The sequence below is a fragment of the Pleurodeles waltl genome, chromosome 3_1 (genome assembly GCF_031143425.1).
Source record: "Pleurodeles waltl isolate 20211129_DDA chromosome 3_1, aPleWal1.hap1.20221129, whole genome shotgun sequence".
Classification (NCBI taxonomy): domain Eukaryota; kingdom Metazoa; phylum Chordata; class Amphibia; order Caudata; family Salamandridae; genus Pleurodeles; species Pleurodeles waltl.
Window position 1 is genome coordinate 1274929165 of NC_090440.1, and position 288358 is coordinate 1275217522.

A 288358-nucleotide genomic window follows, 5' to 3' on the forward strand; every position below is an offset into this window, starting at 1 on the left:
GTCGGCCAGGTATGGCCTGCGGGGCAATCCCTGCCCTTCTACACGTCTACGGGATCACTTGTGCGATTACTGACTAACCCTTCCTGTTGGCGTTGATGTTATTGTTTTGCATTTTGTGGAGGAATGTAATGTCGCTGGCCAGTGATGTAACTGGCCAGTCGACGTGTTGTGTGGCAGAGGGGTGTTTCCTAATTACATAACGCCCCAAGTGAAATCCCCGGATGTTTCCGAGGGATTTCACCTGTATGTTTTGTGTTGTTGGTTTGCTCCGTGGCCTCCGGCCCGGAGCTTTAAATAAAGAGGAGGCGTGGCCTGGAACTTATTCGGGACCAGCTACGCGCTACGGGAACCGTGCCAAACGGGCCCGTAACATAAAAGGCCGAATCCAGCCAGGCCGCCAGGAAATAAACACGATGAGTCACGTGTTTATTTCTGTTATCGTCGCGCGACCAGCAACGTGTGTTTAAGCCCTTTTCAGGGCTTAAACACAACAGTGATGACAGTGCACCACGAATGAACTGCAGGGCAGCAGGACAGATATTGGGCGATGAGTCCCACAGGCAAATGATACAGCTACATTTATTGTGCGGAATGTGGCAGGATACTTACAGGTTTGCTAAGGACACCATTTTACTCTCCTTACTATACTTTCAGACTAGCTCCAGGATGTACTCCAAGTGTTCTACCAAATCTTTGGTATGAGACTCACCGCCACCGGTGCTGCTCTTTCTTGCTCTTCATTCCCCCCTCAGCATGGCGAATACTGATAAAATGCTTTGAGAAGGAGGGAAATGTGCGATGAAACATTTGGGCCCACATTTATGCAAAAGTGGCGCAGCGTGGTGCTGTGCCAAAATAGCAGCGCTGCGCCACTTGTGAAACACAGGGATGCGCCGTATTCACAGGAATATGACGCACCCCTGCGCCCCCCGCACCACTACTGAATTAGGCTGCCTGCGCCAAGGCAGGCATCCATGCACCATAGAGCAAACTGAAAATGCCAATTCACTTTGTGCATTTGGAAGTAATTCAGACCTGCCTGATGAATTACAAATTCAAGATATTTTGAAGGGTAACCTAATCTTTATTCACAAAAAACCTGTTCGGAACTAGGTAGTGGCTGGAGCACCTGTTTGTCCGAAATCCAACACACTGAGCTAACTATTAAAAAGATTTTGAGAGTTTGTTATTGAAATAAGGTTGAATTGTAACTGTTTGGGCACCCTGCAAGTTGGTCATGTTTCACCTCTAGTGTGTACTTACGATTTCATGAATTATAGCATAGGTGCTGAAAATGCCAACGTGCAAACCAAGCATGGTAACATATTTTATTCAGTTTAATTTATTAGATTATTATTGCTGGTATTTCATAGAGACCTCAGATCTTCGTAGAGTGAGCAGGACTTTTTAATATATTTTGAACGATGACCCAGTTTGGTTTCCTTGGAAACCAGTCATATACAATATGTTTAAACGTACCAAATGGGCAGAAGAGAATTATTGTTGATCCATAATAGTCCATCAGTAGTACAGTAAGGCATAAGTCAGTTCATCGATAAAATAGTTGTAGTGGGTCATAAAGGAGTGATCATGGAAATTGACAACCAAAAGGTAACAAAGCACACTTGCTGCAGGTAACATAAAAAGTAACAGATGAGCCATATAGTCCTGACTGGATAAAGAAGATGATTGTTATCCTTACAAATGCAGAGGCAGCCGACCCTCAGACCAGTCAACAAATGGAGAAGCAAGGGATTCTGGAGAAAATGTCAAGCAAACACAACTAAAGAAAAAAAAGAACATAGCTACAAAAATATAGCCTCACTAGAGTAAAAAAAGGGCATATACATAAAAAAATTAAAAAATATGCACTTACCAAGGTGATAATTTAGAAAATGATATTTAGGACACAATATTTATGCCAGAAAATATTTTTCTATGCAATATTCTGGCATAAAACCTCATAGAAGAGGTGGAATTGCTATAATCTTTCTGACTATCTGGGTTCCCTAAAGAAGTTGTTGAATCATTTTATTTTGATTACGTTAACAGGCACATTTGCACTATTCATCTAGAAGTGTCCTGGGCTATATTTAAAGTAGAACACAGTAAATAAGAAGACCAATATCTCAAAAAATCAACTCACAGAGGAAAAAACTTTTAGAAAAGGCTAAATACACTTTGATACTAGTATCAATAATTTGCAAGACGTTTTCAGACTGGTATGGTGGAACGTTAGCTTAAAAGAACAACAATAATAAGTAGAATAACGTAAGGCAGAACTTGCTAGCTTGGGCAGTCTCTTCCCATTTGTGTTCTGTGTACGTCAAGTCTATATGACTTGTGTACCTTCCATGGTCAAGGTAATTATTTGGTACAGTTAGAAAAACCCTTGATGTGGTTGGCTTCAGTCAAGTAACCTTCGGGGCTACCTTAAGGTTAATTGTGCCGAATTATGGAGAGTAACTGATGGATGCGGCCACCCTTGTCCCAGCCTTCATTGCTACGTTCAGGGTACTCGTGCCGAGCTACTGACTCTCAATGGGAACACATGTCCTGACGGCCACGGGCCCATCCCATATTTACAGCAACCTCTGTGGGTGTGTTTATGGCAGCAAAGTGTCACACAGTTTAAATCCGTTGATGGCTTTGTGTTCAGGGCACAGAAAAGGGTCATATTTAGAAGCCCCTAGTACCACTGGTGTGTAATTTTTTGTGACGATCCGGTGGCACTGTGCACTGCACCATATTTATGCAGTGTAGATATGGGCCCCTCTGACACAGATTCCTGAGTCAGAGGTGCGTGCAATGGGTGTTGCTGTGGGTGTTCTACTGCAACACCTACTGCTTTTGACACCACCCCAGATTTACAAGGAATCGTATTGTAGGAAAGTACCATCTTGCCTGACATGTTACCCCCATATTTCACTGTATATATGTTGTTTTAGTGTATGTGTCACTGGGACCCTGCCAGCCAGGGCCCCAGTGCTCATAAGTGTGCCCTGTATGTGTTCCCTGTGTGATGACTAACTGTCTCACTGAGGCTCTGCTAACCAGAACCTCAGTGGTTATGCTCTCTCTGCTTTCTAAATTGTCACTAACAGGCTAGTGACCAATTTCACCAATTCAAATTGGCATACTGGAACACCCTTATAATTCCCTAGTATATGGTACTGAGGTACCCAGGGTACTGGGGTTCCAGGGGATCCCTATGGGCTGCAGCATTTCTTTTGCCACCCATAGGGAGCTCTGACAATTCTTACACAGGCCTGCCACTGCAGCCTGAGTGAAATAACGTCCACGTTATTTCACAGCCATTTACCACTGCACTTAAGTAACTTATAACTCACCCATATGTCTAACCTTTACCTGGTAAAGGTTGGGTGCTAAGTTACTTAGTGTGTGGGCACCCTGGCACTAGCCAAGGTGCCCCCACATCGTTCAGGGCAAATTCCCCGGAATTTGTGATTCCGGGTCACCATTACACGCGTGCACTGGACATAGGTCACTACCTATGTACAGCGTCACAATGGTAACTCCGAACATGGCCATGTAACATGTCTAAGATCATGGAATTGGCATCCCAATGCCATACTGGCATTGGGGAGACAATTCCATGATCCCCCGAGTCTCTAGCACAGACCCAGGTACTGCCAAACTACCTTTCCCGGGGTTTCACTGCAGCTGCTGCCAACCCCCCAGACAGGTTTCTGCCCTCCTGGGTTCCAGCCAGGCCTGGCCCAGGAAGGCAGAACAAAGGACTTCCTCAGAGAGAGGGTGTTACACCCTCTCCCTTTGGAAAAAGGTGTCAGGGCTGGGGAGGAGTAGCCTCCCCCAGCCTCTGGAAATGCTTTGATGGGCACAGATGGTGCCCATCTCTGCACAAGCCAGTCTACACCGGTTCAGGGATCCCCAAGCCCTGCTCTGGCGCAAAACTGGACAAAGGAAAGGGGAGTGACCACTCCCTGACCTGCACCTCCCATTGGAGGTGCCCAGAGCTCCTCCATTGTGCTCCAGACCTCTGCCATCTTGGAAACAGAGGTGCTGCTGGCACACTGGACTGCTCTGAGTGGTCAGTGCAAGCAGGTGACGTCAGAGACTCCTCCTGATAGGCTCTTACCTGTGTTGCTAGCCTATCCTCCTTCCTAGGTAGCCAAACCTCCTTTTCTGGCTATTTAGGGTCTCTGCTTTGGGGAATTATTGAGATAACGAATGCAAGAGCTCATCAGAGTTCCTCTACATCTCTCTCTTCACCTTCTGCCAAAGGATCGACCGCTGACTGCTCAGGACGCCTGCAAAACTGCAACAAAGTAGCAAAGACGACTACTGCAACCTTGTATCACTGATCCTGCCGGCTTCTCGACTGTTTCCTGGTGGTGCATGCTCTGGGGGTAGCCTGCCTCCTCTCTGCACTAGGAGCTCTGAAGAAATCTCCCGTGGGACGACGGAATCCTCCCCCTGCAACCGCAGGCAACAAAAGACTGCATCACTGGTCCTCTGGGTCCCCTCTCAGCACAACGAGCGTGGTCCCTGGAACTCAGCAACTCTGTCCAAGTGACTCCCACAGTCCAGTGACTCTTCAGTCCAAGTTTGTTGGAGGTAAGTCCTTGCCTCCTACGCTAGACTGCATTGCTGGGTACCGCGTGATTTGCAGCTGCTCCAGCTCCTGTGCACTCTTCCAGGATTTCCTTCGTGCACAGCCAAGCCTGGGTCCCTGACACTCTAACCTGCAGTACACAATCTCCTGAGTTGTCCTCCGGTGTCGTGGGACTCCCTTTTGTGTCTTCAGGTGAGCTCCGGTTCACTCCTCTTCGTAGTGACTGTTCCGGCACTTCTGCGGGTGCTGCCTGCTTCTGTGAGGGCTCCCTGACTTGCTGGGTGCCTCCTCTGTCTCCTCATCCAAGTGGCGACATCCTGGTCCCTCCTGGGCCACAGCAGCATCCAAAAACCCTAACCGCAACCCTTGCAGCTAGCAAGGCTTGTTTGCAGTCTTTCTGCGTGGGAACACCTCTGCAAGCTTCTTCACGACGTGGGACATCCATCCTCCAAAGGGGAAGTTCCTAGTACTCTTTGTTCTTGCAGAATCCACAGCTTCTACCATCCGGTGGCAGCTTCTTTGCACCCTCAGCTGGCATTTCCTGGGCATCTGCCAATCTCGACTTTGTCGCGACTCTTGGACTTGGTCCCCTTGTTCCACAGGTACTCTCGTACGGAAATCCACTTTGGTTGCATTGCTGGTGTTGGTCTTCCTTGTAGAATTCCCCTATCACGACTTCTGTGCTCTTTGAGGAATATAGGTGCACTTTACACCTACTTTTCAGGGTCTTGGGGTGGGCTATTTTTCTAACCCTCACTGTTTACTTACAGTCCCAGCGACCCTCTACGAGCTCACATAGGTTTGGAGTCCATACGTTATTCGCATTCCACTTTTGGAGTCTATGGTTTGTGTTGCCCCTATACCTATGTGCTCCTATTGCAATCTACTGTAACTTTACATTGCTGCATTACTTCCTTTTGCTATTACTGCATATTTTTGGTATTGTGTACATATATCTTGTGTATATTTGGCATCCTCATACTGAGGGTAATCACTGAGATACTTTGGGCATATTGTCATAAAAATAAAGTACCTTCATTTTTAATATATCTGTGTATTGTGTTTTCTTATGATATTGTGCATATGACACCAGTGGTATAGTAGGAGCTTTGCATGTCTCCTAGTTCAGCCTAAGCTGCTCTGCTATAGCTACCTTCTATCAGCCTAAGCTGCTAGAAACACCTCTTCTACACTAATAAGGGATAACTGGACCTGGTACAGAGTGTAAGTATCCCTTGTTACCCACTACAAGCCAGGCCAGCCTCCTACATTGGTCGTGCAGCGGTGGGATAAGTACTTGCAACTACTTACCACTTTGTCATTGTGTACTTTTCATAAGAGATTAATATACAAAACAAGTTCAGTGTATGTACACCTAACCAAAAAGTTTTGCTTTTCTTCTCTTACTCTGTTTGCTGAAAGTACCTCTAAACTTTCTAAAAGTTTCTAAAAAGTTGAAAAAGTTTTTGTTTTCTGTTTCCTTAAAAAGTCCTGAAACCTTTTCTTTCTTTTTTCTGTCCCTAAATCCTTTTCTATCATGTCTGGTACAGGTCCTACTCTTGAACTGGCCAGCACAGCTTATGATCACCTTAGCTGGAAAGGTTTGAGGAGTCTCTGCATTGATAGAGGTAGGGAATAACCCCTCTAGAGAACTGTTAAATAACATGCTCATTGAAAATGATAAGGCCTTAGCTGTCACATCTGTTGAGAAGTTAGGAGATGGTTCCCATTCTGACTCTGGGGCACCCCCAGTAAGAGTAGTAGATGGTAACCTTCCCAACCTGCCCCTTAGCAGACCACCTAGCATAATTGGTACTAATGTGAGTTCTCATCACAGTAGGGATGTTCTTCCTGCAGGCCAGGTTGTTAGAGTGCCAACTGTTAGGGACATTTCACCCTCTGTTCATTCACATCATTCTTCTGTGTCAAAGCATGCCCAACCCACCCACCCTGATGACAGAATGTTAGAAAGGGAGCTCAATAGATTGAGAGTGGAAGAGTCCAGGCTGAAGCTTAAACAGCAACAGCTGGCTCTAGACAGGGAATCTTTAGACTTAGAAAAAGAAAAAGAAAAAGAAAGACAGAGGTTGGGGTTAGGACCCCATGGTGGCAGCAGCAGTATTCCAGATAGTAATCCTGTGAAAGAGCATGATTCTAGGAATCTGCATAAGATAGTTCCCCCTTACAAGGAGGGGGATGACATTCACAAGTGGTTTGCTGCACTTGAGAGGGCCTGTGTTGTACAGGGGGTCCCTCAAAGGCAGTGGGCTGCTATCCTATGGCTATCTTTCAGTGGAAAGGGTAGGGATAGGAAAGTGAAACTGTGAAGGAAAGTGATGCCAATAATTTTACAGTTTTGAAGAATGCACTCTTGGATGGATTTGGCTTAACCACTGAACAATACAGGATTAAGGTCAGAGAAACCAGAAAAGAGTCCTCACAAGACTTGGTAGACTTTGTTGACTATTCAGTGAAGGCGTTGGAGGGGTGGTCATATGGCAGTAACGTTTCTGACTATGAATGCCTGTACAATCTAATCTTGAGAGAGCATATTCTGAATAACTGTGTGTCTGATTTGTTACACCAATATCTAGTGGACTCAGATCTGACCTCTCCCCAAGAATTGGGAAAGAAGGCAGACAAATGGGTCAGAACAAGAGTGAACAGAAAAGTTCATACGGGGGTGACAAGGATGGCAAGAAGATGGATGGTAAGTCTTCAAACAAGGGTGGGGACAAATCTAAGAATGAGTCTTCATCAGGCCCACAAAAACACTCTGGTGGGGGTGGTGGGTCCAAATCCTCTTCTAATCAAGTAAAGAAACCATGGTGCTATTTATGTAAAGTAAAAGGCCACTGGACAACTGATGCCAGTTGTCCAAAGAAAAGCACAAAGCCTCTCACTACCACAACCCCTACTGCTACCCCTAGTGCCCCTAGAAATAGCAGTGGTGGTGGGAGCAAACCTACTAATAGCCAATCCAAGGGAGTAGCTGGGCTCACTATTGGTAATTTAGTTGGGGTTGGTCTTGTTAGGGAGGCCACAGAGGCTGTGCTAGTCTCTGAAGGTGCCATTGATTTGGCTACCTTGGTTGCTTGTCCCCTTAATATGGATAAGTACAAGCAACTTCCCCTAATAAATGGTGTTGAGGTTCAGGCCTACAGGGACACAGGTGCCAGTGTTACCATGGTAATAGAGAAACTGGTACACCCTGAACAACACCTACTTGGTCACCAGTACCAAGTGACTGATGCTCATAACAACACTTTTAGCCACCCCATGGCTGTTGTAAATCTCAACTGCGGGGGGTTACTGGTCCAAAGAAAGTTGTGGTTGCCTCAGATTTACCTGTAGACTGTCTACTAGGGAATGATTTAGAGACATCAGCTTGGGCAGAAGTGGAGTTGGAGGCTCATGCAGTAATGCTGGGCATTCCTGGGCATATTTTTGCTTTGACAAGGGCTCAGGCCAAAAAGCAAAAAGGACAGGGTGACTTGGATCCTGGAACAATGGACCAAGTGCTCCCTAAAGCTAGGGTTAGTAAAGGTAAATCCCTACCTACTATCCCTCCCTCTACAGATGATTCTACTTCTGAGGAAGAAGAATGTCCCCCCTGTGCAGAACCTTCACCAGAGGAGCTGGAAGCAGACACTGCTGAGCTTTTGGGTGGAGGGGGGCCTGCCAGGGAAGAGCTGAGTGTGGCACAGCAAACCTGTCCCACATTAGAGGGTCTAAGACAGCAAGCTGTCAAACAGCAAAATGGGGATGTCAGTGACTCACATAGAGTTTACTGGGAGGACAACCTCTTGTATACAGAGGCTAGGGACCCAAAACCTGGAGCAGCCAGGAGACTGGTCATTCCCCTCCAATACAGAGAGTTCGTCCTAACTCTAGCCCACAACATTCCCTTGGCTGGACATCTAGGGCAAATTAAAACATGGGAAAGGGTTGTCCCCCTGTTTCATTGGCCTAGGATGTCAGAGGACACAAAATATTTTTGTAAGTCCTGTGTCACCTGTCAAGCCAGTGGCAAGACTGGTGGCACCCCAAAGGCTCCCCTTATTCCACTGCCTGTGGTTGGGGTTCCCTTTGAAAGGGAAGAGGTTGACATAGTTGGCCCCCTTGACCACCCTCCTACTGCTTCAGGCAATAGGTTTATCTTGGTGGTAGTGGACCATGCCACAAGATATCCTGAAGCAATTCCTCTTAGGACCACTACAGCACCTGCAGTGGCAAAGGCCCTCCTGGGAATCTTTTCCAGGGTGGGTTTCCCAAAAGAGGTGGTATCAGACAGGGGTAGCAACTTTATGTCTGCATACTTGAAGGCCATGTGGTTAGGAATGTGGTGTAACATACAAATTCACCACACCTTATCATCCACAAACAAATGGACTTGTAGAGAGGTTTAATAAAACTCTCAAAGGAATGATAATGGGACTCCCTGAAAAACTCAGGAGGAGATGGGATGTCCTGTTACCTTGCCTCCTTTTTGCTTACAGGGAGGTACCCCAGAAAGGAGTGGGCTTCAACCTCTTTGAACTCCTATTTGGACACCCTGTAAGAGGTCCTCTAACACTTGTAAAGGAGGGTTGGGAACAACCTTTAAAGGCTCCTAAGCAAGACATTGTGGACTATGTACTCGGACTAAGATCCAGAATGGCAGAGTACATGAAAAAGGCCAGTAAAAACCTTCAGGCCAGCCAAGAGCTCCAAAAGCAATGGCATGACCAGAAGGCTGTTCTGATTCAGTACCAACCAGGACAGAAGGTGTGGGTCTTGGAGCCTGTGGCCCCAAGAGCACTCCAAGACAAATGGAGTGGACCCCACATCATTGTTGAAAAGAAGGGAGAAGTCACCTACTTGGTTGACTTGGGCACTGTCAGGAGTCCCCTTAGGGTGCTCCATGTCAATCGCCTAAAACCCTACTATGACAGGGCTGATCTCACCCTGCTCATGGCAACAGATGAAGGACAGGAAGAAGAGAGTGACCCTCTCCCTGATCTCTTCTCTTCCACAGAACAAGATGCTCCAGTGGAAGGTGTGGTTTTAACAGATTGTCTTACTGCTGAGCAGAAAGACCACTGCATAAATCTCCTGGGTCAGTTTTCTGAACTCTTTTCTACTGTGCCAGGCACCACTTCCTGGTGTGAGCACACTATAGATACTGGAAACAGCATGCCTGTCAAAAGTAAAATCTATAGGCAGCCTGACCATGTCAGGGACTGCATAAAACAAGAGGTTCAGAAAATGCTTGAACTGGGAGTGGTTGAGCACTCTGAAAGCCCGTGGGCCTCTCCTGTGGTGCTTGTACCAAAGCCTCACTCTAAAGATAGGAAGAGAGAAGATAGGTTTTGTGTAGATTACAGAGGTCTCAACCAGGTAACTAAAACTGATGCTCACCCTATACCCAGAGCAGATGAGCTCATAGATACACTGGCATCTGCCAAGTATCTAAGCACCTTTGATTTGACTGCAGGGTATTGGCAGATCAAGTTATCAGAGGATGCTAAAGCAAAAACTGCATTTTCGACTATTGGAGGGCACTACCAATTCACAGTAATGCCCTTTGGTTTGAAAAATGCACCTGCCACTTTTCAGAGGTTGGTGAATACAGTCCTGCAAGGGTTGGAGGCTTTTAGTGCAGCATATCTAGATGATATAGCTGTCTTTAGATCCAGCTGGGATGATCACCTGGTCCACCAGTGGAAAGTTTTGGAGGCCCTGCAAAAGGCAGGCCTCACTATCAAAGCTTCAAATTGCCAGATAGGGCAGGGGAAAGTGGTTTATCTGGGACACCTTGTAGGGGGAGAACAGATTGCACCACTTCAGGGGAAAATCCAAACTATCATAAATTGGGTTCCCTCTACAACTCAGACCCAGGTGAGAGCCTTCTTAGGCCTCACTGGGTATTACAGGAGGTTCATAAAGAACTATGGCTCCATAGCAGCCCCTCTTAATGACCTCACCTCCAAGAAAATGCCTAAAAAGGTATTGTGGACAGCTAGCTGTCAGAAAGCTTTTGAGGAGCTGAAACAGGCCATGTGCACTGCACCTGTCCTAAAAAGCCCCTGTTACTCCAAGAAATTCATTGTTCAAACTGATGCATCTGAATTAGGGGTAGGGGCAGTCTTATCACAGCTCAATTCTGAGGGCCAGGATCACCCTGTTGCTATTATCAGCAGGAGGTTGACCCCTAGAGAAAAGCGTTGGTCTGCCATAGAGAGGGAGGCCTTTGCTGTGGTCTGGGCACAGAAGAAGTTGAGGCCATACCTGTTTGGCACTCACTTCATTGTTCAGACAGACCACAAACCTCTACTTGGCTAAAACAAATGAAAGGTGAAAACCCTAAATTGTTGAGGTGGTCCATATCTATACAGGGAATGGACTATACAGTGGAACATTGACCTGGGAGTACCCACTCCAATGCAGATGGACTCTCCAGATATTTCCACTTAGACAATGAAGACTCATCAGGTCATGGCTAGTCTTATTGTCCTTCGTTTGGGGGGGGGGGGTTGTGTAGGCAAGTACCATCTTGCCTGGCATGTTACCCCCATATTTCACTGTATATATGTTGTTTTAGTGTATGTGTCACTGGGACCCTGCCAGGCAGGGCCCCAGTGCTCATAAGTGTGCCCTGTATGTGTTCCCTGTGTGATGACTAACTGTCTCACTGAGGCTCTGCTAACCAGAACCTCAGTGGTTATGCTCTCTCTGCTTTCTAAATTGTCACTAACAGGCTAGTGACCAATTTCACCAATTCACATTGGCATACTGGAACACCCTTATAATTCCCTAGTATATGGTACTGAGGTACCCAGGGTATTATGGTTCCAGGAGATCCCTATGGGCTGCAGCATTTCTTTTGCCACCCATAGGCAGCTCTGACAATTCTTACACAGGCCTGCCACTGCAGCCTGAGTGAAATAACGTCCACGTTATTTCACAGCCATTTACCACTGCACTTAAGTAACTTATAAGTCACCTATATGTCTAACCTTTACCTGGTAAAGGTTGGGTGCTAAGTTACTTAGTGTGTGGGCACTCTGGCACTAGCCAAGGTGCCCCCACATTGTTGAGGGCAAATTCCCCGGACTTTGTGAGTGCGGGGACACCATTACACGCGTGCACTGGACATAGGTCACTACCTATGTACAGCGTCACAATGGTAACTCCGAACATGGCCATGTAACATGTCTAAGATCATGGAATTGGCACCCCAATGCTATTCTGGCATTGGGGAGACAATTCCATGATCCCCCGAGTCTCTAGCACAGACCTGGGGACTGCCAAACTACCTTTCCCGGGGTTTCACTGCAGCTGCTGCTGCTGCTGCTGCCAACCCCCCCAGACAGGTTTCTGCCCTCCTGGGGTCCAGCCAGGCCTGGCCCAGGAAGGCAGAACAAAGGACTTCCTCAGAGAGAGGGTGTTACACCCTCTCCCTTTGGAAAAAGGTGTCAGGGCTGGGGAGGAGTAGCCTCCCCCAGCCTCTGGAAATGCTTTGATGGGCACAGATGGTGCCCATCTCTGCACAAGCCAGTCTACACCGGTTCAGGGATCCCCAAACCCTGCTCTGGCACGAAACTGGACAAAGGAAAGGGGAGTGACCACTCCCCTGACCTGCACCTCCCAGGGGAGGTGCCCAGAGCTCCTCTAGTGTGCTCCAGACCTCTGCCATCTTGGAAACAGAGGTGCTGCTGGCACACTGGACTGCTCTGAGTGGCCAGTGCCAGCAGGTGACGTCAGAGACTCCTCCAGATATGCTCTTACCTGTGTTGCTAGCCTAACTTCCTTCCTAGGTAGCCAAACCTCCTTTTCTGGCTATTTAGGGTCTCTGCTTTGGGGAATTCTTTAGATAACGAATGCAAGAGCTCATCAGAGTTCCTCTGCATCTCTCTCTTCACCTTCTGCCAAAGGATCGACCACTGACTGCTAAGGACGCCTGCAAAACCGCAACAAAGTAGCAAACTGCAACCTTGTATCGCTGATCCTGCCGCCTTCTTGACTGTTTCCTGGTGGTGCATGCTCTGGGGGTAGCCTGCCTCCTCTCTGCACTATGAGCTCTGAAGAAATCTCCCGTGGGACGACGGAATCCTCCCCCTGCAACCGCAGGCAACAAAAGACTGCATCACCGGTCCTCTGGGTCCCCTCTCAGCACGACGAGAGTGGTCCCTGGAACTCAGCAACTCTGTCCAAGTGACTCCCACAGTCCAGTGACTCTTCAGTTCAAGTTTGGTGGAGGTAAGTCCTTGCCTCCCCACGCTAGACTGCATTGCTGGGTACCGCGTGATTTGCAACTGCTCCGGCTCCTGTGCACTCTTCCAGGATTTCCTTTGTGCACAGCCAAGCCTGGGTCCCCGACACTCTAACCTGCAGTGCACAACCTCCTGAATTGTACTCCGGCATCGTGGGACTCCCTTTTGTGTCTTCGGGTGAGCTCCGGTTCACTCCTCTTCGTAGTGCCTGTTCCGGCACTTCTGTGGGTGCTGCCTGCTTCTGTGGGGGCTCCCTGACTTGCTGGGCACCCCCTCTGTCTCCTCATCCCAGTGGCGACATCCTGGTCTCTCCTGGGCCACAGCAGCATCCAAAAACCCTAACCGCAACCCTTACAGCTAGCAAGGCTTGTTTGCAGTCTTTCTGCGTGGGAAGACCTCTGCAAGCTTCTTCATGACGTGGGACATCCATCCTCCAAAGGGGAATTTCTTTGTCCTCTTCGTTCTTGCAGAATCCACAGCTTCTACCATCCGGTGGCAGCTTCTTTGCCCCCTCAGCTGGCATTTCCTGGGCATCAGCCCAATCTCGACTTTGTCGCGACTCTTGGACTTGGTCCCCTTGTTCCACAGGTACTCTCGTCTGGAAATCCACTTCGGTTGCATTGCTGGTGTTGGTCTTCCTTGCAGAATTCCCCTATCACGACTTCTGTGCTCTCTGGGGAATATAGGTGCACTTTACACCTACTTTTCAGGGTCTTGAGTGGGCTATTTTTTTAACCCTCACTGTTTTTTTACAGTCCCAGGGACCCTCTACGAGCTCACATAGGTTTGGGGTCCATACATTATTCGCATTCCACTTTTGGAGTATATGGTTTGTGTTGCCCCTATACCTATGTGCTCCTATTGCAATCTACTGTAACTTTACATTGCTTGCATTACTTCCTTTTGCTATTACTGCATATTTTTGGTATTGTGTACATATATCTTGTGTATATTTGGCATCCTTATACTGAGGGTACTCACTGAGATACTTTTGGCATATTGTCATAAAAATAAAGTACCTTTATTTTTAATATATCTGTGTATTGTGTTTTCTTATGATATTGTGCATATGACACCAGTGGTATAGTAGGAGCTTTGCATGTCTCCTAGTTCAGCCTAAGCTGCTCTGCTATAGCTACCTTCTATCAGCCTAAACTACTAGAAACACCTCTTCTACACTAATAAGGGATAACTGGACCTGGTACAGAGTGTAAGTACCCCTTGGTACCCACTACAAGCCAGGCCAGCCTCCTACACGTATCACATGTAATCTTGATGCTGTCACATAACAATTATCAGCCACTAATAATGAGAGCCTTACTGTCAAACTGTCCCAATTGTTTCGACATTTGGATTGCTCACAGATATTGTTTACCTTAGACATATACTGATGCGCTAGTGTAGTTTGATTGACCCACATAAAGTGCAGTCTAGGAGCAGAAGGTGTATTGGGCCCATCTATCTCCAGCGAAATAGTGCAAGCCACAATAGCATCTTCCTTTCCGACCACCTTTAGCCCAAGTCACTGGACAGGGCCCACAGTCATCTGACCAGTGAGTCTCCTTCCCACTCACAATAGCAGGCCTTAAGTTAGTAAGTAACTAAGGTTTCCATTGGTCCTCTGGTTAGGGTTCTCATTAGTCCAGGGGTTGGTTCCCATTGGTCCACAACTCCCTGAATCAGGGTTTCCCCTGCTATTTAAACAGAAACATTAGTGCGTCCAGACAGAGATGTAAAAGGCATCTGATAAAGGCTGAGACTGTTTGGGCCTATTAGAAATTCTGGGGCATATTTATACTCTGTTTGCGCCGGAATTGCGTCGTTTTTTTTTACGCAATTCCGAGGCAAAACTAACTCCATATTTATACTTTGGCGTTAGACGCGTCTAGCGCCAAAGTCCATGGAGTTTGCGTAATTTTTTTGCGTGGACACCTACTTTGCGTTAATGATATGCAAGGTAGGCGTTCCCATCTAAAAAATTGACTCCGAGGCATGTGCGCCGTATTTACACTCCCGGGCAAAATTCACGGCCGGGAGTGGGCGGGTCAAAAAAAATGATGTCCAGCCGCTTTCGCGCTGTTTTTTAGCGCCTGGACAAGGCAGGCGCTAAGGGACCTGTGGGCTCGGAAGGATCCCAGAGGTGCCCTCCCATGCCTCCAGGGACACCCCCTGCCACCCTTGCCCACCCCAGGAGGACACCCAAGGATGGAGGGACCCATCCCAGGGAACTTAGGGTAAGTTCAGGTAAGTATTTTTTTTTTATTTTTTTGTGGCATAGGGGGGCCTGATTTGTGCCCCCCTACATGCCACTATGCCTAATGACCATGCCCAGGGGACAGAAGTCCCCTGGGCATGGCCATTGGGCAAGGGGGCATGACTCCTGTCTTTGCTAAGACAGAAGTCATTTCAATAGGGGTTGGGAGTCGAAAAAAATGGCGCAAATCGGGTTGAGGTGAAAAATTTGCCTCAGCCTGACTTGCCCCATTTTTTGGCGCCCAAGCTCCATATTCCCCTACGCCGGCACTGCCTGGTGTACGTTATTTTTTTTCACGCACACCAGGCAGCGCCAGCGGCTAACGCCGGCTAACGTCATTGAATAAATACGGCGCCCGCATGGCGCTTCAGAATGGCGTTTGCCGGCGCTAATTTTTTTGACGCCAAACTGCATTAGCGCAGTTTTGCGTCAAAAAGTATAAATATGGCTCCTGGCTAATATTACACATACATCAACCAGTCAAAAATTTTGCCCAGTTGCAACCTAACTCAAATTTGACTGGAAGAAAACTCACCCCAGATCAGTATCTTATCACTCTAATGCCAACAACATCCAAATCTATTCATTATCATCTCCGGAGCATGTGAATAGTGTTGGCCCTGCCCCATTTTGCAGGTTATCCGCAACCTTTTTGCCTGATTCCTCCTATTTTTTCTGACCTGTTTTTGTTGGCGTTAGGACTCTGGTCCCTTTACCACTGCTGACCAGTGCTAAATACAAGGGCTCTCTGTCTAAATTGTATTGGTGATTGGTTTATCCATGATTTGCATGTTTGAATACTAGTTAGTCCCTAGTATAGTGCTCCATGTGTGCCCAGGGCCTGGAAATCAACTACTATTAGTGAGTCTGCAGCACTGATTGTGCCACCCACATAAGTAGCCCATTGCACATGCCTCAGATCTGCCACTGCAGTGTCCTCTGTGGACAACTGCACCCACTTGCCAGGTCCAAACCTTCCCTTTTACTGCTTGTAAGGCACCGCTAAGGTGGGCCCAAGGCAGCCCTCGGGCAGGATGCAGTGTATTTCAAAGGTAGGGTATGTGCTGGTGTGTTTTGCATGTTCTGATAGTGAAATACTGCTAAATGCAGTTTTCACTATTGCAAGGACTATCTCTCCCATAAGGTAACATGTATATTACCTTCAAATATCTTTTAAGTGTAATTTCCAATTGAGAGCAGACAGAGATGAGGAGTTTGAGGTCCCTGAGCTCCCAATTTAAAAATACATCTTTTGGTGAAGTTGGTTTTTAAATTGTAAATTTGAAAATGCAACTTTAAGAAAGTGGGCATTTTCGTGCTTAACCGTTCTGTGCCTCTGCCTGTCTGTGAAATACACGTCTGGGTCAGGATGACAGTTGGACTGTTTGTGAATTCACTCTAGGCAGTCACACAAAGGGAACTGAGGTGTGCCCTGCATATCCTGATGGATCTTCCTGGGCTTGAGTGGTGGGAGGCGCTGACACTTGCACCTGAATAGAGCTATGCCTGTCCTTACACAAAGCAGTCTCCAACCTCCTGGAGTGTGTCTGGGGCCAGGGCAGGAAAGGCAGGGTCTTTTGCACTACAAGCACTTCTTTTTTGAAGTTTGCCTACTTCAAACACAGAAATAGGTATAAGTACTGGACCCCTGACCCCACAAAACTAAAACAGGTCTGGACTGAGGACACTCTGCCAGGTAAAGTAGCTGGATGCTGTAGGAGGGACTGCCACTCTGCCTGTTGCTTTGTTGTGCTGACCTGCTGTTTGCTGCTTCTGTCCTGAGGCTGAAAGGACTGGATTTTGCTTTCTACATCCTGCTGTCCAAGGTGCTCCAAGGGCTTGAATTTAGCTTGCCTTCTGTGAAGAAGTCTCAAGGCACTCAAGGTTTCCACCTGCTAGTGCCTGGGCTTTCTTTTTGAGAGTCCTGAATAGCCAAGTGGTACCAAATCCAGTTCCTGGGTCATTGGAAGTGAGCTCTGGTGCAGCCAAGAAGAAACTAGGCACATCAACTCCAGAGCGACATCAGAACCTGTGCTGCTCTCTAACCCTGTGCCATTGCCTGCACCAAAGCCTTTGTCCCTGATGAGTGCAACGACTGCAACCTGCAATGCAAGACCGACCCCTCCGCAGTACCTTTGAAGTCCCACCCCATCTGTGACACCAGACTTCGACTTCACCACAGTACCTGTGGTCCAGTGGCGTGACTGCAACACCACAAAGTCAATGTCTTGCGTCTTTGATCGTCTGGATTCATGGACCCCACTTTGCTATAAGGAACCAACGTCTCACCACTGACACCACATCACCTCCTCTGCAACCATAAGGAAACAATGCTTCACCTCCCCTGCGTAGCAGTAAGGAACCAATGCCTCACCTCCCAGTAGCAGTGAGGAATTGATGCCACACCGGCTCCAGAGACATCTCACCTCCCCAACTCTCTGCAACATGTTTGTTTCCAAGTTACTGTACGTGGGGTCCATGCGACTCCATGACTAGTGTGCACTCCCTTGCAAGTGGTTTCAAACTGTTGGAAATGACTACATCAAGACACCGTCATAGCCCCAGCTGGAGCTATTGCGTTTCTAAGTGCTATACTGAGATTTAATCTTTGAGAATGCGTGTGTGTACTTGTGTATGTTGGATTTGTGTTGTTTTGGTCTTGTTTTACTCAGATAAATATTGGCTATTTTTCTACACTGATATGGAGCAGTTTTGTTGTGTTTACACTGTGTTACTGTGTGTGTGTGAGTGCATGTGTATCTTCACACATTGCCTCTGAGATAAGCCAGACTCTTTATGCCAAGCTACCAAGGGGTTGAGCATGGGTTATTTTAGCTGTGTGACTCCCTTACCCTGACTAGTGAGGGTCCCTACTTGGACATGGTGCAAATCAATGTCAACTAGAGACCCCATTTCTTACAGTTAGTCACCCTCAGATCTAATAACCAACACTTTGCAAGGACTTGAAGAGCTCGAAGTAACACATAAGCGACCCATCTTGCTTCACCCACAATAAATCCAATAACCCACAACAAATCATACAACGTATCTAGACAAAACACTCACTAAATTACATCTACATAAACAACTGCCACACACACACATGTTACTTGCCAGTAGAAAGTTAAAAATTAAGGGAAAGTGTGAACATATGATCACTAGGTTCCCAAATCATGCCTTACGTCCTGACCAATCCACACTTGATTCAACCCACTATGCAGCACCTCAGACACAGCACTGAAAACTCCCTTGAAAAACTCCAACACCCACCTCTCAAACTGCAGAATAATTTAAACCAACGACCTACCCTCAGTTTCTGCTTCAAGCCACAACCAGAATATCTAGAACCCACTTTCACCCACATCCCCTATGCCTTTGCTCCTCCTCTCATGCTAGGTGATGCCTCCTAAAAGCACCATCTTTGCAAGAGGACAGAAATACAACAGTTAATATGCTTATTCTTTCATTGCAAGGCCCGTGAACAAAAGACACTTCAACATATTAGATCCACTTTCAGAAGCACACCAGAACCCACCTTCATTGAATCTGGTTCTGTGAAGACTCCACAACCAAATGCCATAAACCCATCCCACCCACATATGGCATAATCAATACAAATGTATTTGCAAAATTGCAAGAGACCAAGCTGTCTTCCACAGAAAACAAAATATTAAAAATTACGCCTCTACGAAAAATTGCCCAAGAATGACTGTAATTATTTACTGGGCGATTTCACTCCACTCCACCTCTCACCTGTTCATTGCTCTTCATATTTATAGACCACCACAGACACAGTGACCAAGGCTCTTCTGAACCACCTCAATCTATACATTTCAGGAAACCTCAACACCTTGTTTGAGAAGAGAATTCTAACTGCAATCAAAACCATCCTTTCCAACTTTGAGTTCTTCAGTCTCCAACAATTTCTTTCTGGCCTAACTCACTCTGCCAGATGCATGATGGACATCATTTTTGACCCCATCATACAGGCACTAGTGACCGATCATTTCCCAGTGTTCTCTAATGACCATCCCATCTTTAGCTTCAGGATGAAAATATCCATCAATAACAACATTTCAAAGACATCTACAACCACAAACAACAAAGCTACAAGCAGGTAATGGAAAAATAGACCTAAACTCCCATCTGAAAAAAACCCACAACAGATATGCAACATTGAGACATACACACTTTCTACAACTGGATCTCCAATGCTTTGGTTAAACAGATACTGATATTGACAGCATCCAGAACTAAACACACAAAGAAAACCACACGGATTATTGACAACATCAAAAGGAAAACAATTCAACTGCACATTCCACAATGCAAGTACAGGAAATCAAGAATGAAAAAATAAAAATCAAACTCTGCCAGTGTACAACAGGCTGCAAAACAAGTATGAGCACCACAGAAAGAACAACACTACTCCACAAGCATTACTGAAGTAGACTGCCCATCTAAAGAAATTCCACATGATTCCAGCAGAGTGCCACAATCCACAGTTCCAAAACAGATACACCACAATCGCAAGCTTGGGACAAACTCTCCATTGTATTGATCTAAACAACTGAGGGGCAGATTTAAGAGCCCCTAGCTCCACGTTGCACCACATTAGCCTCATTTGTCATTTGTGCTATTGTGGCCCAATGAGGCCAAAATCGATGTGCCAGATTCAGAAAGTGGCACATTGCATGCATTGCACCACTTTGTAACCCTTTGCTCTCCATCATGCCTGCACCAGGCATAATTTATCAAAAGGGGGCGTACCCCCGTTAGGGGTGGACGAAAAAATGACCAAAGAAATCTAAGAGATTTCTTTGCATCATTTTTTTCAACACTTTTTACGCCTGCTCTGATTAGGCGTTAAAAGGAAGCATGCCATTGGTTTCAATGTGCCTCAATGGGCTTTGCAGTATTAGCGTAAAACATTTTTACACTAATCCTGCAAAGCTCTGAGCCAGCATCAAAACATTTGACGCTAGTTCCCCTAACTACTGCCATGGTGCGCCGTATTTTAGATACGATGCACACATGGTGGTGTTAGGGGGGTGCTAAGAGGCACAAGTAAAGTAGTGCTGCACTGGGTGCAGCACCACTTTTCTTATATCAGGGCCTGAGGTCCTTATTGTAATAGATTACCTTAAGGAGAATACATTTAAGATTCCCCCTACAAGACTAAACTCCCACAAAGAGGGACCACACCAATCTTCCACCACTTAATACTTTCAATACACTCTAAAATAAATCACAAGATTCTCATCACATGCAGACTGTCAGGATCACCTTCAGATCTAGCACATTTTAAAATCTATACAGAGGAGGTAGATAGAATCTTACTCAACAAGCCCTGGCTCTAGATTGTTTCCCACTCAAGTTGAAACCATCCTACGGTAACCCGTCCAATCTGAAAAATTACAAACCAATATCTAATGGCCTGTCCCTAGGCAACATTTTTGAAAGAACAGTTTTTACTCAGATTTCCAAGTTTACTGCGGAAAATGTCTTGTTGTCAGACCACCACTCTGGATTCAGAGAAAGCAGAAGCAAAGAGTGAGTCCTCCTATTGATAAGTAGGGTTGTCACCTTTCTTACTGACCTGCACTTAAAATACAGGCCTGGCCACTACAAAAAACAACCAGGTAGTGACCTTATCCATATGGGTTGACCTAAAACTAACAGTAACAAGAACAGAGTGGTTGTCTTTTTGCTTCTTCAACTAACAGTGCCATTTGACACGATTCACCACCAAATGCCACTACAAAGACTCCATAATCTCAGAATACGTGAAAATGCTCTGAAATGGATTGCCATAAACCTTGAAGGGAGACATAGCTTGTACCTACCACCTTTCACATAAGTCTCTGACACCCAACATTGTGGCAGTCCTCAGAGGTCCATCATATCCCCTCTCTTGCTCAACATCTACCTAACCCCCTTGCCAGACTTGATTAGACTGGTCAACTTCTCTTTTTACAGCTATGCAGGTGATACACAAAGCATTAAAAAATGGATGGCTCAGAATACTTCTGCAAGACAAGACTTCACAAAAGCCCCTGTGCCTTCAATGTATAGATGATAAGTTACCAACACCTCAAACAAAATGACCATGACCTGTGGCAATGGCACACTTTTAATCTCCAAGCTTGGCTATGTTAAAAGACAATACCTCGGCGCCCTCAGTTTCATCATACCCAAAATAATACTAACCCAAAACAATGTTGCAAGACAGCTTCTCCACCTGCACGCTAATAACTAGCCTGCATGACTCCACTCCACTGGCTACCTGTATATAGACAAACAATGTTCAAGGCAGTTTACATCATCTTCAGAGCCTCATAAAGAAAAGGGCTACTATAACTGCAAATTATATTCAATCAATACAAACAAAATAGGACCCTGTGCTCCAAACTTAAATAACAGATCATCACATTGCCTTATCATATCAAAACCATACGCAGCTTTACTTTCTCAGTACAAGCTCACAGACTCTGAAACTCATTATCTGCCAACATTTGAATCATCCAGGTACATGAACAGTTGAGAAAAGAGGTGAAAATAATGGGCTGACCTGTATCTAGCCTGGGTCTTGCATATAAATCATATATATAAACATAACCTTTGTGGCCCTCATTGATATTAATACTCTAACATTCATCAGATGTGTAGGCAATAGTAGTTCAAACTAGCTGCACACCAATTCCCTTTTACTACTAGGCTTTCTTACACAGATTCGCTAGAGGTCATCTTTTTCATCCAGTACAGAACACGTTGATTACAATAAATCACCCATCATCAACTGAACCGGTATAAAATAAATGAAGAGATCCACTACATAGCACATGCCATCGGAATACTCCAATTTAGTTCACCACTGCAGGTCCCAACTAACTACATATCATTATTGGTTCTTAACATCTCACAATAACAATCATATAAGGGATTATTTTGACAAGGTTCTGTTCCAACAGAACTCCTTACCATCTCTTCCTACAACCTATGTTTTATCAGGACCATAAACATACACAGAAGTGTCAAAATGGACAACCCTGTATGATAACTAGCTTAGTAACCTGTGATTACATGAAACACCATAAAAGGACCAAGAGAGCTGAGCAAAGCTGCTAGCTTACAAAAATCCATACATTGTGCAACTATCTCAGCTAAGATGGTGACTGTGTAAGCCTTAGGACTCTGAGCTCCATGTGAGGCCCTCCCTGTTTCTACAGGCATCCTGCCGACAAGTGCAACATTGGACCCCCTAAGTGGTGCAGGAACCTTCGCCACCAAAGTCAGCACCCTCATTGAGGAAAGTTTCAGATGTGGTTGATCTGCCTGTTGATGTGGCTTGCTGTTAGACCCTGCAAGTGGTGAGGGAGACCTGGAGTGTTCAGGGCTATGTGTATTTGAACAGCAGATGGAGCAAATTGGCACCCAAGACTGTGAGACCGTGCGTGGTCAGGTGTGACTGCAGTGGTCGTGCAGAGTGATGGCAGCAGTACAGAAGTAATCCTTGATCTTCAGTGGCTCCTGTCCCCATCTGCTGCTGGAGCCCATGCCGGTGGTGGTGGTAGAAAGGAAGCTTGACACATGCTACCTAAGATCAGATGGCAGGAGATGGTAAGAAAAGGCTGCCAGTGCCTCGGAGTGGGAGTAGGAAATGAGGCCAAAATATTGATGAAGCATTGAGTGGTTATCTTTTTGATAACAACCTGCAACAATTAGACCTGATAAGTTGGGGTAGTAGGCTCAGTAACTGTAATGGCTCATTCAAGAGAGACATGTGCAATGCTGACACATCCACAAGCTTGCAACAAGGGAACCGGTAATAAGCTCACTGAGCTCTAAATAAGCTCTGTACACATTACTGATATAATACTTGCTCATGGTAACTACTCCAGCTGGAGGTGGGTACTGCAGCATGGCGCTCCCCCAGGATCTCTCCCTGTACTTCTCACTTTCTTAAGGTGTGCTTGGAAGCGACAAAAAAAGTAAAGGGCAAGTGTATGATACAAGGGAGCTGCTGTAGAGGGGACTCCCAGCTGTAATGTAATCCGAGTATCTGTCCAATACTGCAGGGCTCCGTCAGTCATTCAGTGACTTAATTCTACAGGTCACCAATTTGAAAAGACCTTGGATCTTACATGGGAATGCAGTGAGCATTTTTCCTGATTACACAAGTGAGATCCAGAGACAACAGTGATCCTTTGCAGGAATAAAAAAAGAACTGCAACAGTTTAATCTGCAAAATGCGCTCATGCATCCCTATAAGCTCCGGGTCATTGAGAACAACAAAATATTATTTTTTCAATATCCGACAAAGACCTGGATATGACTTCAGTCGAAGGGGATAAATATACCAGTGGACAAGAACAAAGGTGGATGTCCAAGGAGAAGGTGTGCTAGAAAACTTCATTGGTACCCTGTGAGTGAGCAAGCAGCCAAGTAAAGGGCACAGGTGGCGGCAGACATGATGATTGAAAGTGCAACTCATTCTGAACCACTGTGGTCCTTCACTGACACCAAGAGCGGAAGATGTTATCATTCTAAAATATACTGCCATTATACATTGGGTAGCACTCATGCTGCAGCAGATGCAATAACTATTATTGGCCTGTGCTTGGTGGTGGGGTCTGGTAATTATGGAGTGAAACAGGGAGTGGGCCAGGTACCAGGAATGTGCACTACATTTCCCATAGTTATGGTAGATATGAATATTTCTTTGGGAAACAGTTGGTTAATGTTGAAGGGTTTGTGTTATCATTACAAGGACCACATTATGCTCTCAGCCTTGGTACAGAAGCTGTTTTTCTTTGACTTTCTTTATGGAGAACTCTATTAGGACTGTATGAGTGAAAATAGCAGGTGCAGGAGGTTACATCTGCCTCAAATAATTGTATTTTACCACAGGGATTATTCTACATAAATATAAGATATTAACATGAAACAAACGGGGGTGGCCACTTCCATTAAAGGCACGTGGTATACAATTATACAAAATGTAGACACATAGAGGGTCTTTACGAGTTTAGCGGTCTTGTGGGAAAACCACTGCGGTTGCAGCCGTCAAAAGACTGCCATGTTGGCGGTAATTCGACCACCGTATTAAGAGTTACACTGTAAAATCTGCCAAAAAACAGCCAGTTTCATGAAACCGCCAGGACACTTGAGGATGGAAAAGAGGCGGTTCCACCATCAGCACCGCCATCCCGACAAAAATCCTCCCATTAGATTATGATCCACAAATCACAACAGTGGTTCTTCCATGGCGGAAAATCATTGGTGATGTGAATCGCAGCAGTTTCAACTCACAACGCACAGAATACAACACCGCATTGGATAGTTTGAATACCCCCCACCTGCCACACCTCCACACTCCCGACACACCTATACACTGCACTGTAAAACACACCACTACAGACCCACAATCCTTTGCAACCTGAACTCCACACACAGACACATAGGAGAAATAACAATCCTACAATTATAAATAAAATACCTTGGCACCTACACATATTTCACCACGCATACATCACACACCTGCTCAACACACAATTTACTTTTACACACAACACACTACAATGGTCACCCACTCACATCACAGCACCAACACCTCAGCACTTATGTTTTTCTCAGCCTTATAACTTTAACACCACCACTACCATGTCCCCATAAAAACACCCATGTTTCATGGATGATGAATTGAGGGTCATGATGGACAAATTTATCAGGGTAGAGCCACACCTGTTCAGAGCATAGGTCCAGCAACCATCAATAGCCAGGAAAAAGGAATTGTGGCAAAGAATAGTCAACCGGGTCAATAGCTGTAGGCACCTATCCACGCTCAAGGGAGGACATCAGGAAGAGCTGGAACGACATCTGTGGAAGGTGCGTTCCATGGCATCGAGGCCCCAGCTGGTGGTCCTCAATACTGTGGGTGGGCCCCCACCCCCTCCCCCTATTTTCACATCTTGGGAGAAAAAGGTCTTGGACATGCTACATCTTGACGGCCTCACAGGAATACCTGGGGGAGTGGAGTCTATTAAGTTCCCACAACATTCATGCCACCCAATTGAATTCTCCTGCATGCTCCCTCACCACCTTATCTCACCTCAGTTAACAAACCACCTACCACTCCTCAGTCCACATGCGCTAATATTCCTCACTGGCATGCCATTTGTCGACTAAGTTCATCTGGCACCACAGTCCTTGTGAATGACATGTGAAGCACTGGGAATTGATAGCACTACAACTCCCATAAGGCAATATACCAACATTATGAAAACCTGAACAGTGCACCAAAAGTGAGTTGTCATGCATGTGAAATTAACTACCAATCTAAGCCATCATGAATATTCAACTGTGAAACAGTTAATAGTAATAACAACAATGCCAAGGCCCACTCCTACCATCATTACTTGCAAAACACAGCTACTGCTTCTAATACCTAAGATGGAAATATACTCACCTGGGCTGAAAATCTAGATGCCAAAGTGGATGCACATGCAGTACATCCAGATAGATGTCAATATCTATTGCTTACTCCCATACTGTATCCCTACTCTGATACTATTGTGCAGTGCCCAGCTTTTTATTTTGTGCCATATATCATGCCATACACTTAACTAAAGCACCCATGTCAATAGTCAGACAACATGAGATGGTATCAGTAGTCTAATGACTGCCAACATAATTTAACATCTTTAAGACTAGTGTATGGTATTGAAATTACAGAGTCTGATTGTTGTACTAAGTAAAATTTAACAGCAGCTCTCATTGTCATTTCTGGAGATCATGTCAAGGCACTGTGTGCATCTCACACAACATCACCAATACTCTAAATGACACATCACTTGTTTTATCACTTACTGCAACTCTGTGTTCAACTTCTCCCACAGGTAATCTTACCATTGCCACCATTGAGAGCATACCAGAGACTGCCACTACCCTTCTGGATGAAGGCCCCAGTGAGGACAACGCCCCGGCATGTGTGGACACTGAGGACGAAGCTAGCCTATCAGGAATACCTGGTCAGTCAACAGCTGTCAGCCTCACCCTGCCCACAGAGACTCTTCCCAGCCCTGTTGCATAAACATCACAGGCAACTATTTGCCCCTAAACATATATGCCAAGCACTATTTCAACCATTGTGTGCCCTCCCAGTACAGGTACCTGAGTCTCTGTCACCCCTGATAATGATGGTCCTGCCACCACTGGGAGTGGGCAAACTGTACCATGGGCACAGGCATGTGGGTCTAGGGTGGATAGGAGGGATGGTGTGGGCCAGAGGATGGGGCTCTAAGGCTCTACTGACCAGGAAACCATCTCCTAAGTCTTGGGAGCCCACCAAAATTCCTAAGGCTTGATGGGACAGGTAGTCACTATGATAAGGGGAATCTAACAGCTGCAGAGGGACAACCACCAGGAAGTTATACATTAGAGGCAGGCACAAAATTGCATCCTAGCTTCCATTGCTGGGGTGCCGAGGGACATTAATAGTACCCTGAGTAGGTCTGCCACACAACATCAGGCCTCTTAAACTAGTAATGACTCTTCAAGCCCTTCACCATCTGCAGCTGCTAGTGGAATGGAGGCCCTGCTAGGAGAAGGGCATGCCTCACACACCCCACCCTCTGTAGCAGAGGAGCCCCACGCAAACGTGGACGTCCACCCAGACATCTAGGAGGAGCAGATGCCAAGATCAAACTCACTGCCAGGAAGTAAACCTCTCCTGGCTGGTTCCCCTTGTGTGGCAAAGTTATACCCTGTTGAATTTTCTGAAACCTAACTCCATTTTCCTGTGATGCAAAGACACTGGACTTGTGTTTTCTACTGGTGTAGCATCTACCCTGATGATTTCAGCAACCATGACAGTTCCCTTCACTGTTAACTTTGTGTTTTTTTGGTTACTATTCACACATATTGTTATGCACTCCCAAATAAATATCACTTTAACACAGGTCCTGTGTAACTGTCATTAATCAACCATGTACAACTGTCATCTATGCCAACTATGGTATCAATGTGTCCCTCTGTATTGTACAAGCTTTGATATGGACATCACACGTGTACTCTATAACCAGGAGACTCATTACATTGTGTTTGTAACATAGAAAGAAGCAAATAGAGCTGTATCCCACATCTTCACACATTTATTCCTACATTTGCAAACAGCAGATAGAATAGCACTGCTAGCGACTTATGATTGTCAGCTTAAGTGTCAAATGCTACTAAACCATAGGGTAGATACCCATCCCTAGCTTCCTAATAATCTTATCCTGTTACACAGACAGAGATCAGTACTGATGTCCCAAGTACAGGGACCTTTCACTCATATTACTCACGTACCTGTAGGCTTGCCACTCACCTATGTCAGTCCACAGGGACATGCAAATTGGTCTGCAAAGTAGGAACACACTGACATCTATGTTACAGGTAGGTCACATACAATAGAAACCATTATGATGATAGAGGCGCTTGGTCAACATTTTCACATGTGTCAGAAACACATGGACACATGACACCATTTGACCAACTCCAGTACCAAGCAGGTCTTCTTGGTGGGAAACCCCACTTCCATCCCAGTGTTCTGACAGTCTGCCCATGTTAGATACACTCCACATACTCATGCCAATCATTACCTGGTTTTATCCTTATCCACTTCTCGTGCCTGCCTGCAATTCCCATCTGCCACTAACAGTATCTATGACTTGCCATTGATGAAGAGCGAAACAGAAACTCAGCATATCTGTGATTGACAGAGATGAGGGGTAGGACATAGTTGTAAACATACATCAATTCTGACAGGTCATTTTCACAAGTGTGACTTTACATGTACAGTAACAAATCAGGACACTGTATACCATTCTGTTCTGTGTACAATGCCAAATTACCAACTGCATGCACAACTGACTCAATGGCATTGGAGCTACCTAAGACCTCATGGATGATGCTAGATAGGAAGTGACATGTCACCCATAAATTATAGGTTACAAAATGTTACCTCACCATCAAGAAGACCTCACATACCTTGAGTCACTTGAAGTACTGATTGATGAGATCTACTCTGAGTTCTCCGCTTCATCTTCATCCGGCTCATCATCACTATGCAAATCAGAATTTCCACCCACAGTTTTTTCTGCCTCCTCCTCATCTGGTATGAATGGTATCTGACGTCCCAAGGCAAAGTTGTGGAGTATGCAGCAGGCAACAATTATTTGACATACCTTCTTGGGTGAGTAGAGGAGGATATATCCATGCAGCAAAATCTTGCCTTCAGGAACCCAGAAGTCCTCTCAACTACATGCCTTGTCCTTCCGTTGGCCCCCTTGCTTCACATACCCTGAATCCTCTAATGTACTAGGCATGCATACTTATTTGTGAATGTCAGTGTTTGATAGTCCACCTTAGTGTAAATGTGAAACATACTTGTTACACCTAGTCTACATTACCAATGCAGATAGGATGTAGAGAATAGTTGTACATTTCCAATTCCACCATTTCCTCTGTCACACAGCTTTTACTACTCACATGAACAATTAGACTACTAAACATGAAGACAGCACTCACTAATATTTCGCACAATATAGGAAATCATTAATGACACAGATTCCCATAGTTTCCCATACATAAAATTGCATCAAAATGGCTGTTGCCTGACCTACTGTACTGGACATAAGGAAGTGACCCCACTCCGCCGGCGGATGTCATCATGGCGGTAGGCAGTTACGACTGCAGTGGGCATTGTCATTGGAACACATTGCTGCCTTTGGCGGACTTTGACCAATGGCGATGTCCGCTGGCGGTGACGGTCATGTACATGGTGGCTGGGACCGCCATATTCTTCAGTATTACTCACTTGACTCCTGACACTGCTGCCAGCAAGAGCTCCTCTACCTGAGCTGCTGTTGTAATGCCTCTGGAAACTATCATGCTACATCATATAGATGATAGCGTCACAGTCTTCACCCCAGAAGAGCTGGGCAAGCTTGTTGCTGAGGTCCTACCCTTGTATGAACAGCTATGTGGCGCACAACAGGAGCAGGTGAGTCCAATGGTCTACCACTGTATGAAAGTTGGAGTGTATGATGGTGTACATGAAATGTGAAATACTGAAGGTTTCACAACTCATGGCTGGGTGTATGAAAATGTGTACATGTGCATAGGCAGACATACAGTAGTGTCATATGGTAGATAGTGAGTAATGTAACTTCATTCATACACAGCATAGATTGCAGCATGGACAACAATGATGTAGTGAGAAATGTTTCTGTAGACACTCCACGTTATGGACAACCATGTGTACTGGTCAACAATTCGAAGTAGTGATCATGCCTGTTGTATGGAACACTCCACTTCACACATTGGCTGCCTGCAGATGCTAAATTGTGAAGGTGTTTGAACTTAGAGGATGGGAATGTTTTCCTACATGTTGTGACTAAAGTATTTTGACCACTTGTGTTGGTAGGGTGCATGTGGACATGACTTTCTTCTTATGTCTGTGTCATCCATGCAGGTCAACGCCCATCATAAAAGGGGAATCTGGTGTGTCATCGCCAAGCAAGTGTGGACATGGGGGGGCAACACCCGGCAGAGCACCCACCGCTGAAAGCGGTGGGAGGACCTGAGACACTTGGCCCAGAAGACCACTGAGGGCCAGCTGGGGATGTCCTCCCAATGAGGGAGGGGTGCTTGTCAGAACTTGACCCCCCTAATGGCCCGCATTTTGGTGGTGGCCTAGCCTGAGGTGGATAGGTGTTTGAGGGCAGCATAGTAACCACAAGGGGTAAGTACCGTCTACAAACATTTAAATCCCTCTGCCAGTTCAGTGTCTGATGTGTAAGTGTCTTAACTATAACAATGTGGTAAGTGCTAAAGGTAAAGGGTTTCCTAGGAACACATAGAAGTACAGTTGCTGCCATTGATACACAGGTGTGGACCTGGTATTGTGTATATGGAAATATAACTCACCTATGTTAAGTCTATTGTATGACAGCATGTGGTGATGCACATGTGACTGTCATATGTGTACCTCTAGATTGCCATGCATATGTGTAACCTGCTGTGCCATCCTTCCACCTACTGATCCATACTCCAGATATCCTGTTGGTTAGTTGTCCAGTTCTTTGGTCTCAGTCATGCCTATTCCACTGCATCTAGCTCTATGTACAACATAGGATCTGACAGGTGAGAAAAAGGCCAAATATTCCTGAGTTCTGAAATAGTTGTCAACTTCATGTGAGGCCAATATCTCATTCAGATAGTTCACATGGCATAGTTGCTATACTTACTCAGATGTGTGAGGAGGTGCCCTCATTATTAAGTGTGGACTGTACTTTGGCATATGTGATGTTTGATCCTACATGATGAAAAGCATGGTGGTAATTATACATTCCTAGTGCAAGACAAATCATAGACATGTGAGTTTAGACTAGCTGTACCATGTATGTGGTACAGAGAAGGTAAGTGGCTAGCCTGTTATTCACTCAGCCAATTTATTTTGCCCATCCTACATAGGGCAGGATATCTCCTATATAGGTACAACATCCATTGTATTTGTGCAAAATCTTGTGTACTTGGGTACTTCCTGCCATTTGTAAGATTTAAGATGTAGGTTTAGCATACTTACTTTTGCTATTCTTAATATGTTTTGAAGTATTTTAGTATGGATACGCTCTTTTAATCATGACTACATAGTGCTGCTGGTGTTGTAGTTGACAGTTACGTGTTGGTGGAATGGTATATGTTGTCAGTCAAATTGCTGGACTCTAGGTGTATGTGTCAATCAGGGTTGCTGTAGATGTGGTTTATGTCAGTGTAACTGTACTCCAAAGATGTAAGGTGACTTATGTCTGAAGTGTTGATAGTGATGCTCGTCATTTGATCAGGTCATCTTGAGGTTGCTACTCAGCATGATTAGTGGAATTGTATGTGGCCTTCATGCGCACAACAGGTGTCCATAAAATTGAGGAGCATATTTATACTCTGTTTGCGCCGAATGTGCGTCAAAATGTTTGACGCACATTCAGCGCAAACCGTTCACCATATATAAACTTTGAAACCCGAGCCCGAGGACGTCAAAAATACTCGGTGTGCGTCATTTTTTGGATGCGAGAAACTGCCTTGTGTTAATGACATGCAAGGTGGGCGTTCCCACCCAAAAAAATGACTTTAAGGCCTGTGCGCCTTATTTATACTCCTGCGTCATTTTGACGCACAGGAGGGGGCGGGCCTTAAAAAACGGCGCACAGCCTGATGTGTGCCGTTTTTTAACGCCTACGTGAGGGCAGGCGTTAAGGGACCTGTGGGCTCACTTCCATGGTCTCTGACCATGGAAGGAGACCAGAGGTGCCCTTTCCTGCCCCCACCCCTCACCCACCCCTGGAGGACGCCCATGGATGGGGGGACCCATCCCAGGTAAGTACAGGTAATTTGAGGTAAGTCTTTTTTTAATGTTTTTAAAGTGGCATGGGGGGCCTAATTTGGGCCCCCTACATGCCACTGTGCCCAATGACCATGCCCAGGGCACAGCAGTCCCCTGGGCATGGCCATTGGGCAAGGGGGCATGACTTCTGTCTTTGCTAAGACAGGAGTAATTTCAATGGGGTTGTGCGTTAAAAAATGGCGCAAGTCCGGTTTGAGACATGATTTTTGCCTCAAACCTGACTTGCACCATTTTTTGATGCACAACTCCCATTTTTCCCTACGCCGGCGCTGCCTGGTTTGAGTCTTTTTTTTTTTACTCTGACGAGTCCGCAGCGCCGGCTAACGTAATTCCTTAAATAAGGCGCCTGCATGGCGCATAGGAATGGCGTTAGCCAGCGGTAAAATCTTTGACGCAAACCAGCGCAGGCTCTGGTTTGCGTGAAAAAGTACAAATATGGGCCTGCATGTGTTGGCATGCTCCATATGGCTGTCTGTGGTTGTATCCTGTGTGCTAAGTAAACCCCTATTGCTGAACATGACTTTGTATTCTATGTGAGAATGACAAAGATGAGTAGGTCCTGATTGTCTGTGCAATCCTTTGCAAAAACACAGCTGATACATGTGTTGGAGAAATGGATTAGGAGTCTATCACGCTTCAAACTTGGAAAAGTCAAATGCTGTAGGTGCATCTTAGTCATTTGCCATTGTGAATGTTTTAGACACAGTTACATTTTTGAGATGTCATAGCTAAGCAACATGCTCTGTGGACATCGGAATGTGATGAGGTGACTTTCATTGAACATGATATCTGGCAATGGACTGAGCAAGTGTAGATTTGGAGTAGGTATGAATTTGATATCAAAATGAACACTGATTTCCATTAATGGTTTGTTGTTTCACAATGACGCTCTCTTTAGGGACACACTTATTATGTTGACAAAACATCTTGTGCAGGAATAGTGTGTGTTTTAGCTGTACTGAAAGGATGGTGATGTAGTGGTCAGACAGTAAGCTCATGTTGGGTGTGACATTTTTGTCATATAGGGTTGTGAGAAGTATGTTGTTGTGAAATGAAATTGGCTCAACATCTTTCCTACTTGGGGAGTTTTACACATAGATGTGATGTTACTGTTGTGTATGGTGTAATGTACTGTATGTGTATGTAAAGAATGTGATGACCCTACCTCTCCCTCTGTTCCTCAGCATTAGCACTGATAGGTGTAGGAGATGGGGCACAGCCAAGTGGGAAAGTTGCTGGCCACGGAACCTAAAGTGCTGAAACCACCAACACTGAGGGACCCAGTGGCCCGGAGGGCGAGGGTAGTGCCATGGGAGAGACAGGATCCAGTTCTTCATCATCGAAATCCTCTTCCAGTGGATACTCCCTGGTAGTGGCAGAGCCATGTGGGACCACCCCAGTACCATTTAAGTCCACCACCACCCTTACTACCACTGTCCTCCTTGTAGCTCCCCACCCAGTTGGCCGTGTCTGCTTACCCAAGAGGGTGGGCATCTCCTTTGCCACAGGCAACTCTGCCCCTGCCCACCCTGCTGCCCTCAGTGAGGAGGCTGTTGACCTCTGTGGGTCAGTTGACCATCGTGAATGTGATCCAGGGACTGGCAACTCAAGTCCAACAGAGTAATGCACTCCTGGAGGGCATTCAAAGTGCACTGGCTGGCCTGCAGGGATCCTTTCAGGTTCTGGCCTCCACACTGACTGCAGCCAGTCACCCTTTGTCTCCTGTCCCACCTCCAGCTACCTCTTCCCAATTCCAAACCCTTCTTCCCTGACCCAGCCAAAGCACACAGACAGACAGGCATGCATCCACCTCAACATTTAAAGTAGCTCAGACAAACACAAGCACCACAAGACACACCAATGGCTTGCACAAAAGCAGCATTCAGATGCACACACAGCAACTGTCACAACCTGCCCTGACACCCCCAGCACCCCCAACATCACTGACAGCACACCTGACACACCTGCAGACACTACACCAGCATTCACTGATCCAGCCGCCACACCAATCCTACCCACAGACAGCACCACAGCAGACCCTCAGACATCTACCCCAGTCACCACACCCACACCCTCAGACACCACAACCACTGACACACCTACATCCACCATATACACCATACCTGAAGTCACCACCCCAACAGTCACCCACCCACCACGGCATCCCCCAGCACCTCTACCCCCATCATCCCAAAACACATAAACACCTGCACTCACCCACCCAACAGACACCCACCACAAATACTCCCTCTCCCTCCACACCCAAACCCTTTTGCCATGACCATCCCTGTGAATGTTAGAAATCTTTCCTTTCTGAGTTTGCCCTTTTCCCCAATCTTCTCCCACACTGTGATATGCCTAAACGTTCAGTGTCCCTCCCCAAGTCCTGTCCTTCCACCTCTAAGACCTCCCCTTTTCCCCCTGCAAGTACCCATGCCCCTCACCTGGCAAGAAGTCTATCCCCTAGAAAACCCAACCCTCCCCTAAACATAAGATGAAGTCAAGACCTCCTTCCCAAACCGTATCCCAAGGCCCCCCTCCAACACCTAAAACCAAACCCAACCTCCACCACCCTTCCCCCATAGCCTCTGAGGTACCTGCCTGCCCCCTTGATGCCGCTGCCTGTGGAGGTTACATGGCAGTCAGGAGTCAAGTTTAGGGCACAGATATGTGCACTGTGTGCATTGGTACTCTTCTTTATGGACTGGCCTATGGTCTTTGTTTTTCCTAATTATTTTGTTTAATAATAATTTGGGCCAACCTGTTGTTGGTTTCCTGCTTCAATCTTTGTCATGCATTTCCTTTCTTAGTATGGAGGTGTTTATGGCTGTCATTAGTTGGGTGTCTGTATGTATGTGTGTGTGCTGCTTGGTCTACCTTTGTTGTTTAGCCATTATGTGTGGTACAGTGTCTTTATCTGAAAGTGGTAGGGTATGTGTTGTTTGTTGGACATTTGTGTGTTCAAGATTTTTTGTTGTCTTGGTATTGAGTGTTGTTTGTGTTGAGATCTTTTTGTTGGTGTGTTGTGTGGCTTTGTGTGCTTTGACTGTGTGCATGTGCGTGTTTTTTGCATGGAATGTTAGATACGATGTTCTGTTTAAGTTGTTCAGTAAGTGGTATGGTTGTGTATTTATGTGTATTTTTTGCCTCTTAGTGTGACGTTGTGATGTATATGTGAAGTGTCCCTGGGTATTGTCCCCTGTGGATTCCTGCCATGAGACTGAAGTTGGTGCGGTTGTGTTGTGGTTGTGACATGTTGTGGTATTGTGGGGAACTGTGTGAGTGTGGGCCTTTGCAGTGTTTCCGTGCATACCTGTGTGTGTTTGTAACATATGTTTGTGTGTGTGTGTTTCTGTGTTGGCCGTAGAGTGGTTGTTTTGTATATGTGAGTGTGTGTGTGGCTGTATGTGAGTGTGCGTCTTTGTGTTCTGTTACATGTGAGTGTTGCGTTTGCGCTGCATTCCTGAATGTATGTTGTGTGAGTGTAGAAAAATGACAATATACAACAGTACCAGGCAAGTGTGTGTACTTACGGTTGCTGCCGTCATCATCGCCGCTTATTCTGGAATCTTTGGGCGAGCAGAAGCAGTGGGAAGACGTGTGGTTGAGGTCCAAAGGCGGCTCTGGACGGCTATGGCGTCCTGAAGGTGAGTGTCTCCTTTTATGCAGTTGGTTTCTGCCTGGGTTTCTGTGGTGGTGCGACCACAGAGGAAACCTTGGTGGTGTGTAACCTCGTAATCTGTCCAGTGGAAACATGATCTCCTCTGGCCTGCAGGTGTCGGTGGTGCTTTGGCTATATTCTGTTGTGAATGCCGCCATGGTCATATTTTGGCCGTCTTCTCCACAAGCCTGTTGACAGTACGACCACCAAAAGGGTGGTCCTGAGACCGCCAAACTCGTAATGAGGCCCATAGACCTGGGTTGTCTTCAAGAAACACATCTTCTTGGGTTGGAACCTAAGAAAGTGGCCAAGTGATTGAGAGGAAAAGTGTTTGCCACTTCTGACTTTGCATTTCCTGAGGCACTCTCATATGGATCTCTTCAGGGCTCATTTTTCTGGTTTACCTGAACTGTGTTGAGCCTGAGGGCAAATATGTGGTGGTTGATGGGTTCTTGAATGGAGAATTCATGGCATTAATGTTTTTGGTCCCAAATACCAACCATTCTGTCTTTATAGACACACAGACTCTAATGATGGTGCATTATTTGCTTTCACATAGCCTTTTGGGGGGGGGGTGACCTTAATTGTATTCACAAAACAGAGTTAGAATGATCCAGTCCACCTCTGCTGAACATGCCAGGTATTTGAACAATGCAACACTTTCAAATATGGACATAGCAGACAACTCCACAATGCATGGAAACTCATGCACTTTGGCACTAGGGAAATTCCTTTCTACTCTCCTGTCTATCAGCTGCACACAGGAATTGACTTCATATTGTGCAATGAAGCAATGTGGTGATGAGGACGTAATAGACACCAAAATTTAGGGCAAACTATCTGACCATAACCCGCTCAAAATAGTCATAACTTGGAAAGGGTGCCACGCTCAGGTAGCAACATGGATTCTACAAACAGAGGCAGTGCTAGAAGCTCAGTTCAGAGATATCATAGGTACTCACATTTCACAATACTTTATGGAGAATGAGGGCTCAGCCACAGATGGAACTGAAGAGTGGGACACCTTTAATGTGCCATCCATGTGCGTTCAATAAAAACCACTTGGTGTATATAACAATAACTGAACAGAAAAATATTAGCTGCAGAGCGCAACATTAGAGATGTGGAGGACCGACTGATAGTTTAACCAGACTCTTGCAGCAACTTAGATTTCTGAGGCAGAAGCACTATAAGTTGTCAAATAGACTAGGGAGAGTAGGTTCAAAGAATTCATAGCCAGACAACATCCAGATGGTTAGGGGCAGGTAGATTGCTAGCCTGGTTACTGAAACCCCAATGGGTGTAATTGGATCTCCAAGAAGAGATATTTTAAATACCCAGGTTGGCATCAATGAGTCTTTTAGTGGATACTACAGAACTCTGTACACTGCTGCTGATGAGGGGGATTCACACAGATTACAAGCTTATGTTGATGTGAAGACTGTCACTCTGATTGGTCCACTATAAAAGCACAGTTTAGAAGAGTCATTACAAATTGATGAAGTTCATAGTGCCATAGAGGAAATGGTATGGAATAAGAAACCTGATATAAGGGAATTTCCATTGAGTTTTATGCTGTCTAGGGCTACTATCGCCCACTCATTATTGCTTATGTACAAATCTGCTGAACAGGCCCGACCACTACCAGAGTCCCTGAGAGAGAAACTGATAGTGGTGCTCCCAAACAAGGACAGGGTACTCTGGCTATGTCCCCCTATCATCTGCTATCATTGCAGAATCACCTTTCTCAATATAAGACACTTATTTTGTTCAATGAACAGTGCAGCTCACTGTGGAGAGCTGCACATAGTTGTGTCTTTGGCTTAAGAATAGGTCTTTGACACTCTGGTTTGACCTTACAGTCCTTAGAAAGATGGGACTCTGCTGTGAATTTCTTGGATCAATCAATCAATCAATCAAACATTTGTAAAACACACTACTCACCCGCTAGGGTCTCAAGGCGCTGAAGGGGGGGGACTGCTACTGTTCAAATAGCCAGGTCTTGAGGCTTTTCCTGAAGGTCAGGAGGTCCTGGGTCTGTCGTAGGTGAGCCGGGAGGGAGTTCCACATCTTGGCGGCGAGGTGGGAAAAGGATCTGCCACTGGCTGTGCTCCGGTGGATACGAGGGACGGTGGCGAGGGCGAGGTTGGCGTAGCTGGTGGGTGGGAGCTTGGAAGGTAAGTCGCTCGTTGAGGTAGGCAGATCCTGCGTTGTGGAGAGGTTTGTGAGCGTGGACCAGGAGCTTGAACCTGATCCTCTTGTTGACCGGAAGCCAGTGTAGGTCTCTGAGGTGAGCTGTGATGTGGTCACGGCGAGGGATGTTGAGGATGAGGCGTGCGGAGGCGTTCTGTATTTGTTGCAGTTTCTTCTGGAGCTTAACCATTGATCCTGCATAGAGCACGTTGCCGTAGTCCAGTCTGCTGCTGACGAGGGCGTGGGTGACCATCTTTCTAGTTTCGGTGGGGTTCCATCTGAAGATCTTGCAGAGCATGCAGAGGGTGTTGAAACAGGTGGATGAGACAGTGTTGACTTGTTGGGTCATGGTGAGAGATGAGTCAAGGATGAAACCTAGGTTGCGTTCATGGGTTGTGGGTGTTGGTGCTGTTCCTAGGGTGCAGGCCACCAGGATTTGTCCCATGCGGAGCGGTTGGAGCCGAGGATGAGGATCTACATCTTGTCCGAGTTCAGTTTGAGGCGGCTCATCTTCATCCAGTTGGCGATGGCATGCTGTCCGTCATGGAGGTTGGTCCTGGCGGTGGCAGGGTCCTTGGTGAGGGAGAGGATCAGCTGGGTGTCATCTTAGTAGGAGATGATGTTGACGCTGTGGGATCTGAAGATGTTGGCAAGCAGAGCCATGTAGATGTTGAAGGGAGGGGCTGAGAGAGGATCCTTGGGTAACGCCTCAGATGGTTGTGGTGGCTTCAGACTGGAACGGAGGAAGGCGGACTCTCTGGGTTCTGCCAGAGAGGAATGATGTGATCCAGTCCAGGGCCTTCTGGCAGATCCCAACGTCGAAGAGGCGTGTGTGCAGGGTGTGGTGACAGACGGTGTCAAAGGCTGCCGAGAGATCTAGGAGGATGAGGGAAGCGGTTTCGCCTTTGTCGAGCATGATCCTGATGTCGTCGGTAGCGGCGATGAGTGCGGTCTCGATGCTGCGGAATCTGGATTGGGAGATGTCTAGTGTGTTGTTGTCCTCCAAGAAGCAGGTCAGCTGGCCGTTGACGATCTTCTTGATGACCTTCGCAGGGAAGGGGAGGAGGGAGATGGGCCGGTAGTTTTTGAGGTCTCCGGGGTCTGCATTGGGTTTCTTTAGCAGGGCGTTGACTTCGGCGTGTGTCCATATATCTGGGACGGTTGAGGTCTCTAAGGAGCTGTTGATGACGGCCCAGAGCTGGGGAGTGGTGATTGTGTTGGCCTTGTTGAGGATGCGGTGAGGGCAGGAGTTTATAGGGGAACCTGAGTGGATGGAGCTCATGGTTTTGCTGGTTTCTGCATTGCTGGTGGGGGTCAAGGAGTTCAGTACGTTGGAGAGGCAGGGTGCTGTGGTGATGGGTGTGTTGGTGGTGGTGATGGTGGGCGACGCAGATGTGAAGCTTTTGTGTATGTCTACGATCTTGCGGTTGAAGTAGTTAGAGAGGGAGTTGCAGAGGTCTTGGGAGTGAGGAGGGTCGGTGGCGTAGGATTTGGGTTTGGTGAGTTCTTTAATGATGGAAAAAAGTTCCTTGCTGTTGTGAGAGTTGTTGTCTATGCGTTCTTTGTAGAAGGATCATTTGGTGGTCCGGATGAGGTGGTGATGTTTGCGCATGGCTGATTTGAGGGCGGAGAAGTTGCTCACTGAAGGTTCTAGGCGCCAGGCTTTCTCAGTTTTCCAGCAATCTGTTTGGAGGATTGAAGTTCAGCGGTGAACCAGGGAGCTGTCTTGTTGGTGCAGGTGGTGTTGGGTTTTTTGAGTGGGTCGAGGGAGTCTGAGCATGTTTCAAGCCATCGGGTGAGGTAAAGAGAGCGGCGGTGTTGGGGTCGTTGGTACTGGGAGGTGGAGCTTGAGCGAGGTTGGAGATCAGTTGTTCTTTGGAGATCTTGCTCCATTTGCGGTAGGGGATCGGATGTTGTTGGCGGTGGGTGGTGGGTTTCAAGAATGAAAAATGGACGCAGTGGTGGACAGTCCAGTGGAGTTCGGTGGTGTGAGTGAAGCTGATGTGGTTGCTGGAGGAAAATATGGCGTCTAGCGTGTGACCGGCTGAGTGGGTGGGTGAGGTGACTAGTTGCTTGAGGCCGAGGTTAGCGAGGTTGTCCAGTAGGGTAATGGAGTTGCAGTTGTAGGTGTACTCCAGGTGAAAGTTAAGGTCACTGAGGAGTAGGTAGTTTGTGGAGGCGAGGGCGTGAGAGCTGATAACGTCGGCAATGGCATCACAGAGTGGGGGATCCAATTGGTGTACACAAATCTGATGGCCAGTGTAAGAACCAGTCAGGTTATTTTGAGTCATTTTAGTATTAATAGAGGCACAAGACAGAGGTGCCCCATGTCATTCATTATTTTTGCAATGGCAATGGAACCACTGGTACATCTACTGAGGCAGACAGGAACAGATTGGAGGATAAGGGCAGGTGGAATTGGACATACACTTTCGCTATACACAGAGGATGCACTTATATACCTCGATAGGCCCAAGAGACACTGCCGGTCTTAATGAACATGTTGGATGAATTCAACATTGTCTGTCCTTAAAATAAATTGGTCCTAGTCCTGTCTGTTCCCCTTCAGGCACAGGATGGGCGAAAATCAACGAGACCTACCAGCCTCATGACTGGAGATATGAAGGATCTGTGACTGGGGGTGAGTGTTGAAAAGTTTCAACACTCTATCCATCATCCCGTTGTGTTGCTAAACTTTTAGAAAGTAGACATTTTCTTGCTTAAACTCTCTTGTGACTGCCTGTCTGTGCATTCCCTGTCTGGGTCAGTTTGCCAGTTGGGCTGTTTGCACTTCTCTAGACAGTGACACAAAGGGAGCTGGGGTGTAGCCTGAATATCCTGATGAGCCATCTGTGCTGGGAGGGAGGGGAGGAGTGGTCATTCACACCTGAAAGGGCTGTGCCTGTCCTCACACAATGCAGGCTCCAACCCCCTGGTGGTGTCTGGGGCCTGGCCTGGGCAAGGTAGGATCTTAAAAACAAGAGAGACTTACCTTTGAAGTTTGCCTACTTCAAAGGCAGAAAGGGGTCTAAGTAGTGGACCCAACCCCCCTGAAAAATAGACCCCTTCTGGATTCAAGAGGAACCTCTGCCAAGGAGAAGAGCTGAAGAGAAGAGCTGCCCCTGCCTGTGACTGTGCTTTGCTGGGCTATCCTGCACTTGCTGCTTCTGCTTGTGAAAGGGGACAAAGACCTGACTTTGTTGTGCATTTCTGCTTGAGAAGAATCTCCAAGGGCTTGAAATGACCTTGCCTTCCGTTTTTGAAGTCTCAGGGCCATCAAAGATTTCCGCTGCCAGCACCTGGACTCTCTGCTGAGACTCCTGCCCTCCTAAGTGGTGCCCTTTTAAGTCCTTGGGCCCTTGAAAGGTGAAGTTGGCAGACAAGAACTGAAAATCCAAACACAGCATGCAGTGCAGGGAAATTTTCGCTGCACCTTCTGCAACGATACTGCTAAACAACGTGCTGCCCCCTTTGCGGTTTAAATTGACGCTCCACCTGCATCACGGCTGGGAGATTGATGCATCGCAAATGACGTTCAACACCAGCTTACGCAGTGTGTTTTTCTGATACCGTGCAACCGGATTTTCCACGATTCGTCCCTGGGTGTCCAAATCGACACCACTCTGCGCATACCCAAGGTGCCCCATCCAGAAATTGTTGCATTGCTCTCTTGTGAGGGAGAAAATCAATGCATCGCCGACCCGACAGGGGAAGGAAATGACGCATGGCCTCACTTGCGAGTAGGGAATAAATGCATTGCTACCATTTTCCAATGCACGCTTGCCCATGTGGCTTTATTTTTCACTCTAACCAGGTACTTTGTGCTACAACAGCATTCTCACTGTTTTCTAAGGATTTAGGGGGTCATTACAACATTGGCGGTAAAAGCCGCTTACCGCCGTGCAGAAGACCACCAATACACCGCCGCAGCCGCGGAATTCCGCCACAGCTATTATGACACACATCTCGGAATCCGCCGAAATTCAGACACCCACACAACTCCGCCACACCAAAGGTCAGTGTTAAACTGCCGAAAACAAATCCTCCACCTCCACGCCAACAGAAACACGCCCAGGCTATCACGACCCACGAATCCACGCGGTGGTCTTTCAAACGTGGTATATCATTGGCGGTACACACCGCCGCGCTCAAAATACACACACATCTCAAAAACACCACCATATTGGACAATTCCAAATACACACACCTGATACACATACACACACCACTCCCAACACAATATAAAACACATACCCACATCACCCACAAACCCCTACAACCAGAATTCAGAAAGAAGGCCAGAGAGACAGCACTGATTAGACAATCCGACCACACAGAGGCACACAACACCATCACCCACACAACATCCACGCACAAAACACCACACAACACTACACATCACTACACTTATCACCACATACACCACCCCACACATCACACACACCACCCCATGGCACGCCAAAGACACCCCCGCTTTTCCGAGGAGGAGCTCAGGGTCATGGTGGAGGAAATCGTATGGGTAGAACCACAGCTATTTGGCTCACAGGTGCAGCACACATCCATAGCCAGGAAGATGTAGCTATGGTGCAGAATAGTCGACAGGGTCAACATTGTGGGACAGCACCCAAGAAATCGGGAGGACATCAGGAAGAGGTGGAACGACCTACGGGGGAAGGTGCGTTCAACGGTCTCCAGGCACAACATCGCGGTAAACCGGACTGGGGGTGGACTTCCACCTCCTCCCCCACAACTAACAACATGGGAGGAGCAAGTCTTGACCATTATGCATCCTGAGGGCCTCGGAGGAGTCGGTGGAGGAATGGACACTGGTAAGTCAAATCTTAACTATCACATCCCCCACCCTACCTGCATGCTATCACATACCCCCACCCTCACCCCCTCCCCTGTCACTCCAACTCCTCACTAAAGTACTAATAACACAAACCACACTTCCCAACACCAAGCCCTGCATGACACAACTAAGCATGGACACCCAGCACTAAAGCATGGCCACTGCACATACCCAGAACAACCCCCCCAACCATCATCACACAAGCCCACACACAGGAATGCTAGCACTGGGGTACACGCTCACCCACCCATTGCACACCATGACGCACACACATGCAATAATCATGCGCTTATGCCCCTGCAGGATCACGAAGGACCGTCACCACACTGGAGGGTCCAGACATTTCCACTCCACCCACAGAAGAGGCCCACAGTGACGATAGCAGCTTTGCCCTACTGAAGCCTGATGACCAGCCCGAACCATCGTGGGCCTCGGGACAGTCGGTTCCCCTTGCACAGGCACAGCCCAACACTGACCTTCCACCCTCTGGTAACACCAGCACAGCACCCACCCACCGGGCCCAAACCTCCGGACCCAGGACAGGTCAATCAGCTGTGTGTCCACCACTACAGGGAACCCAGGATAACCCACCACCCCAACAACAACAGGGACCTGGGGGCAGTGGTAGTGGGCACACGGTCCAGGGGATGGAGGCACAGGAACACAGGGGAACTGGGAGGGCTGCTGTGCGACAGGGGGCGGACATGCCAAGGGAACCCACTCTCCATGAGGTCCTCTCCTCCATCATGGGAGCATACCACCACTCCCAGGAGATGATGGCGACGGTCCTGGTCAAGTTTTAGGAGACCCAACGCCTGCAGGAGGAACAGTATTTAGGGTTCAGGGAGGAAATCAGGACCATCAGCTCCGCCTTGGGCACCATCGTAGGGGTGCTGAAGGACATACAGCAGACCTTGAGGGACACCGATGCAAACCAAGGGGCCCCTGACACTAGCCAGGATGATGAATTGCCCACCATATCCGCCGGCGCTAGTGGACAGGACGCCCCGCCACAGGACCACCACACCAGCACCCCATCCCCTGCAGACGGACAACCACCATGCAAGCGGTCCCTGAGATCCAGGAACAGGACAGAGCAAGATGGCAAGACCCCCGCCAGGAAATGAGACCACCCTGATTGTCCCCCCACCATCCCACTTTGTTTCCCTGTCCATACTTAAACTGCCCCAGCTCCACTTCCTATGCCCATGTGGGCAGTGCACCTGTGAGACTAATAGACTGGACTCTGCCATGGACATTCCTCTACCATCACCCATCTCCATTTTACAACCCCCCCCATTTTTCAGCACTTAAATAAACATCCTTGAAACACAAAACAATCTGGAGTCAGTCTATGATTTGGTAAAATGTATTATCAATGACAGTGTCAAAATGTGTATTTTTGTTGTAAAGGCAACATACCAATGTCACACATCACAAGTCCTTGAAGGATGCATGCAGATGACATACGTTGGTAACCACACCTGTGAAACCGTAATGGAAAGGAACAACTCAGTTACCAAATAATCCCAGTAAATTACACACAGGATAGAGTAAGACGTGTGACAGTGAATGTAATGGTAAAAATGAAAATGTTCTCACCTGTGTGTCACTGGAAATATTGCTGTATGACTGACTCCCTGTTGTCGTTGTCTTCTTCCTCAGCTTCCTCCTCATCACTGTCCACAGGCTCCACAGGCTCCACAGCTGGCACAACACCGTCATCTGGACCATCCTCCTGCAGAAAAGGCACCTGGCGTCGCAAAGCAAGATTGTGAAGCATCGAGCAGGCGATGATGATCTGGCACACCTTCTTCGGTGAGTAGAATAGGGAACCACCTGTCATATGGAGGCACCTGAACCTGGCCTTAAGGAGGCCGAAGGTGCGTTCGATCACCCTCCTAGTCCGCCCATGGGCCTCATTGTAGCGTTCCTCTGCCCTTGTCCTGGGATTCCTCACTGGGGTCAGTAGCCATGATAGGTTGGGGTAACCAGAGTCCCCTAATAGCCACACACGGTGCCTCTGGAGTTGACCCATCATATCAGGGATGCTGCTATTCCGCAGGATGTAGGCGTCATGCACTGAGCCAGGGAACATAGCATTAACCTGGGAGATGTACTGGTCTGCCAAACAGACCATCTGTACATTCATGGAATGATAACTTTTCCGGTTCCTGTACACCTGTCCACTCCTGTGGGGGGGGGACCAGAGCTACATGGGTCCCATCAATAGCACCTATGATGTTGGGAATATGTCCAAAGGCATAGAAGTCACCTTTCACTGTAGCCAAATCTTCAACCTCAGGGAAAATGATGTATCTCCTTACGTGTTTCAGCAGTGCATTCAACACTCTGGACAGCACGTTGGAAAACATAGGCTGGGACATCCCTGATGCCATGGCCACTGTTGTCCGAAAAGACCCACTTGCAAGGAAATGGAGCACTGACAGCACCTGCACGTCAGGTGGGATTACAGTGGGATGGTGGATTGGTGACATCAGGTCTGGCTCCAACTGGGTACATAGTTCCAGGATTGTGGCACGTTCAAACCTGTAGGTGACGATTAAATGTCGCTCCTCCATTGTCAACAGGTCCACCAGCGGTCAGTACACCGGAGGATTCCGCCATCTTCTCAAATGTCCCAGCTGACGGCGCCTAGGAAGGACAACAGCGATGATCGAGTCAATTTTTTTCCAGGTATGTACCCACAGTTACACCAAACACGACACCAAACACAAAACCCTTCCTGTATGTGTGTTCAGTGTAGGCCTAGCTATGTGTGACGCAGAAGTAAATGAAGCTATGTGGGCCCCTGAAATGGCGGCTGCCTGACCTCTAAACTGGGTCAATGGGATTGTGGGGTAACTGCATTGCCATTGCACACCGTCGCGGTAGGCGGTCGTAGACCGCGGCGCAATGCTGCATTGGTTAACATTGGACCCTATGGGTCCCAGGAGCCAATGAGGAATTGCGCCGGTGGTGATGATACGCACCGCTGCGGACGTCACCGCCGCGGACATCACTGCCATTTTCTAGCTGTTCAATCACTAGATACCTGATCTTCGACAGGAAAGGACCTACACTGCAAGTGCTGCTGTGACCTCAGTCTTGAAGCGACGATGGCTGCTGCATCTGGGGAAAGGGCCCCTGCCTTCACTGCTCAGGAGTTGGAGAAATTGGTAGACGGGGTCCTCCCCCAGTACACGCTACTCTACGGTCCTCCAGACCAACAGGTTAGTACACAGGTAGCACGTTGTATGGGCTAGACCTGGGTGGAGAGGGCTGGTTGTAAGAGGGAAGGGGGCAGAGTTCAGGGAACATGAATGCATGTGAATGAATGTGCCACATGGCTAGGGTAGGGAGGGGGGCCACTCACATCAACGGTGCAGTTGGTAATGACTTTGCTTCTTCCCTTGTGCATGTCATGTAGGTCAGCGCCCACCAGAAGATGGACATTTGGCATGCCATCGCCAAGGACGTCCGGACCCTGGGGGTCTACCAGAGACGGGGCACCCACTGCCGGAAAAGATGGGTGGACATTCGCCGCTGGAGCAAGAAGACGGCGGAGGCTCATCTGGGGATGGCCTCCCAACGTGGGAGGGGTGCCCGTCGCACCATGACCCCCCTGATGTTCAGGATCGTGGCGGTGGCCTACCCTGAGTTGGATGGGCGCTTGAGGGCATCACAGCAGACACAAGGGGGTGAGTACTCTCTCATTCTGCGGACTTTGGGCGCAGTGGAGGGGTCTGGGTGGGGGAGGAGGCCTGGCAGAAATACGTAGACTAGGCCCCTCTGTAATGCAGGCCATGTGGCACTCTACCCCACCGCAGTAGAGTGCCAAGTACAGGTATAGATGCCCCTGTGGCATCCATGTGTGCCGATGTCCACCATAGCCATGTAGGCCAGATCCCAGAAATTGCATCTGCAGAGGCCAGGAGGACGGCGTAGTGCAGGGGGCTGCTCTGTCTGTATTGTCTGCCAACGGTATCGGTATGCCATGCACTCAACCTGTCTTTCTTCTGTTCCCCCCCCCTTTGTGCTCTCCCTGTTCTTTTGTGCATCAGCATCATCCGGCAGAGGTACAGTGGCAACGGAGCACGAGGGAGCTGCATCCCACTTGGCCCTGGAGGGCCACACCACGGACTCAGAATGCACCAGTGGGACGGAGGGCGAGGGGAGCTTCACGTCGGCCACCGGATCACCAACCAGCGACACAGACTCGTCCTCCGATGGGAGCTCCCTTGTGGTGGCGGCACCATCTGTGCGCCTCACTTCTACAAGTACAGCCACCACCTCCCCTACCAGCACTGCCCTCCCAGCAGCCCCTCAGCGTTCGCCCCGTGCCCGCTCACCCAGGAGGGTGGGCATCACCTTCGCCCCAGGCACCTCAGGCCCTGCCCCAGTCACCCCTGCTGCCCTCAGTGAGGAGGCCATTGACCTCCTCAGGTCACTCACTGTTGGGCAGTCTACCATTGTGAATGCCATCCAGGGTGTAGAAAGGGAGTTGCAACATGGTAATGCATTCCTGGAGGGTATTCATTCTGGTCAGGCTGTCCTTCAGCGAACCCTGCAATCTCTGGCCTCAGCACTGATGGAAGCCATTGTCCCTGTGTCTAGCCTCCCCCCTCCAACCTCCTCCACCCAGACCCAATGCCCTGTACCCCAGCCCATCCCAAGCACACCTACAGACCAGCATGCACACACCTCAACACACAAAAGTAGCTCAGGCAAACATAGGCACCACACAACCCACAGGCACACACACAAGCATCACCCACATGCAGACACAGCAACATCCACTGCCTCCACTGTGTCCCCCTCCTCGTCGTCTCCCTCCTCCCTCCCAGTGTCATCTACACTCTCACCTGCATGCACTACATCTACAGGCACTAGGACTCGCACCAGAACACCCAGCACCACACCCGGCTCACCTGCACTCACCACCTCCACTACCATTTACACGTCCCCTGTGTCCTCTCCCAGTGTGTCTGTGACGCCCCCTCCTAAAGTACACAAACGCGGGCACCCACACACCCAACATCCATCCACCTCACGACAGCCTCCAGTACCTGCACCTGCACCCAAAACACCTAAAGTGACACCTCCTACAACCACCTCCTCTTCCTCCACTCCCAGACCCCCTCCAACTACCCATCCCAGTGTTCGTCAGAAACGGTCCCTCTGTAAAGTTGACCTTTTTGCCCCCACCGCCCCCCTCCAATTCATCAGTCCCGTCGTAGCGCCTCAGCCAAAAAGCCTCCAATACCAGTGGTGCCTGTTCAAGGTGTGTGGAGTGCACCGGCCACCAGGGCAGGCAGTGTGACCCGGAGCCAAGGCACTGGCAGCCCACCCCCTGTAAAGGCTCTGAAATTGGAAAGTGGCCGACGGGACCCTGTGAAGACTCCTGGAGGCAAAACAACTCACAGGGGGGTTGCAGAGTCAGCTGTGACTCCTCCAAAGGTGGGGAAGGGCCAGAGGAAGTCTGCACAGCCTGGTGTGAGCAGCACGGCGGAGAAGGGCGGCATCTTTCCCGGCGGTCGGGACGCCATCGCCAGCACCGTCGTCACTGGTCAGGAGACCACCGCCAGAGTCATTGCCCAGGAAGGCCCAAGTATCGTCACTGGTCAGGAGACCACCGCCACAGTCAGTGCCCAGGAGTGCCCAAGTATCGTCACTGGTCAGGAGACCACCGCCACCGCCGGAGTCAGTGCCAAGGAGGGCCCAAGTATCGTCACTGGTCAAGAGACCACCGCCACCGCCGGAGTCAGTGCCCAGGAGGGCCCAAGTATCGTCACTGGTCAGAAGACCACCGCCAGAGTCAGTGCCCAGGAGGGCCCAAGTATCGTCACTGGTCAGGAGACCACCGCCAGAGTCATTGCCCAGGAGGGCCCAAGTATCGTCACTGGTCAGGAGACCACCGCCACCGCCGGAGTCAGTGCCCAGGAGGGCCCAAGTATCGTCACTGGTCAGGAGACCACCGCCAGAGTCATTGCTCAGGAGGGCCCAAGTATCGTCAATGCTCAGGAGACCACCGCCACCGCCGGAGTCAGTGACCAGAAGGGCCCAAGTATCGTCACTGGTCAGGAGACCACCGCCAGAGTCATTGCCCAGGAGGGCCCAAGTATCGTCACTGGTCAGGAGACCACCGCCACCGCCGGAGTCAGTGCCCAGGAGGGCCCAAGTATCGTCACTGGTCAGGAGACCACCGAAAGAGTAATTGCCCAGGAGGGCCCAAGTATCGTCACTGGTCAGGAGACCACCGCCACCGCCGGAGTCAGTGCCCAGGAGGGCCCAAGTATCGTCACTGGTCAGAAGACCACTGCCGGAGTCAGTGCCCAGGAGGGCCCCGGCTGCCACAGCCCCGCTGGGCAATGAGGGAACGTCATGCCACACACCAATGCCCAGTCCAGAGAACGTCATGCCACACACCAATGCCCAGTCCAGAGACCGCCATGGCAAAGCATCGCTGAACAGTCCCGAACCGCCATGGCAAAGCACCGCTGAACAGTCCCGAACCGCCATGGCAAAGCACCGCTGAGCAGTCCAGAGACCGCCATGGCAAAGCACCGCTGAACAGTCCCGAACCGCCATGGCAAAGCACCGCTGAACAGTCCAGAGACCGCCATGGCAAAGCACAGCTGAACAGTCCAGAGGCCGCCATGGCGAAGCACCGCTGAACAGGGCATGCACCGGGGAAGGATGAAAAGGCCGCCACATCAAGCATTGTTATCCCATGTGCAGGTGGGACAGTGACGGGACAGGAATTTCCACTGGGAGACCAATCCAGTCTGGGCACCAGTCCCCCTCCAGAACCAGTGGAGAGTGTTATCCACTTGAGAGACTGTGGCTTTGCACTCCCCAGGATTGCACAGTGGGCAACCCACCCACTGTAGAGGCTTGAGAGACTGTGGCTTTGCACTCCCCAGGATTGAACAGTGGGCAAGCCACCCACTGTAGAGACTTGAAAGACTGTGGCTTTGCACTCCCCAGGATTGAACAGTGGGCAAGCCACCCACTGTATAGACTTGAGAGACTGTGGCTTTGCACTCCCCAGGATTGAACAGTGGGCAAGCCACCCACTGTAGAGACTTGAGAGACTGTGGCTTTGCACTCCCCAGGATTGAACAGTGGGCAAGCCACCCACTGTAGAGACTTGAGAGACTGTGGCTTTGCACTCCCCAGGATACATCAATGGGCATGGAGCCCCATCGTGGATCTGTCTTTGCACTCATCCGGCTGAGGTGCCCCCCCTTCCCTTCCCCCTGAGGTGCCTGTAGTATTTCGATCTGATGCCCCGGCAGTGTTCTCTCCGTTTGTGGACAGGTATCTTTTGTGGGCCTCGCCCATGCTTTTTTGGACTAGTGGTGCACGGACATTGATATGTACATATCTGCACTACTTCTCGTAATGTATATACTTTTGTATGATTTTATAATATATCTGTATAATTTTGAGACATGTATATTGATACATTACAATGTTTGAACTGATTTCGTTTTGTCTTTGCATTCTTCCGGGTGGGTTGTGGGTTGTTACTGTGATTTTAGTGAATGCATTGGTGTGTGTGTTGTAATATGCGAGGGTGGGGGTGGGGGTGTTTCGTGTGTCCCCCCCTAACTTTTGCCTCCCCCATCCCCTATGTCGTAGGTGCAGTACTCACCGTTGTCTTCGCCGGTGCCGGAGTTGCTCTTCGTAGATGAGTAGGAATACAAGGGCCGGTAGGATTTGGAGTTCCGGCTCCATGGAGTCCTCCTTCCTCGTGGGATGTGTTCAGGTGAGCGTTTTCCCATTGCATTAACTGTTTCCGCCGTGTTTTTATCCACAGTGAATCCGCCCCGGAAAAGGTGGCGGATTGGTAGGTTGTGATACTATGGGCGGTACATTATCTTCCGCCTGTCTGTTGGCCGTGACCGCCGCGCTGCTTGTCTGTACCGCTGTGGTGGCCGGTGTGTTATAGTGGCTGTCTTTGTTGGCGGTTTCCGTCAGGGTCATGATTCCCTTTTTTTTCCGTCGGCCTGTTTGCGGTATTACCGCACCTTTAACACCGTCCGCCAGGGTTGTAATGACCCCCTAAGACTCTTATTCTTTTGAAAATTCACATTTTGACTTGTGTATGTTGGATTTTTGTCGTTTTGGTCTTGTTTGATGTAGATCAAAAATACCTATTTTTCTAAGCTGGTATGGTGTCCATTTTGTAGTGTTTCACTGTATTACTGTGTGTGTTGGTACAAATACTTTACACATTGCTTCTGAAGTTAAGCTGCCTGCTCATGCCAAGCTACCAATGGGGTCAGTGGAGCTTAACTGAGTGTGATTTTCCTTTACCCTGCCTAGAGTGAGGGTCCTTGCTTGGACTGGGGTAAGCTGATTGCCAACCAAAGATCCCATTTCTAACATTGGTGATCAGGGTAGGGATTGGAACTTGTATTTGTACTTGACATACAGTGATTAAGTGTACACTACTGTTCCCAATGCGAGCCATCACATGACCACATACAGCTTGTTTTTGCTTTTTCTCTTTTGGGGATTTTTTCCCTACTTCCATATTTTTGGTGATCGTTTATTGATTTTTGAACTTTTCATTGGGACCTTTTTTCTACTTTAGAACTTTGCACTTTTGATTTGCCATCATGTCCCAATCTGCAAATACACCAGTTGGAGCTGTTTTTGAATTAGGGAAACTGGAAAGTTACACAGTTGCCCAGTTGAAACAGTTCTGTAAGGATCTTGATTGTCCAATTAGGAGCTCCACCAGGAAGCAGGACCGGCAAAAGGCACGGAGGGCCTGCATGAGAGACAAGGAAGCTGGGGGGCACACAGAGGATGAGGAAGGGCAGAGTGTACACAATGGTGTAGTTGTTGGACCTGTCATGCCTGGGAGGAGAGTCTCCAGGGCAGGTAGCAGTGTGTCACCCAAGGGTCTGACTCCTGAAGAGTTGTAGGACAGACAGGCAGAGAGGGCTCACCATTTGGAGAAAATGAGAATGGTCATAGAAGAGAAGAAGATTCTACTGGCTCATGAGCTCAGCTTGAGGTAGCTGGATCAGAGGAGCCAGTCCAGTAGGGACGGTGGCAGCAGTACCACAGAGCAGCCTGAGAGGATGGTGCACGTTACTAAAGATCTAGTGAAGGATTACAAGAAGGAGGGTTACATATTCTTGTGGTTTAAGGTGTATGAGTCTGCTCTCTACATGAATCTGGTCCCTGAAGCTCATTGCGGGTCTGTGGAAGCACTTGGAGGTAGAGGGGAGGGATACTCTGACATCCTTATGGGATCCTCAGGGGCTCACCCACTCTATCATGAAGGCCGCCCTACTCGCAAGGTATGGTCTCACCCCTGAGCGGTATAAAGACACGTTTAGGTCCTATAAAAAGAAGGAATCACAAACATGGTTGGAATGTCTTTTTGCAGGTCACTGGATGGTTGGGTGAAGGGCGGGAAGGTAACAACATTTGAGGGGCTATACAATTTGATTGCTTGGGAGCATTTGTATAATCGGTGTTTTCTAGAGCTGCACCAGCACCTAATTGACAGAAACCTGACTGATCCCAGGCAGCTTGCGTAGGAAGCGGACCATTGGGAGAGCACCAGGGTCCAGAAGAGGTATGGGGGAGACCATGCCAAGGGTGGGCAGGGTCCCTCTCAGAAGAAAGGGGGGGTAAGGATAAACAGGGGGAGTTCTCTAAAGGGACCCAACCTATTTCCCAGGGTAAGGATTCCCAGCCCCCTAGTGAAAAGAAACCATGGTTCTCCAAAGGTCCAAAGGGAAACCTGTGGAGGGGGGGCCCGCAAGTGTTATGCATGTGACCAGGTGGGTCATGTGCGAGGGGATCCCAAATGTCCCAAGATTACACCGGCACCCACTGGCGCTCAGCCATAGGGTTTGACAAGTGAAGCGCTTGGGAAGGAGTTGGTTCCAGGTGGTTGGGAGCCAGTTGAGATGACCCTTGTATTACTAGGGGACAGTGAGATGGTCCAGAGAACCCTAGTGCCTGAGAACAGTAAAAAGTACAGGCAGTGGGTGACCATTAATGGACAGAGGGTGGAGGCTCTGAGAGACACAGGAGTCAGTGTGACTACAGTGAGGAGTCACCTGGTGTCTGAAGAACAGATAGATCCCCGTGTACTTCACCAATTAGTTGCAGTAGACAACTCAGATCGCCTGTGCAGAGTGGCGCAGGTTCCTTTTGAGTGGGGGAGGTCTCAGGTTCCTTGAAAGTAGCTGTGAGTCCAACCATGCCTGTGGATTGTTAGCTTGGCAATGACCTGGAGGATTCCCCTTGGAAGGATGTGGAACACAGGTCACACTTGGAGATGTTGGGTCTGCCTGGGTGGGTATGCGTATCTTCCCGGTCACTGGCAGCACGTCAGGGTGGTCAGAAGCCCCTGGAGCCTGAAACAGTGTCCCAGGGGACCATCAAAAATAGGAAGGGCAAGAGACGCGGGAAACCGGCCTCAGAAGTTCCCACGGTCCGGGAGGAGGCAGAGCCTGAGGGTGATGCCTCAGAGCCTACAGGGGAACGGGTGGCTGAGCTGGGCGAGGTTCCTGAGCTGTCACAGTGGCAGCAGGAAGGGTGACTCACCTGGAAGACATTCTGTGAGGCACAGAAAGTATGTCCTGCTCTTGAGGGTTTGCGGCAGCAGGCTGCAGACAAGGGGGCTGGCAAGGAGCCAGGATGTCACCTGATTTATTGGGAGGACCGCTTCCTGCATAGTGAGCCTAAGTTTGCCGAGCCTGGGCCAGCCCATGTGCTGGTGGAACCCCAGAACTTCAGAGCCTTCCTACTGGGTCTAGCTCATGATGTGCCTTTAGCTGGACATCTGGAGCACGACAAGACCTTTGACAGGCTTGTCACCCACTTCTTCTGGCCCCAGATGTGCAGGTACTCAGGTGCTCATTGCAGGTCTTTCCAGACTTGTTAGGCAAGTGGCAAAAGTGGGGGGAAGGACATGGCTCCCCTCCAACCTTTTCCTGTGGTTAGTACCCCCTTTGAAAGGGTCGGTATTGACATTGTGGGGCCTCTGGATCACAAGACAGCCATGGGCAACAGGTTCATCCTGGTCTTGGTGGACCATGCCACTAACGTACCCAGAAGCCATTCCTCTGAGGTCAATCACCTCCCCTGTGGTGGGTTGTGCATTGATGGGGGTCTTTACCCACATCGGGTTCCCAAACGAAGTGGTATCTGATAGGGGTACCAACTTCATATCTACTTATATGAAGTCTCTGTGGCAGGAGTGTGGGGTAACATATAAGTTCACCACTCCTTACCACCCCCAAAGCAATGGTCTGGTTGAAAGATTCATCTGCACCTTAGAAGGCATGATCATGGGCCTGTCAGAACCCTTGAGGCGGAAGTGGGAATCCTCTTGCCATGCCTTCTGTTAGGCTACAGGGAAGTGCCTCAAATAGGACTTGGATTTAGTCCCTTTGAATTACTATTTGGCCACCCTCTCAGGGGACCTTTGAGTCTGATAAAGAGGGCTTGGAGAAAGCCCCCAGGAAACCTCCCCAGATGTATTTAGTTACATGCTGGCCTTCAGAAACCAGACTGCCCGCTTCACAGCTCTCGCACAAGACAACCTAGAAGCAAGCAAGGAAGGCATGAAACGGTGGTATGACCAGAATGGCACTCTAGTCGAGTTTCAGCCTGAGCAAAACGTTTGGGTAATGGTGCCAGTGAAGCCTAGGGCACTACAGGACAAAATGAACTGGGCCATTTGAGGTGGTGGAGCGCAAGAACAAAGTCACCTACGTGGTGGACTTGCGGACTCCCATGAACCCCTTAAGGGTCCTGCATATAAACCTTCTCAAGCCACACTTTGAGCGAACTGAATTGTCTATGCTCCTAGCGACAGATGATGGGGTGGAGGAAGAGAGTGAGCTTCTTCCTGACTTCCTGTCTGCTGGAGAGAAGGATGGGTCTGTGGAGGGAGTGAACCTCTCCACTTCCTGACCTCAGAACAACAGAGGGACTGTCGCCAGGTATTGGGTCAGTTTCCCTCCCTGTTCTCCTTGATCCCAGGGGTCACACACTTGTGTACACATGATGTGGACACTGGGGACGGTCCACCCATTAAACAGAAGGCTTACAAGTGACTGATAAGGTCAGGGCTAACATCAAAAAATGAGGTGTCTAAGATGTTAACCCTAGGGGTAATTGAGTTTTCTAGCCCTCCACTGGTCAGCCCTGTGGTCTTGGTCCCAAAGACTGCTGCTCCTGGTGCCACCCCAGAACTCCAGTTCTATGTGTACTGCCGGGGTCTCAATGCAGTCACTATAACTGACGCGCATCCCATCCCCAGAGCTGATGAGCTCATCGATCGATTGGGAGCTGCCAAATACTACAGCACATTTGATTTGATGTCTGGGTATTGGCAGATTGCCTTACCTGAGGGGGCCATGGAGAGGTCAGCATTTTCTACCCCGGGTGGGCACTTCCAGGTTAAAGTGATGCCATTTGGGATGAAAAATGCCCCTGACACCTTTCAGAGGTTGGTCAACCAAGTGTTGACTGGGCTGGATGATTTCAGCGCAGACTACCTGGACGACATTGCAGTGTTCAGTTTCACTTGGGAGGAACACTTGCAGAACCTCTGCAGACCCTGCAAAAGGCAGGCCTCACTACTAAGGCCAGTAAGTGCCAAATAGGGCAGGGTTCAGTGGTGTATTTGGGACACAAGGAAGGGAGTGGCCAGGTGGCACCCCTACAGCCACAAATTGATAACATTCTGGCTTGGGAGCCTCCAAAAACCCAGACTGAGGTGAGGACCTTTTTAGGCCTCACTGGCTAGTACAGGAGGTTTGCCAAGGGATATGGCACCATTGTTGCCCCCTTGTATGAGATGACTTCCAAGAAGCAACCAAGGAAGGTGATCTGGACGGAGGCTTGCCAGAACGCTTTTGATGCCCTGAAGGCTGCCATGTGCACAGCACCTGTGCTGAAGGCACCAGACTACTCCAAGGAGTATGTTGTGCAAACAGACGCATCTGAGCATGGTATAGGAGCAGTGCTATCACAGCTTAATGAAGAGGGCCTAGATCAACCTGAAGTGTTCATTAGCAGGAGGTTATTTCCCAGGGAACGTAGGTGGAGTGTAATAGAGTGTGAAGCTTTGCTGTGGTCTGGGCGCTGAAGAAGCTAAGACCCTGCTTGTTTGGGACTCACTTCTGGCTTCAGACCAACCACAGGCCCCTCAGATTGCTTAATGCATGTGAGGGGTGAGAATCCAAAACTGCTGAGGTGGTCCATTTCCCTACAGGGAATGGACTTTACAGTAGAACACTGCCCTGGTACAGAACACACCAATGCTGATGGTCTGTCCAGATTCTTCCGCCTTAGTGATGACAACTCCCATGAGGTTGGGTAATTGCTCCCCACTTTCAGCTAGGGGGAACACGTGTTATCCACTTGCCAGGCCTAAACCTTCCCTTTTCATACATATAAGGCACCCCTAAGGTAGGCCCTAGGTGGCCCCATGGACAAGGTGCAGTGTATGTTTAAGGTAGGACATATACTAATGTGTTTTATATGTCCCAACAGTGAAATACCGCCAGATTTGGTTTTCACTGTGCAAGGCCTATCCCTCTTATAGGTTAACATGGGGGCTGCCTTCAAATATTATTAAGGTTCAGATTCCCTTTGGGAGCAGATGGAAATGTGGAGTTTAGGGTCTCTGAACTCAAAATTTAAAAATAAATATTTTGGTAAAGGTCAATTTTAGTTTTTAGATTGTGTGTTTGAAAATGCCACTTTTAGAAAGTAGGCATTTTCTTGCTTAAACCATTCTGTGACTCTGCCTGTTTGTGGATTCCCTGTCTGGGTCAGTTTGACAGTTGGGCTGTTTGCACCTCTCCTCTAGACAGTGAGAAAATGGGAGCTGGGGTGTAGCTTGCATATCCTGATAAGCCATTTGTGCTGGGAGGGAGAGGAGGAGTGGTCACTCACCCCTGGAAGGTCTATGCCTGCCCTCACACAATGCAGTCTCAAACCCTCTGGTGGTGTCTGGAGCCTGGCCTGGGCAAGGCAGGATCTTACAAACAAGAGAGACTTTCCTTTGAAGTTTGCCTACTTCAAAGGCAGAAAGAGATATCAGTAGCAGACCCAAATCCCCTGAAAATTAGATCACTTCTGGATTCAAGATGAACCTCTCCCAAGGAGAAGAGCTGAAGAACTGAGGAGAAGTGCTGCCCCTGCCTGTGACTGTGCTTTGTTGGGCTATCCTGCAGTTGCTGCTTCTGCCTGTGAAAGGGGACAAAGACTGGACTTTGTTGTGCATTCCTGCTTGAGAAGAATCTCCAAGGGCTTGAACTGAGCTTGCCTCCTGTTGTTGAAGTCTCAGGGTCATCAAAGACGTCCCCTGACAGCACCTGAACTCTCTGCTGAGACTCCTGCCCTGTCATGTGGTGCCCTATCAAGTCCCTGGGCCCTTAAAAGGTGAAGTTAGTAGACAAGAATTGAAAATCCACGCACAGAATGCCGTGCGGGGACATTTTCGATGCACCTTCCCCAATGCAGCTGATAAACTACATGCATGCTCCATCTGCATCGCGGCTGGGAGATAGACACATTGTGGCTGGAGAAACGATGAGCAACACCCGCTTACAGAGGCTGATATTGCCACAAGCCACACGCAGCACGGTTTTCTTATATTGTGTGAACGTATTTTAACACATTGTCCCCGGCATCCAAGTCAACCTGACTCTGCGTGGACCTGAGGTGCCCGCCCAGAAATCGATGCATCGCTCTCTTGCAAGGGAGAAAATCGATGCATTGCCGACCCGAACGGGGAAGGAAATGAAACACAGCCTCACTTGCAAGTATGGAATCGAGACATCGCTACCCTTTTCAGAAACACGCTCGCCCCTGCAGCTTTATTTTTGACGCTAACCAGGTACTTTGTGTAACCACAGCATTCTCACTGTTTTCTAAGGATGAAGACTTTTCTTGTTCTGAAAATTCATATCTTGACTTGAGTATGTGGGAGGTTTGTTGTTTTGGTCTTGTTTGATTTAGATAAATATTACCTATTTTTCTAAACTGGTGTGGTGTCCATTTTGTAGTGTTTCACTGTATTGCTGTGTGTGTTGGTACAAATACTTTACACATTGCTTCTGAAGTTCAGCCTGCCTGCTTGTGCCAAGCTACCAAGGGGGTGAGCGGAGGTTAACTGAGTGTGATTCTCCTTTACCCTGACTTGAGTGAGGGTCCTTGCTTCGATAGGAGGTAACCTTACTGCCAACCAAAGACCCATTTTTAACAGTAAGGCATGGAGTGGTAAAAGAGCAATCACTGTATTATACAATGCGCTAAACTCACATGTCTTGTGCAAATGTTTGACATCAGAGGTAGATGGACAAATAGTCAGACCCTGGACCTGTCTTATAAGCAATGAGAAGCTTCTATGTTGTTTGTCGAGAAAGTATCGAGAATATACCCAATTTAACTTCTTAAATCATGCTTACCTCACTCTGAAGCACATCCACCACATGTTTGCGGGGGCTTCTAATGAGTGAGCTAGATGCAAGTGACCATAAGCGTTTTTTTACCATGTTGTGTCGGTCTGCCCTGTAGCATTGTGTGCCTGGACAGAGGTACTGAGGTAATATCAGAACTGACTTTGAAATGTTGGGATCCGGATTCCCAGTTGTATCTGTTGGATCAAATGCCTAGGATAAAAAAAAGAGGTCTGATTTGTGGATTTAGCATTTATTCTGTTTCAGTGTTACATTGCCATGGCCTGTAACCACCTGCTGTCCCAGTTGTATACTGCTGGCTCTGAGATTTAAGAAAAGAGGCTGGAGTGGAGCCAGATCAGTTAATGCACTATGTAGTCAGCAGCGTAAGGGCCCTATCAGTATGATATGGGACAGATATGCTACAAAGTTGAAGTCTGTGTCTGAGGGAAGGCCATCTTGAGGTAAAGGAGCATGAACTGATAAAGATATGGAATTTGGAGTTGAGGTTTGGAAAGATACAGCGATGTGAGTGTGATAAGGTGGCCTAAGCTGAAGGAAGAAAGGTTTTTTGCAGTGCCGCCCCACTTTTTGCCCCCATTTCTGTCCACTAGATGATGGTTTTCTGACTCTGAGGGTGCCCCAAGCTCTGCTAAGCAGACCCAGGGTCTATGCTCTGATTACTAGTATATTCAAATTAGGCATAATTATAATTGGTATAACAACCTACCTGTAAGTCCCTAGTCTATGATAGGGCATGTAAGTTTAGAGGCCCAGCAGATTTAGTGCACTTAAGTGTGCACTGATGCGTGGCCTGCTGTCACTTTAAAAGCCAGCCCTTCTTTGCAGGCTGCTTTAAAAGTAAATGTAAAGTAAATGTATATACAACTTTGACCTTGGAATTAAAGGTACTTCAAAAGTCTCCAACTACCTTAACTACAAGCCGCTCTTAAAGTCTCCCTTAAGTTCCCCTGGGGTAGGGTGCCTTGAAACTATAAGCAGGGGCATTATAAAAGATGTTTTATAAGTCTTGGTGAGGGAAAACTGCAATTTTTGTTTTTCCCAATTGTAGTACATTTACCCCATAGGCTAACATTGGAATACTTTATTAAAGTATAAGTATTGCTAGGAAAGAGCTAAACATTTAATTCTTTGACTTAACATGCTAGAATACATCCAACAACTTGCCACTATTACATGTATTATAACTATCACAGGTAAGAAGTAATAGAACTTGCTTTCTTGATGAGCCAAATCCCAGTCTTCCAACAGCTCTTCTCTGATTGGCCAGCCTCTGACAGACTGAGCCAAGCTGCCTCAATGAGGTGTGAAGTGGCCTGCATTGAGATAAATGGACATCTGGTGGATGGAGATCTGCAAGCTGCAGAGCAAAAGGCAGGAAGGGGGCTGGGTAGCCAAACTCGTCTTTAAAGGGGTAATGACAGGACAGGATACAGGCTCACCCCCATTTCCTGCCACCCTAGGGGGATGGGAGCCCCAATAATTAGATTAGCAGAGGGATTGGAGGAGGAGTGTTAAGAGAAGTTAGCCACACCAATCGGATGGCTTAGCCAGGTATTAACCTCAAGGAGAAACTTTCTCCGTTTTGGATTTTGAGAGAAAACTGCTTCCCGGGTCTGTTTTTTGCCACAGGAAGTGGTCACCCCAGAGGGTGGCTCCCTGAACCCCATTGGCCAGCCCAGGAACACTGAATACAAATGGGAGAGTTGCCCAGCAAATCAGATCCCTGCCTGGAAAAATCAAGAGAAGAAGGATTTTCCTGCTGGAACCCCCTAGTGTGCACCCAAAGAGGACTGCACTCATAATGACTGCACCTGCTGCATACTTTGGAACTACAGTCCTAAGGACTTTGCCTTGCTTCAGAAGGATTAGGTAGGGACTCCCTGAAAACTACAGGTACAAAAGAGCTACAAGAGATCCGTGCCTGAAACTACAAGAAGAAGAAGGACTGCCCTACTGGAACCCTGACCTGCACCAAGAGGATTGCACTCTGAATGACTGCACTTGCTGCATGCTTTGGAACTATAGCCCCAAGGCCTTGCTTCAGAAAGTGGAAGGAGTGGACTCCCTAAAAGCAACAAGTTAAAATAACTTCACCTACATCATCTCCCTCCACCAAGAAGATCCCAGCTGGATTGTATCCAGGTAACTTTACAGGATTTGGTAAGGTGCATTGTGGGAAACATAGTCCCAACATTCCAAGGCAAGGACCATCTCAGAGCTTCTAGACCCTTGGATTGATGTTTTGAACACTTTGAACCCACAAGAGAAACTTCTGGAAGAAGTTCCAGAAGTTTGGAGAAGTTTGGAACAACTTTTGTTAAAAGCTCTATAAGTTGAGCAGTTTTCATTGTGGGAGTTATAGTCCCAAACCACAAGAGGCACACCAAAGCATCTGAACCCCTGGCTGGTGCTGTGGACCACTTTCCTGCATCAAGAAACACTTCTGTATAAAAGTGTAAAAGTGTTACATTGTGGCTGGCTTGAACTATGTACTTTGCCCCAGATAGCGCAACCTTTTTTTTAACCCTTTGTGTGCTATTTGCTTCTAAGGGCTGGTTTTAATTTTAATCCTAAAAAATTCATATCACCAGTTCCCTACATTGGATTTCTGACATTTCGTTGTCACTTCGAAGATAAAAATATTTCCTAGTTCCTAGAAATAAGTGGTTTATTGTGTGTTGTGTCTTACTTATTTAATGTCATTATATTTTTAAATGCTTTACACACCTGTCACCTAAGTTAAACCTGCCTGCTCGGTGCCAGCTACCAAGGGTTGAACAAGGGATTAACTTACTGAGACCTTCACTAGACCTTAGATTGTGATTGTGACCTTATTACTAGTAGTGTGTACCTGCCAACCACAAGTAATAAACCACTTTCCAACAGCTAACCCCTGGTGGAATACAATATTCCATTAGAACCATATTGTTAGCTATGCATACTGGTTGGGGCGTAATGGACATGTGTAGTTAAAATGCAAAACTACTTTGTTTTACTGAAGCCCTGCAAATGCTTGATCTTTTAGATTTGCATCATGTTATTTCTATCCCTTGTTCTTTTGCTAATATTTGTTGATGTTAAAACAGCCACAATGTACAGCCCATGGTCCTAGTTTGCTTATATAGGTTTGTCACAATGTAATTCTGTTTGAACCCAGACAGTGTTTGGGTATTGTCAACATCTTGTCATGCTTGCATGTACTGCGATGGTCCACATTACTGTAGGAGGCTGGCCTGGTTTGTAGTGGGTACCTTGGGTACTTACACTTTATACCAGGTCCAGTTATCCCTTATTACTGAAGTGGTAGTGTTCTAGCAGCTTAGGCTGATAGAGGTAGCTGTAGCAGAGCAGCTTTGGCTGAACTAGGAGACATGCAAAGCTCATGCAATACCACTTATAGTTACACAGTACTTATACACAAGTAAAGACAAATCTCAGTGTTACCAAAAATAAAGGTATTTATTTAGGTGACACAGTACCGAAAATATCTTAGAGGCAATACTCCTTCTGGAGGTAAGTATTATACACAATATATACACTAGACACCAAAATTAGACAAGTAAATAGTCTTAGAACAATGCAAACAATAGGAAATGCTATAGAATGCAATGGAAGAAAATGGGTCTGGGGCAACACAAACCATATACTATGAAAGTGGAATGTGGATCATGAATTCCCCCCTGGACAAGTGTAGTGTGTGCAGAATCACTGGGAGAGTAAGAATACAGTAAAGGTAAGTAAATTACCCCACCGCAGAGCCAAGAAAAGCAGGAGTAAAGTACTGCAAGATTCCTTAGGACACACTACACCTCGTTTTGGGGATTTTGCAGCAGCCAACCAAATCTGCAAATAACAACTGCTGGATTATTGGACCTGAAGACCTGATGAGGAAGGGGACCAAGTCCAGAAGTCGAACAAAGTTCCGGGAAGGACAGGAGCCCCTGCCAATCCAGAAAAAAGGTGCAAAAGAAGAGTCCCCAGTTAGTTGAAGACTGCAGAAATGCACCCTAGGAAGGTGCCAGAAGGTTTCTGCATGGTGCAAAAGATGTCCCACAGCGTGAAGATCATTGCAGATGAGATTTCGTGTTGGAAGTCACCAACAAACCTTGGCTACGACAAAGGTGCATTTTGGAGGCCTCAACTCTGTGTGACAAGGAAGAGGGGGCTCTCAGCACTTTAGAGAGCCCACAGGATTCCAGCCAGCACCCCCAGGAGTCACAGGATCTGGGTTCAAAGGAGGTGCAAAATACAGTTGATGCAGCACAACAAAAGAAGGTCCAACGCTGCCGGAGAACGACTCAGCGAGTTGAGCGTCGCAGGATGGAGTGCTGGGGACCTGGGCCAGGATGTGCACAAAATAATTTTTCAAAGAATGCACAGAGGCCTCAGGAGGTGAAGAACACACAATACACAGGGGTACCATCGCTCTCCAGGAAGGCAAGGTCTTATCTCCTCCAAATTCCGTCAGCAGGACCTCAGGACAGTCTATGTCAATGATGTCCACCATCTGTGTCCTTAGGAGCACACTCGTTGTTGTGAGAGGAGTCCCAGGGTACCGGTCGTCATCTTGGAAGGTGCCTGCTTGGAGCAGGGGAGTGACTCCGTCACTCCACAGGAGATTTCTTCAGTTCTTCTGGTGCAGGATGAAGACAAGGAGTCCCCAGAGCGTGCACACCGTAGAAACTGTTGCAGTTGCTGACTTAGAGCTGAGGTTGCTGAAGAAAAGTGTCTCTTGTAGACACTTTGTTGCAGTTACAGCGTTTCTTGGACCAGGCTGTGGTTGATCCGAGGTCAGAAGAGTCTGAAGTTGTTGCAGAGGATTCCTGAAGGAAACTTGCAAGCAGAATCTGAAGAGGACCCACAGGAGAGACCCTAAATGGCCCTGAGAAGGGGATTGGCTACCTTATCAGGTATGGACCTATCAGGAGGGGTCTCTGACATCACCTGCTGGCACTGGCCACTCAAAGCCCTCCAGAGTGCCCCCACACCTTGCAAAGCAAGATGGCTGAAGTCTGGGATACACTGGAGGAGCTCTGGGCACCACCCATGGGATGGTGATGGACAGGGGAGTGGTCACTCCCCTTTCCTTTGTCTATTTTCACACCAGAGCAGGGGTGAAGGGGTCCATGAATGGGTGCAGACTGGTTTATGCAAGGAGTGCTCCATCTGTGCCCTTCAAAGCATTTCCAGAGGCTGGGGGAGGCTACCCCTCCCCAGCCTGTAACACCTATTTCCAAAGGGCGAGGGTGTAACACCCTGCTCTCACGGAAAATGCTTTGTTCTGCCTTCCTGGGACTGGGCTGCCCAGACTCCAGGAGGGCAGAACCCTGCCTGTGAGGTGGCAGCCGCTGTAGCTGCAGTGCAAGCCTCAGAGAGCTGGTTTGGCAGTACTGGGGGTCCATGGTGGAGCCCCCAGGATGCATGGAATTGACTCCCCAATACCAGATTTGGAATGGGGGGACAATTCCATGATCTTAGACATGTTACATGGCCATATTCGGAGTTATCAATGTAAAGCTACATATAGGTATTGACCTATATGAAGTGCACACGTGTAAGGGCGTCCCCACACTCACAAAGTCCGGGGAAATGGCCCTGAACTATGTGGGGCACCTTTGCTAGTGCAAGGGTGCCCTCACACTTAGGAGCTTTGCACCTAACCTTCAGCAAGTGAAGGTTAGACATATAGGTGACTTATAAGTCACTTAAGTGCAGTAAAAATGGTTGTGAAATAACATGTGCGTTATTTCATGCAGGCTGCAATGGCAGGCCTGTGCAAGGGCTTGTCTGAGCTCCCTATGGGTGGCAAAAGAAATGCTGCAGCCCATATGGATCTCCTGGAACCCCAATACCCTGGGTACCTAGGTACCATATACTAAGGACTTATAAGGGGGGTCCAGTATGCCAATTGAAATTCATAACTGTAGTCACTGGCCTACAGTGACAAATTTAAAAGCAGAGAGAGTATAAGCACTGAGGTTCTGATTAGCAGAGCCTCAGTGACACAGTTAGGCACTACATAGGCATACACATTAGGCCACAAACTATGAGCATTGGGGTCCTGGCTAGCAGGATCTGAGTGAGACAGGCAAAACACACTGACATATAGGTTTTTATCTATGAGCACTGGGGTCCTGGCTATCAGGATCCCAGTGACACAGTAAAAACACAGTGACACACTCACAAACAGGCCAAAAGTGGAGGTAACCATGTTAGAAAGAGGCTACTATTTCACAATTACTTTCTTCAAAAATCCAAGAAAGACATATTTTTAAAAAACTGTGCATCTACTCTCACTTTCTTATCCATTTCACCGAAGTGTTGTGTCCCATAAATCAATAACAGCACATCTGTGGTTAACACATATGACATGAAAACACTTCCCAAATAAAATCAAAATAAAGACAGTACCCTTCCAACCACGCACCTGACATGGTGCTGGGTGCTACCTTTGTAGACAAGAACCTCAGCACCTCACATGGGGTAGTAAAATGTCAGCATTACTGAAACCTCAGGAGACGTTGTGTCAAGAGAGATGTGTATAGAGTAACGCCACTTAGTCTAACAAAAAGAGGAGGACTGAAGGTCAGTCCTAGTAAAGGGTTAAAGGGAATCTGAATCTGAACTAAATAAACAACACTTTAATTCACCTACAAACAGTCAGGTAGCTGACATCACAGCCAAGGAGATTTCCACTGACAGGGCGCGATTGTGAATTATGCCTAATTAGCCTTCATTCACTCCAGTACACATCTGAGCGACCTTGGATTATTCTTCTGTCCAGGAACCTAAAAGGGGAACTGTTCTTACAGCTCCTCATTACTGTTCCACAACCTTGACAGCTCATCTTTATGCCACATTATCTGTACTTAACAATGTGCTTCTCATTAATTGAAAACTGGTACAGAGGCACCTGGAAATCAAAATATTAAACAACAAAAATAGACCTCACATTGAAAGTTTCAACTGGAAAAAAAACACAGGCCTTAATTCCAGCCTGTTCAATACAGACGTTTAACACACATTTGATTATGAAGATATATATGAAATTCTCATAAACACAATATAAGGAGAAAATGGTTATAGGAACATATTGTTCCTAGACATCATAACACCAACACATTTAAATAATATTTGCATAGACGAGGTTAACATGAGATATTAGCAGGCTTCTACTTATAAGTGCATTTCGATAATATGACATCGCAGTGCACCATGTTTACCTGAAAGCAGTTTACACACATTATATATGTAGCTGAATACTCTTTCTCAAAGAATATTGGCATAGCCAAGTTATGCTCTTTCACAATGTATAAATGTTAAAATACAAGTCAATGCAGGCGCGGCCAGTCCTTTATGGCGGAGGGGCCACGCCACCCCCCACCTTTTGCTCCTCCATGAGGAGTGGCTGTCAGGCTGAACAAAGGCCATAACGGTGTTACTTAACACTCCATACTTACTCACTTTTAGGACGAGAATCAGAGTGTCGCAGGGCAAGATGTCTATGAGTTACACCCAGGCTGCATCTGTATCGGGAGATTGATATATGTGCTGGTTAAAGAGAGAATAGCTGAAATGCACCCAGTGACTCTGCGCTATCTGAACATTAAGGAACCGGAGGCTGTGTGGCAGTGCAACAGTCCTGTGTGTATTGCCAGCTGGTGTATCAACACATGGCTACCCGCAGCGGATAAATACTGGAGCGCGGCCCAAGACCGGACGTGTGAGTTAAGACTTTCACCAATAACTGGGCTACACCGTACTTTCGAGCTCATGATTGAAGATTATTTCACAAATAAAGGTCCTGTACTGTCTGACCTCGAACTGTATGAACTGCTTAATGCTGTCAGTATCCTGAGCGTCCAGAGTTATAGGCGGGGGGAGCGGGAGGTCATGTCTAGAGCTAGTGAGAGTATAGCTATAAAAATGTCAAAGCTTGTAACGTTGAGACCTAGTAAAAGGAACAACTCAGAGTAATATGTGTAACATGTGTCGTGCTGTGTATACGCCGTCATAAGGCCTCAAGGTGTCCAGCAGTCTTTTATGTTGTTTTATGTTTAATAAAACGAGCTTACACAAAACAAATGTCTTTCATTTCTTGGTTGCTGTGTGTTACAATATAACAGGGTGCTTTAAGGAGGCTTTATTACGATGCACATGGGGTTGGAAGCTTGGGCGGCACCGAAGCTCTGTTTAGAAGGGCTTGAGTTGAAAATTAGTCTTTAAACCGATCAAAGGTGAAGACATGGTTAGCGGGGGAAGAGGCGTATTCGCTCCACAAGCCAGCCAGAAGACGTTTTAAGAGGAGGGCCACAGTCGGCGCGCAGCTAGATTATCAGTGGCAGGCGGACAGAATCAGTGTTCAAGATCAAGCAAAACAAAACAACGGCGTGATGTATATATTACCAGTCATAGACATATTGTCCAAGTATGCCTTTGCAGAGGTGTTAAACAATAAAAGTGGTAACATCGTCACTGCCGCCTTTGAAGACATCTTTGCGAGAGGTCGAGTACCTCCAAAACTACAAACAGGCGCTGGAAAGGAATATTTAAACAAACCTTTTCCGAAATTATTAAAGCAGCACGCTGTTCGCATTTTGTAACGCACACAGAGGTAAAAGCAGTGTCTGTAGAGCGTTTTAACAGAACTTTAAAAACAAAGATGTGGCGATATTTCACAGCCAACAATAACTACAGATACGTGGATGTTCCACAGGCTTTTTAGATGTTTATAACGCCAGTTACCATAGAACAATCAAAATGGCACCCGTGAAGGTAACCGCTGATAATTTGTTAATGGTGTGGAGAACCGTGTATGGCAGTCGTCTCGCATCAATGGTCGAGAAACCGGTTTTAAAGAAGGGGATCATGTCATGGTTTCAAAGTGGAAGGGTGTCTTCACCAAAGGCTACCAACAGACATTTAGCGATGAGATATTCATAGTGGAAAGTTTAAGGGGTATATATTCACAAGTTGAAGGACTACGCAGGGGAAGAGGTATCAAGTGTCTTTTACACCGAAGAGTTACAAAAGGTGCCCTACAATCTGAATAGGGTGTACAGAGTTGAAAAAGTTGTGAAAAGGAAAAGCATCGGAGCTAAGAGACAGGTGCTGGTCAAATGGCAGGGGTGGCACAAGAAATTTAACAGTTAGGTTTTGGACAGCTCGCTGCACGGGGTGTGAGGTTTCGCTGTAAGCGCCGCAATGGAGAACTCACCTTTTTATATTACGCTACCTTCCAATGCTTCGAAGGGCATGTTCCCCAGTAATCAGATTTCTAATTATACGGTAAAACTGGCTAAACCGGTGGACCGGAAAGGGCCCTGGGAGCTGGCCCTAATGGAGATACAATACCCTAGAACGTGGAATACATTTACGAAATACGAGGCTAAATTTACTATATAGCTTGAGCAGGACCCTCTGAGCATCCATGTGGGATTTCCTCATGGCTATTAACCAACCGTTTCCTCTGTGGTCGACGCCATCAACAAATCTATTGGAAGCATTGAAACGTGTGCAAATATACATCTGGTGTTGGATAATGTTAGAAGAAAAGTGGTTCTGAAAGCCCCGGAGCTCAGTACAGTGTTTAACTGTTCCGGTAAATTACAAAGGGTTTTAGGGACCGTACAACATGTGAAAAGGCAGGTGGATCCAGAGCCTATGAGCCCCGATATTAACAGTGGATTTTATACACTCTACATGTATAGCGACATCGTAGAAGCTCAGAGGATGGGGGACAGTTATTTGACGTTGTTGTTGAGATGGGTCCCTGTGAAGGGCGAAAATAACACAATGGTTAATATACAACATCACAAACCTGACTACGTGGCAATTTCCAAAAACCATTTTGACACTATAGCCATCATAATCTACGACGATCAATCAGAGCCGGTAGCCTTTAAATATGGGAAAGTTATTGTTAAGCTTAATTTAAGGCTTCACCGTGACGGTGACTATTAGGCAATCGCAATGGTCATTATGAAAACGTACAGGGATCGCTCGATGTACAGGGATTATTATAAAATTCAGTCTGTTATGGGGGACCACCGCTCTACTTTCAAGGGGCCCCCGTTATGTACGGGCCGGAGTGTGGGGCTTCTTTCGGAGTTTGTTTAGAAGAGCCATGCCATTCTTGAGACTGGGATACGAAATTGCAAAACCTCATGTTAAAACAGCTGCCATGAATATAGCCCATGATGTTGTGGGCTCTGTAACATCGGCTGTCGCCAAGCGCATGAACAAACAACCCAAGGCAGGAGCAGGGTTGTTGTACAAGGCGCGCGCCGGTATTAAAAGGAAGCGAAGGGCTTCGAGGCGGAGGGGCCCACCAATGCCCTATAAAAAATGGAGGACTTCTTCAAAAGACCCACACAAAAGAAGAGTCGTAAGACAGAGGAGATCTTCCAAAAAGAAGAAGAGACTGCGTTCTAGTGCAAATATTTTTTAAAGCCGCTATCATGGCCTTCGTACACTGAGCCTCGTGTGAATGTGCCAAATAAGATCTAGATCTGCTTTCTCTTAAACCCACACAGACCCGCATCGAGAACAGTTTTTTCATTGAAGTATCACCTCTAGCCGCTCTGCCACCTCTGGCGCCGATAGAGTTTTACGTGACAGGGTCAACAGATATGTATTTGGATCTCAACAACACTCTGTTACACCTCATCTGTAAAATAACCAAAGCAAGCGGCACAAACATCGAGGATGATGCTAAAGTGGTGCCGATCGATTACCTCATCGCAACCATGTTTAATCAAGTGGACATTAACCTGGGCAATCGACTTGTCACGCAGAGTAATAACATGTACGCATACAGGGCCTACATAGTATTCTAAATTACAGTCGCGAAGCCCTGGACACACAACTTTCAGCGGGACTCTTCTACAAAGATGCTGAAGCGCATTTTGAGGATACGGCGTTGGACGGCGCCAATGCTGGTTTTACAAAAAGACCCAGCTTCGCAGCCGGCAGTAGGCAATTTGATCTCCTGGGGTGCATACATTCAGACCTTTTCTTCCAAGATAAGTTTCTAATCAACGGTATAGATCTTCAGATCAAACTGAACCGCAACAAGGACTCATTCTGTCTAATCAGCAGTGATGCGGAACAATAGAAACTGGTTATATGGTTCGCAAGTCTGTTTTCGACCTGACGCCTGACATGGAAGATGGTGAACACTACAACTTGATCAAAAACGGAAATCTAACAGCTGAAATACTTTTTACACAGGCGTTGGCTACCAATGTGAATATAGTTGTATTCTCGATATTCGACAGCGTTATCCAGGTCAATCCCACCCGACAACTTATGTTTGACTATCATTAAAAGCTTCTAAAATGGATACTACTGAGATACGTGATTTCTTAAGTAGGCATAAATACTCAAAGAAATACTTTTTAGGTGTATTTCCGAGCGATGGGCTACCTCAAAAGATAGGCCCGGAAAGACCGTGCACCCTAGTCTTTAACACTGACCCACATTACAGGGGTGGTACACACCGGGCTGCAATGTTTCTCGATGTAGACAAGGTTATAGTGTTTGACAATTTAGCGGAGTTCCCCGAGCATGACATTTATACAAAACCAATATTCAAATATGTATAAAAAAGCATCAAACACAGTTGTGTATAACAAACTGCATGTACAGGATTCTCTAGCCATCACATGTGGGGAACATTGTATATATTTCATTTGTAAAATGTCTGAGGGTATGACTTTTAGAATTTTTTTAAATCTGTATTCCGCTGATCTAGTAAACAACAACGGTATTGTTATGAAATATGTGAATGAAAAGACTAAGCCCATGTCGAGCATTGTTAAATTAGAATATGGTGTATGTCAAAAGTGTAAGGCTTTGTCAAGCCTCTATTTTTACTGATGACTGTCTAAAATAAAAAACATTGTAACATGAAAACAGACTATGCGTTTTTATTCCCCCACCACACATTTTAAAACCATTTTAAAAATAATAAAGATGTCGGACTACTGATGAAATGTTAAAAGTGTTTATTAGAAACAGTTTTCACCACAAACTTGAACACAAGTAAAAATATCAATGAAGTAAAAATCTTTCGACACGCGAACCTTTTAACAAAACTGTACAATGGTTAAAATTTCGGGATTACATTAGATCGGTAACCATGTGTTCATTTTGAACAGTCTCTTTTTAGGCCCCAGTTGTAGAGTGTCGCTGCTCCTAGACAGTGTTAGCTGAGGAAAGAAAGGTGACATGGGCACAATGGGACCCTTGGTAAAAACACCAGGGGTGCGATCTTTCAAACTTTCAAGCCTTCGCCGATGGTCAGCGTTACCGATGATCGTGGAGGGGATATTGAGTTCCGAAGCGGCACTTAAGAACTTCTCCCAATCTCTAGGAGCGTCCTGTGTCAATAGGGTTTTACTGTGAGTGAGACCTCTGACCATATCGTACATGTGTGATCCAGCAACCGGCTGTCCCTTGAAAACAAATTCACCCCTTTCGTTCCAGGAGGTCAAATCTTTAGTAGCAGCCATTTTATTGAGTAACATTTGAGCAGCCTCTCTATAGTTCTAACTTAGATTTTTTAAAAGGTCTACGACAAAGGCGTACGTGGTGGTCCAAATCTTGAGGCGCTACTGGGTCTGCTGCCGACTGTTCCTCGGCGGGTGCGTACAGAGTTAATTGGATTTTTTCAGCGTTCAGCTGCTTGTAATACTGTAAAAAGTTTTGAAGAGCTCCTGAGTAAAGCCCCGCTTTGTTGTGTGGTTTTAAATAGGTTTGGTTCAAAATGGTTTTGATCTCAGCATCGAGAAGCTGTGTCTCGTTTCTGGGGATGTCCCAAACGTCAGCGGTCAAAGGGCCCAACTGTTCCAGCTGATGGCGAGGCACAAGGTGCATTTTTTGGGAGTGCTTCATCACGGCCTTGACAGGAGATCTGTTATTAAGGGTATAGCTATACCCAGCAGCGAACCTATAAAACCTCCAGACTGTTTGACCAGTTTCCTTTTAGAAAGGAGCGAAGCCTTTTTATTGCTGAGCTTCTTAATAATCTGCTGCTTCTTCTTCAACACACGGAATTGGCTTGTCGATATCGGAACATTACCTTTTAGGGTGTTTAGGGCTATTTCTGAAATGGCCGCCACTAAATCATCAGAAGCAGCACATAGGATAGCTTTTCTTTTCATGGGGCTGGCTGTGTCCAGCATTTTTAGGAGGTCTAAATTTCGCCATAGCCGCACAGACATTGTGGTGACCTTATATTGCAAGGTTTAGAGTATAAATATTATAAACATCTTCTAAAGGAGTCTTTTTATAAGCTTTGGGGACTGCTTTAGGCGTGTGAGCGACTGGGAAGTCCGGGGGGAAAATACTGGTGCATAGTCTGTAGTCTTCTAGAGTGTTGGGTTTCAAATCTACCAGTAAGTAGCCATAGGGTTTTACGGTGGCGTCGTTAAATGCTTCCATGAAAAACTGCGTGTTTCCGGGGTACATCTGTTTAGCTATAATTGCTATCTGTAGCTTGTTGCGGGGGGTTTAAATAGGACCAAGTATGACGCGTTGAGAGTTATAGACAACTGCTTTTGCCCTTGTAAAACAAGTTCTGCACGATGTAGCATATGCTCAGATTACGATGAAGTGGATATTGAGCAAAAGCTCTCTCGATCTCGGGGTGGTCCCCTCCTTCACGCATGAGATCGTCTACAATGACCATGTTTACATAGTGTTTAGGTAACAAGTCGTCGTCGTTGAGGTTATCGGGATGTCTTCCAAAAATGTGATGTGTGGGAACTTTACAGAGAGTTCCGTGTGAAGAGCTTGCCAGCAATAATAAAGCCATACAACGTTGTTAGGGGTCTGAGATAAAACACCGGGAGCATTTACTAGCAGTTTCTTTATAAAATAACTTTTACCGCTATTTGAGGGGCCGACTAGAACTCATGGGAATGGGTGTTGCAGCCTGGTGTCCATACCGGTTGGGGGTCGCCACTCTAATGTTTTTTAATAACCGTACGGTAGTGTTTTGTAGTCCTCAGCAAGGACCTGTTAATCAAACACTACGCGCAGTGTTTTATACAGCGGTTGTGTTGTAATTTCCCACCTCTTTTTGGACCTGACTATGATGTGGTGGTTTACGACTATTGCTCTGCTATTTTCATGATCGCTCGATGCATAGTGCTCATGCACCAGCCCCTTCAGACTGTCAAAATTTATTTTAACCATATTTTTACCGTTTGAAGTGATGCCTTTGACCTTCCTGCAGACACTGTTGTTAGAGGTTTTGTAACTGTCGTTCTTGGGCCCTGAGGAATTGTATTTGAGTATGTACTCATCCTTTTCGAGTTCGCTGGTCAAATCTCCTAGATAATCCCCCAACGGCGGATCTTCATCACCCTCTTTACCAACAAAAATAACGGAGTCTGTGTCATGGTACAAGCATTGATCCTGAAGCTTATCCAACACTCTGTAAAGCTCTAGACGAGCGTGAGCGGTTGTGAAGCACGCTATGAAGATGATTATATTGTTACAAGATGTGGGGTACTTTTTGGCGTATTTCCTACAGGTGTTACAATGGATTATGAATTGAGTCACAACATGTCATTAGTATGAACACTGTTAAGGCTCTAAGAAGAAGAAGTGTACATTTAATTTACATCTTATTATACCTTGGACAATTTGGATTTTCTTTTGCCCATGTTATGTCTTTAATATCTGTTGTCTCTTGTTTTGTGTAACATTGTGTCTTTGTTTATTCATTATTTATAAGTGTTTGTGTCTTTCCTTGTGAATATGTAAATATTTTTATATCTAACTTTGATTATTGCGTTCTCATGTTTTTGTACATACATATGTAATAAATATCATCTTTTGTATTTATGTTATCTTGATTCTCTGGTTGTTTATATTGTAGACAACAGTGAGCATTAGTTGTAGCTCATTCTCTTTTCTTGTACTAAAGCATTTCCCTGGATGGGCTACGTATTATACCAGGGACCCTCGATAGTCTTCTCTCTTTCTGATACGACAATTGTCGAGAGGGTTATATGTATATGTATATATATTTTTTACGTATGTCCTAATTTTGTTGATTTATTATTTACTCTCTTGAGACCCTCTTTTCCACCATGTGCACTTATTAGTTTCCTATATTTCTGTTTGTGTTATTTTGTTTTATTATTCTCTGGTGTTATCACTTTTCTGTACATATTTTTTGGTGGGTATCCTCATTTTGGTGTTCCTCACCTTTTTCTTTATCTTTATTTTTACTACTTACCCTTTCCCTTCTCCCTGGAAAAGCTGGTGAGCTTCTGATCAAACCTGTATTCTTTTCTGATTATTTAATCATGGATGGGATAAAAACATTTGGATTCTCAAAAGATGACTTGATTAAATTATCAGGACAATCGAGGACAGGGTCAGGGTCGAACCCAGGCTTTAATCAACCCAAAGAAGGGTGGTTTAAATTAGTGGAATTAAAAAAGACAGCGAGAAGAACAGAATTGCATGCGGACTTCATGTTAGAATATCTGAGGGCGGGAGTAATACCAGCAGGACTAAGGGTAAGGAACATACCTGGTCTGTTTACAGAAATTCGTAAATTTTTAGAAAAATGGTCCTTAATATCGAATAGATGTTCCCGAGATTGGATGATCCTTATTGTGGAGACTGCCAGGGAATTGATTGAAATATTAGCCGTAGAAATACAGACATTGGAAGATGATTTAAAAACCCAAGATTCTGTACAGGAAGCCAAGAAACAACTAGAGATGGTAAACCAGGAACTAGACTCTTTTGGTGCCTATCTGATAAAAAGAAAGTCAGATAAACTCAGAAAAGACATCAGATGGTTTACCCAAGAGAAAGCTTACCCTTATTTGTCAGAGAAATACTATCAGGATTATAGTCAGACTGCTCAACCGTCAGATCGACAATTTTGGACCAGTAGAAAGATTGTTACTTTTTCCGACACATCTGAGTCTGAGGGTGAAGGCACCAGTGATAGATTGGAACAATCGGGTAATAGAAGCTCTTTCCATGAGGGCTTTAATCGGCCCAACCGTTTTTTATCCCGGGGAGGACCGCAACGTGCCAGGTTCAGAAATCAGCAGAGGGGCAGGTATTACAACAGAGACACCCCTACACACTTTCTGCAGACAAGGAGACAACAATACGGGAGGGACTAGATCCCATACCAGTATTTAATCTTACTTCCTGCACCTTGGACACAGACATGGAAGCTATTTTGAAAAAAGGTCTATCCTTTGTCCCGAGTGTATCCATCAATTGTTTTGGACTCGTTTCTGATTTACATGTATTTTTTAGACGTATCAGGTTTAGCAGATTTTTTGAGAACAAAAATAATATTGTAGAGAATAATTTGTCTGGGTTGAAACCTATGTCCACCTTCACCCCTAGCCTCGATATGGTGGGACCTGAAATAAGAATCTTTGAGGATTTGGTCCTTGAGAAAGTTAAGAAATTATGTAAATTTACTCCCAAGCCCAACTGTAATCTGACGAGGAATGAACAACAGGCCCTTTTGAGATTACAGCAGAATAAAAACATTGTCAGTAAACCTTGTGACAAAGGGGGAGGAATTGCCCTCCTTGAAATGGATCAATACAAACATAAGGTTAATCTCATGTTAGGAATACCAGAACACTACAGTAAAGCCAACAGTGGCTGACAAAGGGGAGTAAAAAAGGTAATTCAGGAAGTGAGTTTGAAAGCATATAATGATGGACTGATTTGTGAAAAAGAATACATATATCTGAATCCTACGACCACTAGAGTTCCCATACTATATGGTCTCCCGAAAGTCCATAAGAATGAGACGGATCCTCCTTTTCGACCCATTGTGTCTACGGTAGGGTCCATTATGGAACCATTATCAAAATATGTGGAAACGTTTCTTAAAACGAGAGTAGTTCTACTCCCTGCTTATATTAAGGTTACGGGGCATATTATTTCAATCTTGGAAGGAGCCAGATTTAATCCAGATACCAAGTTTTTGGTGACTATGGATATTGAGGCCCTGTATACAAATATCCCTCAATACGAAGCCTGGCAGGCTGTGCATCAAATGTTTGACAAGGAAGGTATGACGGACCATCTGTTGTTCGTCCTTGATTGCCTTAAGATTGTATTGGAAAGTAATTTTTTTGAATCTGATGGAGAAACCTACCAGCAGAAGAAGGGAGTTAGTATGGGGGCAGCTTGTGCGCCAAGTATTGCAAATATTTACGTAGGCCTATTCGAACAGACTCACATATACAATGAAATTGCCCCTTTTTATGGGAATATCAGGCTCTGGTCAAGATATATAGATGATGTCTTTTTTATCTGGTCAGGACGTGAAGAACAACTAGAAGAGTTCTGTAATTGGATTAATCTATGTGATACAAATCTCAAATTTTCCATTCATAAAAGTAGTGACAAAATTGAGTTCTTAGACATTTGGATAAAAAGTCAGAACTCTCAGCTAGAGGTATCACTCTACACTAAACCTACGGCAAAGAACACCATTTTGCACTTTGATAGTTACCACCCTAGAAGTCAGAAACAAGGTGTTCCCTTCAGTCAGTTTCTCCGTATCCGCAGAAACTGTACGGAACTGAGTGATTATAACACACACGCAGATTTGCTTCAAGAAAAACTACTTTTGAGGGGATATCCCAAGAGATTGATCAGAGATTCATACAAACGGGCAAAATACTATATTAGAGAGAGTTTGTTCCAACAATGTACAAAAGAGCCTAAACAACAACTAGTTTGTGTCATTCAACATTCAAATTTGAATGATAGAATCAGGAAAATAATTAATAACAATTGGCAAATTTTGAACAGTGACCGAACTCTTAAACCTTTGGAGCGACCTCTTTTGGCTTTTTAAAAAAATCTGAACATCCGTAACAAATTAGTTAAGGCAGCCCTACCAAGAGAAAAAGAATTCTGTCAAAAGACCATCACTGGTACTGTCCCAGTGTTGGGAAACCACCATTGTGGAACCTGCAAAGCATGCCCCAAAGCCATTGTAAGCGACCTATTAGTATGGGGACGAAAGAAATACAAACTGTGTGACATGACCAACTGTAGAACCTCGAATTGTGTGTACTTGATTATCTGTCCCTGTTCAGCAGGATATGTGGGAGAAACTGGACGTGAAATTAGAGTACGAATCTCAGAACATCTATCAAACATTCGGAACAAAAGGGAGGGAGCTCCCTTGGTGCAACACTGGTTGAAAGAAAAACATGAGCTAGATGATTTGACATGGACGGTTCTGGAAAAAATCAAGGACGTCCCAGGTAAAGTAATGGAAAATATAAGAAAGAAGCGGGAAGTGTTTTGGATTTTTACCTTGGACACACATGAGAAAGGTCTTAATGAGTGTATACCGTGGGAAAACGCTCTAATTTGAATCCTTCCCTATGTGTGTGGGCCTGTCTAGAAACTTCTGATCTTCTTACATCTAGGGCAGCAGTAGCTGTTTTGTTTCTTTCTTTTAAGACTTTTGATTCTGCTATTTCTGTAGAGAGGTCTTGGTCCATCTAAGATAAAAGAAAGATGTATATTCATACATCTGCTATTACTCTCTAGGGGTCTGCTGTAATAAACCACTGCAGGATTTTGTGTTCTTTTTTTTTTTTTTTTCATTTCTTATTCTTTCATGTTTTCTTATTCTGTATCTCTTTTATGGCATGGTTCTTTTTTAATTAAATGCTCAATGACTTGGTCTTTCTTTCTTGAATTATTTTTCCGTTTTTTGTTCTTCTTCTAACAGTTGATTATACCGAAGACCACTCTAAGATGGCCGACCCTATTTTGATGCCTCTTGAGCACGAAATCGCGTGATTTCGTTAGACGTCTCGCGGTCTTTACCGCGAGTAGTAGTTGAATGCCTGACCTTAAATTGGGGAATACCGTACCCGGCAACTCTTGATCGGGCGCATTTGATTATCAGTCGCCAGAAAAGAAACCGGCACATCAGAAGGTAGGCTGTTTCCTCCTGAGAAATCATAGTCCCCAGTCAAACGAGGTTTTTTTAACGTATTGTTCAATGTGAAAAGAGTAGCCTTTTAGCTTTTATGCTTACTCTCTTCTCTCATATATCGAGAAGTTTTCACTTTCCAATTACGAACTAAGGGTAATGGTGATAGATTGGCTAAGAATGTTTGCAATACATTAGAGTAGATTCCCGAACTATTATGGGCACGTGATTCCAGATAATATTTTGTTTATAATAGAGATAAGTGAGAACAGCTGAGGTAGGGGATCTCTATTTCTGTTACTCCATTGACTTATGTTTTTTCCCCCCCATCCCTTTTTTATATATAGATGGAAGACTGATGGAAGTTATGGGTATCTCCTCCAGTACGAATTCGGTTATTTTGAAGAATATCTGGGTATGTGAAGAAATAAGTTATTGTATTTATAGGTTAAAGGCTGGTCCCTTAGATTTATAGATTTTTTTTGTTTACTTAAGGTGGTTTGTTCTGAAAACAGGGTTAGATCTGTGAATCGGGCTGTGTGCCCTCATAAGAAGCCACTGGGGATCAGAAGTTGAAGTTAGAGAATCAGTCCCTTTGTGCGCCCTCTCCCCGAGGGAACGCACCTACATTGTCATCTAGTATTTATCATTTTTAACATACCTGGTGTGGAGATTATTCTGGGAGAACACATATATTCGTGATATTCTTTGCATGGACTTGGTGTTCTAATTTCCCTGCACTGGCTTTGGAGGTTTAATCTCTCTTTCTTTTTTATTTTTTATTTGTGAATCACTTTTTTTCTTCTTTCTTTTTTCGTTTATATTTGCATCTTTCCACCCTCTTTCCTTTGCCTATGCACTTTGGATTCTTTTGGTGATAATTCGTTCGTGGTATTAGATAGGTGGACAATTGGATCTCAAGGAATCGGACTAAATGTATGTTTGTGCTATCATTTTTATATCTATCAGGACGGATTCGGGTGGGAAGGACAAGAACTTAAAAGACCTGCGACATTAGTTACCTAATATTGAAAAGGAACTGCCCTGACGAAGGCGGTTTTACAAATTGGATGGTTACCGCCGAAACGCGGTAGGCCTAGTTCCTTCAGGTGTTACAATGGATTATGAATTGAGTCACAACATGTCATTAGTATGAACACTGTTAAGGCTCTAAGAAGAAGAAGTGTACATTTAATTTACATCTTATTATACCTTGGACAATTTGGATTTTCTTTTGCCCATGTTATGTCTTTAATATCTGTTGTCTCTTGTTTTGTGTAACATTGTTTCTTTGTTTATTCATTATTTATAAGTGTTTGTGTCTTTCCTTGTGAATATGCAAATATTTTTATATCTAACTTTGATTATTGCATTCTCATGTTTTTGTACATACATATGTAATAAATATCATCTTTTGTATTTATGTTATCTTGATTCTCTGGTTGTTTATATTGTAGACAACAGTGACCATTAGTTGTAGCTCATTCTCTTTTCTTGTACTCAAGAATTTCCAGCATTGAACAGCCGTCTTATTGTCTATAAATTCACAACTGGACACGTAGTAAGACGGGGCAAATATATACTTAAAATGCTTGTCTGGGTCTGTGACGATGGATGTGTTTGACAGATTGGTACGCTATGCGAATTTTCCCCACAAGGAATTAAGACAGAGCTTGGCCAGCTGGCGTCTGGCGGGGTTAACCTTGATGAACTCAGGTCTCAACGTAATACCCTCATGAGCATGGTAATCAGCGATATACTTTTGCTTTGAGGGTTCATCGACACACCAGATGGGATACCCCGATGCCTCCTGTTTGTCTCTGAGAAATAAGTTGATGTACTCAGAAAAGAGTCAAGTTGTGGTGTGTGGAAAGTACCAAATCTCCAGTATTTTACCGAGGCGGTACCCTTTCTCGAGAGCCGCATATACCTCGATGGTGCATCATTTTCCCTCCAACAGCCTTTGCTCATCACTATGTCTACACACGATAGTCTACTTTCAGTGCATGTTCGACTTGGGGGAACATTAGCTTGCCATCAACTCTGTACAGAAGTACTGGGAAGTAGAGATTCAGTGGAGGGTAAATTTGACACTTAACAAGCCCAAAGTACTCGTTGAGGGGCTTAAAGTTCCTATATACAATCCTAGGATGCCCCACTGGGTACAACTTCACTTTGTTCACAAATGGAAACAGACTGGTGAAGTCTTAGTAGTGTATTTTCTCACCCACAACAGCGACACGGTACAGTTGTATGTCATTTGTACGACCGCCGAATAAGGCGTCGCGGGGTTCCAAAGGTGCTGGTAACTGTCGACTCTTAATAAAAGTGCTCAGGTCAGCATCTTTTGCTAACTCGTCTAACCACTTGTGCTCCCAGAGGGTTCTCAAAGCAAAACCGCTGTTCTCAATATACTGTGCCTTTGCCAGAGTACAACAGTGCAGATGTTCAAATGTTTTGCCCTGCAGTCTATTAAACTCATGGGGTTTGTAACAACGCGGACAACCATGATAAAAACAACAGTTGAACTCAAAGGCGGTTGGCACCCCATTAATTAGCGCATACCCGTCTAGGTAGTAGCAGCCCAGACGGTTTTCACCACCCTGCAAAGCGTGCTGAATGAAGATGTTCTCTTTCTCCGAGACGTACATGAGCCACTGAATAGACGGGGTGGAGTAACGTTTCTGTTTACCATTATAGAGGTGGGTGGGACTAGAGCTATGGTTTCAGGTTTTAAAAACATGTGGTGATAAATAGACATGCACATCGAAGCCAGAGTAATGTTCCTAAATGGGTCTCGGCATTCAATGATTTTTTTTCTCTTGCAGGATTTGGTTTTAATAATTCTAACCTGCTTTGTCATCTCCACCACAACGTCTCTGAAAAGGTTGCATGCTTTTCGCATGACATCTGCCTTACAGTAAGCTTTCAACTCTGTTTGAAAATGAACCCAATTTTCCCGGTTTTCATCGTACCATTTGGAAGCTCTCTTTTTCAGACAGCATCATGTACTCAACGCCGTAACTGTCGGGGGGAGGCATAGGACCGCTGTAATTCTGATTAGCCCATGTGTTAAAAAAGTGAGGGAAATAACCTTTTCAGCCTTCAAAACCGAATGCTTTTGGCAACTTGCTCAACTTCATAGGCAAAAAATTCAAGGTGTCTATGAATCTAATTTCAAAAGGCATAACCTTTAACAGCATCAGTTTGGAACCCTGGGTGATGAGGTCCACAGCGAACTTTTCACGAATCAGGTCCCGGAGAATAAAGAACAAATCGTACGCTTTTGAGTTGTGCGCTAGCATTGTATACTCGTAGTATTTCGGTTGCATGAACGTGTTGAGAAAATCGTTCACGCATGACCGGCCTTCAAACTCCAAGTTTTCAATGGATGTTAGATGATGGGCGTAAATGTAGTTAGGCTGGTACACACCCGTCTCCTGCGTACACTCTATATTGAATACGATATAGTTTTCTGATTTTGTTCTGGGGAATCCTATGAGCATGTAACATTTGTGCGCCATCCCGGCTAGAAAATACGCTTTAGACCTGGGACATTACATACCTTTACAATCGTGGTCTTTGGCTTTGTAACGACGGCAAGCCCCACAGTCTGATTTACGGATGCACTGTGTGACGTTTATGTGTACGTTCAAGCAGGCTTGCGATCAACAGAACATCTTGCATGTCGGACAGTTCACCTTCTGAGCGTCACTGGCGACACACCCGTCCCTCTGTCACATTTTACAGTGCATTTCACACTGGTGTCTGGTCCGGTTGTTGTAAATGTGGTTGCAGTGTTCGCACACATACTTGGCTCCTAGAAAACCCTTCAGGCTCAAGATACCGTAAAAGTGGTTTTCATGATGTAGCACATAAACAGTCTTGTTTCTGACACGTTCGTTGGTCGTGAAGTACTTCCAAGAACCTCTGTGGTACAGAACTTTTACCGTAATGGCAAAATGGTTCTCAAAAAGGCCCATGTCCCCAAAACCAACCAGTCTGGGCTGCAACCGACATAGACATAATGACGTTGTCTGGGGTGGCCAGGTCCACCAACAACCCAGCAATGCTAGCCGCCAGACACATATAGGTAGCTCTGGAGTTAAAGTTAAGCAACCAGCGACATTTTTTTACCAATGATTTTACTATACATGATGCTCTTTAAGGTTCTGGAAGCACCGCCCTCACGGCCCCTAACAATGAGAGCAGTGATTCTAAAGGTCCCGTACACCAGTAATTCAGCCTTGCTCTATGAAAGATGAGACAGGTCTTCTGCGGTCTCTGAGAGCAGAGCTGAGGAGTTAATAACTGTGGTCCCCTAAAGCTCTCCTCTTAAACACACGGCTGCTGCAATTAAATGTGTGAGCACAGAATACTGAAGCCGAGTAACCCTAACAACGACACCTCGGACCTCTTCATACCAATTAAATCCACCCACTCCACCTAAAAGCATACTCTTACAGTTTTCAATTTTCCCCCATTGTAACATTTTTTTCGATTCTCTCTGCCCTCGTCTTTCCTATATGTGCCTTTTGATCACAGTAAATGTTTGAGGCAGAACAATAAATGCAGACCCAAAAAATACATACACATACACAGCACCCACCAGAACAACCATGTACAAATTGAGCCTGGGCTCCACCCCCAAAATAAGTGCAGACCCACAAAAGTACAGACAAATGCCCAGCACCAGAACCACTAAGTACAAATTAAGCATGGGCTTCACCCCCAAAATAAGTGCAGACCCACAATAATACGAACAAATGCACAGCACCAGAACCAGTAAGTACAAATTAAGCATGGGCTCATCCCACAAAATAAGTGCAGACCCACAAAAGTACAAACAAATGCACAGCCCCAGAACCAGTAGTACAAATTAAGCATGGCATTCACCCCACAAAATAAGTGCAGACACTCAAAATACGTGTAAATGCTCATCGCCAGAACCATCATGCACAAATTAAACATTGCCTCAACCCTACAAAATAGCTGCAGACCCTCTAAAATACATACAAAAACACATCCCAGAACCTTCAAGTACAAATTAAGCATGGCCTCCACCCTACAAAATAAGTGCAGACCCTCAAATATACATGCAAATACATAGCCCAGAACCTGCAAGTACAAATTAAACATGGCCTCCACCCTATAAAATAAGTACAGACCATCAAAAATATGTGTAAATGCTGAACATCAGAACCATCATGCACAAATTAAACATTGCCTCCAACCTACAAGATAGGTGCAGACCCTCTAAAATACATACAAAAACACCACCCCTGAACCTTCAAGTACAAATTAAGCATGCTCTCTATAGCCCAAAATAAAATGCAGACCCTCAAAAATACATGTAAATGCTCAACACCAGAACCAACTTGCACAAATTAAACAATGTACCCCACAACTTGCTGCCGGCCACCTCCAACATACATTAATATCATTTTAAAAACATGTGCATTTTACTCTGCTATGTACAGTGAAACAGGTTGGGGCTAATGTCAATGTTAAAGTACCGTAGAACACATACAAACATCACACTGTTGCAGACCTTAAGTAGAAGAGATTTAGCAACACCAGTCTGTGCTCTGCCCTTCATGTTTTCAGCCTTGATGTCCTGATGGTACCTGCTCACTGCAAACTTCAAGTATGAAGTTCAGAAAAAAAGAGGTCTGTGACCGTGGGGGTTTTTATACCAGACTCACTGTGCTAATTATGCCTATGCTTTGTGGTGCATGTGGCCTGGGAATAGACATCTGTTTTAGATAGGGACTGGCTATCCACTGCTTGTTTCAAAATTTTAATTGTATGGTGAGTTTACAATCTGACCTCTACTGAACCCCTTTGATGCATGTCCTGGAAAAGTCCTGGGGACATACACCTGTTTGAGATTTGCAATGTCTGTCATCCTTTGAGGCCAGTCCTTGGGGGCATACATCTGTTTTAGATTTGCAATGCTTGTCATCCTTTGAGGTCTGTCCTGTTAAGTCATTGGGGGGCATACATCTATTTCAGGTTTGCATTACTGGTCCACTGTTTTGTTTCAAACTTTTAATTGCATGGTCAGTTTATAATTCACTCTCTACTGTGTCCCAGGGAAATCATGGGGGCACACATCTGTTTTTAGATTTGCAATGCCTGTCACCATTTGAGGCCTGTTCTGGGAACACTTGGGGCTACATCTGTTTTAGGTTTGCAATACTGGTCCATTGTTTTGTTTCAAACTTTTAATTGCATGGCCAGTTTATAATTTACCCTCTCCTGTGTCCCAGGGAAATCCTGGGGGCATACATCTGTTTTTAGATTTACAATGCCTGTCACCCTTTGAGGCCTGTCCTGGGAACACTTGGGGCTACATCTGTTTTAGGTTTGCAATAATGGTCCATTGTTTTGTTTTAAACTTTTAATTGCATGGTCAGTTTATAATTTAACCTCTACTGAGCCCCCTTTGATGGTTGTCCTGGAAAAGGCCTGTGGGGTGTACATCTATTTTAGATTTGCAATGCCTGTCACCCTTTGAGGCCTGTCCTGGGAACACTTAGGGCTACATCTGTTTTAGATATGCCTTTCTAAATTGATAGGCTGGCTCTAACAAAAGCATAATTTGACCATCCCCTCTTTTTGGATTAGCCAACCATGAGGAGGTCTGGCCTGCCCGCCAACTTCACCGGCCTGTAAGGGGGCCACCAAGGAGCCACTTGGTCCTGAATGTGTGACATGTCCAGGCCTGTCCTCTTAGGCTCTGAAACTAGTTGCACAACACCAAGGCCTTCATTTTACACAGCCCATAGACCAATACCCATGGGCTAGGACCCTGGCACAAGGCTAACACTTGACACCATGAGGTCACACACCACATGACACCTCTACACCTACGTCAGTTCCGGGGTGGGCTCTCTGGGGCACAGGAAGTCCCAGTAAAGGAAGTGACTATACTTCCTGGGTGGGCAACTTTCACTTTGCAGTTGATGAGGAAAGGTATCCCCTCCTACTACTTCTGCAGAACCTTCTCACACTAGAATTTCACTGACTCCCATTAGAATATCCATACCCTCAAAGCAGTATTTTTTCATTTCCCTTGACTTGCTGTTTTCCTGACTGCTTTGTCTTTCCCTTTCATCCTACTTAACTACTTGTCATTCCCCAGAGCCAAACTCCCTCCAAATAGTATCACTTCTGCACTATTAACCACATCCTTTTATTCCAACCAATTCAGCTATTTCCCACTGACAGCTTTGTCACCTGGATTGCCATCACCAGATTGTAAAGATGAATACCAACATATTGAAAGCCTCATGCTAAATATACCTTTGTTTATGGGCTATCCAAGACCCCCTCAACTCTGAAATCCAGTCATTAGTGTTAACTTCTATGCAGTCCCCGTTATAAGGCCATGTTCTATTTTGAACCACCATCATCTCCTTACCCCTGGTCACCTTTTGCTTGTTGCCTTTGTCTGAAGGTATCAAGTGCCAAATTAAGCAATCCTGCTGACTGAGGCCCAGATTTATGAAAAGTGGCGCTGCACTAGTTTCGCTCCTTAGCGCCCCCTAACGCCACCATTTGTGCTCCGTATTTAACATACGGCTCAACATGGCAGTAGTCAGGGGGACTAGCATCATAATTTCATAATTTTTATGCTAGACCGGTACTTTGCAGGACTAGCATCAAAAATGTTGATGCGCATACTGCAAAGCACCCAGAGGCCAATTGAGCACCATGGGAGCCTGTTTTTAATGCCTGCACTTAGCAGGCATTAAAAAATGCCAATTAAAATGGTGCAAAGGAATCTCATAGATTCCTTTGCACCATTTTTAAGGTGTCCCTAGCGCCGGAACTCCCCCCTTGCATACATTATGCCTAGCGTAGGCATAATGTGGCGCAAAAGGTTACAAAGTGGCGCAATGCAAGCATTGCGCCACTTTTAAAATATGGTGAGGCATTTTTGTCCTTCCAACCCCACATTAGAGTAAAAGAAATAACGTTAATGTGGCATTGGGATGGCGCTAGGCCACCATAAATCTGGGCCTAATTGTCTATCTGCCCTCATTCCTCTCTTCCCAGAGTGCCTCACCAAAGTTCCTGTGAGACCCAGATTAACTTTTAACTTTTCTGCGCGAACACTTACCTATTGTCCCCGTTCTGTCTAGTTCTCGCCAATACCCCACCTTTCCAGTCTTTCACCTGATTCCTAGCCATCTCTTGCATAGCACAAATTCTTGTAACCTTTGTTTTTTTCAGTGAATTTCTATGTTTTTTTTTAACGTATAGCAATTTTCATTATTATATGTAAATCCAACCATGGCCTTTGGCTGTGCATGGCGGTGGTTGGCAGCAGAGCCTGGCCTATGGCCAGGCCCAGTGGCCAACCCCTATAACAACCCAACCCTATGCTATACATACTGTGCGCAGCAGGAGTTGGCCAGGGCCTGTACACTAAACCCCTATATAACCACCCAATCCTGCGCTGCACAAGGCCATTGGCTGTGCACAGCGGGGATTGGCCACAGAGCCTGGTTTGCATCCATGCCCTGCGTCCAACCCCTATAACCATCCAACCCTATTTTGCACATGTCCTTCTGACATGCGCAGCGAGGTTTAGCTGCATGGCCTGTCATCATTAAGTAGTTATAGTTAGGACCATGTTTCCATTGAAAAAGCATTTTTTGACTTGCCTTCATCCTTGGTGCCATTTGAGGAATCCCTATAACCACACAAGCCCTGCACAGCCTTTGGCTGTGTGTGACAGGAGTTGGTCACAGCCTGTTTTCTGTGGGTGTGAGAAAAGGTGTGACAGGGTGTATCTGGGTTTGAGAGTGGCTGTGAGAGTATCTGCTTGGGTGTGAGAGTGGGTGCGTCAGTGTCTGTGTGTCTGTGAGTGGATGTCTCAGTGTCTGTGTCGGTCTGTGAGTGGGTGCAGGAGAGTTTGACTGGGCCTGTGAGTGGGTGCGTGAGGGTCTGAGTGGGTGTGTGAGTGGGAGAAAGAGATTAAAATAGAGAGAGAAAGAGTGAGAGGGAGAGTGATAGAGAGATTTTTAGGCTTTGAAGGATGATATATTTAGAATTAGATATTTCTGGCCAAATTGATAAGAAAAATTTATGTGATATCAAGTTTCAGTGTGAACCTTAAACTTTTGAAGTTTAAAAGATATGGAAAACGACCATGGGCACACCTGGAGTAGATTCCTCAACTTCCAGTGTGAGGGTCTGTGACCTTAACCTTTAGGTCACAGGTGATTCCTAATTATGATGCTTCCAAACATACCTATGACAGTCAACTCACACATGTGATTAAACGCAAATGTTCCATCACTAGGAAGGTTTAACAGTCAAAACACTAGTAAATAACAAATACACTGCCAAGCGATACTAGGATTTGAACCCTCAGCCTACTGAGTGACATCACAAGACCTTGACCATTAGGGCAGAAGTGACTCTGTTCTGCTCTGCATCCAAACGGAACTATAACATTCGTAACAATTATTTTGCTAGTCTAACTCTGTAAAGTCATTGCATGGAGAGACCATTGCAGTGACAATCTCTCTCTGTCTCTCTCTGTCTCTCTCTGTCTCTCTCTCTCTCTCTCTCTCTCTCTCTCTATCTCACTCCTTGGATGGAGGAGAGAGATAGGGAGAGAGATAGAGAGAGAGTGACAGTACAGTGGGGGGAGCCTGAAGGCCCCCACAGTCCTAGCCGGTTCCCCCCACCCTGTGTGAGCCGGCACTGCTCCCTCAAGCAGGGTGCTTCTTCAGATAGCAGCTCTCTGCTTGTGGGAGCAATGTTGCCATCTATTTCACTGCACGCATGTGTGCATGCAGGGAAACAGATGAAAACTCCGCTTCCTGCCAGCGGGAGCTGTTTGACAGCTTCCACTGTCAGAAAGTGGACTTGTTTTGTTTTAGCTTGGTGGGACAGCTCCCACCAAGCAAAAGCAAAGAGCTATGCCCCAGGGTTAGACATCCTGGGTCATAGCAGGATCCGGCCCTGGTTGGTGATACTCCCCAGGGCCATCAATGGCTCATCAAGGGGGGCTGCATTGCCCACTTCCAATGTAATATAGCCCTAAGGAGGTGGTGGTCCCGAGGGCTCGGGGGTCCCAAACAGACCCCCCTCATTCTTTTATTGAAACCCTGGGGAGTCGGCGGTCCCCGGGCAGTAGGAGGGGTGCCTGCATCACATTACATTAAGGCCCAGGGAAGGTGGCAGTCCCTTGGGATGTGGGGGGGGCTTCACCCCCACCACTGATTTACAATCAAGCCCCAGGAGGGTGGCAGTCCTTGGGGCTGCCGTGGGTCCATGCAGCCCTCCACATTACATTAAGGCCCCAGGGAGGTGGTAGTCCCTAGAGCTGCAGGGGGTGCACGCCCCCACATCACACTACATTAAGGCCCTGGTGAGGTGGCAGTCCCTGGTGCTGCAGGGGGGTCATCTGGCCTCCCGCATGGAATTCCAGTCAATCCCAAGTAGGTCGGGCCCCGTGGCTGCGGAGGGTTATGCAAGCCCCCCCACATACACTCAAGAAAGTCCTAGAGAGGTGGTGGTCTCTGGGGTGTGAGGGGCCATGCTGCCCCCTGCAAGCAATATGAACAAAGCCCCAGGAAGGTGGTGGTCCCCGGGGTAAATGTAAGCCCTGGATGGGTGTCCAATGTGCCCCCCTCCTTATATTTTACATGCTCCCTGGAACCGGGCCACCTGGGGGCTTATTAAAAACAAGCGTGGGACAACGTCACATATTCATGGTAAAATTTGTTTTTAAAAAGTGTTTTTTTTTTCCTGGGATGGTCCCTCAGGGACCCCAGCACCAGAGCTAAGAAGTCAGGGTGTCTCTACCCTGGCCCCTTTTCCTTTCTTATGTTTTTTGCTGGGACCCAGCTGAAGCCGAGTCCCAAGATGGCTGCCAACGCTTCCTGGTTGAAGAGTTGGCAGCCAATCAGAGCTGTACATTTCCATGAACTCACTATTACTCATCAATTCATTGTGAAGGAACCACTGCCCTAGATATCGTAATATATTGTCCCTCTAATATCTCCAAAACTACTGGACAGATTTACACCAAATAAGCGAAAGCATAATCTGTGTACCAAAATCTAGTTTTCCACCAAATTTGGTGTAAGTCTGTCCAGCGATTTGGTCTCTCATTGTGTTCAAATGCCCTATGAGAATTAACATGGGAAATGCAAGGCTTTTTTACCCCCACCCAACCCCCTTTTTCTCAGCCCCCACTTGACGGATCACCCAGAATTTTATTTACTGCAACAAGTATCAATGGCACACTTTTTGGGGAAAATTTCGTGAAGATTCATCAAACGGTCCCAAAGATATAAGCAAGTCAAAAAATACTTTTTCTCTCGAAACATGGTCCTAGCTGTAACTACTTAGTGGTGACTTTAGTAGCCAAAACGCGTCATGGCAGGAAGAGCATAATTATATATAGATATATATACATATAAAACCATGTGGTGGTAGCCAGGTACAGGAATTCCTCAAATTTGACTTGCCAATAGTTTTTCCCCCATTTGAAGAATGTTCACAAAACTTTCTATACCCATAGCTTTTTCTACACTGTCAGAGGATGGAAAGTTTCACGGTGATTAATCAAAGGGATGCAAAGATAAAATGAGGGTCCCAAAATGCATTTTTGCAACCTATACATTTTCCATAGACTTTTGTATTGGACGTAGTGTGAAACCATCTGAACGGATTTCCATGAAATTTGACAGGATTATCCATTATAAAGTGCAGATGATCTTTTTAGGCACTATAGGTAAGTAGGGCAACTATTTGTTTTAAGGCATTTAAACCTAGTAACATCTGTTGTTATGGTCAGTTCGCAAATATTTGTTGTATTTCACAGTATGTCCCAAAACTACTGCGGTGCATAGCTATGACAAGGCATTATGTCATTTGCTACCCACTGCCTTTGAAAAACTAAAGGCAGCCATGTTGTTTTCAGTAGACTTTGGCTGTGTTTTGTATTACACCCTTAAATATGGATGAGTATTAGGTTTTATATTTTTCTCTACTGATTATTGCAGGGAAAATTATTAACGAGTTTCTATATGTTTGAATAAATGTATGGAGTACCAAAGTACTTAATAGGAAGTGCCAAAGTAATTCAGAATAAGAATAAATAAATCAATATGCAAAAAATACACTGTCCTCCACAAGAATTTACAAATATAGAGTACTAAAGTGTATTTTCAAATGTTTACTTATTTAATTATTTACATAAAATAAGTAAGTACTGAATTAATACCAAACAATTATAGTGTGTCACAAATTGGGTTACTGGTGGGGGATGGGGTAAAACCCTACTGAAGCAGGAACACTATTCCTTGTCACTGTGAAGTCAAAAGAAAACCCTAAATTAACTGGTGCTCAACCCTCTGGCAGCTTCCCACAGAGCAGTCTGGCTTACCTCAGAGGCAATGTGCAGCACTTCAAACAAAAATAAAGTGAAAATACAAAACAAGAACAATCCCACACCAGATTAAAAAAAATAGAGTAATTTTAATAAATAAAACTAAACCAAAACAACAAAAACCAACTAGTAGAACCGAGGATATGCAATTTTAAGATTTTCAATCAATATAGTGCCCAAAAGTTCATAGCTTCAACTGTGGGCCTCTGGTCGAGCTAGAACAGGAAAACGTCACAATTTCAGGCCTACTGCAATAGAGCTGGGCCAGCTACAGAAATGTAGTGAGCAAGAGCAACTTAAATTAGGCCATGGCGGAGCTCGCAGAGTTCTCCTATGTGGAGTTCCATGGAGCGGGTCAAAAACTCAGTGAACTCCACAGAATTCAGCCAGCAGGCATAATTGCTCAATGCACCAGTATACACTACATTTTTGGGGGCATATTTAAGAGCCCCTAGCGCCACCTAAGAGCCGCCATAGAATCATTTCTTTGACGCTAAAGTGGCTCTAAAGTGCCATATTTACAAAGTGGCGAAATGCATTCATCGCGCCACTTTGTAAACCCTTGCGCCTCATTATTCCTGTGCCAGGCATAATGTATGGAAGGGGGCGGTCCCTCATTAGAGGGGGTGAAAAAATGGTGCACGGCAATCTAAGAGATTTCCTTGCACCATTTTTTTGAACTTTTAACGCCTGCTCAAAGCAGGAATTAAAAGGGGGCATAACATTATCTATAATAATGGGCCCCTATGTACTCTGTAGGAGTAGCTCTGACTATTTTGGCTCTACTCCTGCAGAGTACATCAATAGCATCAAAAAAATGAAGGCTATTGCCCCCTACCCTTCGACATGGCGCACAATATTTTAAATACAGCGCACAAGTGGTGGCAGTAGGGCGGTGCTAAGGGGCGCAAGGTAAGTGGCACTGCACTAAGTGCAGCTCCACTTTTCTTAAATCTGCTCCCTTATGTTCAGGGGCTCGATGCACATTCTTGTGCCAAAAACAGCGCATGAAGGCGCCATGCCGTTTGCATGTGTATTCCCATTATATTTTCTTCTGTTTCTATGTGCATAGTGCTGGGCCTAAATTAATCCACTTTTTTAATCCCACCCATATCCAATTCATCGAACTGTCATTTTCCTTCATTATATCAATGGGTTACTTTGTGTTTGTGTATTTTATGTTTTTGTCATTTTTTGTGTGTTTTTCATGACGTTGGATACTTTTATTCTTTTTGCTTTTTGCTTTACTTTTTTATTTTTTATTTATTCCTTCTTACCTTCCATTCCTTTCCTCCTTTTCCCACCCAGTTAAATGGCTGAGGAGGGAGGCAGAGGAAGTAGTGATGCTGGTGCAGCTCCTAGCTGCACACCTTGCGGTTATTGGTGCCACCAAGGGTTGTGGCAGTGAACCATTTTTACTGAGGCGGAGATGGCAGCAGATTTGTTTCTGTGTGCAGTGCTACCTTCCCTCCATGCTGGCAGCAGGCGGCAGGCCTGGGAGTGGTTACGCACTTTGGAAGCACAGGCTTCTGTGGGGGAGAGAGCGCCAGTATGTGTGTCAGAACACCGGGGTCCAGCGCACCCACCAGCAGTTGATGCACTATTGGACGTACATACTGGACCGCGAGCAGGATCTACTCGGCCTCCTGGATGTCAAGGTGTCGGGGCATAGTGAGTAAATTAATATTTATTTGCTGTGTGTGTTCCACAATGGCAACTTTTTTTATAATAGCAATGCTGACTTTCAGAGGTAAGTTAAGTTAACGTTACCATGAATATTGTGTGATCCAGTTTGAGTGAAGCAGGCCTGAAAGTGTATATCATCAGCTACCATTTCCCACCTTAGATTTTTACAGTTATTTGTTGGAACTAGTGCGCTACCCTTCACCCGCTTAGGAAGTGAACTGCATTTAAATGGGGAGATTGAAAAAGATGTACAGAGAGCTAAATGATCGCTGTCACCACGTGGGATTACTGCCATGTGAATGAGAGAACTCCAAAGAAAATCGTCTACTAAGACATTGTAGGAAAGTACCATCGTGCCTGGCATGTTACCCCCATATTTCACTGTATATATGTTGTTTTAGTTGTATGTGTCACTGGGACCCTGCCAGCCAGGGCCCCAGTGCTCATAAGTGTGCCCTGTATGTGTTACCTATGTTATGACTAACTGTCTCACTGAGGCTCTGCTAATCAGAACCTCAGTGGTTATGCTCTCTCATTTCTTTCCAAATTGTCACTAACAGGCTAGTGACCAATTTTACCAATTTACATTGGCATACTGGAACACCCTTATAATTCCCTAGTATATGGTACTAAGGTACCCAGGGTATTGGGCTTCCAGAAGATCCCTATGGGCTGCAGCATTTCTTTTGCCACCCATAGGGAGCTCTGACAATTCTTACACAGGCCTGCCACAGCAGCCTGAGTGAAATAACGTCCACGTTATTTCACAGCCATTTTACACTGCACTTAAGTAACTTATAAGTCACCTATATGTCTACCTTTACCTGGTAAAGGTTGGGTGCTAAGTTACTTAGTGTGTGGGCACCCTGGCACTAGCCAAGGTGCCCCCACATTGTTCAGGGCCAATTCACCGGACTTTGTGAGTGCGGGGACACCATTACACGCGTGCACTACATATAGGTCACTACCTATGTGTAGCTTCACAATGGTAACTCCGAATATGGCCATGTAACATGTCTAAGATCATGGAATTGCCCCACCAATGCCATCCTGGTATTGGGGAGACAATCCCATGACTCCCTGGGTCTCTAGCACAGACCCGGGTACTGCCAAACTGCCTTTTCAGGGGTTTCACTGCAGCTGCTGCTGCTGCCAACCCCTCAGACAGGTTTCTGCCCTGCTGGGGTCCAGCCAGGCTTGGCCCAGGAAGGCAGAACAATTGACTTCCTCAGAGAGAGGGTGTTACACCCTCTCCCTTTGGAATAAGGTGTTAAGGCAGGGGAGGAGTAGCCTCCCCCAGCCTCTGGAAATGCTTTCATGGGCACAGATGGTGCCCATTTCTGCATAAGCCAGTCTACACCGGCTCAGGGACCCCTCAGCCCTGCTCTGGCGCGAAACTGGACAAAGGAAAGGGGAGTGACCACTCCCCTGACCTGCACCTCCCCTGGGAGGTGCCCAGAGCTCCTCCAGTGTGCTCCAGACCTCTGCCATCTTGGAAACAGAGATGCTGCTGGCACACTGGACTGCTCTGAGTGGCCTGGGCCAGCAGGTGACGTCAGATACTCCTTCTGATAGTCTCCTTCAGGTGTTGCTAGCCTATCCTCTCTCCTAAGTAGCCAAACCGTCTTTTCTGGCTATTTAGGGTCTCTGCTTTGGGGAATTCCTTAGATAACGAATGCAAGAGCTCATCAGAGTTCCTCTGCATCTCTCTCTTCACCTTCTGCCAAGGAATCGACTGCTGACCGCGCTGGAAGCCTGCAAAACTGCAACAAAGTAGCAACGACAACTACTGCAACACTGTAACGCTGATCCAGCAGTGTTCTCGACTGTTTTCCTGGTGGTGCATGCTGTGGGGGTAGTCTGCCTCCTCTCTGCACTCGAAGCTCCGAAGAAATCTCCTGTGGGTCGACGGAATCTTCCCCCTGCAACCGCAGGCATGAAAGAACTGCATCACCGGTCCTCTGGGTCTCCTCTCAGCACGACGAGCGAGGTCCCTTGAACTCACCAATTCTGTCCAAGTGACTCCCACATTCCAGTGACTCTTCAGTCCAAGTTTGGTGTAGGTAAGTCCTTGCCTCCCCACCCCAGACTGCATTGCTGGGAACCGCATGTTTTGCAGCTACTCCGGCTCCTGTGCACTCCACGAAGATTTCCTTTGTGCACAGCCAAGCCTGGGTCCACGGCACTCTAACCTGCATTGCACGACCTCCTGAGTTGTCCTCCGGCGGTGTGGGACTCTCTTGTGCAACTTCGGGTGAGCACCGTTTCACTCCACTTTGTAGTGCCTATGCCAGCACTTCTGCGGGTGCTGCCTGCTTTTGAGAGGACTCCTTGTCTTGCTGGGTGCCCCCTTTGTCCCCTGACACAATTGGTGACATCCTGGTCCCTCCTGGGCCACAGCAGCAACCAAAAACCCTAACCACAAGCTTTGCAGCTAGCAAGGCTTGTTTGTAGTCTTTCGGCGGGAAAACACTTCTGCACGACTCTTCAAGACGTGGGACATCCATCCTCCAAAGATAAAGTTTCTAGCCCTTGTCGTTCCTGCAGAATCCTCAGCTCCTACCTTCCAGTAGCAGCTTCTTTGCACCCACAGCTGGCATTTCCTGGGCATATGCCCACTCTCGACTTGATCGTGACTTTTGGACTTGGTCCCCTTGTTCCACAGGTACTCTAGTCTGGAAATCCATCGTTGTTGCATTGCTGGTGTTGGTCTTTCCTGCAGAATTCCCCTATCACGACTTCTGTGCTCTTTGGGGAACTTTAGTGCACTTTGCACTCACTTTTCAGGGTCTTGGGGTGGGCTATTTTTCTAACCCTCACTGTTTTCTTACAGTCCCAGCGACCCTCTACAAGGTTACATAGGTTTGGGGTCCATTCGTGGTTCGCATTCCACTTTTGGAGTATATGGTTTGTGTCGCCCCTATCCCTATGTGCCCCCATTGCATCCTATTGTAACTATACATTGTTTGCACTGTTTTCTATTACTATACTGCATATTTTTGGTATTGTGTACATATATCTTGTGTATATTTGCTATCCTCATACTGAGGGTACTCACTGAGATACTTTTGGCATATTGTCATAAAAATAAAGTACCTTTATTTTTAGTATATCTGTGTATTGTGTTTTCTTATGATATTGTGCATATGACACTAGTGGTACTGTAGGAGCTTCACTCGTCTCCTAGTTCAGCCTAAACTGCTCTGCTAAGCTACCTTTTCTATCAGACTAAGCTGCTAGACACCCCTATACACTAATAAGGGATACCTGGGCCTGGTGCAAGGTGTAAGTACCCCTTGGTACTCACTACAAGCCAGTCCAGCCTCCTACAGACATGATCTAGGCGGCTCTTGTATGAGCCTCTCCTATACGTAGGCGACGCAGGGGTATCTGATTTCGTGTTTCCATTGACTATTCTAAGCCCCATTGATTTTGTCAAGTCCTCCACTAGATCTATTACTCCCCCTGATGGTTCTATTACGCCTTGGACCGGACCTGATTTGTCCCATGGATGGGCAAACTGAATTCTTTTTTTCTGAAAGTCGACCTCACAGTTCAACTGCATGTTAAAGTCTCCTGCAACAAGTAAGCCCTGCCCCCCAGATGAATAGTTCAAAAAATCTATTAGTGTTTTTACCTGGGCGGTCTGAGACTTATGTGGGCCAGGCCCAATATATATGTTTACGAGAACTATGCGAACAGGCCCCCTTGAGCCGCTGAGCACGATCTCCACAGCTAATATATCCCTCGAGGGGGAGGGCAGCTCCTTTACCTTGGGAAACAGATCATGTTTAAGCCAGATTAATAAGCCCCCAAATTCTCTACCCGATGGAGACAGAAGTGCTGCCTTCTGGAAGAACCAATATCCTACTCAGTGGATTGTAGAGGGGGCCCATGTTCCCTGTAAAAAGATAATGTGTTGTTGATCCATAAAACTACACAACTCTGGGTTGGTTATCTTAAATGACACACCCGCCACATTCCATGACAAGAGATTAATTGAAGATTCATTATTGACCCCAATGTTGGACAATCTTACTAATCGCTTTTCTTGGGGAGTAACTCCACTGTACCACCCGTCTACATGGACATTGTAACGCACTCCTGACTCTAGTCCCACAATGCCCAGCGGTAGGGTACCTGGATCACATTCTTCCAAGGGCTTTATAGCAGACGTGTCATCCTTCCCCACCTCAACTGATGGAGCTTTATGTCAATCTAAAGTTCAAGTTGGACTACTCATGGGTCCCCGTCTTGTGATACATGATTTGGGAGAAGATCTTAAATTGGGTCTATCTCTGAAGAACCGATTAGCCATTGGAAGGGGTGATCGACTGGACAAGAGATACTTGAGAAAAAGTGTCAGGTCTTGATCTTAGCTCAAGAGCTAAAAGGCAGAGGTGGGGAGAGAGAAGGAGGGTGGGAGGAACAAAAAGGGAGGAAATTCTGTTAACCCACACATCTACTTCACATACAAACAATACAGATTACAGCCCCTGCGGGGGAAACAAGAGACAATTTAGCAATCATTTACTATTGAGTCATGCAAGTGATACCCAAACTCACGTAATCCCTGCAGCCTAAACACCTGAATAAAGACCACTACATGGCTATCAACTGCATGCATGACTTATCCAACAAACCAGCCCAGGACCATACCCATCCACATGTCATCCATTGCATGATGATACAAATCTGAGCACAGAGGGACTGGGAACACTAACTAACTGACAGGAGTGTGTGAAGTACATGTTCCTCAGAGGTCCATTGATGTAGCAAGTCAAACAATTGCAATGTTCATGTAACAAGCCTGTCATTACTCATAGACAGTGCCTAAATGACCACCTTGTACTACAACAGTACACGAGAGTTGGAGGATGCAGCCAATGACATAATTGCATACGTGAGCGACACATACCTACAGGTGAACATGTGTCACAGTACCACCACTTCTTCTCCTGCATGGCTCAACATAGCTAACGTCACACACTCCTACATAATGGATGTCACAACCAGGACTGTACATTCCCTAAATCACATCTGACCACGTCAATTCCTAATCCAGTGAGGGTCACATGCAGTAGTCACCTGACAGTCAACACTTACCCCCTTGTGGCTGCTGTGCTGCCTTCAAGCGCCCATCCAACTCTGGGTACGCCAACACCAGTATGCGGGCCATTAGGGGGTTCAGGGTCTGATGGGCACCCCTCCCACATTGGGAGGCCATCCCCAGCTGGGCCTCCGCGGTCTTCCAGGCCCAGCGCCTCAGGTCCTCCTACTGCTTTCTGCAGTGGGTGCTCCGCCGGCTATGGACCCCCAGGGTCCGCACTTCCTTGGCAATGGCTCTCCATAACCCTTTTTTCTGGTGGGTGCTGACCTGCATGGGAAACATTCAGAAAAGTGTGGACATGATGTTAATTACAACAATACAGCAGTAACCATTGGTGACACACAACAAACAGGGATGAGGCATGCTGCCAATATTCCACACATATCCTGTGCATGCTAAACACCTGATCAGTCATGACATGTCAATGTGCACACACATACATCGTCAAACACCACCTGACATGTGGGCCAAAGGATGCTATACTGACCTGTTGCCCTGGAGCACCGTAAAACTGCCAATACAGGTGTAGGACCCCTTCCACCAGTTTCTCCAGTTCCTCTGTAGTGAAGGCTGGGGCCCTATCCCCTGCAGTGCGTGCCATCGTTGCTCCAAGTGACAGGACACAGCAGCACACAAAGTAGAGGTCTGTCTTGCCCGAAAGCCAGGAGTAAAGTGAGCTGGCACATACAAAATGACAATTACGACCGCAGCGGTCATGACCGTCACCGCCGGCGGTGATCGACATTGGTCCCAGTCTCCCATACATGTCAATGTTAACCAATGGGGAGTTGCACAGCGGTTCAGACCGCCTTCCGCAATGACGACTTCCTCCGGTGGAAAGAGGTCACTTCCAGCTGAACAATGCATGCCGGACAGGCGGATGCCCTATTAGTCTGTGACATTACTGTACTGGGTGCACACTACGTAATTACCTGCATGTCCTCGCAAATAGATACATCAGGTCATACACTGGATAATGACACTTGTAGTGAGTATCTGGTGACATCACCACATTTGTCACTACAGTTGTCACTATAGCGGAACACATGGAAGGTGTACGTGGGCATGTCCTGTATACGTCCATTGCCACAGGGATCATGTGCCATCGTCTGGTTAGGAATGGAGTGGTGAGTAATGTGTCTTCCCACAACATGACAGCCAACTTGCATGAATGACACTTCATGACTGTTGTATGTCATACCTGGTGCCCTACATTGTGAGATAATCCCAGATTGTTGTTTGTGTCCCTGCACAGATATCGCCACAATGGAGTGATGAGGAATGCAACAGTTTACCAGCCACTTGTAGATCTTGATACCATGGAAGAGCGCCACATCATACTGACCTATCGACTGAACTGTTTGTGCATCAGGGAATTGGCCGCCCAGTTAAAGCCTGAACTCCTGCCGGGTTTGAGAAATCCCCATGCCATTCCTCCAACAGTCCAGGTGTTGTCAGTCCTGCATTTTCTTAAGAGTGGCTCTTTTCAGGTCACAGTTGGACTGGCTTCAGGGGTTTCACAGCACCAGTTCAGTAAGGTGTTGCAGGATGTGCTGGATGCCCTACTCAAGCATGTGCAGAGGTACATTAGGTTCCCACAACCTCCAGAATTGCCCCCTGTAAAAGCAACCTTCTACAACATATCAAATGTCCCACATGTAATTGGGGCCATTGATGGGACTCACATTGCCTTGGTACCTCGGAGGCCCAATGAACAGGTCTACACAAACAGGAAGAGTACATATTCGCTCAATGTGCAAGTGGTGTGTCTTGCAGATGAGTACATAAAACAAGTTAACGCAAAATTCCCAGGATCAGTACATGATTCCTACATCATGAGGAACAGCAGGGTCCCTGCAATGATGTCACAGCCACAGGGAGAAAGGGCCTGGCTCATAGTTTTGTGTACTGCCCTCCATGTCAGATGTTTGTACCCCTCATAACACAGTCAGCACTCAGCCAATGGTCATGTTCCCTTTTCCATACAGGTGACTCCAGATACCGCAACCTGCCCTGGCTCCTGACACCTTTGAGACATCCAACTACAGGAGGGGAGAACAGGTACAATGAGACACATGGCCGGACGAGATGAGTGATTGAGCGGACTTTCGGTCTCTTGAAAGCAAGATTTTGTTGCCTTCATGTGTCTGGTGGTGCCCTACAGTACCGACCAGGAAAAGTCTGCAAGATCATTGTTGCATGCTGCATGCTCCATAATCTGGCCCTCAGAAGGCACATCCCACTGTTGGAGGAGGGGGACATTGATGCTGGAGAAGTGTTTGGGGCTGGTGACTCTGATGCTGAGGGAGAGGTAGACGAGCATGAGGCACACGACAACAGGACTGACCTGATTTGTCACTACTTTCAATGATGTACAGGTATGTGTGAATTGTATGTCTTCTGCACATGTAAGATGTATTGCTGAAGCCAGTCACAAGCCAGTATTTGCATGCATCAAGGTGTGTGTGGGGACTACAGCCTTCCATCTTGGTTTCCGACCTTGAAAGGTAGTAGACTTTCCATGAGGGATAGTGGTAATGCACTGCTGCTAAGTACATGTGTGGAATGCTGGTGCATTGAGGTACAGCCTTATTGTTGTACCAAAGGTTTAGGGTCCTCAGTCTGCCTGTTTGGGGATATGTTAAGGGGAATTATCAGTCTTGTCCTGCTGTGTAGGCATGTCATGCTGCATTGTCAGCTGCTGTGTGGCAAGTACCTGTTCCTGACCACTCAAGGAGGTGTACAATAGAGGATGTTACTTATGTTACAACTTCCTGTCCTGCGCGTTTGTGACTGCGTATGCAGACCCTTACATATGTGGTATCATAGCTGCTGGGCCTGTCATCCTGTGTATGTGTTCAAATGGTGCGGATGTATGTATTGTTTACATGTCTTACAGGTTTGTGCCTGATTCCATTTCATTTTGCCTCTTCAGGTCACATCTCTGTCTGCCAGCTGATTTCTGTATTCTCTGTTGCCATCATTGACACTGGAAATCATTACAATTTATATTTACTTACACGCCTGCCTGGGTGTCCCACTACATCTGTCCCTTCAACATTGTTGTGGTGGTGACGTGTATATATTTACTGCTTGGAAACAAGATTGCCACTACATACAATGAAGAGACGTGCACCATGACTTGTGTGAATTTGTGTTTATTAAGTGTATGACATCACTGTACAAAGGAATGGGGTATTGGTGTGGGTGCTGATCAGAGTGGGTGGTACAGCTGTTTGTCTCACAGGTCCTGTATCCATTTGCTCGGTATGCTGTGTACTTGGTATTGGACAGCCAACAAGGTGTAACAGTGGCACACAAGGGTGACAGTTCAGAAGAAGGATCACTTCCTGGTGGGGGGATTGGTCTTGGCCTGAGGTTCTGCGGGATGTCTGGATGGGTGACCTCTTTTGCGGGTGTCCCACAGCTGCCCAGGAGTAGGGGTGCTGGTGGCCTGTGGGTCCTCCTGCTGTGCCTCAATTCCAGTAGCAGGTGCTGATGTTGTTGGCAGTAGTGTTGCCTGACTACTGGATGTGGCCTGCTGTTGGGTTGAGGATGTCTGCAGGAAGTTGTTCAATTCCTTCAACTCCCCTAATATGGAGACCATGATGGCATTGAGTGCCTGCCACTGCTGCATGGCCTCCTGGTGGTATTCCCTATGCAGGCTTTGCGAGTCCGGCAAAGTGGTGTGTATCTGGCCCATCTTGTCCTGGGTTTGCTGGTAGGCTCCCAGGACTCTGGAGACGGCCTCCTGGCCAGTCGTGTCCTGTACGAGCCTCGTCCCTTGGCCCACAAGTGCCCTCCACTGGCCCTTTCGGCCTGTACCTGTGACTTTGGTGCAGTGTGACCCCTCCCACTGACACCAGGACCGTTATTGTCTTGGGTTTGCACCATTGACTCCTGCCCCTGTCCTGTGGGGCACACTGTTGTTTGATGTGACCTTGAGACAGAGGTATGGGAAGGTGGGCTCTGCTGTACATTGACTGCCACGGGGGAGGTGGTTTCAGTTGTGGGTGGGGGGATGCTGGTGGTGATGGACTGACCACTCATGCCTGATGGGCCAGGTTTGTCGTCCAAATCCATTCTTACAGGGGAGTCCTCTCCTATTGGACCTGCTTCCAGGCCTCGGCTTTCTGGGCTCCTCTGCTATGCGGCAGTACTTGGGAGACCTGTATGATGAGAGGTATTGTGTCAGATGATGGTATTGTAGCAGTGGCACACATGGTTGTATGCCATCATTGCCTGGATTTGCAGGGCAGTAATTGCATTGACACTTAGCAGTCCACTGCTTGTGTTCCCATCAATGGAATGTTACAATGGGCCTATTGTGGAGGATAGTTCATGTTTGCCTTGCTACTGTGATTGCCATTTACTGATGTGCATTCCTAATACTTATTGGTGATGGGGAGTGACATGGTTTAAGGTGCAATTGCAGTCATGTGATGTAGATGTAGATGTAGCAGTCATGAAAGGGTAAGGAGTATTGCATTGTGGTAGATGTGGTACTTGCTGCAGTGTGGGGAATCTATGCACTAGGTGGGCCTGTGAGGGAATGGTGTCAGTAGGGCGCTGTGGCATGCAAGGGTAGGTATTGGATCCATGGTGGGTTTGTGCACGTTAGGGTGGTGAGAGGTGGTGAGAGGGTGGTAGCAGTACATGCTGTGCACAGGGACATGTTGGCCGGGGAGTACAGTAGACTTTTTAATGTCCCGTCCAGTAGTTATTCCCATCAGGACTTCTGGATGTAGTATGGCCAGGACCTTCTCCTCCCACAGTGACATTTTTGGGGGGGAGGGTCCAGTAGTTGGCCCTCTACCTGTCCTCATGACGCCGATTTGGTGCCTGGGAGCCATGGCCTGTACCTTCCCGCTAAGGTCGTTCCACCTCTTCCTAATGTCCTCCCTTGTGCGTGGATGCTTCCCCACTGCATTCACCCTAATGACTATCCTCTGCCATAGGTCGTTCTTCCAGGCTATGGATGTCTGCTGGACCTGTGCTCCAAACAGTCACGGCTCCACTCTGAGGATTTCCTCAACCATAACCCTGAGCTCCTCTTCTGTGAATCATGTTTTTTTGGTTGTGCAATGGTGGTTGTGTTGTGGGTGGGGCTGTTTGTTGTGCAGGGATTCCGCGTGTGCTGTTGTTGATGTGAGTTTGTGTAGTGGTATGTGTGTGTGCTCTGTGGTGTTTGTGTGCAGTGGTGTGTTATGTGATGCTTTTTCAGTGTGATGGTGCCTGTGGTATCTAGGTGCAGTGCCTCCTTTCAGTGTGCTCTTGCCTCGCTCTGTCAGAGTTTCTGGTTGCAAAGGGTTCTGGGTATGTGTGTTGGTGTGTTTTGTAGTGCTGTGGACAGGTGTGTGTATGTGTCTCATATGTTGGGTAATGGTATTGTCCAATGTGGTGCAGTGTTCTGGTGATGCTGATTTGTGACTCGCTCTTTGGTGGGCGGGATATTCTCGACATGGCGGTGCTGGTGGTGCAGCCACCTCCTTCACGTCGTCATTTCAGCCGACTGTGTCATTTTTCGGTTGTATTTTGGGTGGTGTTGTATGGGTGACTCGTAATATGGCGGTCTTCACTCCGCCATCACTGGTGGTCTTTCTGCGGCCGCTTTCACAGCGGTCTTCGGTGATGACGCCAAACTCAGAATGACCACCTGAGACTCCTCTGTCCTGTCACTAAGAAGAAGATAGTGGTAGTAGTAGTAAGTAACATCAGTGAGTTAGCATTCTCTTCTCTGTGCCTTTCTTTATATAGCTTATGCAGTCCCAATCACAATCTCCCAGTGATGTGCATTATGCATCTATGCATTGGAAAAAAGGGAGACTGAGTTGGCCCATCAAAGATGAATGAGAATCAAAGATCATTTGTTGCAATATGAATGCATTAGTAGTGGTACGTAGTTGCAAATGTAGTTTAGGTTTAGAAAATTTGGATTAGGGCTTTGGTGTGGGAAATGAATAGGTCAACTAGAATTGATACTATTACTATTGGCAATCTGATTTAGAAAAGTACAATGTTACTGTGTTTGCCTTTGCCTGTCAAAATATTTTTGGAGAGATTAACTGTACCACTAATCTATTTTTTATCTTTTTTATTTCTTACCTCAGCACCCCAAGGGAAGAAGAGAGCAAGATCTGAGGTGGGTTGAGAGACAAGGGTGTAGGTTCCACCACCAGTGTGGCAGCTGTCAGATCTGCTGCCCCCGTAAATCTTCCTGTTACATTATTACTCCCCTAACGTTCACCTCTCCCCATTTAGAACATTTATTTATTTTTTACTGTGCTGCTCTTCCTTTTGTCATACTTATCTTAGTTCTTTTTAAGTTTTGTTAAATTCTTGTTATTCGTGCATTTTTCTATTTTTCATGTTTCTGTAACTAACTTTCTCCTGTCTGTACTAGTATTTAGTTTTCTTCTGCTTTGTTAGTAAGCTTATCTTCCCCTTCTCCATTTATATTTTGTAAGAACTGGTACTTTAAGACTAAAAGAACAGATTTTTAGGACAGATACATTACTGAGAAGATTTCATGCTCAAGTCAACTTTCTATGCATGTTTGTGGAGGTTTTCTTGTCCTTGCTAATGCATAAACAGTAAAACAAGAGAGTGGCCATGATCATGGTAACCCCCACATGTTGTGTGTATATATTATTCATTTATACAGTAGTATACCATTCCCACAATTTCGATGACAGTGCATCTTAAATGGAAAGTAGTATGAAGGCAGTCCCTTTGCATTTGCCAACCAAGGCCTCACCATAGGTCCTTGATTGACCAAATATAAATATTCCACCCTTTCATTGCACTACCATGACTTAGCTTTGCCCCCCCATTGCAAAATGTTTGCGGTTGACTTGACTACCTGGCTTTTCCAACATAGGTAACCAACAAAATTCCTAAAGTGAATGACAAGAAGATTGAACTGTAGTGATCTACTGTGGTTGTATTTTGTTGAATTAGTTCTTTAAAAATGGCAAGGGGGTGTGTATATTGCAACAAAAATGTGTAATGTTTTTTCCAGCCGCACTGACCACTAGTGCAGGGGCCAGCGGCAGCACCATTGTGCAGGACGAGGCTGCGGTTGGAGCGGGGGAACAGGCAGCAGCAGGGATAGGAAATGGTAAGTCATATTGCTTGCTTACTGACAATTACTAATATACTCACTGCAAGGGTGTTGCTTGTGAACCCCCTGCTTTAGCAGCTACAGCCAGGCTTGAGTTCTTAATGGCCTCTTCTGTCCGCTACTCAGCAGACAAAATCTCATAATGAACAAATGCTACAAATGATGGGCTGATGGAAAAGGGAACAAAGGATGGATGTTAAAAAAGAAATGGCATATGAGTGAAAGGATGTGTGGGTGGTTGAAAGGATGCGTCAGTGGGTGATAGGAGATGCATGGGTAGGTGAGCGGATGAATGAAAGGGCATATGGGTGAAAGGAGTGCTGGGTGGATGAAGCGTGGAAGGGCAAAAGGATGCTTAGGTGGGTTAAAGATGAGTGGATGTTACCTATGCAGGGGTAAATGGATGGATGAGTGAAAGGATGGGTGAATGTGTGTATAGGTGAGTGTATGGATGGATGGGTGGATATATGGATGGATGGAATGGAATGATGAAAGACTGGATAAGAGAGACTGTAAGGCTTAAATGGTGGGTATTAAAGGGTGAATAGAACAATGAAAAGATGAATGGATAATTGATTGGATGAATAAATAAGGGAGTTCTTCTGGAGAGGGATGTGTTCACCTACTTTGCTTGGATTCCTTGGTTATCAAAGCTTTGGGTCAAAGTGGAGGGTATTTTAATGTTATGTCTGCTCCCTTAACTCACTGTATATTTTAATCAAGGCAGATATGTATCAACCCACCCATTATCATTCATTACCTCCCTGCCCATGGCAGCTAGTCGGCCCATGCTAGTATGACGTAACTGCAGCGTGATTCAATTTGGCAGTACAATAGTGTTGTCTGTGCAATCTGCTTCAGTTAATGCATTTACAAAGTTGCCAATGCATTCAAACTCAAAACAACGTGTGTTTCCCTTCCTTCTCCGTGCACACTCTGTAACCTCCTAGTACTTCAGTCATTTATTCTTTCCTAAGTTCTCTCCCAGACACCCAGAAAAAAAATCCTTTTTGGCATGCACCACATTTGTATTACAAGTACAAATATTGCATGGTTTCCAGAACAGATTCATGCCGGTTCAAATTTTATCCTTTCAACATTTGTCAACTACAGTGAGGCACGTGTGTGTAAACAAATTGCTCTGTGACTCATAAAACAGCCACATACCACGTACAATTTTAATGGCACTAGGGGACCAGCAATGTATTGCTACTGTGCCACTCTATTTTTTAAACAATTGTTTGCACAGAGCACTATTTACAATTTGTCATTTTCCTTTTTCATCATCAAAATAGCTCTAGTTCAGCTGCTAGGGCCATAATAAATGCACGTAAACATCCAAAACCATAATAAATAATTACATTTGAGCTTTTAACATAACACTGGTTGTAACAAATACATCAAATCTTAAAAAGACCTAGGTAGAGCAATATAAATAAAAGAAGCAATATAGCATCACATAAAATTAGGATATCTGTGAAGTCTCCACATTAAACCCAAAAATTCAGACACAGAAACAAATATATGGGGCAGAAATCAGACCTCAAAATGCATAGGACAACAGAATGCTTACACACTCCCAAGCGTCTACAGATAGGGTCTAGCCATAAGCTGCGTGGATAGACGTAGGTCAGACAGGCAAAGAAAACATGAGCAGCACTGTCCAATGAGCAAGGGCAGACTGGGCAAGCATCCGAGGACCCAGTGGCCCACCTTGCTGTAAAGGATCTCAGCAAGAGGTTGCCCATGCAAAATTGGATGTTTAACTTCCGATCTAAAGGAAAGGACACCAGGTCACAAAACGGTTCAAATATATTGACAGGCTTGAAATCATGAAAGTCATTGGACAACCTGGCAGAGGCAGCCTGCCGGGAATCAGTCACCACTACTGTTTCCCAGAAGAGTGATTTCAATGCATTCTTATGTGGCTTATATGGGAAACAAGAGGGAAACAAGAGGAAGCAGGATGTTCCCGAAGATCTGTCAGCCCAAGAGAATTAAGTGTTTTTTTAATATACACGAGCGAGGGTATTTTGTGAAATTGGTAAGCCACCATAAGATCTTTCAAAAAGGTGGACAGTGGGCTAGCTCTGGTGTGGTCCACAGCCACCTCCTGGACAGCAGTGGACATTGCCTGACTTTGCCCACAAAACTTTTCAGGCCCAAACCCTGGTGAAGTGGATGCAAGGGAGTGCTAAGGGGAAGTGAAGCAAGGTTGTGCATAAATTTATTTCCTACACTGGTGAGGAAATTAAAATTAGAAATGGCCCACAGTTCTGTCCCGTAAAGAGCTGAGACCAGGGCCTTGGCCCGGTAAATATGAAAGGCCATAGAAATGTGTCTAGTGTGGGAAGAACAATATTCTTTATGAAGGCAGGTTTCCAGGACATGCTTTTAGAAAGTGAAATGCCCACATAAGTGAAAGAGTCGACCATCTTAAGAGAGCCCCCCAACCATAAGATGATTCTTTAAAAATCTATGTGGATTAAATTACATCTGCTTGGTTTTATTTGTATTGATCTCCAGACCCCTTGCAAGGCAGAAAATCCTCAAAGTGATGGAAAAACTTCTGCAACCTGCCGAAGGTCTTGGAGATCAAAAGGGTGTCATCCACAATTAAGAGGATAGGAATTGTAGAACCGGCCAGGGAGGAAGCATAAGCTTCCACTGAGGATAGAAAGGAAACAATGTCATTGATAAATAAAGAAGTGTAGGGTCTAAAACGCAACCCTGCCATACATTACGGAGCACTGGAATTTCCTTGGTCAAATCACCCTGGCTCCCCCACCTGATTTGTGTAAAGTTCTCCTCATGGAGGTGCCTAACCAGGGACAGTAAGTATGATGACATTTTCATGTTATGCAAAACCTGTCAAAGAATAGAGCATGGGATTAGGTCAAAAGCAGACCTGAGGTCTACAAAAGCTGCGTAAAAGGAGCCCTTGCCAATGGTGGCAGTGTGCCAATATAACAAAAGAAAACAAAACACCTGGTCTATGGTGGAGACCTTTGTCCGAAAGCCTGCTTGATAGGGGCTAAGTATATCCTCATCAATCATCCAATCCTGTAACTTAGCCAGAAGATATCTGGAGAATAAGTTTTGTGTACATTTGATTAGGCTGATTAGGTCAATAATTACTAGGGAGGGACCTATCACCTTTCTTATATAAGGGAATAATGACTGCACCTTTCCACGAATTAGGAATGTCTGCCCCTACAGAGTTGGAATTAGCAAGTAGTAGGATATAAAAAGCCCACAGGTTAATATCAGATAGAAAGCGATCAGCTGGAATGCCGTCTGTCTCTGCTGCCCTGCCACATGTGACAGGTGAAAGAGATGCATCAGAGCTGAGTTAACAAATAATGTTGTTTGAAGAAGGGGAGCTGGATGGCAACAGGATAGGGCCTATGAAGTTTTTTGTCGTGTTTTCTGAGTATATAACAGAAAATAAAATCGACCCATTTGGAAGAAGCAATGTTATTTGCAGGTTAAATTGGAGCCACAGTACTATTACGAGCTAAAAGCTGCTAGAATAGAATAGCATCTTTCTCCACACAAGCATCATAAAGGGCATTCCACCTCTGGGAGTCCCAATCCCTCTTGGCACAATTAATAGATGCTCTGTTAGCTTTCCTAGCTAGTGAGGTATTAAAAGTGTCTCTTGAACAAATTGTGCTGGCAAGGGAGAACTGCAATTTCCTACACTCCTTGTTAAACCAAGGGTTGCTCCTATACAGAGTGCACGCTTTTGGTTTGGCCAAGACAACAAAATACCAAAAACAATATGTTTGAAGAGAGCCTTGTGGGAACTGATCAGTTTAACAAAAGGAACAGGTCCTCCTTCAGGAAAAACATGCTAAGGCAATAGTGGCATCAGCAGTAAGAGTTGACAGAAAGTCCGGGCAATTGTCCAGTTGATGCCATTTTAAATGGCACATATCAGATGTGACTGTGACTTCCCTGGTATAAAGCAATGGACCAGAAACTGGAGGAATAAGCACAAAATTCACCATTAAGTCCAGAGAAAGGGGATTGTGGTTGCCTTCGCTCTATTCAAGGACAATCATATCAATGACAGATGACCAGAGCCTGAGATCAATAAGAATGTAATCAATCCTGCTAGTGTGAGGTGGCTTTCTAAACGTATAGGTACCAGATCCATTAGACCTTGTCTGACCATAAGCAGCCCTAAGCCCAAACTTGATTGTCAGGCCCTTTAATTGTAGAGCAACTTGAGTCCATCAAAAAATTGGAGCATCTCTCAAAGGGGGGGATGACCCATGACCGATCTTCACTGGTATTTAAACTAACATCATCACCATCAAGACGTTCATATGAAGTATTGAAGTCACTCACCGCTATTAAATGCTGAGTGATGGGACGCTGATCAAGATGTTTTTTTAAGATTTGCAGGGTACTTGATGTCGCTCCAACCTTAGTCCCCCGATGTATACAATATAGACAATAACCCTTGAGCCAGATTTACTGATCATTTCAATGGCCAAAATGTCTGGCAAGACAAGTGCTAGAAGCGCTGATCCACGTAACTAAGCCCCCAGAAACCCTGCCTCTATTACTAGGAATAGCTGGAAAGTGAAAGTTAATCTAGCCAGGGCGACAAATCAAATCAAGAGCCCTGGTTTCCTGGAAGTGACATTTATTGTGCTCTTCCAATAAGGAAGACCAGTTGAGGAGATCTAATTTAGGCCTAAGGCCCGCCAAGTTCCATGAGCCGAGCTGTATTTTGGCAGCAGATTTTCCTTTTTCTGTCTTGCTGTAGCTACTCATGGTGGACATCCTCCTACACAACAGGAGATAGCAGCCCAGCTGTGGCAGCAGAGGTTTCAGACCATCCGCATGAAGTACCAGCTGCTGGTGGCTCTGCAGGTGGACAAGGCAGCTGGCAACTTGCCTGCAAGTCGGAGTTACTACAACCAGTGCCTCCAGCCTACCAGCAGCCACAACACCATCAGTGCAGAGGCTAACTGGCAGCAGCCCATTTGTGTCTCACTACTGCTGCCCCTCTATGTTTAGTCTGCATATTCCAGAGCTGACTCATACAACACCTGGAACACCTGGACTGCCGGGTAGCACAGATTGAGGCAACCCAGAATGATCTCTGTGCCCACATGCAGAATGCCATCTTTTAATCCTGTTTTTTAATGTTTGTGTTGGTAGACAGGATACTTGTTGTGGATAGAGAGCAAAGGAAAGGGAGTTGGAACTGAATTTTTTCACTTTGGACTTTTTCTTTGGACTTTTGTTGGACTTTTGACTTTTGTTGGACTTTGGTTGGGGACGGGGTGACTTGTTTGAGGAGTAGATCTGTTGTGGGTGGAAAAGGTGGGTTTTATGATTGTAAATAATAAAAAGAGAATACTTTATTTTACTTTATGCCTCAAATATTTATTTTGGTGTTTTTATTTTGCACTGCTGTCTTTTAGCATAGCCTGTTTTTTAAATCTGCTTAAAAAGTGTATTTCATTTAGTTACACCCTTGCTGTATTACCTTCTGTAACTATATTGACCACTAGGGGTGATTACCATTTCCTACTATGCCTACAAAAACCTAGATACAAACAAACAACATCTTCAGTAGAAATTAGTTACTAACTAAAGGATTTCACTTCACTCCACAGTTATCTTAAATGAATATATGAAGTGAGGGCTGCTACATCAGTCTTCTTACTGCAGAGTTTTTTCAAGGTGCCATCTCATGGTGGTGGTAGTAGTAGCAGGCTAGCACCTTAACAGGGACAACATCATAAGCGAAGTTCCATTTCCATCTATTGGAACTCCAAATGTAAGATTAATCAAATGGTTATCCATCACAGTCAACTAGATTGAGTTAGTTGGTTATATTGTATCATAACTTTACAAAGACTGAGACCAGGCTACCACAATGACAGTATGACACACAACAACATGTTGATATGATAATACAAACTAGCAATATCAACTTCTTCTGAATAATGGTGAGTTCATATTTGATGAAAAGTAAACTGAGGAAATAAATTCCTTGAGTCAGTAGAAGTGGGCTCAAAGTCAGGAGTGTGGTATAAGTTAAAGGGACATATTTACAAGGTCTGTGTGCCACTGGGAAAGGGCAGAAATGTACCATATCTGCAAGATAAGATGCATTTCTGTCCTCTTCCCCAGCAGTGGCACACAAATTGCTGCCATGCGCCAGTGGAGGCACCCTTGCACAATAGTGCATGGGTGCCTGCGTTGTAGGGATGATTGTTTTTGTGGAGGAAGGGACACCTTCCTGTGCAAAAACAATCACTGGAGGCAAGAGGAAAAAACTTGAAGAAATAAAGATATTTCTCCCTGTTGCATCACTCTTACACCACCCCTGGGATGGCATAGGCTTTTGACGTATTCCCAGGTCTACAAAACCTTGTAAATCTGGGAATGCATCAAAATCCATGAATGTTGCATGGGGACACCCATGCAACACCAATGGAGATGCTTCCCTGACCCAAAGTAAGGCAACTCAACTACTTGCACTGCATTGCCTTACTCCATATCTACAAAAGCCATGAAAAGCCACGCAAAGTGGCTTTGCGTGGCCTTGTAGATATGGGTGTGCAGCCTGCGCTACCAGAGCATCCAAAATGTGACACACCGGCAGTGTAGGCCACTTGTAAATATGGGCCTAAGTGTTTACGCAACAGCGCAAGGCCTGAATGATGATGTTGCCGAATGATGCCTGGGTGGGGAAATGGGGCTGGTGAGGGCTATTGCTCAGGTAATAGAAGATCATGCAATGAGTTGGTGTCGCTTTCACCTTATCTGCCCCAGCAAGTGTGTGATCCATTTATGGTGTAACATTATGTCAGACCTCAATAAAAACAACAAAGCCTGTGGTAAGAGGGTTAGAGTCTCAATGAATGGATGGGAAAGGGGATTTGGGGAATGGTGTGACAAAGACAAACACTACACACAACAACAACAATATTCATCAGGTGCTGAGCAGCACACCGTCATAAATCTGTTGTGGAAGTAAATGAAGAAATTACAATAACACAGTTCAGTTAAATACATTGCAAATAGTCCTTCAGCCCCAGAGAGATGCAAGATAGTATATATCTAAATGTTCTTTCTTCTAGGTTTTAAAAATATAAATTACGGGGGAGTGAAGTTAACCCACCCGGTTCTAAAAACTATGATTGTTAAAAGAAAAAATATACTGTATTGACAAAATGGGTGGTGCAACTGCATTTTTCCTGGAATGTCCAATACTCTTGGGTGTCTAGCTGAAGCTGTCTGGTAGGTAAGCAGGAGTGTTGAGCTATCACCAAGTTTTGTTCGTGCAGGAGAGGAGAAGACATACGTATTGGAAAACAGAAACTGTCTTGTACTGTCAGGGAGAAGGACAGAAGGAAGGTAATCTTCATGAGGAGTCAGGTGTCTACCAAGAAGACTCAGAAGCAGAGCAAGAAAATAAGAGGAGTTTCATGTTTGAGCCAGAAATGCAGCAAACACACACTCAGCAGCATTTCCCAAATCAATGCACCCCTCTCCAGTCCACAGAGCTGACTCAATCAATCAGATGTTTGCCTAGGGTGTCTTATCACCCGTGGGTCTCAAGGCATTGATTGGGGGACACGGGTCAGTCAAAGAGCCAGGTTAATTTCTAAGTGAGTGCTGGGCTTCAGAGACTTCATCATTATCATGGTTTCTCTTTGAAGTCACTAACTTTCATCTTAAAGCTGTTGAGGTAGTCTACCCTGAGTCCTTCTATCGTCCTCCTGATAACGAGTAACTCCGTCCCACTCTCAGGTGAGATAGACCTATCATGCACTGCTGTTGAGGAACAAATAGACAAACAGAATTAGAGTATTTTGTGTAGATTTGTATTTGTTAAATAAAGTGAATGGTCTGGTCTCTGAAGTCCTGGAAAAAAGGAGTGGATCCTGCAGGTAACTTTCACTGAGTTTCAAAGGCCAATTACCCTCAAGAAACATGATAACTCATTAGACCCCAAACATTGCAAATTATTGATATAAAGTTCACAAATTGGATGAACACCTTCCATCATTGTCTTCCATCACATACATCATCAATCATCACTCAATAATATATTATCGCTCAGTTGTGAAATAGCTAGTAGTTACCTCTTCCAATCCAAGTATGTTGGTAAAACAAAATTATATCTCCTTTTTTATGGCAGCAACGCATTGAAATTGGGCATTGGTGCTGACGGTCCATTAAATCAATGATTCCCCGGGACAGCCCAGCTAGGTGATGCATGAAAAGGATAGGAAATGGCATGCAAGGAAGATGGGCATTTTCTTCAATGACTTGAAGGGAATGTGGAGGCTTCTTCACTGCACACTGTTCCAAATCCAATCTGTCTACACAATTGACTGAACAATGGTGGGGCAGCGTAAATTAGACACAACCATAATGTTCTATTAGCTACATATTTTTTAGAGGGGCAAAGAACAATTCAACAATAAATAATTCAAAAGTTCTATGGTGGCACACTCAGTCGGGAAAGTAGAGTTTGTCCTCAAACTCAGGTGGTTCGCCCAGAAATTGGTCACCTAACACACTTGATCCTGACCAACGATCCTCCACCTCCTCCTGTGCTGTGCTGGCCCAATGAAATGTTGGTTCATTTTGATCATGGTCAATCTCTCCACGTTTTGAGGTGAAAGACTGGACCTTCTTACTGTAATAACTGCACCAGCTGCACTAAACACATGCTCAGCAGACACACTGGCTACAAGACAAGCCAGATACTTTACTGCCAGCCTTTTGAGCTCTGGCCATTGGGAAAGCTTCCCATACCAATAATTCAATGGGTTTTGAGCCACATAGACCTCTTTTAGGTCATCCAGACACTCCATGAACATCCTCTGAATGGTCATTGGTGCTGTCACTTGCTTGAACTCTTTTGACTTTGCCTCTACACTGGACGTATGACCTGCCACTTGAAACCAAGCCTATGCAAAGGTTGGGTCCAATTTGTCTGTTGCTGTTGTTGACGGTGTTATTGTTGCTGGTTTTGGCTACTGTGAAACAAGACTGCCCTCTCTGGAAGTTGAAGGTGGCACCTCAGAACTGTGTAGTGGGACTCTGAGTTACAGCCATTCTTCCTCTTGGTCTCTGGCTTGCTCAACAATCCACCTCTTATTTCGTATCTCGTATTTTGAAACGTCCCCTTCAGAAAAAGGAATAAAAGTGGGCCAACGTTTTTGTACTGTGGATCAAGTAGTGTGTCACAGATGTACTCTTTGGAAAGGATGATGTCATTTTATAACCTTGCATTACAAGCCAAGAAAAAGATTAAGGCCCATATTTATACTTTTTGACGCACAACTGCGCCAACGCAACTTTCTTTGGGTTCACCCTAAAGCTCTCAGCTGGCAGTAAGCTGCAGAACTAGAAGAGATTGGAGGACTGACATCACTGTTCAAATCTTCTGTTTGGCAGTACTCTGGGTCATGTCTCTTCTTCTCTTGTGCACCTAAAAGCAAACAAGCAAGAAAACAAGAAAAACATACAGTGAAACATGGCATTGTTGCAGTTTGAATTAATACAAAGGCAATAGTAGTGTGGTTGGTTACTTATGTAATATTAAATCAAACACTTTGAAGACAACCAACACCATACCATTTAGTTTCTGAACAGGATAACACAACATACAGATATAGTTATTTGCATAGAGTAAAAAACAACATTAAAAATGTTTAAAAAATGTAAAATAGTGTTTTTCAAAATAAAAAATAGAATAATTGCTGATATTTGTATGGGAGGGTGAGAAGAAACCTATTGTGAGGCAAGGAGGTGTAAAATAAAAAATGCACAAAAATGAAATGCATGCAATATAAGCTCTGTTCATCAAAATCATATTGTTTAAATACATATACTATACTGATCCTCAAGCATATTATTAAACTGATATTACCTCCATCCATGCAATCCTATGGCAAAGGCACACTGCCTGGATGCACACAATGCCCACCAGCCACATGGTTAAACAACAACAGCAAGCAAGGAGGCATGGGGACCAAAGAACACATGCAAGCCTATGGCAAAGGTACACTGGCTGGATGCACAAAATAGCAGCCATCCACCTGGTCAGACAACAAGAGCAAGCAGGGAGCTAAGGGGAACAAATAACACATGCAAGCCTATGGCAAAGCCACACTGGCTCAATGCACAAAATGACTACAAGCCACCTGGTCAAACAACAAGAGCGAGCAAGGAGGCATGGGGAATAAAGAACATATGCAAGCCTATGTTAAAGGTACACTGTCTCGATGCACAAAATGGCCACAAGCCACATAGTCAAACAAAAACAGCGAGCAAGGAGACATTCAGGCCTATTAATATAGTCCTCATGGTTTCAGGCGCGCGGCAGGGGGCAGGTTCCCGGACGGACTGAGGATCGAAAAAATTCGTTTTCCTTGGTTGATGCTAGCGCAGACCTATGGAGCTCAATCTCTAATATGGGATGGGCGACTATACTGACCGACTGACTCAGACATACTCTGTCTTCTACACTGTAAGTGACTTGATGTGCACTTGATAAATTACTGACACATAGGAGAAGTAGTTTAATAATCAAAGGCTTTTTTGTGGGTCCTGAAGAAGCGTCACCGGATCACTTTGTGACCAAACATAGACGCGAAACATGTTGACCATATGGGATTAGGCGAACTACCTTCCTAGACTATAGAGTGTAACGGTACATTATTTCCAGTGACACTCTCATATATATTTTTTGCTTTTAATCTTGGCCTGAACCCAATTTCTATCACATTAAAATAGTGGCTCAGGTTCAGAGCCAATTTTAGAGTTTTGTCTCTTTTTCTATACTCTCCGTTTCTGATTCAGTTTCTTTCCCAGACCCTTGTTGTTAGCAATTTTACAACGGTTGAGTGCCACCCAGAATGTTGGGTGGCCCGCCAGGCATTGCAGCACCAGTCTGGCGAGGAGTGAGCCCGATGATGATACCTGTCACCCAAATGGGTGGTTGAGGGCCCTCCTAAGATTACTCAGTACAGTTTCGCCATTTCCAAACTGGATCATTTTCTTTATGTCTCTCCTTTGTGGAACAGTGCACCTGTTTTGATATTATAGGTTCATTTGGGAGACTGTGCACTGGACCAGTAATCTCCCAGTCCCCACCTTGTTTATACTATTAATATAGTCTTCACAAAATGAGCCCTAACCACATGGCATGGAAAACAAATGATGGCCAATGACAAACGTACACACACACACGCGCACACACACATACACACACACACACTGGCCAAAAAAAGGAGGCATGGTAGTAATGCTGAAGAAAACACTATCATTAATTCAGCAATGCAAAAGCAAAACACAAAAATTAACTGAGCTTAAAAAGTTTTTCCGCAGCACTAATCCTTCTATGGCGTAAAATATAACCCCACATATACACGTTTTGCAAAAAAAAGAAAAACAAACAATAGCCAAAAATGTATCCAAAGCCATCCTTGCCCTCAATGAAGTTTTACAAACATATACCACAGAAACATTTCTTAAATGTACTTATGACTAGTACTGGGCCCACTGTCTAGATGGCCCATTGGAAGTCTAGGCCAAATAGTGAAATAAATGAATATTGCAAATGAAACAAACACAGAGAAAAGGCACTAAACTATCCAACATTTTTCCTGTACAGAAGATGAAAAATGAAATGAAAAAATAAGTAGGCCCCTACTTAAACTCCAGTCCACCCACCACAATGAAATTTGAAAATCAAATACGAGTGCAAAGAAATGCCGGTGCATGCCCTATCAAACAAACATCACTCTTATACTATAGTTTATTAACTTACTTTTGTGATATCACCAAAAGAAAGTCCTTAAATCCAAAGGTATATATTCTGCAGACGAAGAGAGTGATCCTTCCAACTCAAAATCTAAGTGAAAAGTGACCAGGAGATGGACAAAGCACTGGGAGGAGCCTGCTGGACAGTAACAAGAAGTTAAAGTCTCTTGCGCACTTCCTTCCTGTTGGAAAAATAAAGTAAATAAAAAAGAATCTTGCACTAAAAAACTATTTGAATGGTCCGCTGGGGAAGAAAATCCACTCAAAAACCTCTTTTTGAATGGATTTAGCTGCTTCTCGAGTAGAAAATCTATTTGAGATGCGTTCACGGTCGCGAGTGGCACTATATTGGCACCGTCATGGCTGGAAGCCACACAAGCAGGTATACAATCTTGCATGCACTTGCTAGCGGCCTGAGAATATCGTGGGATGAGCAAGCACCAAAAACAAATATCATCAGAGCAACGTAAAAAAAAAACTCTGCTTCACAGAAGATGGTGGAATTCGGAAACTCAGTGCTACTCCGTGACAAGAGAGGAGTTTTCTGCCCAGGCCTACCTTAAATCCTAGTTGCAAAGAGTTTTGGTGTCCTGCATTGAGGATGCGTCATGCAGCCAACATGAAGCATTGGTTCCAAAGAGCTGCGATGCTGTGGGCAAGGTCCTGCATCATTGTCAAGGATCCTGCTGATGAGGGCTTGAGATGCAAAGTCCAGTGTCAAGGATGCGTTGTGCAGCCAAGGTGATGCATCAGTTCCTAGGAGTTACTATCTAAAGTCAAGATCCTGTCGGTAAGAGGCTTGTGATGCAAGGGTCTGTGCTGGAGAGACATCAGGCAGCAGCAGTTTTGATGGGTCTGCGAGGCTGAAATGCAAAGTCCTTGTGGCAGAAAAGTCCATGCAGCAGAGCCAATGTGTCAGTTCTGCTCAGGGATGCACCATGCAGCAGAGGAGATGCGTTGGTTCTGCAGAATCCACAGATGGAGAGGCAGAGAACATTCAGGCTGACTTTCAAGCATCCAGGACTGGAGTGGCACCACTTAGTCGAGTCAGATTCACAGTTGCCAAGTCCAGGTGCTCATTGCAAGAGACTAGCCCTTGGAATCACCCTGGTTGCCCTGAGTACAGGTTGCAGGTTCTCAACCAGACAAGAGGTCAGCAGGCAGCAAATTAGCACAACAGGCAGTATCCTTTAGGGCCACAGTCTAGTAGAGTGTCAGCCCTTTCAGCAGCACAGCAATCATTCTTTCTGGCAAAGTCTTCCACAGGTCCAAAATATACTGAAGAGTTGGTGTCTGAGGTCCAATATTTATACCTGGTACCTCCTTTGAAGTGGAAGAAGCTTTTAGAGATTTCCGTTTGAAGTGCACAGGTTTTTTGACCTCCCTGCCCTGGCCCTGGCCCTGGCTTCAGACTAATCACTGGGAGTATGCAATCCTTCATGTGAAGGCAGGACACAGCCTATTTAAGTCCAAATAGGACGGAGCCCAGCTCCTCCATCCCATTTGCCAGTGATGGTCCATCCAGGCACACCTATGGACTCTATTGTGTGTTGCTGTCTAGGACAAATACGCAAAGCCTAACTGCCAACTACACGCTGTCAAATCACCCACAGACAGGCTGCAGACACTAAACAGTTAAGGCAGGAAAATTACAACTTTCTAAAAGTGGGATTTTCAAATTTGTAAATCTGACTTTACAATGTAAGAGCATGTTTCACTACAATTGTAAAGACACCAGATATTAACTGTTTACCTGTTCCGATTTGGATGTTACAGCTTATTAAATGCCATGAGGTAACTGCAATGTTATCCTAAGGGAAAAGTAGGCCTTGCAATAGTGAAAAAATAATTCAAGAGTTTTTCACTATCAGGACATGTAAAACTGAAATGTACATGTCAAGGTTTTTAAATATACTACACCTTGCCCTCTGGGCTGTTCAGGGCCTACCCTAGGGGTGACTTATAAGTACTGAAAAGGTCTGGGCATTTGGCAAAAGGTTTATTTTGCTATATCAAACTGGCAGCAAATTTGCACACAAAGGAGCAAAGGCCAGCCTACCCCATTACACTCTACCCTGCTTGTCTCTACAACACTCCACTCTATGGTACTACACTCTACACTATGCCACTCTATGCCACTCCCCTCTTTGCCACTTAAGTCCATGCTGTTCCACTGTGCACTGCTACACTGTATGTCCCTCCACTCTATGCCACTCCACTACAAGGCACCCTACTCAACACCACTACATTATACGTTATTCCACTATACAACACATGCTACTCCACTCTACACCACTCCACTTTATGCTATTACACAGTACTCCACTACAGTATACCCCACCTCTCTCTACTGAGCTCCACTCTGCACCATTCCCCTCTATGGTATTCCATTTTACAGCACTCAACCCTAACCACTCCACTCTATACCATTCCAGTGTATGCTACTTCACTGTACGCCACTACATTGTACCTCACTCCATTGCATGCCACTCAACGCTAGGCCACTCCATCCTACACTATTCCATGCTATGCTACTGCACTCTATGCCATTTCAGTTAAGCTATTCCACTGTGCCCCACTCCACTGTGTGCCACTCCATTCTATACTACTCCAGTCTATGCTATTCCACTGTACACCAATACACTGTACCGCACTCCATTCTATGTTAGTTCACTCTACACCACTCCACCTTATGCCACTCCACTCTACATCATTCCGCTCTACATCATTCCATTCTACACCACTCCACTGTATGATATTCTGCTTTACTTCAGTGCACTCTATCACACTCCACTCCACATCACTCCACTCTACACCACTCCACTGCACGATATTTCACTGTATACCACTCAACTCTACACCACTCCAGTCTATGCCTCTCCACTGTGCGCTATTTCTCTTTACACTACTCCACTTTACACTATTCCATCACATGCAACTCAACTCTATGCAACTCCCATCTATGCTATTATTCTCTATGCCACTCTACTCTATGCAGCTCCTCTGTACACCACTACACTATAAGCTATTTCACTCTAAATTACTCCACTCTACACCACCCACTCTATGTTATTCCACTGTATGCCACACTACTGTATTGACTCCACCATATGCTGTCCCACTGTTCCTAACTCCATGGTATGCCACTCCACTCTAAGCCACCTCTCTCTGTTGTACTTTACTCTGCAGTATTACACTCTACTACACTCCACTATATGACACCAAACTCTTTACCACTCCACTAAACACAAGTCTACTATACTTCACTCCACACTACACCACTACACCACTCCACCCTTCAATACTTCACTAAAAAATATTTTTATCTATGCAACTCACTGTACTCCACTGTACACTATTCCACTGTACAAAGCTACACTCTGTGCCACTCAACTCTACACTATTTGGCTTTGTGCCTCTCCACTCTACACCACTCCACTGTATGCCAATGCACTATATTCTATTCCACTGTGCGTTTCTTCACCATACTCCACTCTACACCACTGCACTGTACGCCACTCCACCACACAACACTCCACTGTATGATATTCTAGTCTATGCCACTCCAATCTATCCCACTCCATTGTACACCACTCCAGTGTGTGTCCTTTACTCTGCACTACTCCACTATACACTATTTCAATGTATACTATTGTACTGTACACTATTCCACTGTATGTCATTCCACTCTACACTACTCCCTTGTACCCCACTCCACTGTATGCTATTCCATTGTATACCACTCCACTTTATGCCACTCTACACCTCTCCACTCTTTGACACTCCACTCTAGGCCACTCTCCTGTACGCCACTCCGCTGTATGTTTTTCCACTGTACTCCAGTCCACTCTATGCCACTGCATTCAATGCCACTCCACTGTACACAAATCCACTCTTCCCCACTCCACTCCATGCTATTCCAATCTATTCCACTGCATTCCATGTCACCTCACTGTATGCCACTCCACTGTACACCTTTGCTGTACACCAGTCCAATGTACACCAATCCACTGTGTGTTACTCCACTCTACCCCACTCCACTCTACACCACTCCACTATATGCTTTTACACAGCTACAGTCTTCACCACTCAAATATGTGCCTATTTGACTTTATGCCACTCCATGCAATCCCACTTCATGGCATGCCACTCCACTGTATGCTATTCCAGTGTACTCTACTCTACTGTATCCCTCTCCACTCTACACCACTGCCCTGTACACCACTCCATTGTATGCTGTTCCAGTCTATGCCATTCCACTCAATCACACTTCACTGTATGCCAGTCCACTTTAGGCTATTCCACTGTACACTACTCACTGTACCCCACTCCATTCTACACTAATCCACTGTATGCTATTTAAGTCTACGGCGCTCCACTATACATCACTTCAGTGTATAACACTCCACTGCATGCCACTCTACTCTGTGATACTCCACTGTATGCTATTTCAGTGTAGGCTAAACTACTGTACGCTATACAACTGTATGCCGCTCCACAGTCCACTATTCTACTTTACACCACTCCACTCAACCCCACTCTATGCCACTCCACTCTATTCTACACTACTCCATGCCATTCACTCTGTGCTATTCCACTGCATGCTCTTCTACTGTACACCAGTCCTCTCTACACCACTCCAGTCAACAACACTCCAAGGTACGCCACTCCACTCTATGCTATTCCACTGAATGTAACTCCACTCTAGGTTATTTCACTCTATGCCACTCCATTTCACACCACTCCACTGTATGCTATTGCTCTGTATGCCACTCCACTGTATCCTACTTCACTCAGTGCATCTCTAATCTACCCAACTCCACTCCACTGTACTCCACTCAACAAAACTATACTCCACTTAACAACAGTCTATGCCCTCTACTCTATCACAAATGCCCTACTCTTTAGCACTACTCTGTACAACAGTGTACTGTCAATGCCAGTGTACAGCACTGTACTTTAATCTACACCACTTTACAACACTCTTTTCCACTCTTTGACCCTCTATGCAGCTCCTTCTATGCCACTCCACCCAAGTTTACTATAATCTACTCTCTGTGACACTGCTCAACTGTACTCTACTTTACTCATCTACTACACTGTATGCCACTACATTGTACGCTACTCTATGCCACTCAACTCTTTGATAGTCTATTACATCCCACTCTACCACACTGTATTGCTCTCTACTTTACTTTATGCCTCTCCACTGTACAATCCACACTGTGGCACTGTACTCCACTCCACTCCGTTACACTTGCCAACATGGTACAATATACCAGTCTACTCCACTATACCACATACCACTCCACCCTACAACACTTTACTCCACTGTATGCTACACCACTCAACTGTACTCCACATCACTCTATGCAACATACTACTCCACTTTACACTTAGTCACTCCACTAGATGTCACTCCAATCTACTCCATTGTACAGCACTGTACGACACTCCACTCTACCCTGCTCAACTCTACCACACTCTAATCTACTCTTTCCAACTCCACTCTACAAGACTCTACTACACTCTGTGCCACTATTTATCAGTGCACTCCACTCTTTACCATTACACTACACTGTACAACCCTATACTCCACTCAATGCCCCCACACTCCACTGTATAACACTTTACTCCACTCTACAACACTTTACAACAGTCTAAAACACACCACTTCACTTTACTGTACACTACACCACTCCAGTTTAAATAACACTTTACTCTCCTCTGCACTATTTGTAGGAAGTTTGAGGCCAGATGAACTCCAGGCCCCCAAAAATGAATGCCTCTTCAATGTATTTCTTTTACTTGTTTGTGGTGTAGAATGTACAACACTATAGTTAGGACAATATTTCCGTAGAGAAAGCATTTTTTTACTTGCTTATATCTTTGGCACCGTTTGACGAATCTTCACAACATTTTCTAAAACAAAGTATGGCAGCAATTCTTGTTGTGCATGGGAAGTTTCAAGGTGATCCATCAAGCAGGGGCCATGAAAAAGTGGGAGGGGGTTAAAAAAATATGCATGTGTTAATTACCATAGGAGCTTTTAACACGACTATAGCTCGAATCACTGGATGGAGTTACACCAAATTTGGCAAAAAGGTAGCTGTCAGTACTTAGATTGCACCTCCAGGATTTTGGTGTAAATCCGTTAAGTAGTTTTTGAAATATTAAGAGAACTCCAAATTTGTATATCTCTGGCCGCTATGACTTCGGAAATAATAATGACTAGCATGTGCAGGGAAATGCAGAGCTCTGATTGGCTGCCAACACTTCAACCAGGAGGTGTTGGCAGCCATCTTGGGACTGGAAAAAGATTTTAAAATAAGACAAGGGGCCAGGATAGAATCACCCTAACCCTTTACCTCTGGTGCTGGGATCCCAGGGGGTCCCCCACCACCAGGGCTAAAAAACACTTTCTTTTTTTAAAAGGTTCTGCCACGATTTTGCGGCGTCACAAATTTGTGGGAAAAACAAAAAAAAAAAACAGGCATGGGTTGCTGGACTTGTTTTTAGAAGTCCCTGAGTGAGCTAGGTCCTAGGGGCATTAACATTTTTAATGTGGGGACTTCCCAGTTCCCCGGCAGCACCACGGACCGCCACCTCCCCAGGGCTTTAACAAATTTGAATGCAGGAGGGCCATCTGGCCTCCTCGCAGCCCTGTGGACTGCCACCATCCAGGAGTTTTACACAAATACAATGCGGGGACCACACGGCCCCCCTGCACCCTGGGAACTGTCATGTCCTATGAGCTTTAAAGAGCTGCAGTGTGGGGGCCATGCAGCCCTCTGCAGCCACTTCCCTAGGGCTACTAATAAAGAATATAGAGGGTCCATTGCAGTCCCCCGAGTCCCAGGGACCACCACCCTCCCAGGGCTAAATTATGTTGCAGGGGGGCTGCACAGCCCCCCTCGTGGAGCCAATAATGGCCCTAGGGACCGTCACCCTGAAGGACTGGCTCCTGCTTTTGCTTGGTGGGATCAGACAGCTCCCACGAAGCAAAAGCTAACAAAGTCTGCTTTCTGACTGCAGGAGCTGTTAAACAGATCCCGCTGGCAGAAATAAGCAGAATTTTCACCGGTTTCCTAGCACGCAAATATGCGTGCAGGAAAACAGATGAAAACATTGCTCCCCCAGGCATGGATCTTCTATTTAAAGCGGGAAGCTGGCTAGGACCTTGGGGGCCTTGAGGCTACTCTTTGGTCCTGTCACTCTCTCTCTCTGTCTCTCTCTTTATCTCTTTGTTCCATCCTATAATGGGATGAAAGAGAGAGAGAGAGAGAGACACACACACAGACAGAGAGATTGTCATTGCAATGGTTTCTCCATGCAATGACTTCAAAGAGTAAGACTAGCAATATGTTTGACACAAATGCAGAGTGGAACAGAGTCACTTCTCAGCTAATGGTCAAGGTCTTGTGCTGTCACTCAGTAGACTGAAGGTTTAAATCGTAGTATCGCTTGGAAGTCTGCTTGTTTATTTACTAGTGTTTTGACTGTTAAATCTTCCTAGTGATGGAAAATTTACATTTAATTCCAATCACATGCGTAGGTTGACTGGTATATGGTATGTCTGAAGGAATCACAGTAATGAGTCACCTATGGCCTATAGGTTAAGGTCACAGACTCTTGCACTGAAAGTTGAGGTTTCCCTTCCAGGTGTGTCTGTGGTAATTTACCTTCTTTAATTTCTTTTAAACTTCAAAAGTTTAAAGTTCATACTGAAAGGTGATCTCACTCTTTTTAATTGATAAATACATTTTTCTTTTCAATTTGCCCCAAATATATAATTCTAAGAATATCATTTATCAAAGCCTAAACACCTCTCTAGCTCTCTCTCCCTCTTACTCTCTCCCACTCACACACTTAGGGGGTGATTCTAACCCTGACGGGCGGCGGAGGCCGCCCGCCAGAGTTCCCCCCTCCAGAACACCGCTCCGCAGTCATAAGACCGCTGCGGTGATTCTGGGTTTTCCACTGGGCTGGCGGGCGACCGCCAAAAGGCCGCCCGCCAGCCCAGTGGAAAACACCCTTCCCACGAGGACGCCGGCTCCGAATGGAGCCGGCGGAGTGGGAAGGTGCGACGGGTGCAGTTGCACCCGTCGCGAATTTCAGTGTCTGCTGAGCAGACACTGAAATTCTTTGTGGGGCCCTCTTACGGGGGCCCCTGCAGTGCCCATGCCATTGGCATGGGCACTGCAGGGGCCCCCAAGGGCCCCACGACACCCCATACCGCCATCCTGAACAGGATGGCGGTATGGGGTGTCAGAATCCCGAGCTGCGCCGCCATGGAGGATTCATTTGGGCAGCGGAAAACCGGCGGGAGACCGCCGGTTTTCCACTTCTGACCGCGGCCAAACCGCCGCGGTCAGAATGCCCTGTGGGGCACCGCCAGCCTGTTGGCGGTGCTCCCGCCAACCCTGGCCCCGGCGGTCCATGACCGCCGGGGTCAGAATGACCCCCTTAGACTCTTATGCACCCAATAACAGACCCACTCAGACAGTCATTTACCCGCTCACAGACACACTCAGATCCTTGTGCACCCACTCACAGCCACACTCAGACCCTCAAGTGCCCACTCACAGACCCACTCATGCACCCATTCACAGACCACCTCAAACACACCCACTCACAGACCCAGGAAGACGCTGACATACCCGCTCTCATACTAAGACAGACACTCTCATAGCCACTCTCACATCCAGATATACCTTGTCACATCCATTCTCACACTCAGAGAGACACGGCGCAGCCAACTCTCACCATGCATGGCCAAAGGCTGTGTACAGCTTAGGGCTGGGTGGTTACAGGGATTGCTCAAGGGGCCTGGCTGCAAGCAAGGCCAGTGGCCAAACCCCGCTACGCACGTCTGAAGGGTGTGCGAAGCACAGGGTTAGGTGGTTATAGGGGTTGGACCCAGGGTCCGGCTGCAACCCAGTTTCTGCAGCCAACTCTGCTGCGCACGGCTAAAGGGAGTGAGTACCGCAAGGTTGAGTTGTTATAGGTGTTGGACGCAGGGCCTGGTGGCAACCCAGGCCCTGACACTGACCCTTGCTGTGCACAGCCGAAGGCCGTGAGCACCCCAGGGTTGGGTTGTTACAGGGGTTGGCTGCAGGGCCAAAGGCCATGCACATCATTGGTTGGTTGGATTAACGTACAGTAGAGAACATTGCTTTACATCAAAAAAACCATAGCAATTCACTGAAAAAACAAAGTTTACAGGGAAGTCATCGTTCGCAAATAGAATTTTAAAAAACATGGAAATTCACTTAAAAAAACAAAGGTTACAGGGCCGTGATAGTTAGGATCACATTTTAAATACATAAAACCATAGAGATTCACCTGTGATAGTTAGAGTTATATCAAGTAACTATAACTCGTGCCCCAAGGTAACTATAACTTGCACCTTCCCAATGCACTGCTAATTACCCCACAAATTACAGCACTCATGACATCTTTGATAACATCACTGATAATATCAACATAATATATGCTGTAAATTTGTTTTATGAAAAAATGTGCATGGCAGGGACGTGAGTTATAGTTACCTTAGGGCACGAGTTACAGGTACTTGAGATAATTTTAACTATAACAGGTGAATTCCTTTGGTTTTGTAAGTTTAAAATGTGACCCTAAATATAACGTCCCCGTAACCTTTGGTTTATTAAGTAATAGAAAATCCTGCTTATTGGTGAGGTTGGATTTTTATTACTATTTTAGAAATGGCACTTGTAGAAAGTGAGTGTTTCTCTGCACTTAAAACCATTTGTGCCTTACAGCCCGTCTCCAATCAATGTCTGGTCTGTGCTGGTTGACAGCTTCCGTGTGCATTTCACCCAGACAACCATAAACACAGGACACTCAGTCACATCTGCATTCATCTGCATATTAAATGAGTCTTCTTGGGCTGGAAGGGTGGAGAGCCTGAAACTTACATTTCTTAGGGCCAGTGGCCTGCCCTCACACAATGGACTGATAAACCCCCTGACTGGGACCCTCACATGCAGGACTGGGCTGAAAGGGGAACTTGTGCACCCCAAAACCATTCTTTGAAGGCACCCCCACTTCAAAAGCATTTTGGAGTATATAAACTGGGTCTCTGACCCCTCCAACTCAGACACTTCTAGACCTACACCTGCACCCCATCAGAGGAGCTGGCTGGCTGCCCAAAGGACTCATCTGGACTGCTTTGCTGAGATGGACTGCTGCCCTGTTGTTGCCCTCCTGCCCTGCTGGCCTCTGACTATGCTTAGAAGGACTCTACCTTCCCAAAAAGTGCTCTCCAAGAGCTTGGATTAAGCTTGCCTCCTGTTTTCTGAAGTCTCAGGGCCAACAAAGACTTAGGCGGTCATTACAACATCGGTGGTAAAAGCCGCTTACCGCCGTGCAGAAGACTGCCACACACCGCCACGGCTGCGGAATTCCGCCACAGCTATTATGACCCACATTTCGGAATCCGCCAAAATTCAGACACCCACACAAGTCTGCCACACCAAAGGTCAGTGATAAACTGGAGAAAACAAAACCTCCACTGTCACGCCAACATAAATACACCCACACTATCATGACACACGAATCCATGCGGCGGTCTTTCAACCGCGGTATTCCATTGGGGTACACACCGCCGTGCTCAAAATACACACAGTCTTACAAAACACAGCCACATTGGACAATTCCAAATACACACACCTGATACACATACACACACCACTCCCACACACACAATTCTATATAAAACACACACCCACATCACACACAAACCCCTACTACCAAAAATTGAGAACGAAGCACAGAGAGAGACACCACCAGCAAGTACAACAGCATCCACAGGCACATAACACAAGCAACCACACAACTTCCACGCATCTCACACAACACACCACTACATATCACCACACTTATCACCACACACACCACCCCACACATCACCCACACCACCCCATGGCACGGCAAAGACACCCCAGGTTCTCTGATGAGGAGCTCAGGGTCATGGTGGAGGAAATCGTCCGGGTAGAGCCACAGCTATTTGGATCACAGGTTCAGCATGCCTCAATTTCAAGGAAGATGGAGCTATGGCGAAGAATAGTCGACAGGGTCAACGCAGTGGGACAACACCCAAGAAATCGGGATGACATCAGGAAGAGGTGGAACGACCTACGGGGGAAGGTGCGTTCTGTGGTCTCAAGACACCACCTGGCGGTTCAGCGGACTGGCGGCGGACCCCCACCTCCTCCCCCACAACTAACAACATGGGAGGAGCAGGTCTTGGCCATTCTGCATCCTGAGGGCCTCGCAGGAGTTGGTGGAGGAATGGACTCTGGTAAGTCAAATCTTAACTTTTACATCCCCCACCCTACCTGCATGCTATCACATACCCCTACCCTCGCCCTCACCCCTATCACTCCAACTCCTCACAAATGTACCAATATCACAAACCACCCATCCCAACACCAAGCCCTGCATGCAACAACAAAGCATGGACACCCATCACTAAAGCATGCCCACTGCACATACCCATACAACCCCCTAAACCATCATCACACAAGGTCCCACACAGGAATGCTAGCACTGGGGTACACGGTCACCCACCCATGGCACACCATGACATACACAGATACAATAATCATGCCTTTACACCCCTGCAGGACCACTACCCAACGTCACCAGACAGGAGGGTCCAGACATGTCCACTCCACCCACAGAAGAGGCCCACAGTGATGACAGCAGCTCTGTCCAACTGGATCTAGATGACCAGCCCGGACCAACGGGGACCTCTGGACAGTCGGTTCCCCTCACACAGGCACAGGCCACCACAGACCTTCCCCCTCTGGAAACACCAGCACAGCACCCACCCAACGGGCCCATACCTCCGTCCCCAGGACACGTGAATCAGCTGTGTGTCCACCACTACAGGGAACCCAGAATGACCCACCACCCCAACAACAACAGGGACCTGGGGGCAGTGGCAGTGGGCACATGGTCCAGGGGATGGAGGCCCAGGAACACAGGGGAACTGGGAGGGCTGCTGTGCGACAGGGGCGGACAGGCCAAGGGAACCCACTCTCCACGAGGCCCTCTCCTCCATCATGGGAGCATACCACCACTCCCAGGAGACGATGGCAACGGTACTGGCCAAGTTTCAGGAGACCCAGCGCATGCAGGAGGAACAGTATATGGGCTTCTCAGAACCATCAGCTCCGCCCTGGGCACCATCGTAGGAGTGCTGAAGGAACTACTTAACACCAGGAGGGACACTGTGGCACTCCAAGGGCCCCCTGACACTAGCATGGACGATGAACTGCCCACCACCTCCACCGGCGCTAGTGGATAGGACGCCCCACCACAGGACCACCACACCAGCACCCCACCCCATGCAGATGGAGAACCACCCCGCAAATGGTGCCTGAGATCCAGGAACAAGACAGAGCACGATGCCAAGACCCCCGCCAAGAAATGAGACCACCCTGATTGTCATCCCACTGTCCCACTTTGTCACCATGTCCATAATTAAACTGCCCCAGCTCCACTTCCAATGCCCATATGGGCAATGCACCTGTGAGACCAATAGACTGGACTCTGCCATGGACACTTCTCCGCCATCACCCCTCACCATTTAACTTCCCCCTCCAATATTTAGCTTTTAAATAAACACACCTAAAGCACAAAATGATCTGGAGTCTGTCTGTGATTTTCGAAATAGTGTATTTGCAATTACAGTGATAAAATGTTCTTGAAATAGTAATGTCAACATACCTATGTCACACAGCTCTAGTCCATAAGGAATCTAAGCAGATGACACACGTTGGGACCCACATCTGTGAAACCGTGAGGGAAAGTGACTACTCAGTGACCATACACTGGGTGAAAACGACAGACAGTAGAGAGGTAGTAGTTGAAAAGTACATGTAGTAGGCAGGAATGTATTCTCACCTGTGTTTCACTGGAAATATTGCTGGATCACTGAGTCCCTGTTCTGCATGTCTTCTTCCTCTGCTTCATCCTCATCACTGTCCACAGGCTCCACAGCTGCCACAACACCGCCATCTGGATCATCCTCCTGCAGAAAAGGAACCTGTCGTCGCAAAGCCAAGTTGTGAAGCATACAGCAGGCCACGATGATCTGGCACACCTTCTTTGGTGAGTAGAATAGGGATCCATCTGTCATATGCAGGCTCCTGAACCTGGCCTTCAGGAGGCCGAAGGTCCGCTCGATCACCCTCGTAGTTCGCCCATGGGCCTCATTGTAGCGTTCCTCTGCCCTGGTCCTGGGATTCCTCACTGGGGTCAGTAGCCATGACAGGTTGAGGTACCCAGAGTCACCTGCAAATGGCGAGGGACAACTGTTAGACACACACTAACCTGTAGGGATAACCCTGGACAACCATTCCCACTGTCTTGTTTCCAGGGACTCACCTAATAGCCACACACGGTGCCTCTGGAGTTGACCCATCACATAAGGGATGCTGCTATTCCGCAGGATGTAGGCGTCATGCACTGAGCCAGGGAACATGGCATTCACATGAGAGATGTACCGGTCTGCCAAACATACCATCTCTACATTCATGGAATGATAACTCTTCCGGTTTCTGTACACCTGTTCACTCCTGTGGGGGGGGGGGGGACCAAAGCCACATGGGTCCCATCAGTGGCACCTATGATGTTGGGGATATGTCCAAGGGCATAGAAGTCACCTTTCACTGTAGGCAAATCCTCCACCTGAGGGAAAACGATGTAGCTCCGCATGTGTTTCAGCAGGGCAGACAACACTCTGGACAATACGTTGGAAAACATAGGCTGGGACATCCCTGATGCCATGGCCACAGTTGTTTGAAAAAACCCACTTGAAGGAAATGGAGCACTGATAGCACCTGCACTTGAGGGGGGATTCCTGTGGGATGGCGGATTGCTGACATCAGTTCTGGCTCCAACTGGGTACACAGTTCCTGGATTGTGGCACGGTCAAATCTGTAGGTGATTATCAAATGTCTTTCCTCCATTGTCGACAGGTCCACCAGCGGTCAGTACACCAGAGGATTCCGCCATCTCCTCACATGTCCCAGCGGACGGTGCCTATGAAGGACAACAGCGACCACAGAGTCAAACAACTCAGAGGTTCGTACCCACAGTTTACCCAGAACACCAATCATACACAATAGGTGGCCTGTATATGTGTTGAGACTAGGCCTAGGTATGTGTGACGCAGTTGGAAATTAGGCCATGAGGGCCCCTGAAATGGCGGCTGCCTGACCTCTAAAGCGGGACAATGGGATGTGAGGTATCTGCACTGGCGTTGTACACCGTCGCGGTAGGCGGTCGATGACCGCAGCGCAATGCTGCATTGGTTAACATTGGACCCTACGGGTCCCAGGAGCCAATGACGATGTATGCCGGCGGTGATGGTACGCACCGCCGCGGACGTGACGCCGCGGACGTGACCGCCATTTTCTATCTGTTCAATCACTCAATACCTGATCTTCGACAGGAGAGGACCTACACTGCGAGTGCTGCTGTGACCTCGGACTGGAAGAGACAATGGCTCGTGCGTCTGGGGAAAGGGCCCCTGCCTTCACATCGGAGGAGTTGGAGAAGCTGGTTGATGGGGTCCTCCCCCAGTACACGCTACTCTACGGTCCTCCAGACAAACAGGTAAGTACACAGGGAGCATGTTGTATGGACTATGCCTGTGTGGAGAGGGCTGGATATAAGAAGGAAGGGGGCAGAGTTCTGCGTGCATGAAAGACGGTGGGTGTATGTGCCACATGGCTAGTGTAGGGATGGGGGCAAATCACTTTTACGGTGCAGTTGGTAATGACTTCTCTTCTTCCCCTGTACATTTCATGTATGTCAGAGGCCACCATTAGAAAGATATTTGGCGTGCCATCGCCAAGGACGTCCGGATCCTGGGGTTCCACCACAGATGGAGCACCCACTGCCGGAAAAGATGGGAGGACATTCGCCGCTGGAGCATGAAGACGGCGGAGGCTCAGCTGGGGATGGCCTCCCAATGTGGGAGGGGTGCCTGTCGAACCATGACCCCATTGATGTGCAGGATCCTGGCGGTGGCCTACCCAGAGTTGGATGGGCGCTTGAAGGTATCACAGCAGACACAAGGGGGTGAGTACACTCTCATTCAGCTGACTTTGCGCGCAGTGGAGTTGTCTGGGTGGGGGAGGAGGGCTGTGGGTTTCCCTAGGCCATGGCGAGTTCTGTAGGCTAGGCCCCTCTGTAAGGCATGGCCTTGTGGCCCCCCACCCCACCTCTGTAGAGTGCCAAGTACAGCTATGCATGCCCCTGTGTCATCTATGTGTGCAGATGTCGTCCATAGCCTTGTAGGCCATTTCCCAGGAATTGCACTGTGGAGCCCAAGAGCGCAGCGTAGTGCAGGGGGCTTCTGTGTCTGTGTTGTCCACCAACGGTAGCGGTAATCAATGCACTCAACATGTCTTTATTCTGTTCCCCCCCCTTTTTGTGGTTTACCTGTTCTTGTGTGCATTAGCATCATCAGGCGGAGGAGCAGTGGCACCTGAGCACGAGGGAGCTGCATCCCACATGGCCATTGAGGGCCACACTACGTAATCTGAATTCACCAGTGAGACAGAGGGTGAGGGGAGCTCCACGGCGGGGACAGGAGCTGACACCAGTGACACGGACTCGTCCTCTGATGGGAGCTCCCTTGTGGTGGCGGCAACATCTGTCCCCCCCACATCTACAGGTACAGCCGCCACCCCCTTTACCAGCACCGCCCTCCCAGCAGCCCCTCAGCCTTCGCCCCGTGCCCGCTCACCCAGGAGGGTGGGCATCACCTTCGCCCCAGGCACCTCAGGCCCTGCCCCAGTCACCCCTGCTGCCCTCAGTGAAGAGGCCACTGACCTCCTCAGGTCCCTCCCTGTTGGGCAGTCTACCATTTTGAATGCCATCCAGGGTGTAGAAAGGCAGTTGCAACAAACTAATGCATTCCTGGAGGGTATTCATTCTGGTCAGGCGGCCCTTCACCGAGCTTTTCAAACTCTGGCCTCAGCACTGATGGCAGCCATTGTCCGTGTGTCTAGCCTCCCCCCTCCAACTTCCTCCACCCAGACCCAATCCCCTGTACCCCTGCCTATCCCAAGCACACCATCAGACCAGCCTGCACACACCTCACCACACAAGGGAAGCTCAGGCAAACATAAGCACCACACATCCCACAGGCACTCACGCAAGCATCACACACATGCAGACACACCAGCATCCACTGCCTCCACTGTGTCCCCCTCCTCCTCGTCTCCCTCCTCCCTCCCAGTCTCGTCTACACACACACCTGTATGCACTACCTCTACAGCCACTACGTCCCTCACCAGCACGCCCACCAGCACACCCCGCTCACGTGCAGTCACTACCCCCACTACCATTCACACATCCCCTGTGTCCTCTCCCAGTGTGTCTGTGACGCTCCCTCCCAAGATACACAAACGCAGGCACACACCCACCCAACAGCCATCCACCCCACGACAGCCTCCTGCGCATGTACCTTCACCCAAAGTCACCAAACGTACACCTCCGGCGGGAGAGGGGGAAGACTCCAGCCACCCAAGCCGCTCCCAGCAGTCCCGGTGGGAGTGTGGACTCAGCTGTGACACCTCCCAAGGTGGGGAAGGGCCACAAGAATCCTGGCAAGTCTGGGAAGAGCAGCACAGCGGAGAAGACAGCCATCATCCCCGCTGCCCAGGAGGGCCCCGCCAGCCCCATCCCCGCTGCCCAGGAGGGCCCGCCAGCCCCATCCCAGCTGCCCAGGAGGGCCCCACCAGCCCCATCCAACCTGCTCAGGAGGGCCCCGCCAGCCCCATCCCAGCTGCCCAGGTGGGCCCCGCCAGCCCCATCCCAGCTGCCCAGGAGGGCCTCGCCAGCCCCAGCCCAGCTGCCCAGGAGGGCCCGCCAGCCCCAGCCCAGCTGGGCCATGAAGGACCGCCAGCCCCAGCCAAGCTGGGCCATGAAGGACCGCCAAATCAAGCACCGCTGAACAGGGCACTGCCAACTCAAGCACCGCTGAACAGGTCAAGCACCGCTGAACAGGGCACGCACCGCTGAACAGGGCACTGCCAAATCAAGCACCGCTGAACAGGGCACCGCCAACTCAAGCACCGCTGAACAGGGCAAGCACCGCTGAACAGGGCAAGCACAGCTGAACAGGGCACCGCCAAATCAAGCACCGCTGAACAGCTCACCGCCGTTTCAAGCACCGCTGAACAGGGCACAGCCAACTCAAGCACCGCTGAACAGAGCACCGCCAACTCAAGCACCGTTGAACAGGGCAAGCACCGCTGAACAAGGCACCGCCAAATCAAGCAGCGCTGAACAGGGCACCGCTAACTCAAGCACCGCTGTCAGGGCACCGCCAAATCAAGCACTGCTGAACAGGGCACCGCCAACTCAAGCACCGCTGAACAGGGCAAGCACCGCTGAACAGGGCACCGCCAAATCAAGCACCGCTAAACAGGGCAATCACCGCTGAACAGGGCACTGCCAAATCAAGCACCGCTGAACAGGGCACCGGCCAAATCAAGCACCGCTGAACAGGGCAAGCACCTCTGAACAGAGCACCGCCAAATCAAGTACCGCTGAACAGGGCACCGCCAAATCAAGCACCGCTGAACAGGGCAAGCACCGCTGAACAGGGCACTGCCAACTCAAGCACCGCTGAACAGGGCAAGCATCGCTGAACAGGGCACCGCCAAATCATGCACCGCTGAACAGGGCACCGCCAAATCAAACACCGCTAGCCCATGAGCGGCAGGGGCACTGATGCAACTGGGACCGTCACGGGGTGACTCTGGGCACCAGTCCCCCTCCAGAACCAGTGGAGACAATCATCCACTACCTCTGTCCTTCACAGGATGAAGCACTCTGGGCACCAGTCCCCCTCCAGAACCAGTGGAGACAGTTATCCACTTGAGAGACTGTGGCTTTGCAGTCCCCAGGATGGAACAGTGGGCAACCCACCCACTATAGAGACTTGTGAGGCTGTGGCTTTGCACTCCCCAGGATTGGACAGTGGGCAAACCACCCACTGTAGAGACTTGAGAGACTGTGGCTTTGCACTCCCCAGGATTGAACAGTGGGCAAACCACCCACTTGTGAGACTTGAGAGACTGTGGCTTTGCACTCCCCAGAATAATGCATTGGGCAAACCAACCACTGTAGAGACTTGAGAGACTGTGGCTTTGCACTCCCCAGGATAATGCAGTGGGCAAACCACCCACTGTAGAGACTTGAGTGACTGTGGCTTTGCACTCCCCAGGATTGAACAGTGGGCATTCAGCCCCCTCGTGGATCTGGCGTTGTGCACTCATCCGGCTGAGGTGCCCCCCCTTCCCTTCCCCCTGAGGTGCCTTTTGTTTTTCCATCTGATGCCCCTGCAGTGTTCTCTTTGTTTTGATCTGGTATCGAGTGTGGACCTCGCCCCTGCGTTTTGGGCCCAGTGGTCCACGGAATATAAATGGGGCAAAACCTGGACTACTATTCTTGGTGTATATTTTGTTAATGGTGTAAATATGTATATTTTTGCGTACTGCATTTTAATATATTACAATGGTTACACTCATTTCCTTTTGTCTTTGCATTCTTCCGGGGGGTTGAGGGGTGTAACTATAATGTATAGATATGTATTAGTGTGTGTGTTGTAGTGGGTGAGGGTGGGGGTGGGGGTGTTGCGTGTTGTGTGTCCCTGTTTTTTGCCTCCCCCCTCCCCTGTGTCGTAGGTGCAGTACTCACCGTGCTCTTCGCCACCGGCGTTCGTGCTCCTGGTAGAGGAGCAGGAAGACTATCGCAGGTAGGATTTGGAGTTCCGGTTCCATGGTGTCCTCATTCCTCGTGGAGTGTGATGAGGTGAGCTTTTTTCCTTCGAAATTCCAGTTTCCGCCTTGTTTTATCCGCAGTGAATCCACCCCAGAAAAGGTGGCAGATTGGCCTGTCATAATAGTCTGGGCGGTACATTATCTTCTGCCCGTCTGTTGGCGGTGACCGCAGCGCTGTTTGTTTGTACCGCCGTCATGGTCGGAGTGTTAAAATGGCTGTCTTTGTTGGCAGTTTCCACCACGGTCGTAATTCCTAATTTTTTATCGCCGGCCTGTTGGCGGTCTTACCGCCGCTTTAACACCGTCCGCCAGGGTTGTAATGACCACCTAAATCTCTTCAAGAAACCCTTGTGCGTCAAAAATCGACGCACCGCCTGCCGAAATCGACATGAAACCGGCATTGCGAATGAGAAATTGCAGCACAGCCGACCCGAACGAGCTGTCCCAATTTCACGACTGTCTTGCAATGGAAAATTAGATGCATTGCTTACCAGATCGACGCAGTGCCCGTCCCTTCTTCCTGCGCATCAAGGATGTTCAATGAATTGTCCCTGGGTGTCAAAATATCTTCACATTGCAGTAAGGAACCAAGAATGCATGCTGAAAAATGATGCAAACCCTTGCAGTGTGGAATGAAATGACGCATCGTCAGAGCCGCATTGGAAAATCCAATGCAATACCCTCTTTTTCCACGCATCTCCACCTCTGCAGTCTCTGTGCGTCGTTATTTTTGCCGCATACCAGGTACTGTTTGTAACAGAGAGACAACTGTTTATTTCTAAGGATAGAGACAATTTTAAACCTTTTGAAAGTAATACTTCAACTTCTTCTTATTGGATCTTTGTTGTTTTTACCTTATTTTATTCAGACAATATTAACTATTTTTCCAAACCAGTGTGGTGTATTTTTTGTGGTGTTTTCACTGTATTACTGTATGATTTATTGCACACATACTTTACACATTGCCTTCTAAGTTAAACCTGATTGCTCAGTGACAAGCTACCAGAGGGTAGACACAGGATCATTTGGATTGTGTGTGACTTACCCTGACTAGGATTCTGGTCCCTACTTTTACAATAGTGTATACCTCTGTTAACTAGAGACCCCACCTTGTAAATAAGCCCCATATTTTTTTTATTTTTTTGCAGTTTTATAGCACAGATTTGACCGAAAGGTATTGAGTGCTTTACATGACCATCAGTTACATTTCACAAGGACACATTCATTTGGTACATAAGGATAGCAAATAATTTAAAAGTGTTTTGCTGCTACTTAAGAACTCTGAAAAGATGTCCTTGTTTTAGTTTTTTAGAGCACTAGCCATCATTTCTATGGGAATGAGACCCCCTCTCATTGTTATCATTTCTAAAGGAAATGCTTTAGGTAATACAGTTTTGATTACATCAAGATGACGTCAGGCAAAAAGTATAGAATGTTAGCAATCTAGCTTTTCATTAGAATACTGTGGGGAGGCAAAGGTCAGGGGCACTGACTCAGTTAATTGAGGGCATGGAGGAGGGTGCAGAGGCAATAAGTTGACCACGCTGGGCAGGGGGGTGGGGCAGTGGCAGTACAACAGAGCATGCAAGGTAGGCAAGAAATCTGTGGGAATATAACAGACCACTGAGGGCAGAAGGAAGTAGCAGTGGCAGTACAACAATACATGCCAACATGCCAGATTCAGGCAGGAGACTCCTGATGTTTTTAAGCCCAAAAGGGCTTTATTTTATCTGCCTCTTGCCTACAATCTCCTCTTTTTCAATGTAAGTCAATGATGAAAATCAATTCCCAATGTTTATTCTGTCAAGGATCATGCCAAAACTAGTAAGTAATTGTGTGCAGATCAGTATACATGTAAAATATTCTCAACAAATTGTGGTTGGATAATTTGGCATCAGTACGCTTTAGGAAAAATATATGGTGATTACATATTTGCATTTGGTTACACTACTTGCCTCTGTGTTTGTATTAGGATACATGTGCATTTTTTTTACTAAAACGGAAGTCAAGGCAGTGTACAGACTTTCATTGCAGTAGCATGTGACAATAAACAACGTGCTTGATGATTCATCTCCAAAGACAGCTGCGGCATGAGCCATGTGTATGACGCATCACACTGCAGCAAGAGACCACCTATAAAAACCCACCCCAGTAAACAAACCTTGCTTCTGTTCCTTCCTCAAGGGTTTTCTCTCACCAAAGTATTTGGATTTAATCATAATCATCCGAGCTGAAATCTTTACTTACCGGATGAAGCCTTCCAGACTTCGGCTGACCTTGACCCAGGGAATGAAACGATGCCTGAAAGGAAAGAAGAAAAGCTTAAAATGTAATACAGAAAAGACACAGCGCTGCACAGCTTTAGTTTACTAGGACAAGGCATTTCATTAGCAAAGGCACAAGAACTAAAAGAGATTGAATGCTGATAACAGACCTTAAGTAAGATTAACCCTCAAGGAGGATTTCAAACAGTTCCTTAACCACTTGTGCAAAAAAGAAGAATTTTGCGAACTTTTGCCTTTTATGAATATCGTTTTGAATTGTTTCATGGTGCTATACTATTTCTATCCAAGTTAAGTTTTGAATAACTTCAGAGAAAACCAAGACACAAGTTCACAAAAGTGAATTCAACTTCTTGCAGTTACAAAAAGACACCCAGGAAGCTATATGTATGAGCACCATAATATGACTTAATGTACCAAACAAGTAGTAAAACATGTGAAGTCATGTATGTTTTGTGAGTTGGCAATTGAAATATTTTATTTAATATTGTTTTAAATGTCATCCATGATCTCAACCTTCAACACACCTCTTGCCAGTGAGAATTAACCATTAAGCTATCCACACTGCGGCCTTCCAATTGTACATAGGTACATACATCTTTGTAGGGTTTTAGGGAGAGTTTTGAGTGATAAGGGCTGGGAGTGGTACTAGGGTGAATAATTCTTAAACTAGACATACAGCTAAATCCCCTTATTGTAATTTCCTATAAAAAGTCATCAATCGGAATTGAGCTGAGAGGACATCTTCTTGGAAGGCCTGCTTTCACAACTTCTAGAACTTCCAGATGATTGCACTGAATTATTGATTTAGTGATTAAACTAAACCACAGATTGCAGGAAAGGACGTCAGAAAGAGGGTAGGGTTTAGACCATAAGGTAATTCTATTTCAGAATAAAAACAAAGGAAAGGCTCATGTAAAACAAGCCAATGATATGGGGGAACCTATGCAGGTGGGAATTAGTAAGAGGACCCTTATCAAAAGAAGAGAAAGAGAAACAAAGGAGTTTGAATCAATGTTTATATTGTGGTAAGACCTGACAACTTGTAAGAGAGTGCCTGGCTCACCCACTAAAATCTAAGACTTCTACAGGACTTACTTCTGCAGTTGTTCCTCAGAGTTTAGAACCGTCGGAAAATGAGGAAACTCGATAGGTGAAAGGGTCCACTTGTCAAGGACAGCAGTTAATAAGACCCTCTCCTCTCACCCTTGTTCAGCCTATCGCCACTTAACTATAACTGTAGTGTTATATTCCCTCTCTGGTTGAATTTGGAACAGTGAAGCACTTATTAACTGTGATGCGACTGGGAATGTTATTAACACCCAGTTCACAGAAAACCTAGGAATACGAGTGGTAACAAAAACTCCATCCGAAATTATTCGAGCCGTTGATGGCAAGGAACTCACCTCGGGGCCAGCACAATTCATGACAGAAATGCTCACAATGAAATGTGATAATAAACGCAAAGAATAAATATACTTTGACATAATAGATGCACCTCAATTTTGACTTATCCTAGGCTTACCGTGGCTAGTAAAGCATAATCTGTAGAAAGATTAGCACTCACAAGTTCTTACCCTAGGGTCTTCCTTTTGTGCACTACATTGCTATGATGCCATAGAACCATGGTCCCCAAAAATTCAAGCCTTAGGAACAGTTAAGAAGAATTAAGTATTTCCCTAATCGACAGCCTGCCAGCAGTATATGCTGCTTTGGCTGACGTCTTTGATAAATTGAAAGCAAGGGAGTTTGACTGTTGATTAGATCTTGTACCTGGAGCTAAATTACCATGTAGTCGAATATATGCTCTTACCGAGCGGGAATATGAACACCTTCGACAATAGCTAGATGAATATTTGGCCAATGGCTTTATTCGCCATTTCAAATCGCCAGCCTCTTCTGCTCTCTTCTTTGTCCCGAAAAAAGGGAAGAGTTGCGTACGTGCATCGACTATCGCGCACTTAACGATATTACCATTAACACAAGACATCCTCTTCCGCTAATTCCAGAATTATTAGATAAAGCAAGGGATGTGGTAATTTACACCAAATTAGACCTCAGGGGAGCGTACCATCTAGTAAGAGTCAGACAAGGAGACAAATGGAAGACGGCCTTATGCACCAAGTTCGGTTTATTCGAATACCAGTTAATGCCCTTTGTGCTTTGTAATGCCCCGACTGCTTTTCAGTTCCTCATTGATGAAGTTTTACGTGAATTCTTAGATATTTGCTGTATTGTTTATATTGATGACATCTTAATCTATTCTAAAAAAGAGACTGAGCATGTGAAACAATTATGAGCCTTTCTTCAACAACTGCAGAAGTATCAATTACAAAAAAAGTGAATTTCATAAATCTGAAGTGGACTTTTTAGGCTATGTTCTAGGACCTAATGGGGTACAAATGAATAGCAAAATAGTAGAAGCTGTGATAATTTGGCCCTCCTGTACAAGCACAAAGCAATTTTCTTGGGCTTTTTTTTTATCGTCATTTCATTGAAAATGTTTCTGAGATCGTCCATCCCATCACACATCTGTTGTGTAAGAATGTACCCTTCAATTGGAACAAATATCCTGAAAAAGCCTTCCAGTTGTTAAAACAAAGATTCACAGAGGCTCCAATTTTAGCACTCCAGATACTAGACAGCCGTTCATTGTAGAAGCAGATACTTCACAAAATGTATTAGGAGGAACTCTCTCCCAATGGGATCTAGGGGGTCATTCTGACTTTGGCGGGCGGCGGAGGCCGTCCGCCAAAGTCCCGCCGTCAGAATACCGCTGCGCGGTCAAAAGACTGCCGCGGTAATTCTGAGTTTCCCGCTGGGCTGGCGGGCGACCGCCAGAAGGCCGCCCGCCAGCCCAGCGGGAAACCCCCTTCCATGAGGATGCCGGCTCCGAATGGAGCCGGCGGAGTGGAAGGGGTGCGACGGGTGCAGTTGCACCCGTCGCGATTTTCAGTGTCTGCTTGGCAGACACTGAAAATCTTGGTGGGGCCCTGTTAGGGGGCCCCTGCAGTGCCCATGCCATTGGCATGGGCACTGCAGGGCCCCCCAGGGGCCCCACGACACCCGTTACCGCCAGCCAGGTTCTGGCGGTCAAAACCGCCAGAACCAGGCTAGCGGTAAGGGGGTCGGAATCCCCAAGGCAGCGCTGCCTGCAGCGCCGCCATGGAGGATTCCCTAAGGCAGCGGGAAACCGGCGGGACACCGCCGGTTTCCCGTTTCTGACCGCGGCTGTACCGCCGCGGTCAGAATGCCCATGGATGCACCGCCAGCCTGTTGGCGGTGCATCCGCGGTCCCCGGCCCTGGCGGTAGTCAACCGCCAGGGTCGGAATGACCCCCCTAGTTACCAAATGCACCCAATAGCATATTTTTCCAGAAAGTTCCTACCAGCGGAGCAAAATTACCCTATTGCAGACCGTGAACTCTTAGCAATAAAAACAGTTTTTTAAGAAGGCAACAGTACTTGTTGGGAGCTTGACAACTGATAACTATATATAAAGGCATTTGAAATCTACAATTTTTGTGTTCCTCTCGAGCACTCATGGCTAGACAACTAAGAATGACATAATTGTTTAACGATTATGGCCCTCATTATGACATTGGCGGTAAATCCCCTAACCGCCACACTGATGGCCACCAACATACCGCCACGTTGCGACTATCCGTTCAGCATATTATGACACACACACACCAAACCGACAGAATACAGCCACATACACAAATACGCCAGCCCAAAGGTCATTGGTAAACTTTTGGTACCAACACCCATACTGTTACGCCAACAAAACACAGCTCACCAAATCATGACCCACGAATCACCACAGCGGACATTCAGCGGCGGTAAGCCAATGGTGGTACACACAGCCATGCTCAGAATGGACACCCAAATACTAAACTACACAACATTGGCCAATTCAAACAACACACACCTGGCACCCATACACACACCACACCCACCCACTCATACCACTATAAAACACACACCCACATTACCCACAACCCTTTACAAATGCAAATCATTGCCACCAGACAGCCCTCAAGACCACTGCGACATATACACACTCACCCATAAATCCCTCACGCACTCCACTACGCACACCCAATCACACGACCCAATACCCACACACCTACACACACCACACAACACCCATGGCCCCACAAAGGCACCCCTGTTTCACAGATGAGGAGTTGTGGGTCATGGTGGAGGAAATAGTCAGGGTAGAGCCACAGCTGTTTGGAGTACAGGTCCAGCAGATATCCATTGCAAGGAAGATGGAGCTATGGAGGAGAATCGTGGACAGGGTGAACGCCGTGGGACAACATCCAAGAACAAAGGATGACATCAGGAAGAGGTGGAACGACCTACAGGAGAAGGTATGTTCCGTGCCAGCAAGGCACCAGCTCGCCATACAGAGGACCTGCGGTGGATACCCACCTCCTCCCCCACAGCTCACAGCATTGGAGGAGCAACTCTTGGCATTACTACATCCTGAGGGACTCACTGGAGTAGCCGGAGGACTGGACGCTGGTAAGTCAACATTTACCACTTATCACCTCCCATACCTGCATGCCATCTCACACCCTCACCCTCACCCTCACTCCCATCACTCCACTCCATCCCACACACTACACCTACACATATGACTAACCCCAATGCCAAGCCCTGCATGCCATATCAATGCATGGACAGCCCTCCCAGCCCTGATTGGTCACCCATCATTAAAGCATGGACAGCATGGAGAACTAACAAGCACACAATACACCACCATACACAAACAAAGGTGGCAGGGCAACAGCAACGATAGAGGGGAAGCTAGGGATATACAATATGTCACAGGCATGGAGCATAATACATCACTTACATCCCCACAGGTGCCCCAGCCAATCTCAGTGGAGAGGATGTGCCACGACTATCCAGTCCCCTGACAGAAGATGCCCCCAGTGATGACAGTAACTCTGGACTTCAGGAACTGGATCAACAACCTGGCCCATCAGGGACCACTGTTCAATCGGTCACCCCAGCTCACACACAGTCCACCACAGAGACTTCCCCATTAGTTACCAACACCACAGCACCCACCCAATGTCCCCACACCTCTGTCCCCAGGAAATGTCAATCAGTAGTGTGCCCACCTGTACAGGGACCCCAATCCACACCTCATACCCAAGACAATCAGGGACCTGGGGTCAGTCGCAGTGGGCACACTGTTCAGGGGACAGGGGCACAGGGCAACAGGGACACTGGAAGGACCGCAGTACGCCAGGGCAAGGACAGGCCCAGGGAACTTACTCTCCAGGAGGCACTCACTAATGTCCTGGGTACCTGCCCACAATCCCAGGACATGATGGGCCAGATCCTGCACAACATGCAGGAGAACAAGCGGCTTCAGGAGGAACACCATCAGGAGATCATGGAGGACTTGCAGGCAATCAACAATATCATAATCTCCACAGCAGGGGTGCTGTCAGACATGGCCAATATCATGAGGGAATGGACTGCACAGCAGGGGCCCCCCTACTACTAGCCAGTCTATTGACCAGCCCACCACATCCGCTGCAGCTAGTGGACAGGAGGCCCCACCACAGGACCCACAGGCCACCAGCACCCCTCCCCCTGCAGAGGGTGAACCACCCTGCAAATGTTCCCTGCAAACCAGACAGAAGCCAGAGACACTTGCCAAGACCACCACTAGGAAATGAGGCTCTTCTGATTGTCCCACATGTGTCCCACTCTGTCACCTTGTCCACTTTCAACTGCCTTTGCTCCCCTTCCGATGGCCCCTTGGAAACTGGACATGTGCTACAAACAGACTGGAACAATACCCTGGACTTTCCTCCACCATCACCCCATTCCATTGCATTTTCAGTAACTTATTTGCACTACAATAAACAGCCTTGAACACAATTTGAGTGACAATGTTTTATGTTTTGAAAATGGCATTTGCGGGATCAGTCACATAGAATGCAAATGATCTGAACACTGTGATAGCATACAAATAAGGACCTGTAACTGTCTGTAGCGATCACATCAGGATATTGTTGTCATATCACCAACATCCGGAAAATGAGAAGCCAAAGGAAGTGAATGCCATCATGCTACAGCCACACAGATAAATCAATAGTCAGAGTAATGGTCAGTTCTACTGTCTCACCAGTGTGTCATTGAAAGCATTGTCGTATAACTGATTTTCTGTTGTCCTCATCCTCATCCTCTGCCTCCTCATCCTCACTGTCCTCAGGGTCCGCTGCTGCCACAGGGTCATCTCCAGTCCCCCCTCCTCCTGTCGAAAAGGCACATGTTGTCTGAGGGCCAGGTTGTCAACATGCAGCATGCCACTGCTATCTGGCAGACCTTTCCGGGTGAGTAGCACAGGGATCCACCTGTCAGATGGAGGCACTTGAACCTGACCTTCAAAAGGCCGAAGGTCCGCTCAATTATTTTTCTGGTTCGCCCATGTGCCTTATTATAAAGGTCCTCAGCCCCTGTCCTGGCATTGCTCATAGGGGTCAGGAGCCACAATAGGTTTGGGTAACCAGAGTTACCTGAAAGAATTAAGGGACAACATTTAGCCTTACACAATCCTATGGGGAGAACATCTTAAGGCATACACTGATGTACAGTGGGTGGGGGCTCTGATTTCACCTATTAGCCACACCCTGTGCCTCTGTAGTTGGGCCTTCACATTTGGGATGCTGCTATTCCTCAGGACGAAGGCATCATCCACCTACCCAGGATACTTGGCAGTGACGTGGGAGATGTACTGGTCCGCCAGGCACACCATTTGCACATTCAGTGAGTGGAAACTCTTCCGATTCCTGAACACCTGTTCATTCTGGCAGGGGGTACAAACGCAATATGTGTACCATCAATCACCCCAATAATATTGGGGTTATGCCCCATTGCATTGAATCCTGCCTTCACAGTGGCAAATCTTCCACCTGGGGGAAAGCAATGTAGCTGCACATGTGTTTCACCACGGCAGACAAAACCCTTGCCAGCACGATTGAAAACATTGTTTGTGACATTCCTTCTGCCAAGCCCACTGTCACTTGGAAAGAACCAGTTGCCTGGAAATGGGGCACTGATAGCACTTGCACAAGAGGGGGCATCCCAGTGGGATGACGGATAGCTGATATCGGGTCAGGCTCCAATTGGGCACACGCCTCTGTGATTGTGGTCCTGTCCAGTCTATAAGTCAGAACAATGTGCCTGTCCTCCAGTGTAGCCAAGTCCACAAGGGGTCTGTGAACCGGGGTTCTTCTTCTCCTCCCATTCATCTGTAGCGGTAGGTATCTAAGGGGCACAAGAGTGAGTAGGCTGTCACAATTCAAACAATGGAACCACCACATCAGTGTACATGTTGCATTTATGTGATGGGACAGTGGGAATGGCAAGGTATCTGCACATCTAGGCAGTGATGCAGTAAAGGTTAATCTGATCGTTGTCCATCACCATGAAATGGCGACCGCCTGTCCTGTATTTAGGGACAGGTAGAAGTGAGGCAACTCCGCCGACGATGGGCGTCGTGGTGGAAGGGGGTCTTGCATCGCCGTGCAATTCCTCATTGGATAATATGGGGCTCTATGGAGTAAAGTGGACAATGGGGATCTGCGCCGGCGGTGATGGTGTACACTGCCGCAGACGTGACCGCCATTTTCTATCCAATTCCTCGCTTGTTTCCTGACCTTCAACAGGAGAACACCTACACTGCATGTGCTGCTGTGACCTGTGTCTGGAACCTACCATGGAAAGGACCCCTGCCTTCTCTTTGGAGGAGTTGGAGCGATTGGTGGATGGGGTCCTACCCCAATACGGACTGCTGTATGGGCCTCCAGACCAGCAGTTGATTACAACTTGGGCACGATGCATGTGGGAAGGATGCATGGAGATGTGTGTGCAAGCATTGTGTCGTCGGGGGGATGTCATGTGGTGGTGTACATGGTGTACCCGGGCGATGTGTGTGCCAATGGTGAAGGAAACGGGATTGGTGGGCCATATGTGTGACAGGCTGGATTGTATCTGTAATGGTGTCCTCCCGTCTGTATCGTCTCTGCAGGTCAGCGCCCATCAAAAGAAGGGATTATGGCATGCCATCGACAAGGACGTGTGGACCCTGAGGGCCCATGGCAGCCAGAGCACCCACTGTCAGAAATAGTGGGAGGACCTGAGACCACAGAGGCACAGCTGGGGGTGGCCTCCCAATGAGGAAGGGGTGCCCGTTGGAACCTGACGTCCCTGATGGCCCACATACTGGCAGTGCCCTACCCAGAGCTGGATGGGCGCTTGAGGGCATTACAGCAGCCACAAGGGGGTGAGTACAGTGACCGTTACAACAGTAATTTGTAGGTGGCAAGGGATCTTGGTGGTGGGTGTCACTTAGTGGGTGCCCCTTAATGCCAGGCCAGACATTGCAGCGTGATCCAGCTCCTGGGTAATGGTTGAAAGGGAAAAGAATGTAACCTAGCTAAGTTGCATTCCATGTCAGACAGGGCTTAGTGGGTCCCAGGAGGGGTGGAGTTGGTTTTGGTTGGCCCTCATCTTGCTGTGGCATCTAGCCAATTGTTTGACAGTGCAATGCATAGTGCTAAATCCTGATCCCTGTGTGTGACGATACTGTGTATGCCTTCTGTGGTGTTGGTGCAATAATTGACCTAGTTCTCCCTTTCTCTCTCTCCCCCTTTTTTCTTCTTTCATCCTGTCCATGTGTGCATTGGCATCATCTGGCAGAGGAGCAGGGGCACCAGTGACAGAGGGAGATCCATCCCACAGGACCCAGGAGGCAGAGTCCTCCGACGCCATGGGACCCAGTGGGACAGAGGGCGAGGGGAGCAACACGGCAGAGACAGGAGGTGGAAACACTGACTCAGATACCTCCTCCGATGGAAGCTCCCTGGTGGTGGTGGACACCTCTATGTCCACCCCAGCTGCAGGTACAGCCACCACCCCCATCCCAGTACCACCCTCGCAGTAGCCCCTCAGCGAGTTGCCCATGCCCACTTACCCAGGAGGGTGGGCATCTCCTTCACCGCAGGCACCTCAGGCTCTGCCACAGTGAGCCCTGCTGCCCTGAGTGAGGAGGCTATTGACCTCCTGAGATCCATCTCTGTAGGGCAGTCAACCATTGTGAATGCCATCTAGGGTCTGGCATCCCAAATGCAGCAATCCAATACATTCCTGGAGGGCATCCACAGTGGAATTGGCGGCCCAACGGAGATCGATTCAGGCTCTGACCTTCTCTCTGATCGCAGCGATTGCCCTATTCCTACCGTCCCCCCTCCAACTACAACTTCCCAGTCCCAGTGCCAGTCTCCTCAACCCCAACCCATCCCATGCACACATACAGACCAGCATGCACACAAGACAACACTCAAGAGTGGTTCAGCCAAACACAGGCACCACAGTTCAGCCCACAAGCAGACAGTTGCAGACACAACCACATCCACTGCCTCCCTTGTCTCCCCCTCTTCCACCCTCAACTCCTGCCATGAAGGGGGAGAAGCCCTCAACTCCTGCCATGAAGGGGAAGGAGGCCGCACCTCCTGCCATGAAGGGGAAGAAGCCCTCGACTCCTGCCATGAAGGGGAAGAAGCCTTTGACTTCTGCCATGAAGAGGAAGAAGCCCTCAACTCCAGCAGAGGCTGGGAGGATGACACCACCACCAGTGGTCACGGAGCCCTCACCTCCAGCTGAGGCAGTGCAGCCTACTCCTCCTGCAGAGGCTGCACCTTCACCTGCTGAGACAGTGCAGCCCTCACCTCCAGTAGAGGCTGCCAGGAGACACCTTCACCTGCTGACACAGTGCAGCCCTCACCCACAGCAGAGAGCGCCCAGGAGGCACCTTCACTGCTGACACAGTGCAGCCCTCACCTCCAGATGAGACAGTGCAGCCCTCACCTCCAGCAGAGGGCATGTAGGCCACCCTCATGGGACTGCTGTAAAATAATCCCTTTCCAGAAGCAGTGGGCAAGTCACCTACCTGAGAGACTGTGACGTTGTACTCCCCAGCACAGAGAAATGGGCATGGAGCCCCCTCCAGAACTAGTGGGCACGTCACCTACCTGAGAGACTGTGACCTTGCACCCCTCAGCACAGAGAAATGGACATGGAGTCCCCTCCAGAACCAGTGGGCAAGTCACCCACCTGAGAGACTGTGACCTTGCACTCCCCAGCACAGAGAAATGGGCAATGAGCCTCCTCCAGAAGCAGTGGACAAGTCACCCACCTGAGAGACTGTGACCTTGTACTCCCCAGCACAGAGAAATGGGCATGGAACCCCCTCCAGAACCAGTGGGCAAGTCACTCTCTCGCAAGTTACCTACCTGAGAGACTGTGACCTTGCACTCCCCAGCACAGAGAAATGGGCATGTAGCCCCCTCCAGGACCAGTGGGCAAGTTTCCGACTTCGGCTGAGGTGCCTCCCAACCCCCATCCCCCTGTGGTGTCTGCCCACTTGCAAAATGATGCCCCTGCAGAGTTCTGTCAGATGATGTCAGGAGACAAGTTGGGCCTTGGACTGTGCCCTGTGGCTATGTTGGCCCTTTGTACTTTGGACTTGGCACTGGCCTTTGTGGACATTTGTACATACCTCTTTTTTATCCAATTGGTTCATTTGGTGGATCTTCACATTAAATACATTCTCACTACTACCTTCTTGTTGTCCTTGCATTATTCTGCCGTGTGTCAAGTACCATTGTTTTTCTACTGCAGTTGGCTGTGTGTGTGTCTGGTGTGTGTGTGTCACTCTCCTTTTCCTCCCTCCCTCCCTTGTGTGCTAGGCAGCTGTACTCAACACCGTCGTCTTCTTTGGCGTTGGTGTTCCAGGTGGAGCATGAAGTAGAAGATCATCGGGAAGACTTGCAGTTCAGGTTCCATGGCGGTGTTGGTCTTCTCTGTGTCTCTGAAGGTGAGTCTTTCGTCTTCTATGTTCTGCTTCTGCCAGGCTTTTGATGGCGTTGGTTCCACTCCAGAAATTGTGGCAGTGTATTGTGTAGTGATATGGTGGGCGGTACTTTGTCTTCCACCTGGCTGTTGATGGCGACCGCCGGCATGCGTGGTGTTAACGCCCTGGCGGATGGTGTGGTACATTCTCTGTCTATGGGAGTTCTCACCGCCATGGTCATAATTTGGGGGTAATTACTGCCGGCCTGTTGGCGGTATTTCCGTTACTTTATCACTCACAGCCAATGCATGATGAGGGCCTATGACTTTGTAATAACTTATAGATCTGACAAAGAAAATGCCAAAGCGGATGCTCTGTCACGACTTGAAGAGAAAGATTCACAACCAGAACAGGAAGAGATTAAACCTATAATATCTGCAGAACATTTTCAAGGGACCATAGTCGCTTCTAGCTTCATATATAATCTCATACAAGAAGTAGAGAAAAGATCAGAACAAGAATGGATGCCAGTAAACTCAAAACTGGTATTAAGTAAATTGTTGCTCTATGGCGACAAAATGTTCATACCAAGAAAGAAATTGCAAGAACAGGCTCTTCATTTGTTTCATGACACCACCTTGGCAGGACATCCAAGTGCCCAGAAAAACTTGCAGATCATAAAAAGACATTTTTGGTGGCCATCTTTGCCCAACGATGTGCACCATTACATAGAAACATGCAAAATCTGTGCTCAGGGAAAAAAACTCCTGGTTCCCAGAGTGGATTATTACATCCAATCCCGGTACCCCCCAAACTATGGCATATAATATCTATGGAGTTTGTGGTATAACTTCCCAAATCGTCTACTGGGCATAACACCATTCTGACGATTGTAGATCACCTCTCAAAGGCTGCACATTTTGGGACATATTTATACTCTGTTTGCGCTGGATTTTTGTAATTTTTTTTACTCAAATCTTACAAAAACTTAACTTCATATTTATATTTTGATGCTAGACCCATCTAGCGTCAAAATATTGGAGTGAACGTCATGTTTTGCCTGTGGAAAACTACCTTGCATCAATGAGATGCAAGGTAGGCATTCCTGGGCAAAACATGACTCTAAGGTCTTTGCGCCTTATTTATCCCCCATGCAAAAATCACACACAGGAGGAGGAGGGTCTTAAATAATGGCGATAAGCCTGCTTAGTGCCATTATTTAACGCCTGGTTCAGGGCAGGTGTTAGGGGACCTGTGGACCATTTTCCATGGTCAGAGACCATGGAAACAGCCCACAGGTGCCCTTCCCTGCACCCAGGGACACCCACACCTGGAGGACACATCACAGGTGAGTACAGGTACGTTTTTTGATTTTGTTTAGAAGTGCCATAGGGGGGTCTAACTTGGCCCCCCTACATGGCACTGTGTCCAATGGCCATGCCCAGGGGACACAAGTCCCCTGGGCATGGCCATTGGGCAGGGGGGCATGACTCCTGTCTTTACTAAGACAGGAGTCATGTCCATGGGGGTTGTGCATGAAAAAATAATGCTAATCAGGTTAGCGTAATTTTTCTGACTCCAACCTGACTAGCGCCATCCTTTGACGCACAACCCCCTGTTTCCCCTACACCTCCCCCACCTGGTTAGCATCATTTATTTTGACGCTAATCGGGCTTTACCGCTGGCTAGCATCATTCCTTAAATATGGTGCCCGGCTGGTGTCCAGGAATGGCGCTAGCCGGCGGTAACCTTTTTGACACAAACCTGCGCTAACGCAAAAGTATAAATCTGGGCCTTTGTATCTTTAAAAAAACTCCCAACAGCACAAGATTTTGTTACCAGTTTTTTGCAAAATGTAGTACGCCTCCATGGTTTACCATCAGTTATCATTACCGCTCGAGGTTCTTAATTCATAGCAAAATCTTAGTCAGCTATTTGTACCTTGTTGGGCATAGATGCACACCTATGCTCTAGTTACCACCCACAAATAGATGGTCAAGCCGAGCATTTGAATCAAACGATGGAGCAATATTTGCGATGTTTGTTGCTGTAGGAAAGTACCATCTTGCCTGGCATGTTACCCCCATATTTCACTGTATATATGTTGTTTTAGTTGTATGTGTCACTGGGACCCTGCCAGCCAGGGCCCCAGTGCTCATAAGTGTGCCCTGTATGTGTTGCCTGTGTTATGACTAACTGTCTCACTGAGGCTCTGCTAATCAGAACCTCAGTGGTTATGCTCTTTCACTTCTTTCCAAATTGTCACCAACAGGCTAGTGACCAATTTTACCAAATTACATTGGCATACTGGAACACCCTTATAATTCCCTAGTATATGGTACTGAGGTGCCCAGGGTATTGGGGTTCCAGGAGATCCCTATGGGCGGCAGCATTTCTTTTGCCACCCATAGGGAGCTCTGACAATTCTTACACAGGCCTGCCACTGCAGCCTGAGTGAAATAACGTCCACGTTATTTCACAGCCATTTTACACTGCACTTAAGTAACTTATAAGTCACCTATATGTCTAACCTTTACCTGGTAAAGGTTGGGTGCTAAGTTACTTAGTGTGTGGGCACCCTGGCACTAGCCAAGGTGCCCCCACATTGTTCAGGGCCAATTCCCCGGACTTTGTGAGTGCGGGGACACCACTACACGCGTGCACTACATATAGGTCACTACCTATGTGTAGCTTCACAATGGTAACTCTGAATATGGCCATGTAACATGTCTAAGATCATGGAATTGCCCCACCAATGCCATCCTGGTATTGGGGAGACAATCCCATGATTCCCCGGGTCTCTAGCACAGACCCGGGTACTGCCAAAACTGCCTTTCCTGGGGTTTCACTGCAGCTGCTGCTGCTGCCAACCCCTCAGACAGGTTTCTGCCCTCCTGGGGTCCAGCCAGGCTTGGCCCAGGAAGGCAGAACAAAGGACTTCCTCAGAGAGAGGGTGTTACACCCTCTCCCTTTGGAAAAAGGTGTCAGGGCTGGGGAGGAGTAGCCTCCCCCAGCCTCTGGAAATGCTTTGATGGGCACAGATGGTGCCCATCTCTGCATAAGCCAGTCTACACCGGTTCAGGGATCCCCCAGCCCTGCTCTGGCGCAAAACTGGACAAAGGAAAGGGGAGTGACCACTCCCCTGACCTGCACCTCCCCTGGGAGGTGCCCAGAGCTCCTCAAGTGTGCTCTAGACCTCTGCCATCTTGGAAACAGAGGTGCTGCTGGCACACTGGACTGCTCTGAGTGGCCAGGACCAGCAGGTGACGTCAGAGACTCCTTCTGATAGGCTCCTTCAGGTGTTGCCTATCCTCTCTCCTAAGTAGCCAAACCTCCTTTTCTGGCTATTTAGGGTCTCTGCTTTGGGGAATTCTTGAGATAACGAATGCAAGAGCTCATCAGAGTTCCTCTGCATCTCTCTCTTCACCTTCTGCCAAGGAATCGACTGCTGACCGCGCTGGAAGCCTGCAAAACTGCAACAAAGTAGCAAAGACGACTACTGCGACATTGTACCGCTGATCCTGCCGCCTTCTCGACTGTTTTTCTGGTGGTGCATGCTGTGGGGGTAGCCTGCCTCCTCTCTGCACTAGAAGCTCTGAAGAAATCTCCCGTGGGTCGACGGAATCTTCCCCCTGCAACCACAGGCACCAAAGAACTGCATCACCGGTCCTCTGGGACTCCTCTCAGCACGACGAGCGAGGTCCCTTGAACTCAGAAACTCTGTCCAAGTGACTCCCACAGTCCAGTGACTCTTCAGTCCAAGTTTGGTGGAGGTAAGTCCTTGCCTCCCCACGCCAGACTGCATTGCTGGGAACCGCGTGTTTTGCAGCTACTCCAGCTCCTGTGTACTCCACGAAGATTTCCTTTGTGCACAGCCAAGCCTGGGTCCACGGCACTCTAACCTGCATTGCACGACCTCCTGAGTTGTCCTCCGGCGGCGTGGGACTCTCTTGTGCAACTTCGGGTGAGCACCATTTCACTCCACTTCGTAGTGCCTGTTCTGGCACTTCTTCGGGTGCTGCCTGCTTCTGAGAGGGCTCCTTGTCTTGCTGGATGCCCCCTCTGTCCCCTCACGCAATTGGTGACATCCTGGTCCCTCCTGGGCCACAGCAGCATCCAAAAACCCTAACCGCAAGCTTTGCAGCTAGCAAGGCTTGTTTGTGGTCTTTCTGCGGGAAAACACTTCTGCACGACTCTTCACGACGTGGGACATCAATCCTCCAAAGGGGAAGTTTCTAGCCCTTGTCGTTTGTGCAGAATCCTCAGCTTCTACCATCCAGTGGCAGCTTCTTTGCATCCACAGCTGGCATTTCCTGGGCATCTGCCCACTCCCGACTTGATCGTGACTTTTGGACTTGGTCCCCTTGTTCCACAGGTACCCTCGTCTGGAAATCCATTGTTGTTGCATTGCTGGTGTTGGTCTTTCCTGCAGAATTCCCCTATCACGACTTCTGTGCTCTTTGGGGAACTTAGGTGCACTTTGCACCCACTTTTCAGGGTCTTGGGGTGGGCTATTTTTCTAACCCTCACTGTTTTCCTACAGTCCCAGCGACCCTCTACGAGGTCACATAGGTTTGGGGTCCATTCGTGGTTCGCATTCCACTTCTAGAGTATATGGTTTGTGTTGCCCCATCACTATGTGCCCCCATTGCATTCTATTGTTTGCACTGTTTTCTATTGCTATTACTGCATATTTTGGTATTGTGCACATATATCTTGTGTATATTTGCTATCCTCATACTGAGGGTACTCACTGAGATACTTTTGGCATATTGTCATAAAAATAAAGTACCTTTATTTTTAGTATATCTGTGTATTGTGTTTTCTTATGATATTGTGCATATGACACTAGTGGTACTTTAGGAGCTTCACTCGTCTCCTAGTTCAGCCTAAGTTGCTCTGTTAAGCTACCTTTTCTATCAGCCTAAGCTGCTAGACACCCCTATACACTAATAAGGGATACCTGGGCCTGGTGCAAGGTGTAAGTATCCCTTGGTACTCACTACAAGCCAGTCCAGCCTCCTACAGTTGCTCACTGGTGACCAAGATTGGTCAGACTTATTGTAGGCTGTGGAATTTGCGTACAATAACCCAGACCATAGTTCTGCGGGCATGTCACCATTTTATTGTCTTACAGGGGAACATCCATTCATGACACCCTGGGAAGAAACAACTAATACTACTGCACCAGCAGTTGCTGAGTATCACACAGACATCCAACTTCTTACACAAAAGCACAGAAACAACTGGTACAGGCCAAAGAAACATACAAGCATATGGCAGAAAAACATCGTAATCCGGCACCTATGTATAAAGTCTGGTTGTCTACCAAAAATCTACCCCTGATTGGACAAAGAAATTGTTGCCCAAGCATGTTGGTCCTTTCTCCATTAGCCAAGTCATAAATCCAGTAGCGATGAAGTTAGTCCTTTCTCCAAATCTGAAGGAACATCCAGTATTTCATACATCTCTACTAAACATCTGATGCCCTACCACTAGAACAATCACATCTCCACCACTACTTCCCATAGAGGGTTATCCCGAGTACAAAGTATGAAAGATTATGTACTCTAAACGTATCCGTGGGAAATTGCATTATTTAGTTGATTGGAAAGGTTTTGGTCTGGAAAATAGATAATGGGAACCAGTGTCTAACATGACCAATGCTTCTTGTATAGATTGTGCCATTCATCGCACTTATCCCGATAAACCAAAACCCATTGTAACAGTTTTAGTAACACTTCTAAGAGGAGGGTACTGTCAAGGATAATGCCAAAAGTAGTCAGTAATTGTGTGCAAATCAGTATACATGTAAAACATTCACATCAAATTGTGGTTGGATAATTTGACATCAGTACACTTAAGGAAAAATATATGGTGATTACATATTTGCAGTTGGTTACACTACTTGCTTCCATGTTTGCATTAGGATATATGTGCATTTCTTGACCAAAAGGGAAGTCAAGGCATTGTACAGACTTCCATTGCAGTAGCATATGACAATAAACAACGTGCTTGATGATTCATCTCCAGAGACAGCTGCCACATGAGCCACTTGTAGGACTCATCACACTGCAGCAAGAGAGCACCTATAAAAACCCACCCCAGTCAACAAACCATGCTTTCTTCAAGGGTTTTCTCTCAGTGAAGCATTTGGATTTAATCATAATTATCGGAGCTGAAAAAAAAGCTTAAAAGGTAATAAAAAAGACACAGCACTGTGCAGCATTAGTTTACTAGAAGAAGACATTTCATTAGCAAAGGCACAAGAACTAAAAGAGATCGAACGCTGATAACAGACCTTAAGTAAGATTAACCCTCAAGGAGGATTTGGAACAGTTCCTTAACCACTTGTGCAAAAAAGAAGAACTCATAGAACTTTTGACTTTTATGAATATCGTTTTGAATTGTTTCATGTTGCTGTTCTATTTCTATCCAAGTTAAGTTTTGCATAACTTCAGAGAAAACCAAGAAACAGGTTTACGGAAGTGAATTCAACTTCTTGCAGTTATAAAAAGACACCCAGGAAGCTGTATGTAGGAGCATGGAATATGACTTAATGTACCAAAAAAGTAGTAAAACATGTGAAGTCATGTATGATTTGTGAGTTGGCAATTGAAATATTTTATTTAATATTGTTTTAGATGTCATCCATGATCTCACCCTCCAACACACCTCTTGCCGGTGAGAATTAACCGTGAAGGTATCCACACTGCGGCCTTCCAATCGTACGCAGGAACATACATCTTTGTAGGGTTTTGGGGAGAGTTTCGGGTGATAAGGGATAGGAGTGGTACTAGGGTGAATAATTCTTAAACTAGACATACAGCTAAATCCCCTTTCTGTAATCTCCCCTAAAAGGTAATTGATCGGAATTGAGCTGAGAAGACATCTTTCTGGAAGTCCCTCCTCCCTGAATCTTACCTACCACTCAGGAGCTCACATATAATTCTGAGGACTAGGTAGGGGATTAGGAGGTGGGTCCCTATTGTCTCCACAACGTCTTCTGTGTTGCTCTTCTCCAGGTAAGAGTGTACCATAATCACTGTCATTTTCTTCAAAATCTCTCTCTTACGAAGTTCAAAATGATCACTGAGGGCAGGAGGAATGGGGTAGGGACATGGACTTGGTACAGCGGACAGGAGGGACATGGGCATGGGCAGCAAGCTGACCTTACAGGGCAAGCGTCAGGGGTTGCAGCAGCACAATACACGAGAAAGGGCAAGCAGGACAGCAGTGCAGCATAACGGGACATGGAAAGCAAAAGGGAGGGGACAGGGCCGTGCACATGGACAACAGAGATCAGAGGGGAAAGAGGCAGGAGCAGCAAGCTGACTGTAGGAAAGTACCATCTTTCTTGGCCTGTTACCCCAATTTTTACCTGTATGTCAGTATGTTTTTGCCTGTCTCACTAGGATTCTGCTGGTCAGGACCCCAGTGCTTATAGTTTATGGCCTAATGTATGTGTCTGTATAGTGCTTAACTGTGTCATTGAGGCTTTGCTAATCAGAACCTCAGTGCTTATGCTCTCTCTGCTTTTAAATTTGTCACTGTAGGCTGGTGACTTCATTTACCAATTTCAATTGGCACACTGGACCCACCCTTATAAGTCCTTAGTATATGGTACCTGGATGCCCAGGGCATTGGGGTTCCAGGAGATCCTTATGGGCTGCAGCATTTCTTTTGCCACCCATAAGGAGCTCAGACAAACCCTTTCACAGGACTGCCATTGCACCCTGCGTGAAATAACACACACGTTATTTCCCAGCCATTTTCACTGAACTTAAGTAATTTATGAGTCACCTATATGTCTAACCTTCACTTGCTGAAGGTTAGGTGCAAGGTTACTAAGTGTGACGGCACCCATGCACTAGCAAGGTGCCCCCACATAGTTCAGGGCCATTTCCCGGGACTTTGTGAGTGCGGGGACACCATTACACACGAGCACTACATATAAGTCAATACCTATATGTAGCTTCACAATGGTAACTCCGAATATGGCCATGTAACATGTCTAAGATCATGGAATTGCCCCCCATTCCAAATCAGGTATTGGGCAGCCAATTCCAGGCATCCTGGGGACTCCACCATGGACCCCCAGTACTGCCAAACCAGCTCTCTGAGGCTTGCACTGCAGCTACAGCTGCTGCCATCTCACATACAGGGTTCTGCCGTCCTGGGGTCTGGGCAGCCCAGTCCCAGGAAGGCAGAACAAAGCATTTCCTCTGAGAGCAGGGTGTTACACCCTCTCCCTTTGGAAATAGGTGTTACAGGCTGGGGAGGGGTAGCCTCCCCCAGCCTCTGGAAATGCTTTGAAGGGCACAGATGGTGCCCTCCTTGCATAAGCCAGTTTACACTGGTTCAGGGACCCCTTCTCCCCTGCTCTGGCGTGAAACTGGACAAAGGAAAGGAGAGTGACCACTCGCCTGTCCATCACCACCCTAGGGGTGGTGCCCAGAGCTCCTCCAGTGTGTCCCAGTCTTCAGCCATCTTGCTTTGCAAGGTGTGGGGGCAGTCTGGAGGGCGCTGAGTAGCCAGTGCCAGCAGGTGACGTCAGAGACCCCTCCTGATAGGTCCTTAGCTGATAAGGTAGCCAATCTCCCTCTCAGGGCTATTTAGGGTCTCTCCTGTGGGTTCTCTTCAGATTCTGCTTGCAAGTTTCCTTCAGAATCTTGCAGTACTTTACTCCTGCTTTTCTGGGCTCTGGGGTGGGGTAATTTACTTACCTTTACTGTATTCTTACTCTCCCAGCGAACCTGCACACACTATACGTGTCTAGGGGGGAATCTGTGACACTTGTCTAGGGGGGAATTCGTGATTCGCATTCCACTTTCTTAGTATATGGTTTGTGTTGCCCCTAGACCTATTTTCTCCCATTGCATTCTATAGCATTTCCTATTGTTTGCACTGTTCTATGACTAATTACTTGTCTAATGTTGGTGTCTAGTGTATATATTGTGTATAATACTTACCTAGAGAAGGAGTATTGTCTTCAAGATATTTTTGGTACTGTGTCACACAAATAAATACCTTTATTTTTGGTAACACTGAGTATTGTCTTTACTTGTGTATAAGTACTGTGTACCTATAAGTGGTATTGCATGAGCTTTGCATGTCTCCTAGTTAAGCCTAAGCTGCTCTGCTATAGATATCTCTATCAGCCTAAGCTGCTAGAACACTACTGCTTCTCTAATAAGGGATAACTGGACCTGGTATAAGGTGTAGGTACCCAAGGTACCCACTACAAACCAGGCTAGCCTCCTACACTGACCATATCAGACAGACAGAAAGGAGAGTTGCAGCATAACAAACCATGAAGGGCAGGAGGGAGGAGGCAGTTGCAGCACATCGGACCCTGCAGTGCAGGAGGGAGGGGGCTGGTGCATGGACTCGAGCAACAGAGGGTAGAGAGGAGGTGGATAGGGCAGCAAGCTAACTGTTCAGGGCAGACGGGAAGGGCAGTGTAAGAACAACAGTCACACAGGGCTATAATGAGGGAGCACGGGCATGGACTTGGACAATGGAGAATGGATAGCCAAGAGGAGGGGGGTAGGAGCTGCAAGCAGCACAAAGCCAGGCCAGACTCTGCGTCCACCCTTCCCCCCATTTCGCATTGCGATGGGCATCTTACTTAATGTAAAAAAAAAAAACTAGAAATTCACTGAAAAAAAAAGGTTACAGGGACGTTATAGTTAGGAAGTAGAATTAAAGAAAACCTTAGAAATTCACTAAAAAGCTAAAGGTTACGGGGCGTTATAGTTTGGTTCAGATTTTTTGCATGCAAAACCACAGACATTCAGCAGCTTTCAAGTAACTATAACTTGTGCACTAAGGTAACTATAACTCATGACCTCACAATGCACTGCTAACTACCCCAGTTATTGCATTACTCATGACATCTTCTTTGACATCATTATATTCTTTGACATCATTGATAATATCACTGTAAAATTGGCAAAAAAATTATTGATGAGATAACTGTTTTAAATAAAACATAAAGTAGAGGGTTGCGTGGACTGCTCGGGACCGCCATCTCACCAGAGCTATATTTAAAAACAATGTGGGGGATATGCAGACCCCTTTCCCTCAAGGCCCTGGGAACTAAAACCTTCCCGGGGCCAATCGATCTTTGAAAATGGAGGGAGGTAGCACGGCCCTCCTCATGGAGCTATACATGGCCCTGGGGACCACTCTCCCCCAAGGCCAGCTTCTGCTACTTCCTGAGGTACCTGCACTCGGGAGGTAGCTGTTTGCTTTTGTTTGGTGGGAGCAGTGACAGCTCCCACCAAGCAAAAGCAAACACTCTGCTTTCAGCAAGCAGAAGCTTTAAAAATGCTCCTGCTTGCTGGAAGTGGAGATTTTGATCTCTTTCCCTGCCTGCAGACATGTGGACAGGGAAAGAGATGAAAGTATTGCTCCCACATGGAGGGAGCTGCATTTACAGCAGCTCCCTGCATGCGGAGCAATGTTAGCTCCTGCAGGAGGGGAGCCAGTTGGAACTGCGGGAGGCTTGAGGCTCCCCCACAGTCCCTTAGATTAATAAAGAAAAAAAAACAAAAGCACTTGCTTCTGTAAAGTACAAATCGTCCAATTGTGTTTTCTATGTAATTCCACCCTGTAAAGTTATGCCATTGCAAATTACACCAGCCCGTCCCTGGATCATGAGCCCTGTGCTGTACCAGATTTCAATCCTCTCTCAAGGCTACTCTTGATTACGATGGAGACTGACCATATGTTGTTTCAGTTGACTTCTCCTGGAGTATTTTAAAGGCATTATTCATCAGGTTTATTCAGCGAGCTGTAACAGCCTCAAGATCTTTGAAGGCTATCACCACCAGTTTCTATTTTGATGCATATAACCATGATCACAATTCTCCACTCTGAAAATATGTCCCGCACTGTAATGGAAAAGCTGCTGAAACATTCCTTTTGACGTGTATTTGGTCATTCAGTGCCTTCCTCTGACGAAGTAAAGACATACTAGAAGTCCACTATTAAAAAGAATCAAGCCAACTTATTCCTTCCAAATAAATCCCTTTATTGCTGAGACTCATTTCCTACAACATTAAAAAAAATGCCTGCATTAAAGTGTAACAGATTGATGAGGCCCAAGAGATGCAGACCGGAAATAGTTAGCCTGGTTGCCGAGATACCAGATTGTTCTCAGGGAGTGAAATTCCAAAGAAATCACATACGTTATACTAATGTAAAGTAATCCCCGGTGAGATATAAGGCGCATCCACTTGAGCTAATCACAGCTCATAGAAAGAACGAAAACACCTGTGTTGATGAGGGAAATTAGAAATGAACATTAAATGAAATGAAGCTGAAAAGCGTGTGATCCAGCCAAGAAGAAAAGCTTCTGCCGGTGATTAAACAAGACTTGTTCCAAAGGGAGATCAGAAAGCTTAGATAAGGAAGCGGACTTTTAGTGTAAAATGCAGCAAAAGAGCTCTAGAGATTTTAGTGTGAGGCTAAACTAGGATTCGCAACGATGAAAATATTACGTTGAGGTGGAATTTGTTTCATACAAGTTAACCATTAAAACAAGTTTCTGGCTATGCATGTCCAATATTGAGTCCTATATTTTACAAGTTGTGATGCATTTCACTAAATAAAAGCAATATAAAGAAGGTATTGCCCTCTATGTATCAAAAGTGACCCTTCAACATATCTTTTGAAAGCTGTGCCACAGGAGACCTGTGGAATTAGTGCAAATGTTATCTATGACGTCACCCTTTGCACTGTTCTTTACCCTTAGCGGGCATCACTGGCAGCAGTGGGTGGTGACCTTTAATAGTGGTGGGGCATAAACCTAGGCTCGAATTCCAAAGAGACTCACTTGGTCTCACTAATGCATGCAGTCTCACTCATTCTACTCTGGCCCACTTTGTCTCACTCAGTCCTATTCATTCTGAATTACTCAGTCTTACTATGACTCAGTCCCACACACAGTAACACTCAGTTACACTCACTGTCAATCTTCCTCACTCGCTCACAGTCCTTCTCACACATCCTTAGTGTCACTAGTTTTCACTCACTCTGACTCATTCCTTAACTGACGGTCTCTCACTTTAACTCACACACATAGTCACACAGACATGCTCACAGAGCCAGGATTTCACCAGCTCTGAACAATCAGACTGATGGCTGGCGCAGGCACTTTCATGCACCTGTGTCAGCAATCAAGCAATGTTACTAGCTGCCTCAGTTTGTTGATGGACCCAAACGGGTCTGCATTTTATTATTAGTATAAATAATCATTCACTCTTGATACAGTAAAAATGACCACAAAGCAAGGAGGGTTTAGTGTAGTTGTGGAGCACATAAAGGACAGCCATCACTGGTCCAGGGACACCTATCCATCAAAGTAATCCATCCACTCAATCATCCATCCTTTCACTTATCCATTCCCACTTTCACGCATCCATTCAATCATCCATCCTTTTGCTCATACATCCACCTTTCGCTCCAACTATACATCTTTTCACTCCATCCATCCATTCATCACCATGCCTTTGGCTCATCTATCTATCCGCCCTCTCACTCAGCCATCCATCCTTACACCTATCCATTCACTCTTCGCCCCATCCATCCATCCATCCATCCGTCCATCCACTCATACAGACATCCCTCCATTTGCTCTTTCACTCAGTCATCCATCCTTTCACTCAATCTATCAATCTATCCATCTATTCATCCATTCACCCATCATTTCACCCTTTCACTCATCCATCCTTTCATCCAGAAATCCATCTACCCTGCCTTTCACTCATCCATCCATTGTTTTAATCATCCATCTTTACATCCATCCTTTCACTCATCCATCCTTTCGCTCATCCATCCATCCTTTCGCTTATTCTACCGTACACCCATTCTTTCTCTCATCATCCATCTACCCATCCTTTCAATCCATCAGTCCATCCATCCATCCACCCTCCCTTTCACTCATACACCCTCCCTGCCTTTCACTCTTCCATTCATATGTCTATTCTTTCACTCATTCATCCATGCATCTATCCATTGATCATTTCATCCATCCTTCGATCCACCCACCCTTTCACTCATACACCCTCTTCCTTTCACCCTTTCAGTCTTCAATTCTTACATCCATCCTGTCACTCAGTCAACAATGCATCTACCCATCCACCATTTCATCCTTCCACCCATCTCATCCTCCCTTTCACTCACTCACCCGCCCAAGTTAATTATGAGCCTTTGTCTGTGGAGCTGCAGACAGAAGAAGACGCCCAAGAATGCCCCCTGTAGCTGCTAAGGGGAGGTGGGACTGATGATGCCCCCTAAGAAGAAGCTTAACTGCACCCTTACCTTTTAGCCCACTAGTGCAATTGTTGTCTGCAGCTGGTTCCTTCCCCCTTTTGGGCCTTTACAGAGTTGAGATAAGGAGCATTCTGTCATGCTCAGCTCCATAACATGTTTTTCAAAGTGAAACCAAACAAAGGACAAGACATGTGTTACTGGCAGAAGAGCAGCCCCCTGTACCCCTCCTAAAGCCTGCTCCTCTGTGATGACCAACAAATGTTGCCACCCACTCTCTCCTTGTCCTCGCTGTCCTGCCCCATCCTCAGCCATTGAAGTGAATGGAGCTTTGTAACTCCTCCCAGGGCCACTGTTTATGCGCCCCAAAAGCCACCAGATCCATTGCATTCTAATCCAGAACTTCCTGTCTGATGATGTCACTGATGTAGCTTGTGCCTGCAGGTGCAAGAAAACCTCACCTGGCTGGCGCTTGTGCAGGAGGACATCTGCAGAGTTTACTACAGTTCACCCAAGAGAGTCAGCACACTGTCTCCGAGCAGTGATTTATTTTCAGATGCTCTGTGTTTGATTCCCTGTTCTTGCTTCTCCCCGGAGGATGGCAGGGCAATGCCCCTTATACCTATGAACACCAGTCACCCCTGTTTATACTTTTTGAGGAGCGTGCTCTGAGCAAGTTTTAAAAGTGCCATCTAAAATGACGTAAGAATATCTGTTAGATTTCCTTGTGCCATTTTTTTGCCCCGCTAATAGGGTAACGCCACCTTTGCATACATTATGCCTGGCAAAGGTATAATGTAGCGCAAACTGTTACAAAGTGGCGCAATGCATGCCTTGCACCAGTTTGTAAATGTGGTGTTAGGATTTTGGCCTCGGGCCACATTAGCGTAAAAAAATTATGCTAATGTGGCGCAGGGTGGCACTAGGGACTTAGATATATGCCCCGTACATTCTGTCAACTGGATTGTCTTTTATGTCACTCACTAGGTGAGCCTAATGTAGTCTGGCTTTGTGCACCTGTTAAACAAAATAAATGTGCTGCTTGTTGCTAATGAATGAACAGCATGACAACACAGTTAGAGGCTCTATATTTCCTTGCATTTAATGCCCTTGACACTAAAGAGAGGACCTAAAAGTTCTCGTGGGGTGGGAGAAATCAAATATTGCACCTACCTTTGAGGGGCCATCAGGACTCTAAGGGATCAAGGTGCACTGTGCCTCTGCATAAACATTGATAGTGGGATACAACTGAGCTGTCAGAGGCTGTGCAAGGCATTCACAGCTTTCCATTGAGAGAGTCAGGATCCACCTATGAGGGGGTGCAGTCAGTGGTAGGGGGTGCACTCTTTGTACACCCCCCTGTGGGAAATATGTAGGGGTACCAACGACCTTTTATGCACCCTCCATTAGTGGTGCCAGGATGTGGCAATAACTGTGTCTTTCAGGCCACACCAGAACAAGCTTACAGCTCAAGGGTCTTTTTTCCTAGGCTCTCGTATTTGCATTAAGGTCCACATGCATGAACATTCCCTCATTTTTATAGGGCCATGATCTAAGCAGGGGAATGTCAATAGTGCATTGTGTGACTGCTAATGTTGGAATTAAGCAAAACATCTTACAAGAGTTGCGTAGTTGCAAAAATGTTTGCCCCTCTAACGTCTGTAATACTTTGCTTATCTGTAACGCCAAGACTTTCAAATTGGAATGTCTGATTTTTAATCTGGAGAATAAAATGGTATTCCCAGGACACTGCTCACACTTTCCCTTCTTCTGAAAAGATCTTTCCACCCCTGCTACATCAATGTGGCCAAACTCTCAACTTAAAAAGAGACAATGGCCCTCATTATAACCCTGGCGGTTGGTGATAAAGCGGCGGTAATACCGCCAACAGGCTGGCGGTAAAAAAAAGGAATTATGACCACGGTGGAAACCGCCCAGACAGACAGCCAGTTTAACACACCGACCGCCACAGTGGTAGCAACAAGCACCACAGCGGTAACTGCCAACAGCCAGGAGGAAGACAATGTACTGCCCACTGTATTATGACAGGCCTATCCGCCACCTTTTCCGGAGCGGTACCAACATCAAAAGCACAGCGGAAACAGAACACAGAAGTCAAAGGACTCACCTCTGGAATCCCAGGGAACCACCACAATGGCATGGAGCCCAGGTTGCACATCTTCCCGATGCTTGTCTACCTTTTCCTGCATTATGAGCAGCAATGCCGGCGAAGATGACAATGGTGAGTACTGCTGCCTAGCACACGAGGGAGGGGGGAGGAAAAAGAGACCCCCAACACCATACACACAACCAAATGCACAAACATTACATATTCACCCCTACGGAATAATGCAAGGACAAAATGATTGGAAGAAAGTGAGTGTAATACGATAAAATACTAGAAACAAGTGCATCAAAATACAAAAGTTACATATTTACAAATGGAGGGACTCTGCCCAGTACTCAATGTCCGTGGGCCACAGGGCCACATCACATATGCCAAGGCCCCACCGCACTCCTGCAACAACACGGAGAGAACACTGCAGGGGCATCAGGTCGAAAATACACAGGAACCTCAGGGGGACCGGGAATGGGGGGGGCACCTCAGCTGGAAGATTGTACAACCCCACTGGTCATGGAGGGGGCTATATGCCCTGCGCTTGGTCCTGGGGAGTTCAAGGCCACAGTCTCCCAAGTGGGTGGTTTGCCCACTGCTTGGTCCTGGGGAGTGCGAGGCCACAGTCTCTTAGGTGGGTGGTTTGCCCACTGCTTGGTCCTGGGGAGTGCAAGGCCACAGTCTCTCAAGTGGGTGGCTTCTCCACTGGTTCTGGAGGGGGCCTTGTGCTCAGTGTGCTTCATCCTGGGAAGGATGGGGTGAGGGGATGACTTCTTCCACTGGTTCTGGAGGGGGCCTTGTGCCCCGTGATGTAGATGTTGGGGAGAGCAAGGTCACAGTCTCTCACCTGGGTGTCAGACCCACAGGATTTGCTGGGGCAAGGATGCATAGCAGCCCATGGAGGCAGGACTACACACTGTCCGCCGGCGGGGACAGTTGCTCAGCGATGGCAGTGTCAGTGCTGGTGTCGGGGCTGGCAGTGGTGGGGGGGAGGTTCCAGCCCTTCCGCTGTAGCCTTGTACAGCTGCCCACTGAGGCTGCTGCTTCTGGAAGATGTGCTGGCAGTGGTGCTGGTGGCGGTGCTGGTGCTAGCAGTGGTGGGGGATGCTGCAGCCCTTCCCCTGCAGCTTTGGACGTCTGCCCACTGGGGCTGCTGGCAATGGTGCTGGTGGCGGTGCTGGCAGTGGTGGGGGGAGGCTCCAGCCTGTCCCCTGCAGCCTCGGACGGCTGCCCACTGGGGCTGCTACTGCTGGCAGTGGTGCTGGTGGCGGTGCTGGCAGTGGTGGGGGAAGCTCCAGCCCTTCACCTGCAGCCTTGGACGGCTGCCCACTGGGCTGCTGCTGCTGACAGTGGTGCTGGTGGCAGTGATGGCAGTGATGGGGGAGGCTCCAGCCCTTCCCCTGCAGCCTGCGACAGCTGAACCGCCATGGTTGGTGGTGGGGGCTCTGAATGAGTCCCAGCACCAGGCCTCCTGCCCTTCCTGCCTGCAGGTGCATGCCCCTTGCCCTTCCCTTTCGCAGCTGATGGTGCCTCCATGCCCTTCCCTTTCGCAGCTGGTGGTGCCTCCTTGCCCATCCCTTTCGCAGCTAGTGGTGCCTCCTTGCCCTTCCCTTTCACAGCTGGTGGTGCCTCCTTGCCCTTCTCTTTTGCAGCTGATGGTGCCTCCTTGCCCTTCCCTTTCCCAGCTGGTGGGCCTCCTTGCCCTTCCTTGATGCACTTGGTGCAGGCACACTTTCAGTGCTTCTGGCTGGTTCCTGGGATCCTCTCCCACATGTAGTAGTTGTCAACACCACTGTGGGTGTGGACTGGGTGGCTGAGGTGGTCACCTGGGTTCTGGCCACCCTGGCCTGACATGAAGGACGGGGGAAGGGGTAGAGAAGAGGTCAACGGTGGAGAGGAAAAGCTTCTTAGGGACATTGGGGCAGGAAGAGGGTGAAGGTTTGGAAGTGGAGGAAGAGGAAGTGTTTTTAGGAGGTGTCTGTCTGCTGTGTTTGGGTGCAGGTGCATGGGCTGGATGCTGTTGTGAGGTGGATGGCTTTTGGGTGTCTGAGTGCTTGCGATTGTGTAGTTTGGGAGTAGGGTCACAGACACAGTGGGAGAGGACACAGGGGACGTGTGCATGGATGTGGGGGTGGTGACTGCCAGTGAGGGGTGCGTAGTGATAGGCGTGGTTGTGATGGAGGTAGTGGATGAGGATGTAGTGCATGCAGGTGTGAATGTAGATGCTACTGGGAGGGAGGTGGACGAGGAGGAGGAGGGGGACACAGTGGAGGCAGTGATTGTTGGTATGTCTGCAACTGGATGGTGTTTGTGTGAGTGTCTGTGGGATGATGTGGTGTGCTTGTGTGTGCCTGAACCACTCCTGTGTGTTGTCCTGGGTGCATGCTGGTCTGCCTGTGTGACTGGGATAGGTTGGGGTTGAGGGGAATGGGATTGGGTAAAGGAAGTTGGAGGGGGAGGCTAGAAACAGGGACAATGGCTGCCATCAGAGAGGAGGCCAGAGCCTGGATTGATCTCTGTTGGGCCGCCATGCCATAGTGAATGCCCTCCAGGAATGCATTTGTTTGTTGCAAATGGGCTGCCAGGCCCTGGATGGCATTCACAATGGTTGACTGCTCACCAGAGATGGATCGCAGGAGATCAATAGCCTCCTCACTCAGGGCAGCAGAGCTAACTGGGGCAGGGCCTGAGGTCCCTGGGGTGAAGGAGATGCCCACCCTCCTGGGTGAGCAGGCACAGGAAACACACTGAAGGGCTGCCGGTAGGGTGGTGCTGGTACGGGGTGGCGGATGTACCTGTAGTTGGGATGGCCACAGAGGTGTCTGCCACCACCAGGGAGCTTCCATCGGAGGAGGTATCACTGTCTGAACTATCCCCTCCTGTCTCCCTTTGCCCTCCGTCCCACTGGTGCCATCACTGTTGGTGGATTCGGCCTTCTGGGCCATGTGGGATGCAGCTCCCTCCATTGCCGGTGCCTCTGCTCCTCTGCCAGATGATGCTAATGCACAGAAGGACAGGGTGACAAAACAAAAAGCGGTGGGGGGAAGAGACAAAGGATACACTTGGTCAATGGCTGCAGCAACGCCACCTTTGGTGTACACGAGACACACACACACAAGGAACAGCCCTACGCATTAGGCAATGCACTACCAGTCACAATGCTAGTCACCAGGCCATGGACAGTAATACCTAACGCCAGTAACAGCATACCTGAGACCCACAGACCCCTGCCCAGTAGTGGATGCCTTCTAGCTTGGTTGGAGGTGGTTCACATCATACCCTGCCCAACATGGGACCTACCCTGTAATGTCCGGCCTGGCCTAGGGGCACCCACAGGCCCACATCCCCCACCCGGAGACCACCCCACCAGGAGCAAGTAGTATATTGGGAAACTGTACTCACCTCTTTGTGGCTGATGTAATGCCCTTAAGTGCCCATCCAGCTCCAGATAGGCCATCCCCGTATGCGGGCCATCAGGGGGGTCAGGTTTCGATGGGCACCCCTTCCTCGTTGGGAGGCCATCCCCAGCTGGGCATCCACCGTCTTCCTTGCCCAGTGTCTCAGGTCTTCCCACCATTTGCGACAGTGGGTGCTCCGTCTGCAATAGACTCCCAGGGTCCGCACGTCCTTGGCGATGGCACGCCATATACCTTTTTCTGATGGGCGCTGACCTGCAGAAATATACACATAGCAAAAGGTATCAGTCAGACTTTCCAGCCTGTTACACTTATGTCCCACCATAGCCCTCCCATCCCCTTATGCACAGACATTGCCCATCATACATGCAGCACGCAGCCCAGGGCCCTTCCACCAACTCCCCACCCTACAATAGGACCTCACACACAGCACTCCATGCATTTATGCCCCATGCATCGTGCTCACTGTGTACTGACCTGTTGGTCTGGAGGCCCAAACAGCATTCGATACTGGGGTAGGACCCTATGGACCAGTGTCTCCAACTCCACAGCTGTGAAGGCAGGGGCCCTTTCCCCAGTGATACGAGCCATGGTCGGTTCCAGACACAGGTCACAGCAGCACTTGCAGTGTAGGTCCTCTCCGGTTGAAGGTCAGGTAGCAAGTGGGGGAACAGATAGAAAATACAGTCACGTCCGCGGTGGTGTGTACCGTCACCGCCGGTGTACATCACCGTTGGCCACTGTAACCCATAGGGCCCAATGGGATCCAATGAGGAGTTGCACTGCAGTTTTCGACTGCCTCCCGCAACGGCACACAACATCAGCAAAATTATCTCATTTCCACCTGTACCTCCATACAGGACAGGCGGATGACATTTCAGGGGAGCGGGCAGGCCATGGCACCTAACTACATCACAGTAGACATAGGCACTATTTGGGCCTATACAACAATATTGTGTTACAGTCACAACACGCAATGCAGTGTAGTGTTTGGAAATATGGAATACTGACCAGCTACTCACCGTTTGCCCCCTAGATTGCAGCCGCTGCGGATCAATAGGAGATGGAGACATCCCCCCCCCAGTGGACTTGGCAACAATGGAGGACAGGAACATTATCTTCACCTATAGACTGGACAGGGCCACAATCACAGAGCTGTGTGCCCAATTGGAACCTGACCTGATAGCTGCTATCCATCAGCCCACCGGGATTCCCCCCTCTTGTGCAAGTCCTATCTGTGCTCCATTTCCTGGCAAGTGGCTCTTTCCAAGTGACAGTGGGCTTGGCAGCAGGAATGTCTCAGCCAATGTTCTCAATAGTGCTGACCAGAGTATTGTCTGCCCTGATTAAACACATGTGCAGCTACATCGTTTTCCCCCAGGTGGAGGATTTGGCCACAGTGAAAGCTGATTTCTATGCAATGGGACATATCCCCAACATAATTGGGGCGATTGATGGTGTACATATTGCATTTGTTCCCCCACCCCTGGAGAAATGAACAGGTGTTTAGAAATCGAAAAAGCTTTCACTCCATGGATGTGCAGATAGTGTGCCTGGCAGATCAGTACATCTCCTATGTCAATGCAAAGTATCCTGGGTGTGTGCATGATGACTTTATCCTGAGGAGTAGCAGCATCCCATATGTGATGGCTCAACTCCAGAGGCACTGGGTGTGGCTATTAGGTGAGCCCTGGTTCCCACACAGTAGGTGTTGGTGTATGGGTATGGTGTGGGCCCTAAGGGTTAGTGTGTGTCTAACAGATGCCCCTCGAGATTTTCAGGTGACTCTGGTTACCCCAACCTCTCATGGCTACTGACCCCTGTTTGGAATCTCAGGACAAGGGCAGAGGAATGTTACAATGAAGGCACATGGGCGAACACGAAGAATGATAGAAAGGACATTCGGCCTCCTGAATGCTGGGTTTAATTGCCTCCATCTAACAAGTGGATTCCTGTACTACTCACACAAGAAGGTGTGCCAGATCATCGTGGCATGCTGTATGTTGCACAACCTTGCCTTACGTCGCCAGGTGCCTTTTTTGCAGGATGATGAGGCTGGAGATGGGCGTGTGGCAGCAGTCAACCCTGTGGACAGTGAAGATGAGGAGGATGAGGATGAGGACAACAGAAGTGCTATTATATGACAGTACTTCCAATGACACACAGGTAAGACACTTTACATAGGCAGTTTTGTATTTGACATTGTCACTGGCAGGCTGATTTTCCCAATTCTATGGCCACTTACTGTACCCTTTGGCATCTCTATTTTCAGATATTTGTGTCCCACTATCGCTCCTGGTGTTTTGACTGCAGCCAACTACAGGTCATTCCTATGTATACAATACTGTACAGTTATATTGCAGTGTTTAAAACTTGTTAAACGAATACATGGTTAAACGATTTGACAGACTCCATACTTGTGGTCATTCAAATGGTGTTTATTTAAGTGCTAATGATTAGAGGGGGAAGTGCAATGAGCTGGGGTGATGATGGAGGAAAGTCCAGGGTAGAGTCCAGTCTATTTGTATTACAGGTGCATTGTCCAAGGGGGCATAGGAAGTGGAGAAATGGCAGTTCAAGGTGGACAGGGCACCAGATTTGGACACAAGGGTGACATTCAGGAGAGTCTGATTTCCTGGCGGGGTCTTGGCAATGTTCTCTGCCTTCGGCCTGGATCGCAAAGACCGTTTGGGGGGTGGTTCTCCTTCTGCAGGGGGTGGGGTGCTGGTGGCCTGTTGTTCCTGTGGCCGGGCCTCCTGTCCACTAGAGGCAGTGGAGATGGAAGGCTGTTCATCATTGTGGCTAGTGTCAGGGGCCCGGTGGTGTGCCACTTCCTCCCTTATGGTGTTGGCCATGTCTGCCAGCACCCCTGCAATGGTGACCAGGGCGGTGTGGATGTCTTTCAAGTTCTCCCTGATCCCCAGGTACTGTCCCTCCTGCAGCCACTGGGTCTCCTGCAACTTGTCCAGTATCTGGCCCATCGTCTCCTGGGAATGGTGGTATGCTCCCAGGATGTTGGTGAGTGCCTCCTGGAGAGTCGATTCCCTGGGCTTGTCCTCCCCCTGTCACACAGCAGTGCTCCCAGCTTCCCTGTTGTCCTGTGCCTCTGTCCCCTGAACTGTGTGCCCACTGCCACTGACCCCAGGTCCCTGATCATCCTGTGTTTGTGGGGTTGCCTGGGGTCCCTGTAGTGGTGGACATACTGCTGATTGACGTGTCCTGGGGACAGAGGTATGGGTGTGGGTACTGTGGTGGTGTTTCATGAGGAGGAGGCTCTGTGGTGGTATGGGACTGTGCTTAGGTTACCGACTGTCCGGAGATCCCTGATGGGTCAGATTGGTCATCCAGATCCAGGCATTCAGAGCTGCTGTCATCACTGTGGGCCTCTTCTGGGGGTGGACTGGAAGTTGCTGGCACCTCCTCTCCCGTGACGGGTGGGGGACCTGTGGGGATGTAAATGCAGTGTTATTGTTTCTGTGTGCGTCATCTTGTGCATGGGTGTATTGCACTGTATGGTTATTATTGCCCTGGCAGCTTTGCCTTGTGTGAGTAGTGTATTGTGGGCCAGGTGATTCTCTCTAATGTGCATGCTTCAGTGATGGGTGTCCATGCAGGTCTGTGATGGGGGTCCGTGCATTGGTGTTACATGCTGGTCTTGGTATTGGGAGGGGTGGGTTGTTATGGTGGGGTGTGTGTGAGGTGGTGGAGTGATGGGAGTGAGGGTAAGGGTATGTGATAGCATGCAGGTGGGGGGGTGATAGTAATAGAGATTTTACTTACCAGAGTCCAGTCCTTCTCCTACTCCTGCCAGGCCCTCAGGATGCATGATTGCCAAGACTTGCTCCTCCCATGTTGTTAGTTGTGGGGTAGGAGGTGGGGGTCTACCACCAGTCCTCTGTACAGCTAGTTGGTGTCTTGCTGCTGTGGAACGCACCTTCCCCCGTAGGTCATTCCACCTCTTCCTGATGTCATCCCTTGTTCTGGGGTGCTGTCCCACGGCGTTGACCCTGTCCACGATTCTCCGCCATAGCTCCATCTTCCTTGCAATGGATGTCTGCTGCACCTGTGATCTGAATAGATGTGGCTCTACCTGGATGATTTCCTCCACCTTGACACTTAGCTCCTCCTCAGAGAACCTGGGGTGTCATTGTGGTGCCATGGGTGTATTGTGGGTGGTGTGGGTAAGGGTGTGTGGGGGTGCTGTGTTGGGCTGTGTGATGTAAGGTGCGTGGATGGTGTATAGGTGATGGTGGTGTGTGTCTGTGGTCTTGTCTGTGGTTTTGCTATCTCTCTTGTTGCACTTGTTTGTAATGGTAAAGGGTTGTGGGTATTGTGTGTGTGTGTTTTATAGTGGTGTGTGTATGTGTGTCAGGTGAGTGTTATTCAAATTGTCCAATGTGGTGTTGTTTTGTTTGAGTGTGTGTATTTTGAGCTTAGCGGTATGTACGGCCAATGGTTTAGTGCCATTGAATGTCCGCAGCGGTGATTCGTGGGTCATATTGTGATGGGCATAGTTCTGTTGGCGTAACTGTGTGGGTTTTGCTACCGCCAGTTTATCACTGACCTTTGGGCTGGCAGACTTGTGTGTGTGGCTATATAGTGACAGATTGCTATGTGTGGGTCATGATATGGGTGGCGGTAATCCGCTGCGGCGGCGGTATGTTGGAGGCAGTCAGCATGGGGGTAAGTGGGATTTACTGCCAATGTCATAATGAGGGCCAATGTTTACAAACGTTTTGTGGAAACCGAATGCTCATTTGGAGTGATAATTTTCATATTGTTGTCAAATGTTTACTGCCCAACACAGATAATTATTAATATAAATTAGTTTTTTGTCGCTTCCACTTTTTGAACTGTAGACTCCTGATCATCTCTCTAGACTTCTTTATTTGTATAATCGTTTGTGTTTTGTTTACTTTGGTCTCATATACTAGGAGTGTAACAACCACAATGCATGGGAACCCCAAGCTTTCAGAAGCTCCCCAACCCTTTGGGGGGCCATTCAGCCCAAGACCAATGAATATCTGTGAGATATAGGGACTAAGGGGCCCCTTCACATGATACAATATTACTGTTATGCTACTGTCACACATAATTCTTCAGCATTGAAGGAGAGTCAGGTCCACCAATATCATTCATTTTTTGAACTAAGGGCCTCATTTACAAGAATCTGACGCATCAGTCAAATGCATCAAATTTCTTGTGCTGCCCTACGATTCTCTAACGACACACATGGATGCACTGTATTTACAATACAGAGCTCCAAGCCAAACATTTTCACATATGCATCACAAATCCTGATGCATCTATGGCACTAAACTCACGCATTGCTGAGCTTGTGTAAAAAAAAAAAGATGCCACTCCAGCAATGCGAGCAGGCGCCCATAGAGAAAAGCCCTGCGTCAGTTTACCTTGCTTTGAGCAGGTGGTAAAATTCTGATGCAGTGAAGTTGCAGAATGAAGCAGGGAAATGTAAATGTCAGTTCTGTGTGGCTTTTCCCTCATGGTAACATCTACCCTGCATACATTATACCTGGCCAGGCAGAATGTGATGCAAGGGTTTCTAAACTGACACATTGGGCGCAATGAGTCAGTTTGTAATTGTGGAGCCGTGTGGAGCGCTGCTAGCGCCACCAGTGCTTAACATTTTTTTACATAACAATGGTGCAAAGGCCAGGCAATAATGGCCAGATTTAACAAAAAATGACGGTGTGTGGTGCTGCGCCAAATTTGAGAGAATGCAGCACACATAGAAAGAGAAAAAAACATGGAGCAAGTAAAGCATTTCTCCTTGTTGCGCCCTGCTAATGCCACCCCTGGGATGGCATTAGATTCTGGCACTGCCTCAAGCTTACGAAAACTCATAAATCTCGAGCAGCGTCAAAATGCATTGAGTGTTGATGTGGCACTCCGACAGAAACACCGATTTCACGCCCCTTCCACGCAAAGTGATGCATGTGAAGGGGCCATATTTACAAGGTGGCACTAAGCCGGAAAAAAATGGCTTAACGCTACCTTATAAATATGGTGCAGTGCATAGCGCCACTGGAGCGTCTCTAAAAGTGATGCTTCAGTGGCACCAGTAGGCTCTTAAATATGCCCCTAACTTTGTCGTATTGATTGGATGGATTGTGGGACTTTTAAAAAGTACTGGGTTTCTGAGGTCTGAAATGGTATTGTGCCTGTTTTATTACCTTCACCCTTTTTTGATCCTAACGTTAATGTGACATGGGGCCAGATGTACGAAATACCGGGTTTGCGACTCGCAATTTGCGAGTTGCAAACCCGGATGCAGGATGGTGTCCCTCACACCATCTGCGAGTTGCAAGGGGGTCGCAAAGGCACACCTCATTAATATTAATGAGGTGGGTCGCAATTTGAGACCTCCTTGCGAGTCGCAGCACTCACAGGGATGGTGGCCTGCTGGAGACAGCAGACCACCATGTCTGTGACTGCTTTTTAAAAAAGCATTTTTTTTTTTTGTAATGCAGCCCGTTTTCCTTAAAGCAAAACGAGTTGAATTACAAAGGAAAAAATGAAACGTTTTTGTTTAATTTTTTCAGAGCAGGCAGTGGTCCATAGGACCACTACCTGCTCTGAATTTTTTTTTCAGGGCCATTCACAAAGGGGAAGGGTTCCCATGGGGACCTCTTCCCTTTTGCGAATGGGTTACCACCAGTGTGACACTGGTGGTAACTGCGAAATGCTTTGAGACCGCATTCGCGGTCACAAAGCAATTCTGCATCACGATGCGAATCGCAAATAGGAGGGGAACACCCTTCCTATTTGCGACTCGCATTCCCATTTTGCGAGTCGGTAACCAGGTTACCGGCTCGCAAAATAGGAATGGGCATCGCAATGTGCTTTTTGCAAGGTACTTTTATTCTGTGCCATAGCATGCTATAAAATATGATGCAGAGCATATTCCATTTTTCTTCTGTTTTCTCCTGTCACTGGTCTCTCATCTTTTGTTTGCCACAGAAGTCCGGTGGATATTAAGGTGCATGGGCACAAATCTATTAGAAGCTGCCACAACAGTGTGGGTGCTCTCCAAAGTGTTTGTACATTTGACTCTTCCCAGGTGTCATCATTCAGAGAAATCCAATGCTAGCAAGGATAAAGATGAAAGCTTCAGATGTGGTCATAGATTTAAAAGAACAGTCCTATGTTACATATGTTGTAGCACTATACTGACACCTTCCTAGTCTCCTAGTTACTTTTTATAACATTTTATTTAATTCTGGGAGGAGACATTACGCTTAAGGTTGGCAATGTACTGACCATGATTGGCATCATGCTTCATAATGACCTCCTTCAGTTCTCATCATTCAGTGATGAGGGTGGGATGCGGGTTGGATGGGGTGGTAAGAAGCAGTAGAACACTACCACAGCACTGCAGCACCATTTCAGTGTTGGCTGTTCCCTATATAAGGATTGGGGTCAGCTACTTGTTAGTTACTTTATCCTATCCTGTCACCTCCTCACAGACTTCAAATGCTGGGAGACAGGTGGTTTAAAAAGCCAGAGTGAAAGCTGCATGGCAGGAATTAAGTGCAATTCAGAGTCAACTTTAAGAATCAGGGGCATATTTACCAATAGTTAATGCAGCAGGGAAAGTTACTGCACTTTGTGAATAGGAGAGAGCTGAAGAGCACCATATTTACCAAACTATGGCGCTGTTCAGCTACCTTTATGCGCTGGTGCACTTGTGGTTGCCTAGCGCTATTGTAGGCACCCTTACGCCATATTACAAGGGTGCCTGCATTATGGGCAGGATTGGTTTTGTGCAGGAAGAGTTACCTTATCGACATATTCTTTTTCCATGTGTGCAGCAGAATGCAGCACACATGGAAAGAGGGAGTAATCAGGAACAGGAATTAACCAGGAGAAAATAAGATATATCTCCTTGTTACACCTCTGCTGTGTAGGTGGACCATTTTGGCACAAACCCAACATCTAAAGCCTTTGTAAATCTGGGCTTGCATCAAAATACATGGGTGAATGCGCAAGAACGCCAATGCTCCACTCATGTAATGTCTATTTGTTGTAAAGTAGTTCAAGACAAGTTATGTGCTGTGTTGTGTTACTTTGTATTTACTAACCCATGGAAAGCCACTCATATCAACTTTGTGTGGTTTAGCAAATGCCAAATTTTGTGTTCGGGCTGTGCCACAAAAGGGACGTAACCCAACACAAATTCCTAATAAATCTAGGCCTGAATTCTTTTCCCCTGTTCAAACAAATATTATTCATGTCCCCCATGCTCAAGTAGGGTAGGGCAGCCTCCTGCTACAAAAAATACACCATCACTCGTCCTTTTAAACTCTAGTAGATAAACCCTTTTTGTTACTGTATTTTATAGTTTTATATAGATATAATGCTTACTGCCCCTATATGGGGAACTGAAGTGCTTGCCCTCATTTACAGGGTGCTAGCCGTAGTATTCCTGGTCAAAAATGTGTTATTTTTTCTTTTGATCTTATGTGGGCACTGTTTCCATGTTGTTCGTGAAGCCCACTGAGGTTCAATCATTGTGTGGTAGGATGCACCCCTTAGCAGTGAGAGATAGACGTGCAGATTATGGTTTTCAATAAACTAGAAGCTTCGTGGAGCACAGTACCTCTATAGTCAAAAGCAGTTTATGAATCCGTGGCCAATGTAGCTTTACAATGCTGAAAAGGAAAATACACCCCAGATAAACACACAAGGAAAATATTGCCCATGGGTTTGTTAAATAGATTTCGCACTAACAGAAGGCCTTGGCTTCAGACTAAAATTTGACACTGTTGTTGGATGTTCTGTGCCACGCAGGTTGCTCTCATTTGAAGTGGAACTGATCGTTTGGAATTGATCTTCAGTGTTCTTGCTTCTTCAATCAATACAAGAACAACGTGTGCAGTTTTCAGAAGCCTTTAACTTTGTGCATCAATCTGTCTGTGAAGGTGTTTAGTGTTGTACATGCTTCAATGTTCATTACTAAAGAGCATCATTTTGTGAATCAAAGGCATTGATGCATTCAAAACCACAGCTGGGGTTCAAGAAAATGCGTGTCCAACTTGTACATCAAGCTTGTAATAGTACAGGGAAAGCAGTGAATATCAACATTATAGGCAATTCCCAAAGCCCTGAGAATATTTCCCTTAACACCACTACTTGGACATTTCTATTAGCTGATTCCTTCTTCTATCTTCAAAACAGAATTAGTTAGGAACAAAATCTGACTGCAGTGCTTTGAGAGAAATGTACATAAAACATTGAATGACTTTGACATCATGTGGGGTGATATGGTATCACTTTTCGCCTTTCCAGGTCAGCGAATGAGTATTATAGCGAACTCGGCTTTTCATCCTCCCTAGATGAATACATTGAGCACAAATAAAGTAAATAACATTACCATCTCTTATTTAAAGCACTCAGATGCAAAACAATGATGCACAAGTATCTCTATGAAAAGCAAATTATTAATATCATTTAAGTGCAAAAAGGTTTTGAGACTGAGGCCCTGATTTATACTTTTTGAAGCAAACCTGCGCTAGCGCAGGTTTGCGTCCAAAAGTTTAACGCAGGCTACCGCCGTTCCTAGATGCCAGCCGGGCGTCATATTTAAGTAATGACTCTAGCCAGTGCTAAGGCCCGGTCAGCGTCAAAAGAAATGACGCTAACCGGGCAAAGGAGGCGTAGGGAAAACTGGGGGTTGTGCGCCAAAGAATGACGCTAGTCAGGTTAGCGTCAAAAATATTGACTCTAACCTGACTAGCGTCATTTTCTGATGCACAACCCCCATGGACATGACTCCTGGCTTAGCAAAGACAGGAGTCATTCTGGGCGTGGCCATTGGGCACAGTGCCATGTAGGGGGGCCCAAGTTAGCCCCCCCATGGCACTTTTTAAAAAATAAATGGAAATACTTACCTGGACCTACTATGGATGGGTCCCACCATCCTTGGGTGTCCTCCATGGGTGGGTGGGAGTGCCAGGGGGTGTCCCTGAGTGCAGGGACAGGCACCTGTGGACTGCTACCATGGTCTCCGATCATGGAAGTGAGCCCACAGGTCCCCTAACGCCTACCCTGACCCAGGAGTTAAATAATGGTGCTAAACAGGCTTAGAGCCATTATTTAAGGCCCTTCTCCTCCCGTGCGTCATTTTTGCACGGGACGATAAATAAGGCGCAAATACCTTGAAGTAATCTTTTGCCTTGGACGGCTACCTTGCGTCTCATTGCTGCAAGGTAGGTTTCCACGGTAAAAAAATTACGTTAACTCCTATATTTTGACGCTATAAATATGGAGTTAAGTTTGTGCTGGTTTTGTGTAAAACCAACGACACTAATCTGGCGCAAACAGAGTATAAATACGCCCCTAAGGGCCTTATTACGATCTTGGCGGATGGGATAGTCCATCACAAACTTGACAGATATCCCATCTGCTGTATTACATCTTCCATAGGATATAACAGGGCGAACAGGATATCTGTCACACTTGTGATGGAGTATCACATCCAACAAGATCGTAAGCAGGCCCTAAATTCTTGAAGAGATATTTGATAACACACCTAGCTGAAGGTTATTTGGAAAAAATGAGTCTTGCATAACCCAGAGAACTGAAGAAGAGGCTCTGGATTTCCAAAGCAGTTATCTAGGAATGCCACATTTCCCTCAGCACTGAATGAAAAGTGTTTTGCTTAAGGAGGCTGGCGGTGGAAATGGTTGTCTCTACAGGGTCACCCTCAAACTTGTTTGTTTTGCTCCTCTTTGCTGGATTTTTGCTAATTGGACTTTGGAATCTGTGCACTTTACCACTGCTGACCAGTGCTAACGTGTGTGTGCTTGCTCCCTAAAACATGATTTGATTGGTATATACCTGATTGGCATATTTATTTTACATGTAAGTTGCTTGTAAAGTGGTATACCATAATCACAGGGCCTGTAAATTGAATGCTACTGGTTGGCCTGCAGCTCTAATTGTGCCTCCCAACGAAGTAGCACTTTAAAACATATCCGAGGCCTGTCATTGCAGCCTTAGAGCAGTGCCCCACTGTCATGTCAACTTGGCATTTAAAACCCTTTGCCAAACTTTAAACTCTCCTTTTATGAAATATAAGTCAGCCCTAGAGTAGGCCCTAGGTATCCCACAGGGCAGGGTGCCTTGTAATTAAAGGGTAGGACATGTACTTTTTAGCTTGACATGTCCTAGTAGGGAAAGACTCACAAATCTGTTTTTTTACTGCTGTGAGGCCTACCACACCCATAGGATAACACTGGGGATTCCTTGTTATATTTAATAGCTGTAATTCCTAAACCAGAGGTGGTAGATATGTCATGTTGGGTATCTATGAACTTGTAATGATAAACCTTCTTTAATGGCAAAGTTGGATTTATCATTACAAGTTTGAAAATGCCACTTTTAGAAAGTTGGCATTTTCCTGCCTCTAGCCCACTGTGCATGTAGTCTGCCTTAGGTCAAATGACTGTGTGTAACTGACAGTTGAGACTTTGTGAATTCACCATACAATAGTGGAATTAGTAGATCCTGAATGGGCCACTAACCCACTTGATGGAGGGCGTCAAAGCACAGCCCTACTTACACCTAAATAGGCTAAGCTCTGCTGCCACACAATAAGCTTAACAACCCTGTTTTGTCAGTGCAGCCAGCTAGGAGCCAGGGCAGGGGAGTCAGGAAACTCCTGGAACGTCAGACAAGCCTTCTGAAAACATCTCCCAGTTTCTAGGAGCAGGGCACCAGGGTATAAAAAAGGGCTCTCTGAACTACTCCTCATTTTACTACTGGACCTGCGGAAGTACTCTCATAGGACTGCCTGCTGCTGTGACTTGTTGAGCGTTCTTCCAGACTGCTGCTGTACCTGGAAGGACTGCTTTGTGGCCTGGAGCCTGCCTTCAACCTTCAGAGGCCAAGCCTGCTCTGGAGCCCTGTGTTGTCATCTGCACCCAGGACTTCTGAAGTGACTCCAAGTGCTAGTTTATCTGGCCTCCTGTTCAGATCCATAAGGACATAACAGGTTCCTACCATCTTAAACTCCCACCTGGATCCAGCCTGAGTGAGACTTGACCCCCAAGAGGTCTCCATCCACTCCTAGACCCTTGGGTGCGGTACTAAAGGTACCCAGGTGGCCATTTTCTAAAACTGAGGACTTGATATTTTGAACCTTAACCTTTAAAAAATCATAACCCTGGTTCTACTAAATGCATTTAGATGGTTTTGGTGTCAAATAATCTATTCACATTTTCTGTATTTCTTCTGAATTGGTTAGGGATTTTTATTATGTTAAGATTTCACTGTATTCCTGTTTGTGTACTGCATAAATACTTAACACTTTGCTTTTACGTTTAGCCTAACTTCTTTTTGTGCCAATCTATCCAGGGTTAAACGCAGTTTAAATTGGTGACTTTTTGTAGTTCACCCTGCAAGGGATTGTGGCTGTTGCTTGACCAGGGCTCACACTCATGTCATCCCACAAACACTTTTCTCACAGCTGGCAAATCCGAGTTTCAAGGAATGTTTCATTCAGATAACCCCACTGTTTTAAAGGCAAACTATATGAAAGCAGCTGATGTACAAGGTGCCGTTTAGAAACTCATACTATAGTTGTTGTCAGGTTGTTCTGTTATGTCATTTCATGTATTAGACTGCTTTAAGTGCTGTGTAACTGTCAGTAAGCTTCCATAGGCATAGCAACACAGGGGAAAATTAGTGAGCATACTGCAGCCACACACTAACAAACCAGCTGTTAAGTAGAGTTGTGAAAGTTGGACTTCAGTTCTCTACCAAGGCTCTTTTGGGATTTCTTTTTCAAAGAGATCTTGAAACAGAGAATTTCAGCCCATATTTATACTTTTTTAGCGCTGCATGTGTGTCATTTTTTGACGCAAAAGCAGCGCAAACTTACAAAATACAACTGTATTTTGTAAGTTTGCGCTGATTTTGCGTAAAAAAACGACACAAATGCGGCGCTAAAAAAGTATAAATATGGGCCTTCATTTCTTGAGGTTGTGCAGAGAATGCTCTACCTCCTCATGGAATGGCTTTCTAGCATGGACCCTAATGCTCTATCTTCTTGTTTAGATTTTCCATGCTGACAGAGGCATAGTTAAAGTTATGCAAACTCTCTGCCACTGCTTTCCTTTCTCAATGGCTCTGGTGGCGGGGCTTAATTTAGTTGGATCGCTTTTAATTCACCAGGTGCTGAGTTATTTTCAAGAGTAGTGAATTACATTAATATCAAGTACAAAAACTAATTTGTCTAAATCCCTATTCTTCTATGACTGAGACAGAGACAAGTGTTAACCTTTCTAAGGGCTCTGGTCTTTATTGAAGATACAATATGATACATCTCTTTTTAAAGCACACATACTCCAAAGCTTTTCAGTGCTGAAGAATATCTGATCATTTCCTTAGACAATCCATGCTTGCTCATTACAGATTGGAGACCCAGATTTTCAATTTTTGATAGGAGTGGAGCACAAGGAATTCAGCACCAAGATGAGTGTGCAGGGTGCTCCAATGCTTAGCTGCTGTTCATGAGAGAGAAATACCTCCTGCATCCTGGTAGGAAAAGCAAATTCTGGTCTGAAAATTTTAGGGCACTGGTGGAGACATATTTCCCATAATTAGGATCTTAGCCACTAGGATATAGTGCATTTTCATTGGCAGTGAATCATGATTATCAGGCTTAACTTTGGGACAATTTTATTGTCAATATTTCTACATTTGTCAGCTTTGGAAACAAGTCCCTTGGGCACATACTTTGTTTAGCTTCATGGCTTCTAGAAATCCGCCCTGAAGCCTCAAGAGGGATAGTGACAAAAAAAAATGTTTGCTTAGGTCAGCCTCCCACAACAGACTGATCATGGTTGATACGAGAGAAGTGAAAAAAAAATCTCTGGAGTACTTTTGTCATATGCCCTGCATTTTGGAGAATAAGCACTCAGGTTGAAGACTAAGGGCCTGATTTAGAGTATGGCACAGAATTCTGTCACAAATGTAGTAGAGCACCCTGTATGTTAAACTGACAGTTTGCCCACACTGTTTAGATTCAAGCGGTCAATCCTGTTTCTTCCAGCAGTGCAACTACTGGCTCTTCTAGCAGAAACCCTACACTGATGTCTCAATAAACTTTGAGTGATTGGTGTAAGTACAGCAAACCATATGCCCTTTTTAAAGGGACTGGTCTGATGTACTTTTTTCCTTTTCAGAGAATCCCAAAAAGTAGAAAAGAAAAATGACCAACACACTGCTGTGGTGTCAATGACATGATATTATTGTCTAACAGAAACACACTCCCTCTTTGGAAGTTTGTTTCTTTAATTCAGCAATTTTTGCTGAGCAGCGTCATGATATCTAATGGTTGTTCAGCAAAACTCTTACATACATTTTTCATTACTGGAAGGCCTACTTCTCCCATAGGAGAACATTTGAGTGACCTTATTACATTTATTAGGCTGTTAATAAGAGTGCCCTTGTTACATTTAAGAAACACGTAACCAGTTCCTGTTTGGTCTCTTCAGAATTGTAATGAAAAATGCTGTCTTATAGTAAACTCAGATTTTTAGTTACAATTCTGAGAATGCCACTTTTAAAAAGTTGGTATTTGCCTGCCTCAGTCACTTAGGGCATGCAGCCAGTCTGTCTCTGGGTCACATGACTGTGTGCAGTTGGCATCTGGGCTTTGTGTATACCTCCTAGACAGTCACACACGTTAAAGAGTTTAGGTGTGCCTGTATGGGCATTCACTGAGTCCTGCCTCCAAACAAAGTCTGCATACCCCCAGTAGTTAACCTGGAGCCAGAGCATGGGAGCCATGAAACCTGTGCACTTCAAAGGGAAATGTCTCTTACTTCAAAGGAGGCATCTGCTATAAATATTGGACTTCAGACACCAACTCTTCAGTACACTTCTGGACCCACAGAAACTCTGCCAGGTAGAAGGACTGTTGTGCTGTTGAAAGGACTGACACTCTGATGGACTGCTGTCTTACTGCACTTCAATCTTCCTGTACTGCTGCCCTGCTGGATTGCTGCCCTGCTGCACTCCTCCGTGAGACAGAGGGATTGGACCTACACCTAAACGCAGGACTTCCACAATGACTTAAAAGGCTGGTCTGCTGGCCTCCTGTTCAGAGCCACAGGGACATAAAAGGCTCCCAACCACCTGAACCGGCACCCAGATCCAGCTGGAGCAATCCCCTGACCACTAAGTGGTGCCGCCTCAGGTCCTGGACCCTTGCTGTAGCTCAGTGGAGGCAAGCTGCCAAAGATTATCCCTGAAACTTTTGCTACTATAAGTCAGGATAGTCTGGGGGCCAGACCAATTATACTACAAATTCAGAGTACCACCCCTAAGGAAGGTACTAAACAAGCTCAAGAGTGTTCTAGAAAATGCTGAGACAATAAAAATAAAGACAGAAGAAGTCATAGAGGAGAATCCCTGCAACCGGAGACCTCTGAAAGAAGATATATTCTCTGATATGGAGAAACTTTAAAAACTCCTGATAGATACCAAGATACTGATACACGTCCCTCTCATTCCTATCCGGACATGCCAGATAAATGGAGTGAGAGAGTGGGTCGGTCAGAACGCCGCACTGACTAAACGAAGAAGGACTAACAATGATCCTCAAAAGCTTACGTTAAAAAGGAGGGCAAATATCCTCAGCAAAACCCTAAATTTAAAAAGAAAAAAGTGGCAGCAATTTTCATTAAACCTGCTAGCAATGTTGAGAACATTGCTGAAGAACAGGACGCGGACAGCGACTCTGCTACACAGCGCAGCAGTATTCAAGATTTGTCGCCAGAGTCTTATAGATTATCTGGATGTGACAGCGGGCAGGTGTGTCTCCCCACCCGACATGGTTTATGAATTAAATATCCAAATTGAGGGGAACATAGAACGCACTATTAAAGTAACATTCTGGGAAGCACTTAACTGTGATACTCTATTGGCAGAAAAAGAACGGCCACCTGATTTTGTCCGCAAGCTCCCACATGGGGAAAATGTAATTTTGCCTTTTTTCTCGGTCCTAGTTCCAAGCGTAGTAAAGGAATCCTATGCTGCTGACTTGGCACAAGCACACGCTCTCGCACTGTACTGCAACCATATAGTGTGGGATAAAGATTTCCCATGCCATATAACATTTATTAGGTCCACACTGCAGCTACAACCTCACTATCCCATTAAACATGAGGCTTAAGCCCCAATGAGAGAAATTCTCACACAACTGGAGCTCCAGGGAGTAATTGATCCCTGTGTCTCTGCAATAAATAGTCCATTATTTCCCGCTGCAAAACCAGACCATTCATAAAGAATAGTCTTAGATTACAGACATTTAAACTGTCATAAACGCACCTATGCAATACAAAACACACACAACAACACATAACTAATTAACAATATAGTGCACAAAAAATACAAAACGACCTTGGATATTTCCATTATGTTTTTCTGCCAAAATCTAGTGCTTGAAATTGAAGATCTAAGCACTTTTAGCTCATAGGACTAGCAGTAGTGCTTTTGCTGTTTACCTCAGGGATATAAGAACAGCCCAGGGTTGTTTTCAGCCCGCATAATATCAATATTACATGATATTGATCCAGAGGAGTTGTCCTATGTGGATGACATTTATCTCACAGACAATGACCTCAACATTCATCTTGTCAGGGTCGATCGGATCGTTCTTGGATTTGCAGCCCAGGAGTATAAATTCAATTTCAAGAAAACAAAAGTGCTTTTCTCACTTTCCTATGCCTACATCTCCAACCACTAAATATCATCAAGAAACTACAGTCATTACTGGGTGTTTTCAATTTTGGCAGAACATACATACCTAATTATGCGCAATACATAAAACCACTTTATGACTTAGGGCCAGATTTATATTTTTGGGCACAACGTAAAAAATTATAGCGCTGGCTAGCGTAATTTCTTAACCCCACCCGTGCGTCAAATTTATACTGTGACGCAAGGTGGCGCTAAGAACAGGTTAGAGTCATTTTCCCTGACGCTAACCATTGCCCCTTGTCGTAAGGCAAAATTACGTTAACGCAGGAAAAATTACTCTAATCCGGTTAGCGACAAGGAAAACAGTGCTAAGGACCCCCAAAATGGATCCCAGAAGCCAAGAGAGACCCCAGGGAGACCCCAATCAACCAGGAACCAGCAAGGAGGACATAGACAAGACCCAGGGGAGAGACAAGAAGAAGAGGAAGTGTTGCTTCAGGGTAGAGGAGCATGACATGCCTGTCAGAGAGGTGACAGAGCACTACCATCAATTATTCATCACCTCTAAACTGCCATTTGGAAGGAGAGAGACAATTTGGAAAAACACTGTGGACAAGATTAACAGTGTGGCAGAGGTCAGGAGAACTGTCATTGAGCGTAAGAAATGCTGGCATGACAGCTAGCGCAGGACAAAGGAGAAAATGGCAAGGAACAGAAAGGCAGCAGTGCAGACCGGAGGTGGGAGTCCAGCACTGCAAGAGGACCCAGAAGAGATGGAGGAGATGGTTGCAGCCATCGTCCTGGAGGAGATTGTCACAGGAATCGCAGGACAGGACAGCGCAGACTACCAGGAAACAACATATATGCAGGGTAAGTGACAAAAATGCCTAAATGTCAGGTGCAAGGAGGGGGAGGTACATACCTACTACACAATCTTTGTCAGCCCTGAAAATAAGGCAGTGGAAAGGGCAAAGGGGCCCAGCACTGGAGCATGGGCTGTGCAGGGGCATTCGGGGGCACAGCACAACACAACACAACACCAACAACCTTTGCATGGGAGTACACCACCATGGCAAGGCTGCTGGAAATGCTGAAGCAGACCAGGAGGGTAAGGTAGAATGTAAAACTGGGCTGCTGTCACAGGACAGCTGGTATTGTCAGAATGTAAGCTAGAGGACAAAGCCCAGTCTCAGGCCATTGGCTCAAGTGGCATTTACCATTGACAACACTTTCCATTCAACCTGTGCTGTGTGTGCTGCTCTATTAGGAATTGGCAGTTAGGTGCCCATGGCACAAACACACTAAAAGTGAGGGATCAGTATGACTACGTGATCAATCCCTATCTAAGTGCAACTCATGTCAACTGTTCGTGTCTATAGACTCAATAAACATCAGGCACTATCACATACATTATGAAGTACACATCAGTAATCTCATACCCACGCTGACCATTCCAGGGTCTACCCCTGTGCCTGTGTCACAATAGCTTCAATGCCACGATGCAACATCTCAGGTGTCATAGTGCCAAGACAACTGCATTGAGGGGGAAGACCTATATGTGTAGCTAGACAAACACATCCGCACAGTCATAGGAGGAAATGGAACTCTGCCAGGCCCATCAGTGTAATGCAATGTAGCACACATACGCAAACATCAACATGAGAAACTACCAATGGTGACACCTGTATTGTTTCATGGAAATGCAATACATGGTATGGTGCTAGGTCTCAGCACCATATAGTTGTATGTGAAAAATGATAGACTGGGACAGGGCCATATTGTTATGTGTGGTGCATATGGCATCAGCACACCAACAAGCATTGTAAGGCCTCACCATGCTAATAGAATCAGAGGGAGAGTTGAGGACAAGAAGGTGGTAAGCCACAATTTGGACAGAACCCACACCTAGAAGATGTGACGCAGACAATTCCCCAAACTGTCCACACTACATGTGACATGCAGGTGGGGCATAGGCCTGAGAGACTACACACATTAATGACAGGAACAATGCATGGGAACCAAGATTACAATGTACCACCAATAGGAAGTCAGTGACGTCACATTACAACTGCCACAACACAGACACACTAATTGTACAATATCTCATTGCAGAGGACAATGGCTCTCCCGTGGATCTGTCTGTCCTGGACTACCCTGAAGAAATGGATGACCAGCTGACAACCATCAGCCAGGAAACCCTCCAGATGTCCTGGGAACCCTCCAGAAACCACCTCCAGTCGCAAGGAGGAGCAAAAATGTAGCAGCCATCCCAGAAGACCCACCCACCACCCCAATAGTACGACCTGCCAGCCCAAACATATCTGAGGACTCTGATGACTCTAGGACCACCCTTGAGAGGACAGTTGTGGGAGTACAGCGGGAGCTGGCCAAGGAGGTCTGGGTGGGGATGCAAACTATGGCAGCCAGTCTTGAGGGGATGCACATGTGCATGATGACGCCCGCAGAACAGTCAGCAGCAATACAAGTCACACAATCTCTACTTAAAGGAGTCCAACACTGTGTGAGGGACCTCACCACTGCTGTGAGGGAGGTGCCACAACTCCTGCCCTCCCAATCTTGCAGCTGCATGCATGACAACAAGCTAGACTCCATGCACCGGGAACTGGCCTCCTTCAGGGCAGACATGGATGCCTACCACAGGGATATTGCTGCCATACTCAATAATCAGCAGCTCCTCCTTGATCCAATTATGCCATTTAGTTCCACAGATGGCAGCTTCCGGGAACTTGGAGTCCACTTCTCCAACCACTGAATGTGTGTTGCCCCCTCAAACCCACCACCACCACCATCAAGGGCAGAGGAGATGACACACATATCAGAGGATGAAGATGTGGATCAGATTGTCTTCACCCGTAGGGCAGTGATTTCCCTTTTTCCTGTGCTTGACACCATGCCAGTGTTGCTACAGTTGGTGACATGCACTCTCCTCCGACACACTGTTAATCTTACCGCTATGGACTGCAATTGTCTCTCACTACCCAATTGGCAATTCATGTTCCTCTGCACTGAGTGACGCTTCATCTCAGCATGTCCCATGACATGTTCCTCAACCTTGCACTTGTGTTGTGTCACAATAGATGCTTTACACTTATGGCCTCATAAACCTGGACTATGTAAATATTGCACTACAGCACTTTAAAATATACAGCACCTAGACAACCACTTTCTCTATGTGTAATGTGACACATCTACTTTTCTGGAGATTTGTGATGCATGTAACCTGTCAATAGTCACACTGTCAATACCAGAGTGCAGAAATAATGTGGGCAGATATTTACGCAATCTTCTGTGCTGCTTTTGCCTCATTTCGGAAGTAAAAGTAGCACAAATTTACAAAATATCATTGTAATGTGTAAGTTTGTGCGGCTGTTGTGTTAAAAAATTAGGCAAATGCAGTGTAATAATAGTATATATTAGGCCCAAGGTATCTACAAGATGAAACGCAATGCTGGTCACATTCCCTACAAGAAAGTCATTGTGTATGTGACATTTGTTTCAAAACATACATGCCACACCCACAATGTACATCAGGAATGGCTGTGTAAGAGTGTTTGGCCAAAAACAACAGCTGGGAGTACAATTAAAACACATAGGCGTGAATTTTGTATCCTTGACCTCAATAGAAATTGACACTACTCAGTTTAGCAGTGTTCACATGAACATCAGGCTGCAGGCAGACGTCCCACAGTGCCCAACATTCCAACACAGGACCCAAATGATGACAGCTTTAAAATCACACCTACCTGTCCAATATATGGGAACCATAGTCATGTTGAGTGGTGGGTACAATGGATGGCAGATGCATTGAGATTTAGCTTTGTTGTAGCTGCCAACGTGACAGCTCAGTTGGAAGTGGGAATTAACATGTCAAGAGTGGGATATTGATGCAGGACGGAATACACAGGCCAACAGAAAATTGGCACTGTACACTCATGTAAAGCCCCAGATCCCCAAGCATATGACACATGTCGTAAAGGAGTACCTAAAACTTTAATAAATATGCCCAAAAGAGAACTTAAAACTATGTCACACACCTATACTAACCTAATCTATCCTAGCTATACATTACCCACAACTGGCCCTAACTACCCTATGCTAATCTATTTTACCACATTTAACAAAACACTCTAAACATTTGCACCCCACCCTTCTTATATGACGGGACACATGTAGGACAACATATACTAAACTAAACAGATACTAACTAATACTAAACAAATATATATATATATATATATATATATATATATATATATATATATATATATTTTTTTTATAGAATACACAAAAGCCCCAACATTAACACCCACCCACCTCCAACAAATTAACATGTAATAATATGAACCGCCCCATCCCCAAAGCTACTTATCCTTTCTAAACTACTAGCCTACTTTAACCTATCACTAAAACCCCCTAAACCCACTAAAAAACTGTATAAGGGAAGAGGAGGGAGGGGACGGAATTAGGGGTGAGTTAAGGCAGGAGTTCAGAGGTTTGCCAACTTCAGATTTTTTTGATGGATTTCAGCCTACGGCTATTTCTGTCAACATACCACTGGAGAGTGTCAAGCTTCTTGATGACTTTCCTCATGTCCCTCTGTAGCTGTGAAATGGCGGCCATGTCCAAAGCAGCTAATGTGGTAGTCTGTATACCAGACGTAGTTGTTCCTGCGGGTGTTGTGGTCAGGGGTTCTGGAATGTAAGGTGCAGCAGGTGTTGTGGGTGTTGGTCCCGAGGTTGAGGGTGTAGCAGGTGGGGTTGATGAACTGGTGGCCGCTGTGCCACTGGCTGCAATTGTGATGGTGGCGCCACCTGTTGTGGCCAGTGCCGGTCCCCCTTGTCTGAAAGCCCGCTATTCTCCTGTGGCACTCTCCGATAGCGTCATGCCATCACCCGGAACCCAGACTCCACATCCAAGATGTGGCTGTACCTCACTGCCCATCTCTGGAAATACATTATCTTCACGGCTCTCATGTTGGCAGCTGTAAAAATGAGATAGGCAACCATTAGTGTCATCATTGTGTGATGCATGTACAGATAATAATCTAACACTCTCCCTCAAATTGCACATGCAGTCCAAATCACAGTACAGATTATATATTGTCCCTGAGGAATGACATGGCAAAGCTGCCTAACCATCAAGTATTTAACAGCACAGCAAAGTACAACAAGAGGTGTACCAAATAAAGTGATCTGTGCATTGAAGTAGTACAATGTGTCACAATGCAAAGCAGTAAGTACTTTACATGGGCCAGGCAGACTAATCCCTATCATCTGGATCAACTTCAAGGCACCCAAGACGAGTGATTTGTAGATGTATTTGGCAGTGTGGTATGCTGTTGCTAATCATAAGGGGTCAATGTTGTTTGGGACACCTGCATGCGTGAATTAGATGACTGTCATCTACACTGTGACCATCACACCTACCTACATATATGATCTTCCCCTACCCTTGTGCCTCAGGGGGGATGGGCATGCAATACGTCAACACAACTGTCAAGGACGATCACGAAGCCATGTCCATCTGTACATGGATTTAGTGAGTGGAACACATGTGAGGAGGGCTGCCAACTAGGAGTGAGGTATCCATTGGACAATCACATCTACATTCATGTTTCCATTTGTGGACAACTATCAACACCTGATCTGCCAAAACATTTCCAAAATCACCCACATTGATGCCAGCACACGACTGGATTTGATCTGCATGCACGCCTATTACATACCAGATGTGTCATGTAAATAGAGTACAACATATGGGGCTAGATGCTGGGGGACAGTTACCCATACAGTCCTACATGTACATTACAATACAGGGATGCGCAATTTTATGTGGAAAGCTGATGCGTCACTGTCTTGTGAAAATGAGGGTATGACTTGCTGAAAATATTCTGACACTGGAGCACTTCCAAATCAAATGTGGGCCTACATGTGGCTACCAATCACCTTGTTCACATGCTGCTGCCTATTGAGTAGCACAAGACTCCGAAAATATGACTCTCTCCCTGTGAATGTCTAACCCTTGCATGGATCACTATATCAACCTCCAGTTAAGTAATATATCAGGTCTCGTGCCAGCTCATCATATCTTGCAATGAGTGCAACACACAAGAGTAGCTCACACAACAGCTGCAATCACTACACAGGACAGACATTTTCACACTTACTGGATACGTCTGGGTCCTCAAATCAAGCCACTTGCCCGATGGCATAGGGGGCCAGTCCATCTGTAAGACATTCGAAAGAAAATATATGCTCAATGTCTGATCACTGTACAAACGTGTGGACAACATATCACAGTGTGTAACATTTTAGATGAGTGAGCTGCTGATCATACATGTAGACACTCCAACAGACATACCACTGCAAACTTGATTGGCACTGACACTCCAGTGAGTGATAGACACACATATGCACACATGCACTGGGCCTAACAATCATGTGATGCTAAACCTGACTACAAAGATTTGTGGCTAATCCATTTCAGATGGTACTCCATGTCATGATTAGTGATTGGGTGAAAATTTCAATGGCACTTCCCTGGTGCACTGCAATACAAGTGACTCAGGTATTGTGGCGTGTTCATCAAGGGACAATGATTAACTGTGTGATAGACATGTGGGTGAATTCTCAGTCAGAAATTATCGTGCATTCAGTGGTCCATAACAGATGTGGCACAGTTGTATGTAGGTAACAAATGCCCCATTGGCAGTGTCCCCTAAGCAGTATATGACCACTTTACCAACATGATGGCAGGGATCATGTGTGTGTAATGATGACAATGTAGCGCTAAACATGGATAGTCCACTTTGCTGTCACAAAACAGTGAAATATGGTATGCTGACAGTGTCATAGCTGATCATCATTGAGAGAATGCATGTGAACAGGTGTTGTCTTTGCACCTGAAATGTGTTACTCATGGCCATATGTACCAAGATCAGGTTTTGTGAGTCACACATTGTGAGACTTAGCAACTAACAATTAGCAAGTAGGATGATCTGAGGTAGAACACTGTCAATGACACTGTTTGCAATTCACAAACGTGGTAGCAAATGACCTACCTCATGAATAATGATGAGGTAGGTCTCATTTTGCAAACCTCTTGAGAAAGGCGACACTCACAGGGATGCTGGCCTGCTCAGCAGACCACAATGTCTGTGACTGCTTTCAAATAGGGATGTAAATATTCGTTTAATTGTAGCCTTATTTCAGCAGGGGTAAACAGAAAGTATTTCAAAAACCTATATTATGACAGAAGTCTTTTTTTGGAAGCAGTCAGTGGTCCATGGTACAACTTCCTGCTCAGAAACAATTTTTGGGCATGCATTCACAAAGGGGAAGGGATCCCATGGGGACCCCTGCCCTTTTGCAAATGGGTTAGCACCAACTTGAAACAGATGGTAACTGCAATTGTTTAGTTACAGCATTTGTGCGCAAGAAAGAATCAATCAGCGACCTGCGACTCGATAATAGGATAGGAACGCCCATTCCTAAATGTCACTCGCAAACCCTGATTTGTGATTGGGCAATGTGATAGCAGAATGGCAAAATTGGAGTTGTACATTTAAATTAATATTTTTCCTGACCTAAACACAAACATTCTGAAAACAAGGCCGTTTGTGAAAATTATAAATAGCTTGGCACATGTGGCCCTATGTAATAGTCCGACTTGACTCAAGGAAGCTCTGGACTCCATTGCTAACATGTATAAACATGTGTAATACATCTCAGTACTGGTACACTAACAGTTTGTTCTACTTGCATTCCACGTAGCCACAAACATTCCATGCAGCACGTCAAGACATCTGCTACTGTCACTCAGGAGCATTCTAATGTACAAATTTTCAATGTGATACTCACCAACAGGGCCTCCAATCACCTCACCCAGGTGGTCCAGCAGGTCCTGTTCTCAGGCCACCAGGTCAGCCCAGCGATACTTCAGCTGGTGCTCGTTCCTTGATGTGTTGAAAACACGTTTCAGGTGGTATAGCACCTTGGCCCAATGCAGCTGACTTTCCTCTGTGTGATAACCCTGTCTCACACGGCCCCCCAAAGCCAGCATCATTGGCAGAAAGTCGCACACCAGCCACACAAAGGCCCCAAGCTCTTCCTCACCCATGCAGCTCAGCCTCACCCTTCCTGACATGTTATAGCACAACAATTTAAAGAATAAAAGAGAAAAAGGAAGGAAAATAAATCAGAAAAAAGAAAACTTACAACCCAAATTACAAACCCCAACTAATCTACCCCCAAACAGACACCCGAAAGTACAAATACAATTCAGCCAACATTAAAATGCACAAAAACACTTACAAAGGTACAATGTACAAATAGAATACACAAAAAGACACAAGATAGACACTAAAAGTTACAATATACGCAATCCAAACAAGAGCAACACCAAGACACAGCCACACAGTCAAGAAAAAGCACAGACTGTAAAGTGAAAGTGAAAGTGCACACACTGTACCATGTCTGTAAACAGGATTTCCTATTACATCACTTCCTGTCCACTTTGCCGCCCGTTTTCCGTCTTGCATGTATTTTGTTGTACGCATACATAGTTCGCGTGAATATATTAGACGCATAACCTACATGTGCAGCAAAATACCACGCATTACCAGGAAACTACTATTTTAATGGATATCCGCAAGCGTGGGGTGCGCTGGTGGAATTAATGCTAAGGGCCTATTGATGTTTAGTTTGCATGGTTTTTCGATGCATTTGCGTCAAAACTTCTGACTCGAACTGTGTTTGCGTGAATTTTTAATATTTAACATGCATGCAGCCTGTATCTAGATTAAGATAGGATGGTATGGCCCGCAGTGTGTGGTGTAGTGGTTGGACACATGTGGTAGAGCATGTAACTGCAGCCCATATTTATACTATCTTTGCGCAGCATTTCTTCAATTTTCTGAAACAAAAGCGGCGCAAACTTATAAATTACAATTGTAATTTGTAGGTTTGCGCAGATTTTGCATCAATAAATGAAGGCAATACTGTGCTACAGGAGTATAAGTCATGGTTTGTTGGTTTTGTGTGTGAATTAACTGTTACAACAATATGTGTACTTCTGATGGAACGGCATGCAATACATTTGGCGTAATGCTCATGTATGAATGTGTTACAAATGGGTATCTACATCAGATGGCAATCAGTGATGTACAACAGTCATGATATGTGTTTGTATTATGTGTTGCCTCATTTGATGTGTGTAGCTGTTTGACACTGGGGACATTGCATTTCCCACGACAAAAAATACACAGGGATGATTGAGGATGGCTGATGAGGGCTATGTCGATATGTTACCACTCACATGTCATTAATTGTTGGCTACGACTTCATGGTGACTAGTGTGTAAACTGCCCATATGTCAGCCATTTGTACATGTTTGGTAGGCACAGTGTTAGCGACACTGTACCTCAATTCCAATCATAAAATTGTTCTGTATACGTCAGTATGACTAATGAAAATGACCTATGTTACTCCTTTTGCTGTGGTGGACTTGCAGCCCTGGCTGCATGTGTTGACATATTTTCAGAGGTGCATTGCACAAAAGTGTCCTGTTCAGGTGTGTGGGCATGTGTACCCTGTGTCAGTATTGGGCTCCATGATGTTACGGTTTCGTGCAGGTCTAGTTAGGAGTCTGTTGGGGCAACCCTTGAGTTCACAGAATATCTTGCAAGGCAGAATTGTCCCAAAGCAGAAGGGCAACTAAAGGCATACAAGGGGATAGGGCAGCTATGGTAAGGCAGATAATACTGGTGAGTGAATACAGAGCAACCTTAGAGCGGACAAATATGTTATGGGTCAGTAATGGACAAACATGCAGGGCTCATCACTAAGCTTGTACACAGGGTAGGGTTCAGAACTTCCCACAGCAACAGGGAACGTCAGTGCCTCTGTGCAGATTAATCTCACAGCTAGTCACCACGCAAGCCCCATAGAAAGATGGCAGCAGAAGTGAATCTGTGTCTGAATCCTCGGGGCACAAACATGGATTGTCCTTTCATACACCAGACTAGCCCTTGTTTGTTGGGCCGGAGTCACAGTAACAAATCCTGGAATACAGCCATGGCACACTGTCACTGTTAGGCACTAATGACTACAAGCAACACTAGGCAAAGGATGGGGGCTGGATTAGCCTCCTGGAAACCAGGTGCCAGAACAAATACAAAGTTAAACACTTCTATACAGTTGAGGACTGATAGTACACTTACCAGACACGATACCCCAAGAGGAAACAGAAGGCAAGGGAACCAACTAGGAGGCAAAGGCAGGCACAGGGAACAGGTTCTGGTTGACGCAAAGGCTGGAACAGGTCTGGGTAACAGAAAGCAGGCTCTGGCAGAAACAAACATGAACAAGGCTGAGAAACAGGGAGCAGAGTCTGACTGGAACAAGAAGGAATAGCACTGTGTAAACAGAGAGCAGGTTCAGGCGTAATCAGGACTGTAACACAATTCAACATGGGTTCTGGTACACAAATGAATTGTACTCCAGTGCACCACAAGGAGCTTCAGGGAATGGCAGCTTCTTAGCTGTTCCAGGCCGCAGCAAGGCCAGGGCAGAGTCACATGGCTGGGCTGCACAAGAGAGCTCACAGGTGTGTGCAGCTTCAGTCTCTCACAAGTCCTGGAGGAGAAAATCCAGTATAGGGGGACAACCGGTCTTTTCCCATAGGAATCAATGGACCAAAGATTACAGGTCTTACCGTCTACCAGACAGTGCGTTATGGGACCTGGAGTCCATGCAGGCTAATGTAGTTCTTCTATAGCATGCCATATGGAAAAGGGAAGCAAACAGGAGTCAAAATCAGAGTCTGGGTGAGTGTTAATGATGATTCCCATGGTACAGATAGTCAATTGACAGTGCCCCCTAGAGATGGGAGGGCAGAGACTTAACACATGGCAGTAGCAGGGCCTATTACCAGGGATGGACTGTGCAGGGCATGTGTTGTGACCATTGCTTGTCATACCTGGGACACTAATGCTATCCATTTTCAGAAATGATGCACAGCATGTCACACAAGATCTGTGCAGAGATAGCAAACATCACAATTACTAATATCAGGGGTCTGTTCATACATTCCTGTTACAAATGATATTTCTCATCCACTACCTCATGTATGAGGCGCTTATTTACACTATGATTGGAGAAGTCATAGTTGTGTGTCATGTACTACAGTAGACCATGTTGGCAACGTGGATGTGTGTCTTATGCTTTGGTCCTATGATTTCGTCCTTCATATGAGAAATTCAAAAGATTATTTTTTTTAATTTGTGTGATGTTTGCTGTACAATCATACACATCACATGCAATGTTGCTTCAGAAGTAGTCAGATTTTTCTTTGTGACATGCTCCCTGAGGTAATACTCACATTCCGAAATAACATGTGATGGAGAAATAAGCCAGAGCAGTAATGTGTGATAAAGTGAGGTGTTTAATTACATATCCTAACAATTTGTTTAGAGTGCCTATAGGTGAAAAAGGTTTTGAACAATCTGCTGTCTACGGTGCATTCCTGCAACAGTGTTTGGATGTTCCAGCTCATTTTACTTGGCACCATCCGTCTCCTCCTCCTTCTCAGGCAGTTCTTGCCTGGGTTCGTATAGGGGGATGTTCCTCCTAACACAAATGTTGTGCAGGATGGCACAAGTCAATATGATCTTGCAGACCATTTCTGGGGCACATAGGTGGCTGCCTCCTGTGATGTCCAGGCACCTGAATATGGAGTTCTGGATGTCAGAGGTCCGTTACACAATGGTGCGTGTCCTCTAATGTGACTCATTGTAGGCATGCTCTGCTGCTGTGCTTGAGTTGGGGAATGGGGTCGTGATCCATGGCTGGATCCCGTCACCCTGATCAGCTGAAAAAGAAAATAGGATTAAGTATTTTGTTAGTGCTTGTACCAGGAATGTCATGTAGCATGGCAGTTGATATCTTGTGCCGTCTATGACTCATATGTGTTTGTGGCATTGTGTTAGGCTCATTGACCAGATATCTATGATTTTGTTTCCAAACTGCAGTTCAGTATGTATGTACCATGCGTTGTGTAGTGAGCAACATGTTTTAGTGTGCTTTCACTGGAGGGAACATGATCATTCCACACACACAATAGATACGGATGTGATGGTAACATGATTGCACTACATGGCCTGGACATCCCATCCACTTAGACCTATGTCATTGAAGATGAAATCCAAAAGTGAGGCCCTTTGATTAGGCTTGGTGACAATGCGCAACATATCTCCCTACGTTGGCATTACTGAGGTGTTCAGTATTGACAAAGCACAATTGTCCCGTGTGTGACTTGGTTCAATGTAGACCTTTGTAGTTCCCTCTGCCAGTGGCTCATGGGCAACCGTGCAACTACACTACCCAACTTGCTCCAGGTAACCTGGCTAACTGCCTTGTGGAGGTGGATGTATCTGTGCATGAAGGGCCATCTCCCTGTACATCTGTTATTTTGATGGACAATTGTCTCTTTCAGTGTGTGGAGCAGTGTGCAGTTTGCATTAGTGGCACATCAATATGTGTTCGTGGCACAGTCTACTTCCTTATTGCTACCTGGCAACTACACCCCAGGAGTGATGTGTGATGTTGGGACTACCTCAGTAGTTCCATGTCACCTACATGTGAGTCAGCATCATCATGCAATGTGTCTCATGGTGTTTGACCTGCAGCAACACACATTGCACACCCCTTCCACAGTACTTATTGCTTGGGAGGGTGTGGGATTGACTATGTGGCCTAATGTAATAGTAAATGGTTAATCTTCCAAATTGTACTTCCAGTGCAGGCCATGTCATTGTCACTGTGTGCTTTGACATTGGTCCCTTGTAGCTGTAGAGCGGCATCTAGTGTTATTGGCAGCCATCATTTGTCCTTAGGTGTGTATACCTTTGTGTCAGGGTGTACAACATAACTACCTGTGTCACACCTCAGTGTCTTCCAGCCCACATATCAATGTTTTGGTGTGTGTATTGTGTGCCCTACAGGGTTGCTGTGGCGTTTTTATATTGCTAGGTTTATGGACTTACCGACAAGAGGGCCATTGCCATATTGTCCATCCTGGAAGTGCTGATTGATGGTGCTGTGGCAAAAGATGAAGGAATCATGTACACTCCCAGGATACTTGGCCAAGATGTTGGTAAACAATCATTGGTGGTAAACTATGGCTTGCACATTTATGGAGCGGGTGTGCTTTCTGTTCCGGTATAGATGCTCCGTTGCAGCAGGTGGTAAAATCCGGACATGGGTGCAGTCTATTGCACCAAGCACATGCGGGAAGCCATGTATTTGGTAAAACCCCTGTTTGATCTTGTGCTGCTTTTGCTGGGTTTTGGGGAAGCTGATGTGACAGGGTGTGAGGGCGATGATTGCATCTAGGGCCTTGGGAAGGAAGGCAGAGAATGAGGGCTGTAATACCCCAGCGACCAGAGCACCCGTTGTTTGGAAGGAGCCACTTGCCAATAATTGCAGGACAGCTAGCAGTTTGGTCACTGGTGGTATATTGTGTGGTGTCTGCAGACTGGTTGTTATATGTGGCTCAATTTGGCGCAGCAGCTGCTGTATGGCTTGCCGGTTAAGTCTGTAGCTCCGGATGATAACCTGTTCGCAGAGGCGCTGGAGGGTTGTCCTGGTCCTGAAGACCCTCTCCTGCCTTCTGCGTTGCCTTTGGGGGCCACATTCGGGTGGTGGTGGCTGCTGCTGTTGGTCCTTTGCTCAGCGTCGTCTGGCATGCTCCATCAGTAGCACCTCCGTGTTGTCCTTATTGAGCAATGATGAAGCTTCTGTGTGTTTTCCTTAAGTAGTGGTGTGTTTGCCCCATTTTAACGCCAGCCCTGACCCAGGCGTTAAAATTTTACGCAAACCGGGCTTTGCGTCATTTGTAGAGTCCGCCTCCCACCCATGCGTCCTTTTTGGCCCTAATGGATAAATATGGCGCTAGGGTGTTTGAGTAATTTTTTGGCGGGAACGCCTACCTTGCATCTCATTGACGCAAGGCAGTTTCACGCATCCTTGAAATGACGCTAACTACATATTTTTGACGCTAGCCATGTCTAGCGTCAACATATAAATATTGAGTTAAGTTTACGCTGGATTTGCATAAAAATAAATGACGCAAATCCAGCGCAAGTATGGGCCTTAATTCATCCAGATTTCTTAAACAAACATTGGACACAAGAGCACACACGCATTCTCAGAGAACTTCAGCAGGACATGCTGCAAGTAAAACACTAACACACACTCAACAACAAAACAAACTTGGTCATCAGAATAATTGCTGGTGCCATCGGGTTCACTTATATCACTTTCATTGAAGGTAACACGGTACCCATAGCACACAAACCTCATTGGTATTCAAATGCAGAACAACGTTTTTCACCCACAGAAAAGATACTGACTGTCATACAGATGGCTGTCATTAAGGATAGGCCACTAGCCGAAATTAAATGCATCATTGTCGTCACTACAGTACCAGCCTTAGAGGCTGTTACCAAAGCAAACGTTCCTAACGCTGAAGCTTTACATCAACACCGGATTCAATGGGCAATCTCCCTGACTGCCACTGATGTTGATTGCATTTTTGCCCCAAAATGACAAACACAAGAACTTCTCCAATATGAGCAGGAGTACCCCACACCTACCAACATACTATCACTTGATCAATATCAAACAATCATTTACACTGATGGTACAGCACAACCAGCTGTAGGCACTAAACATCAATATTCAGTCACTTATGCAAACGTAAGCGTGGTAATGAGAGACTGTGCATTCCGACCGCAAGATTCCTACATGCATACCACAGGAGACTTCACTGCACAGCTGGCAGAGCTTAGGGCTCTTATCTTGGCACTGAACATACAGATCCAGAACAGCCTACATTAATTGTGTGTGATTCACATTACTGTGTCCAGTCCTACAATAATCATCTCAATCACAGGCGTTTGAATGGGTTCAGGGAATCCAAGGGGAACACCATTAAACACAGAACTTTGTGGGGGAGGGTAGGTGACCTATGGGACAGACTACCAAAAGCTCATGTAATACATACATTGGGCCATCAAGATGTGGGAGTACACGTGTAGAAAATACCTTGGCTGACAAAGCTGCCAAATGGACAGCAGCCACGGCTTCTGTGGCTGCAATAACTCATTCTCATACAAGATTGGATAATGAAACGGAGACTGCTGTGAAAGATTTGGCTGATGGCTAGCCTTTTCCAAAAGCATACCCTGCAAAATATACCTATCCTGTTGCACTTGTAACCATTCCAGGGGTGGGAGATCGTGTGATCCCCAACCAAGACCAGAGACTAGGGGCCAGATGTATGAAACTTTTTTGCATTCTCAAACGGTGCGAATCGCAAAAATCGTCCGTTTGCGAATGCAAAAACGTGGTCTGCGATGCATGAAAGGCAATCGCAGACCAAAAATAAGAAATCGCAAACATTTTGATTTTTTGCGTTGCAACCTGTTTTTGCGAGTCGCAAATTGCGATTTTTTGCAGAATGGTATTTTGCACATGCAAAATACCACTAAGTGAAACCAGGTGGTAACCAGGTGCAACCTATATAAAGAGGCCCAGAATGCCTCAGACTATTTTCAACAATGGCTGCACTCTACGTCATGGCGAGGAGGATGAGGATCTTGGCAGGTTTGAGGAGAGGGAGGAGGAGACAGGAGTGCATTTTCAGAGTGCGCATTACACTTTTTGACCAGACAGAGGAGGAAATATTTGAGAGGTATAGGTTGAACTCAGCCATGATACTTGATCTGATAGCTGAGCTACAACCCATACTGCAGCGCAGAACACATAGGACTCATAGTATCCCCACCCATGTGCAGGTATTATACTCCCTCCACCTACTTGCCTCAGGGAGCTATCAAGGGGTAATAGCAGCAGCTGGAGGGGTCTCACAGAGTACCCTCTTTAGATTTTTCAATGCATTTATTAACGCCATGCTGAGCAGGATACACCAGTACATCAGATTCCCCCACACCCCACAGGAAATACAGCAGACAAAAATTGATTTTTACCAGATAGCACAGTTCTCCCACGTCCTAGGTGCCATAGATGGGACACATGTTGCAATCTGTCCACCATCAGCCACAGAGTATGTGTACCGCAACCGTAAATACCAACATTCCATGAATATACAGGTGATATGCAATGTCTCCTACATCATTACTGATATCGTGGCCAGGTACCCAGGGAGCACACGTGATTCGCACATCTTTCGCCATAGCGGCATTCATACAAGACTGCTAGCTGGGGAGTTTGGAGAAGGATATCTACTAGGTATTGTCCCTCTGTACACTGGCGCATTGATGGCGTCCTGATGTCAGGTGGCTCACTTACTCATTATACCCTCTGTCCCTTCCAGGAGACAGTGCCTACGCAGTGCGCACCTACATGATGACGTCCTATCTAAATCCTGCAACACCAGCAGAACGAAGAGACAATGCAGCACACAGGGCGACCCGCAACATGGTGGAGCGCACCTTTGGACTGCTAAAGAGTCGCTTCCAGTGCCTCCACAAAAGTGGGGGGGGCACTACAGTACAGCCCAGAGATGACATGTAGAATAGTGGCTACTTGTGCAATCTTGCACAATATAGCTACCACCAGGGGCATACCTGTAGAAATATGTGATACTGGATCTGATGAGGATGATGATCCCATACCACCCCTACAGCCAGCAGACAGGACCAGTGCAGCAGAGGGAAGGCAAAGGCGTGCTGACATCACACACAACCATTTCAGATGTAAGTATGAATAAGACAAATGCACTGACAAATGTACCTGTAGTGAGTAAATTTATTACCTTAATGTCAGGTAATGTTAGTCCAACGAATACCAACAAAAGTTAGTTAAAAAAAGAAACAATAGAAGTTCAGAGTAAAGCACTATTCCTTCACAGTGTACTCATTACCCCTCTGGCCACTACAGTTACTTCTTGCAGCCACGCACACCACTCGGGTGCCCAGTTGCCTCACTGGAACCTCGATTGTCTGCCTCAGTGGCAGTGCTGTGCCTGGCACTGCGCCGTCTGGTGTCCATTGCGGGTACAGCTAGGCTGCTGAGGCTGGAAGTGTCATCCGTGTCCCCCAATCCAAGCTCGCTAGGTGTGGCTGACATGTGTCCCATGATCTTGTCAATCACATTTGTGATTTGGACTAGTCCATGAGCCACATCCCTGCTGCTGTGTGCTGCCTCCACCTGTGCATCCACTGCACGATGTGAAGTTTGTGAGGTTGAATTACCCAGCCTAGTGACAGAGGGACAAAATCCCCCAAACATGTTCATGAAGCGTCGCTCCTGCCCGCGGTGGCTCACCCTGTCATGGCGCAGCTCCTGACATAGTTCCTGCACAGCAGAAGTGAGCTCCCTTGTGTCCTGTGATGCCTGTCTCTCATGCAGCTGTTCAATATTTGCATTCAGGCACTCCAGCTGGCGATGCAGGTCCCCCATGTTGGCATTATGTTGCTGCATCTGTTTTTGTAAAGCAGTGATCTTTTTATTCTGCAGGTGCTGCTGCTGCAACATAGCCGATTCCAGGCCACCAAAGAAGGAGGTTCCCTCACCTGCCTCATACGCCTATGCACCTGCATTTGTAGCCATCCTGTGGGGTGCTGTGGCCTGCTGCGAACTGGGCTCCTGCATCTGGGTACATCTGCCAGATGGGGATGGTGTATGTGGGCCTTCCTGCTGCTCATCGGAGTCCTGACTGAGCTCTGGCAGTGGCAGTGCCCTGGGCCTGCGTCGGAGTGGCGCAATGTTCAGAGACCCACTCGTGTTGGAGTCTGAGGCTGGATGGGTGTCAGTCTCCCCTAAGCTGGCACATACTGTGGCTGCTGGGCCTGGCCCACCTGCAACGACAATATGCAGCATGTCAGTTATGTTTGTTACAATTAAGGTCACATAATGGTAATAAAGGTACAGGTACTTCTCTTCACTGTGTTGTGGGTTTTGTGTTCTTCTGGGTGTCACTCTACTTATTTACATTGTATGTGCTACTTTCAGCTCTGGGTTGTGGACTGCCACTCCCATAATGCATTGTTGTGCTGCTTCTAAGATGTGGAATGGACTACTGCTCACAACGTTTTACATTACTTGCTAATTCCTAAGGGGCTTTTACGCATACACATATGGGGTTACAATTCAAAATTGCACTTACCTTTGCTGGTACTTGGTGTGCCAGAGGTGTCTATCTCTGTGACCCCACTGACTGCTTCAGGGAGGAGTGTGGACTCCACTAGGTCCTCTAACGGGGTGGATGGTGACTCTGTGGGTGGACCGCCTCCTGTGCTCCTGGCCTCCTGCAGTTGTCTTGCCACCCTCTCCTTGGCACGGGACCGCAGGTTGTACCACCTCTTCTTAATTTCTTCGACCGAGCGCTGTGCCACTCCAATAGCACAGATCTTTGTTTGTATGTCTGCCCAGAGTCTCCTTTTCTCACTCTCAGGCACCTGGAGTGAGCTTTTGCCAACAAGGCGGTCATGGCTCCTGACCACCTCCTCTGTCAGCACCTCCAGCTCTTGCTCGCTAAATTTGAGCTTACGCTTTCTTTCTCCCTTCTCCTTTCCTTGGGCTGAGGTGTCCATGGTTGTTCTGGTGTGCTGCCTCCTTCAGAGTGTTGCTCAGTGTGGCTGGGCTGACTCTCTCTGGATGCTGGTTTGGGTGTGGCACCTGAAACTGCCTGGGATGACTCACTTCCTGCTTGTGATGTCATCAGGCTCCTCCAGGTGTGCTTTCTCGCAATTTCTCACAATTTGCGATTTTCAATTACTGAATCACAATTTGCGAAAATGCAAATTGTGATTCGGTAAATCGGCCTCGAAAACCACAAATAGCGATTTTTAAGAAATCGCTAATTCCGAATCTCAATTATGATACATGGCCTGTTGCGACTCGGAAATAGCGATTTCTTAAAAATTGCTATTTGCGATTCGCAAAGCCATTTCTTCATACATCTGGCCCTAGATCTCATCCAAGCAGTGCATGAGGGTGTCGCTTCTGCTCACACACGTGTGGCAGCCACAATTTCTCTTTTGAAAAAATGCTTTTGGTGGCCAGGTCTATACAAACAGACCAAGCAACATGTCCCTTGTTGTGACATTTGACAACAAATAAAATAATCCACCATTAAACACCCACCTCAGACATACCTCCTAGTGTCAAACAGACCACTACAATGTGTCTATATGGACCATTGTGATCCCTTATGATCTGATGGTGCATACAAATTCATCTTAGTCACTGCTGATTCCTGTTCTATATTCCTGTGGGTATGGCCACAACTGTCGGCTAACACTTAAACTGTTGTTGAAGATTTGCAGGTCTTTATCGGTACATATGCAGTTGCAGCATTCCATTCGGACCAGTGCCCTGCTTTTGCTTCTAGTGCATTCAGGCACACCATGAGGACGATTGGTGTTGAGCTCCATTACTCCTCCCCATACAATCCCGAGGGTAATTAGGTTATGGAGAGGAGGAATCGAGACTTAAAGCATTCCTTAACAACAAGAGTATTAGGTTAAGGCCGTAGTTGGCTTCATCACCTAAATAGGGTCCAGAGAGCATTAAATAATCTGCCCAGAAGGTCCTTTGGAGGTCTACGCCCTTATGAGGTGTTATTCGGGATACCTTTGTATTTCCCAGATCTTGATGGTCTTGGCGTGGTGGCGGCAGGCACACCATTTGACATGAATGTGCGTGTCGCTGTTTCACAGGATCTACAACAATTTTGAGATGACAATTCATCCACCTGTACCACCACCTTGGGAATAATGGATTTGTCAACAACATCTACAGACTGAATTGATAGCGTTGGGGATCTGTTTTGTGAAAAGAATGCTGTGAAGAAGGAGTTTGGCCCATTCTACACAGTACTGGTTCCAGTCCAGGGGATACATGGTACCAGAACTGTCAACCTTCCACCTCTGCCTGGTTCCAAAGGGAACAGATGTGCCTCTATTAACAACATCAAATTGTCCATTGTTGCCTATCCTGCACAGTAGACCAGGAGGTTTCCTTTGGGTAGTACCCGCTCCGCTCTCACTACCCAACAGGATATACCTTTACAAGCAGCAAACAATGTTTCTGCAAGCACCAATGTGTACAGCAATGATACAATTGCTTCCTTGAGCTTGGAGAGGGCAGACAATGAGTTTTTCTGCTTATTCCAATCGCCACTTCACTGACAAGACACTTCGAAGATTTGGAACTATACTACTCTAGTTCAACACAAACAGACGGCATTGCCTACTATGCACCTCCACAACAAGTGGATCCATAAACCAGCACTGCACCGGCTCCTGTGTTTGCACAAACTGCTTCTGGTTATTTCATCGACATTGATAACTTTCGTCTGACTCATCTGCTTCTGCAACAGAAACTATCAAAGACATGTACGCCGTACATAGGGCTAAAAAATAACCAAATGGTTTATCCATGGATTTACCTGTGGATACTTTTGTCATTGCTTGCCTTTCTGCTTTGTAGTGGTTTTGTCATTGTATTCTTTCTACTGATAAATGGTCATTATTCTCCTGAACACTCTGCCATTGAGGCGATGGATGAGGTTTTAACACCATCCTTATGTTCCCATAAAATTCAAAGAGATTTGTCCTTTGTGATCATTTCAGCAGTTCCGATTCGAGAAGGGATTGTTTTGGATAAAGTGTCCTTCAACATTTACAGTCCTACTTAAGTCATTCAAATTCCAAATGTGTTTAAAATATCAATGACTGATGTTATTACACCTGGTGTTGTTTCCAATGACTGGTATATTAAAATAGCTGATTCTATCCTCTGTTATCTTGAATACTACACTGTATTTGAAAGTGAAGATGTGTATATGACCTGAGTGAATTCTGGGGAAATGGTCTATTATAGCCCAATGGGGACATTACTTTCTGCCCTGAGCTAGCAAACTCAGATCAGTTTTCAATTACACACAATGGGAACATTGGCCGACTCCACCTGCGGGGGGCTCCAAAAAATATGTAGAAAAGTTGACATATTTCACTGGGCATGACACTTGAAATAGTCATATTATTTCAAATTACCACCTTAAAAAATGAGGAAAATATTGCTAACCAACACAAAAACACAAAACTGCTTCATTCAAATTCATTTGTTTCCAGACTTACTCTTGAAGGTTGTGAGTACTGGAAGAACAATACTGATGTGAAGAGTACATGGGGAACAAAAAATTGGCAGATATGGGGTAGGGAAGCTTTGTTTAGAGCATAGCTTATTTTTTTTTTAAATTATGGGGGTCATTACAACCCTGGTGGTCAGTGTTAAAGCGGCGGTAAAACCGCCAACAGGCCGGCAGAAAAAAATGGAATTACGACCGTGGCAGAAACCACCAACATAGACAGCCACTTTAACACTCCGACCGCCAAGGCGGTACAAACAAACACCGCGGTGGTAACTGCCAACAGACAGGCGGAGAACAATGTACCGCCCACAGAATTACAACAGTCCAATCCGCCACCTTTTCCGGGGCAGATTCACCGCGAACAAAAACACGGTGAAAACAGAACTTGGAAGGGAAAACTCTCACCTCCAAACACCCCACGAGGAACCAGGACGCCATGGAACCCGAGCTCCAGATTCTTCCAGCCTTTATCTTCCTGCTCCTCTACCAGGAGCATGAACGCCGGCGCCGAAGACCACAGTGAGTACTGCACCTACGACACAGGGGAGGGGGGAGGGAAAAAACAGTGACACACACACGCAACACTCAAACCCCCCACCCCCACCCTCACCCACGACAACACACACACTAATACATCATGATACATTACAGTTACAGCCCCCAAACCCCCCTGGAAGAATGCAAGGACAAAAGGAAATGAGTCGAATGATTGTAATATATTCAAAGCCTTGAATCAAAAATATATGCATAGACAGATTTTCACACTGTAAATAAATATATACACCAAGAATACAAGTCCAAGGGATTCTACCATTATAGTCCGCGGACCACTGGGCCCAAAAGGCATGGGCGAGGCCCACACAAGATACCCGAACAAGATGGAGAGAACACTGCTGGGGCATCAGATAGAAATAAAACAGGCACCTCAGGGGGAAGGGAAGGGAGGGGCACCTCAGCCGGATTAGTGCACAACACCAGATCCATGAGGGGGCTCCATGCCCACTGTCCAATCCTGGGGAGTACAAAGCCACAGTCTCTCAAGTCTCTACAGGAGCACGAATTATGGAATCAACCAATTCCAACTTCGGTTTGATTCCCTCACCAGAGATGGTATGCCCCAAGTATGTCACAGAGGTAACTCTAAATTTACACTTTTCTTTTTTTTACAGTAAGACCGGCCTCTGCTAATTTGCACAAAATTAGCATGTATGAATCATTACAACACAATCCCTCGAGGCAGACCCCCAGTGCCTTAAGGACCAGAGTCAAGGGGCAGCTGGCAACAGGACAGCAAGCAGAAAAGCAATCCAGATGTGTCCTTTACGCCACCCAAAAGACACCAGGCAGCAGGGCAGCAAACAGAATACCAGTCCAGATGAGTCCTTTGTGCTGCCCAGCAGTCCTTCTGACAGAGGTTCGGTCCCAGTTCAAAAAAAGTGCTCTGAAATCATGGGGCAAGAGCCCTTCTACATATATTCAGAAATGCTTTTGTCAAGGGACCCTTTCAAGTGAAACACAACACCCTTTTCCACTGGGGCCTGTTTCCAGACATCAGTAGGGGGAAATCAGTCCATTGTGTGAAGGCAGGACACGGCCTATTGACATGTAAGGTGTGAATGACTTTCCCTCTTCCCAGCCTAGAATGACTAATCAGTATGCAGATGCCTTTTCTGTCAGACCTGGCCCTGCCTGTGTTTTGGCTGTCAGGAAAGTATGCACTAAGTGGAGCTGTCTCTCTGCCCCAGACATGGATTGGAGTCAGACTGCAAAGAACTAGAGTCATAAGCACAAAGACATGCCCACTTTCTAAAAGTGGCATTTCTAAATTAGCAATGAAAAATCCACCAACATGAGTAAGCATGATTTTTCACTACCAAAACTAAATAGGCTGTTTGTCACTACTAGGACATGTAGCACATAAACTTATGTGTCCTAGATTTTACATACACAGCACCCTGCCCATGGGGCTGTCTAGAGCCTACCTTAGGGGTGACTTAGGTGTAGTAAAAAGGAAGGTTAGGCCTTGGCAAGTAGTTTGACTCTCCCAGTGAATGTACAGTAAACTGCACACACAGGCCCTGTAATGGCAGGCCTGAGACAGGTTTGAAACGCTACATTATTGGATGGGGCAATCTGTGCTGCAGGCCCAATAGTACCATTTAATTTACAGGTGCTGGGTATATAGTAAACCACTTTACAAGGGATTTACAGGTAAATTAAAGAAGCCAAACAGGTGTAAGCCAATTATACCACGTTTTAGAGGTGAGAGCAAATGCACTTTACCAGTGATTAGCAGTGGTGAAGTGCCCAGAGTACTAAAGTCAACAAAAAGTGGGTCAGGAAAACAGTAGGAGAAAGGCAAAAAGTTTGGAGATAACCCTGCAGATAGGGAAATGTCCAACTATAGTCCTCAACTTGAATTGGGTCCCCTGAAGGGTGCCCCCTTAACCCCACTCCACGGGGTTTCAGGGACCTGTGCTACACCTTTAAATCAACACTCACTTCTGTGCAAACAACAGTTATATCTACCTCATAGGAGTTAAACAATAAAGGGATTTTGAGCCAATAGTGGGCCATTGTGTAACAGGGAAGCATAGACACTGTTCCTGGGATATGTAACGATGCTGGTACTGAAGCATATGTAATCATATTTGTTTAACCATAATAAAGTAGTACTTCATTTCTTGTACGGATTTTATGACTGAATGTTGCCCATCACAGAGGTCTACATTATCATTGTTATTTTCAACAGCGAGACCCCTCATTTTTTTATCCACCCATGGCCCCACAGGTCTAAAGGCCTGTCGTGATTAAAGACATTGAGAAGCTGTCACGTTAAATCATTTCGCAGATGACACTAAACTGATCTGAGAAATACCCATTTTTATCTTACACTGTTCGCATATCTCTTGCAGCTTTGCACTTTGTTTAACCCGTCACCTTTACCCTTGCTGCCTGCCCACGGCTGATCCGTGTTGGCATCAACAGTGCATGGCATGCTGACTTCTGACATCCTTTACAGCTCACTAATCACATCCTGACCCTTCTGTCTACCCTTCTAAGCCTGTCCTTTCTACAGCCCATGATTCACGCAGTCTGGCTAGATATGTGAAGGGCAGAAAATTCAAAGCATAAATATATTCTTGGAAATACATTATATGCTACATAAACCCTGATGACAATTGCAATCTTAATCCCAGTAATTTCGCATGCTAAGTGGCATCTGCACTCCATAAGCACAAACTCCAGAGATAACAGCACGCGGAGGCATTCAGCCTTGCAATATTGCGCGAGCATGGATGAGTTTTTAAATTAAATGTAAATTGTGCTACCACTATACTGCAATGTGCATAATTTACAGTAATTGTTCCTATTGTGAAATATAGAGAACCAAGATCCATTTGCCATCGCGAAGTTTGATTCAGTCATGTTACCGTAAAGACTTAACTTGCAGAAGTCGAGGCTGAAATCAAGGTGGCATACTTAGCCAAAATTCAAATGAGGACCCTATAAACCTACATTGGTACATCCAATTAAAATCTGGCGATTTTTTAAGGATACTGGTATGGGCTTAAACCTTATTGGATATTTTGGGGCATATTTAAGAAAAGTGCTGCTGCACACAGTGCAGTGCCACTTTTCTTGTGCCCCTTAGCGCTCCCCAATGCCACTACGTGTGCACCGTATTTAAAATATGGCGCACCATGGCAGTAGTTAGGGGACAAGCGTCATCATTTTTTATGCTAGTCCGTAGCTTTGCAGGATTAGCATAAAAAATGTTGACGCTAATCCTGCAAAGCCCATTGAGGCCCACCGTAAATAATGGTGTGCCCCTTTTAACGCCTGCTATGAGCAGGCGTTAAAAGTGCTGAAAAAAATGACGCAAAGAAATCTCTTAGATTTCTTTGCACCATTTTTTCAGCCCCCCTTAATGGGGGAACGCCCCTTTGCATACATAATGGCTGGCAGAGGCATAATGTAGCACAAAGGGTTACAAAGTGGAGCAATGCATGCATTGCGCCACTTTGTACATATGGTGCAAGGATTTTGGCCTCGTTGGGCCACATTAGCATTAAAAAAATCACAATAATGAACGTGGCGCTAGGGTCTCTTAGGCCCCTTAGTTGCTAAATGTTGAATTATGACACCAATCAGAACACGTGATTACAGATATGAACAAGTGACCCAAACATGTTCTTTTACTATAAATAATGGTTAAAATAGGTATGTTCTTAATGAAGTGTTTGAAACTGCTGTGGGATATTCAATTTTTTACTAATACCTGCCAGATTTTCATTGTATTCCATCGCTACATTGTTTGATCTACCCTCTGGTGAGCTCAGACAGACAGCTACGCATTTTCATCCATGCTTACAAAGAGAGAGAGAAAAAAAAAGTTTAAAGCATTTGAGGGTTTATCTTTTGCTCAGTACAGAAAGCAAAAAATACAAGTTGATGGATGGAATGCTTGAATTAATCTCAGCCAATGACAGCAGTTTGGTCTGGACTGTTCCCATTGGAGCATGGACAAGATTGATTTGAATATGGCTGGGTACAAACTGAGGTGACATGGTGTGCAAAAGAACAATGGATTGGGATGTCGCCCGAGTAATTACCAGTGGATGAGATCAATTCAAGTTTTCCATCCATCACATTTTGTATATTTTAACAGTGCAGAAAGCAGTCATCCCTGGTTTGTCTCAGACAGCCAGGCTACCTCTCACCTGTTGCAGACAGCAGAGCTAACCTGCACTGGATACAGGCAGCAGACCTATGCCTTTCTCCATTTTCTCCACTACTGTATCCACTGCTTAGTTTGCAAAAGAACAAATGCTGGGCCCATTTGTTTGCTCAGAATCCCACAGCGTGCACTATTGAATGTCAAGAGTTGAATACCAAGGCTGCGTAGTCTTGATTCCACCTCAGGCCTCCTTACTCTAGCACCAGATATTCCCTTTTCCTTTATCTCAGTCCTCTATGTTTTGTTCATATCTGCTTTTTCCCTTTGACAATATTTTGCTGTCTTTCCCTTCCTCCTTCTTTCCTTTGCCTTCCTCCTTCTTTCCCCCTTTTTTCAGGTTGAAGTTTGATGAGGAAAAAAAGTTCTGATCACCAAAAATGAGTGCTGCTGGACCCACTTGCAACCACCTGTTTAAATTAAGCACTGACTGTATCCCTGGTAGATGCATACCTGTCTTTCAGAGTATTTGTTGATCGGGCCACCTTTATGTTCTTTCTGTAACTCTGTCTCCATTCATCCACTTTTAGGTCAATCCCATCAGACAGTGCAAACAATGAGTTTGCAAAAGACTTATTTTGAACTTGCAGGGGTTTTAGCCCTCCCGTTGGTTACCATTGGTTGGCTTAATCGTCACTATCATTTGATTGCTTCCTATTTGAAAATCTTTGTTTGTCCCATCTTGTGCCTGTCCGTATACTGGACCATACTTTTTTACCATCATTCCGATTGGCCGTCTTCTGTCCTTTCACTGTTCACTTTTGAGGAACAGCTTTTTTCTTTGTTACTTAAACATCCTAAGGGAATGCATGTGCATGTGTTTGCCACTTCTCTCTTTAGTGTGTTTCTCCCCCTGAAACACCCGCCCCACACTACATGTTGTTTCATGTTGCTGTTTCCCATGTGTTGCATGCTACATTGCTCCCCATGCTGACTGTCTTTTAAAAAAATATTGTATTTTAATATTTTTTGGGAGGGTTATTGGGTACCAGGCAGTAAATTGTTGCTGTCCCCTCAACAAATAGCTATTTGGATGTCCTAAATACAATCCTACCAAATAGTTATGCCTTTCCCAAATCCACATTGTTTTCAGTAACTTGTTACCAAATCACATATTGAATTTAGTACATTACAAAAACACAGTAAGCTGTCTCAAACCCTGTGATTTAGCAAATTGCAAGGTATGCAGTTGATAATGGCTTTGTACATCTGGCCTACTTGTCTAGTGTGCACATTTACCTCCCTGTTTTTCAGATGGGTGGGTGTGACAAAGGGGAGGGTGCAGTTTGAGGGATTGGGATAATGTAGAGTGGTGAAGCAGATATTTGACTGCAGAAATATGGTAAGGTGGACCGACTAGGGTTGTCCACTGGGCCTAAGGGAAACCAAATAGTCAGTCATGGCATGTCGGAAAGTGGCACTTTAATCTCACCCACTCCGACGTAGTATAATCGATTAGACATAAAGATCCCACCCTGCCACAGTTCAGCAAAAACTTCTTTTCATGTAGGAAATCATATCCTTTTGTTGCTCTTTTCATAGGCCCCACTTCCACAGTATACCTAAGGATTCTGTAGCCCAGAATTATAAAACTCAGACACAATGCAGCACAGCACTCAAAGTTGCTGTTCTTTGTTATGTGAGAGGAAACCAGAAGCATAGTGCCATAGCTTCAGAGATATGGCATTATACTACTTTCTCCTTAAAGCTGGCGCGCAATTGGGCTGCCAAATGCCATGCACTCACCTTTGCATCATAGTGTAAGGTTGTCTGCATGAGTCTAGCATAGGTTTTTGTACTGAAAGGGTACCTTTCAAGTGCAAAATATTATGCTTTAATGGTCCTTAAAATGTTTCCCACATTGGATGCATGTAGGAGGCCAGGCATGGTATTGGGGTGACAATTCCATGATCTTAGGCATGTTACAGGGCCATGTTCGGAGATACCCTTGTGACGCTACACATAGGTAGTGACCTATGTGCAGTGCACGCGTGTAATGGTGTCCCCGCACTCACAAAGTTCGGGGAATTTGCCCTGAATGATGTGGGGGTAGCTTGGCTAGTGCCAGGGTGCCCACACACTAAGGGGGTCATTACAACATTGGTGGTAAAAGCCGCTTACTGCCGTGCAGAAGACCGCCAACACACTGCCGCGGCCACGGAAATCCGCCACAGCTATTATAACCCACATCTCGGAATCCGCCGAAATTCAGACACCCACACAAGTCCGCCACACCAAAGGTCAGTGATAAACTGGAGAAAACAAATCCTCCACCATCACGCCAACAGAAACAAGCCCATGCTATCACGACCCACGAATCTACGTGGCAGTCTTTCAACCGCGGTATTCCATTGGCGGTACACACCGCTGCGCTCAAAATACACACACATCTCCAAAACACCGCCACATTGGACAATTCCAAATACACACACCTGATACACATACAAGCACCACTCCCACACAATCAATACTATATAAAACACACACCCACATCACACACAAACCCCTCCAACCGAAAATGTTGACGAAGGCCAGAAAGACTGCACAGCATAGACAACCCCACCACACAGAGGCACACAACACCATCACCCACACAACATCCACACACAAAACACCACACACCACTACACATCACCACACTCATCACCACATACACCACCCCACACATCACCTACACCACCCCATGGCACGGCAAAGACACCCCAGGTTCTCGGAGGAGGAGTTCAGGGTTATGGTGGAGGAAATCGTATGGGTAGAGGCACAGCTATTTGCAGCACAGGTGCAGCACACCTCAATTGCAAGGAAGATGGAGCTATTGCAAAGAATAGTCGACAGGGTCAACGCAGTGGGACAACACCCAAGAAATCGGGAGGACATCAGGAAGAGGTGGAACGACCTACGGGGGAAGGTGCGTTCCGTGGTCTCCAGGCACAACATCGCGGTACAGCGGACTGGCGGCGGACCCCCACCTCCTCCCCCACAACTAACAACATGGGAGAAGCAGGTCTTGACCATTATGCATCCTGAGGGCCTCGGAGGAGTCGGTGGAGGAATGGACTCTGGTAAGTCAAATCTTAACTATCATATTCCCCACCCTACCTGCATGCTATCACAGACCCCCACCCTCACCCCCTCCCCCATCACTCCAACTCCTCACTAATGTACTAATAACACAAACCACCCATCCCAACACCAAGCCCTTCATGACACAACTAAGCATGGACACCCCTCACTAAAGCATGCCCACTGCACATACCCATAACCCCCCCCAACCATCATCACACAAGCCCCCACACAGGAATGCTAGCACCGGGGTACACACTCACCCACCCATTGCACAACATGACACACACACATGCAATAATCATGCTTTTACACCCCTGCAGGACAACTACCCAATGTCACCAGACAGGAGGGTCCAGACATCTCTACCCCACCCACAGAAGAGGCCCACAGTGATGACAGCAGCTCTGACCAGCTGGATCCAGATGACCAGCCAGGACCATCGTGTGTCTCGGGACCGTCGGTTCCCCTCGCACAGGCACAGCCCACCACAGACCTTCCACCCTCTGGTAACACCAGCACAGCACCCACCCAGCGGGCCCATACCTCCGTCCCCAGGACACGTGAATCAGCTGTGTGTCCACCACTACAGGGAACCCAGGATAACCCACCACCCCAACAACAACAGGGACCGGGGGGCAGTGGGCACACGGTCCAGGGGACCGAGGCACAGGAACACAGGGGAACTGGGAGGGCTGCTGTGCGCAAGGGGGCGGACAGGCCAAGGGAACCCACTCTCCACGAAGCCCTCTCCTCCATCATGGGAGCCTACCACCACTCCCAGGAGACGATGGCTACGGTCCTGGCCAAGTTCCAGGAGAACCAGCGCCTGCAGGAGGAACAGTATTTGGGCTTCAGGGAGGAACTCAGAACCATCAGCTCCGCCCTGGGCACCATCGTAGGTGTGCTAAAGGAGATACTTAACACCAGGAGGGACACCGTGGCACTCCAAGGGGCCCCTGACACTAGCATGGACGATGAACTGCCCACCACCTCCGCCGGCGCTAGTGGACAGGAGGCACGGCCACAGGACCACCACACCAGCACCCCACCCCTGCAGACGGAGAACCACCCTGCAAGCGGTCCCTGAGATTAAGGAACAGGACAGAGCACGATGGCAAGCCCCCCGCCAAGAAATGAGACCACCCTGATTGTCATCCCACTGTCCCACTTTGTAACCCTGTCCATATTGGAAGTGCCCCAGCTCCACTTCCTATGCCCATATGGGCAGTGCACCTGTGAGACTAATAGACTGGACTCTGCCATGGACATTCCTCCACCATCACCCCTCACCATTTTACCACCCCCTCCAATATTCAGTACTTCAATAAACACCCCTGAACCACAAAACAATGTGGAGTCAGTCTGTGATTTTGAAAATGTGTATTACCAATGACAGTGACAAAATCCGTTCTCAAATGTAATGTCAACATACCTACGTCACACATCACAAGTCCATGAGGAATGTAAGCAGATGACACACGTTGGTAACCACACCTGTGAAACCGTAATGGAAATGTACAACTCAGTTACCATATACTGGTTGAAATTGACAGACAGGATAGAGTTAGAAGTGTGAAAGTACTTGTAGTAGGCAGGAATGTGTTCTCACTTGTGTGTCACTGGAAATATTGCTGGATAACTGAGTCCCTGTTGTCAATGTCTTCTTCCTCTGCTTCCTCCTCATCACTGTCCACAGGCTCCACAGCTGCCACAACACCGTCATCTGGACCATCCTCCTGCAGAAAAGGAACCTGGCGTCGTAAAGCCAGATTGTGAAGCATACAGCAGGCGATGATGATCTGGCACACCTTCCTTGGTAAGTAGAGTAGTGAACCAACTGTCATATGGAGGCACCTGAACCTGGCCTTCAGGAGGCCGAAGGTGCGTTCGATCCCCCTCCTAGTCCGCCCATGGGCCTCATTGTAGCGTTCCTCTGCCTTGGTCCTGGGATTCCTCACTGGGGTCAGTAGCCATGACAGGTTGGGGTAACCAGAGTCCCCTAATAGCCACACACGGTGCCTCTGGAGTTGACCCATCACATAAGGGATGCTGCTATTCCACAGGATGTAGGCGTCATACACTGAGCCAGGGAACATAGCATTTACCTGGGAGATGTACTGGTCTGCCAAACATACCATCTGTACATTCATTGAATGATAACTCTTCCGGTTCCTGTACACCTGTTCACTCCTGTGGGGGGGGGACCAGAGCTACATGGGTCCCATCAATGGCACCTATGATGTTGGGGATATGTCCAAGGGCATAGAAGTCACCTTTAACTGTAGCCAAATCCTCCACCTGAGGGAAAACGATGTAGCTCCTCATGTGTTTCAGCAGGGCAGACAACACTCTGGACAACACGTTGGAAAACATAGGCTGGGACATCCCTGATGCCATGGCCACTGTTGTTTGTAATGACCCACTTGCAAGGAAATGGAGCACTGATAGCACCTGCACTTGAGGGGGAATCCCTGTGGGATGGCGGATAGCTGACATCAGGTCAGGCTCCAACTGGGTACACAGTTCCTGGATTGTGGCACGGTCAAACCTGTAGGTGATGATTAAATGTCGCTCCTCCATTGTCAACAGGTCCACCAGCGGTCGGTACACCGGAGGATTCCGCCATCTACTCACATGTCCCAGATGACGGTGCCTAGGAAGCATAACAGCGACCACAGAGTCATACAACTCAGAGGTATGTACCCACAGTGTACACAGAACACGAAACAAAATCCCAAAAGTTGTCTGTATGTGTGTTGAGTCCAGGCCTAGGTATGTGTGACGCAGTTGAAAATGAAGCCATGTGGGCCCCTGAAATGGCGGCTGCCTGACCTCTAAACTGGGACTATGGGATGTGAGGTAACTGCACTGGCGTTGTACACCGTCGCGGTAGGCGGTCGAAGACCGCGGTGCAATGCTGCATTGGTTTACATTGGACCCTATGGGTCCCAGGAGCCAATGAGGACGTGCCCCGGCGGTGATGATACGCACCGCCGCGGACGTGACCGCTGCGGACGTGACCACCATTTTCTATCTGTTGAACCATTCGATACCTGATCCTTGACAGGAGAGGACCTACAGTGCAAGTGCTGCTGTGACCTCGGTCTGGAAGAGACAATGGCTCGTGCGTCTGGGGAAAGGGCCCATGCCTTCACTGCACAGGAGTTGGAGAAGCTCGTGGACAGGGTCCTCCCCCAGTACACGCTACTCTACGGTCCTTCAGACCAACAGGTGAGTACACAGGGAGCATGTTGTATGGGCTATGCCTGTGTGGAGAGGGCTGGTTGTAAGCAGGAAGGGGGCAGAGTTCTGCATGCATGAAGGACTGTGAATGCATGTGCCACATGGCAAGGCTAGGGATGTGGGACACTCTCTTCGACGGTGCAGTTGCTAATGACTTCTCTTCTTCCCCTGTACAAGTCATGTAGGTCAGCGCCCACCAGAAGTAGGATATTTGGCGTGCCATCGCCAAGGACGTCCGGACCCTGGGGGTCCACCAGAGACGGAGCACCCCTGCCGGAAAAGATGGGAGGACATTCGCCGCTGGAGCAAGAAGACAGCGGAGGCTCAGCTGGGGATGGCTTCCCAACGTGGGAGGGGTGCCCGTCGAACCATGACCCCCTGATGTTCCGGATCCCGGCGGTGGCCTACCCTGAGTTGGATGGGCGCTTGAGGGCATCACAGCAGACACAAGGGGGTGAGTACAACATCATTCTGCGAACTTTGCGTGCAGTGAAGGTGTCTGGGTGGGGGAGGAGGGCTGTGGGTTTCCCTAGGCCAGGGCGAGTTCCGTAGGCTAGGCCTCTCCGTAATGCAGGCCATGTGGCACTCCACCCCACCTCTGTAGAGTGCCAAGTACAGGTATACATGCCCCTGTATCATCTATGTGTGCTGATGTCTACCATAGCCATGTAGGCCATATCCCAGGAACTGCATCTGTAGACCCCAACAGCGCGGCGTAGTGCAGGGGGCTGCTGTGTCTGTATTGTCCGCCAACGGTAGCAGTAAGCCATGCACTCAACCTGTCTTTCTTCTGTCATCACCCCCCCCTTTTTGTGCTCTCCCTGTTCTTGTGTGCATCAGCATCATCAGGCAGAGGTACAGTGGCACCGGAGCACGAGGGAGCTGCTTTCCACAAGGGCATGGAGGGCCACACCACAGACTCTGAATACACCAGTGGGACGGGGGGCGAGGGGAGCTTCACGGCGGTCACAGGATCAGCAACCAGCGACACAGACTCGTCCTCCGATGGGAGCTCCCTTGTGGTGGCGGCAAAATCTGTGCCCCCAACATCTACAGGTACAGCCGCCACCCCCCCACCAGCACCGCCCTCCCAGCAGCCCCTCAGCCTTCGCCCCGTGCCCGCTCACCCAGGAGGGTGGGCATCACCTTCGCCCCAGCCACCTCAGCCCCTGCCCCTGTCACCTCTGCTGCCCTCAGTGAGGAGGCCATTGACCTCCTCAGGTCCCTCACTGTTGGGCAGTCTACCATTTTGAATGCCATCCAGGGTGTAGAAAGGGAATTGCAACACACAAATGCATTCCTGGAGTGCATTCATTCTGGTCAGGCTGCCCTTCATCGAACCCTGCAATCTCTGGCCTCAGCACTGATGGCAGCCATTGTCCCTGTCTCTAGCCTCCCCCCTCCAACTTCCTCCACCCAGACCCAATCCCCTGTACCCCAGCCTATCCCAAGCACACCATCAGACCAGCCTGCACACACATCAAGACACAAGGGAAGCTCAGGCAAACATAAGCACCACACATCCCACAGGCACTCACACAAGCATCACACACATACAGACACAGCAACATCCACTGCCCCCACTGTGTTCCCTCCTCGTCGTCTCCCTCCTCCCTCCTCCCTCCCAGTGTCGTCTACACTCTCACCTGCATGCACTACCACTACAGCCACTAGGTCCCGCACCAGCACACCCACCACCACACCCCGCTCACCTGCACTCACCACCCCCACTACCATTTACACGTCCCCTGTGTCCTCTCCCAGTGTGTCTGTGACGCCCCCTCCCAAAGTACACAAACGCAGGCACACACCCACCCAACAGCCATCCACCTCACGACAGCCTCCAGCGCATGCACCTGCACCCAAAGCCACAAAAGTTACACCTCCTAAAACCACATCCTCTTCCTCCACTCCCAGACCCCCTCCAGCTACCCGTCCCAGTGTTCCTAAGAAACTTTTCCTGAGCAAGCTTGACCTCTTTGCCATCACCCCCCCCTCCAATTCATAGGTCCCGTACTAGCACCTCAGCCAAAAAATCACCGGTACCAGTGGTGCCTGGTAGAGGTATGTGGAGTGCACTGGGCACCAGGGCAGCCAGTGTGACATGGAGCCACAGCACAGCCAGTTCCCACCCTGTGAAGCACCAGAAGTTGGACAGTGCCCGGCGGGAGAGGGGGAAGACTCCAGCAGGCAAAGCCACTCACAAGGGTCCCGGGGGGAGTGTCCACTCAGCTGTGACTCCTCCCAAGGTGGTGAAGGGGCAGAAGAAATCGCCAAAGTCTAGGAAGAGCAGCACGGCGGAGAAGACCGCCATCATCCCCGCTGCCCAGGAGGCCACTGCCAGCCCCATCGTCAGTGGCCAGGAGGCCACCACCAGAGTCAGTGCCCAGGAGGGCAGCCCGATCGTCAGTGGCCAGGAGGCCACCGCCAGAGTCAATGCCCAGGAGGGCAGCCCGATCGTCAGTGGCCGGCCAGGAGGCCACCGCCAGAGTCAGTGCCCAGGAGGGCAGCCCGATCGTCAGTGGCCAGGAGGCCACCGCCAGAGTCAGTGCCCAGGAGGGCAGCCTGATCGTCACTGACCAGGAGGCCACCACCAGAGTCAGTGCCCAGGAGGGCCCCGGCAGCCACAGCCCCGCTGGACAATGAAGGACCGCCATGGCAAGCACTGCTGAACAGGGCACAGACCGCCATGGCAAGCACCGCTGAACAGGACAAGCACCGCTGAACAGGGCAAAGACTGCTATGGCAAGCACCGCTGAACAGGGCAAGCACCGCTGAACAGGGCAAAGACCGCCATGGCAAGCACCGCTGAACAGGGAAAGCACCGCTGAACAGGGCAAAGACCACCATGGCAAGCACCGCTGAACAGGGCAAGCACCGCCAACTCAAGCACCGCTAGCCCATGTGCGGCAGGGGCAGTGACGGAACTGGGACCGTCACGGGGAGAGTGATGCACTCTGGGCACCAGTTCCCCTCCAGAACCAGTGGAGAACAGCATCCACTCTGTCTGTCCTTACCAGGATGAAGCACTCTGGGCACCAGTCCCCCGCCAGAACCAGTGGAGACTGTTATCCACTTGAGAGACTGTGGCTTTGCACGCCCCTGGATATGGCAGTGGGCAAACCACCCACTGTAGAGACTTGAGAGATTGTGGCTTTGCACTCCTCAGGATATGGCTTTGGGCAAACCACCCACTGTAGAGACTTGAGAGACTGTGGCTTTGCACTCCCCAGGATTGAACAGTGAGCAAACCACCCACTGTAGATGCTTGAGAGACTGTGGCTTTCCACTCCCCAGGATTAAACAGTGGGCAACCCACCCACTGTAGAGACTTGTGAGACTGTGGCTTTGCACTCCCCAGGATTGAACAGTGGGCAAACCACCCACTGTAGAGACTTGAGAGACTGTGGCTTTGCACTCCCCAGGATTGAACAGTGGGCAAACCACCCACTGTAGAGACTTGAGAGACTGTGGCTTTGCACTCCCCAGGATTGAACAGTGGGCAAACCACCCACTGTAGGGACTTGTGAGACTGTGGCTTTGCATTCCCCAGGATTGAACAGTGGGCAAACCACCCACTGTAGAGACTTGTGAGACTGTGGCTTTGCACTCCCCAGGATTGAACAGTGGGCAAACCACCCACTGTAGAGACTTGAGAGACTGTGGCTTTGCACTCCCCAGGATACATCAATGGGCATGGAGCCCCCTCATGGATCTGGCGTGGTGCAGTCATCCGGAAGAGGTGCCCCCCTTCCCTTCCCCCTGAGGTGCCTGTTGCATTTCTATCTGATGCCCCAGCAGTGTTCTCTCCGTTTTGATCAGGTATCTGATGTGGGCCTCGCCCATTCATTTTGGGACCAGTGGTCCACAGACATTGAATGGTGCATTACCTGCACTACTAATTGTGATGTATATTTTGTTGAATGTGTATATTTATCTGTATATATTTGGTTACTGTATTTTGATATATTACAATGGTTGCACTCATTTCCTTTTGTCTTTGCATTCTCCCGGGGGGTTTGGGGGTTGTTACTGTAATATTTGGATATGCATTGGTGTGAGTGTTGTAGTGGGTGAGGGTCGGGGTGGGGTGGGGGTGTTGCGTGTGTGTGTGTCCCTGACTTTTGCCTCCCCCTCCCCTATGTCGTAGGTGCAGTACTCACCGTTGTCTTTGGCGCCAGCGTTGATGATGGTCGTACAGGAACAGGAAGACTATCGCAGGGAGTATTTGGAGTTTCAGCTCCATGGTGTCCTCCTTCCTCGTGGAGTGTGTAGAGGTGAGCGTTTTCCCTTTGAAATGGCTGTTTCTGCCGTGTTTTTACCCATGGTGAATCCACCCTGGAAAAGGTGGGGGATTGGTAGGTTTTGATACTGTGGGCGGTACTTTGTCTTCCGCCTGTCTGTTGGCGGTGACCGCCACGCTGTTTGTCTGTACCGCCGTGGCAGTCTGAGTGTTAAAGTGGCTGTCTTTGTTGGCGGTTTCCGCCACGGTCATAATTCCCATTTTTTACGCCGGCCTGTTTGCGGTCTTACCGCGGCTTTAACACTGTCCGCCAGGGTTGTAATAACCCCCTAAGTAACTTTGCACCTAACCTTCACCAAGTGAGGGGTAGACATATAGGTGACTTATGAGTTACTTCTGTGCAGTGAAAAATGGCTGTGAAATAACGTGGATGTTATTTCTCTCAGGCTGCAGTGGCAGGCCTGAGCTCCCTATGGGTGCCAAAAGAAATGCTGCAGCCCATAGGGATCTCCTGGAACCCCAATACCCTGGGTATCTATGTACCATATACAAGGGAATTATATGTGTGTACCAGTGTGCCAATGAGAATTGGTAAAATTAGTCAATAGCCTGCAGAAGCACCTGAACAGGCATTGCAGTCAGTTGTCTCTGCAGAATCCCCCTATCACGACTATTGTGTCTTTCTGGGGTAGTAGGGTAACTTTACTCCTACTTTCTAGGGTCTTGGGGTGAGGTATTCTGGACACCCTTACTGGTTTCTTACAGTCCCAGCGACCCTCTACAAACTCCCATAGGTCTGGGGTCCATTCGTGATTTGCATTCCACTTTTGGAGTATATGGTTTGTGTTGCCCCTAGGCCTATTTTCTCCTATTTGATTCTATTGTCTTCTACAGTGTTTCCACTATATTTCTCAGTGTTTTACTTACCTGATTTTGGTTTGTGTGTATATTTCGTGTATTTTACTTACCTCCTAAGGAAGTATATCCTCTGAGATACTTTTGGCATATTGTCACTAAAATAAAGTACCGTACATTTTTAGAAACTCTGAGTATTGTGCTTTCTTATGATATTGTGCTATATGATATAAGTGGCTTAGTAGGAGCTTTGCATGTCTCCTAGTTCAGCCTAAGCTGCTTTGCCATAGCTACCTTCTATCAGCCTAAGCTGCTAGAACACCTCTATTCTACTAATAAGGGATAACTGGACCTGGCACAGGGTGTAAGTACCACAAGGTACCCAATATAAGCCAGGCCAGCCTCCTACACACAGCAAAAACAAACATACATACAAGTAAAAATGGGGGTAACATGCCAGGCAAGATGGTACTTTCCTACACAACCCTTCCCCCAAAAGAAGGACAATAAGGCTAACCTTGCCCAGATGAGTCTTCATTGTCTAAGTGGAAATATCTGGAGAGTCCATCTGCATTGGAGTGGGTACTCCCAGGTCTATGTTCCACTGTATAGTCCATTCCCTGTAGGGAGATGGACCACCTCAACAATTTAGGGGTTTCACCTTTCATTTGTTTTAGTCAAAGTAGAGGTTTGTGGTCTGTCTGAACAATAAAGTGAATACCAAACAGGTATGGTCTCAACTTTTTCAGTGCCCAGGCCACAGCAAAGGCCTCCCTCTCTATGGCAGACCAACGCTTTTCTCTAGGGGTCAACCTTCTGCTGATAAAAGCAACTGGTTGATCCTGGCCCTCAGTATTAAGTTGTGATAGCACTGCCCCCACCCCCAATTCAGAAGCATCAGTCTGGACTATGAATCTTTTGGAGTAGCAAGGGCTTTTTAGGACAGGTGCAGAGCACATGGCCTGTTTGAGCTCATCAAAAGCTTTTTGACAGCTAATGTCCACAATACCTTTTTAGGCATCTTTTTACTAGTGAGGTCATTAAGAGGGGCTGCATTGGAGTTATAATTCTTAATAAACCTCCTATAGTACCCTGTGAGGCCTAAAAAGGCTCTCACCTGGGTTTGAGTTGAAGGGGAGCCCCTTCCATATTGATCTGGATCTTCCCCTGCAGTGGTGCAATCTGTTCCCCACCTACCAGGTGGCTCAGATAAACCACTTTCCCTGCCCTATCTGGCACTTTGAGGCCTTGATAGTGAGGCCTGCCTTTTGCAGGGCCTCCAAAACTTTCCACAGGTGGACCAGGTGATCATCCCAGGTGGAGCTAAAGACAGCTATATCATCCAGATATGCTGAACTAAAAGCTTCCAACCCTTGCAGGACTGTGCTCACCAACCTTTGAAAAGTGTCAGGTGCATTCTTCAGACCAAAGGGCATCACAGTGAATTGATAGTGCCCTCCAATGGTTGAAAATGCAGTCTTGCGTTTAGCATCTTCTGAATTTAATCTGCCAATACCCTGCAGTTAAATCAAAATTGCTTAGATACTTGGCAGAAGCCAGTGTATCTATCAGCTCATCTGCCCTGGGTATAAGGTGAGCATCTGACTTAGTTACTTGGTTGAGCCCTCTATAGTCAACACAAACCCTAATTTCTCTTTTACCATCCTTACTGTGAGGTTTTAGGACAAGCACCACTGGGCTAGCCCATGGGCTTTCTGAAGGTTCAATCACTCCTAAGTCTAACATTTTCTGAACTTCTTGTTTAATGCAGTCCCTGACATGGTCAGGTTTCCTATAAATCTTACTTTTTACAGGTAGACTGTCTCCAGTATTGATTATATGCTCACACCAAGTAGTGGTATCTGGTATCAGTGAGAAGAGTTCAGAAAACTGACTTAAAAGATTTACACAGTTATCTTTCTGCTCAGTAGTAAGACAAACTGCCAGTACTACTCCCTCCACTAAGCCATCAGCTTCAGTGGTGGAGAAGAGATCACGGAGAGGGTCACTCTCTTCTTCCTGTCCTTCATCAGTTGCCATGAGCAGGGTGAGATCAGCCCTGTCATACTAGGGTTTTAGGCGGTTGACATGAAGCACCCTAAGGGGACTCATGGCAGTGCCCAGGTCTACCAAGTAGGTAACCTCACTCTTTTTCTCAACAATTAGAGGGGGTCCACTCCATTTGTCCTGGAGTGCTTTTGGGGCCACAGGCTCCAATACCCAAACCTTCTGTCCTGGGTGGTACTGAGTCAGGACAGCCTTCTTGTCATGCCATTGCTTTTGCAGCTCCTGGCTGGCCTGAAGGTTTTTACTGGCCTTTTTCATGTACTCAGCCATTCTTGATCTTAGGCCAAGTACATAATCCACAATGTCCTGTTAAGGAGCTTTTAAAGGTTGTTCCCAACCCTCCTTACCAAGTGCAAGGGGACCTCTCACAGGTCGCCCAAAGAGGAGTTTAAAGGGGCTAAAGCCCACTCCTTTTTGGGGTACCTCCCTGTAAGCAAAAAGGAGGCAAGGTAACAGGACATCCCATCTCCTTCTGAGTTTTTCAGGGAGTCCCATTATCATACCATTGAGAGTTTTATTAAACCTCTCAACCAGACCATTTGTTTGTGGATGATAAGGAGTAGTGAACTTGTATGTCAAACCACACTCCTTCCACATTGCTTTGAGGTATGCAGACATGAAGTTACGACCTCTGTCTGACACCACTTCCATAGGGAAGCCCACCCTGAAAAAGATTCCTAGGAGGGCCTTTGCCACTGCAAGAGCTGTAGTGGTCCTTAAGGGGATAGCTTCAGGATACCTAGTGGCATGGTCCACTACCACAAGGATGAACCTATTGCCTGAAGCTGTTGGAGGGTCAAGGGGGACAATTATGTCAACCCCTACCCTTTCAAAGAGCACCCTAACCACTGGTGGCGGAATTAAGGGGGCCTTTGGAGTGCCACCAGTTTTGCCACTGGCTTGGCAGCTCACACAAGAGCGACTAAACTCTTTGTTGTCCTCTGAGAAGTGAGGCCAGCGAAACAGGGGAACAAGCCTGTCCCAAGTTTTACTTTGGCCCAAATGTCCAGCCAAAGGAATGACATGTGCCAAGGCAAGAAGAAACTCTCTGTATTGCAAGGGGATGAACAGTCTCCTGGCAGCTCCAGTTTTAGGGCCCCTTGATTCAGTATACCGGAGGTTGTCTTCCCAATACACCTTATGGCTACCACTGACATCCCCATTCTGCTGTTTGACAGCTTGCTCTCTCAAACCCTCTAGTGTGGGACAGGTCTGCTGTGCCACACTCAGATCTTCCCTAGCAGGCCCCCCTGCACCCAAAAGCTCAGCAGTGTCTGCTGCCAGCTTATCTGGTGTAGGTTCTGCACAGGGAGAGGATTCCTCTTCCTCAAAGGGGGAATCTTCTGGTGAGGGAGGGATAGTGGTCAAGGATTTACCCTTCCTACCCCTAGCTTTTGGGAGCACTTGGTCCATTGTTCCAGGATCCAAGTTTCCCTGTCCTTTTTGCTTTTTGGCCTGAGTCCTTGTCAAAGCAAAAATATGCCCAGGAATGCCCAGCATTGCTGCATGAGCCTCCAACTCCGCTTCAGCCCAAGCTGATGTCTCCAATTCATTGCCTAGTAAGCAATCTACAGGTAATGCAGTGGCTACCACAACTTACTTTGGACCAGTAACCCCTCCCCCCCCAGTTGAGATTCACAACAGCCATGGGGTGGCTAAGTGTGTTATTGTGAGCATCAGTCACTTGGCACTGCTGACCAAGTAGGTGTTGATCAGGGTGAACCAGTTTCTCTATCACCATAGTTACACTGGCTCCTGTGTCCCTGTAGGCCTGAACCTCAACACCATTAATTAGGGGTAGTTGCTTGTATTTACCCATATTAAGGGGACAAGCAACCAAGGTGGCAAAGTCAATGCCACCATCAAAGACTAAAACAGCCTCTGTGGTCTCCCTAACAAGACCAACCCCAACTACACTGCCAATAGTGAGCCCAGCTACACCCTTGGATTGGCTATTTGTAGTAGACTTCCTGCTATTACTAGGAGCACTAGAGATTGCAGTTGGGGTTGTGGTGGTGGGAGCCTTGGTGTTTTTCTTTGGACAAGTGGCATCACTTGCCCAATGGCCTTTTACTTTACATAAATAACACCAGGGCTTTTTCTGATTGTGAGAAGAGGATTTGGACCCATCACCGCCAGAGGATTTTTGTGGGCCTGATGAAGACTCAGAATGTTTTTTTATCTTTGTCCCTACCCTTGTCAGAAGACTTACCATGCTTCTTCTTGCCATCCTTGTCACCCCCTGTATGAACTTTTCTGTTCACTCTTGTTCTGACCCATTTGTCTGCCTTCTTTCCCAAATCTTGGGGAGAGGTCAGATCTGAGTCTACCCAGTACTTGTGCAACAACTCAGACACACAATTGTTCAAAATATGCTCTCTCAGGATTAGATTATACAGGCTTTCATAGTCAGTCACCTTACTGCCATGTAACCAACCCTCCAAGGCCCTCACTGAACTGTCTATAAAGTCTGTCCAGTCTTGAGAGGACTCTTTTCTGGTGTCTCTGAACTTAATCCTGTATTGTTCAGAGGTTAAGCCAAATCCATCCAATAGTGCATCCTTCAAAACTATGTAGTTGTTAGCATCACTTTCCCTGACAGTAAGGAGCCTATCCCTACCCTTACCAGTGAAAGATAGCCACAAGATAGCAGCCCACTGCATTTGAGGGACCAACTATACCATACAGGCCCTCTCAAGTGCAGCAAACCACTTGTTATTGACATCCCCCTCCTTGTAAGGGGGGACTATCTTATGCAGGTTTCTGGAATCTTGCTCTCTAAAAGGATTACTATAAAAAACACTGCTGTGGCCACCATGGGGAACTCACCCCAACCTCTGCCTTTCCCTTTCCACATCCAGAGATTCCCTGTCTAAGGCCAGCTACTGCTATTTAAGCTTCAGCCTGGCCTCTTCCATCCTCAGCTTTCTGAGTTCCCTTTCTATTAAGTTATTCTCAGGGTGGGAGGCTTGGGAATTGTGAGACACAGAAGAAATATGGGAATTGGCAGAATTGGACCTGTCCCTAACTGACTGGACTCTAGTAACCTGGCCTTTAGGAGTGAAAGGTGCCTGTTAGCTGACAGGTCCTTGGAAGAACCCTCCCCAGCAACCTGAGGGGACTCCTTTGAGTCTGACTGGGTACCCCTCTCCTCTACCTCCTGATCCTGGGATGGGCCAGACTGGTTGTGGTAACTTTCTAGGAGAAGGCTAAGGAGAACATCTTTTGTAGGATTCTTACCAATTGCTAAACCTCTTTCTATGCAGAGACCCCATAAACGTTTAAAGTTTAGATTCCCATATGTTGCCTGGACAACCGTGGGAGTAAGCTCTATTGCAGACATGATAGAAAAGGTTTAGGACAGAGAGAGAAAAACGTTTTTGGGACTTTTTAAAGAACAGAGAAAAACTTTTTCAATATTTTGAAAACTTTAAAAAGTTTTCAGAAACTTTTTATAAAGTTTTAGAGAAGGAAAGTTAAACTGTTTAGGTTACTGTGTATATTCTGAAGTATTTGGTATATGTTTTTCCTATGAAAAGAACCAATGACATAGTGGTAAAGCAGTTATAAATACTTATCTCATCGCTGCACCACCAATGTAGGAGGCTGGCCTGGCTTATAGTGGGTACCTTGTGGTACTTACACCTTGTGCCAGGTCCAGTTATCCCTTAATAGTAGATGAGAAGTGTTCTAGCAGCTTAGGCTGATAGAGGTAGTTATAGCAGAGCAGCTTAGGCTGAACTAGGAGACATGCAAAGCTCCTACTATACCACTTATATCACTTAGCACTATATAATAAGAAACACAATACTCAGAGTTACCACAAATAAAGGTACTTTATTTTAGTAACAATATGCCAAAAGTATCTCAGAGGATATACTCCCTTAGGAGGTAAGTAAAATACACAAAATATGCACACAAACCAAAATCAGGTAAGTAAAACACTTAGAAAAGTAGTGCAAACACTGTAGAACAATATAGGAGAAAATAGGCCTAGGGGTAACAAAAACCATATGCCCCAAAAGTGGAATGCAAACCACGAATGGACCCCAGGCCTAGTGTAGTGTGTAGAGGGTCACTGGGAGTGTAAGAAAACACTAAGGGTGTCCAAGATACCCCAACCCAAGACCCTGAAAAGTAGGAGTAAAGTTACCCCAGAAAGACAGTAAAGTCGAGATAGGGGATTCTGCAAAGACAACAACTGACTGCAAAGCACTGAAGACGGATTCCTGGACCTGAGGACCTGTAAAGGCAGGGGACCAAGTCCAAGAGTCATGCAAGTGTCCAGGGGGGGCAGGAGCCCATTAAACCCCGGATGAAGGTACAAAAGGGCTGCCTCCGGGTGGAAGAAGCCAAAGAATCTGCAACAACGGAAGGTGCCAGGAACTTCTCCTTTGGTCAGAAGATGTCCCACGACGTGCTGCAGGATGCAGAGTATTTTCCATGCAGAAAAACCACAAACAAGCCTTGCTAGCTTCAAGAGTCACATTTGAAGGTTTTGGGTGCTGCCAGGGCTCAGAAAGGACCAGGAGGTCGCCCCTTGGAGGAGGAGACAGAGGGGGCGCTCAGCAAATCAAAGACCCACACAGAAGCAGGCAGCACCCACAGAAGCACCTGAACAAGCATTCAGAAGATCTGAGCATGGCAGTCGTCTCAGCACCACAAAAGAGGGTCCCATAAAGTCGGAGTCCAACTCAGCGAGTTGGGCAATGCAGGACAGAGTGATGGGGACGTGGGCTGTGCTGTGCACGAAAGAAGTCTTGCAAAAGTGCACAGAAGCCTTAGCAGCTGCAGTTCACGCGGTACACAGGATTACTATCTGGCGTGGGAAGGCAAGGACTTACCTCCACCAAATTTGGACAGAAGGGCTACTGGACTGTCGGGGACACTTGGATCCAGCTCCTGTGTTCCAGGGACCAGGCTCGGCAAGATGAGAGGGGACCCAGAGGACCGGTGATGCAGAGGTTTGGTGCCTGTGTTAGCAGGGGGAAGATTCCGTCGACCCACATGAGATTTCTTCTTGGCTTCCAGCACAGGGAGAAGGCAGACAGCCCTCAGAGCATGCACCACCAGGAAACAGTCCAGAAAGCCAGCAGGATGAGGCGCTACAATGTTTCTGGTAGTCTTCTTGCTACTTTGTTGTGGTTTTGCATGCTTTCTGGAGCAGTCAGCGGTCGATCCCTGGCAGAAGTCGAAGAGGGAAGTGCAGAGGAACTTTGGTGATCTCTTGCATTCGTTATCTCAATACAAAACCCACAGGAGAGACCCTAAATAGCCCTCAGAGGAGGATTGGATACAGGGAGAGGTAAGCACATATCAGGAGGCGTCTCTAACGTCACCTGCTGGCACAGACCACTCAGAGGTCTCTATTGTGCCCTCACACCTCTGTATTCAAGATGGCAGAGGTCTGGGACACACTGGATGAGCTCTGGGTACCTCCCCTGGGAGGTGCTGGTCAGGGGAGTGGTCACTCCCCTTTCCTTTGTCCAGTTTCACACCAGAACAGGGCTGGGGGGATCCCTGAACCAGTGTAGACTGGCTTAAACAAGGAGGGCACCATCTGTGCCCTTCAAAGCATTTCCAGAGGCCAGGAGAGGCTACTCCTCTCAGGCCCTTAACACCTATTTCCAAAGGGAGAGGGTGTAACACCCTCTCTCAGAGGAAATCCTTTGTTCTGCCTTCCTGGGACTGGGCTGCCCAGGCCCCAGGGGGGCAGAAACCTGTCTGAGGGTTGGCAGCAGCGGTAGCTGCAGAGAAAACCCCAGAAAGCTAGTTTGGCAGGCCCCGGGCTCTATGCTGGAGCCCCGGGATGCATGGAATTGTCACCACAATACCAGAATGGTATTGGGGTGACAATTCCATGATCCTAGACATGTTACATGGGCATGTTCGAAGTTACCATTGTGAAGCTACACATAGGTATTGACGTATATGTAGTTCACGCGTGTAATGGTGTCCCCGCACTCACAATTCACAAACTGGGAAATATTAGAAGAACTAAAAGCCTTTCTTCTTTTAACACCTGCTTTTAAGTAACCTTATTTTTGGTGTAAACTCTGTCTAGTATTGTGAGTTGATAGGCTTTGCATCAAAAACCATAGGTGTTTGCCTGGGAACGCCCATATACCACCCATGGAAAACCCGCTTTATGCAGACTCATCCAAAGCAGTGCTTTGCAGTACTTTCAGGCAACTTTCCAGTGCAAACTAAATCACAATTTGCCACATATAGCAATAAAACTCTATATAGACGGGGTAACTACAGCAGCCTGAAGCAAAACATTTGTGGCAGCTTAAAGAGCATGCAAGATGATTATGGCACACATCAAGTGCCTATCCAAAATAGAGACACACAATGGAAAAGGAACCAGTAAACATCTAAAGGTTAAGTGGAGGACTATGTGGTGACATGCGCAGTTCTGTGCTTAAAAATCATATGCGCCAACAATCTCATATAATTTATTTGATGTGAAATTGATAGCCAGAGCTTGACCTCTGCAGTGTGTGTATGTCAGGCAGTATTCTAGATTCTAGCACAAGAGTGGACTTGCTTCCATAGTCTGCAGAGTTTATGATTAGAATGTAATTGCTGAAGCTCACCTAGCACTCTTTTTCAGTTGCATTGTGCAAAGCCACAAAAAATATGCAATTATTTTTCTGTACCACATACACTTCTGCAGTCTAATATTGTGCTTCTGACTCATAACATCAGCATTGTAACACATCTTTAATGTGGCTGAGAGTTGGAGTTGACTGAATTAAATTATATTATTTCCATCCAAACAGAAGCACTTTTGGCCCAGTAATCACTCCATTATCAAGGTTGCTGGAGCAACCGGGACATCTGGTTCACAATAATTTATTTACTGGAAAGCCTTACCAACTCATCAATACAACATCCTAGCGCTTAGGCTGAATGGATCTTTTAGGTGAGATTAACTGAGAGCTGTTTATAAATTAATTATCTATCTCTAATACACAATACTCTTTTCCCTGTCTAAGAAATGACAAATGTGCACCTGCAAAAGAAAACACATGCAGAGCACAAAGAATTAAATACATCTCAGGTTAAACTAGAGGCCTAGTTGAGCTAACTTAATAAATCATTGTCTATATTCGCTTCTAACACACAATTGAAGTGGTGCTCATATTGTCGGAAAAAATTTGCTTTTAATAATTGCAATACATCAAAGCATATGTGTAAATGTGAATGTGGACTACAAAACAAGTTAAACATTAGAACATAGATATATATAAACTCTAGCTTCTACAGAGAATACATCTCCAAATATTTGTTTGGTGCTTCACTTTACAATAATTATGTTAAGGCACACAGGGCATATGATGTTGGCTACATATATGTATGACTTTTCTATCATGTAGGGGTGAAGCCACAATTATGCTGCTCCAGTCTCCCCTCTGATGGTGAATCAAGCCATCACAATCTATGCCATGACTCTTATTGGATAGACCAATCAAAACCTCATAGGTTTCATGTGTTTCATCTAGTCTCCTCTAGATGTTTCATCTTATCATAACATATACACATCTCTTTCCTCCAACTCTCTGTCCTCTCTCTTCCTTTTCACTCCTCTCCTTACTAGTAACCTCTTATACATCTTAAAGATCACAACTAGAGATATCACAAACAGAGTAATTATCACAAGGGGTCTCAAAACTGAACCCACTATTCCACTTCACAAATTTCCAAACCATCTGCCAACTACTGCAAACCCATTTCTAATTGACTCTCAAGCACCTGCTGCTTCTTACTCCTTCACATTTTCTTTCAAACTTGAAGTGTTTTTGATGTATGCCTTCAAAACATTGCTTTTATCTGGTATATAGGGACACCATTGTGGAAACTTTATCATCCTGCAGACTTCAAACTCTTGGGTGAGAAGAATGACTAATGCAAGATGATGTTTTCAGAATGATAGATCTAATAGGTACCATTCCAATATCTATAAGCAATAAGGCTCATGCTGTACTGGTGGACAGTTTATCCACTATGGTAGACAACTTTATAATCTTCATGACATTTAAAATTACACCTACAGAAAAATCATTGCACCACAGATATCTCTCATTTCCTCTCCAGCACAAACACTTTCTTTAGGCCTAAAGTTTGTTTCCCATAATGGATCATTAAAGTGCTCCACATGATGTATTTTTGGGAAAAACAACACCTAAATAGCATATGCCATACCATCTCTTAGGCAACTTGAAATATAAACTCCAGGGATGAAAGGATCCTCTCCATCCAAGTAAAACCCTCCAGTTTCCTCTAACCTTCCCACTAAACTAAAGGATGTAGCGGGATACAGTTCTACTAGTAAAACAACCAATACTACAACTACAATTAATAACATTCCTATTAGTTGGTACCTATGTCTACTACGATTAATAGCTTCCATAACTTCTCTAAGATCAGACTGTTGGATGGAAACTAACAGCAGCAGAGCCTTTCTGTCAGTTTCCACCTGTGCAAATGGCAAAACAAAGTTCAACACATGTGATGTTATTTACAAAATCTTCCTGAGACTTTCTTGTCCATATTCTTCTAACTGACACCTTAAGCTTCTTCTCCTGCTTCGGGCCTCAGTAATCTTCTGAAATCCCTCACAAAGTTCATTCAAATTTCTCTAATATGTACACACTTCAGAAACCACACTAATAACAAATCTGGTCAGTCTATTTAGTGACAAGGTAATTTCAAAACACAGTCCAGTCATGAAATTTAGTTCAGGGAGGTTTGTTTGAATTTGCACTGCTATCCGCAAAGTCACCAAATTCTCTCTCTCCAGCATCAGCAGCAAAGTATGTCCATTCATGTGAGGAATATCTGCGCCAGGGTATGTCAGAAAGTAGCCTCTTTAGAGCATGGTTACCCCCACTTTTGGCTTGTTTGTGAGTGTGTGTCAGTGTGTTTTTACTATCTTACTGGGATCCTGCTAGCCAGGACCGCACTGCTCATAGATAAAAACCTATATGTCAGTGTGTTTTTGCCTGTCTCACTGGGATCCTGCTGGTCCTCCCAGTGCTCATGATTTATGGCCTAATGTGTATGCCTGTGTAGTGCCTAACTGTGTCACGGAGGCTCTGCTAACCAGAACCTCAGTGCTTTATGCTCTCTCTGCTTTTAAACTTGTCACTGTAGGCCAGTGACTTAATTTACCAATTTCAATTGGCATACTGGACCCCCCTTATAAGTCCCTAGTATATGGTACCTTGGTACCCAGGATATTGGAGTTCCAGGAGATCCATATGGGCTGCAGCATTTCTTTTGCCACCCATAGGGAGCTCAGGCAAACCCTGGCACAGGCCTGCCATTGCAGCCTGCATACAATAACGCACATGTTATTTCACAGCCATTTTCACTGCACCTAAATAACTTATGAGTCACATATATGTCTAACCTTCACTTGCTGAAGGTTAGGTGCAAAGTTACTAAGTTTGAGGGCACCCTTGCACTAGCAAAGGTGCACCCACGTAGTTCAGGACCATTTATCTGGACTTTGTATGTGCAGGGACACCATTACACGCGTGCACTTCATATAGGTCAATACCTATATGTAGCTTCACAATTGTAACTCCAAACATGGCCATGTAACATGTCTAAGATCATGGAATTGTCCTCCCATTCCAAATATGATATTGGGGAGCCAATTCCATGCATCCTGGGTGTTCCATCATGGACTCCCAGTACTGCTAAACCAGCTCTCTGAGGCTTGCACTGCAGCTACAGATGCTGCCACCTCACAGACAGGGTTCTTCCCTTCTGGGGTCTGGGCAGCCCAGTCCCAGGAAGGCAGAACAAAGTATTTCCTCTGAGAGCAGGGTGTTACACCCTCTCCCTTTGTAATAGCCTCCCCCAGCCTCTGGAAATGCTTTGAAGGGCACAGATGGTGCCCTCATTGCATAAACCAGTCTATACCAGTTCAGGGACCCCTTGTCCCCTGCTCTGGTGTGAAACTGGACAAAGGAAAGGGCAGTGACCACTCCCCTGTCCATCACCACCCCAGAACTCCTCCAGTGTGTCCCGGACTTCAGCCACTTTGCTTTGCAAGGTGTGGGGGCACTCTGGAGGCCTCTGAGTGGCCAGTGTCAGCAGGTGACGTCAGAGACCCCCCCAATAGGTCCTTGGCTGATAAGGTAGCCAATCCCCCTCTCAGGGCCATTTAGGGTCTCTCCTGTGGGTTCTCTTTAGATTCTGCTTCCAAGTTTCCTTCAGGAATCCTCTGCATTAACTTCAGACTCTTCTGACCTCGGATCAACCGCAGCCTGCTCCAAGAAACGCTGGAATTGCAACAAAGTGTCTACAAGAGACACTTTTCCTCAGCATCATCAGCTCCAAGTCAGCAACAGTTTCCATGGTGTGCACTCTCGGGGGACTCCCTATCTCCATCCTGCACCAGAAGGACCCAAGAAATCTCTCACTCCCCTGCTCCAAGCAGGCACCTTCCAAGAAGACAACCAGTACCCTGGGACTCCTCTCACAGCGACAAGCATGCACCTAAGGACACAGAGGGTGGACATCATCGCATAGACAGTCCTGAGGTCCTGCTGACGCAATTTGGAGGATGTAAGACCTTGCCATCCCCAAAAGCGACATTACCCCTGTGTACTGCACCTTCTTCGCCTCCTGAGGCCTCTGTGCACCCTTTGCAAAATTCCTTTGTGCACAGCCTGGCCGAGGTCCCTAGCATTCCATCCGGTGACACTCAACTCGCTGAGTTGTTCTTCGGCAGCGTGGGACCTTCTTTTGTTGTGCTGCATCAACCGCGTTTTGCACTGTAGGAAGGTAGCCTCTTTCTAAACTTGTTACCCCCAATTTTGGCCTGTTTGTGGGTATATGTCAGGGTGTTTTTAATGTCTCACTGGGATCCTGCTAGCCAGGACCCCAGTACTCATACGTTTGTGGCCTATATTTGTTCCCTGTGTGGTGTTTAACTGTATCACTGAGGCTCTGCTAACCAGAACCTCAGTGTTTATCTCTCTCTGCTTTTAAAATTGTCACTGCAGGCTAGTGACTAATTTTACCAATTCTTATTGGCACACTGGAACACCCTTATAATTTCCTAGTATATGGCACCTAGGTACCCAGGGTATTGGGGTTCCAGGAGATCCCTATGGGCTGCAGCATTTCTTTTGCCACCCATAGGGAGCTCAGACAATTCTTACACAGGACTGCCACTGCAGCCTGAGTGAAATAACGTCCACGTTATTTCACAGCCATTTTACACTGCACTTAAGTAACTTATAAGTCACCCATATGTCTAACCCTCACTTAGTGAAGGTTAAGTGCAAAGTTACTTAGTGTGTGGGCACCCTGGCACTAGCCATGGTGTCCCCACATTGTTCAGGGAAAATTCCCTAGACTTTGTGAGTGCGGGGACACTATTACACGTGTGCACTACATTTAGGTCAACACCTATATGTAGCATCACAATGGTATCTCCAAACATGGCCATGTAACATGTCTAGGATCATGGCATTTTCACCCCAATACCATTCTGGTATTGGAGGGACAATTCCATGCATCTCCGGGTCTCCAGCATAGAGCCCAGGTACTCCCAAACTAACTTTCCGGGGTCTCCTCTGCAGCTACCGCTGCTGCCAACCCCTCAGACAGGTTTCTGCCCCCCTGGGGCCTGGGCAGCCTGGTCCCAGGAAGGCAGAACAAAGGATTTCCTCTGAGAGAGGGTGTTGCACCCTCTCCCTTTGGAAATAGGTGTGAAGGGCCTGGGAGGAGTAGCCTCTCCTGGCCTCCGGAAATGCTTTGAAGGGCACAGATGGTGCCCTCCTTGCATAATCCAGTCTACACCGGTTCAGGGATCCCCCCAGCCCTGCTCTGGCGCGAAACTGGACAAAGGAAAGGGGAATGACCACTCCCCTGACCAGCACCTCCCAGGGTAGGTACCCAGAGCTCCTCCAGTGTGTCCCAGACCTCTGCCATCTTGGATGCAGAGGTGTGAGGGCACAATGGACAGCTCTTAGTGGCCAGTGCCAGCAGGTGACGTCAGAGACCCCTCCTGATAGGTGCTTACCTTTCTCTGTACCCAGTCCTCCTCAGTGTGATATTCAGGGTCTCTCCTGTGGACATCTCACCAGATAACGAATGCAAGAGCTCACCAGAGTTCCTCTGAACTTCCCTCTTCAACTTCTGCCAAAGATCGACCGCTGACTGATCCAAGACGCCTGCATAACCGCAACAAAGTAGCAAGAAGACTATCAGCAACATTGTAGCACCTCATCCCGCCGGATTTCTCAACTGTTTCCTGGTGGTGCATGCTCTGAGGGCTGTCTGCCTTCACCCTGCACTGGAAGCCAAGAAGAAATCTCCTGTGGGTCGACGGAATCTTCCCCCTGCCAACGCATGCACCAAACTTCTGCATCACCGGTTCTCTGGGTCCCTGACGAGCGTGGTCCCTGGAACACAGGAGCTGGGTCCAAGTGTCTTCGACAGTCCAGTGGCCCTTCTGTCCAAATTTGGTGGAGGTAAGACCTTGCCTCCCCATGCCAGACAGTAATCCTGTGTATTGTGTGAACTGCAGCTGCTAGGGCTTCAGTGCACTTTTGCAAGACTTCCTTTGTGCACAGCCTAGCCCAGGTCCCCCTGCACTCCGTCCTGCATTGCCCAACTTGCAGAGTTGGACTACGACGTCGTGGGACCCTCTTTTGTTGCTCTGAGTCGTCGATCGTCCTCAGATCTTCTAAGTGCCTGTTCAGGTGCTTCTGCGGGGGCTGCCTGCTTCTGCATGGGCTCTCCATGTTGCTGAGTGCCCCCTCTTTCTCCTCCTCCAAGGGTCGACCTCCTGGTCCTTACTGGGTCGTGGCAGCACCCAAAATCCTCAACTGTGACTCTTGCAGATAGCAAGGCTTGTTTGCAGTATTTCTGCATGGAAACAACTCTGCATCCTCCAGCACGCCATGGGACATCTTCTGACCAAAGGAGAAGTTCCTGGCACCTTCCGTTGTTGCAGAAACTTCGGCTTCTTCCACCCGGAGGCAGCCCTTTTGCACCCTCGTCCGGGGTTTAGTAGGCTCCTGACCCCCCCGAACACTTGCGTGACTCTTGGACTTTGTCCCCTTCCTTTACAGGTCCTCAGGTCCATGAATCCATCTTCAGTGCTTTGCAGTCAGTTGTTGTCCTTGCAGAATCCCCTATCTCGACTTTACTGTCTTTCTAGGGCAGTAGGGTAACTTTAATCCTACTTTTCAGGGTCTTGGGGTGGGGTATCTTGGACACTCTTAGTGTTTTCTTACACTACCAGCGACCCTCTACACACACACACTAGGCCTGGGGTCCATTTGTGGTTCGCATTCCACTTTTGGAGTATATGGTTTGTGTTTGTGTTACACAAGGTGTAAGTAACACAAGGTACCCACTATAAGCCAGGCCAGCCTCCTGCATGCACCTCCTTAGAACCCAGATCCTGCGACTCCCGGGGGTGCTGACTGGCATGCTGATGGCTTTCTAAAGTACTGAGAGACCCTCTTCCTCCTCACACAGATTTGAGGCCCCCAGATACCCCCTGAGTCCATCCAGTTCCATTTTGACGTAAAACTCCCTTTTGTCGTAGCCAAGGCTTGTTGGTGACTTCCAATTCGAAATCTCATCTGCAACGATCTTCACGCCGTGGGACATCTTTTGCATCATTCAGGAACCCGCTGGCATCTTCCTAGGGTGCAATTCTGCAGTCTTTGACTAACCATAGACTCTTCTTTTGCACCCTCTTCTGGGTTGGCAGGGGCTCCTGTTCTTCCTGGAACTTCTTTTGACTTCTGGACTTGGTCCCATTCCTTTGCAGATCTTCAAGTCCAATAATCCAGCAGTTGTTTGCAGACTTAGTTGGCTGCTGCAAAATCCCCAAAACGAGGTGTAGTGTGTCCTAAAGAAACTTGCAGTACTTTACTCCTGCTTTTCTGGGGCAATTTACTTACCTTTACTGTATTCTTTCTCTCCCAGCGATTCTGCACACACTACACTTGTCTAGGGAGAGTTTGTGACTCGCATTCCACTTTTTTAGTATATGGTTTATGTTGCCGCTAGCCCTATTTTCTCCCATTGCATTCTATAAGATTTCCTACTATTTGCATTGTTCTATCACTATTTACTTGTCTACTATTGGTGTCTAGTGTATATATTTTGTATAATACTTACCTCCAGAAGGAGTATTGTCTCTAAGATATTTTTGGTACTGTGTCACCGAATAAATACATTAATTTTTGGTAACACTGAGTATTGTCTTTACTTGTGTATAAGTACTGTGTAACTATAAGTAGTATTGCAGGAGCTTTGCATATCTCCTAGTTCAGCCTAAGCTGATCTGCTATAGCTACCTCTATCAGCCTAAGCTGCTAGAACACTACTACATCTCACTAATAAGGTATAACTGCACCTAGTATAAGGTGTAAGTACCTAAGGTACCCACCACAAACCAGGCCAGCCTCTTACATACAGTAACCCTGTGCTCCGCATCATCACCAGCTTCTTGGGCTCCTGTACACTTCTTCCAAGAATCCTTCATGTACGGTGTAGCCCAGGTCCCCAGCACTCCAACCTGCGATGCACAACTCGCTGAAATGTTCTCCGGCAGCATGGGACCTTCTTTTCATGTGCTGTACCAACTGCAATTTGCACCTTCTTTGTCCCCGTGTCCTGGGACTCCTGTGGGTGCTGCCTGGTCATCTGTAGGCTCTCTCCAGTGTTGGGAGCCCCCTCTGCCTCCTCAGTCTGGGTTGAGGCCCCCAAGTCCCTCCTGGATCCAGGCAGCGCCATTTTGATGCAAACTAGGACCTTGCTTGAACAAAGGCTTGTTAGACGAATCCAGGGATACAAACAGCCTGCATCCAACTTCTCGACGTCGGACATCTCCTGCACCATGCAGGAACCCTCAGCCATCTTCTATGGTGCTCTTCTGCAGACTTCTTCTAACCGGAGAATCCTCTTTTACACCATCTTCTAGGTTGGCAGGGGCTCCTGTCCTTCCTGAAATCTTCTGTGACTTCTGGACTTGGTCCTGTCTCTTCACAGATCTTCAGGTCCAGGAATCCACCATTTGTTGCTTGCAGTCTTGCTTGGTTCTTGCAATAACTCTTATCGCGACTTGTAGTGTGTCCTGAGGAAACTAGCAGTACTTTACTCCTTCTTTCCTGGGCTCTGGGGTGTGGTGTTTTACTTACCTTTGGTGTTTTCTGACACTTCCAGCGCCCCTCTACATACTACACTTGCATATGGGGGAATTTGTGATTTGCATTCCACTTTCTTAGTATATGGTTTGTGTTGCCCCTAGGCCTATTACATTCTATTGTATTTTCTACTGTTTGCACTATTCTATGACTATTTACTAACTTGATTTTGGTATCTAGTGTATATATTGTATATAATACTTACCTCTAGAAGGAGTATTGCCTCTAAGATATTTTTGGCTTTGTGTCACTAAAATAAAGTACCTTTATTTTTGGTAACACTGAGTATCATCTTTTATTGTGTAAATGTACTGTGTAACTATAGTGGTATTGCAGGAGCTTTGCATCTCTCCTAGTTCAGCCTAAACTGCTCTGCTACATCTACCTCTAGACAGCCTAAGCTGCTATAATTCTGCCTACATTTCACTAATGAGGGATAATTGGACCTGGTATAAGTTTTAATTACCTAGGGTACCCACTACAAACCAGGCCAGCCCCTTACAGGGTACCCTTGCTCTTTTCGGCCTCCTTAGTGGAGATCCTTTCTCCTCACTGTCACTCAGGCCAGAATCCTCAGTATCCTCTGGAATAGTTTGAGGTACACATCCCTCAGGCAAGCTCATGCTTTATCTCTCCTGCCTTCTTGGCATGAGGTCTCCAGCTCCCACTCACATTTTCACAGCACTCGGTACCTTCGTCAGGATCTGAATCTGACTCATTCACTCCACACAACAAGACTCACTTGCCCCAGGTTCAGCTATTTGTTCCTTCAGGCCCCCCTCAGACTAAATATTTGCTGCTTCAGTCTCTTTTCAGTCCCTTTCAGCTTGTCTAACCTGCTGCTCCTGTCTCTCTGTCACAACTGGCACTTCTGGGAGAGGTGCTGCCACATCATCCAGGAGACACTCAACTCTGCAAGTATGAGAAGCTTGAATCCAGATGGGGAGACCTCCACATTTGACAGTAGCAGTCATCACCCGAATGACTGGGTAAGGTCCACGCCAAAGAGGTTCTAAGTGTGTTTTACTCACATGCTTCTTCATCAGGACACAGTTGCTGGTTCTGTGCTTGTGGCACTGCTTCTGATGTGCCAAAGCTGTGGCTGTTCTGACCTGGTGAGACACAGAACACACCAAATCACCCAGTCCCTTGCAATAGTCAAGAATCATTTAATCTGAAATGTTCACAAGCGCAATTTAAGGCATAGCCGGCTGTCTCATTGTTCTGCCCATGATTATCTCATGGGGGATAGTCCTGTCCTTGGATCAGGAGTATTGCAAACACTCATCAACAGAAGAGGCAAAGCATCAAGCCACTTCAAAGATGTCGAAGCATACACTTAAGCTACTCTGAATTATAATGTGCCATTCACCACCTCCACTATCCCTGGTTGATAGCTGCAATGTATCCCTCCTCCAATTATAATGCTGCACACTGCAGTTACAGAACCTCATTGTTGAAATGAGTCCCTTTGTCTGACTCCTGAGAAGTCAGGAAACCAAGCCTGGGGATCAGTTACATTAGCAACAATTTAGACACTGGGAGACTGTCATTTCTTCTGGTTGGGTAAGCTTCAACCCAGCGCGAGAAGATGCACACAACCACCAGGACGTATCTCAGCCCATTACACGTAGGCATTTCAATGAAGTCCAACTGCACCCTGAAGGGACCACCTCATCTTCTTATGTGGTTTAATGTTACTGCAGTTCTCTATATTAATCTGTTGCCACATAACACATCCGTGACACAGTTCTTCAGCCATCAGTCTAAACCTGGGATTAAACCAAGTCTGCAAAGACAAACAAACCATGGCATCCCTCCCTACATGGGCAGGACCATGAAAATGTTTAGCCATGTGGTGCAACAGACTATCTGGAAACACAGTTCTTCCATCTGCTGAAACCCAAATGTTATCATCTGTTTTGATACAACCTGCTCTAAGCCAACCTTGCTGTTCTGCCTCTGGCACTTCCTCTTGAATCCTCTTAAAATCTTCCCATGAATCAGCTGTAGTTAACAAAAGGTTGTAATTGATCTCATCCGGAGTCTCATTTGAATAATCACTATTCAATGTACAAGCTGTATGGGCACAGTATTTTACACCTTAGTCTTCAAATTTAGTACCTACTGTCACTTAGTCATTCCCCCTGCGGTTTGCAGAACATTTCTCAACCGCGATCTGGGTAGTGCCGCAGTTGGACTCTTGCTCTAGTCAAGACTCATGGTTTAGGGATGACAGCACTTTTGTTTGTAGGTGACTAGGCCATTTCTACAACAAGTTGCAACTGTTGGCCCAACCCTCCCAGTATCTCACTAAAAACCCAACCAGTTGAAGGTGATTTGTGGTAGCCTTTACGCATGGACTCAAGAGTGTGACATCTCAGGTGAGTCGTGGTTAAACGGAGATTCCCTTTTCTCACATAAGCAACAAATCTCAGTCACACACAGGCAATGAACGGGATGCAGTAAAGTTTTCAATAGGTTTTATTAACAAGACTGCAATCTACCGTAAATTGCATGGGCTGAAATGATTAGGATAATGAACAATGCAAGAAGCAGAATTGTGAAAACAAGAGTCATGAATATAAAGACCTCCACCATCTTGCAACAACATGAGACGTGAAATAAGCGCTAATACCCTAGCATGGAGAACCTAATCTCTAACCTAAAGAAAGCTAGGTGTGTTAAACTCAATCTGCCAGCACCATTTCCATGAGAAGAGCCCCCCCAATCCTCGTTACCGGGGAATGAGGTCTCTAAATCAGACTCCGTGAAGACAAGAAGGCTGGGTCTGCATCAAGGCGATGTGTAGCATAGATGGTGTCATTGACTTATGGTAGGAATCCCTCTGAAACCCTGTCTGCGTAAGATGTATTTATACAGAACTTGTAGGACCCCTGAAGCAGGTATTTTCCCAAACAACAGATTAGAAGGCATGCTTGGGGCGACAATTATATAAACAATTCCCTGAAAAGGTACATTATGTTACTCTCACACACAGTTTATCCCAATGCTTTACATAACTCTCCTGCACTTGTTTGATACCTTTATTATGGGTGATACTCTGAATTTCAGGCTTTTTTGGCTTGGCTCCTAAACAATCCCGTCCTATGTTAGTATAGTATAGGAAATCATTTTCGGTAGTTGTTTCTCCTATTGCAAGTGTGGAATCTCTCTGAGCCGCTGGAATATTGCCAATGCTACCACTTCCTCTTTAATGTTACTAAGTATTATTGAGAAGACTGCGTCGAAGTTACGAATACATTTCATCCCTAAATCTAGGGCTGAAGCTGCCCCATGTTCGTTCTGACTTTGTTGTAACACTTCGGGTAAATTGGCAAGTGCCAGGGTACTTTGTGTGTAGTATACATTGCAGCGAAGACTGTACCCCATGTGGTGCAGTCATCCACTGACAAGTGGATTGTGAGAATTCTATGTTTTTCCTGTGGTCCCATCTGGGGAAACACAGCTTCCAACTGATTCGATTTTTGGGTTTTCCAGAATGGGATTTTCTCTTGTTCTGTGGGCACTTTGTCCATGATAGAATAAACTGTTTGTGGATTAATCCCAGTAATAGGCAACTGATATCCAACGGGTGCTGGTGATGCCGGACGCACTGGTGTTGTGTTCAAAGTTCGCATTACGAACTGAATGAGTCATCTATTTAGTGTTACCAGCTCAATGTATGGATTGTGCAGATCAAGCTACCTGCATGTTTTGTACAACTGAGTGAGGTGTAAATGTGGAAAACACTGGACACATTGGTCCTTCATTACCTAAAGGACCTAATCTCAAGGGTTGTATTACATGTGGTAGAGCGGCATTAAACCCGTTCTGATGTTCTTGATAAGTAATCGGTATTCCAAGATACTGGTATCCTTGGTACCGTTGTGGTACATTTGCAATTCTGTATGTGTGGAATGTGAATGTGCTAGGGTCTTCCTCAGGAAAGGTGACCGAAGAGTAGAATGTTACTGTTTGGTAAGCTTCATGAGCTTCTACAATGAATGTAACATCCCTGCCCTCATCTGACAAGCCATGCGCTATTAGGTGGAGTGTTATGCATGTCTGACATTCTCGGGAATGTCTGTGGCGTTAGCCATATTATGAAATGGGTAAAGAGATGGAACACCAACTGGGGGGAAAGTCCTTTTAAGAGTTCGAGCTCGAACAACTTACAGACTAGTTAGGTGATCTCTTTTTAGCTGAGGTGGATCTTCCCAAAGACCACGGACGTCTCCGTATAATGGTACTTAGGGTACCTGTTGTGTGTGAGACAGAGATATCCAGGGTGTCCGTAAATTAGTGCCAAAACACCATGGTTGGTGGCGCCATGTCATAGTTGGACTCTTGCTCTAGGTATGACTGCTGGTTTAGGGATGACAGCACTTTTTTTTATAGGCGACTAGGCCATTTCTACAACATGTCACAACTGTTCGCCCAACCATCCTGGCTCACAAGCAGTACTTCACCAAAAACCCAAACACTAGAAGGTGATTTGTGGTAGCCTTTATGCATGGACTCAAAAGTGCGACATCTCAGGGGAGTCGTGGTTAAACAGAGATTACCCTTTTCTCACATGAGCAACAAGTCTCAGCCACACACAGCCAATGAAGGAGATGCAGTAAAGTTTTCAATAGGTTTTATTAACAAGATGCAAACTACCGTAAATTGCATGGGCTGCAATGATTAGGATAATGAGCAATGCAAGAAGCAGAATTGTGAAAACAAGAGTCATGAATATAATGACCCCCACCATCTTGCAACAATATGAGATGTGAAATAAGCTCTAGTACCCTAGCATGGAGAACCTAATCTCTAACCTAAAGAAAGCTAGGTATGTTAAACCTAATCTTCCAGTACCATGTCCATGAGAAGAGCTCCCCTAACCCCTATTACCTTAGAATGAGGTCTCTAGATCAGACTCCGTGAGGACACAAAGGCTGTGTTTGCATTAAGGTGACGTGCAGCATAGATAGTGTTGATGGCATCTAGTAGGAATCCCTTGATAACCCTGTCTACATGAGAGGTATTTATACAGATCTTGTAGGACCTTTGACACAGGTATGTTCCCAAACAATAGATAAGAAGGCATGCTTGAGGCCGCAATTATATAAACAATTACCTGAAATGGTACATTATGTTACTGTCTCACGTAAGTGGGAAAGTACATGATGTGAATACCTACGTATATCACTTATGTTTGACACTGATAGGGTTGCCTTCACAGAGTGGCACTGATAACATGAAATTAAAACATAGCAGCCATTTTGGAAGAAATAATTTAATTAATGTGCTAAAACAGAGCGGGCTAAGTAGGTTAAAAGTCACTAGGTGACTGGAGCAGAAGGCTAAGCTTTCTCCTGATTCTCAATAAAACCAAATAGGATTCACTACAGTAGGCAACTGCTAAGCCTCAAATACCTTGTTCACATATAAACCAATCCAGAAGAGGCCATGGAACCTTGCTGTAACCATAACTGTCCAAAGTCATGGACCACACTAAGGCCATACTGACTATCACAAAAAATCTTCACTTTCAGCTGTTCAGAAACACAGCATGCTTTAGTACAGGCAACCAATTCAGCCACTTTTGCGGACAGCACTCCACAAAAACAGGAGGCTTCAACTACGCCTGAGACTGTACAAACTGCATAGGAAGCTCTGAAATTCCGTTCATTGTCTCTCAAACAAGACCTATCCACAAACAATATAAAGCCACAATCAGGTAGTGCCTCATCTTAAATGTCTGGTTCTGGCTTGGTGCATAGTTCAGTGAAATCTAGACAATCATGCTTTACTTCTCCCCCCTCTACTTCAGCTTCAGGAAGGGGAAACAGTGTAGCAGGATTAGGGTTAGCACAGCACTTTAAACTCCCATTCTCAGCTGCCAGAACAACCTGTTCATAGCAGGCTAAACAACTGTTTGTTAAATGCTTGGTATGGGTATGGGTCAACAGTATTTCTGCAGAATGGGGCACAAACACAGTAAGGGGCTGCCCCATCACAATATTCTCATATTTCTGAATGTTAGCACCCATCGCCACCACAGCTTTAAGGCATCCAGGCAGTGCTGCTGGTATTCAGTCAAAAGTATCAGAAAAATAGTCTCTAGGAGTTCCCATACATTTGTGTAAGCACTGAGAGAGCGCAGTCTTCCCTTTCACAGCAAAAGAGAACAAATTCTTTGTTATAATCAGGTATCCCCAGTATCGGAGAATGACAGCTCTAGGAAGGCAACCAAGCACCTGTTATCCCAGGGTACCAGATCAGACACATCCTTGTGCGTCAGCCTCTGTAAAGTCTTGGAATCAGGGGAAACATTGGGTATCCACGGGCAAGAGTAAGCCACCATTCCCAAAAACATTCTGACTTCTCTCTGAGTAGTTGGCAGATTAATTTCCATGATTACTGAAATTTTCTTTCGCAACATCTTTCTCGCTCCCTTCTCAATGTGATGTCCAAGATATTGGACCTCTTTTTGACAGTACTGAAACTTACTAAGGGACACATAGGCCCTCATTACAACCTTGGCAGTCGGTGATAAAGTGGCAGTAATACCGCCAACAGTCCAGCGGTAAAAAAAATGGAGTTATGACCACGGCGGAAACCGCCAACACAGACAGCACTTTAACACACAGACCGCCACGGCGGTAGCAACAAGCAACGCAGCGGTAACCACCAACAGCCAGGCAGAAGACAGTGTACCGCCCACACTATTACAACAGGCCAATCCACCAGCTTTTCCGGGGTGGTACCATTGCCATCAAAAGAATGACAGAAACAGTACACAGAAGGGAAACAACCTAACTCTGGACACTCAAGGAGGAACCACGACGCCATGGAGCCTGAACTACATGTGTTTCCCATGCTGGTATACCTCCTCCTACACCAGGAACGCGAACGGCGGCGAAGACGACCTCGGTGAGTACCGCACCTAGCACACAAGGGAGGGGGAGAGGAAAAAGAGAGAGATACAGACACACAACACCACACCCCCACCCCCAACACCATACACAAAAAACAGATGCAACAGCATTACATTTCCTCCCCGTAACCCTCAGGAATAACACAAGGACAAAAGGAAGTGAGTAAAGTCAGTGTAATAACATACATTTCGAGAAATACGTCCTCAAAGCACAAAACAGTATTACAAAATATACAAATGGAGGCACACTAACCAGTCCAAATTGTCCGTGGCCCACAGGGCCATATCACATAGGCCAAGGCCCCACTTGACTGCTGCCTCAATACAGAGAGAACACTACTGGGGCACCAAGTCGAAAATGCACAGGCACCTCAGGGGGGAAGGGGGGCAACTCAGCCGGAGGATGGTATGTTGCCACTGCTCCTGGAGGGGGCCACATGGCCAGCACTCTGTCCTGGGGAGTGTAAAGCCACAGTCTCTCAAGTGGGGGGTTTGCCCACTGCTTGGTCCTGGGGAGTGCAAAGCCACAGTCTCTCAAGTGGGTGGTTTGCCCACTACTTGGCCCTGGGGAGTGCAAAGGCCCAGTCTCTCAAGTGGATGCCTTCTTCCACTGGTTCTGGAGGGGGCTTGGTGCCCAGTGTGATTCATCCTGGCAAGGATAGGGTGAGTTGATGCCTTCATCCACTGGTTCTGGAGGGGGCTTTGTGCCCAGTGTGCTTCATTCTGGCAAGGAGAGGGTGAGTGGATGCCTTCTTCCACTGGTTCTGGTGGGGGCTTTGTGCCCAGTGTGCTTCATCGTGGCAAGGAGGGGGTGAATGGATGTCTTCATCCACTGGTACTGGAGGGGGCTTTGTGCCCAGTGTGCTTCATCCTGGCAAGGATAGGGTGAGTGGATGCCTTATTCCACTGGTTCTGGATGGGGCTTTGTGGCCTGTGATGCAGATCTTGGAGGGTGCAAGGTCACCGTCTCTCACCTGGGTGTCACACCTACAGTATTTGCAGGGACCAGTATTGGCAGCTGGTGGTGCCTTCATGCCTTTGCCAGCTGGTTCTCCCTTTTTGCTCTTGGCAGCTGATGCTCCCTTTTTGCCCTTGGCAGCTGGTGCTGGCACACTGACTGTGTGGACGGGTGTCTTCTCTGAGCCTCTCACAACTGCAGTGGCTGCAGAAATGATAGTGGCCGTGGACTGGGTGGCTGAGGTGCTAGCCTGGGTCCTGACCACCCTGGCCCGAAGTGAAGGAAGCAGGGGCGGGGAAGAGGCCAAGGGTGGAGAGGAAAAGCTTTTTAGGGACACTGGGGCTTGAAGAGGGTGAAGGTTTGGGAGTGGAGGAAGAGGGAGTGGTGGTAGGAGGTGTTTGTCTGCTGTGTTTGGGTGCAGGTGCATGGGCTGGATGCTGTTGTGAGGTGGATGGCTGTTCGGTGTCTGAGTGCTTGTGTCCGTGTACTTTGGGAGTAGGAGTCACAGTCACAGTGGGAGAGGACACGGGGACGTGTGCATGGATGTGGGGGTGGTGACTGCCAATGAGGGGTGTGTAGTGACAGGCATGATGGTGATGGAGGCAGTGGGTGTGGATGTAGTGCATGCAGGTTTAAGTGGAGATGCTACTGGGAGGGAGGTGGATGACGAGGAGGAGGGGACACAGTGGAGGCGTGGATGTTGGTGTATCTGCATCTGGATGGGGCTTGTGTGAGGAGTGCCTGTGGGATGAAGTGTGGTGCTTGTGTTTGCCTGAGCCACTTCTGTGTGTTGATTTGGGTGCATGCTGGTCTGAAGGTGTGCTTGGGATAGGCTGGGATTGAGGGGAATGGGACTGGGAGGAAATTGGAGGGGGGGGAGGCTAGAGTCAGGGACAACGGCTGCCATCAGGGAGTTGTCCAGTGCCTGGAATGATCTCTGTTGGGCCGCCACGCCAGAGTGAATGCCCTCCAGGAATGCATTTGTTTGTTGCAAATGCCCTGCCAGACCTTGGATGGCGTTCAGTATGGTTGACTGCCCAACAGAGATGGATCGCAGTAGGTCAATAGCATCCTCACTTTGGGCAGCATGGCTGACTGGGGCAGGGCCTAGGGTGCCTGGGGCAAAGGAGATGCCCACCCTCCTGGGTGAGCGGGCACGGGAATCACGCTAAGGGACTGCTGGGAGAGTGGGGCTGGTACGGGGGTGGTGGCTGTACCTGTAGTTGGGGTGGCCACAGAGGTGTCCGCCACCACAAAGGAGCTTTCCATCGGAGGAGGTGTCGCTGTCAGAACTGTCCCCTCCAGTCTCCTCTGTGGTGCTCCCCTCACCCTACGTCCCACTGGTGCCCTCACCGTCGGTGAATTTGGCCTCATGGGCCATGTGGTATGCAGCTCCCTCCGTCACCTGTGCCTCTGCTCCTCCGCCAGATGATGTTAATGCACACTAGGACAGGGTGACAAAACAAAAAGGGGGGAGAGACAGGGAATACACTTGGTCAATGCCAGCAATAACACCACCGTTGATGTACACAACACACAGGGAACAGCCCTATACACTAGGTCATGCACTACCAGTTGCAATGCTAGTCCCCAGGCCATGGAGTACAATGCCTAACGCCAATAGCAGCACACCTGAAACCCACAGGACTCTGCCCAGTAGGAGATGCCCACAAGCATGTTTGGGGTTGGAGTGCATCAGACACTGCCCATCATGGAACCTACCCTGCCATGTTCGTCCTGGCATGGAGCACCCTCAGACCCACACCCCCCACCCAGATAACACCTCAACACGCGCAATTTGCGGAATCTGAAACTGTACTCACCCCCTTGTGGCTGTTGTGACGCCTTCAAGCACCCATCCAACTCCGGATAGGCCAGCGCCAGGATGCGGAACATCAGGGGGGGTCAGGGTACGATGGGCATCCCTTCCTCGTTGGGAGGCCATCCCCAGCTGGGCCTCCGCCGTCTTCCTTGCCCAGCGTCGCAGGTCCTCCCACTGTTTGCGACAGTGGGTGCTCCGCATGTCAAAGACACCCAGGGTCTGCACTTCCTTAGTGATGCCACGGCAAATACCCTTTTTCTGATGGGTGCTGATCTGCAGAAAAAGATGCATTGAGAAATGTATTAGTCATACCGTCTGGCCTGTTACACTCATGGCCCACAATATCTCTCCCATCCCCTTACGCACAGACATTGACAACCAGACATGCAGCACTCTGCCCAGGACCCCTCAGCCACCCCCATTACACGAGGCTGACCCACACAGCACTCCATGCATTCATGCCCCATGCATCATGCTCACAGTGAACTCACCTTTTGGTCTGGAGGACCATAAAGTAAACGGTACTGGAGTAGGACCCCATCCACCAGTCTCTCCAACTTCTCCGAAGTGAAAGCAGGAGCACTTTCCCCAGACACTTGAGCCATGGTCGCTTTCAGACACAGGTCACAGCATCACTTGCAGTGTAGGTCCTCTCCTGTTGAAGGTCAGGTAGCAAGTGAGTGAACAGATAGAAAATGGCAGACACATTTGCGGCGGTACGTATCATCACCGCCGGTGTACATCACCATTGGCTACTGGAACCCATAGGGCCCAATGATAACCAATGAGGTGTTGCACGGATGGTGACATCCCCCGTGTACAAAACCCGTTGGACCTGGCAACAATGGAGGACAGGCACATTATCCTCACCTACAGACTTGATAGGGTCACAATCCAAGAGCTCTGTGTCACTTTGGTGCCAGACCTGATCTCAGCTATCCGTCACCCCACTGGGATACCTCCTCTTGTGCAAGTGCTATCAGTGCTCCATTTCTTGGCAAGTGGCTCCTTCCAAGCGACAGTGGCCATGGCAGCAGGGATGTCACAGCCTATGTTCTCAAATGTGCTGACCAGACTGTTGTCTGCCCTGATGAAACACATGCACAGGTACATTGTTTTTCCCCAGGTGGAGGATTTGGCCACAGTAAAGGCTGGCTTCTATTCACTGGGACATATCCCCAACATCATTGGTGCTATTGATGGTACACATATTGCCTTTGTCCCCCCGAGAAATGAACAGGTGTTTAGAAATCAAAAAAGCTTTCACTCTGTGAATGTGCAGATGGTGTGCCTGGCGGACCAGTACATCTGCAATGTCAAAGCAAAGTATCCTAGGTCTGTGCATGATGCCTATATCCTGAGGAATAGCAGCATCCCATATGTGATGGCTCAACTCCAGAGGCAGCGGGTGTGTCTAGTAGGTGAGCCCATGGTCCCCACCCAGTGGATGTTGGTATATGGGTGTGGGGTTGACAATAAGGGTGATTGTCTGGCTAAATGGTATCCCTCGGTATTTGCAGGTACTCCAACCTCTCATGGCTACTGACCCCAGTGAGGAATGCCAGGACATGGGCAGAGGAACGTTACAATGAGGCACATGGGTGAGCAAGGAGGATCACTGAGCGAACCTTTGGCCTCCTGAAGGCCAGGTTCAGGTGCCTCCCACTGACAGGTGGATCCTTGTGCTACTCACCCAAGAAGGTCTGCCAGATCATCGTTGAATGTTGCATGTTGCACAACCTGGCCTTGAAATGCCAGGTGCCTTTTCTGCAGGAGAATGAGGCTGGAGATGGTCGTGTGGCAGCGGTGGAGCCTGTGGACTGTGACGAAGAGGAGGCAAAGGAAGAGGATGTGGACAACAGATCAACTATAATACAACAGTACTTCCAGTGACGCACAGTTAAGACACTGTAATCTCACCTTCCATTGCTGTTTTGTGAAGTGATTTTTTTCTGCCTGGCTGCTGTTCCCACTACACAGCCCACTTATTGTACCCTTTCACATGTTTATTTGCATATATTCGTGCCCTCCAGTGGCTCCTGGTGTATTGACTGCAGCACATTACAGGGCATAACTATGTTTACATCACTGTACTGTCTATTTGCCATGTCTACAGATTGTTATACAACTACATCCATAAATCATTTGACATACTCCATGCATGTTTATTCCAAGGGTATGTATTTAAGTGCTGGGAAGTAAATGGGGATGTGCAATGGGCTTGGGTGATGGTGGAGGAGAGTCCATGATAGGGTACAGTCTATTGGTATCACAGGTGCATTGTCCAAGGGGGCATAGGAAGTGGAGCAATGGCAGTTCAAGGTGGACAGGGTGACAGTGTGGGACAGAAGGGTGACAATCAGGAGAGTCTTATTTCCTGGCGGGAGTCTTGGCAATGTTCTCTGGCTTCTGCCTAGATCGCAGGGACCGTTGGCGTGGTGGTTCTCCTTCTGCAGGGGTTTGGGTGCTGGTGGCCTCCAGTTCCTGTGGTGGGGCCTCCTGTCCACTAGCGTTGGCGGAGGTTTAGGGCTGTTCATCGGTGTGGCTAGTGTCAGGGGCCCGTTGGTGTGCCATAGCCTCCCTCATGGTGTTGGCCATGTCTGCCAGCACCCCTGCAATGGTGACCAGGGTGGTGTGGATATCCTTCAGGTCCTCCCTGATCCCCAGGTACTGTCCCTCTTGCAGCCGCTGGATCTCCTGCAACTTGGCCAGTATCCGGCCCATCGTCACCTGGGAATGGTGGTATGTTCCCAGGATTCCTGCAAGTTCCTTGTGGAAAGTCGGTTCCCTTGGCCTGTCCTCCCCGTGTCACACAGCAGTCCTCCCAGTTTCCCTGTTGTCCTATGCCTCTGTCCCATGAAACGTGTGCCCACTGACCCCAGGCCCCTGATTGTCCTGTGTTTGTGGGGCTGAATGGGGTCCCTGTAATGGTGGACACACTGCCGATTGACGTGTCCTGGGGACAGTGGGATGGGCCCGCTAGGTGGATGCTGTGCTGGTGTTTCCTGAGTGGGGAGGCTCTGTGGTGGTATGGGACTGAGGCTGGGTAACCAACTGTCCAGAGATCCCAGATGAGCCAGGTTGGTCATCCATATCCAGGTGTGCAGAGCTGCTGCAATCACTGTGGGCCTCTTCTGTGGGGGGACTGGATGTTGCTGGCACCTCCTCTCCGGTGACGTTGTGTGGGGGTCCTGTGGGTATGTAAATGTAGTGTTATTATTTCTGCATGTGACATATGGTGCATGGGTGTGTTCACTCTATGGTTGTTATTACCAAGGCAGCTTTGGCTTGTGTGAGTTGTGATTTGTTTGACTAAGTGATTGTCATTACTGTGCATTCTGTGGTGACGGGTGTCCATGAAGGGCTGTGATGGGTGTCCATGAATTGGTGTTGCATGCAGGACTTGGTATTGGGATGGGTGGGTTGTGATGGTAGGGTGTGTGGGAGGTGGTGGAGTGATGGGAGTGAGGGTGAGGGTGGGGGTATGTGATGGCATGCAGGTAGGGAGGTGAAAGTAGTAAAGATTTGACTTACCAGAGTAAGTCCTCCTGCTACTCCTGCCAAGCCCTCAGGATGCAGTATTGCCAAGGCTTGCTCCTCCCATGTTATTAGTTGTGGGGGAGGAGGTGGGGGTCCACCGCCAGTCCTCTGTACAGCTATCTGGTGTCTTGCAACCACGGAACGCACCTTGCCCCATAGGTTGTTCCACCTCTTCCTGATGTCATCCCTGGTTCTTGGGTGCTGCCCCACGTCGCTGACCCTGTCCATGACTCTCCGCCATAGCTCCATCTTCCTTGCAATGGATGTCTGCTGCACCTGTGATAAGAATAGCTGTGGCTCTACCCGGATGATTTCCTCCACCATGACCCTTAGCTCCTCCTCAGAGAATCTGGGGTGTCTTTGTGGTGCCATGGGTGTAGTGTGTGGTGTGTATGAGTGTGTGTGCGGTGATGTGTTGGGGTGTGTGCTGTGAGGTGCGTGGATGGTGTATGGGTGATGGTGTTCTGTGGCTCTGGTTCTGTGGGTGCTCCTGGCGTGTCTCTCTCTCTGTTGTAAATTGTTAGTTGTGGTAAAGGGTTATGGGTAATGTGGGTGTGTGTTTTATAGTGGTGTGGGTGTGTGGGTGTGGTGTGTGTATGTGTGTGAGGTGTGTGTAGTTTGAATTGTCCAATGTGGTGTAGTTTTGTTAGTGTGTGTGTATTTTGAGTGCAGCGGTTTGTACAGTGGGTGAATGTCCGCCATGGTGATTCATGGGTCATAATGCTGTGGGCGTATTTCTGTTGGCGTAATGGTGTGGGTTTTGGTACTGCCATTTTATCAATGCCCTTTGGGCTGGTGGACTTTTGTGTTTGTCTGTATAGTGGCGGATTTCTATGTGTGGGTCATAATACGCGTAGCGGTATACCACTGCGGTCGCGGTATGTTGGCGGCAGTCAACATGGTAGTAGCGGGACTTACCGCCAATGTCATAATGAGGGCCATAATGTCTATTCCCAGCTAAATGGTTCAACAGGTCAATTTTGTCCCTGCTTACAAGCTTCCTGTGCATCCAGCAACACCAGCAGGTCTCTGATATATTGCACCAGGACAGAGTTGCAGGGCTTGGCTTAGGCCTTAAGTATTCTTTTAGGAATCTGATAAAAAATGGAGGGGCTCTCAGTATACCCCTGTGGGACTCAGCACCATGTCAAAACATGGCTCTGGAACTGGAAAAAAAAAGTGAAGCTGAATGTCCTCATGCAACAGTATGGAAAAGAAGACCTGACAAAAATCAATGACAGTGAACAACTCAGTCTCACATGGAATTTGAAATAAAATCACAGCTGCATTTATTACCGTAGGAAAACAGGGAACAATTATGGTTTTATATTCCTCAAATCTTGGACGATGCTGTATTTACCACTAGGCTTCTGTAAGCCCACAATGGGTGAGTTACATGGACTTGACATTATCTCTTTCAAAATGCCCTGCTGTATCATGGAGTCAATCACTGCAGTGATCCCTGCAATTGTTCTGGGGGTCAGATTGTACTGTAGTGCCCTTGAGTACTAAACATTTGGTTTCACTTTCATGCAGACAGGTACAACAGCTTTGATGAGACCTATGTCCTTCCCTGAAAACACCCAGACTTCAAGCTTCACCGTGTCTCTAAGATTGGGTGGTAAATCAATTATCTCCATCATGGGGAATAGTGCAACATAATGGCAATTTCTTTGCCACTTTAAAGGCAGCATGCTCATCATGAGTCTGTAATTTAACACCTTTCGTGTACTATAAATAATACAAGTCAGTTTGCATAAGATATCTCTTCCCAAGAGAGTCACTGGACTAGAGTCACATACACACATTGGTGATTCTCTTCAAAGGGCCCTATTTTGTCAGGTACTTCTTCTGTTACAGGATTTGTCATTTGTTTATTTACATCTCCTTCAATGTGGATTCTTTTTCCCAAAGGGGTAGGTCTGAAACCTCCACTGTCCCAACAGTAGAACAGGTAGCACCAGTATCCATCAGGAACAATACAGGGTGGCCCTTCATCTCATTATCTACAATGGACCACTCTGGCCTACCTCTAAAACTGAGCCAAAAATGCAATATTCTTCCCCTCTTGGGCATCGTCATAAGGACGGGCAAGAATTGTAATCCTCAAATGCTTCAAACTTAGGAAAATGTTAGAACACACCCTGAATTTAGGAAGAATTTTGGTTCGGATTCTGGACTTGATTTGAATTCAGGCAGAGGACGTTTACATTTTGCTGTGGCATCGGGGTGTGTGGAACTTGTATCACTGGGGCTTGGGGCACATTAAAATGTTGCCTTCTCTGTCTCTGTACATTCTGTGACTGTACAAGAATATTACCCTGAGGTTCTGTAAACCATGAATTTTGAGAATTAAGATGACATTCCTGCTTCCAATGCCCCAACGTATTGCAATAATGATAAGCACTCATCTTTTTCAAAGTTGCCACATCAATTCCAGTACTCGGATCAATCAGAACACCACAACCTCTACCTTGCTGTTGAAACCCATTACCACCTTGTACCATAAGCATACCTTGCTAATACTCTCCTTGCATAAGACCAGCATTCCCTATAAAATACTAATTTCCTTAAGTCTCTTCTGTGACCTTTCCAGATCATCACTGCAATATTTTGCATATCTCAAAATGTCATCAATCGATTTTATTTGGCCAACAAATCAAATGCAGCTGAATCATCAAACTAATCTCAGATCTCAATCTTGTCACACATGAGACACAAAATTTCCCATGTCCTTCACCTCAAGAGTCTCCATTTCAATGTGCTGCTTAAACACTGGTAATCTCTTGCAAAAGGCATGCACTGATTCCATAGCTTCTTGGGTTGTCCTGTCAGTCTTAATCAAATCAATATCTTTATCTGGTACTTTCCCTTTCAAGAAAGTAATCACCTGCTGAAACCTTTTCATCACTACTGGTGACTGACCTTTTGTTACTGGATTTCCCAGTGGCTCCTTCTCTGGTCACTCTGTAGCCACTTACATTCTGCCCACAGATCACTTGGTTCCTCAATGTTGAAAAGGGTATTGAAATCCACCCACAGTACCTGCGAGATTTTCACAAACCTCTCAACCTGTGTGTCCCACTCTAGTGGCTTTTCTCTCAATTTGGGCAAATCATTAGTGAATGATGCAAGATTACTCCTGCTCCAAGGTACATGGATATAACCTCCACCAGGCACTTCTGTCAATGGAAAAGCTGGCATGCCACTTTGCCTTCTTATTATCTCTCTTCTTCTCCCATCTTCTTTCCGATTTCGCTAATGTTCTCCATCCATTTCCGAATCCTATGAATCAATTCCTTAATCTGCATTTTCATTCCTGGCATTCTCATGCTGCAAACATCATTATCGCCAAACCACACATGGTAACTCCCCTGCAATGACTTGGTTCTATTTAGGTCTACATCATATGTTTGAGCTAATTCAAACAACTTATAATGTGCTGGTCCTGTATGCTTTGCAACATTCTTACACATAAATGCAAGTTTGTTTTCTTGTTAGGCAGGGAAAGATCACGATTTTCTGATATCATTTCATCTAGTTCTAACTTTAATTTGACCACGTCTACTACATTTCCTCTCATTTGGGACTGAGATATCACTCCATTCAATCCAAGGCTTGGACCTTCTCTCATGGTCTCAATTACATTTTTAAGCCAGTCGCCATATTCTCTAGCATTAAGACTAACCAGTGTTACAGGGGCATTAGACACTATCCTTTTTCTGGGAGTACCATGGTTAACACTCAGAGGTGAATTCCAAAATGACATGTCTAACAGTTGGGATATTTGGTTTGGCTCTCCTATAGGAGAAATTCCTGCCTCATTCACTGCAGAAGACACAGAGACAGCATGGGGTGTAGTCACCTTAGTCTGAATCAGCAGGCTATTTCCTGTTTCTTCCTCTCCGGGGATGACGGGTACAGCAGATAACAAATGTATTCCAGTAGGGACCATCAAGGCATGTGTCACAGCTCCAAATGACTCAGGTCTATATAATGGAACTGCAGGACCAATAGTGTCTGGTACACCAATTGCATCTGGAGCACTGGGTACAGTAGGGTTAACAGGGGTATTAATCCCTGGACTTCTCCCATAGAGATTTGACTCACAGTTACTCCCATATTTACTGGTGCAGAGGGTACTTCTGAATTTCCACTGGGAGCTGCACCACTCAGTCTCTCAAGTGGGTGGTTTTCCCACTGCTTGGTCCTGAGGAGTGCAAAGCCACAGTCTCTCAAGTCTCTCAAGTGGGTGAGTTGCCCACTGCTTGGTCCTGGGGAGTGCAAAGCCACAGTTTCTCTAGTGGATGTCTTTCTCCACTGTATTTAGAGGGGGGTTTGTGCACATTGTGCTTCATCCTGCCAAGGATTGGGTGATTGGATGCCGTTCCCCACTGGTTCTGGAGGGGGCTTTGTGCCCAGAGTGTTTCATCCTGCCAAGGATTGGGTGAGTGGGTGCCTTTCTCCACTGATTCTGGAGGGGGCTTTGTGCCCAGTGTGCTTCATCCTGCCAAGGATTGGGTGAGTGGATGCCTTTCTCCACTGCTTCTAGAGGGGGCTTTGTGCCCAGAGTGCTTCATCCTGCCAAGGATTGGGTGAGTGGCTGCCTTTCTCCACTGGTTCTGAAGGGGGCTTTGTGCTCAGAGTGCTTCATCCTGCCAAGGATTGGGTGAGTGGATGCCTTTCTCCACTGGTTCTGGAGGGGGCTTTGCAGTCAACATCCTCTCACCTGGGTGTCTGAGCCACGCGATGAGCCACGCGACTTACATGGAAGAGGTAGCATGATACTCCATGGAGGTAGAGCAACACTCCATCCTGCGGCGACTTAGGCTGCCAAATGCTGGTCGTGCCAGTGCTGGTGGTGGTGCCTCAAGTGGCATGTCCAGGGTCCAGGACATCACCTGCAGCCTCGGACGGCTGCCCACTAGTGATGCTGCTGACGTCCTATTGAGTGGTACCGGCTGGGCACGTGGCAGTGCAGATGGTGGTCCAGGTGGCAGTGGCTGCGGCAGTGGCTGCGGTGGAGATGCTGCCGGTGCTGGCCATGGTGCAGGTGTCTGTTGTGGTGGAGGGAGACACAATACCATCTCCGGCAGCCTCGGATGGCTGATCCTTGGGGGGGATGCTGCAGACTGACGTTGTGGCAGTGGCGCTGCAGTTGGCGATCGTTGCAGCTGTGGTGACTGTGGTACAGGTCACTTGCATCCCTGAGGAAGTGGTGGTCACCAGCCCCTCACCAGGAGGCACCGTGCCCTGAGGTGACTTTGTCTTGTGGCACTTTCCCACCTTGGCAGTGGCTGCAAGGACCTTGGCACTATCCTCTCTGTGTTTGTGTGAGGCCTTGCTGGGTGGGTAGTGCGACTTTCCCCTGCTGGAAGCCGGCCCCTTTTTGACCTTGGCAGGTGGCGGAATCGGGTGGTCCTTTACATCTGTAGGTGGCACACTGGCAGCTCCGACGGCGCCCCCTTTGATTCACCCCGACTTGCACGGATCACAGCAGACGCAGATGTGGTGACTGAGGTGCTGGGCTGGGATCTAGACATCCTGGCCCTCGGTGACGGACGGGGGAGGTGTAGGGAAAAGGTTCAAGTTAGCTAGGAAAAGTTTTTTAGACACACTGGGATGGGAAGATGGAGGGGGTGTGAGAGTGGAGGAAGAGGTAGTGGTTGTAAGAGGTGTACGTCTGCTGAGTTTGGGTGAAGGTGCATGGGCTGGAGGCTGTTGTGAGGTGGATGGCTGTTGAGTGGGTGTGAGCCTGCATTTGGTACTTTGGGAGGATGGCTCACAGACACACTGGGAGAGGACACAGGAGACGTGTGAATGGTAGTAGGGGTTGTGCTTGCACATGAGTGGTGTGATGGGCGTGTTGGTGATGGAGGCAGTAGCTGATGATGTAATGCATGCAGGTGTGAGTGGAGACGAGACTGGGAGGGAGGTGGAGGACATGGAGGAGGGGAACACAGTGGAGGAAGTGGATGTTGTTATGTGTGCATGGGTATGGTGCTTGTGTGAGTGCCTGTGTGATGTGTGGTGCTTATGTTTTCCTGAGCCACTTATGTGTGTTGATGTGTGTGCATGGTGGTCTGAAGGTGTGCTTGGGATAAGCTGAGGAAGAGGGGATTGAGTCTGGGTAGTGGAAGGTGAAGGGGGGATGCTGGACACAGGGACAATGGCTGCCATCAGTGCTGAGGCCAGAGCCTGAAATGCTCTCTGTTGGGCCGCCATGCCAGAATGAATGCTCTCCAGGTATGCATTTGTTTGCTGCAAATGCCTCTCAACACCCTGGATGGCATTCAGAATGGTTGACTGCCCAACAGTGAGGGATCTCAATAGGTCAATAGCCTCCTCACTGAGGGCAGCAGGGCTGACTGGGGCAGGGCCTGAGGTGCCTGGGGCGAAGGAGATGCCCACCCTCCTGGGTGAGCGGGCACGGGAAACGCGCTGAGGGGCTACTGGGAGGGCGGTGCTGGTGGGGGGGTGGCAGCTTTACCTGCAGTTTGGGTGGGCACAGAGGTGTCCGCCACCACCAGGGAGCTTCCATCAGAGGAGGAGTCACTGTCGCTGGTATCTCCTCCTGTCCCTGTCATGGAGCTCCTCTCGCCCTCCGTCCCACTGGTGCCTTCACCCTCCGTGGATTCACCCTCATGGGCCATGTGGGATGCCGCTCCCTCCATCGCCGGTGCCTCTGCTCCTCCGCCAGATGATGCTAATGCAGACAAGGACAGGGTGACAAAACAAGAAGGGGGGAAAAGACAGAGGACACACATGCTCAATGCCAGCAACACCACTACCGTTGGCGGACACAACACACACTGAGCTGCCCTATGCACTAGGCCTTGCCCAACCAGTCACTATGGTAGTCACCACTCCATGGGGTACAATGCGTAACACCAACCCATGCACACCTGACACCCACAGGACCCTGCACACCGGTAGCTGCCCAATTGTACCATTGGGTAGGGGTACTTCTGAGCCTGCAAACAAGGGACCTACACTCGCATGACCGCCCTGGCCTAGGGGCACCCCCAGCCCACACCCCCCACCCAGATCCCTCCTAAACCGCACAGAGTCAGCTTTATGACACTGTACTCACCCCCTTGTGGCTGCTGTGATGCCCTCAAGCACCCATCCAACTCCGGATAGGCCACCGCCAGGATACAGAACATCAGGGGGGTAATGGTGCGACGGGCAACCCTTCCACGTTGGGAGGCCAGCCCCAGCTGGGCCTCTGCCGTCTTCTTGCTCCAGCAGCGCAGGTCCTCCCATCTCTTGTGGCAGTGGGTGCTCCATCTGTGATAGACCCTCAGGGTCCGCACTTCCTTGGCGATGGCACACCAAATACCCTTCTTTTGGTGGGAGGTGTCCTAGAGGGAAAGTGCAGGAGGAAAGGAAATGACTCACCCGTCCGGATCGTCATACTCATTGCCCATCAGTTACCACCCATGCCCTGATGCACATACACTGACCATCCTCACATGCAGCACTCAGCCCCCCAACATGTGGCTTACATCCACACCACTCCAAACAGGCAATGCCCACGCATCATGCTCACAGTGTACTCACCTGTTTATCTGGAGGACCGTGGAGTAGCGTATACTGGTGGAGGACCCCATCCACCAGTTTCTCCAACTCCTCTGCAGTGAAGGCAGGGGCCCTTTCCCCAGAAACTGTAGCCATTGTCGCTTCCAGACACAGGTCACAGCAGCACTTGCAGTGTAGGTCCTCTCCTGTTGATGGTCAGGTATCTAGTGAGTTAATGGGTAGAAAATGGCAGTGACGTCCATGGCGGTGCGTATCATCACCGCCGTCGTACATGGCCATTGGCTCCTGGAACCCGTAGGGCCCAATGATAACCAATGCTGAGTTGTGCAGCGGTCTTCGACCGCCTACTGTGACACTGCACAACGCCAGTACAGTTACCTCATTTCACCTTGTCCCTCCTCACAAGTCAGGCAGCCGCCATTTGAGGGGTGCACATGGCATGGCACCTAACTGCGTCACAGCACATATTGGCACATATACGGACTAACTATTTCACACACAGATTTACTAACATTACTGCAGACACAGTTGTGCTTCCTATGTGGTAAATTACACTCTACTCACCGTTCTCCTCCATAGGCTACAACCGCTGGGGCAGATGATGAAATGGTGGCATCCTCCGGTGTACAGACCCCTGATGGACCTGTCGACAATGGAAGACAGACACATCATAATCACATACAGACTTGATTGTGCCACAATCCAAGAACTGTGTGCTCAATTGGAGCCAGACCTGATGTCATCTATCTGCCAGCTCACAGTTATCCCCCCTCTAGTACAGGTCCTGTCAGTACTCCATTTCCTGGCAAGTGGCTCCTTTCAAACTACAGTGGCCATGGCATCTGGGATGTCTCAGGCAATGTTTTCTAACATGTTGACCACAGTTTTGTCTGCCCTGCTGAAACACATGCGCAGCTCCATCGTATATCCCAGGTGGAGGATTTGGCCACAGTGAAAGCTGGCTTCTATGCCCTGGGACATATCCCCAACATTATTGGTGCCATTGATGGTACACATGTGGCATTTGTCCCCCCCTGCAGAAATGAACAAGTGTACAGGAATAGAAAAAGCTACCATTCGATGAATGTGCAAATGGTGTGTTTGGCAGACCAGTACATCTCCCATGTGAATGCCAAGTATCCTGGCTCTGTTCATGACACCTATATCTTGCAGAATAGCAGTATCCCTTTTGTGAAGGGCCAACTCCAGAGGCACTGGGTGTGGTTAGTAGGTGAGCCCAAGGTCCCCACACAATATAGTTTACACTAGAGTAGGTGTCTGGGTATGGGGTAGTCCCTAAGGGTTAGTGTGCGTCTAACAGGTCTCACTCGAAATGTGCAGGTGACTCTGGTTACCCCAACCTGTCATGGCTACTGACCCCAGTGAGGAATGCCAGGACAAGGGCAGAGGACCGCTACAATGAGGCAAATGGCCAAACTAGGCATATTATTGAGAGAATGTTCGGCCTCCTGAAGGACAGATTCCATCTAACAGGTGGCTCCCTTTACTACTCACCGAAGAAGGTGTGCCAGATAATTGTGGCATGCTGTATGTTGCACAACCTGGCATTGAGACGCCAGGTGCCTTTTCTGCTGGAGGATGAGCCTGGTGATGGTCTTGTGGCAGCGGTGGAGCCTGTGGACAGTGAGGAAGAGGAGGCAGAGGAAGAAGATATTGACAACAGAACGAACATCATCATGCAATACTTCCAGTGACCCAGGTAAGAGACTGTAACTCCTCCTCACATTTCAGAATTCTGTAGGATATAGTACATGTCAGCCTCTTAACCTCTGTCTATGGACACTGACTGTTCCCTTTGGATTTCTTTTTTGCAGATCTGAGTACACCATTCTGCCTTCGGCTATATGTACTGCTGCCCAACAACTGTCATACATTAGTATGAGTAAATGAACATTTACATTGCTATTTGTTGCTAATGTTGTAATAATACATTTGTGAAAGATCAGACTGACTCCAGGTTGGTTTTGATTAAAGGGTGTTTATTTAGGGGCTAATGGGTATAGGGGTATGTGCAAGGGGCTGGGGTGATGGTGAAGGAAGGTCCATGGTAGAGTCCAGTCTATTTGTATCACAGGTGCATTGTCCAATGGGGCATAGAAAGGGGAGTAATGGCAGTTCAAGTTGCACATGCTGACATAGTGGGACAGAAGGGTGACAATCAGGAGAGTCTAATTTCCTGGCAGGGGGTCTTGGCAATGTTCCATGTCTTCTGCCTGGATCGCAGGGACTGTTTGCGGGGTGGTTCTCCTTTTGCACGGGGTGGAGTGCTGATGGCCTATTTTTCTTGTGGCAGGGCCTACTGTCCACTAGCGCCGGTGGAGGTGGAAGGCTATTCCTCGGCTTGGCTAGTGTCTGGGGCCCTTTGTAGAGCCACTACCTCCCTCATGGTCTTGCCCATGTCAGCCAGGACCCCTGCTATGGTGACCAGGATGGTGTAGATTTTGGTGAGGTCATCCCTGATCGCCATGTAGTGTCCCTCCTGCTGCCGCTGGGTCTCCTGAAACTTGGCCAGTACCATGCCCATGGTCTCCTGAGAATGGTGGTATGCTCCCATGATGTTGGAGAGTGCCTCGTGGAGAGTGGGTTCCCTGGGAATGTGCTGCCCCTGTCGCACACCAGTCTTCTCAGCTTCCCTGTTGTCTTGTGCCTCTGTCCCCTGAACCGTGTTCCCACTGCCACTGACCCCAGGTCCCTCATCGTCCTGGGTTAGTGGGGTTGCCTGGGGTCCCAGTAGTGGTGAACACACTGCTGATTGACATGTCCTGGGGACAGTGGCATGGGCCTGCTGGGTGGGTGCTGTGCTGGTGTTTCCTGAGGGGGAGGTTCTGTGGTGGTTTGGGACTGTGGCAGGGGAACCGACTGTCCAGAGGTCCCACATGGGCCAGGCTGGTCATCCTGATCCAGGCGTTCAAAGCTGCTGTCATCACTGTGGGCCTCTGCTGTGGGGGGACTGGATATGGCTGGCACCTCCTGTCCGGTGACGTTGTGTAGGGGTCCTGTTGGGATACAAATGCTTTGTTATTGTATCTGTGTGCGCCATCTTGTGCAATGGGTGTGTTTCTCTGTATAAATGTGCTTGCACTGTCACCTTGGCCTTGTGTGATTGCTGATTATGTGGGCTGGGTGAGTCTATCGAGTGTGCATGCTGTGGTGATGGGTGTCCATGCAGCTATGTGATGGGTGTCCATGCATTGGTGTTGCATGCAGGGCTTGGTATTGGGATGGGTGGGTTGTGATAGTGGGGTATATGTGAGGTATTGGAGTGATGGCGGTGAGGGTAGGAGTTTGTGATCGCATGCAGGTAGGGTGGGGGGGATAAAGTAGTAAAGATTTGACTTACCAGAGTCCAGTCCTCCTGCTACTCCTGCAAGGCCCTCAGGTTGCACGATCGCCAAGACTCCTCCCATTTTGTTAGTTGTGGGGGAGGAGGTGGGGGTCCACCGCCAGTCCTCTGCACAGCAATCTGGTGTTTTGAAACCACAGAATGTACCTTCCCCCGTAGGTCGTTCCACCTCTTCCTGATGTCATCTCTGGTTCTTGGATGCTGTCCCACGGCGTTTACCCTGTCGACGATTCACCGCCATAGCTCCATCTTCCTTGCAATGGAGGTCTGCTGCTCCTGTGATCCGAATAGCTGTGGGTCTACCCGGATGATTTCCTCCACCATGACCCTGAGCTCCTCCTCAGAAAACCTGGGGTGTCTTTGAGGTGCCATGATGTGGTGTGAGTGATGTGTAAGGTGATGTGTGGGGTGCTGTGTTGTGATGTGATGTATTATGTGATGTGCGTGGATGGTGCATGTGTGATGGTGTTCTGTGCCTCTGGGTGATGGTGTGGTCTTTGCTTTTCTCTCTCTCTGCTTGTTCAAATTTGTTTGTTGAATGGGTTGTGGGTAATGTGGGTGTGTGTTTTATAGTGGTGTGAGTGTGTGGGTGTGGTGTCTGTATATGTGTCAGGTGTGTGTAGTTTGAATTGTCCAATGGGGTGGTGTTTTGTAAATGTGTGTGTATTTTGAGTGCGGCGGTGTGTACCGCCAATGGTTTACCACGGTTCAAAGACCGCCACAGTGATTCGTGGGTTGTGATACTGTGGGTGTATTCCTGTTGGCATGACGGTGCAGGTTTTGCTATCACCAGTTTATCACTGACCTTTGGTGTGGCGGACTTGTGTGGGTGTCTGTATTGTGGCGGATTCCTCTGTGTGGGTCATAATACCCGTAGTGGAATACCGCAGCGGTCACAGTATGTTGGCAGCCGTCGGCACGGCGATAAGTGGGATTTTCCACCAGGGTTGTAATGTGGGCCTAAATGTGCCATAGCATGGAAACCTCAATGCACCTCCTTCTTTGTGATCCTGTGCCATTGATTCAGCCAAACACGTGTGAAGACACACATTTATAGCCATGTAATAGCCTGCCGTATTTGTAGGTGGAGCCTCTTCCCCCTGTTGAACAGTTATTTTCACGTTTTCCCTGCTAGAACTCGCAAAGCCTTAAGACATTTCAATTTTTAACAATATTTCCAGCAATCACAATTAGGAGTCCATTTCAGTTCAGGAAATAACTCTTTTCTGCACTGTTCTCATTCAACCATAACAGCGCAACACTCACTGACATAGGCATCCATTAACAGAGCATATCAACGCCAATTGACCAATGTCAGCATGGCACACTATGACATCTGTCTCACTCCTTGCAGCTGCTTACTCCCCTTTACAACTTTCTCAAATGCACTCTTCTCAGCACTGAACACGCATAACAAAATGCAAAGCGATTTCAACAAATAACATTGTCTGCTTCACTAAAGAAATTAAAGTACTCGATCACACAAGAAATGGTCTGGAGTGACACTTTCTGACTCACTGTGACTCATACTGGAATGAAACCTTGACCAGAGGGGAATCTCCCGGATTAGTGGAGCTTCTCCCTGTGCATTGGGGGTTCACCGCACCATCCACACCTTACACTCACGCAAAGATAAACATCCCTGTCTCAATTGTGCCATAGACAATGTCTCACAACAAGCACCATAAAACTCAGCAGACAATTATGACACGGTGTCTTCTTCACCAATCACTTATTACTATCCCAGGATCTCAGCCTACATCAAGCTTGATACCAACTTCAACTTCTCTGCATCAAGTGTAACCACTCACACAACACGTTAAAGCATTACCACATCATACCACACAGTCCCCTCAAAACACCGCAAGCTAGACATAAGTAATTGACACACAAGCCTATTGATACTCACTCCTCCGCTGTTACAACTCTCTCTTGAACTGCTGGAACTCTATCAATCCTCCAACTTGAACTATGGGCTTTAGGGGCTTGAACTTGGTTTGGACAGATCTAGAATGGGGTACTTTAACTCCCTGTTCCAGTAACTAACTATCCAACAAGCTACCATCTGCAGGAGCGGATATGGAAGCATATAGTGGTCTCCATTGGTGGATCTTGTAGTGGACTGCGAGGCAAAGGAGTTATCAACACATTTACAGTTTAAAGTTCTTGAAGCCCATTTGGCCACACAAGGACCAGGAATAAATATGGAAAGTTTAGTAGGTTTATTACAAATTAGTAATCACTCCAATATAGGTGCATATTAAAATCTAATTTTAAAGGTACAGAATCAAACCAATAAGCTGAAACGCCAAAATAAATTCAATCTCAATAGCATAAGGCCTACGGATTTACAGTCAGAGCACTACAGATACCTAGAAACAGAACTGACATTCCCTAAAGGAATTTCAATTGCTCTTTCTAAACATTAACAAATCTGCGGTAATCTCATTCAGGTTTTAACTGGAATGGGGAAATGCAGACTAAAACGTCTCAAGGGATTCGAATATGAATATCAGCATTATTTAGACTCCAGTAGAAGTCTTAAAAAGAAGAGAATTAATGTTAGCATGAACCTATGCACATTAAGGACACAGTAAGGACAAAAGAGCGCAAAGAGGTCTGCACCTTTCCACATCCAAAGGAATCTGCTTTAACTCTAGCAATGTGAACACTAACTTAAAGTGGAAAATTCCAGAAGCATCTATATCTCTAAACATGTCACCAGAAGTCCAATTATTTCTCTTCCTCACAAGGCACACCTGCAACATTAGTGGAATCTCCCATCCCACAGAGCTCGGATGACCAGGTTAACATTGAGCTTCTTGGTTCCAGATAGCCAATGAATAGGAGGCTTCTTCTGCTCATTATATTGTCTGGTCTATGCCAAGATTTCTCTTCTCAGGCCTCTCTATCTCTAATACACAATACTCCTATCCCTAACTAAGAAATCACAAATGTGCACCTGCATGAGAAAACACATACAGAGCACGAAGAAGAAAATGCATCTCATGTTAAACTAGAGGCCTAGTTGAGCTAATTTAATAAATCATTGTCTATATACACTTCTAATACACAATTATGGAGGCACACATAATGCCAGAATGAATGTGCTTTCAATATTTCAGTACATCAAAATACAAGTGTAAATGTGAATAAGAACTACAAACCTTCATGTTGAAGTTAAACATTAGAACACACACATATAGGTAAACTCTACCTTCTGAAGTAAATACGTTTCCATTTATTTGCTTTGATGCTTCACTTTACATTAGGAATGTTAAGGCACACTGAGCATATGCTGTCCATTACATATTTCCATTTTTTTTGTAACGCATAGGTGTGAAGCCACAATTACGCTTCTCCAATTAGTCTTGAGTCATCTGCCTTCCAAATCTCCTTTGCTGCCCTACTCTCTTTCTAGGAACATACACTTTTATAACCATAATAATCTTAAACTTTTGCAACATGTTTCTTCTTCTAATCTTCAGTCAACCAATCATCTTGCAAGGTTTCTTTGGAACAGAACACTCCTTCGTCTTTTTTCCAGAATACAATACCACAATCAGCAACAATATGTTACCACATTTATCTCTTATTGTCAGCTGTCCATATTATTCATGTTGAATGAATCAATTTCTACTTAAAAAAAAAATACTTTTGCCATTGGGAACACTCTTAGCTAATCTACTAAATAACTAGTCTTATTCATATTATCAACAGCTGTTACTGTCTGTTAGGATAACACACATGTCTTTGAATTAACTTGAGTAACTGACATGTAACCTTGCAAATGTTTATGATTAAATAAGCATTGTAGAGTTCTAAATAGGGACCTTGTATCTGGTTTTAATCATTTAGGGGGTCATTACAACATTGGTGGTAAATACTGCTTACTGCCGTGCAGAAGACCGCCAACACCGCTGCGGAATTCTGCCACAGCTATTACGACCCACAGCCCGGAATCCGCCAAAATACAGACACCCACACAAGTCCGCCACACCAAAGGTCAGTGATAATGTATCATGATGTATTAGTGTGTGCGTTGTAGTTGGTGAGGGTGGGGGTGGGGGTGGAGGTGTTGCGTGTGTGTGTCACTCTTTTTTCCCTCCCCCTCCCCTGTGTCGTAGGTGCAGTACTCACCGTGGTCATCACCGCCGGCGTTCGTGATCCTGGTAGAGGATCAGGAGACAAAGGCAGGGAGAATCTGGAGTTCCGGTTCCAGGGCGTCCTGGTTCCTCGTGGGGGGTGTAGAGGTGAGCGTTTTCCTTTCCAATTCCTGTTTCCGCCGTGTTTTTGTTTGCAGTGAATCCGCCCCGGAAAAGGTGGCGGATTGGCCTGTTGTAATACTGTGGGCGGTACATTGTCTTCCGCCTGTCTGTTGCCAGTTACCGCCGCTGTGTTTGTTTGTACCGCCGTGGCGGTCCAAGTGTTAAAGTGGCTGTCTATGTTGGCAGTTTCCGCCATGGTCGTGATTCCATTTTTTTTACCGCCGGCCTGTTGTCGGTTTTACCGCCGCTTTAACACCGCCTGCCAGGGTTGTAATAACCACCTAAATCTTTTCAGGAGTTTGCATCTTGGTTTAAGCTTCTGCATTACCTCACTAATATACAAGGTCCCTAATCAGAGTTCTACAATGCTTATTTAATCATAAACATCTGCAAGGCTACATGTCAGTTACTCAAGTTAATACATTTTATTGAAACATACGGCTACGTTAAGGTCAGGAAAATTACATTTTGACATTCTTGAACTAAGTCAGTTGTCAGTAAAAAATAAATAAATGCAGCTTTCAGTAGTCAAGCCACATGTGTGTAATTGTGGCTGTTTCATAGGAATTTTACAGTTTAAATGCATCTGCTTTCTAATGAGATGTACAGGTTAATATTTAATGCATTGTTTTAAAAAATTATAAAATCTGCTCTCTCAAGGTGCAGTTAATCTGTGGCTGAGCAAACCAAAGGACCAATGAGGAGTTTCCCGACAAGTCCTCAGATTCTTCCAGAAACACAGGGCACTTAAAATGGTCCGCAACTTCATTAAAATGTTATAATACATGAAATTCTACAGTCCCCGTGTAAACACCTGTCTCTAATTTCTTTATACTCGTAGACTTGTGATGCACCAATTTTAAAGAAAAGACATCAGAACTCAACTATTACTGGTTATTACAGTTGACTTCTGATGTCACAATGCCTCCGGCCAGAGCCAGCAATAGAGGTGAAAGGCAGGTCAGGTCACGGAGCAGCTGTTTAACTCTATCCGTGCGTATGTCAGCCACTTGCCAACACAAGCACACCCTCCCTGGTGTGGAACATGACCATGGCCGTCACCAGTGAGAGGTTTTAAAAATCCTCGGGTCCTTTACACCTGAGGACTTGTTTTATTTAAAAACCCATGGGGAAACACAGAAGAGCTTCCTTGTCTCCCTCTGCCCCCCCACATGCCCATAAGTGACGCAAGCTCGCCATGAGGTGCCATGACATCACAGTTGTTCTCCCCATCGGAGCAGGAAGCAGCAAGTTAGACCGCTTTCTATTCTGGTGGGGAAAACGGGCACAAAGAGGCCTCCCCAGAATTCATGGAGGCCTCCTTTCAAAGGGGACACTCTCCCCTTTCAAATAAGGCCTTTGTGAAAGGGTTTCCTTGTGATAGATTGCGCTGTGCTGCAATCCTTGGCAGGGAAACCACACTAGAGGCCAGGGATTACTTTGGGAGGTTTGCGCTCTTAGAAATGGGCCAGCCCCAGCCCCCCAGCGACATTAATTTTCTAAAAAAGAATATGTCAGTTCATAAAAAAAAGAAAAAACTAAATTGGCAGCAGGGTCGCCTCTGAGCAGGGCTGACCCCCTGTGGGTGCACTTTTTTTTTAATAGAAGTGTGGTATATATAGAACCATGATCCATCTTACCCTTTAGCTAAACACTTCTGGGACGTGCATGAAGGCAATTGCAGTTCTTTAACATTTTATGGTGTTAAAACCATCGCTGCTTGTCCCCGAGGGGGTAATAGAACTGCCCACTTGAGACAAACTGAGTCAAAAATGATTCTACTTTTAGGCACAGAAAACCCCTGGGGTCATAATTTGGATGCAGAGCTTCATGTACATCTGTGAAATTTTAGATTCTTATATTTACATATTCTTACAGTAGAAAAAATATGAAATTCATCCGATACTGAAGATTTCTTTTTAGGATCCTTTAATTAATTAATAATAATATTTCCGGATTCAGAACTCAGTTTATTTTGTGTTTTTTATATATCACATTATTAATTTCCTTTAGGGTGTTACACTCAGTTTACTACCTTTGCACTGTATTATGGACGTTTGAGGGAGGCTTTTGCGGTTTGTACATACATATCCCTGTTGTCGAATTTGATGGGCTTTTTTTGTAATTTCTTAATTCCAAGATCAATGGTATTTTTGCCTGTGTTATGGACATAACAATTTTTTCTATTGACATCATATTCATATCTAGAGGACTTTTTTACCATTTTTATGAATTGTGTAATTATTTATTCATAATTGAATTTAATATTGTTATTAAGACTAATTAAGATATCTATACATCAGTATAAACTGTATAGAATCTTGGTTATTAACATTTATTATTTACACATTCGTCCTTTTTAAATATCTTTTATTGTCATTCTTTGATATAAATTGATTGGAATGATTCCATTTATTTATTTATAGTTTGTATATAGATTGATTGTATTATAATTAATTTATAGTACACATATTTATCTATCTATTTATATATCATGCTTTTAAAATTATCAAGTAAAAAGTGGACAATATTTTGATATTAGAGAGAAAGAAAAAAAGAAAAAATATGTATATGGGTTGTTCTCTTCCTTGTATTTAATAATTATTGATTGAGAATGCATATCCATTTATGCATTTACAAGTGATTATATCATATATGTGATGCTGTATCACAATATAAAAGAAATACATAATGTTATATTTTAAAGTTTATATCCCATCCAAGCACAGGGTTACTATTTTCTATTTTTGAAATTTAAAATTGTTATGTTACAAAATGGCCGCTCTGTTTGCACTTCCTCTTTAGTTATGTAGTCAATAACAAAGAAGGACTATAGGGTTTAAATAGTTGGGTGTAAAGGTGTCTGCCAATGTCCAGTTGAAGGCTATTGCCGAAACGCGTCGACATTTAGTTGGGACAGCGTGTGTTTGTTCCTGGTGGGCACATTAGTGACTCTTTTATTGTGTCTTTTATATTTTTTCATGCAGTGTGAATCTAACCTGCATTTGAATTTTTTTCAATAAATTGAAGCCGATGAAATTACATAGAAGTGGTTTTTGACTCTACATTTTTACGAGCCTGTTTGGATGTTGTGCAGCCCTTGGTGTGCAATTGCATTGCACCAGTTTTTTGAATACTTTTGTTCCGCGTCATGTCTGGTTCGCGGTAGGGCTAGCACGCCGCTTGGAGTGCGCGTGATACAAACTTACCAGACTTTCTTCAAAGGAGTACTTTTCACGCTGCACCGCGCCGTTTGGATACATTGTTTCTCTCCCGTATGACTGTCGCTGTTGCCGAAGAGAGTTGGATTTTCTCTCAGAGGTAAGGAGGATCGTGGACGGGGGTGGTTCTGAGATATCCATTGGAAGCACTACGTTGCTGGGCTCAAATAGACTACTACAGTCAAATATTTGAAATATAAATTTTTACTCTTTATTTTTCATCGTGTATGTTATGCTCGTGTAAATAACCTTTGTAGAGTGCAATCCACTAATCTCTGTCGGCTTGTTTTCGACTCTGATTTTTTTTTTTTTTTTACACACGCTGTCCCAGTGTTTCCGGTCCGGTGTTCAAGACCTTACATTTTCAGGATTCTAACCTTTTGGAACCTAACTTTTCAGTACTCGATTTTTTTCTCTCTTTTGAATTTTTACATTGGGATTGACTCTAAACAAGATGACTGTCACTCTACAGATCTGTAGATTGGTGATTTGAGTTTATAACTGTGCTACTTGGCGTCCCCTTAATACTGTTGATTTAACCCACTAATTTTTGAACTACTTAACACAATATGGCCAATCGGAAAGCTCTGTGGGAACAGGCTGCCACCACTTTATTTGATAGTGCTCCTGGAACATCAGCTGCTTCGGATTTATCAACACGCACGGCAGCCAATATTATTTTTGAATTGGAAAAGGCAAGAATTTTGGAATTGAAAAAATGGTGGGAAATGACCTCATTGACCAAATATATAGAAAATGGTCGTGTACCACGAGGTCTAAGACTTTTAATATTACCCACCCTTGGAGATATAGATCCTGACCTTTTGGAACAATGGAGAGTACATACATCTGAATGTTCAGTTAAATTGATGGACACCCTGATCACTGAATCTAAACGAAGTGTGGAAGAACAAACCCACAAGATTGAACTTTTAACTAAAGAATTAGAAAAAATGTGTAACTCTCCAGAGATACAACTATTGATGAAGATGGAAGAACGTATTGCTAAAAAAGAGGATGAAATCAAACTCCGTAAGGCCTCCAAATTCAATAGAGATAAAAAAGATTATGAAGTAGGTAGAATCTACACATTTGCTCGTAAATATAATACATTTAGAGCACAAGACAAAATTGCAACAAGAGATAGCTCCAATGTGACAGCCAACTCGGTAGAAGATAGCTCCGATCTAAGTTCATCAGCCGATGAAGCCTCTGCAAATAAGTTGGATTTTCATGGGGAAATGAGACTATTACAATCAGTTACGCCACAATCAAACAGGAGCAGAGGACGAAGTCGAGGAGGTACAAGACGCGGAGGGGGAAGAGGCAGAAATCACAAATATCAAGATTAGAGGGGACTTTTCGATCTGACAATCTTAACATCATTGTAAATATTTCTAAAGCACAACTAACTTTGAATCAAGAACGTATTCTAAATTTAGGGTTAAGTTTTTGTCCAGATAATCATTGGGACTATGTTGACACCAGAATAGAATTGTATAAATATACACGTAAGTTGTGGCTTTTGAAACACTTCTCTAAAAAAACACGGGCCACTGCATCAGGGCCCAACACTAATGTAGATATGCCATCTGGGTTTCATAACAGTGATGTTCCTGACCTAGTAGAAATTGGGAACTTGAGTTGTGCAGATGATGCTAGCAACGATACAGGTAAAGACAACAACATTTTGATAGACATGGGATTTGTTACCAATCAGACCATTGCCAGTACGTTAAAACCCTCCAGTAGATTCAATCCTCAACTACCTACGGGTAATATGATTGATATGTTCTATTAATTGGTGGTCGATGATATTGATCATTTTCGTAATAATTGGAAAAGTATAAAAATGAAAAAATCTAAGAGAACCAATTTTTCAGCCTCAGATTGGAAAGATTTAAATGAGCTCAAATCCAATAGTACTATTGTCATCAAACCCTCCGATAAAGGAGGTAATATCATCATTATGGATATTGATAGCTATATGAAGGAGGCTAATCATCAACTTTCCAATAAACAGCATTATCAAAAATTAACCACCAATCCCACTAATGAATACCAAACTATCTACTGGGAGATGCTCGATATTTGGCACACTAATGATCTTATTGATCAAAATGAATATCTTTATCTCAAAGTCACATCTCCCAGAACTCCCTGTATCTATTTTCTACCAAAAATTCATAAAAACAAAAACATCCCCCTGGTCGACCCATTGTCAGTATGAATTTGTACCTATTAGAAAACACCTCTCGCTTACTGGACCTCTTCTTATGTCCCTATGCAACCTAATTGCCCTCATACCTAGGAGACACTAATGATTTTCTAGCCAAGATTCATAATGTTCCATGGCAATCCAATTACTTATTGGTAACCATGGATGTGACTGCACTTTATACCTCTATCATGCACGATTATGGTATTCAAGCATGTTGTCATTTTTTGGGCACTCGTAAAATTGAATTCCTTCAACACACCAATATGCTAGTTAGCATGCTAAGATTCTGTCTCACCCACAATGCCTTTTTATTTGACAATCAATATTACTTGCAAAAACAAGGGACCGCGATGGGAGCTTCATTTGCTCCCACTTACACAAACCTTTATATGGGCTGGTGGGAGAAGGAGATAGCGTGGTCTGACTCTAATAGCAAATATATGGAACAAGTGGTACTATGGGTCAGATACATTGATGATCTCTTTCTTATTTGGGATGGTGACGAAGGTTCTCTTATACAATATGTTAACATCTTGAATAACAATGAGTTGAATATTCATTTAGATTTGCAATATAGTGCCCAAACTATAGAATTTCTTGATGTCCCGATTTTTGTACAAAAGGACAGTTTACAGACAACTATATTTCGCAAACCTACAGCTTGTAACTCAATTCTGCATGGCAATAGCGGTCACCCAAAAGCTTTGAAATGGAGCATTCCATATAGTCAATTTTTACGGGCTTGTAGAATTTGTTCTAATGATGAATGTTTCAATACCAAAATTGTTATTATGACACGGAGATTTCTGGAGAGAGGGTATCCCTTAAAGATTCTCAAAGATGCACATTTGAGGGTGCTGAACATGTCTAGAGAAAAACTGCTTTTTAAATCTGGTAGTACTAACAATCAGGATCAAAATGAATGGATCTTCACCTAGACTTTTTCTCGAATTCAGCTCTCAACACTCTCAACTAAATAACATCATACAAAAAAATTGGCATGTTTTGAGACATGATTCTGCTATAAAGGACAATATAGGTCCCCATCCACATATAACATATCGTAAAACTCAATCATTGGGTGACCATCTCACCAGAAGTCTATTTAGTTCCAAAGCCAATTCATCTTGGCTAGCTAAGAAAAGTCTCGGCTTTTGGAAATGTGGGCACTGCAAATCCTGCTTATATGCACATAATACCCATACATACACCACATATGAAGGGAAAATTTGTGATATAACAGACCGCATTACTTGTGAAACTGAATATGTCATATATGTTATTGAATGTGGCTGCCATAAAAAATATGTAGGCAGCACCATTCATAAACTGAAAGTTAGGTTCTTACAACATCTCAGAGCTATTAAGAACCATGATCCATCTTACCCTTTAGCTAAACACTTCTGGGACGTGCATGAAGGCAATTGCAGTTCTTTAACATTTTATGGTGTTAAAACCATCGCTGCTCATCCCCGGGGGGTAATAGAACTGCCCACTTGAGACAAACTGAGTCGAAAATGATTCTACTTTTAGGCACAGAAAACCCCTGGGGTCATAATTTGGATGTACATCTGTGAAATTTTAGATTCTTATATTTACATATTCTTACAGTAGAAAAAATATGAAATTCATCCGATACTGAAGATTTCTTTTTAGGATCCTTTTATTGATTAATAATAATATTTCCGGATTCAGAACTCAGTTTATTTTGTGTTTTTTATATATCACATTATTAATTTCCTCTAGGGTGTTACACTCAGTTTACTACCTTTGCACTGTATTATGGCATTTGAGGGAGGCTTTTGCGGTTTGTACATACATATCCCTGTTGTCGAATTTGATGGGCATTTTTTGTAATTTCTTAATTCCAAGATCAATGGTATTTTTGCCTCTGTTATGGACAAAACAATTTTTTCTGTTGACATCATATTCATATCTAGAGGACTTTTTTACCATTTTTATGAATTGTGTAATTATTTATTCATAATTGAATTTAATATTGTTATTAAGACTAATTGAGATATCTATACATCAGTATAAACTGCATAGAATCTTGGTTATTAACATTTATTATTTATACATTCGTCCTTTTTATATATCTTTTATTGTCATTCTTTCATATAAATTGATTGGAATTATTCCATTTATTTATTTATAGCTTGTATATAGATTGATTGTATTGTAATTAATTTATAGTACACATATTTATCTATCTATTTATATATCATGCTTTTAAAAGTAAAAAGTGGACAATATTTTGATATTAGAGAGAAAGAAAAAAAGAAAAAAATATGTATATGGGTTGTTCTCTTCCTTGTATTTAATAATTATTGATTGAGAATACATATCCATGTATGCATTTACAAGTGATTATGTCATATATGTGATGCTTTATCACAATATAAAAGAAATACATAATGTTATATTTTAAAGTTTATATCCCATCCAAGCACAGGGTTACTATTTTCTATTTTTGAAATTTAAAATTGTTATGTTACAAAATGGCCGCTCTGTTTGCACTTCCTCTTTAGTTATGTAGTCAATAACAAAGAAGGACTATAGGGTATAAATAGTTGGGTGTAAAAATGTCTGCCAATGTCCAGTTGAAGGCTATTGCCGAAACGCGTCGACAATTGGTTGGGACAGCGTGTGTTTGTTCCTGGTGGGCACATTAGTGACTCTTTTATTGTGCCTCTTATATTTTTTCATGCGGTGTGAATCTAACCTGCATTTGAATTTGTTTCAATAAATTAAAGCCGATGAAATTACATATAAGTGATTTTTGACTCTACATTTTTACGAGCCTGTTTGGATGTTGTGCAGCCCTTGGTGTGCAATTGCATTGCACCAGTTTTTTGAATACATATATATATATATATATATATATATATATATATATATATATATATATATATATATATATATATATGATGAAGGATCACAAGAAAACAACAGCCAGCCAGGGCAAAAATCTGGATCCCAAAGGAGTCACAAGAAAATGTGATATCCAAGAAATAAGTGACTCAAACAGATGATCTGACCAAAGAACAAAAATATAATTCCACTACAACGTTTCAGCTTCCGCCTTCCACAGGTAGTACCCAATGGTTTTCTCAGTGGCTGCACAGCTGACACTGCTGGATTTTCAAAAAGCATCATGAGTGAAAATTTCAATTAGAATGTGGAATCAATGCAGTCCTGAGAACTCTTCAGATATGCAGAAATCAAGTGGTATTGTCAGAGATGTTCAGTCCATCTGGATGCAGTGATTTGAAACTGTACATCCGGGAGTTTTCTCTGATGTCCAGTAGTTCTTCCTTTAAGACATGTTCTACAGGGAAAATCTTCAGCTGTGATAGTTAATGGTCTACAAGGTTAAAATGACTGGCTACAGGCTGGTCAAGTTTTGTGTTAATTATTGTTGATTTGTGGTTCCTGAATCTTGTACGGAGGTCATTCACTGTTTGGCCTGCATATTGTTTTTTTACAGCTTTGGCTTTGGCACTGAATCACATAAATAATGCATGTTGAGCGACATGTAAGATGCGGTCTTATTCCATAGGTCTTTCTTGTAACAGAGCTAGTTACTGATGATGTTTGTAAAAGGTATTCACATAAGATGCACCTTTTAGAATCACAGCGGTGAAGTCCTGCAGTTGTTACAGCTTGCTTAAGTTCAGCTCTCACAATAAACAATCATAAATTGGTTGCTCTGCGGTAAGCAATGAATGGCGGATTTGGTTATATTTCTGTACTTAGGAGCTAATGGATGATAGTCAACCACAAATGGGATTCTGTCACTTTTGTTTCTTCTGTTGGTATTCCAAATAAGTGCTTTCCTGGGTAACTGCAAAGACTTGTCAATTTGTTGCAGAACGATATGCAGAGGGTAGCCTTGCTTTTTAAATAATGCAACAAGCTCCTGTAGATGGTCTTTACATGTGTCTTCATGCTTCAGATGCGCCTTATTCTGAGTGCTTGGCTGTAGATCTTGTTGAGTTGAGTGTTGCGTGGGTGACAAGAAGTCAAGTATACATACAAATGAGCATCTGTAGGCTGGTGGTAGAGAAAAGTTCAACTTTTTCTGTTCATGAATGGTGAGTAACACATCCAGAAAAGGGAGGTGACTCTTCTGTTTAGTTTTGCGGCCGGTGAATTTGATGGTAGGATGGATACTGTTGATAAAAGCTGTAAATTGTTTCAGTGTTCTGCTTTCTGCATTCCATATTATAAATATGTCATCAATGTATCGTAGCCATATCAGTGGTTTGATGTTAGAACTCGCAAGTATATTGTCCTCCAGTTTACACATGAAGATATTTGCAAAGGAGGGAGCTAGCCAAATGCCCATGGATGTCCTTTGAATCTGCAGATAGTGTTTACCATTGAAGATAAAATTGCTGGATTTAAGGATAAATCTTGCAAAGTTGGTAAGCACATTTGTTGATTTTTTTTTCACAGTTCCTTTATTAAGAGCTTCAGATAATGCCATAAGCTCATCATCATGTGGTATGTTGGTGTATAATGATGTAACATCAAATGTAACCAGAAGAGTGTCATCATCAAATGTGTTGGTTTGGTTTAATTTTCCATTAATCTGAAGAAAGTGACTGGTGTCCTTAACAAATGATGGAAGTTCTTGGACAATGGGCTGGAGGTGTAGGTTGACAAATATAGTCTCTCAGTGGCTGTATCATTGCCAGAGATGATGGGGCGGTCAGGATTGTTCATTTTGTGAAGCATATTAAATCTCCCAGGTCTTCGTTTGGGATGAACAAGTACAACTGTTGTAGTTTCATCAATGAGGTTCAAGCTCCTGTACGTTGCAACCATATTCTCAATTTCTTTGTTCAAGGCTTCTGTGGGATCAGTTTCTAAAGGTTTGTAAGTGTGGTATCCATCAGTTATCTCATTCCCTCCTCAATATAATCACATACTTTCATGGCAACCACTGCACCACCTTTGTCTGCCGGTTTTATAATGACATCTGTTCTCTGTTGGAGGTGGTGGAGAGCTTTTCTTTCCTCTCTGGTAATGTTATCAAAAATCCTTTTAGGTGTCGATTCCTTGATGAGTTTGTTAATGGATAAAATGTATGTATCAAGAACATGATTTCTACCACATTGTGGAGTACATAATTTGGGATGGCAGAACATGTTAAATGGATCTGGAAGGTAGCTTGGCAGATCAACATTAGAATTATTGTTAAAGTATTCTGCAAGTCTGCATCTTCTCTCGAAGGTTTTTACGTCTCTCATCATATTGGCTGTATTATGGTCCTTAGGTACAGGACAGAAATAAAGGACTTTGCACAAGAGGTTTAATTCACCTGGTGATAGCAAACCCTCCATTTAAGTCAATAACTGTATATGATATCTGGAAGGATTGTAGCTGGCTGGTGTTATGCAGTCTTTTTTGTCTTAGAAACCTTCTGTTTTTTTTTAATGTTGTTTACCCAGGAGACATACACTGACAAGTGAATCTCCAAAAACAGAATGATTTATAAAATGGTGATTTGGGAGAGGAGGTATATGAAATCTTCGGTTGTCTCTTTTCAGTTTTGCATATTTAGGCCCTCATTATGACATTGGCAGAAAATGCCACCTAACGCCATGTGGACAGCCGCCAACATACCGCTGCAGTGGCGAATATCTGTTCGTCATATTATGGCACACACACACCAATCTGACAGAATACAGCCACATACACAAATCCGCCAGACCAAAGGTCAGTGATAAAGTGGCGGTCCCAAAACCCATACCGGTACGCCAACAAAACAACGCCCACCACATTACGACCCACGAATCACCACAGCGGACATTCAACTGCAGTATACCTTTAGCGGTACATACCGCTGCACTCAGAATGAACACCCACATACAAAACAACACCACATTGGCCAATACCAAAAACACACACCTGACACCCATACACACACCACACCCACACACCCGCGCCACTATAAAATGCACACCCACATTACCCATAACCCATTACGATTACAAATCATAGCCACCACATCACTTAGACAACTAGACACACACCATTTACACCCATACATCCCTCGCGTACCCCACATTACACACCCCATCACATCACTTAACACACTCTCACCAACACACACCACACACCACCTATGCCACCACAAAGGCACCCATGTTTCACTGAGGAGGAGTTAAGGGTCATGGTGGAGGAAATTGTCAGAGTAGAGCCACAGCTGTTTGGAGCACAGGTACAGCAGATATACATTGCAAGGAAGATGGAGCTATTGAGGAGGATTATGGACAGGTTGAACACCGTGGGACAGCATCCAAGAACAAGGGACGACATCAGGAAGAGGTGGAACAACCTACAGGGGAAGGTACGTTCCATTACAAGCAAGGCACCCGCTCACATACAGAGGACTGGTGGTGGACCCCCATCTCCTCCCTCACAGCTCACAGCATGGGAGGAGCAAGTACTGGCAATACTGCATCCTAAGGGACTCTCTGGAGTAGCCGTAGGACTGGACACTGGTAAGTCAATATTTACTACTTATCACCCCCATACTTGCATGCTATCTCACACCCTCACCCTCACTCCCATCACTCCACTCCATCCTACACTCTGCACCTACACAGATTACTAAACCTCAATAACTAACCCCAATGGAGAAGTGTGGCACAATGGTTAGAGCGGCAGACCCTGATGCAGAGATCTGTCCCAGGACCAGCGTTCAATCCCCACCTTGGCGGGCCTTGGGCTCAATTCCCTTGGACCAGATAATTCTCACCTTGGTGCCTAATCTAATTAATGGGTCGCACTATGTAACTCAGGGCAATAGCTTGCTTAATCTCCACAATGGCTCTCACAGTGCTTGGATGCCTGGCTTCACCCTCGGGCTGTCCAGGAGTGGGCGCCTCACAGGGAAAAGCCAAGAGGGGTTCCACAGTGGTATGTGTACAGTGCCTTGAGACCCTAACGGGTGAGTAGTGCGCTATACAAGTGAGAAGTTTACAGGTTTTTGTTTTTTACAATGCCAAGCCCTGTGTGCTATACCATGCATGGACACCCCTCCCAGCCCTGCATGGACACCCATCACTAAAGCATGCACAGTATAGGGAACATAACATTCCCACAATACATCACCATACACAAGCAAAAAGTGGCAGGGCAACACCAATGATAGAGGGGAAGCCAGGGATGAACAAATGTCACACACATGAAACATAATACATAACTTACATCTCCACAGGTACCCCAGCCAATGTCAGTGGAGAGGAGGTGTCACGGCCTATCCAGTCCCCCAACAGAACATGCCCCAGTGATAACAGTAACTCTGGACTTCTGGATCTGGATGACCTACCTGGCCCATCAGGGACCACTGGACAGCCAGTTACCCAAGCTCACTCACAGGCCACCACAGAGTCTCCCTCATCAGGATCCAGCACCACCGCACCCACCCAGCGTACCCACACTTCTGTCCCCAGGACACGTCAATCAGCAGTGTGCCCACCTGTACAGGGACCCCAGGCCACACCTCACCCCCAAGACAATCAGGGACCTGGGGTCAGTGGCAGTTGGCACACCATTCGGGGGACAGAGGCACAGGCCAACAGGGACACTGGGAGGACTGCTGTGTGCCAGAGGGAGGGCAGGACCAGGGAACCGACGCACCAGGAGGCATTCTCCGAGATCTTGGGAGCCTACCAAAATTCCCAGGACATGATGGGCCAGATCCCTGACAATGTGCAGGAGAACAGGTGGCTGTAAGAGGGACAGTATCAGGGGATCAGGGAGGTCTTGCAGGCCATTAACACCACCCTGATCGCCACAGTAGGGGTGCTGGCAGACATGGGCAACAAAATGAGGGAGGCAATAGCACACCAGCAGGCCCTTACCACTAGCCAGTCTATTGACCAGTCTTCCACTTTCACTGCCGCTAGTGGGCAGGAGGCCTCACCACAGGACCCACAGGCCACCAGCATCCCTTCCCCTGCAAAAGGTGAACCACCTCACAAACATTCCCTGGGACCCAGACAGAAGTCAAAGACACTTGCCAAGACCACCACCAGGAAATGAGACTCTCCTGATTGTCCCCATTGTGTCCTACTCAGTCACCTTGTCCACCTTGAACTGCTGTTACTCCCCTTCCTATGGCCACTTGGACACTGCACCTGTGCTACAAACAGACTGGAACAACACCCTGGACTTTCCTCCATCATCACCCCATTTCATTGCACTTTTCCCTCAATTTATTAGCACTTAAACAAACACCCTTGAACACAACTCGACTACTTGTATGTCATGTGTTAAAAAAGTGAATTTATGGAAACAGTTACATCTATTGCAAATGAACTGTACATTGTGAGAGCATAGAAATAATGACCTGTAGCTGGCTATAGTCAGCACATCAGAACACAGTTTTCATAGAACCAACATCTGTAAAATGATAAACCATAGGTGACAGTCAGTAGAGGTAAAAGGTAGTTAATGCCATCATGCCACAACCACACAGAATAAACCAATAGTCATAGAAATGTGAAGTTGTACTGTCTCACCTGTGTGTCATTGGAAGTACTGACGGATAACTGATGTTCTGTTGTCCTCATCCTCATCTTCAGCCTCTTCATCCTCACTGTTATCAGGGTCTTCTGTAGCCACAGGGGCATCTCCTGTCTCCTCCTCCTGCAGAAAAGGTACACGGCCCCTTAGGGCCAGGTTGTGCAACATGCAGCATGCCACAACTATCTGGCAGACCTTCTCAGGTGAGTAGCACAGGGATCCACCTGTCAGATGGAGGCACCTGAACCTGGCCTTCATGAGGTTGAAGGTCCTTTCGATGATCCGTCTGGTTCGCCCATGTGCCTCACTATAACGTTCTTCAGCCCTTGTCCTGGCATTCCTCATAGGGGTCAGCAGCAACAATAGGTTTGGGTAGCCAGAGTCACCTGCAGGTATTGAGGGACAACATTTAGCCACACACAATCCTATGAGGTTAACACCAGAGGCATACACTAACATACACTGGGTGGTGACCAAGGCTCACCTATTAGTCACACCCTGTGCGTCTGTAGTTAGGCCATCACATTTGGGATGCTGCTATTCCTCAGGAGAAAGGCATTGTGCACTGACCCAGGATACTTAGCATTGATGTGAGAGATATACTGGTCCAGAAGTCACACCATCTGCACATTCATGGAGAGGAAACACTTACGATTCCTGAACACCTGTTCATTCTGGTGGGGGGGACAAACGCAATATCTGTCTCGTCATTCGCCCCAAAAATATTGGGGATATGCCCCATTGCATAGACTTCAGCCTTCAGAGTGACCAAATCTTCCACCTGGGGCAAAGCAATGTAGCTGAACATGTGTTTTACCAGGGCAGAAAACACTCTTGCCAGCATGATTGAGAACATTGGCTGTGACATTCCTGCTGCCAAGCCCACTTGGAAAGAACCTGTCGCCAGGAAATAGAGCACTGATAGCACTTGCACAAGAGGGGGGATCCAAGTTGGATGACAGATAGATGAGATCCGGTCTGGCTCCAACTGGGCACACAGCTCTGTGATTGTGGCCCTGTCCAGTCTATAGGTGAGTATAATGTGCCTGTCATCCAGTGTAGCTAAGTCCACCAGGTGTCTGTACACTGGAGTATGTCTCCACCTCCTATTCATCCACAGCGGTAGGTATCTAAGGGACACAAGAGTGAGTGGGCTGTCACAATTTGAACAACAAAACCACAACAGCAGTCCACATGGTGCACTTATGTATTGGGACAGTGCTAATGGCAAAATATGCGCCAATCTAATCTTTGACGCAGCAATTGCCGATATGCCTGCCCCCCCCCGAAATGGCGACTGCCTGTCCTGTATGTAGGCACAGGTGGAAGTGAGGTAACTCTGCCGACGTTGGGGGTCGTGGTGGAAGGCGGTCTTCCACCGCCGTGCAATTCCTCATTGGATAATATGGGGCTCTATGGAGTACAGTGGCCAATGGGGATCTATGTCAGTGGTGACGGTGTACACCGCCGCGAATGTGACCGCCATTTTCTATCTCACTCCTCACTTGTTTCCTGACCTTCAACAGGAGAAGACCTACATTGCATGTGCTTCTGTGACCTGTGTCTGGAACTTACCATGGCCTGTGTGACTGGGGAAAGAGCCCCTGCATTAATTTCGAGGAGTTGGAGCGACTGGTGGATGGGGTCCTACCCCAGTACAGACAACTGTATGGGCCTCCAGACAAACAGGTGAGTACATTTTGGCCACAATGCATGTGGCAAAGATGCTTGGAGATGTGTGTGCAAGCATCGTGTAAGGGTGGGTGGGGGATTGCCTGTTGGCAGTGTACATGTTGGGCGCTGGCCTATGTGTGTGCCAATGGTGATGGAAACAGGTATGGTGGGCCATTTGTGTGACAGGCTGGACTGTTTGTTTAATGGGGATCTCCTGTCTGTATTCTCTCTGCAGGTCAGTGCCCATCAAAAGAAATGATTATGGCGTGCCATCGCCAAGGACGTGCAGACCCTGGGGGTCTATGGCAGGCAGAGCACCCACTGTCGGAAGCAGTGGGAGGACCGTAGACGCTGGACACGGAAGACTGCAGAGACCCAGCTGGGGATGGCCTCCCAAAGAGGAAGGGGTGCCCGTCGGACCCTGACCCCCGATGGCCCCCATACTGGCGGTGGCCTACCCTGAGCTGGATGGACACTTGAGGGCATCACAGCAGCCACAAGGGGGTGAGAACAGTGGGTATCAATACATATTTTGGCTGGTGTGGTGGTATCCGGGTGGTGGATGTGTGTTAGTAGGTGCCACTAAGGCAAGGCCAGACACTGCAGTGTGGTTTATCTGAAGGGTAATGGGTGTATGGCAAATACAGGTGACCTAGCTCGTTAGCAGTCCATTTCAGCCAGGGCATTGTGGGTCCCAGGAGTGCTCCAGCTGGCAGGGTGTGGTCCTCATCTTGCCTTAGTGACTAGCCATATCCCTGGTAAGTGCAATGCATATCGCTTAATCCTGTTCCCCGTGTGTGACGTAGGTGTGTATGTCAACTGTAATGTTGGTGCAGTCATTGACCCAGTGTATCCTTTGTCTCTCTCCCCCCTTTCTTGTTTTGTCATCCTGTCCTTGTGTGCATTGGCATCATCTGGTGGAGGAGCAGCGGCACTGTCAACAGAAGGAGCTGCATCCCACATGACCCAGGAGGGAGAGTACACTGACGCTGAGGGAACCAGTGGGACTGAGAGCAAGGTGAGCACCACGCCAGAGCCTGGAGGAGATAACACAGACTCAGATACCTCCTCCAATGGGAGCTCCCTAGTGGTACCAGCACCACCCTCCCAGCAGCCCCTCAGCGAGTTTTCCGTGCCCGCTCATCAAGGAGGATGGGCATCTCCTTCGCCCCAGGCACCTCAGGCCCTGCTCCAGTGAGCCCTGCTGCCCTGAGTGAGGAGGCTATTGCCCTCCTGAGATCCATCTCTGTAGGGCAGTCAACCATTGTGAATGCCATCAAGGGGATGGCATCCCAGATGCAGCAATGCAATGCATTCCTAGAGGGCATTCACAGAGGATTGGCGGCCCAATAGAGATCAATTCAGGCTCTGGCCTCCTCTCTGATGGCAGCCATTGTCCCCGTTTCTACCGTCCCCTCTCCAACTACCACTTCCCAGTCCCATTCTCCTCAACCCCAACCCATCCCAGGCACACATACAGATGAGCTTGCACACAAGACAACATCAAAGAGTGGCACAGGCAAACACAAGCACCACACTTTATCCCACAAGCACTCACGCAAACACCATACAGTTGAAGACATGACAACATCCATTGCCTCCACTGTCTCCCCCTCCTCCTCCTCCTCCACCACTACCTCCCAGTCACGTCCACACTCACACCTCCATGCACTACATCAACATCCACTACCAGTATCACCACACCAAACAGAACACACACCTCACTGGCAGACACCTCCACAACAGCCATGCGTGCGTCCCCTCTGTCCTGTCCCATCCTGTCTGTCCCCCCCCGCCTAAAGGACACAAACACAAGCACTCACACACCCAACAGCCATCCACCTCACATCAGCATACAGCCCATGCACCTGTGCCAAAATACAGCAGACATACACCTTCAACAACCACTCCCTCAACCTCCACTCCCATTACTCCTCCCTCCTCCCACCCCAACGTCCCTAAAAACCTTTTCCTTCCCCAACTTGACTTCTTCCCTCCACCTCCCCCCGTCCTGCCCATATGAGCAGGGTACCAAGGACTCAACCCAGCACCTCTGCCAAACAGTCCATGGGGACAGTGGTAGCAACACCTACTCATGGTGGTGAGGATACCACACCTCCATCAAAGAAGGGGAAGGAGCCAGCACCACCAGGCAAGTAGGAGGAGCCTGCACCACCAGGCAAGAAGGGAAATGAGCCTGAACCACCAGGCAAAAAGGGGAAGGATCCTGCATCACCATGCAGGAAGGGGAAGGAGCCTGCACCACCAGGCAGGGAGGGGAAGAGACCATCCACCCCTGCCAGGAAGGGGAAGGAATCCACACCCCATGTACTGGAAGAGATGAAGCCCTCTACTCCAGCGGAGGCTGTCAGGGTGACACCTACACCACCACCAGCTGTCACGGGGCCCCCACCGCCAGCTGATGAATTGCAGCCTTCAGAAAGTGTAGAGGCTGCCCAGGAGGCTCCTCCATCCACCACCACACTGCAGCCATCAGAAAGTGCAGAGGCTGCCCAGGAGGCTCCTCCATCCACCACCACACTGCAGCCATCAGAAAGTGCAGAAGCAGCCCAGGAGGTTACTCCATCCACCACCACACTGCAGCCGTCACCGCCAGCGGACATCATGTAGGCCACACTCCAGGAGCTGTTGTACGAGTTACCCCCTCCAGATCCAGTGGGGTAGTCACCCACTCCAGAGACTGTGGCCTTGCACCCCCCAGGACAGAGCAATGGGCAAGTTGCCCCCTCCAAAACCAGTGGGAAAGTCACCCACTCCAGAGACTGTGGCCTTGCACTCCCCAGGACAGAGCAATGGGCAAGTTGCCCCCTCCAGAACCAGTGGGAAACTCACCCACTCCAGAGACTGTGGCCCTGCACTCCCCAGGACAGAGCAATGGGCAAGTCGCCCCCTCCAGAACCAGTGGGAAAGTCACCCACTCCAGAAACTGTGGCCTTGCAATCCCCAGGACAGAGCAATGGGCAAGTTGCCGCCTACAGAACCAGTGGGAAGGTCAGCCTGCCCCCTCCAGAACCAGTGGGAAAGTCACCCACTCCAGAGACTGTGGCCTTGCACTCCCCAGGACAGAGCAATGGGCATGGGACCCCCTCCAGAACCATTGGGCAAATCACCCACCTGAGAGACAGTGGCCTTACACTCCCCAAGACAGAGCAATGGGCATGGAGCCCCCTCTTGAACCAGTGGGCTTGTTCACTTTTTGTGTTCTTTTAAAAGTTCAGTTCTTTCTGCAGCTTGGTTTTAAGCATCTGCATTTTTTGAATGGTTCCTGTAACATATACTGATAATAGGGGCATTGATGAGTTATGCAGTAAAATATTCCATGAAGCAGACCATTCAAAGTTACTTAGTTTAAAAGGTGGCTTAGATTTAATCTCCAACCCCATGGGATAGATGCTAAGATTTGTAAATATGCTATTGTGAATTGGCACTTACTGATTTTCTCCTGGATGAACAGTGCATATCTAGGATGTAGATTTGTTCTTGACATGGTGGTTGCTTCTGGCTTGAGTGTCAGATCCAAGGAAGATACAGTTTGCAATCCCCAAAACAGTACACTAGAAGGTGAAGGGTCACAAGACAACAAAAGCCAGCAATGAGTCAAAAGAAAATGTAATATAAAAGAAAGAAGTGACTCAAACAGATGATCTCACCAAAGAAAAAAAAATATTTCCACTACAACATTTCAGCTTCCGCCTTTCACGGGTAGTACAAGATGGTTTGCTCAGTGGCTGCACAGCCGACACTGCTGGATTTCCAAAAATCATCATGAGTGAAGATTCCAATTGGAATGTGGAATCAATGCAGTCCTGCAGATATGCAGAGATCAAGTGGTATTGTCAGTGATGTTCAGTCCTTACTCTGCACATACTAGTGGACAGAACATGTGCCTCATTGTCACGGAGTACTGTGTGTGGCAAAATGTTAAAGGCATGACTGAATTTTGAAATCCTTGTTAGGGAACTTATGTATCCTACACAAGGACCACCCTGATTGCCCACGAGAACCAGAGTAAGTGTAATACGTCAAATAAATGTCCTGTGGGACATATTCACCAACATTTCTACCTGTTTGAAAGTGTGCAAACTCAATTTGTAGCTTCACTTTCAAAGCAAAAGTAGAAGTGTTGGAAAATGAGTCCCATAGGCTATTTGTTTGGCATTTTACTTTAGAGACCTTAGGTAGTATTCACCATGATGTCTGCTTTAGTTTCAACTGTAGATGTGCTTGCTCAGTTCGAGGAACAGGCCTCGCAAGCCATACTCGAAACCCCCCAACTTGCATCCACAAACTGGAAGGAGTTAGATTTAGCACAGTAAAGGGAATATTTATACTTTTTGGTGCAAAACTGCACTAACACAGTTTTGCACCAAAAGGTTTAGCACTGGCTTGTGCCATTCCTGAGCACCAGCGAGGTGCCATATTTATGGAATGGCGCAAGGAGGTGCAAAAGGGGGACTAGCGTAAAACAAAAGATGACGGTATGGAGAAGGGGGTTTTGCAACAATAAGTGACATTAGGCAGGTTAGAGTAAAATAAAAATGACTCTAACCAGGCCAGCGTCATTTTCTGATGCAAAACCATCCATACCACATAACTCCTGCCTTATGAAAGACAGGAGTCATGCCCACCACCCAATGGTCCCCTGGGCATGGTCATTGCACCCACTGCCATGTAGGGGGGCCCATTTCAGGGCCCCCAATGGCACTTTAAAAAAAACTACTTACCTGTACTTACCTATACTTACCTAGGATGGGTGGCGGTGTCCCATGGGCCTGCGGAGGGCATCTGTGGGCTTATTCCATGGTGTTCCACCATGGAACTAGGCCCACAGGTCCCCTAACGCCTGCCCTGATCCAGATGTTAAATATTGGTGCAAAGCAAGCTTTGCACCATTATTTCACCCATCCTCCCCCGTGCGTGATTTTAGCACGGGGGATGAATATGGCGCTAAGGCCACAGAGTCATTTTTTGCACGGGAGTACCTACCATGCATCTCATTAGCGCAAGGTAGGCATCCACGTCCCAAAAATTACTTTAACTCTATAACTTTGGCACTAGAAGGGTCTAGCACCAAAGTATGAATTTGGAGTTAGTGTTGCACCGAATTTGAGTAAAAAAAATTATGCAAATTTGCCACAAAACAAGTATAAACATGCCCCTTAGTGCGCTGATGGCGCAAGAAAGACATGTTTTCCTGCGCTTCAAGTAGCTAATGGCAGAAGGCATTAGTATAGGTTCACATGGCAATCACACAGGATTAGTCAGGATTCTGATGAGGACAGAGACTTGAATGGGTAAGAAAAGGTAATGGTAGGCTTGCCTTCCCAGAGATATTGCAAAGGTAGAAGGCAGATACTAAAGGTGGTACAGATGCACATCATCTATACCTACAGATTCAAACCCATTGGTGCTACGCTGGCACTGAAGGACAATGACACGTATGGGTCAGTGTTTGATCTGCTTGCCATGTTCATCATCCATCAGAACTTAGTAGATGTTCAATTTGCTGTATGATAAGTGCATTACAGTCACAGCACTGCAAATAACGGTGGCTGGGACATTTGCTACGTTCTCATGGACTACCCTGTGTGCCAAACACTACCATTCTTTACAGTTTATGACCTTCTCTTTAGGGAACTTCGCAAAAAATTCTCCAGCGTGTCTGCCTTAGTTTCAAAGGTAGATATGCTCGTACAGTTCGAGGCATAAGCCTCACAAGGCATACTCAGATAATTCCAACTTGCATCCACAAACTGGAAGAAGTTTGATTTAGCACAGGAGTGCGTTAAAGGCACTTGAAAGACATGTCTTCCTGCCCTCATATGGCTGTCATGGGAGCCATTAGTAAAAAGTTCCTTACGTATGCCTTCGGTAATGTTCAGGAAGAAGGAGGCCGTTACATGACAGATGGTAAAATGTAGTCAAACGTATTCTGTCCTGTGGCAAATGAATGTGATGGGACCTTGTCTGGCATTGGTAAGTTGATGTGCGTGCAGTGATTGGTTGGATTGGGCCTGTGACCGGTGGTATGAAAGTGTTGTGTGCTGTGGGTGAATTTGCATGTGAATGGACCATAAAGAGCCTGGTGCCATGAAGTGGCTGTATGGATCACCTTCAGAAAGCTTGGTTTCAATATTCAGATACTTTGATAAGCATGCATGCTTCAAAACCATAATTTCTGGAGGTGTTAAAACTATCAGTGTGAGTGGTGGATTAACTTTAACAAACTAGTACCAGGGGAGTCCAAGGGTGCAGGACTTGCATGGCTCTCACTAGTTTGCCTTCACCCAGAATCCCCTGCAAATCAAAAACATTTCTTTAAAAAAAAACAAATTTTCCTTGCATTTCTGTGAGGGAACACCCTGGAATCTGCAGGCTGCAACAAGTTTCCTACCACCCTGCGTTCCCCTAAGCCTCCAGAGAAAAACGTTGCCTCACTTGTATGGGTGGGCAGGAGACCGCGACAGGGAAGGGCCCAAAACGTACTGTGGGGACATCAAAATTACCTATCACAAAACAGCCTGGTTGTGTATGAGGGTCACCTATTGTCTTTGGTCCTGGGCTTGAAGGCCATATGGGGAAACCTACTAAACCCAGACATTTCTAAAACTAGACACACAGAGGAGTGGCATGTGTGGATTCCACAAAATTCCTACCACCTAGAGTTTACCCCACTTGTCCTGATTAAAAAAAACAACCCCACTTGCGTGCCTGTGTCTAGTGCCCATGTCATGAATGTATCACTTCAGGGTCAACAGCAGCACTCATGCAAGGACCACCATTGACCCTTGTGTGATGCATTCCTGCCAGGGGCACTAGGCCCAGGCACACCAGTGGGGTAGCTTTTTTATCAGAACAAGTTGGGGAATGCTAGGTGGTAAGATGGTTGTGGATCCATGCATATTCCTATAGTTTACTTCTCAGAAATATAAGGAAAAATAGTGTTTTATTCAATGTTTCACCTTTGCTGGGTATTCTGGGTAAAAAACTTTGGGGAGTCCCCACAAGCCACACCTCTGTTAAGTTACCTGGGTGCCTAGTTTTCAGAAATGTCTGGGTTTGGTAGGTTTCCCTAAAGGGTTCCAGATCCCAGGACTAATCAATACACTTATCTTATTTATCATTATCGCCATAGTACACTTTGGGCCGCTCCTAGTTACAGGTGCTTCCCCTGACCACATAAGTGAGGTAGACTTGGGGAAATGCTGGATGGAATGAAGTTTGTGGCTCCCCTGAGATTCCAGAACTT